Source organism: Nyctereutes procyonoides, unplaced genomic scaffold, assembly GCF_905146905.1.
Source record: "Nyctereutes procyonoides isolate TBG_1078 unplaced genomic scaffold, NYPRO_anot_genome, whole genome shotgun sequence".
In the NCBI taxonomy this organism is placed as follows: Eukaryota; Metazoa; Chordata; class Mammalia; order Carnivora; family Canidae; genus Nyctereutes; species Nyctereutes procyonoides.
In genome coordinates, this window is record NW_026575125.1 from 43134562 (window position 1) to 43384749 (window position 250188).

General features: G+C 39.9%; 1 protein-coding gene and 1 pseudogene across 1 annotated transcript; one reads left to right on the forward strand and one right to left on the reverse strand.

The window, feature by feature from the left end:
- Positions 1-2653: 2653 nt before the first annotated feature.
- On the reverse strand, positions 2654-171727 carry DGKK (diacylglycerol kinase kappa). Its single transcript, XM_055338021.1, has 30 exons — positions 171212-171727; positions 170503-170768; positions 130928-131060; positions 120476-120586; positions 111948-112028; positions 109924-110028; positions 92778-92913; positions 92156-92259; positions 91712-91837; positions 61706-61808; positions 54328-54511; positions 53514-53622; positions 52632-52771; positions 51447-51528; positions 49308-49399; positions 48386-48485; positions 39051-39270; positions 37326-37430; positions 36453-36549; positions 25955-26062; positions 13225-13321; positions 12844-12951; positions 12084-12197; positions 11608-11742; positions 10285-10445; positions 9603-9744; positions 8507-8593; positions 5352-5462; positions 3849-3972; positions 2654-2730 (listed from the first exon to the last, which is right to left on the reverse strand). Exons 1-30 carry the CDS (start codon positions 171725-171727, stop codon positions 2654-2656), a joined length of 4074 nt encoding a protein of 1357 aa, XP_055193996.1.
- Positions 58643-58811, forward strand: LOC129518986 (U2 spliceosomal RNA; annotated as a pseudogene).
- Positions 171728-250188: the final 78461 nt, after the last annotated feature.

Genomic DNA, 250188 nt, shown 5'->3' on the forward strand with positions numbered 1-250188 from the left:
CAATTTAGGAGGTAACCAAGTGGTTTGGTAAGCCACACCTGCTTCTGGGTATCATCAGCTATCAATTCTCCATGAGTTGACTTCAACCCCAAATCCAAGTGGTTTCATTCAATATCATTCTGACTCAGGGTGAGAGAACAGGATGGGTGAAAGGGAATCCAGATAGTACCACAGAGCAACAGTAGCATTACAATATACAAAGACAAATAGCAAAGTAAGCACAAGAGATGGAGCCCTATTACAGTTTACTATCATCGGTGATAAAAATAGAAGACACAGCCCTGCTTAGGCACTGCCAAGATAAAGCTACCCTCTCCCAGGACTTCCTTCTGTTCCCTAAAATTTGCTCATCTGGAAATTTTCCATTTTGAAATAGCTCTTCTGAGAAAATATGTAACTTGGTTCCCAACTCCGTTAGTCACTATGTGTGCAAGTGTTAATGCGTCAACCACAGAGGAGCCAAGTTGGGCTGCAATGGTGACCTTGCTGATTTGATCTAATACCTTCTCCTAGGAAGAAAGAGTGATGCAGAGAAAGCCAACAATACATCAACAGCACATTTCCCACTCAAATACATACAATAAGTTAACATATTCTGATGCTTAAATAAGTTTTAAATGTTTTCTCTCATCTTTTTCCATTAACTTTATTCTCTAGTTGTAGAGCTAGGACTTTTTTGTTTGGCACAGCAATCAGACATGTAGGGACTATCCCCTTGTTAGTATTTTTCTCCTCACCCCTGCAGAGGTGGAACACAGGTGGCTGGTTTAAGTGGGCAAGGCTGGTGGAGTTCCAGAGTTCAGAACCAGTGCTTGGAGTCTGGATTGTGCACCTCGATGAACCAGCCATTGGACTGAGTCAGGAATTGAGCACGCTAAGTTTGTCTGAGAAGTGGGGAGAGGCCAGTTTTCTGGCTTTCTCTTGATAAAGAGGAAGGGACACTTATGAAAGGTATGAGTTAAAGGGGGTGGAGTAGGAATACAAGGCAGACCAGAGAGAACCTCTCTGGACACTAGTATTTGATTAGATTTGCCTGGCTGTGGGTAGGCATTCAAAAAATGTGAATAGGGATTTGGGGCAATTTTGGCCTAGTTTGTTTTCATGAGAAATTTCAAAGAACCATGGGACAAGCAGAGGCTTTTAGCCTCCATTTCTCTAGGCCCATGTTCTTTCTGATCACTCTGGATGTCCCTCTGTACTCAAAGGAAAGGAGCAAGATGGGAGATTCAAAGGTCATTTGAGGACTGACCCAACAGCCTGTCCAGAAGACTCAAGCCAAGATGGAGCTTGTGGGGAAGGCCTAGGTTGTGACTTGTCAGGCAGTCCCTAGCTCAGGCATCTAAGTCACAGAGCTCAAGGCCTGGTTGCTCCATATAGTCTTTACTGGAGAAGGGGACAGCACAGTTTGTGGCAGTTGCTGATGTAGAGTCCAGGATAAATAGGGCAAAAAAGGCAGAATGCCAGCTAAGCCCCCTTCTCTAGGGCTTTGGCGTTTTTGTTCCCCCTTCCGTGGCCTGGCTCAGAATTTTACGGTGGGTGGGGGGAGAGGCGCATCAGAATCAGCTGGGCTATAGGTAGATCCCAGCCACTTCTAAGACGCTGAAAATGCACCAAAAGATTAGAAGCTCCACCAAGAACTAGGGCAGTTGGTAGAGGCATGTATGTGTGGGAGTGGGGGATGGGATCAGGGTGGGGAGGGATTCCTGGGTTAGCACAATAAATAATAGGGTCACTTAGAGGTTGAGTTGTATTTTCAGTTCTTAAAAAGAAAAAAAAATATATATATATATATATACATCTTTATGTCTCTGTACATAATCTATACTGCAGCACAGCGGCAAAACATTTAGTTAAAAAATCCAGCGAGAATACAGGCAAACACTCCGTGGCGGCATGCAGGCTAAGGTCAAGGCAGTAGCAGGGGATCCTGTATGGTTGCCATAGAGGTGAGCTCCAACCAGTGGGCCCATCCAGCCACCACAGCACCACCTGGACATGTGCAAAGACATACATGCACACATGGAAAAACACAAAGGGTTTGCAGAGAAAGCAGCCACCATGTCTCCAAGAAAAGATTTCACATGGTTATTATAATGGGCAAATGGACAAGCCCCCAGGACCTAGTTCTCATCTTAATAAAGCCAAGTAGAAGAGTCCTCCTGAAGTTACAAGTTGCAACTGGCAGGGATTGGGGTAGAAACAACCAAACCTGGCTGTCTTCACCCCTCTCCTTATCTCCCTGAGAGTAATTTCTTTCTTTCTTTCATTCCCTAACATCCAATAGTTTCTCTGCTCATCAGAGAAAAGGGTTCCCAAGTTCCCTGAAGAGGTGAACTTTCTTGAATCCTCTGTAGATCCCAGGCCATTCATAATGAGTTTATCCCAAGTAAATACTGTAGTTGCTCAAGCTGCACAGAAAAGGAGAACTGAACAAAACAACTCGGAACAAGAATCTTTGGCCAATGAGAAAATGTAAACCTCTAAGGAGACCTGATTGAGTCCAGGAAAAGCATATTAGTGTAAAGAATTGGAGGATCTTTCTTGGTGGTGTTCATGTTTGCTCTGAAATAATTTAGTCTAGCCTATAGTGAGGTTTTCAGAGTTTTGCAGTGGAATTCTAAACATTGTGAGTTCTCCTTCCAGCTTTTAAGGACTACAGTTGAAATCCCGATGATGTTGGAGGATCATCTTTTGCTTCATCTTCACGATTTCTGTAATGCCACAAACGTCCTTTAGAGAAAAAAACAAGTATGGAAATAATGTTAGCACACTGCCAGATGCCCAAATGTATGGACCCTAAAGAGAGCCAACAAAGAGCCTGTCAGGAGACAGACTAATTTGTTCCTTTTATACCAACTATCTCTGAATCATCAAGAATACCAGCTGATACCATGTGAGCCAATCACAAATGGATGAGTTCTCAGAACCTGACACTCCACAGAACTTGTGTTGACCCCTTCAGAGCCTTCAGAAAGACTTTCAAACACCATGGTCTCTGAACTGGAAGACTCTTAGGAAATCAATCCAGTTGAACCAAACTTAAGAAAACATAGCTTGATCCAAGAAATTCTCTCTTGGCATCTGTGCAAATTCTCACTTCCTCTGAAACAAATAGCCACCCTCCAGCCCTTTTCCCCCCATGTCAATTATTGGTATATCTCTCAAGCTTCCATGTTATCTAAGTCCCAAATTTAGGATAGACCACTGACATCAGAATTTGCATAACTGACTACTCTAGGAGAACTTTCTTTTGAGCCCCACTAACATCAATAATGCTTAAGTCCAACTCCAAAGAAGGGATTCAAATAATGAATTCAAATAATGAAACATAGAAAACTTACATTTCCAGGGATTTACAGATAAGGAATAAAAGTGTTCAGATAGGTCATAGAAGCTATTCTTCACCCTGTAGCTGCCCAGCACTGATATCCCAACCCATCTCAAACAATACTGTTCTCTGGAGCACAACCAAAAGTTTGTAGCTGTATTTGACTGTGCGAGTGATCTAAGTATGCCTATTTTGCCATACTTTTATCAACCAAGGACATGAATGGGTCAAGCAGAAAAGTGACTGCCTGTTTTCATTTTTCTCTTCAGCTATCCATATCACAGAGACCACACAGTGTGGTTCCTTCTCAGGTTCTTCCCACTGTCCATAGCACTTTTTTACTCACAGTTTGTATAAGAGGCTGCTTGGCATTGTCTAAGGTTGGCTCCCAAGCCATCTCCTCCTCCATCACCACAATATCTGTGAACATTTCTAATGGGAGCTCTAGGTCCCTGGGAGGTACCTGGGCTGCTGGGGGAGTCTTCATGACTCCTATTCCTGTGAGCGGGGGGCCACTTACCAATAAAACCCTGGACTCTTTGGCCTGATTTAGGCTTATCTTCCTCTTCTAGCTTCGTCTTCCCCAATTTGGGGAACTTAACTTTCAATCTGATGCTTCTACTGTCAGTGTCTGAAGATTTTTCCTGGGAAACCACAGCAAAAGGAAGGTCAAAATTAGTTGCCTAACATTCAGAAACAATTCCTAGAGGCCTGGCAAGTTGGTGAACAAGGATGGCAGCAGAAAGCAGGTATATTTGCTATCTATCCAAGTGTGGGAGATTATTCCCATGCCCTAGGAAGGTAAATGATCTTTACTAAGATCCTACTCTGTGCCACATTCCTTGCTAAATACTTTAATAAATATTTTTATATAAACCCCCAAACAACCTTGTAAGGTGGCTGTTATCACTCCTATTTTAGAAATGAGGAAGTGATGGCTTGGAGAGGTAAAGTATTTTTCCTGAGGTCATATGGCCAGGGATTGGAAGTGTAAGACTGCTAGGATTACACTGCTAACTCATATGGCACCTCTGCATGAATTAGAAAAAAAGCATCTCTTCTTTCAGACATATGGTTTGATGAGCTGCAATACACTTCCTTGGACAAATACCTTCAATATAAGGAAGAAGCTGCTCCCAAGCCACCTTCTTCCCTGTCTGGAATGCAAAGGGGGTTCTCCACACATATGAATGTGGGTTCTTTGCTGTCCAGACCATGCAGGCTCTTTAAATCCAGCTTAGTCTTCCAACCTCCCAACCCTCTTATTCCTGCTAAAGTGTGCTTATTTTACCACTGATTTTAGTAAAACATAATTCCCAGGTTAACTTTGTTGCCAAAAAGTCCTGCCAAACACATTCCAGGTAACTTTGGGATCTTAATTTCTTCAAGATATTTATACCTCCAATCCCCTCCATTAGAGAAAAAGTATAAACCTATCCTCCTCCTCTTCCTGATCTGATGCTCCAAAAATGACAGCATCCCCACAGCTATATTGTAGCCACTGCTGCCATGACTTTCTTTTAAGCCACATACCTGCTAAGGGAAGGCATTGAGCCTACTATCTTCCCAGAGTGGGAGGGACAGGAAGCAGCAGAGAGAGATGTTTTAACCACCCATATGGCCAGGCACCAACTATTTAAAACAGATGTTAGTTGCAAACAACTTGTATTGGTCATAATGATATGTGCCAGGTAAAATCCAGTTCCTAGTAGCAGATATTGGGCAGGGAGTGGGAATTGCGATCAGAGAACAGCATAGAAAAAACCAATCTTCCTTATTCTTTCCCAGTCATCTCTCGCCACAGAGTAGCTCTTCTTTTTGGTTATTTTTCCATGATCATCTAGTTTTTCAATATGCTTTCTGTCATGTCCTGTCTGCTTATGATGAGGAGAGGGCTCATTTAAGCTGAAGCTGAAAGCCACTAGTGGACACCTGCTACATCAGTCCCTATGTCCCAGCCCACACTGGAAGGAATCAAGGGAAGCCCTCTTCCTCTTTATTTCCTAATCCCCAGTTAACATACCTTGGGAACAAGGATTGAATTCATCCAGTTGATCTCGGATAGCTTTTCAAACTCCTTATTCATGGTTTCCAGGGCAGTTTGCAGTGTGGCCTCATGCTCAGGATTTCTCAGCTGGTAAAGACAGGAAAAAGAATGAGTGTCCAATGCCTAACACCCTTCATAAACCCTGGCTCCCTCCCACACTCTTAGTCCTTGCTAGTGGCCATGAGACCCCAGGGTGCCAACTTGTATTTCCTTTGGCCATGGGGTCAGTGGAAAGTGTAACTAGCTGCTTTATTTGCTCAATAGGGAGATTCAGGAAACAACCATATTGTGGTGATTTCCGTGGAGTTGGGCATGCTCACAGTTTGGCAAGCAGAGAGGCCTTTTGACCAGTATGAATTAACACTTAAGTTATGCTCCTACAGCTTAGGGTCCAGAAAAAGGGTCTTACTCTTGATCCTCAAGTCCCTGGAGACATCTAAGTGTCCCTCTAAATAACAGCTACCAATTTCTAGTCCATTCTGTATGCCAGTCATTGTGCATATGTGATATCATTCTATCTTCCCAATAACTTTATAATACTTTACAAAGTACTAGTCTCATTTTATAGGCAAGAAAAGAGACTCAAAGTAGTTTGATGCTCAGGATCACATACCTAGACAGAAACTCAGATCTGTTTAACTCTATAGCCCACCTTATATACCACATTGCCCAGAAAGGATATGTGGGGTGGCCAGATGCTGGGGGAATCTTTATTAGACAGTTACCATAATGTAAAGGCTCCTTTGTGAAGCAAGGAGAAAGCTGGAGAGAGATTGGCTCAAATTTTTCCTTTCTGTCAAAGAGGGTCTGCCTCCCCAAGGCTGTGCTTTAGCCCCTATGCTAGTCACTCTTTGTAATTAATAAATGAGATCCAGATGGCTTGTCCCACAGGTTCAAGAAACAAAGCTTAAGCATTCCCTAATAACCCCCAGAACCCACAGGATGAACTCTGTACAGTCCATGGGAGAGTTAAAATGAATTCTTCTGGGGCCATCTCTAACTCAGAAGAAACAAGTCCTAGATCAGCATCATAGCTGAGTTAGTTCATGTTCCATTTACTAGTGACCTGAAAGAACAGATAGATGTGTGTTTCTATCATCAGCCCTGACATGGTTTTCAGCCCACATATTTTGGCCTCACCTCTCCTTCCTGTCATATACTTTACTTTAAATCTGGCACTTATGTAGCTTCTAGCTGTGCATGGGCTACTTGATGCTCCAGCTATAAATGGAGCCTTGCCAACAATCACAGATGGATGGCAGGTGAATAAGTGGGGGATTTGGTTGGAGCAAGGGCTGGGATGTGAGAAACAAGTCAGTCCTGACAAATAATTTTTTGATTTGCAACCAATGATTTAGGACAGTACAGAGTAGCCCAGATGCACAGGACATGTGTGTGCACATGGCAGTAGGATGGGGGATAGCAGGTGTCAGGTAGAAATGGCTATCACTTCAAGGGAGAAAGGAGCAGGGAGTGCATTGGGGGTATACTTACCAAAAATGCTCAAAATGGATTTGGTAGTCAAATCCAAAGCCACAGAGAAGAAAAAGGGATTTGAGGCCTTGGAAAATTATTTCTAATCATGGCTTCCTAATGACTTCCTGTTTAGCATCCAGAGACAGGCTCTGAAAAATTGTAGGTGGTGTGTTTGAGTCTCATGCTCTATCCTACTCTCCTTCTGTCTCTACTGGAGCCTTTGTCCAGAAATCTCTGAGGTAAATATGTGGACTGACTCAGAGGATGTCAATCCTTATTTCTTGGTTCCTGTTCTTTTTTTTAAAAGAATGTATTAATTATTCATGAGAGGCACAGGGAGAGGCAGAGACATAGGCAGAGGGAGAAGCAGGCTCCCTATGGGGAGCCTAATATGGGACTTGATCTCAGGAGCCTGGGATCATGACCTGAGCCAGAGGCAGATGCTCAACCACTGAGCCACCCAGGTGTCCGTCTTGGTGCCTGTTCTAACATATCACTGGCCATAGCATAATTGAGGTTGACAAATAAAGAAAGTGGGAGTGGGATTTGCTTCATCATAAATCTACATCCCTCTGTCAACACTGAGCTGCTTACTGCCCTCCTTCAAGGGGAAGAATAACAACATCAAAATGAAATAAGCTTTATTTCCATGTCACTTCTGACAGCCTTTCTGGAGATACATGATTATTCTTAGTTAGCTGCTGCCTGCCCCCTAGTCTTATTTGGATGGATGTATGTGTGTGTGGGTCCTTATCAGGTCCTTACCCTATGTTAAGTGTGGTATATCCTCAGTTCAGGTTGTTGGTTGGCACAAACCAATTTTCATGCCATGAGCTTCAAGAAAGCCTGACTGGCCATGAGAGGTCAAGCTCCATGTTTCCTGCTGCTCAGACTGGCAAGGTCATTGAGCTCTGCCTATATATAGAGGATACTTCTGTTGCTGTTGTTTAAGGCTGAAAGATCGTAGCTTGGGGCTCAGATGCTGGGACAGCCTGTCATGATTGCCTTAGCCACTCTGCCACCTGTGCAGTGTGTCAATTAGATGTGCAAATGGAAAAGGGGAAGTGGATGCACTTCTTGCAATATCAACTCAGAAGCCCCTCTTCAAATAAAACTTAATTAGATGAGAGGCAAGAACAGCACCTGCCTCAGGGCTTTAGCAGCAAACCCAAAAGTGGGGTGGTCATGATCAGTTGACTCATCAGAGCATACTCATCCAGTATGACTATGGGCTTTGCATTACGAGAAACATTAAACTATTCTTGTAGTTCAAAAAACTGAGTTTCAGTTCATTTTCCCTAACACTAATAAAATCTACCATCTATCAGGCTGCTACTATGTGCCAGGCCAGGTATGCACTTAATACGATGAGAAGACCTTACTTTTGATTGGGCTGGTCTGGACCCAGGAGACATTTGCCAAAGGAGAGGGGAGAGATTTTCTTCAAGGATATCATACTCACTATGAATTAGCATAACCTGTGAATTGATACAATCAATGACAACTCTGGGTGAGGATGACACAGCAGGGACTGCCAGGTAAGCACCTGGCCAAAATGCTCCTACATGTCTTCCAACACCCTAGAACCAAGCATTGACCATGACCATCTTCAAATGGAATACTTTGCCCTCCCTCATTCAACCCCCTCCACTCACCAAGTTTTCATCCAGGAAAGCTTTAGTGTCATCGTAGAGCCCTTTAAGACTAAATGTAACATCTACTGCATCATTTCTGCTTAGAGTCTGAGAGAAGAAAGGAGAAGGAAGGAAGGGAAAGGACAAAGACAGAGGAGTTGTTTGTTAGTAAGCATCCAGCTGACTTCTCTGTAGGAAGGTAGGAGCAGGCTAGTAGGATATGGCTGTAGGTGAAAAAGTAATATTCAAAATATAGCACAAATATTACAGCAGGACATCAACCAGTCAGAACTGACAGAACCAGAGATGTCAACTACTGGTATAGTTGTATTGGTGTGTCCTGTGAAGTGGTTGGCACACCTTGGCATTTGGTACCATTGATTGACTGGTGTGGATATAGTGAAATAGGAAATATGTAAACCAGAGAGTAAATCTGAGTCTACTTGTTGCTGCTACACTAAAACCACCTTTCCCATGGTAGGTGGGGTTAGGCCCAACCATCTCTTTTTAAAACTCCAGGTTTTGAGCTTCAGGCCTCCACCAACTAAGTCTGGTTGAAAATAAATAAGCAAACTACTTTATAGGAGGCTCTGATCCTATATGTGGCCCTTTTGTATTTTGTATTGTTTACCTAGCACTACAGTTACTTTTTAAAAAGAACGACTTCAATCTTCTGGAATTGGGTAAAGTCATGGGATGGCACATCAAATATCCTCATCTGGACTTTTCCCTTAGGAGGGAAACCAAGGCAGCCTAGAGCTCAGGTTTCAATGGCAAGTGTCACATTAATAGGTTATATAGGGATCCACATGGGATGAGAATGTGCCAATGCCAAGTTTCTTTCCATCCATTGGCTATTTCTCCTGAGGCCAGTGTAGCTACCAGGAAGAGGGCTAGCTCTCACACTGATGAAATCGGCCATGGGATTTCCCCAGTAACCACTCTAAACCTGTAACAAGTCAAGGTATACCTGCTTTCCCTTCTACTTTATTGATCAGTTTCCTGTCATATCATTTGTCCAGTTTATCCACCCAGCCTCTGGCTCACTTTTCTTCACTTTCTTCCCCTTTCCTTTTTGGTTTGACTCCTTCTCTTCATTTTCCCTTTCCTTTCTTACCTCTTGGGGAATGCAGGAAGCTGCACCTGCCTCACTGCCACTGTCTTGGCTGTAAAACATATCATTCAGGATGTTAGCACTGGCATTCACAGAATCCATGAGAACAGACACATGCTGGTGGACCTTACTCAGGTCAGTAAGTCTGTAATAAAACAAGAACAGATAAATGGGTCTGGAAATTATAAATAAAACTTCTGGCCTGGGGTGCTAGTGAGAGTTGAGATGAAAGTAGAAATGAGAACCTTGGGTAGTTCTGGCCCAACTATGCCAGAAAATGTTTCTGCTTTTCTCTAGGTATTTGTCTTTACCCATCCGTATCTCTGCTGAGTTAGATACTGGGTGCTTTGGGAGAGTGGGAGGCCAGGCTAGAGAAGGGAAGCTGACTTCGAGAACTCGGAGGCCCTTTTGATATTTAAGGGCAAGAAAAAATAGTCCTATTGGGTCTGGGGCAGGAGATCAAAGTTCATCTCTGAGGCTAAAAAGGAAGAGGTTCAAACTGGCTTATTGCTGAGCACAAAGACTATTTCCTGCCTGGATTGTCAGGGTCCCTGTCAATCTTCAGAGTTCTGGGAAAGACTCCTTTCTGAGGCCACGATCTCTAGCAACCAATAGACACAAGTTAGTTCCTTCTCCCTATCTGTTCTTTGGATTTCCAGCCCTGTATCTGGGCCAGTCCACTTACCTGCTAATTAGGTTTTCTGCAAGTCGAGCTAAGTGCTTCATCTGGGCATACTCCTCATCAGAGAGGCTATCCTGAAATTCCTGGGAGTCCAGCTGGGGTTGAGAGGCAGCTTGAATTTCACTATGCTTGCACTCCCACATTTTCATTGAGTTCTCAAAGTCCTGAAAATGAAGATAGTGGCAGATCCTGATGATCACTATAGCTAAGAAGGTACGTGACAGATTTGTTTATAAGTCTGATATTTGTGGGTATAGAGGGTAAACAAGAAAGAGAATCCCATCCACTCTTCTATATACTCATCTACACACCTCCACATCTATCCTTTATTTTATTCACTATCCCTTTCCTACTAGGCACTGTTAATTGTTGTTGTTACTGTGCTGCATCTTGGGACCACATGCTTCAATCAGATAGATGTTCACCTTCCAGAAGCTCTTATATGAGGGCATAATAATCATAAGACAATGAAGTACCTTCTATACTCCTTTCTTTGTCAAATCTAGGCCAAATGTGATGGATTATAGGGCCAGATATAACTAGTTTAATTTTGAATTGTGCTTCTGTCATTTACTGGTTGTGTGATCTCTAACACACATTATTTAACCTCTCTGGTTTTCATTTCCCTCACCTGTAAATCAGGAATGAGAGTATCTATCTCATAGGATTGTTGGGAGGACCTACTTGAGAGAGTACATGTGCCCAGCACAAAATAGGCAGTTTGTAAACTAGACTTCCCATCCCCTCACTATTGCTCTTTCTGTGGACTGTTCACAGGTCAGTCTGTTTACAGGTCAGAAAAGCCTCCAGGCACTGAACATCTGATCAATAATGGCTTCTTTCTACCTTTAGATAATTTAACTGAAGTGGGTGACATTTGTAAATGCAGCATTTTAAACTTTAGAGGCACTTAAAGACCATATTCAATGAAGAATCTCTTGTTAAAGGAGATTTCTCCATAGCTACTTGAGGCCCTTAGCTCTCTGTTCAGTGGGAGGAGCAGAACAACTTTGTCTAAAATCAAAGGAGAAAGCTCCTTGTCTCACTCTATTGGACAGTGGTTTGCAGATGTTAGTATATAGCAGAATGTGTCAGAGAACGTATTTACAAATGCAATACCCAGGAACTACCCATCCCCATTCTGATTCACTGAATCTGGTGTGAGGCCCAGGAATATGCATTTCTAATAAGCATCCAAGGTGACTCTGATATAACTGGCATGCAGACCTCCCTTTGAGTAATTCTGCTTGATTGGAAGTATTCAATACTCAAATGACAGCTGTAGATGAGACAATGTAGGAGAAAGGTGAGACTTTCCTTTCTTACCCGATCTCTTGTCAACATTTGGGCAGCATTCTTATATCTAATCTTGATAAGGCCAGGCCTCTGAACCCAGGCCTCCCCATCCACCTGCACTGGAATACCTTCTTCACCATCAATGGTTATCATCACCTCACGGCACTACCAGACAAGAGGAGGGAGAGTGGGGGAGAAAAGTGAGGCAACTACTACAGATCAATCTGATAATCCCACAATAATGGCCTTAATGTGTATCTGAAGCAGGACTGGCAGAGATGTGAATCAGATTATCTCAGCAGACAACACTTGTTTCCTATAGGCTTTTTGCTCCTTTTGGTCCCCACTACCTCTGTCTTCAACCTTAGCCAGGACCTTACCACCCACCAGATAGCCTCCCTCTACCCTGGCACTCTTACATCTAGTTAATTTGTGGGACTACTCCACATTCTGGGTTGTAGCCACAAAGCCCAGCCTTTATTGGTGCCCATCTGACCCTTGCCTACCTGGGCAATACGATGATGATGCAGGTTAATGATACGGGACATTGCCATTTGTACAGAACCAAAGATAGCCACTACCTCCAGCTTCCCATCATCTATTGCAGGAGCCTCATATTCCTGAGGAGGAAAAACTGTGTCACATATCCCACCCTTGAGAAACCATTCCCTGTCTATCACAATAATTTATGCTTTGAAGGCTCCTGGTGAAAATTTTTCTAGTTCATGAAAAGTAGAAAAACTACATATTAAAAGGGAAAAGATGAAATAAGGAAGCCACTCTGGGAAAAGGGCACTGAGATCACAATTCTCAGCCCCTTTTGAGATCTCAACTGTTAGCTGGTTCCTTCCTGTCCAATCTAGTATCATAAATCCCCAAGGCCAGTCCCACTGGCCTCATGACCTTCTTGAATGAGCTCAGAGGAAAGTGGTGATGGCCAATTTCCCAGAAGGTTTTATTGACAGAGCTCCTTGGAGAAACGAAAAACCTTTTAAGGATCTTTCAGATCTGACAAGTAGAAAATTCAAAGTCCAGGCAACACCTAAGATTTGATCTGATATTAAGGCCTTTGGTTGATTCTTGTGCTCTGCAATGGCAATTTCCCTAAAAAAAAACTCGGATCACATAGCTGAGCTAATAAAGGTTCTCAGTCTTTCTCCTATTCCCCCGTTGTCTACTTCCTACACCATTCAGTCCAGCTACCCTTTCAGAGAGACCTTGAGGGGTCAAGCCTTTTTCCTTCCCTGTTCCTTGTTCCATACTCACTGTAGTTGCTGTATTGCTTCCCCAAAAGTTGACACCTCCAGCATAGCTGGTAATGTTGAGCACTACAATGCCTTGAAGGTTTGGCAAGGAGATGGCTTCTCCATCACACTGAAAGAAAAGAGTAGTTCTCATTGGTTGGCCCTTCAGATACCAATGTGAAGGGACACTTACAGAGATGGGGAAAGGACTCTGTCTTCTCTTTATGCTACCGTTTTCTTATCCATAAAATGGAAATCTATCTTTATGCCTTTCTCCCATAAGCTGTGAGGGAGAATCAGAGTTAAAGCTTGAGAAGAACCAAAGATACGCTGAAAGTTGATTCCCAAAGTAATGAGATTTTCTTTCTCCACACCCAGAAGTATTGCCCCCTTTTCCACTCACCTCCAGGTGTACTCGTTCTTCCAGTTTCCTATAAGAGCGCTGGAAAAGTTCCTTGCTTCCAAGAAGGCCATACCACATCTTGTTCTTAAGGCGGCTACTATAGGGAGATAAGAGTAGAGAAAGGTAGTCAGAGGGTGAATAATACAAAGATAAATGAATGAAGAAAAGCAAGAGGAGACACCATTTTATACCTCAAGTGCCTTCCTTTTTAAAAAAGGGTTTTTTAAAATTCTAGTATAAGAAATAGTGAAAGGGATTATAAGAGAAAGGAAGGAAAATGAGTGGGAAAAATTGGGGGGGGGTGACAAAACATGAGACTCCTAACTCTGGAAAATGAACAAAGGGTAGTGGAAGGGGAGATGGGGGATGGGGTAATTGGGTGATGGGCACTAAGGAAGGCACTTGATGGGATGAGCACTGGGTGTTATACTATATGTTAGCAAGTCGAACTTCAAAAAAAAATTCCAGTATAGTTAACATGCAGTGTTATATTAGATTCAGGTATACAATATAGAGATATAACAATTCTATACATTACTCAGTGCTCATTGTGACAGGTGTACTCTTTTTTTTCTTTTTTTTCTTTTTTTTTCAAGGGTACTCTTTAATCCCTATCACCTATTATACCCATCACTCAACCACCTCCCCTCTGGTAACCATTAATTTGTTCTCTATACTTGAGTCTGTTTTTTGGTTTGTCTATTTTTTCTCTGTTCATTTGTTTTGTTTCTTAAATTCCACATATGAGCGAAATCATATGGTATTTGCCTTTCCCCGATTGACTTATTTCACTTAGTATTATAATCTCTGGATCCAACCATGTTGTTGCAAAGGCAAGACTTCATTATCTTTCATGGCTGTGTAATATTTCATTGTATATATGGAATACCATTATCCATTCATCTATAGATGGACACTTGGTTTGCTTCCATATCTTGGCTATTATAAATAATGCTGCATTAAACATAGGGGTACACATATCTTTTCAAATTAGTGTTCTCATTTTCTTTGAGTAAATAGGCAGAATGAAATTGCTAGATTATATGGTGATTCTATTTTTAATTTTTTGAGGAAACTCCATATTGTTTTTCACAGTGGTTGCATCAATTTGCTTTCCTAACAGTAAAAGAGGGTTCCCCTTTCTTCATATCCTTGCCAACACTTGTTTCTTGGGTTTTTGATTGTAGCTATTCTCCTAAGTGTGAGGCAATAGCTCATTGACATTTTGATTTACATTTCCCTGATGATTAATGATATTGAACATCTTTTCATGTATCTGTTGGCCATCTGTATGTGTTCTTTGAATAAATGTCTCTTCACATCTTCTGACCATTTAAATTAGATTATTTATTTTTCTGGTGTTGAGCTGCATACATTATTTATATAATTTGGATAGTAACCCTTTTTTATAGACAAAAATGAATACTTTTATTAACTATTATCCTATAAGTACATCCAGGATGATCAATTCATAACACTTTTTTTAAAAAAGTGTTTATTGGAGTTCAAATTGCCAACATATTGCATAACACCCAGTGCTCATCCCACCAAATGCCCCCCTCAGGGCCCATCACCCAGTCACCCCAACCCCCTGCCCACCTCCCCTTCCACTACCCCTTGTTCACTTCCCAGAGTTAGGTGTCTCAAAAGTTTTGTCACCCTCACTGATACTTTCACACATTTTCTCTCCTTTTCCTTTATTCCCTTTCACTAATTTTTATATTCCCCAAATGAATGAGACCATAAAATGTTTGTCCTTTTTTGATTGACTTATTTCACTCAGCATAACATCCTCCAGGTCCCTCCACGTTGAAGCAAATGGTAGGTATTTGTCCTTTCTAATGGCTGAGTAATATTCCATTGTATACATAGACCACATTTTCTTTATCCATTCATCTTTCAATGGACAACGAGGCTCCTTCCACAGTTTGGCTATTGTGGACATTGCTGCTATAAACATCGGGGTGCAGGTGTCCCGGTGTTTCACTGCATCTGTATCTTTGAGGTAAATTCCCAGCAGTGCAAATGCTGGGTAGTAGGGCAGATCTATTTTTAACACTGTGAGGAATCTCCACAGTTTTCCAGAGTGGCTGCACCAGTTCACATTCCCACCAACAGTGCAAGAGGGTTCCCCTGTCTCCACATCCTCTCCAACATTTGTTGTTTCCTGACTTGTTAATGTTCACCATTCTCACTGGTGTGAAGTGGTATCTCATTGTGGTTTTTGATTTGGATTTCCCTGATGGCCAGTGATGCCGAGCATTTTCTCATCTGCTTTTTGGCCATGACTATGTCTTCCTCTGTGAAATTTCTGTTCATGTCTTTTGCCCATTTTATGATTGGATTGTTTGTTTCTTTGCTGTTGAGTTTAATAAGTTCTTTATAGATCTTGGATAGTAAGAACTAAAGTATCAGATCCTTTATCTGATAGGTCATTTGCAAATATCTTCTCCCATTCTGTAGGTTGTCTTTTAGTTTTGTTGACTGTTTCTTTGGCTGTGCAGAAGCTTCTTATCTTGATCTAGTCCCATTAATTCATTTTTGCTTTTGTTTCTCTTGCCTTTATGGATGTATCTCACAAGAAGTTGCTGTGGCCAAGTTCAAAAAGGGTGTTGCCTGTGTTCTCCTCTAGGATTCTGATGGAATCTTGTCTCACATTGATATCTTTCATCCATTTTGAGTTTATCTTTGTGTATGGTTTAAAAGAATGGTCTAGTGTCATTCTTCTGTATGTGGCTGTCCAATTTTCCCAGCAACATTTATTGAAGAGACTGCCCTTTTTCCAGTGGATAGACTTTCCTGCTTTGTCGAATATTAGTTGACCATAAAGTTGAGGGTCCATTTCTGGGTTCTCTATTCTGTTCCATTGATCTATGTGTCTGTTTTAGTGCCAGTACCACACTGTCTTGATGACCACAGCTTTGTAGTACAACCTGAAATCTGGCATTGTGATGCCCCCAGATATGGTTTTCTTTTTTAAAATTCCCCTGGCTAGGGGATCCCTGGGTGGTGCAGCAGTTTAGTGCATGCCTTTGGCCCAGGGCGTGATCCTGGAGACCTGGGATCGAGTCCCACGTGGGGCTCCCGGTGCATGGAGCCTGCATCTCCCTCTGCCTGTGTCTCTGCCTCTCTCTCTCTCTCTCTCTCTCTCTCTCTCTATCATAAATAAATAAATAAATAAATTTAAAAAATATTAAACATCCCCTGGCTATTCGGGGTCTTTTCTGATTCCACACAAATCTTAAGATGATTTGTTCCAACTCTCTGAAGAAAGTCCATGGTATTTTGATAGGGATTACATTAAACGTGTAAATTGCCCTGAGTAACACTGACATTTTCACAATATTAATTCTTCCAATCCATGAGCGTGGAATATTTTTCCATCTCTTTGTGTCTTCCTCCATTTCTTTCAGAAGCGTTCTGTAGTTTTTAGGGTATAGATCCTTTACCTCTTTGGTTAGGTTTATTCCTAGGTATCTTATGCTTTTGGGTGCAATTGTAAATGGGATTGATTCCTTAGTTTCTCTTTCTTCAGTCTCATTGTTAGTGTATAGAAATGCCACTGACTCCTGGGCATTGATTTTGTACCCTGCCACACTGCCAAATTGCTGTATGAGTTCTAGTAATCTTGGGGTGGAGTCTTTGGGTTTTCTATGTAGAGTATCATGTCATCTGCAGAGAGGGAGAGTTTGACTTCTTTGCAATTTGAATGCCTTTTATTTCTTTTTGTTGCTTGATTGCTGAGGCTAGGATTAATAGTACTATGTTGAATAGCAGTGGTGAGAGTGGACATCCCTGTCTTATTTCTGATCTTAGGGGAAGGATCTCAGTGTTTCCCCATTGAGAATATTTGCTGTGGGCTTTTCATAGATGGCTTTTAAGATGCTGAGGAATATTCCCTCTATGCCTACACTCTGAAGAGTTTTGGTCAGGAATGGATGCTGTCTTTTGTCAAATGCTTTCTCTGCATCTATTGAGAGGATCATATGGTTCTTGTTTTTTCTCTTGGTGATATGATCTCTCACATTGATTGCATTATGAGTGTTGAACCAGCCTTACATCCCGGGGATAAATCCCACTTGGTCATGGTGAATAATCTTCTTAATGTATTGTTGGATCCTATTGGCTATCTTGTTGATCCTATCTTGTTGAGAATTTTTACATCTGTGTTCATTAGGGATATTGGTCTATAATTTTCCTTTTTGGTGGGGTCTTTGTGTGGTTTTGGAATTAAGGTGATGCTGGCCTCATAGAATGAGTTTGGAATTACTCCATCTCTTTCTATCTTTCTGAACAGCTTTAGTAAAATAAGTATAGTTTTTTTCTTTAAACTTTTGATAGAATTCCCCTGGGAAGCCATCTGACCCTGGACTTTTGTGTCTTGGGAGGTTTTGATGACTGCTTCAATTTCCTTCCTGGTTAGTGGCCTGTTCAGGCTTTGTATTTCTTCCAGTTCCACTTTTGGTAGTTTGTGGTTATCCAGAAATGCGTCCATATCTTCTAGATTGCCTAATTTATTGGCGTATAGCTGCTCATAATAAGTTTAAAAAATTGTTTGTATTTCCTTGGTGTTGGTGGTGATCTGTCCTTTCTCATTCATGATTTATTAATTTGAGTCTTCTCTCTCTTCTTTTTAATAAGGCTGGCTAGTGGTATATCTATCTTATTAATTCTTTTAAAGAACCAACTCCTTGTTTTGTTAATCTGTTCCACAGTTCTTCTGGTCTCTATTTCATTGAGTTCCGCTTGAATCTTTATTAATTCTCTTCTTCTGCTGGGTGTAGGATCTATTTGCTGCTTCTTCTCCAGCTCCTTTAGGTGTAAGGTTAGCTTTTGTATTTGAGTTCTTTCCAGTTTTTCTATGGATGCTTATATTGCGATGTATTTCAACCTCAGGGCTGCTTTTGCTGTATTCCAAAGATTTCGAAGGGTTGTATCTTCATTCTCATTAGCTTCCATGGATCTTTTTAATTCTTCTCTAACTTCCTGGTTGACACGTTCATCTTCTAGCAGAATGGTCCTTAATCTCCATGTGTTTGAAATCCTTCCAAATTTCTTCTTGTGATTGAGTTCTAGTTTCAAAGCATTATGGTCTGAACATAAGCATGGGACAATCCCAATTTTTTGGTATCAGTTGAGACCTGATTTGTGACTCAATATGTAGTCTATTCTGGAGAAAGTTCCTGTGCACTTGAGAAGAATGTGTATTCAGTTGAGTTTGGATGTAAAGTTTTGTAAATATCTGTGAAATCCATCTGATCCAGTGTATAATTTAAAGCTCTTATTTCTTTGGAGATGTTGTGCTTAGAAGATCTGTCGATTATAGACAGCACTGTATTTAAGTCACCAAGTATAAGTGTATTATTATCTAAGTATGTCTTTACTTTGGTTATTAATTGATTTATATACTTGGCAGCTCCTACATTCAGGGCATAAATATTCACGATTGTTAGGTCCTCTTGTTGGATAGATCCTTTAAGTATGATATAGTGTCCTTCTTCATCTTACTACAGTCTTTGGGACAAACTTTAATTTATCCGATATAAGGGTGGCTACCCCTGCTTTCTTTTGAGGACCATTTGAATGGTAAATGGTTCTCCAACTGTTTATTTTCAGGCTGGAGGTGTCCTTATGTCTAAAATGAGTCTCTTGTAGACTGCAAATAGATGGGTCTTGCTTTTTTATCCAGTCTGAAACCCTGCGTCTTTTGATGGGATCATTAAGCCCATTCATGTTCAGAGTTACTATTGAAAGATATGAATTTAGTTTCATCATAATACCCATTCAGTCCCTGTTTTTATGGATTGTTTCCTTGGACTTCCTCCTTCTTTTACAGAGTCCCCCTTAAAATTTCTTGCAGAGCTGGTTTGGTGATCACATATTCTTCTAGTTTCTACCTATCTTGGAAGCTCTTTATCTCTCCTGCTATTCTGAATGAGAGCCTTGCTGGATAAATTATTCTTGGCTGCATGTTCTTCTCATTTAATTCCCTTGAATATATCTTGCCAGCCCTTTCCTGCCTGCCAGGTCCCTGTGGAGAGGTTTCCTCCTTATCCAATATTTCTCTTCATAGAAGTTAGGAAATTCTTGTCTCTTGCTGCTTTAAGGATCTTCTCTTTATCTTTGAAATTTGCAAGTTTCACGATTAAATGTCAAGGTGTTGAACGGTTTTTATTGATTTTAGGGAGGGATTTCTCTATCTTCTGGATCAGAATACCTGTTTCTCTCCCTAAATCATGGAAGTTCTCAGCTATGATTTGTTCAAATACACTTTCTGGACCTCTGTCCCTTTAGGTCACCTCTGGAACCCCAATTAAATGTAGATTTTTTTCCTTCTGAGGCTGTCATTTATTTCCCTTATCTTTTCCTCATGATCTTTTAATTGTTTTTCTCTTTTTTCCTCAGCTTCCTTCCTTGACATCAACTTGTCTTATGTCACTCACTCGTTCTTCTGCCTCTTAACCCTCGTCATTAGAACCTCCAGTTTGGATTGCATCTCATTTAATTGATTTTTAATTTCGGCCTGAGTAGATATAAATTATGCAGTCATGAAGTCTCTTGAGTCCTTTATGCTTTTTTCAAGAGCCACCAGTAGCTTTTAATTGTGCTTCTGAATTGGCTTTCTGACATTGAATTGTAATCCAAATTTTATAAAACTGGGAGAGAGTAGTGTTTCTGATTCTTTTATTGTGGTGAGTTTTTCCTTCTAGTCATTTTGCTCAGTGCAGAGTGGCCAAAATAAGTTGTACTGGAAAAAAGGAGAAAAAGAGAGAGAAAAAAAAGGGGGGGGGGACAAGCAGAAAACAAAAAACAAGGGGGGAGTATCCTCTGATTCAATATACTGTAAATCCCTCGACTTCCCCTGGAACTTTCCAGTGCTGCTTGGTCAATAACTTGCTTTTCCGCTGTCTTTCTAGCTGGTCTTCTGGGGGAGGGTCCTTCTGTGCTGATTGTCAGGTGTGTGCACCTGGGGTAGCTGCCCAGCCCCCTGCTAGGTGCACGGCTCAGTGTGAGCTGTTTATTCTGTGAGGCCCCTGCTCAGTCCCAGGTTCAAGGCAACACCAGGAGGAGGAACAACAGTGGCGGCGGCAAGCTCTCTAGCTCTGGAGTCAGCTCCTGCAGTAACTACTGCAGCTCCCAGTCTACAGGGGCCTGGATGCTCCGTGGGCAGGGGTCGCCAATCTGCCCAGCCTGGAGGTGCCCTGCGGCAGGAGCATCCTTGCTGTCCTGTGTTCTCCTGGTCTCTGCCTTTCCCGGGGGGTGTGCCGGATTTTGGGCTGTATCCCCCAGCGCCCATGGCTCCGGGGCATGCACTGCTGGAATCGCGCTCCCGGGGCAGCGCAGCCCCCTCCGCATGGAGCCGCCGCGTGAGCGGCCGACAGAGCTGCTAACAGGGCCCTGCCGGGCATGTGATCCAGGCCAGACACCTGGACCGAGCTCTCCCCAGGGGCGTAGTTCCTCTGTTAGTGCCCCTGGGAGCCTGAGGGGGGCATCTCTGCCCCTCCTGGGATCCTGCCCGAGCTCCCTGCGAGCGCCTTTCCCTCTGGGAAGATTGGTGAAGCTCCTACTTCTCCCGGTCGGGGCTTTCCTGTTCTGGGAGCACTCGCAGTGGTGCCTTAGCCTGGCTCCTCACGGGGGGGCGGGGGGGGCTACCCCTTGGATGCTTTTTTATTTTTTTGTTTTTTTTCCGTCTTCCCACCTTGATAGAATCACAAACTCTTCTCACTGTAGCATTCCAGCTGTTCTCTCTTTAAATCTCAGACCGAATTTGTAGGTTTTCAAGATGATTTGAAAGTTATCTAGGTAAGTTGGTGGGGACAGGTGACTTGGGGATCCTACTCCTCCACCATCTTGCCCCCTCTCTGGATACTAACCCTTTATTGGATATATCATTTACAAATATCTTCTCCCATTGAATAGGTTGTCTTTTTGTTTCACTGATTATTTCCTTTATTGAGTAAAAGCTTTTTATTTTGATGTAGTCCCAATAGTTTATTTTTGCTTTTGTTTCCCATGCCAGAGGAGACATATCTAGAAAAATGTTGCTACAGCCTATGTCAGAGAAATTATTACCTGTGCTCTCTTCTAGGATATTTATGGTTTCAGGTCTCACACTTAGGTCATTAATCTGCTTTGAGTTTATTTTTACATATGGTATAAGAAAGTGGTCCAGTTTCATACTTGTGCATATAGCTGTCCAATTTTCCCAACATCATTTGTTGGGACTTTTCCTATTGCATATTCATGCCTCCTTTGTTGAAGAGTAATAGACCATTTAATCATCGGTTTATTTCTGGGCTCTCTAGTCTGTTCCATTGATCTGTGTGTCTATTTTTGTGCCAGTACCATCTTCAATTACCTTCTTATAGAGAATAGTCATGTCACAATGGTAGCGAGACACAAGAGGGGATACCAGGATAATATAACTGGCATCCCTATGCAAACATCTGCTGAAAGGGTTCCTGGGCCCTCTGGAAGCCTCATCATCACCTCAATTGGCTGCTTTTCCTTGATGCTGATATTAACTCAGAATTAGAAGATGCAAGCTATATTCAGAAAGCAATACTCAGGGATCCCTGGGTGGCGCAGTGGTTTGGCGCCTGCCTTTGGCCCAGGGCGCGATCCTGGAGACCCGGGATCGAATCTCACATCGGGCTCTCAGTGCATGGAGCCTGCTTCTCCCTCTGCCTATGTCTCTGCCTCTCTCTCTCTCTCTCTGTGACTATCATAAAAAAATAATTAATTAATTAATTAATTAATTAATTAATTAAAAAAAAAGAAAGCAATACTCACAAAAAAGTATGAGCATAGCTGGTTTATACACACCAGCTAGTCTGGCAAGTTCCATTCCAGGAGCACAAAGTTTCATCTGCTTGGGATCAATTTCATTTGAAACATATGACTCTTCTATGGCAATACACTTGAAGTAAAACTTTTCTGGCAAAGTGGAGGAATTTTCCAAGACCTATATATCAAACCAATGCCATAGAATAGAACTAAGCCTACTAGGCAGATTGTAGAGGAGGAGCCAGTGGAGAGAATATGGGACAGGCAACGGATATCAGGAGACTTGGGAGTGGGGGAGGTGGGAAGGACAGTTTTACTCAATGTAGGATCTCTGATAAAAATAGGCAGGGGGCTTACAATCACTATAAAGGTTGGATAGAGGGCAGCCCTGGTTGCTCAGTTGTTTCACCCTGCCTTCAGCCCAGGGTGTGATCCTGGAGACCTGGGATCGAGTCCCACATCAGGCCCCCTGCATGGAGCCTGCTTCTCCCGCTGCCTGTGTCTCTGTGTCTCTCATGAATAAATAAATAAAAATTTAAAAAAAGGTTGGGTAGAGTTTACTATGAGCTTTTTAAAATTATTATTTTCATACATTTTACTGGAAAAAATCAGATGTATGTATATTTTAATAAGTATAGTACATAATCATTCTTGTGTTATTCTTGTACAGCATTTTAGACCCTGAGTTTTTACACCTGATTTTGATTTTGATGCCTAATGAAAAGTAATACAAGTGTGAGATTTTATAGTTACTATTATTCCATGTACTGTATAATGAGAAATATTCTTCCACTGCACAGCTTCCTTTTGGTAGTTAGCAAGGCCATTTAGAAGTATGACCATGGAACTCAGGTTACTTCCCAAAGTTCTTCACTCACTCACTCACTCACTCACTCACTCACTCACTTTCTTCCATTTTTTTCTTTCCTTAAATTTTTAAAATTTAAATTCAACTTCATTAACATATACTATATTTTTAGTTTCAGAGGTAGAATTCAGTGATTCATCAGTTGCATACAACACCCAATGCTCATTACATCAAGTGCCTTCCTTAATGCCCACCACCCATTTATCCCACTCCCCTATCCACCTCCCCTCCAGCAACCGTTCCCTAGAGTTAAGAGTCTGTTATGGTTTGCCTCCATCAACAGAAGAATGGATTAAAAAAATATGATACACACTCACACACACACACACACACACACGGGAATATTACTCAGCCATCAAAAAGAATGAAATCTTTCCATTTGTGTCAATGTGGATGGAACTAGAGTGTATTATGCTGAGCAAAATAAGTCAGTCAAAGAAAGACAAATACCATATGATTTCACTCATATGTGGAATTTAAGAAACAAAACAGATAACAAGGGGGAGTATCCTCTGATTCTGTAAACTGTAAGTCCTTTGACTCCAAAGATACAGATGCAATGAAACGCCAGGACACCTGCACCCCGATGTTTATAGCAGCAATGTCCACAATAGCCAAACTGTGGAAGGAGCCTCGGTGTCCATTGGTAGATGAATGGATAAAGAAGATGTGTATGTATACAATGGAATATTACTCAGCCATTAGAAATGACAAATACCCACCATTTGCTTCAACGTGGGTGGAACTGGAGGGTATTATGCTGAGTGAAATGAGTCAATCAGAGAAGGACAAACATTATATGTTCTCATTCATTTGGGGAATATAAATAATAGTGAAAGGGAATAGAAGGGAAGGGAGAAGAAATGGGTAGGAAATATCAGAAAGGGAGACAGAACATGAAGACTCCTAACTCTGGGAAATGAACTAGGGGTGGTGGAAGGGGAGGAGGGCGGGGGGGGTGGAGGTGAATGGGTGACGGGCACTGAGGGGGGCACTTGACGGGATGAGCACTGGGTGTTATTCTGTATGTTGGCAAATTGAACACCAATAAAAAATAAATTTATTATTAAGAAAAAAAACAAAACAGATGAACATAGGGGAAGGGAATGGAAAATAAAAATAAGATGAATACTATGAGCTTTTCAAGTGGAGTTACAATAAGTCACTACAAGGCATGAGTTTTGAAAGGTAAGAAGTTCTATGGAAATTCAAAATACCTAGAACAACCAAAACAATTCCGAAAAAGAATAAAGTTGCAGGACTTTCATCTTCCAATTTCAAAACTTACTACAAAGCTACAGTTATTGAGACAGTGTGAGGATAGACATATAGAATAATGGAACAGAAGTGAGTCTAGAAAAAAATCTTACATTTTTCATCAATTGATTTTTGACAAAGGTACCAACACAATTCTTTGGGAGAAAGGATAGCTTCAAAAATGGTGCTGTGCTTAGATCTTCATTTGCAAAAAATGAACTTAGACCCTTACCTCACACCATACACAAAACCTAACTCAAAGCAGATCATAGACTTAAATCCAAGAGCAAAAACAACACAAATTTTAGAAGAAAACTTAGGAGAAAAATTTTAAGACCTTAAGTTAGGCGAAACCTTTTAGATATGGCATGAAAAGCATGGTTCATAAAATAAAACACTTCATCAATTGGAACTCATCAAAATTCAAAACACTTGTATTTCAAAAGGCACTATTAAATAAAATTAAAAGAACAACAACAACAAAAAAAAAGACAAGCAACAGAATGAAATCTTGTCATTTGTAGCAGTATGGATGTACCCAGAGAGTATTATACTAAGTAAGATAAGTTTGACAGAGAAAGACAAATCCTGTATAATTTCACTTATATGTAGAATCTAAAAACAAAACAAACAAAGAAATAGAAAAATATTCATAAATACAGAGCACAAACTGGTGGTTGCCAGAGGGGATGTGGGTGGGGAGATGAGCAAAATAGATAAAGGAGATTAAGAGGTACACATTTCCAGTTATAATATAAACAAGTCACAAAGATGAAATATACAGCATAGGGAATGGAGTCAATAATATTTTAATAACATTGTATGGTGACAGATGGTAACTATACTTATCCTGGTGAGCATTGAGAAATGTATAGAATTGTTGAATCAGTATGTTTTACACCTGAACCTAATATAATATTGTATGTCAATTATACTTCAATAATTAAAAAAAGAAATATACAAAGTAGAAAGCAAACTCACCACAATTGAATCCTTATGAAATAATCACTGGTAACATTGTTTTATAATTATAAACCTTTTTCTATGTACATCTATGTATATCTATTTTAAAATGTTCACTATAAAATGAGTTGTAAAAGAGACTAGCAGCTGGAAAGTAATATTTGTAAAACACATCTCTGATAAAGACTTGTTTCTCAGCCCAGGTCTGCTCTGAGGAAGAGGTTCTGGCAGCAAGTGGCAGGAGTGGTGGTGGGGCTACTGCTTTTTTTTTTTACTTGTAGATTCAATTTACAAGAACTCAGGATGCCCTAGGTTATGTCTGTAGTACAAAAGTAATATAAGAGGGGAGAAGAAACTCCCCTCTCTACATGCAAACACACAATTACAATATACACATATATTCCTACATACCCTAACTTTCAGACAAGCAAGAAAAAGAAAGAGATTCTTTAGAAGTAAAAAACATTGGTCCCAACATTAGCTTAGTGAGATGTGTTGCTACAAATGTTGACCTGATCTGTGATGACTCTGCCCTGGCATCCTGACCTTGGAGCTGCCTACATAGTATAGACCTATGATTGCTGTGTAACACAGCTCATAGTGTTACTGTTGTTGAAAATAGATTACACTGACTTGATTGAGCAAGTTTTCTACCTTTGTTCTGTCTATGAGAGCTTGACCAAGTCCTAGTAGTGGCTTAAGTCTGCTTTTGCTTGGCAAGGCGATAAATTATCAAATATTGCCCTACTGGTTCTTGGTGTTCCTAACCTGATCCCCTGGATCCATTGATTTTACCCCATCTGATGTAAGGAACTCTCATAGACAGAATAAAGGTAGAAAGTTTCTTCTCCTTACTTGTATTGTCCTGGGTGTTCATCTCTTCTGGTGTTGAATTCCAGAGAAATTTTAGCATCCAATCCAATTCCAAAATAGTTGTTCATGACACACCTTTCTTTGAAGCATCTGAAATTAGCCAAAGGAAAGAAGACAGACATTGGTGCAGGAAAGAAGTGCCATTATCATTAGGCTGGAGACTTTATCTGCATGATTGAAAACGACTGGGGAGGACCTCCCCTACATTGGGCACAAAATTTTATGTTCTTAACAGGCACATATAGATGTCCTATTGTGTTAACAACTAGCTTGTTATCTTTGAGAGAGGGCACTCAGCCAGTTGGGAGGATATAGTGGAGTTGGAACTCCTAATAAAGAAATCATCTTTGGAAGCCCTTAGATATGTGGTCAATATTTTCTTCAAACAGAATAAAGGGAAATAGTAATTGACTTATTCCCATAAAGAACTTTTAAGTATCTCATATAAAAATGTATGATGAGGGATCCCTGGGTGGCGCAGCGGTTTGGCGCCTGCCTTTGGCCCAGGGCACGATCCTGGAGACCCGGGATCGAATCCCACGTCGGGCTCCCAGTGCATGGAGCCTGCTTCTCCCTCTGCCTATGTCTCTGCCTTGTCTCTGCCTCTCTCTCTCTCTCTGTAGGACTATCATAAATAAATAATTTAAAAAAATAATAAAAAATGTATGATGAAATTCTACACTACTGTTTCCAGAGATGTCTGAATTCCTTTGTAGTACTTTCACATCAAAGGGCAAAGTGACCACACATTTGAGGGGAAAGACTGATAAAACAAAGTAGATATATACACAACCAAAAAGCGAGGAGGTTTTTAAAAAATTCTTCTCCATCTAGGGTGTCAACATCAAAACCAATAGTGTGCTGAAGCCAGTTAGTACCAGCTCATATAAGCTGATTATGCCTATTATGTCCCAAATCTGCATTCAGTGGAATTATATCAGTAGTTTGAAACAGGTCATGGTGGGAGGGATTGTACTTGGAATAAACCAGGACATCCTCTCCCCCAGTTGTTAAATATTTGGCAGTGCACTACTGATCAAAACTCATAATTTACATCCATGAGACTTCAGACATGAGTGTAAGACAATGGTGAAGTAGAGGGGAGTGGGGTTAGAGATAAATGGGAAGCTGCAGTTAGCTCAAATAATTGCCAACTGTCCTTCTTTTGAGAAACTGAAGATGAATTTAGCTACTCAATCATAGATAATTTTTGTATTCATTACTAAACTGACCTCACATCTGTCACATGAGATTCTCCTCCCTCAACCGCAGTCTAGAGATTGGGATTTCTCTAGCTGATGTCCCAACTTATCTTCTTAATGGAACTCAAGGAGTGAATGTGATGGAATCTGGCTACCGACAATATTTTAAGGAAGCAGCGCTAATGAAAGAGATGCCTTTAGATTTTCTATCCAGCTCTAAATGCTCATTTATTTTTTAGTGCTTCCAATTATTCACTGTTAAAGGCAACGGTGGAAAAACAGATCCTTTGAAATAACAACAGCTAACATTTAACACCTACAACCTGAAAATAAAAGGTTGGAGAACCATTTACCATTCAAATGGTTCTCAAAATATACCCTAAAAACTACAGAACACTTCTGAAAGAAATGGAGGAAGACACAAAGAGATGGAAAAATATTCCATGCTCATGGATTGGCAGAATTAATATTGTGAAAATGTCAATGTTACCCAGGGCAATTGACACGTATAATGCAATCCTTATCAAAATACCATGGACTTTCTTCAGAGACTTAGAACAAATTATTTTAAGATTTGTGTGGAATCAGAAAAGACCCCAAACAGCCAGGGGAATTTTAAAAAAAGAAAACCATATCTGGGGGCATCACAATGCCAGATTTCAGGTTGTACTACAAAGCTGTGTTCATCAAGACAGTGTGGTACTGGCACAAAAACAGACATATAGATCAATGGAACAGAACAGAGAACCCAGAAGTGGACCCTGAACTTTATGCTCAACTAATATACGATAAAGGAGGAAAGACGATCCACTAGAAGAAAGACAGTCTCTTCAATAAATGGTGCTGGGAAAATTGGACATCCACATGCAGAAGAATGAAACTGGACCACTCTCTTGCACCATACACAAAGATAAATTCAAAATAGATGAAAGATCTAAATGTGAGACAAGATTCCATCAAAATCCCAGAGAAGAACTCAGGCAACACCCTTTTTGAACTTGGCCACAGTAACCGGAGAAGGACAAACAGTGTATGTTCTCATTCATTTGGGGAATATGAATAATAGCGAAAGGGAATATAAGGGAAGGGAGAAGAAATGTGTGAGAAATATCAGAAAGGGAGACAGAACATAAAGACTTCTAACTCTGGGAAATGAACTAGGGGTGGTGGAGGGGGAGGAGGGTGGGGGGTGGGGGTGAATGGGTGACGGGCACTGAGGGGTACACTTGACGGGATGAGCACTGGGTGTTATTCTGTATGTTGGTAAATTGAACACCAATAAAAATTAATTTATAAAAAAAAAGAATTTATAATAAGAATAACAATAATTACTGTTAATATATATAGCACTTAACTATGGGTGCTGAGCACTGTTTAATGCAAGTGCTATGCATATATAAACTGAATAAACGCAAGAAACGTGACTAATTCTACACTTATCTTCACCTTATAATGAGAAAACTAAGGTTCAGATTAGCTGAATTAATTTTGTAAGGACACACAACTAGTGGTAGAGTCAGGATTTGACTCTGGATATCTTTAGATTGTTCTATTTTTGGGGGGGGGGAGTTTGTATATTTTTTATTGGAGTTCGATTTGCCAACATATAGCATAACACCCAGTGGTCATCCCATCAAGTGCCCCCCTCAGTGCCTGTCACCCAGTCACCCCCAACCCCCCGCCCAACTCCCCTTCCACTACCCCTTGTTCATTTCCCAGAGTTAGGTGTCTCTCATATTCTGTCACCCTCAGTGGTATTTCTCACTCATTTTATCTCCTTTCGCTTTTATTCCCTTTCACTATTTTTTTATATTCCCCAAATGAATGAGACCATATAATGTTTGTCCTCCGATTGACTTACTTCACTCAGCATAATACCCCCCAGTTCCATCCACATCGAAGCAAATGGGGGGTGTTTGCCATTTCTAATGGCTGAGTAATATTCCATTGTATACATACACCACAGCTTCTTTATCCATTCATCTGTCGATGGACACCGAGCCTCCTTCCACAGTTTGGCTATTGTGGACATTGCTGCTATAAACATTGGGGTGCAAGTGTTCTGGCATTTCACTGCATCTGTATCTTTGGGGGTAAATCCCCAGCAGTGCAGATCTAGTTTTAACTCTTTGAGGAACCTCCATACAGTTTTCCAGAGTGGCTGTACCAGTTCACATTCCCACCAACAGTGCAACAGGATTCCCCTGTCTCCACATCCTCTCCAACATTTGTTGTTTCCTGCCTTGTTAATGTTCACCATTCTCACTGGTGTGAGGTGGTATCTCATTGTGGTTTTGATTTGGATTTCCCTGATGGCCAGTGATGCAGAGCATTTTCTCATGTGCTTGTTGGCCATTTCTATGACTTCCTCTGTGAGATTTCTGTTCATGTCTTTTCCCATTTCATGATTGGATTGTTTGTTTCTTTGATGTTGAGTTTACTAAGTTCTTTATAGATCTTGGATACTAGCCCTTTATCTGATAGGTCATTTGCAAATATCTTTCTCATTCTGTAGATTGTCATTTAGTTTTGTTGACTATATCTGTTGCTATGAAGAAACTTTTTATCTTGATTAGGTTCCAATAGTTCATTTTTGCTTTTGTTTCCCTTGCCTTCATAGATGTATCTTGTAAGAAGTTACTGTGGCCGAGTTCAAAAAGGGTGTTGCCTGTGTTCTCCTCTAGGATTTTGATGGATTCTTGTCTCTCATTTAGATCTTTCATCCATTTTGAGTTTATCTTTGTGTATGGTGTAAGAGAATGGTCTAGTTTCATTCTTCTGCATGTGGCTGTCCGATATTCCCAGTAACATTTATTGAAGAGACTGTCCTTTTTACCAGTGGATATTCTTCCCTGCTTTGTTGAATATTAGTTGACCATAGAGTTGAGGGCCCATTTCTAGATTCTCTACTTTGTTCCATTGATCTATGTGTCTGTTTCTGTGCCAGTACCACAGTCTCTTGATGATCACAGCTCTGTAGTACAACCTGAAATCGGGCATTGTGATGCCCTCGGCTCTGGTTTTCTTTCTATTTAATTTTATTTATTTATTCATGAAAGACAGAGGGGGGGCAGAGACATAGGCAGAGAGAGAAGTAGGCTTCATGAAGTGAGCCTGATGTGGGACTCGAACCTGGGACTCCAGGATCACGCCCTGGGCCGAAGGCAGGCCCACTCACTGCTGGGCCACCCAGGGGTTCCTGGTTTCTTTTCCATGATCCCCTGGCTATTTGGTTTTTTTTCTGATTCCACAGATCCTAAGATGATTTCTTCCAACTCTCTGAAGAAAGTCCATGGTATTTTGAAAGGGATTGCATTAAATGTGTAAATTGCCCTGGGCAACATTGACATTTTCACAATATTAATTCTTCCAATCCATGAGCATGGATATTTTTCCATCTTTTTCTGTCTTCCTCCATTTCTTTCAGAAGTGTTCTGTAGTTTTTAGGGTATAGATCCTTTACCTCTTTGGTTAGGTTTATTCCTAGGTATCTTATGCTTTTGGGTGCAATTGTAAATGGGATTGACTCCTTGGTTTCTCTTTCTTCAGTCTCATTGTTAGTGTATAGAAATGCCACTGACGGGGTAGCCCCGGTGGCGCAAGGGTTTAGTGCCGCCTGCAGCCCGGGGCGTGATCCTGGGGACCCTGGATTGGGTCCCACATCGGGCTCTCTGCATGGAGCCTGCTTCTCCCTCTGCCTGTGTCTCTGCCTCTCTCTCTCTCTCTGTCTCTATGAGTAAATAAATAAAATCTTAAAAAAAAAAAAAAGAAATGCCACTGACTTCTGGGCATTGATTTTGTATCCTGCCACACTGCCGAATTGATGTATGAGTTCTAGCATTCTTGGGGTGGAGTCTTTTGGGTTTTCTATGTAGAGTATCATGTCATCTGCAGAGAGGGAGAGTTTGACTTCTTTGCAATTTGAATGCCTTTTATGTCTTTTTGTTGCCTGATTGCTGAGACTAGGACTTCTAGTACTATGTTGAATAGCAGTGGTGAGAGTGGACATTCCTGTCTTGTTCCTGATCTTAGGGGAAAGGCTCCCAGTGCTTCCCCATTGAGAATGATATTTGCTGTGGGCTTTTCATAGATGGCTTTTAAGATGCTGAGGAATATTCCCTCTATCCCTACACTCTGAAGAGTTTTGGTCAGGAATGGATGCTGTCTTTTGTCAAATGCTTTCTCTGCATCTATTGAGATGATCATATGGTTCTTGTTTTTTCTATTGGTGATATGCTCTCTCACGTTAATTGCTTTGAGTGTTGAACCAGCCTTGCATCCCGGGGATAAATCCCACTTGGTCATGGTGAATAATCTTCTTAATGTATTGTTGGATCCTATTGGCTAGTATCTTGTTGAGAATTTTTGCATCTGTGTTCATCAGGGATATTGGTCTATAATTCTCCTTTATGGGGGGGGGCTTTGTGTGGTTTTGGAATTAAGGTGATGCTGGCTTCATAGAATGGGTTAGGAAGTATACCATCCCTTTCTATCTTTCAGAACAGCTTTAGTAAAATAACTATGTTTTTTTCTTTAAACTTTTGATAGAATTCCCCTGGGAAGACATCTGGCCCTGGACTTTTGTGTCTTGGGAGGTTTTGATGACTGCTTCAATTTCCTTCCTGGTTTGGCCTGTTCAGGTTTTCTATTTCTTCCTGTTGCAGTTTTGGCAGTTTGTCTTTTTCCAGAAGTGTGTCCATTATTTCTTAATTTATTGGCATATAGCTGCTCATAATAAGTTTATAAAATCGTTTGTATTTCCTTGGTATCGATTGTGGTCTCTCCGTTTTCATTCGCGATTTTATTGAGTCTTTTCTCTTTTGTCTTTAATAAGGCTGGCTAATGATTTATCTATCTTACTAATTCTTCCAAAGAACCGACTCCTTGTTTTGTTGATCTGTTCTACAATTCTTCTGGTTTCCATCTCATTGAGTTCTGCTCGAATCTTTATTATCTCTCTTCCTCTGCGTGGTGTAGGTTTTATTTGCTGTTCCTTTTCCAGTTCCTTTAGGTGCATGTTAGCTTGTGTATTTGAGTTTTTTCCAATTTTCTTTTTTTTCTTAAAGCTTTTATTTATTTTTTAATAAATTTATTTTTTATTGGTGCTCAATTTACCAACATACAGAATGACACCCAGTGCTCATCCTGTCAAGTGCCCCTTTCAGTGCCCATCACCCATTCACCCCCACCCCCCGCCCTCCTCCCCTTCCACCACCCCTAGTTCGTTTCCCAGAGTTAGGAGTCTTTATGTTCTGTGTCCCTTTGTGATATTTCCCACACATTTCTTCTCCCTTCCCTTATATTCCTTTTCACTATTATTCATATTCCCCAAATGAATGAGAACATACACTGTTTGTCTTTCTCCGATTGACTTACTTCACTCAGCATAATATCCTCCAGTTCCATCCACGTTGAAGCAAATGGTGGGTATTTGTCGTTTCTAATGGCTGAGTAATATTCCATTGTATACATAAACCACATCTTCTTTATCCATTCATCTTTCAGTGGACACCGAGGCTCCTTCCACAGTTTGGCTATTGTGGACATTGCTGCTAGAAACATCGGGGTGCAGGTGTCCTGGCGTTTCATTGCATCTGAATCTTTGGGGTAAATCCCCAACAGTGCAATTGCTGGGTTGTAGGGCAGGTCTATTTTTAACTCTTTGAGGAACCTCCACACAGTTTTCCAGAGTGGCTGCACCAGTTCACATTCCCACCAACAGTGTAAGAGGGTTCCCTTTTCTCCGCATCCTCTCCAACATTTGTGGTTTCCTGCCTTGTTAATTTTCCCCATTCTCACTGGTGTGAGGTGTTATAGATACATCCACGAAGGCGAAAGAAACAAAAGCAAAAATGAACTATTGGGACTTCATCGAGATAAGAAGCTTTTGCACAGCAAAGGATACAGTGAACAAAAGTAAAAGACAACCTACAGAATGGGAGAAGATATTTGCAAATGACGTATCAGATAAAGGGCTAGTATCCAAGATCTATAAGGAACTTATTAAACTCAACACCAATCATGTTGAATTGAAACAAACATGTTGAATTGAAACAAACAATCCAATCATGATATGGGCAAAAGACATGAAGAGAAATCTCACAGAGGAAGACATAGACATGGCCAACATGCACATGAGAAAATGCTCTGCATCACTTGCCATCAGGGAAATACAAATCAAAACCACAATGAGATACCACCTCACACCAGTGAGGATGAGGAAAATTTTTCCAATTTTCTGAGGGACGCTTGTAATGCGATGTATTTCCCTCTCAGGACTGCTTTTGCTGTATCCCAAAGATTTTGGACAGTTGTATCTTCATTCTCATTAGTTGCCAAGAATCTTTTTAATTGTTCTCTAATTTCCTGGTTGACCCTTTCATCTTTTAGCAGGATGCTCTTTAACCTCCACATGTTTGAAGTTTCTTCCAAATTTCTTCTTGTGATTGAGTTCAAGTTTCAAAGCATTATGGTCTGAAAATATCCAGGGGACAATTCCAATCTTTTGGTACCGGTTGAGACCTGATTTGTGACCCAGTATGTGGTCTATTCTGGAGAAAGTTCCATGTGCCCTTGAGAAGAATGTGTATTCAGTTGCGTTTGGAAGTAAAGATTTGTAAATATCTGTGAAATCCATCTGGCCCAGTGTATCATTTAAAGCTCTTGTTTCTTTGGAGATGTTGTGCTTAGAATATCTCTCATTTGCAGAAAGCACCATGTTGAAGCCTCCCAGTATCAGGGTATTATTATCTAAGTATGTCTTTACTTTGGTTATTAATTGATTGATATACTTGGCAGTTCCCGTATTAGGGGCATAAACATTCATGATTTTTAGGTCCTCTTGTTGGACAGATCCTTTAAGTATGTTATAATGTCCCTCTTTATCTCGAATTACAGCCTTTGGGATAAACTTTAATTTATCTGAGATGAGGATTGCTACCCCTCCTTTCTTTTGAGGGTCATTTGAATGGTAAATGGTTTTCCAACCTTTCCTTTTCAGGCTGGAGGTGTCCTTAGGTCCAAATGAGTCTCTTGTAGACAGCAAGTAGATGGGTCTTGCTTTTTATCCAGTCTGAAACCCTGCATCTTTTGATGGGATCATTAAGCCCATTCATGTTCAGAGTTACTATTGAAAGATATGAATTTAGTTTCATCATAATACCTATTCAGTCCCTGTTTTTGTGGATTATTTCTTTGGACTTTTTCTTTTACAGGTGCCCCTTAATATTTCTTGCAGAACTGGTTCGGTGGTCATATATTCTTTCAGTTTCTGCCTATCTTGGAAGCTCTTTATCTCTCCTTCTATTCTGAATGAAAGCCTTGCTGGATGTGGTATTCTTGGCTGCATGTTCTTCTCATTTAGGACCCTGAATATATCTTGTCAGCCCTTTCCAGCCTGCCAGGTCTCTGTGGAGAGGTCTGCTGTCAATGTAATATTTCTCCCCATATAAGTTAGGGATCTCTTGTCTCTTGCTGCTTTAAGGATTTTCTCTTTATCTTTTGACTTTGCAAGTTTCACGATTAAATGTCGAGGTGTTGAGAGGTTTTTATGGATTTTAAGGGGGGATCTTTCTATCTCCTGGATCTGAATGCCTGTTTCCCTCCCCAAGTTAGGGAAGTTCTCAGCTATTATTTGTTCAAATACACTTTCTGGTCCTCTGTCCCTTTAGGCACCCTCTAGAACCCCAATTAAATGTAGATTTTTCCTTCTGAGGCTGTAATTTATTTCTCTTAACGTTTCCTCTGATCTTTTGTTTTCTCTTTTTTCCTCAGCTTCCTTCCTTGACATCAACTTGTCTTATGTCACTCACTCGTTCTTCTGCCTCATTAACCCTTGTTGTTAGGATCTCCAGTTTGGATTGCATCTCATTTAATTGATTTTTAATTTCGGCCTGATTAGATCTAAATTCCGCAGTCATGAAGTCTCTTGAATCCTTTATGCCACCAGTAGCTTTATAATTGTGCTTCTGAACTGGCTTTCTGACATGGAATTTTAGTCCAATTTTTGCAACTCTGTGGCAGAGAGTACTGTTTCTGATTCTTTCTTTTGTGGTGAGTTCTTTCTAGTCATTTTGCTCAGTGCAGAGTGCCTAAAAACATGTTGTAGTGGAAAAATGTAGAAAAAAAAGAAAAAAAAAACAAGGCAGGGCATCCTCTGGTTGTATACACTGTAAATCCCTCGAGTTCCCCTGGAACTTTCCAGTGCTGCTTGGTCAAGAACTTGCTCTTTCCTTGTCTTTCCAGCTGGTCTTCTTGGGGAGGGGCCTGCTGTGCTGATTCTCAGGTGTCTGTACCTGGGGGAGCTTCCCCGCCCCCTTCCAGGTGCACAGCTCAGTGGGAGCTTTTGACTCCTGCTCCCTGACAGCCCGGCTCCATCCCAGGCACAGGGTGACACCAGGAGGAACAACAACACTGGTGTCGGCCAGCCAGCCAGCTCTGGAGTCAGCTCCCGCAGTAACTACCCTAGTCTCCCAGTCCACGCTGGCTTGGATGCTCTGGGGGCGGAGGGTGCTGACCTGCACAGCTTGGGAGCGCCAGCAGCAGGAGCGTCCTCGCTGTCCTGTGCCCTGTGCACCTCGGCCTGTCCCCAGGGGATGCAGGATCATGGGCTATCTCCCCCAGCGCCCTGGGTTCCGGGGCCTGTGCTGCTGGAATCATGCTCTCGGGGCGTGGGTATCGAAGGCAGCTCAGCACAGCCCCCTTTGCCCGGAGCTGCCACCTGAGCTTCTCCCAAGGCCCTGCCGGGTGCGTGCTCCAGCTCTTTACTGAGCTTGGCCCACAGTCTGTGGCGTGCTCTCCCCAGGTGCTCACTTCCTCTTTTAGTGACCTCAGGAGACTGGAGTCTTCATTGCCCCTCCTGCCATTCTGCCCGAGTTCCCTGCTAAGTGCCTTTCCATCCGGGAAGAAAATGGTGCAGATTTTTAAAGTTCCTTCTTCTCCAAGGCCGGGCTCTCCTGTCCTGGAGGCTTTCACTGCCTGGCCTTAGACCGGCTCCTCGCGGGGGCCCCTCCCCAACTTGATTCTTTTTTATTTTTTTTTCTGCCTTCCTACCTTGTTAGAAGTGCAAACTCTTCTCTCTGTAGCATTCCAGCTGTTCTCTCTTTAAATCTCAAGTCAAATTCGTAGGTTTTCAGGATGATTTGAAAGTTATCTAGGTAGGTTTGTGGGGACAGGTGACTTGGAGACCCTACTTCTCCGCCATCTTGCCCTGCCCCAGATTGTTCTTTTAACCAAAGAACAGAGGAAGTCATAAAATGGTTGTAGGACTAAATACTTACATAGTTTCGGGAGTAAAATGTAAATGCTCCAAGTTGAGGTTATCTAAGTCTTCACTTTTGAGAGACGATATAGAAGACAAAGTGCCAGGATGAGAACCTAGACACAAAAGACATCACCTTGATGTCAGATTCAAACAAGAAAGTCCTTCCTCTCACTTGCATTTCACCCTATTTTCTCTGTGGGACCAGGGTCAAGCTCAATGACTTTCTCTTGAGTATAATGAAAGTTCTCAATCCAAAGAGGGATCATCTTAGATGGACAGGGCCTTCCTCTGAGAGAATAGTAAGATTGGGCTGCCTGCTTGCTAGCAGTGAAAACAGCTTTAGTTTATTTTTTTTAATTTAAAAAGGGAAGTTTCCTTTTTTTTAAGGTTTATTTATTTATTTATTTATTCGTGAGAGACACAGAAAGAGAGGCAGAGACATAGGTAGATGGAGAAGCAGGCTCCCTTGTGGGGAACCTGAGGTGGGACTCAATCCCAAGATCCCAGGTTTGCCACCAGAGCCAAAGGCAGACGCTCAACCACTGAGCCATGCAGGTGCCCTTGAAAACAGCTTTTGATCTTGGGTTTCATCAGGCCAGGTTTTTCAAAGTACCTGATGAGGTCATTACTTCTGGATTTTGGCATGGGATATTATACTGTGAGCTTTTTGGGAAAGAGGGAAGGATATCTACTGCAGAACAGGATTATGACTAAAAAGGATATATGGGAACACATCCTTATTCTCTGGGAACTAGAAGACAGTGATGAAGGCTAGAAATAAGAGAAAGAAAGAAAGAAAGAGAAAGAAAGAAAGAAAGAAAAAAGAAAGAAAGAAAGAAAGAAAGAAAGAAAGAAAGAAAGAAAGAAAGAAAGAAAGATTGATTCTTACGGTGTCTTGGGCTCATCTGGCTAATATCTTCTGAGTCATCTTCCAGGAAGAAAGTTGAAGTAAAGTTCTTAACCGATATTGTCTGTCGGCTTTGCTCATCCAGAACTATAGAGAAAAAGTGGAAAGGAAAAGGAAAGAAAGAGCGAAGGAGAAAGCAAGGTAGAGAGGGAAGAAGAGAGGGAAGGAGGAAGGGAAAAATGAAGGTAGGAAGGAAGGGTGGAAGGCAGGCAGGAAGGGAGGGAGGGAGAAAGAAAGAAGGGAGAGAAGAAGGCAAGGGTGTGAGGGAGAGAGGAAAGAAGAGAGGGAGGAAGGAAGAAAGGAAGGAGTATTGTTCATATTTGTTGAGCACTTCTTAAGCATCTCTTTTGTTTAGTTAATGCCAGTCAGTGTGGGTATACAGTGGAGACCCTCAGTTGGCTACGTCCCTCCTCCACAATGTTGTTTGTAGTCTTAGCTTTGTTACAGTGTTGCCCCCATCTCTCTTCATATCCATGCCTGTTTTACTGGTTACTCTTTTTCTGTCACACAATAAATGTAGTATGAGTAGGAGCTCAGGGCCAGGGGCAGGGCAGCAAGGTGGGAAACTCTCTGTTCTGTTTTGTTATCACCTCTTTGTTAATTAATTTACTCACATGACTTTTTTTTCCCAAATTTGAGCCTCTAGGACCATGCGATTCTTTCATTCAAATGTTTCATTCATTCCAAGAATATTTGAGAAGTCTCCTTCCTTTCCCAGCCTATATATTGTATAGCTCAGATGCTCAAACTGTGCCAATGTTCATAGGTTCAATCCCTATCCTAGTAAGGGCACCTTTCTCTGTCCCATGGCCACAAGCTGGACCTACAAAGCTAACTTAGGTGTTGTGTTGATGGAGCAGGCTGAGTATCAATTGTGATAAGATTATGGCTGCATCTTCACTACTTGGAAACTAACTACAGAAATAGAGGCAAACTTGCTGTTTACTATGTTTGTAGTGCAGAATGGAGATTTCCTTTCTTTCTGGGAAACTTGACTGAGGGTGTATGTAAAGGTACCAAAGCAGGAGAAGGTACCATGGCTAAAAGTTAGAGGTCAGCCAAGGGGACTTACTTGCTGCATGGACTTCTGCTCAGTTCCAAAAGTTCAAGTAGAGCATACACTATTTTTTAAGGAAGCATTGTGGTGAAGAAGTGAGAGCCAGAATGTTAAATTAAGAAGTTGGAGTTGAAAGAGTTTTAATTCTGAGTTGGAAGTTTTTGAATGTCATGAGTTATGGGAAACGGCAGTCAATACCAGAGATCCCAAGACCATTCTCAGGGTCCTTGTGCCTGATGAATACTATGTAAGACACACAGCGATGAAAATTCTTTTTCTTTTAAAAATTGTCACAGGCTTGGTGGTTGGAAGGAAATAAGAGCAGGTAGAAAAAAATTCCATGGCTGATGGTGGAAGCCGACAGAGCTTTAAGCCAGGTCACTTAGGAGTTGTAATTGTTTAGGATGACTGTTAGTTCTAAAAATAAATGAGTAGCATGATTTGAGTGCCTAGGAGGTAGGAGCTTATTAGGACTGAGGCTTTTCAAATTAGCAGTCTGAGGACTGACTTTGAATGCTATATGAATGCAGAATCTAGTCAAGTTTTGGTAGTGGAGTCAAATAGCAGTCCCAGAGTGAGGGAGATCAGTAAACCATACACTGGAACTTTCTCTTTCTCTTACCTCAATTACCACAACTCTGGGACCTTACCTTGTTCAACTTGGAATATGATGAGCTTCAAGGATTTCTGGAGATTCTGGGCCTTTGTGGCCAGCTCCAACTTGCACTTGGCTATGTGGTCTATTTGAGGGACGAAGGGCTTTCCATCTACCTTGCCACCGTCTGCATATACTGTAGGACTTTTCTCAATTGCTGCCTCCTCAGCCAGGGTATCAATCAGGATGCTGAGTTTGTCATACATTATGTCACTCTGTGTAATGATAAAGAGGACAGGACATTGTTATGAGGAACCAGTACTAGAAAGGACAGAATGAGGAACTGGGTGGTATGGGAGAGGTAAAGAGGGGTAGTAGTTGGCCAGAAACTCTGGGCAAGGAAAGCTGTGTGTGAGGAAATAAAAGTTTGGGGAAAGAAGTACTTGGTAGATGTAATGAGATAACCAAAGGATGTTAAGTTATCAAACAGAAAACATTTGTTTCTGAGTAGCTGTAAGCATCAATGTATGTTGTCAAGTTTTTCTCATGTCAGATTGACCTGTAAAATAATATATAGTATGGCAAAATTGAGACAAGATAACATTTCTGGACTGGTGTTTTCATGGGCATGCTTCTACGGATGTGGATGTGCCTCTGCATGGGTCCCTAGTGTCTGCCTTTGTATATGTTTATGTTTGGGGAATGCACTGAGTGATTATGGCTTGATTTCCAGCTCCATCACTGAATAGTTTGTGACCAAGGCAAGTTTCTATGTGCTTTTATATTCTAGGGTGGTTGGGAAGATTAAATAAATTAATGCATTAAAAATCCTTAAACATTTCCTGGCACAGAGTAAGTGCTAAATAAGTGTTAGCTGTTGTTGTTGCTGTTGTGTTATAGAGGTTAATGTGGGTGTATTTCTAGCATGTATTTGTACATATTTTCATGCATGTTCTGGTATACAACCATACATACTTGGTGTACACTTGTGTCTAGTTGTAGGTAGATGCTTGATATATGCTTAGGTATATGGTACATTTGTTAGCATGCATAATGCCATGTTTCATTTGGTGAAAGCTGGAAATTTGTTTTTTTTTTTTTTTGAAAGCTGGAAATTTGATGAGATTGGACTTTTCCCATAAAGGAGACTTACCAGTTTCCTTTTTCTTTTACAATTCTCAGTGAAAGGCAAATGTGCTTTTATTAAAAAAGGGGCCCTGGGACTTCCAGGAAGATGACAGAGCAAGAGGATCCTAAACTTACCTCATCCCATGGATACATCTAGATAACAGCCACATTGGTGTAAATAACCCTGAAGATGACCGAAAGACTGGCAGAACAGACTATTCACAGTTAATCATAGAGAAGAGGCCACACTGACAGTGGTAGGAAGGGCAGAGACATGGTTGGGAACCAAACTGACCTGTAAGACTGTACACAGAAGGGAGGGACACAACAGGCATAGAGAAAGGAGAAGAGGAAATACCATACCAGTCACCTCCAGCATGAAAGACGCACACTGGGAAGACAAATCCCCATAACATTTGGTTTTGAAAATCAGAGAGGTTTAACTTTGCAAGTTCCTACAATCAGTGTCAACACCAGAAGCTTTAAAAGTCAGTGGGTTCAACTCTGGAAGAGCCAGAAAGGCAGTAGGAAATTGCCTTTCTGCCATTAAAGACACAACAAAACAAACAACCTCACTGAGATACAGCATTGAAGCAGCAGTTTGAAAAAACACTTGGGGCATACAAAAATATTGATTTTGTAATCTCAGAATGTGTGCTGGAAGGGCAAGGATCCTTAGGAGACTTGTCGAAGAACAAAAGAGCTGACAGGTGCCATTTCCTTCCCCTTTCCCAGCATAGATATACAGACATCTGTGGGAACCAACAGGAAAACTTTCTGACTAGCTTGCTAACAGCACACCCCACCCTCATGCACTTCTGTGGACCTGCCCCTTCAACCCATCTTTAGCAGTTCTCCAAATCAGCTACAAGTCTCCTCCCACAGAGATTAGCATATGCTTTGCTAACACCAGGCCCTCTGGCCCCTACATTTTGCTGCAAACCCACCCCATCCAACATGCCCCTGGCAGAAGTCCATCCAAAGTGGGGCCACAAGCATGGCATTGTGTAAGCAGCTGGGACAGGGGTCATCAGTACCACTCTAAAGTGACTCTTGCCCTGGATAGAGGGGAAGATAACTACATACATCAGTTCAACTGCAGCTCCAGCAGTGAGCTGGGGGCAGACATCTAGTCTGACTGCAGGCCCCACCCACCAATGAGAGCTTCTCAGGGAGCAACACAGAGAGAGCATCCTGCAGTTTGGTGCCTGCAGTTCTGATAAGTGCCTGGTCTGACCCACTTCAAGCTCAATGTGGCCCCACACTGGCCCATTAATAACACAGGGATGAAACACTGCCTGTATCAGGCAAAGATATTGTGTATGCCTGGACTGAAGGCAAATGCAACTCAGCCACAATAGCAGGGTGCAGACATATAGGAGACACCTTTGAAGTACGGGGTTTGGGGAATAGGAGACATTGCCCTACAGGGCACTATAGGACCTCTTCTTCATAAGGCCATTACTTTCAAGAGCAGGCAGCATAGCCAACTTTCCTAACACATAGAAGCAGATACAGAGAGGTAGAAAAAATGATGAGACGGGGGAATATGTTCCAAATGAAAGAACAGGACAAAATCTCACACACACACACACACACACACACACAGAGCTAAATAAAACAGAGCTAATAATAACCCCAACAGAAAATTTAAAGTAATGGTCATAAAGATAATCACTGGACTTGAGAAAAGAGTGGAGGACCTCAGTCAGACCCTCAACAAAGAGATAGAAAACATAAAAATCAAACGGAGATGAAAAACTCAATAACTGAAATTTAGAGGGAATACGTAGTAGACTAGAAGGAGCAGAATAAATCAGTAACCTGGAAGACAGTAATAGAAAGCAGTCAAACTGAACAGGGGAAAGAAAAAAGAGTAATGAAAAATGAGAATAGATTAAGGGAACTTAGTGACACCATCAAGCATAATACTGTTTGTATTATATGGATCCCAGAAGGAGAAGGGAGAGAAAATAGGGCAGAAAAGCTATTTGAAGAAATAATAGCTGAAAATACTCCCTATCTGGAGAAGGAATTCTGAATTCCTGGATTTTTGAATCCAGATCCAGGAGGCACAGACAGCCCCCAACAAAATTAACCCAAGGCGGTCCACACCAAGACATATAGTAATTAAAATGGCAAAAAGCAGTGATAAGGAGAATTTTAAAAGCAGCAAGAGAAAGGAAAACCATTACATACAAGAAAAAAAAATCCATTAGGCTATCAGTTGATTTTTCAGCAGAAACTCTGCAGACCAGAGGAGACTGGCATAATATGTTCAAAGTGGTGAAAGAAAAAAACCCTGCAGCCAAGAATACTCTACCTAGCAAGTTATTGTTCAGAATAGAAGGAAAGGTAGCTTCCCAGAAAAAGAAAAATTGAAAGAATTCATCACCACTAAACCAGCCTTACAAGAAATGTTAAAGAAGACTCTTTGCGTGGAAAGAAAAAAATCATAAGCAGGAGCAAGAAAAGTAGGAAGCACAAAAGCAGTAAAATTAAGTATATCTATAAAAATCAGTTAAAGGATTCACAAAATGAAATGATGTCAAGTATGACACCATATATCTAAAATGTGGAGTGGGAGAGAAGTAAAAATTTAGTGCTTTCAGAATGGATTCAAACTTAAATGATAATCAACTTAAAATAGACTGCTATGTGCTGAAGATGTTATATACAAACCTAATGGTAATCATAAATCAGAAACTGATAGGGTATATGCAAAAAATAAAGAACGGATCCAAGTATATCATTAAAGAAAGCCAGAAACCCATGAGAGAAAAAGCAGGAGAAGAAAGGAACAGAGAAGAATTGCAAAAAAAACATAAAATGAATAACAAAATGGTAATAAATGCATACCTTTCAATAAGTACCTTGAATATAAATGGACTGAAGGGATATAGGGCAACAGAGTGGATAAAAAAGCAAAACTCATCTATATGCTGCATACAAGAGACTCATTTCAGACCTATAGACACATGCATATTGAAAGTTAAGCGATGAAAAACCACTTATCATGCCAATAGAAGTGAAAAGAAAGTCAGGGTAGCAATTCTTATATTGGACAAAATAGACTTTAAAACAAATATTCTAACAAGAGCCAAAGAAAGACACAATATAATCATAAAGGAACAATCCAACAGAAAGAAATAACAATTGTAAATATTTATGCACCCAACATTGGGGCATCCAAATACAAAAAGCAACTATTAAAAATTAAAGGAAGTAATTGATAGTGATACAATAATAGGTATTTTAACATGTCACATCATTGGATAAATCATCCAAGAGAAGATCAACAAGGAAACTATGGCTTGAATGACATTTAGGGCCAGATGTATCTAACAGACATGTTGAGAATATTCTATCCTAGAACAGTGGAATACATATGAAATACATCTTTTCAAGTGCATATGGAATATTCTCCAGATAGATCCAGATAGATGTTAGGCCATGAAACAAGTCTCAACAAATTAAAAAGACTGAAGTCATATCATGCATCTTTTCTGACACCATGCTATGAAACTAGAAATCAACCACCAGACAAAATCAGGAAAGAAAAAAAAATACAAAGAGGTTCAATAGCATGCTACTAAACAATGAATAGGTCAGAGGAAATAAAAAAATACATGGAGACAAATGAAAATGAACACACAAAATCTCAAATCTTTGGGATGCAGCAAAAGCTGTTCTAAGAGGGAAGCTTACAGCAATACAGGCCTACCTCAAGAAGCAAGAAAAATCTCAAATCTCAAAAATCTCAAAAACCTAACCTAATATTTAAAGGAAATAGAAAAAGAAAAGAACAAACCCCCCCCAAAAAAACAGTAGAAGAATAAATGAAATAAAGACTAAAGAACCAAAAGAACAGGTCAGTGAAACCAGGAGCTGGTTCTTTGAAAAGATAAACAAAATTGAAAAACTTTTAGCCAGATTAATTTAAAAAAAGAGGGAGAGGACTCAAATAAACAAAAGGAGAAATAACAACTGATAACAAAGAAATACAAAGGATTATGAGAAATTTTATGAAAAATTCTATGCCAACAAATTGGACAACCTAGAAGAAATGGATAAATTCCTAGAAACAAATCACCTTCCTTAACTAAACTAGGAAGAAATAGAAAATTTGAACAGATTGTTTACCAGCAATGAAATCGAATCAGCAATAAAAAAATTCCCAACAAACAAAAGTCCAGGACCAGCTGGCCTCATAGGTAAATTCGACCAAACATTTATAGAAGAGTTAAAGCCCATTCTTCTCAGCTATTCAAAAAAAAAAAAATAAGAGGAAGGAAACCTCCCAAATTCATTTTATGAGGCCAGCATTAACCTGATAAGAAAACCAGATAAAACAAATACCAAAAATGAGAACTACAGGTCCATATCTCTTATTCACATAGATGCAAAAATCCTCAACAAAATATAGCAAACTGAATCTAACAATACGTTAAAAAAATCATTCACCACGATCAAGTAGGATTTATTTCTGGGATGCAAGGGTGATTCAATATTTGCAAATTAATCAACATGATATATCACATCAACAAGAGAAAGGATAAAAACCACGTGATCATTTCAACAGATGTAGAAAAATCATCAAAGTACACATCCACTTATGATAAAACCCTCAACAAAGTAGTTTTAGAAGGAATATTACTCAACATAATAAAGGCCATATATGAAAAGGCCACTGTCAACATGTAAATGGTGAAAAACAGAGCTTTTCCTCCAAGATCAGGAACAAGACAAGGATGCCCACTCTCACCAGTTCTATTTAGTATAGTACTAAAAGTCCTAGCCACAGCACTAGGACAACAAAAAGAATTAAAAAGAATCCAAATCGCTAAGGAAGAAGTAAAACTTTCACTATCTGCAGATGACATCCTACTATATATAGAAAACTCTAAAGACTCTACCAAAAAAACTACTAGGGCTGATAAATGAATTCAGTAAAGTCAGAGGATACAAAATCTATATACAGAAATCTATACACTAATAAGGAAATAGCAGAAAGAGAAATAAAGAAAATCCATTTACTATTGCACCAAAAATAATAAAAACCTAGGAATAAAGTTCACTGAGGCTTTGGGGACGCCTGGGTGGCTCAGCAGTTTAGCTCCTGCCTTTGGCCCATGGTGTGATCCTGGAGTACCAGGATTGAGTCCCACATCAGGCTCTTTGCATGGAGCCTGTTTCTGTTTCTGCCTCTCTCTCTGTGTGTCTTATATGAATATATAAATAAAATCTTAAAAAAAAACCTGAGACAGTGAAAGATCTGTACTCTGAATAGTATAAATCACTGATGAAGGAAATTAAAGATGACACAAATGGAAAGACATTCCATGTTCATGGATTGGGAAAACAAATATTGTGAAAATGTCCATACTACCCAAAGCAATATACAGATTTAATGCAATACCTATCAAATTATCAACAGTATTTTTCACAGAAGTAGAAAAAATAATCTTAAAATTTGTATGGAATGACAAAAGACCCTGAATAGCCAAAGCAATCTTGAGAAATAAGACCAAAACTGGAGGAATTACAATCTCAGATTTTAAGATGTATTACAAAACTGTAGTAATCAAAACAGTATGGAACCAGAACAAAAACTGACATGCAGAACAATAGAACAGAATAGAGAGTCCAGAAATAAACCCACAAACATACTGCAACATAGTGAAGATCATTTATCAAAAACTCACAGCTAACATCATTCTTAGGAGTTAAAACTGAGAGCTTCTCCTCTATGGTCAGGAATAAGACAAGGATATCTTATCTTACCACTTTTATTCAACATAGTACTGGAAGTCCTAGCTACAGAAATCAGACAACACAAAGAAATAAAAGGCATCCAAATGGGCAAGGAAGAAGTCAAGCATTCACTATTTGCAGTTTATATGACACTATAGATATATAGACAACCAGAAAGACTCCACCCAAAACAGCTAAAACTGGTAAACCAATCCAGTAAAGTCGCAGAATACAAAGTCAGTTTACAGAAGTCTGTTGCATTTCTTTTTAAAAATATTTTATTTATTTATTTGACAGAGAGCACAAGGAGGGGGAGTGGCAGGCAGAGGGAGAGAAGCAGGCTTCCTGCTGAGCAAGGAGCCTGACTTGGGGCTCGATCCCAGGACCCCAGGATCATGACCTGAGCTGAAAATAGACCCTTAAATGACTGAGCCACCCTGGCATTCCTCTATTACATTTCTATATACTAATAATGGAATGACAGAAAGAAAAATTAAGGAATCCATACCATTTACAATTACACCCCCAAATAATAAGATACTTAGGAATAAACCTAACCAAAAAGTAAAAGACCTCTACTGTGAAAACTGTAAAACATTGATGAAAGAAGGGATCCCTGGGTGGCGCAGTGGTTTGGCGCCTGCCTTTGGCCCAGGGCGCGATCCTGGAGACCCGGGATCGAATACCACGTCGGGCTCCCGGTGCATGGAGCCTGCTTCTCCCTCTGCCTGTGTCTCTGCCTCTCTCTCTCTCACTGTGTGCCTATCATAAATAAATAAAAATTAAAAAAATATTTAAAAAAAACATTGATGAAAGAAATTGAAGATGACACAAAAATGGAAAGACATTACATGCTCATGGATTGGAAGAAAAAATATTGTTAAAATGTCTATACTACCCAAAGTAATCTACATATTTAGTGTAGTTTCTATCAAATTACCAACAGCATTTTTCACAGAACTAGAACAAACAATCCTAAAATTTGTATGTAATCACAAAAGACCCTGAATAGCCAAAGCAATCATGAGAAAGAAAAGCAAAGCTGGAGGCACCATACCATGTTTGTAGTAGTCAAAACAGTATGATACTGGCACAAAAATAGACACATATATCAGTGGAACAGAATAGAAAACCTATAAAAAAAACCACCCCATAATTACTGTCAGTTAATCTTTGATAAAGCAGGAAAGAATATCCAATGAGAAAAAGACTATCTCTTCAACAAAGTGTGTTGGGAAAACTGGACAGTAACATGCAGAAGAAAGAAACTGGACCACTTTCTTATGCCATACACAAAAACAAATTTGAAGTGGATGAAAAACCTAAATGTGAGACATGGAACCATAAAAATCCTAGAAGAAAGCACAGGCAATAACTTCTCCGACATCAGCTGTAGCAACTATTTTTCTAGCTAAGTCCCCTTAGACAAGGGAAACAAAAGTGAAATTAAATGTTGGGACCACATCAAATAAAAAGCTCTGCAAAGTGAAGGAAATAATAAACAAAAATAAAAGGCTACCTATGGAATGGGAGAAGATATTTGCAAATGACACATCTGATAAAGGGTTAGTATCTAAAATATATAAAGAACTGACACAACTCAACACCTAAAAAACCAATAACCCAATTAAAAAATGGGCAGAAAACATGAAAGACATTTCTCCAAAGAAGACATCCAGATGGCCAACGGATACATGAAAAGATGCTCAACATCATTCATCATCAGGAAAATGCAAATCAAAACATCAATGAGATATTACCTCACACCTGTCAGAATGGCTAAAATCAACAACACAAGAAACAACAGGTGTTGGCGAGGATGTGCAGAAAGGGGAACCCTCTTACACTGTTGGTGGGAATCCAAACTGGTGCAGCCACTCTAGAAAACAGTATGGAGGTTCCTCAAAAAATTAAAAATAGAACTAGTAATTCCACTACTGGCTATTTACCCAAAGAAAATGAAAATACTATTTTGAAAAGATACATGCACCTCTATGTTTATTGTAGCATTATTTACAATAGCCAACTATCCATCCATAGATAAATGAATAAAGAAGATGTGGTATATACACACAATGGAATATTATTCAACCATAAAAAACAATGAAATCTTACCATTTACAACAACATGGATGGATCTAGAGGGTAAGATACTAAGTGAAATAAATCAGTTAGAAAAAGAAAATACCATGTGGTTTCACTCTTGTGTAGAATTTAAGAAACAAAACAAATGAACAAATAAAAAATAGACAACCCAAAAAGTATAGAGAACAAACTAGTGGTCACCAGAGGGAGATGGTTGGGGGATCGGTGAAATAGGTGAAGGAGATTAAGAGTACACTTATCATGATGAGCACTGAGTAATGAATATAATAGTTGAATCACTATATTGTATACCTGAAACTAATATGATAGTGTATATTAATTATACTGGAATTAAAATAATAAAAAATAAAAAGGGGGCCCTGGCTCCACAAAGAATGCAAGATAAAAGGAATGGAAACTTACTTTCAAAATTACAGATTCTATAGCTGTATTGTTCTGTTTTATCCGACTCCAGGCCTTTACAATATCTACCACAAAATCTTCCACTGCTGAGCAGAGGAATCTGCAAAGATAAGATATATGGCACAATATGACATGGACAATTAGATACAGAGCCCTTCTCTCTTATGAAGTCCATCTCCCACCTTCTCTTTCTCTTTTCCGGTCTATCTTCTCTCTCTCTCTTTCCTCTCCCCCTTTCTTTTCCATTTCTTCATGTACATATGATCAAATACATGAGTACTTAAACGAGTTTAACTAGAATTTCTTAGTCCTAAATTCAGAATTTCCAGAAATGAAAATTCAGTTGATACAACCTGGGTCAAGTTTTGACCCTGGGTCAAATCAGTTATGGTTCAAGAGCCCATATAATTTAGTACAAACATAATGACTTTGGGAAGACTGTCCCAGGGTGAGTGTTTATCAAAGGCAGATATGACAGACTGGTGAGGAACCATCCAAAGAGTCCCAGGAAGAATGAATGACTCACATCTTTGGAAAGGCAGAATGTGTTGTTTAGGCTATGAGAAAGTAGCTGCCATCATTTCTGTTGAGACCTTTCCTAGTGTCTGATGGAAAGCAAGGTGTCCCTAATGTAGGGAGTAATGTTATGCTCTTGAATACTGTGGAATGCTCTTTCCCTTCTGTAATCCTTCTCTCAAATCTCTGGCTTGTAATTTTGTCTTTTTGGAATAGCAGTGGCCCTCACCTCAATCTCATCTATTTTTTCTTAAACTTTCCATTTAGGAGGTTTGAGTTGGGAGAAATCTGATATTTTCCTTGGCCTCAATACCCCAAACTATAAAAATGAGCTCCTTTTTGGACTGAAGAATAGCTCACAAAGGGGAAAAAGATACCTCAATTTGAAAGCCAAAGGAATACTGACCTGGTTGCGATGATCATCTCTGTAGGGTACTTGGCCTTCAGGATTTTGTTCAGCTCAGTGGTTGCAGATTCTAGATATTGGATGGCAGCAGCCTAGGAAAAAGTGTGTTCAACTCTGGAATCTTTGCACTGGGACATAGTCTGCTGCTCATTCTTATCCCCTCATTATTTCCTACTGACTCTTTAACAACAACTCAACTGCCTCTCTGAAAATAATCATAATCAAAAATTCTTGTTGATGAGGCCCATAGATAATCTTAGATCTATGGTCATTCTGAAAATAAGAGATGTATATTATTTACTCTCATTTAAATAATTCTCAAAAACTCATGGAGGTAACTTTTTGTTCCATGTTTTAAATGAAAATATAATCTCATATTGCATAGCTAGTAAATAATAGATCTGGAATCTGAACCCACATCTTTCCAATGCCAGAGTGTTACCTCTTATTATAATAATATTAGTAATAATAATAGCATTCACTTATATAGTACTTACTATGTAAGTACTTACCAGGCTCTGTTCTAAGCTAGATATAAATATTTTCTCATGTAATCCTTATAACAACCCCATTACACAGAATAGCAAACTGAGGGACAGGAAAGAGGTAGCTAATAAATGGCAGCGCCGGGATTTGATTCTAGGTAGTCTGGTTCTTGAGTCTGTGTTCTTTTTTTTTTTTTTCTGGGCTTCTCGCCCAATGTGGGGCTTGAACTCATGATCCTGAGACTGAGAGTTGCATGCTCTACCAATGGAGCCAGTCAGGTGCTCTGACTCTGTATTCTTAATTACAGCTTCTACTCCGCCCTTTTCCATCACCTCTCTATATTCAAACATCTACCAAGTTCTGGTGATTCTATCCCTCCCATATGTCTTAAATATGTCCACTTCTTATCCCTGTTACCACTTCACCAGTCCTAATCACCATCATCTTTTGCCTAGACAATTGCAGCATCTCCTCTCTTTTCTCCTTGTCTCTAGTCTTTATTTCTACAACTGTTTTCCCATGTACTATGGAACTCTTCTGCTAAAAACCCTTCCATTAGATAGCAGAATGGATAAATGGACAAATATATAAGGCAAATATAGTGAAATGTGAATGGCAGACTCTACCATTTTATTTTATTTTTATTTTTAATTTAAATATATATGTTTGTATACTTATTGGCATTATATATCTCAAATTTTAATAGAATGCCTAATAATGTGTACTGTGATATACATATAGTAGATAGCCATTTAAATGTCATTTATATTGAAATAAGCTTTTTTATGTCTTTGAGAGTTATATCCTGCAGGCTAGAGTCCTAACTAATTCTACTATAGAGTTCAAGAAGCTAGTATGTTTGAAAATTCTCAAAATAATGTAAGAAAAAAATCCTATAATTCTCATTAGGATAAATTTATAGCTCAAATTTCCTACCATGGATTACTGGGTTCTTCCTGGCCTGGCCCCTGATTGCTTTTCCGGCCTCATCTTTAGTAATTCTCCCTGCATATCTCCTCCCTGACCCTTATGCTTTAGCCATTAATAAATGTATGTGAATATTCCATTCCATTCTGTGAATATTTTATGCTCTGTCCTGCTTTTGGAACAACACATACTATTCCATCTGTTTGGAACAGGCCTCCTCTTTCTTAGTATCCTGGTTAACTCCCTCTAGTCCTTCAACCTCTTCTGAAATGGTGCTTCCGAGAAGTTTTCCTTGATCTTCCCCAGACTTGGTTTGGTACACCTGCTGGGTGTTTCCACCCCTGTCTACTTCCTTATATACTAACACTCATACTACTTTATTAAAATTATTATTTCTATCACTAAACTATGAACTCCATGACAGTGTGAACTATGTCATTCTTTTTTACCACTAGTACATAAGAGCAGTTCCTAGAACACATAGTAGGTAATCAATAAATATTTCCATACATATTTTGAATGAATGAAGTAAATGGCTGAATGAATTATATCTCCAATGCCTAACACAGTTCTTAGTAAAAGCTGCTGATTGACAAGTCTAAAACCCACCATGATCTCATCCTCATTGAGGCCATGGGCAATATGAAAGCTTCTCTAGTTTTTACTTGTTATTTCACTATGCCATAAAGGCCACAAAGGCCTGAATTATAGCTGGGCAGTAGTTACCTCAAATCGGGGTACATCCATTTCAACCTGTCCTCTTAGCAATGGGGTTTGTCTGGGAGTCTCACGGATCATCACACTCCATCTGAAATGAAGGTCAAAGACAGATATTTAGGGCTCTGTTTCATCACAGGCTGTCATCAAAGCTTCATGTGTCAAGAAAAAAGTCAAAATGTTTATATGGTGAGGGAAGATGAGTTGTAGAGATACCCACACTCTCAGGTCACCTGATCTCAAGATGTACTATAAGTGGGAGCCTCTGCCTCATGACTTCTCAAGGTCAGTATGATGGAAAGAATTCCATCATAGGGTCAGAGGGCAGTGCTTCTAAACCAGAGAGGTAACTATATCAAGATCACCTCAGATGATTTTGTAAAATACATATACCAGGGTCCTACTCAAGACCTGAATATGAGTCTTTGTGGTGGGATCAGCTTGGTACCTTGAAAAAGCTTCCCAGAATATCCTTATGGGCAGCCATAAATCAAATACTATGACCCAGCATTGAAAGTCTTTCTTCTCAGGAGATATGATGGTAATACTCATTCTTCTCTAGAGCAGAGACAATCTATGCCAAGTGTTTTTGAACCCTATTTTTAAAAATTTCTTTGAAAAACTGATGAAGCTACAGAATAGTTTCTATACTATTCTAGAATAGAATAGAAATATAGAAACACTCCCAAGAAAAAAATACGCTTACATAGATAATTAACTGCAATTTGAAGGAGGTTCACAGAAACTTTAAAATTTACTTGTGGGGCTCCTGGTTTAGGATCTTTTTTTTAAGTTGATTTTTTTAAAAATTTATTCATGATCGTCACACACAGAGAGAGAGAGAGGCAGAGGGAGAAGCAGGCTCCATGCACCGGGAGCCCGACGTGGGATTCGATCCCGGGTCTCCAGGATCAGCCCTGAGCCAAAGGCAGGTGCCAAACTGCTGCACCACCCAGGAGTCCCTGGTTTAGGATCTTTTAAGTTTGAAGAGGGGCTTTAGTGATGTCCAAAGGATACACGGTAGACCCGGACTTCTTCATAGACAAGGCCTTCCCAAGCTGCCCTGCACTGAAGCCAGAGAGGAAATGAGGCTCTGTGCGGGAGATTAGAACATTCATGGTCGAGATTATGTAACTGAGAGTAACTGATATGGGACTAGAATAGGTACAATGACCTGATCTTTCAGCCACTCACCGGTCTAGAATCCTCACACTAGCCTGCTCCACTTTGTTGAGGATGGTCACAGGTGACTTGTTTTTGTTCCAGAATGCACCCCAGCCTAGGACGCGGGCCAGATCATTGCCGGTTCCAAGTGGGATGACTGCCAACTGACACTACAAAAACAAAACCAGGCACCTTTTTCAGAGAATCCTACCAAGATCCACCCATAAAAGAACCTTGGGAAAGATTGTCTCAAAGCAAGTGGTAATAAGAGACTTTTGATTTTAGGAAGTGTAATAGGAAGGTATCTGATGCTGAGTGAACTTTTTCTTAAGAAGTTTGACATCACTCTTGGCAATATAGAACCTACTCAGTAAAGGGGAAAGTTGGAATATGCCAATAATTTATAGCCATGCTTATGATAGAGAAGTATAGCCACAAATTTCTAACAAGGCTTGGCCAAGGAGAAAAGGTGCCTTGGGAGACAAAGCTACTAGAGTCAGAAGAGTACGGAGCTGTCTAGGGAGAGGAAAGGGAGAGGTAAGTTTTTGCTACTCTTGGGACTCAGAGAAGATATTCAATGGCCTCAGGAGGAGAAGGAAATTGGGGCTTGAATGTGGCCCGAAGCCACTTCTTTTTTGGCTGCTCTCCTCCCCTTCAAATCTTTACTCTGGGGCCTGAGGAGTAAAGCACTGCTTATCCCTTCTGCTAACTACCTCATTTCTCCTTCCCACAGAAAATGGTTTAGGTGAGAAAGCTTAGATTGAGAATCTGTTTGTCAGATTGACTATGAAACCACTAGAAAACATGTGTGATATAGATAAGGAGAATGAAGACCAGGGACTTTTGGGGATGAGCAGTTCCATACCCCCAGTCTCTCTAGCAATGGCTAAACTGAGTCAGCTAGGAACTTACCCTTTCATGTAATCCAAAAGCATCGATCAGAGATAAGACCCAGCTCACACTGCCATCTCCACCACAAACTACAATGCGAAAACGAGCAAAATTCTTGAACATGCATAGGCTGAAAGAAAGAGGGGAAAAGGAGTCATTTTGTGAACTGCTAAGTTTTACAACTCTGCTATACTGTATCAGGAGCTAAGGACTACTGCTTCTGCATCCTGCTAACAGGCTAACTGCCTTCTTTCACTTAGCTCCTGTCTCTCTGTACCCATCATCACAGGCAATCCTGGAGATGAGGCCTTGCTTCATTCCACCCTCTTGTATGCTTAACCTTGCTCTGGAAGCTACTAGTAACCTAGCTATACCCACCTGATAAGCCCCAAGAAGAATGCCTTGCACAGTGGCCAGTGGCTTCACAGAAACCCGAGCTGAACAGCCAGATGCTCCCTAAGTAAAACAGGCCTAGAGTGGAGATATGTTTATTTGGCTCCAGTAAAGAATGAGGGACAGGAAAGGTAAACAGCAACATCCATTTGCCTCTTCCTCTGAGGTCAAGAGACAAAGTTAGACTTCTTCCAACCAGGAAAGGTGGAACAAATCTGAGAGCAGGACATGGGCTTGAAGGGACTTCTGGGATAGGGCTAAAAGTCCTCCAACTAGACAACCCCAAATGCTCTAAAGTTATGTGCCCATGTCCTGACTTGAAAAAATATATCTTTCCTTCCCAGGTACTAGAATGGATTCCAGGAAACCTATCTTAGTCTAGAATGTATAGAGCGAAGAGTCTCTTCTATATACCCAACTATATCCCTTAGCCCATGCTTACCCGGCTTCAGGTCCACCCTTTGACAGGTCAAAAACTTGAGATGGGTTAAGGTATTGTTTGAATTTTCGGAGGAAGACGATCCCTTGGTGATCGCCACTTTTGGAGTTGATGAAGATGAGAAGGGGACATGAACAGGCTGATGACCAATCAAGGTTCCAGAAGTCTGAAGATACTACTAATTGGCCTGATATATGCACACAACAAAAAGGAAAGGAGAAAAAAGAAAGGGGCCGTTGAGATGGAAACAAGACATGACTTGATATCACATTTTGCAAAGACTTTTTAAAAACAGCTTTATTGAGGTATAATTGATATACAAAGAACTGCACATATTTAATGTATACAATTTAATGAGTTTAGATATATGTGATATAATCACCACAAACAAGGCAAAAGATATATCCAACAGCTCTCAGAGTTTCCTTATGCTCCAGTCTCCTGAGACTGAGAAGCAGAGGGAAATTCAGAACACAAACCAAAGGGTGCTTTCATTTAATGTCTGCCCAGCTGTTGCCAGGCAAACAACATTTGTTGAGCAATTACTACATGCCAGTCATCATGCTAGAAACTGTAGGGATATAGCTTCTGCCCTCAAGCTGGGGGAATAGACTCATATATAATAGTATGTTAGAACACAAAAATTAAGGAAATTAGTGCTACAACAAAGGATTAATAAAACACTGTGGGGAAACTGAAGAAGGAGAGGGTTGAGAGCCCAAGAGGAGGATCAGAGTACCAATTAATCCTCTCTTTGCCTGGGATAGCTCAGTTCCCATAGTGAGAAGATACCAGGTAAGGAGTTGGGGGGGGGGATGTCTTTTAGCCAGGAGCTAATGACAGAACATATCAATGTTGGAGGAAGGAGGGAGGTTTATTTTTTTTAAAAATTTATTTATTTATGATAGTCACACAGAGAGAGAGAGAGAGGCAGAGACATAGGCAGAGGGAGAAGCAGGCTCCATGCACCGGGAGCCTGACGTGGGATTCGATCCCGGGTCTCCAGGATCGCGCCCTGGGCCAAAGGCAGGCGCCAAACCGCCGCGCCACCCAGGGATCCCAAGGAGGGAGGTTTAATCACTCCTCTAAGGCTCTGGCAGAGCAATCCCAGTTATCACACCAACTTTCAGGGGAAATAATACTATAGGGAAATTGTCTGAACAAGAGAGAGGCTTTTAATAATCCCTAACTCTGAAGTTCCCTATAGGAAAGTGGAGTTATAGCAGTCTAAATTGCCAATACCTGCCAGCTTATGCTAAGTCTTAGAGCCTGTTGACAGGGAGACAGGCAGTGAGCAATGGCTCCCTATGAGATGGTAGACAAATCATGAGCCCCTAAACTCTGAGCTTGTGACTTCCAGGTATACCCCAGCAAAAATAAATGCAAAAGGCAAAAGGCATGTGGCCCACTCCTGAATGGTGGCAGGGCACAGGGAGGGAGGTGGGTTGAGATTTCCCATTTGTTGTAACATGGGTGAAAGGAAGCCTGGAGGGATACTGTTAACATGAGCAGATTTCATGGCTGTTTTGCCTGGAAAACCTAAAGCAGGCTTCCTCTATGGACCAATACCTACTCACTGGCCAGGAGAACTTTTTTTAAAAAAATATTTTATTTATTTATTCATGAGACACACACACACACACACACACACACAGAGGCAGAGACACAAGCAGAGGAAGAAGCAGGCTCCATGCAGGGAACCTGATGTGGGACTCGATCCCAGGGCTCCAGGATCACGCACTGGGCCGAAGGCAGGCGCCAAACTGCTGAGCCACCCAGGGACCCCTGGCCAGGAGAACTTGAAGGCATCCTAAGCTGGTCAGCCAGCCAGGCACCAAACTTTCAGGGCTCGCTAGGACTCACAGCTATAAGGGGAGTCTGTTATTCCCTTCAGTAGCATAGCTTGGAAATAGTTACCCTTCCTGAACACATCCAAAGGAAGTACCCTGTTATACTATATGTTGGCAAATTGAACTCCAATAAAAAATATACAAAAAAATAAAAAACAGTTGTTTTACAAAAGGTAATATGTTGATGCAATGGTAGTTAAGACATTCATTCATTCATTCATTCAACAAATATGTATTGAGGGCATTCTCTGTGCTTGTCCTTCTTATGTTCTGAGAAAACAGTGGTGGGCAAGATAGAAATAGTTTCTGCTCCTATGGAACTTATATTCTAATGGTGGGAGGCACAACATAATGAAGAAATATAGAAAATAATATGATATGAAGAAAAAGAAGTCAGGGAAATGGGATGGAGACTACAGGGGTTGTTATTTTAGACAGAGTAGTCAGGGATAGCTTCTCTGGGGAGGTGATATTTGAGACTTGAACAAAGTGAAAAAGTGAGCAATACAGATATAGGGGAAAAGAATTTTTGGGGCAGAAGAAAGAATAAGGCTAGGACCCAGAGAAGGGAGACTGAGATGTCTGAGGCCCACTGAATAGAATGGCATGACTGTTGTGGAGTGAGTGAGGGGTTAAGTAGCAGAAATGAGGTCAGAGAGATGACAGGAACCATATAAAATTACAAGATGTTAGATAAAGCAGTTAAAAAATAAGGGTGAGACTGTTTTAATATGGTACAATACATTAGGGGTCAGGTCACAAAATATTTGATGAAAATCGTCAATAAAGGTAGTATCTTTTAATGTTAATTTAATTTTTTTAGAGAGAGAGTACATGTGCACACACACAGGTGGAAGGGGTACGGCTGTGGGGGAGGGGCAAAGGGAGAGGGTGAGAATCTTAAGTAGTCTCCACACTCAGCAAGGAGCCCCATCTCATGACCCAGAGGTGATGACCTAAGCCAAAATCAAGATTCAGACACTTAGCGATTGAGCCACCTAGGCACCTCTAAAAAAATGTAGTATCTTTTTATGTGCTTGCTCCCCTACCAACCAACAATGCCAGCCCCAGCTCATGACCTGGCCTCAGGTTTACCTCCCCTTTATTTGATAACCTGATTCTGCTCAGTGCTTCTTTTCTTTATTCAGCAATCTCCTGCTTATACTCTGTAGGTGATCATGTGACTTTGGGTATGTACTCCAATGAAAAGATTTATGGAAACAGGTTCATGCTAACATCTAGTGTAAGTGTGAGCTGTGCTTAAAAGTAAGGACTCTCCTTTCAGGGGTCCTAGAATAGACCTGTTTATGCCCAATGATTTTTAACACGATGGGTTAGTCAGTCTCTAAAGGTGAGGCAACAGTGGCAATGAGACTAACTACCATGAGCTGTTTGGGCCTCCATTTCCTTATCTGCAAAGTGAGCCTTCAGAAAACTAACTTGTTTCCTAGTGTTGAGATGAAAATGGGCTATGTGTTACAATGATGAGAAAAGGAAATATAAATTTCTTCTTAAAAGTGAAAAGATGACCAAACTCACCCATAAATAAGAAAGATACTAATTAAAACTAGGCGATTGTACCATTTTTTTAATTCAGAAGATTGGCAAAAATTAAAAAAATAGATGATACACTTGATTGAGGAAGACATGGAAAATATGAACTCTCAGTCAGTGACACAAGCCCTATGGGCAGCAATTTGACAGCATCTATGAAAATTACAAATGTCTATGTATTATGACCCAGTAGTTACACCTCTGGGAATTTTTCCTATAGATGTATATGTAAAATGACCTGTATTAGATTGTTCATTGAGTGTTGTTATAACAGAAGACTGAAAACTACCAAATTATCCACCAATAAAGGACTTGTCAAATAAATTATGGTATGTATCCATATAATGGGATATCTTGTAGCTGTAAAAAGGAATGAGGAGCAACCTTTTGTTGATGCAAAAAGATCTTCAAAATATACTATGAAGGAGAAAAAAAGCAACATCCAGAGGAATGTGTATAGTATTAAAAAGGGGAGGGATAAGAATATATGTTTATATTCACTAGTATATACAGGAAGAAATACTGGAAACTATTCAATAAACTAATGGCAGTAGTCAACTTACTGTGAGTGAGGATGGGGTGGGGCTATTGGAGATTGAGAAGATTGAGAGTAAAGATAGTAAGTTTTTTAATTAAATATTATGTGCTTATATATTTCTATTTTTAAAAAAATTTGAGCTATGTGAATATATTAACTAGTCAAGAATTAAATTAAGAAATAGGAAAAATAATTATGCTATTGTTATCTATAGATTAAATAGCCATGAGGTTGTAACTGAAATCATTTGGCAGCTTGGAGTGTGGGCTGCCTTCTGCAGTATACTTCTACAACAGAATGCAGCTGTGTACCACAGCTGGTTGCCCTCCAGATTTATTCACTAACCTATAGCAGACATCTTAACCTCTCTGGGTGTATCGCTTCTCAGCCTTTTGGCTAAGATCAAGTGTAGTAACTTTTCTGGGTGTTCATTTCTCCCTATGTGCAACAGCATCATGTTGCAATGATGAATAAAATAATCCAGGATGGGGGTGGAAAACTGAGATAAAGAGAAAATGCTATAATTCACTCAAACTCAAACTTCAGTGTCAAACCTAATTTGGTCACAGATGGGAAGACAAAGGGAAGCAGTGCTGGTAGAAAGCTATTCCTAGGAGAAGACAAGAGCAGCCCTGTCTAACATTTTCCTCCACAGTTAGAGAACATCTGAATTTGAGCAAAGCCAAATTTGCCAAGAGTATCTTGTGACCAAGGTGACAAAATTGTGTGGCATCATGGGCTGGAATGTAGCAATGTTAGGCAGATTCATAACCAGGTAAGTGTGCCCACAAAGTTGCTTTTGAATAGGCTGATGTTAACTGTAAGGGAGTTCCCTGTACTACTTAGTAATTTTAATCAACAATTCAAATGAAAACATAGAAGTCTGGCTTCTCAACTTTGAAGAGCTCAAAACTGGAGGGAGAACCATTGGATGACAGAATCAAGACTGAAAAATAACCTCAAGGGTCAGATGGGTCAAAGTCAACAAGATGAAAAGGGGATAAATGTGAAGCTTGGATTTTAGGCTCAAGGACATAAATCATACCAGAATAGGACAATAGGAACTTCGTCTGGCAGCATCAAGTATGAAAAGGGCTTAGAGGATTTAGTTGACTTTAAACTTCAGATGACTCAACATCCTGAAAGAGCCTTTCAAAAAACAAAAACAAAGACAAAAAAACCCCATGCTTATGCTTCTTTGAGCTGCATTAATACAACCACAGTGCCCCAAAACAGGGAGCCTATAGTGTCTCTCAAATTTGTTCAGTTCATATCACTAAAGGGTGTTAAATTCGTGTAAGGATGGCTTACTGATCCCCTTCCTGTATTTTAAAACCATCTCTAACAAACGTCAGTTCATCTAACCTTCATAATGCACCTGAGTACAACTGTTATTGAAAGAAAGTCTCTCAAGAGTGAGATTCAATTGGATCAAGATTGCAGATGACTAGAAGGAAAGGCTCAAAACTATACATTAAATGGGACATTAAATGAGATATTATACAAAAAGAATGGCTTAACTCAGTAGCTTCTAAGCAATAACATTATGTCATTGTTGGAAAGCAAAAGAAAGTAGCAATGCCATTAGTTGATGATCTATAACAAGAATAAGAAGTGATATAGGATAAGAAAAACAAACTAAAAAGCTCAACTTCCATAAGGATAGGAAGCACAGAGCCTGTTGGGCTAATTACAAAGAAGAGGTTACAGCCCCTTAATACCCATTTGGGGTGATTGGTAGAATGCTGAGGTGGGCCTCCTTCATTCTGCTTAGACATCTTCCCTAGATCTCCCTGTTGGGGTGAGCAAAGTCAGATTCAAGACTATATTGGCTTTCATAGCAGCCTGAGTTTTCTTGGCTGACTAGCTTGCCACTCTTTCACTTCTATCAATCCCATTTTCCTGCTAGTCCCTTCCTTCTCCTAACCAATCAAGCATCTCTTATTTACCAAGCCATTTACCTCATCACCTCTCCTGCTATCTGGTAGGTGACTTTATGTGAGTAAACATTTGAGTAGATCTGAGAATAATATATGCATGCATCCTTGAGTGAAGTTAGCGTTGTGCTATGGAGGTCATTATGGGAAAATGTGAGTATGCTTGCCTGCAGAAGCCTGTGTGGATGGCTCATTCCCTGTACCAATGTCTATCTGGATGTATCTGTATTAGGGTTAGAAAATGAACTGGAAGAGACTAGAGTGGCTCTGAGTGTGTGTATATATATGTATGTGCACACATGTGCACAGGTGCTATGTCTAGTTCTAAAACTCTGTTGTAATCACTACAGAATCCTTGCCTCTTTCTGTTCTCTAAGGAAACTATATACTTTTCTTTCTTTTCTTTGCTGTCAGCTAATGCTAGTTCTTCCTTGGCAACAAAGTGGGCAGCAAGCATCAATATGGAGATAATTTTTAAGTCAATGAAATGCTGGTTCACTAATCACTTCCCGACCAGTGGACATCACACATGTCAGAAATGGCTAAATTAGCATATTAGTGAAATATGAATGAAAACATTCTGGGAAAGACTTGAACTTTCCCCTCCAGTAAGTGAAATTGACCATATATAGAGTGAAGCTAACCATACACAAACTGAAATTAATGGACAGTGTATCTCTCTGCTGGCTTAGTGAAACAGTAGTGTGTCACTTGGTAAATATATTAGATTTCTAAATACCACTTTAGTTGGTAAAATAGGTCAGCTCTTTTTAGCTGTGATATGTGATTTTGATCTTGACAGCTTCCATTATTTAATAATGAGTAATGGGAGAAGCAAATGAACAGTTCAGTGGCAAAAAGAAGAGTCTCTCAGGAGCAAAGGAAAAGTGGGGAAGTAGAGGTATGCTCAAAAAGGTATTGTTAGCAATTGCTAAAGAGTGAAATATCCCTGAAGGGGTCTATAGCTTTCATTAGGCTAGAAGACTAGTGATTTAATTTGGTTGTTCTTCGGGTCTATGTTTCTTGATATTTAGGCCCTTTACGTATTTTCCCTTATCCTCATCAGGGCAGGTTGGGGTAATAACCATGCTAGTTTCAGATTTGGAGACAACTTTGGTGTTAGTTTCTATTCTAAAAATAACATAACTTAGGCCTTTATATACTTTATCCTTGCCCACCTGTATGCAAGCAAACTTATTTTATGGATTATCTAACATCTGAAAGTCATGAAAAAGTTGGAATCAATTCTGAAAATTCAAAAACAATTGAGACAGAGCCTACAGAGAACATGCCCACATACATATATACCATGAACATCAATAGTCATTATCCCAAAGGTCTCAAAAGAAACATGAGATGTCTCTACATATATGCACATTCCTACTCCCCCAAAATGTTTGACTGGTTGAGAATAATAATTTAATTTAAAAATTTCCCCAGTCTTAGCACCTTCCCTCCCTCCCCAATGAAATATATTCTGAGGTTAAAGTTTAGGTACTCACCATCTCCTTTAGGGTCGCTAAGGGCAGTGGGAGGAATGACTGATGTTCGATGACTCCCAAACCAGCATTCCTTGGAAAACCGTCTCTGGCAATCATCATGTACCTGAAACGACAAGAGAAGAACAGAGAAAAAAAGGAAGGGGGAGATAAAAGGATACAATTGATTAGTCTTGAGTTCCAGTTCCAAGATTTGAGTCCCCAATGTTAAAATCTCCCTTGCTAAGATTTGGTGCCATACACATTCCCCTGTCTCAACTTGGGCACACTCTTTCCACCTACAGTCTGCACTATCCCTGAAGGTGGCCTCTGAACTCTGTTTCTTTCAAAGGTAGCTTTCAGACATCAGAGACATTAAGAAGACACTAGTCGTAGGGTACAATTTTAATGGCCTACAGAATAGGGAGCTTACTTGCATTTTAAGAGTGCTAATCTGAATAATATGCTATTACACTTTAACCCTTACAACTTTGTATGGTAGGGAACACATTATTAGGTTCATTTTAAAAATGAAGATACCAAAGATCAGAGAGGTGAAGAGTCTTGCTCAAGATCAAAAAATTGGGAAGTGGCACAGCTGAGATACTGTTGCCTTCCCCATAAGTGGTCATATTTCTCAAATTTCTGGTATTTTTAAGTACCACTTCCTAGACAATTACACAGTTTCTAGAGGACATGAACCTGGCTTCATTATGCAAGAGCAGTTACAAGAGAGCCAGAGGACAACCAGAGTTTTTTAAATTGATATATAATTAGTTGCAGGTGTACAACATAATGTTTGATATTTTTATATATTGCAAAATGATCACCACAATAAGTGTAGTTAATATCTGTCACCATACATAATTACATTTTTTCTTGTGATAAGAATTTTTAAGGTCTACACTCTTAGCAACTTACAAATAGGCAAAACACTATTATTAGATATAGTCACCACGCTATTCATTATATCCTGATGACTTATTTATTTTAGAATTGGAAGTTTATATCTTTTGACCTCCTTTACCTATTTTACCCATCTTCCCCTTCTCTGTATCTATGACCTCATTTTTCAAAGATTCCATATATAAATGAGATCATATAGTATTGCTCATTCTCTGTCTGACTCATTTTATGTAGCATAATGCCTTTAAGGTCCATCCATAACTGGAGGGTATTATGCTGAGTGAAATAAGTCAATCGGAGAAGGACAAACATTATATGGTCTCATTTATTTGGGGAATATAAAAAATAGTGAAAGGGAATAAAGGAGAAACGAGAAAAAAATGAGTGGGAAATATCAGAAAGGGAGACAGAACATGAGAGACTCCTAACTCTGGGAAACGAACTAGGGGTGGTGGAAGGGGAGGTGGGCGGGGGGTGGGGGTGACTGGGTGACGGGCATTGAGGTGGGCACTGACGGGATGAGCACTGGGTGTTATTCTATATGTTGGCAAATTGAACACCAATAAAAAATAAATTTACACACAAAAAAAGTCCATCCATGTTGTTGCAAATGGCAAGATTTCATTCATTTTTAGGGCAAAATAATATTCCATTGCATATACATCTAGCACGTTTTCTTTATCCATTCATCCATCAGTGCACATTTAGTTTGTTTCCATATCTTGATTATTGTAAATAATGCTGTATTGAATATGGGTGTACCTATATCTTTTTGAGTCAGTGTTCTCATTTTTTTTCACATAAATACACAGAAGTGGAATTGCTAGATCAAACAGTAGTTCTATTTGTAATTTTTAAAGGAAACTGTACTGTTTTCCATAGTGGCTGCACCAATTTACATTCCTACCAACAGTGCATAAAAGTTTCCTTTTCTTCAAATCCTCTTCAATATTTATTTCTTATCTTTTTGATAATAGCTATTTTGACAAGTTTGAGGTAATATGTCATTGTGATTTGAGTTGCATTTCCCTGATGATTAATGATATTGAATACCTTTTCATATACCTGTTGTTCATCTATATGTCTTCCTTAGAAAAATATCTATTCAGATCCTCTCCTGTTTTCTAATTGGATTGTTTGTTTGCTTTTTGCTATTGAATTGTATAATTTCTTTATTTTGGATATTTACCTCTTATCATATCTATGGTTTACAAATATTTTCTCCCATTCAGTTGGTTGCCTTTTTCTTTTGTTGATGGCTTCCTTTGCTTTGCAGAAGTTTTGTATTATTTTTCCCAAATTTCTATTTAAATTCTAGTTAGTTAAAATATAGTGTAATATTGGTTTCAGGAGTAGAATTTAGTGATTCATCAATTACATATAACTCCCAGTGCTCATCATAACAAGTGCATTCCTTAATACCCATCACCCATTTAACCCATCCCCCACCCACATCCCTCCATCAAACTTCAGTTTCTTCTCTACTATTTAGAGACTCTTATGGTTTGCTTCCCTCTCGCTTCTTTTCCCTGACCATGTGTTCATCTGCTTTGTTTCCTAAATTTCACATATTAGTGAAATCATATGGTATTTGTCTTTTTCTGACTTCTCTTAGCAGAGTATCTCTAGCTCCATCCACATCATTGCAAATGGTAAGAGTTTATTATTTTCAATGGCTGAATAGTAATCCTTTGTATATATATGACACTTCTTCTTTATCGATTCATCAGTCGATGGATACTTGAGCTCTTTCCATAATTTGGCTATTGTTGGTAATGCTGCTATAAACATCAGGGTGCAAATACCCTTAAAATATGTACTTGTATCCTTTGGGTAAATACCTAGTAGTATAATTTCTAGGTTGTAGGGTAAATCTATTTGTAACTTTTTGAGGAACCTCCATACTGTTTTCCAGAGTGGCTGCACCAGTTTGGATTCCCACCAACAGTGTAAGAGGGTTCCCCTTTCTGCACATCCTCACCAACATCTGTTGTTTCTTGCGTTATTGATTTTAGCCATTCTGACAGGTGTGAGGTGGTATCTCATCATTGTTTGGATTTGTACTTCCCTAATGATAAGTGATATTTAGCATCTCTTCATGTGTCTATTAGGCATGTGTATGTCTTTTTTGGAAACATGTCTATCCATGTTTTCTGCCCATTTCTTAACTGGATTATTTGTTTTCTGGGAGTTGAGTTTAATAAGTTTTTTATATATTTTGGATACTAACCCATTTACAGATGTGCCATTTGCAAATATCTTTTCCCATTCTGTAGGCTGCCTTTTAGTTATGGTGATTGTTTCCCTCACTGTGAAGAAGCTTTTTAACTTGACGAAGTCCCAATAGTTCATTTTTTGCTTTTGTTTCCCTTGCCTCTAAGCAATGTGTCTAGTAAGATGTTGCTCCAATCGAGGTCAAAGAGGTTATTGCCTGTATTCTCTTCTAGCATTTTGATGGTTTACTGTCTCACATTTAGGTCTTGCATCCATTTTTGGTTTATTTTTGTGTATGGTATAAGAAAGTGATCCAATTTCATTCTTCTGCATGTTGCTGTCCAGTTTTCAATAAGCGTCATTTATTTATTGAAGAGACTCTTTTTCCATTGGATATTCTTTCCTGATTTGTTGAAAATTAGTTGATCATATAATTGTGGGTCCATTTCTGGGTTCTCTGTTCTGTTCCACTGACCCATGTGTCTGTTTTTGGGCCAGTACCATACTGTCTTGATGACTATAGCTTTGTAATATAGCTTGAAGTTTGGAATCATGATGCCTTCAAATTTGCTTTTCTTTTTCAAGATTGCTTTGGCTCTTTGGGGTCTTTTGTGGTTTTGTACAAATTTTAGGATGTGTTCTAGCTCTGTGAAAAATGCTATTGGCATTTTGATAGGGGTTGCATTAAATATGTAGATTGCTTTAGGTAGTATAGACATTTTAACAATGTTCTTCTAATTGATGAGCATGGGTGTTTTTCTATTTTTCTGTGTGTTCTTCAATTGCTTTCATAAGTGTTCTATAGTTTTCAGAGTACATATCTTTTACCTCTTTTGTTAGGTTTATTTCTAGGTATCTTATTGTTTTTGGTGCAATTGTAAATTGGATCAAATCCCTGGTTTCTTTTTCTACTACTTCATTATTGTTGTATAGAAATGAAACAGATTCTATACATTGAATTCATATCCTGCAAGTTTGCTTAATTCATGTGTTAGCTCTAGTAATTTTTTTTTGGTGAAGTCTTTCAGGTTTTCTACATAGAGTATCATGTCATCAGCAAATAGTGAAAGTTTGACTTCTTCCTTGCTGATTTGGATGCCTTTTATCTCTTTTTATTAATTGATTGCTGAAGTTAAGACTTCCAGTAATATACTAAATTGTAATTGTGAGAGTGGACATCCCTGTCTTGTTCCCGACTGTAGAGGAAAAGCTTTCAGTTTTTCACCATTGAGGATGATATTGGCTGTCTTTCCTATAAGGTGCTTATGATGTTGGGATATGTTCCATCTATCCCTACTTTATTGAGGATTTTGATCAAGAATGGATGCTATATTTTGTCAAATGCTTTTTCTGGATGTATTGAGAGGATCATATGATTTTTATCCTTTCTTTTATTAATGTGGTGTATCACGTTGATTGATTTGCAGATATTGAACCACCCCTGCAGCCTAGGAATAAATCCGTCTTGATTGTGGTGAATTATTATTTTAATGTACTGTTGGGTTTGATTTGCTAGTATCTTCTTGAGAATTTTTGCATCAATGTTTATCAGGGATATTGGTCTGAAATTCTCCTTTTTAAAAGGGTTTTTGCCTGGTTTTGGGATCAAGATAATGCTGGCTTCATAGAAGGAGTTTGGAAGTTTTCCTTCCATTTCTGTTTTTTGAAGCCATTTGAGAAGGAAAGGTATTAACTCTACTTTAAATGGCTGGTAGAAGGGTGCCTGGGTGCCTGGGTGGCTCAGTTGTTTAAGTGTCCACCTTCAGCTCAGGTCATGATCTCAGGGATCTGGGATTGAGCCCATGTCATGCTCCCTGCTCAGCAGGGTAGTGTGCTTCTCCATCTGCCCACCCCGGTCATCCTTTCTCTCTCTTGCTCACTCTCTCTCAAGTAAATAAATAGATTCTTTAAAAATATTTTTAAAAAATAAATGTCTCATAGGATTCCCCTGGGAAGCCATCTGGCCTTCGATGTTTGTTTGTTGGGAGATTTTTTATTACTGTTCAATTTCTTTGCTGGTTGGGGGGGGGGTCTATTCAAATTTCCTATTTCATCCTGTTTCAGTTTTGGTAGTTTGTATGTTTGCAGGAATTTGTCCATTTCTTCCAAATTTCCCAGTTTGTTGTCATATTTTTTATAATAGTCTATTATTATTATTTGTATTTCTGTGGCATTGGTTGTGGTCTTCTCTATCCTTCATGGTTTCATTTATTTGAATCCTTTCTCTTTTCTTTGGGTTGTATCTGGCTGGGGGCTTATCACTTTTATTAATTCTTTCAAAGAACCAGTTCTTAGTTTCATTGATCTGTTCTAATTTTTGCTTGTTTCTATAATATATATTTCTGCTCTAATCTTTATTATTTCCCTTATTTTGCTGGCTTTAAGTTTTATTTGTGATTCCTTTTTTACTTCCTTTAGACGTAAGATTAGGTTGTGTATTTGAGACTTTTCTTGCTTTTTCAGGTAGGCCTGTATTGCAATATACTTCCCTCTTAGGACTGCCTTTGCTGCATCCCAAAGGTTCTGGACTGTTGTTTTCATTTTCATTTGCTTCTATGTGTTTTTTAAATTCCTTCTTTAACTTCCTGGCTAACTCATTCATACTTTGGTAGTATGTTCTTTAATCTCCATTTATTTGTGGTCTTTCCAAATTTTTTCTTGTGGTTGACTTAAAGTTTCATAGCATTGTGATCAGAAAATATACATGGTATGGTTTCAGTCTTTTTGTACTTGTTGAGGGCTGATTTGTGACTCAGTATGTGATCTACTGTGGAGAATGCTCCATGTCAACTCAAAAAGAATGTGTATTCTGATGGTTTAGGATGAAATGTTCTGGATAAAGCTGCTAAGTCCATCTGGTCCAGTGTGTCATTCAAAGCCATTGTTTCCTTATTGATTTTCTGCTTAGATGATCTATCCATTACTGTAAATGGGGTGTTAAGGTCCCCTTCCAAGTTGGGGGCATAAATATTTACAATTGTTAGATATTCTTGATGAATAGACCCCTTAATTATGATAAAATGCTCCCTTTTTCATCTCTTGTTACAGTTTGGTTTAAAGTCTCATTTGTCTGATATAAGTATGGCCACTCTGGCTTTCTTTTGATGGCCATTAGATGATAGATGATAGATGATAGATGATAGATGATAGATGATAGATGGTTCTCCATCCCCTTACTTTCAATTCTGCAGGTGTCTTTGGATCTAAAATTAATCTCTTATAGACAGTGTATAGATGAGTCTTGTTTTTTATTCATTCTGATGCCTTATGTCTTTTGATTGGAACATTTAGTCCATTTATATTCAGAGTGACTATTGATAGATATGGATTTAGTACTGTTGTGTTACCTGTAAAGTTGGTGTTTCTGGTGATGGTCTGTTCCTTTCTAATCTTTGTTGCTTTTAGTCTTTTTTTGTTTCTCTACTCAGAGTCTCCTTTAATATTTCTTGCAAGGCTTGTTTAGTGTTCACAAACTCCTTGAGTTTTTGTTTGTCTAGGTAACCCTTTATCTCTCTTTCTATTCTGAATGACAGCCTTGCTGGGTAAAGTATTCTGCCTACATATTTTTGCCATTTAGCATGTTGAATATATCCTGCCACTGTCTTCTGGCCTGCTAAGTTTCTGCGAACTGATCTGCCATGAACTAATCTATCTTCCCTTGTATGTTAAAGACTTTTTTCCCTTGCTGCTATCAGGATTCTTTATTTGTCTGTGTATTTTGTGAATCTGAATATATGTCTTGGTGATTGCTAGGTTTTGTTTTATTTAATGGGAACTCTGAGTGCTTTTTGGATTTTGATATCTGTTTCCTTTCCTAGATTAGGGAAGTTTTCAGCTATAATTTGCTCAAATTAACCTTCTGCTCCATTTCCTTTTTTTTTATTTTATAAATTAATTTTTATTGGTGTTCAATTTACCAACATACAGAATAACACCCAGTGCTCATCCCGTCAAGTGTCCCCCTCAGTGCCCGTCACCCATTCACCCCCACCCCCCGCCCTCCTCCCCCTCCACCACCCCTAGTTCATTTCCCAGAGTTAGAAGTCTTTATGTTCTGTCTCCCTTTCTGATATTTCTCACACATTTCTTCTCCCTTCCCTTATATTCCCTTTCACTATTATTCATATTCCCCAAATGAATGAGAACATACACTGTTTGTCCTTCTCCGGTTACTGTGGCCAAGTTCAAAAAGGGTGTTGCCTGAGTTCTCCTCTGGGATTTTGATGGAATCTTGTCTCACATTTAGATCTTTCATCTATTTTGAGTTTATCTTTGTGTATGGTGCAAGAGAGTGGTCCAGTTTCATTCTTCTGCATGTGGATGTCCAATTTTCCCAGCACCATTTATTGAAGAGACTGTCTTTCTTCCAGTGGATCGTCTTTCCTCCTTTATCGTATATTAGTTGACCATAAAGTTCAGGGTCCACTTCTGGGTTCTCTATTCTGTTCCATTGATCTATGTGTCTGTTTTTGTGCCAATACCACACTGTCTTGATGACCACAGCTTTGTAGTACAACCTGAAATCTGGCATTGTGATGCCCCCAGATATGGTTTTCTTTTTTAAAATTCCCCTGGCTGTTCGGGGTCTTTTCTGATTCCACACAAATCTTAAAATAATTTGTTCTAAGTCTCTGAAGAAAGTCCATGGTATTTTGATAGGGATTGCATTATACGTGTAAATTGCCCTGGGTAACATTGACATTTTCACAATATTAATTCTGCCAATCCATGAGCATGGAATATTTTTCCATCTCTTTGTGTCTTCCTCAATTTCTTTCAGAAGTGTTCTATAGTTTTTAGGGTATATATTGAGAACCATTTGAATGGTAAATGGTTCTCCAACCTTTTATTTTCAGGTTGTAGGTGTCCTTCTGTCTAAAATGAGTCTCTTGTAGACAGCAAATAGATGGGTCCTGCTTTTTTATCCAGTCTGAAACCCTGCGCCTTTTGATGGGGTCATTAAGCCCGTTCACGTTCAGAGTTACTATTGACAGATATGAGTTTAGTGTCATCATGATATCTATTTAGTCCTTGTTTTTGTGGATTGTTCCACTGAACTTCTTCTTAAAGGGGAATTTTAAGAGTCCCCCTTAAAATTTCTTGCAAAGCTGGTTTGGAGGTCACATATTCTTTCAGTTCCTGCCTGTCTTGGAAGCTCTTTATCTCTCCTTCCATTTTGAATGAGAGCCTTGCTGGATAAAGTATTCTTGGTTGCATGTTCTTCTCATTTAGGACCCTGAATATATCCTGCCAGCCCTTTCTGGCCTGCCAGGTCTCTGTGGAGAGGTCTGCTGTTACCCTAATATTCCTCCCCATGAAAGTCAGGGACTTCTTGTCTCTTGCTGCTTTAAGGATCGTCTCTTTATCTTTGGAATTTGCAAGCTTCACTATTAAATGTCGAGGTGTTGAACGGTTTTTATTGATTTTAGGAGGGGATCTCTCTATTTCCTGAATCTGAATGCCTGTTTCCCTTCCCAGATTGGGAAAGTTTTCAGCTAGGATTTGTTCAAATACATATTCTGGCCCTCTGGCCCTTTCGGCGCCCTCGGGAACCCCAATTAAACGTAGGTTTTTCTTCCTTAGGCTGTCATTTATTTCCCTTAATCTGTCTTCATGGTCCTTTAATTGTTTGTCTCTTTTTTCCTCAGTTTCCCTCTTTGCCATTAACTTGTCTTCTATGTCACTCACTCGTTCTTCCACCTCGTTAACCCTCGTCGTTAGGACTTCTAGTTTGGATTGCATCTCATTCAATTGATTTTTAATTTCTGCCTGATTGGATCTAAATTCTGCAGTCATGAAGTCTCGTGAGTCCTTAATGCTTTTTTCTAGAGCCACCAGTAGCTGTATAATACTGCTTCTGAATTGGCTTTCTGACATTGAATTGTAATCCAGATTTTGTAACTCTGTGGGAGAGAGGGCTGTTTCTGATTCCTTCTTTTGAGGTGAGGTTTTCCTTCTAGTCATTTTGCTCAGTGCAGAGTGGCCAAAAACAAGTTGTATTGGAACACGGGGGAGTATCACTGGTCCGTCTAGCTGGTCTTCTGGGGGAGGGGCCTGTTGTGCTGATTTTCAGGTGTTAGCACTTGGGGGAGCTGCTCTGTCCCTGCCTGCTGCAGGGCTCAGTGGGGGTTGTTTACCCCGTGAGGCCCCAGGAGGAACAGCCGCAGTTGCTATGGCAACTCTTGAAGCCTGGATTCAGCCTCCGCAGGAACTACGGGGCTCGGGGCTCTCGGCTCTCCGTCCGCAGGGCCTGGAGGCTCCGGGGCGGGGCCGCTGATCTGCTCAGCTCGGGGCAGGAGTGTCCTCGCTGTCCTGGGCCCTCCCGGCCTCTGTCTGTCCCGGGGGGAGGCCGGATCCTGGGCTGTGTCCCGGCACCCTGTGCTCCGGGGCCTGCGCTGTTGGATTCGCGCTCCCGCCCTGCAGCTCCCTCCCTGGAGCCGCTCCCGAGCCCCTCCGAGCTGCTCCGGTGCGCACTGCAGCCCTTAGGGAGCTCGGCGCACTCTCCCGGGGCGCAGGTGTCTGTTAGTGTCCCCGGGAGCCCGAGGGCATCCCCGCCCTCCTGGGTCCTGCTCTAACTCCCTGCGAGCCCCTTTCCGCCCGGGAAGGTTGGTGCCGCTCCTGCTTCTCCGGGACGGGGCTCTCCTGTCCTGGGGACACTCGCCCCGGCCTCAGCCCGGCTCCTCGCGGGGCCCCTCCCCCTCGGAGGCCTTTTGTTTCTTTATTTCTTTTTCCCCCGTCTTCCTACCTTGATAGAAGCGCGAACTCTTCTCACTGTAGCATTCCAGCTGGTCTCTCTTTACATCTCAGGCCGAATTCGTAGATTTTCAGGATGATTTGAAGGTTATCTAGGTAATTTGGTGGGGACAGGCGATTTGGGGACCCTACTCTTCCGCCATCTTGCCCCTCCTCTCTGCTCCATTTCCTTTCTCTTCTTCTGGGACTCCTATGATATGAACTTTATTACATTTTAAGGAGTCACTGAGTTCTCTAGGTCTACATTCATGATCTAATACCTTTCTTTCCTTCTTTTTTTTCTTTCTCTCTTTTTTCAACCTAATTATTTTCCATAATTTTATCTTCTATAACACTGATATTTTCCTCTGCTTCATCCATCCTCATTATCATTGCATCCAGTCAGTTTTGCATCTCGGTTAAATTAAATAGCATTATTTAATTTGGCCTGGCTAGTTTTTAGTTATTTTATCTCTGTAGTAAGGGATTCTATAGTTTCCTCTATACTTTTCTCAAGTCCAGCTAGTATCCTTATGGTTATTGTTTTAAGTCCTAGTTCAGACATCTTACTTGTATCTGTAATTGATTAAATCCCTGGGTGTGACTTCTTCTTATTCTTTCTTTCGGGGTGAATACCCTCATCTTGTCATTTTGTCTGGGTCACCGTTTTTTGTTAGGAAAGTCTATTATCTTCCTGCTCTTGAGAGTAATGGATATTAAGAAGAAGTCCAAGAAAAAAAAGGAAGCTAGATCCTACATGTGTTTTGGTCTGCTTGTTAAAAGAAACTAGATAAAAAAAAAAAACCACACACACACACACAAACTAGATCCTATTTCCCTTAGAGCTGAATCTGTGCAGCATTGTATGATCAGTAGACTTGGTACATGTGAATTTGTGCTGGTCTTCTGGGGGTGGGGTAGAGGGAGCTTACTGCACTGATTCTCAGGCTGACTTGCCCTAGTTAAGATACACCTGCAGAGCGCAGGGAGGCAAGGTTTGCTGTAAGTGGCTTCAGCCTCCACTGGGTGGCGCTGTGTTGCTCACTGAGGTTTTTCAGTGCTGATGGGCAGGGGGGGAAATGACCTCACCCTGCTCTTTCCTACCTGGAGTGGGGAATCCCCACCCACCACTCTTTAGGAAGCCCTCATAGAAGAGCAAACAATCATCCCTCTTGTGTCCCCCACTTCCACCAGATCCCTGCCTTCACCCTGTCTGCATCTAGGCTGTCTGCCTGCCAGGTTGCACAGTACTCTTGTGTTTTATCTCAGGCATTCTGCTGGATTTCAGATCTCCAAATTTCAGAGATCTGCGTGACACCGATCTTCGCTGATCCTCTTGGGATGGTCTTCCTGCACAGTGGCCAGTGCCGTTTTGTCCAGGAAATTGGTTGTGCAACTACACAGTGGTTGGGAGTTTATGGTACAGTGCAGCCAAAACCCAGCACCAAGGATTGCTGCCCTCAGCTGGTGTCTCTTTTCCATGCCAGTAACAATGGTGCCGACTGGATCTTTTGTCCCTGAAGAGGTCGTGCCACCACTCCCAAATGCACTCCAAGGAGGTGAACTATTTCTCACTGCGTGACCTAGGGTGTCCTCAGACCATGCTGCCCACTCTCAGATCCCTGCCCTCCTCCACTGGAGCACTGCCAAGCTTACCAGGCATGATGCTGGTGATGGTGTGGAACTACAAAGCTTCAGATTTTGTGCTCTGCCACTTAAAAAACTTGCAGTGTTCAGCCCCTCTTCTTTTCCCAGTCAATGGTTTTGGGAAAGAGTTTTTCTTGTGTAACCACCACATGCCTACACTCTTTCTCTGTCTCTCTTTCTCTCTTGCTCCTCTCTCTATTATCAGGGCTCCCTCTCCTTTGCAGCACCTTCAGTTCCTTTCTCCCGCACAATAACTCTCTGGAGCTCCTACCTTCCATGATGTGGCCATTTGCTACCTCTACTTGTGCAGTTTTGCTCTTTCAGTTCTCAGATTGATTTCTTGAGAGTTCAGAATGACTTGATATTTATCTAGCTGTGTTTGAGGTATAAAGCAAGCTTAGGATCCCCCTGCTTCTCCGTCATCTTAACTCCTCCTTTGCAGAAGCTTTTAAGTAGTCTCACTTGTTTATGTTTTTCCACTGTTGCCTTTGCTTTTGGTGTCAAATCCAAAAAAATCCATAACATGCCTGATATCAAGAAACTTACCACCTATGTTTTCTTCTAGGAGTTTTACATTTCAGGTCTTATATTCAAGTCTTGAATCCATTTGAGTTCTTTTCTGTGAGTGCTATAAAATAGTGGTCCAGTTTCATTCTTTTTGCATGTGGATATCCACTTTTCCAGCAAAATTTATTGAAGAGATTCCTTTCACCATTGTATATTCATGGCTCCTTTGCCATACATCAATTAACCAGATATTTATGGGTTTATTTCTGTGCTCTTTCTTTTGCTCCATTGATCGACTTGCCTGTCTTTATACCAATACTATACTGTTTTGATTACTATGACTTTGTAATATAGTTTTAAGTTGTGGAGTGTGATGCCTCCTGCTTTCTTCCTCTTTCTCAAGATTGTGTTGAGTATTCAGGGTCTATTGTGATTCTTTTTTTTTTTTGGAACACAATGAATCACTTTTATTTCAGATGTATCCACATCTCAGCATTTAGTGGCCCTGAACAGAAAAATGGAAAAACGCAGCAATTTGCCAGGAAGTCAAGCCCACCAATTTTGGGGATCTGCTGTGCACACTGAGTTCTTTCTCAATCCCTGCTGAGGACCACGAGATGCAGCAGCACCAAAACCAAAGAATGCACCAAATCCAAGGTTCTTTTTGTTCTGGTTGTCAGATTCCAAACTAGACCCAAATGGATTGTAAGATGACCACATAAGAACCCTGTTTAAAACTTCTTCAATTGTTAAAAGCAAAAGCAATTACAGGAAAAGAAAACAATCATTCAGAGGGATCGTGTGTGCTTACAAGTGTCTTCTGTGGCCTTTCTCCAAGTTTTACCACCAAGCACTTTGAGAGCTGGCAGGTCTGAGTACCCCGGTGACTGTTCCTTTCACTTTATCAAAACCTGAGATAAAAAACAGCATCAGCTGATGATGACAGCAGAGGGTGGCAGGGCTGAGGACCCAATATTCATTCCCAGGCTGGTGGAGAGTGAGTAAATGTGGTTCCAAACTAAATGAGGAAAGTCAGAGACTCTTTCCAACCTTACCTGATGGCTTCCGGCCAAAGCAAGGAAGTATTGGGTGGTGATGGTGCAAAAAGGGACTTGAGGAGGAAGGAAAAAGCAGTACCCCCCAATTAAGGTGGGGGAGAAGATATGGGGAAAGCCCTGAATTCCTCACCAAAGACCAATTTCAGAGGGGGGCAGAGGGGGTTACAATCCATGCTTTGCCCGAGGGTGGTCATGGGAAGTGGAGAAAGGATGATAGCTTGGAGGGGGGAGGGCACCATTTAAGACTTTAAAAAAGAAACCAGGGGTGCAGCTGGAGCACCCTTCCACATCCAGCAGTAGTCCAACAGGCTGCGACCTGAAACCTTCACATGTATTCTAGCAAGCCACCCCAAGCTGGAGGGCTGTTGCCGGGACAGAGGGGTGGGTGGAGGGAGAGAGGGAGCCAGCAAGAGGAGAAGGGGAGAAGGCAGAGAACCCAGGCCATGATATCAGCAGCAAGGTGATTGTGTGATGTGTCTTTTCACAGTTGAGTTAGATGTGCCCCACCGGTTATGATGGGAAATTGATTCCCATTTAAATTATTAAATATACTTTCTTGATCCCAAAAATTCAACTATGTGGACAGCGGTTACACTTGAAAGGATGATTTGTTATAGCACAACTTACATATTTCAAATGGACAAAACATTAGTATCGTTTACAGTATCTTAAGATAAACTGCCTTTGAATGGGAGCTTCCTTTCCAGTACTTTTTTTTTTTTGAAGTCTACAAGACGTATCTAGAAAATGTACTACTGTGGAAAATGAACAGTAATCTGTCTGTTCATATTTTCTATTTCTTTATGATTCAGTCCTTGTGGTTTTATGTTTCTAGTAATTTATCCATTTCTTCTAGGTTTCCAATTTGTTGGTGTATAATTGATCGTGGTAGTCCCTTATGATCCTTTTTATTTCTGTGATATCAGTTGTAACACCTCATTCATTTCTGATTTTATTTATTTGAGACCTTTCTTTGTTTTCAGGGTGAGTATAGCTAAAGGCTTGTCAGTTTTCTTTGCCTTTTAAAAGAATCACCCCAGCTTCAATGATCTATTGTCTTTTTATTATCAATTTCATTTATTGCTGTTCTGATCTTAGCTATTTCCTTACTTTTACTAAGCTTGGGCTTCACTTGTTCTTTACTTCTTTGAAGTGTAAAGTTAGGTTGTTCATTTGGGATTTTTCTTATTTTTTCTGGATTTTATCACTATCAGTCTCCCTCCTAGAACTGCTTTTACAGATCCCATAGGATTTTTTAAAATTAAAGCATAATTAACATACAATGTTATATTAGTTTCAGGTGTACAATATAATGATTCAACAATTTTATACATTATTCAGAGCTCACTAAGAAAAGTATACTCTTAATCCCCTTCACATATTTCACACATACCCCCACCCACCTCTGCTCTGGCAACCACTCGTTTGCTCTCTGTATTTAAGAGACTGTTTGTAATTTTATTTGTTTGTTCATTTGCTTTGTTTTAAAAATTCCACATATTGGAAATCACATGGTATTTGTCTTTCTCTGTATGACTTTTTTTTTTTAAAGTAGGCTCCACACCCAGCATGGAGCCCAATACGGGGCTTGAACTCCCAACTCTGAGATCAAAGCCTGAGCTGAAATCAAGAATTGGACACCTAACTGACTGAGCCAGTCACCCTTGACTGATCTATTTTGTTTAGTTAGCATTATTCCCTCTAGATCCATCCATGTTATTGCAAATGGCAAGATTTCTTTATTTTCTATAATATCTATCTAGCTAGCTAGCTATCTATCTATCATCTATCTATATTTGCATCCCTTGAATAAATGACACTTGATAATGGCAAATGATTTTTTTGTAGTATTCTTAGATTCAGTTTGATAATATTTTGTGGGGGATTTTTGTATCTCTGTTCATCAGGGATATTGGCCTATAATTTTTTTGTGTGTGTGTCTTTATCTAGTTTTGGTATCAGGAAAATGCTGGCATCATAGAATGAATTTGGAAGTTTTACATCCTCTTCTGCTTTTTGGAAGTTTGAGAAGAATAGGTTATAACTCTTCTGTGAATATTTGGTAGAATTCATCGGTGAAGCCAAACTTTTGTTTGTTGGGAATTTTTGATTAGTGATTCAGTTTCATTGCTAGTAATCAGTCTCTCCAAATTTTCTTTCTGATTCAGTTTTGAAAGATTATATGTTTCTAGGAATGTATCCATTTCTTCTAGGTTGTCCAATTTTTTGGCATATAATTCCTTATAATATTCTCTTATTATCCTTTGTATTTCTATGGTGTTATCTCCTCCTTCAACTCTGATTTTATTTATTTAAGTTCTCTCTTTTTCTTCATGAATATGGCTAAAGAGTTATCATTTTTCTTCTTAAAAAAAAACAGCTCCTGGTTTCATTGATGTCTTCCATTGCTTTATAGTCTCTATTTCATTCATTTCTGCTATAATCTTTATTATTTCCTTCCTTCTACTGGATCACAGATTTGGTTGTTCCTTTTCTAGATCCTTTAGATGTAAAGTTACATTGTTTATTTGAGGGTTTTTTATTTTTTAGGAAAGCCTATAATCTTCCCTCTTGGAACAGCTTTTGCTGCATCCCAAAGATTTTGGGTCATTTTGCTTTCATTTTTATTTGCCTCCATGTGTTTTGTGATTTCTTCTTTGATTCTTCATCGACCCTTCATTATTTAGTAGCAAGTTATTTAACCTCATGTATTTGTGTTCTTTTCACATTTTTCTTGTGATTAATTTCAATGCAAACTCTATCAAAACACCATGGACTTTCTTCAGAGATTTGGAACAAATAATCTTAATATTTGTGTGGAATCAGAAAAGACCCTGAATAGCCAGGGGAATATTGAAAAAGAAAACCAGAGCCAGGGGCATCACAATGCTGGATTTCAAGTCATACTACAAAGCTGTGATCATCAAGACAGTGTGGTACTGGCACAAAAACAGACACATACATCAATGAAACAGAATACAGAACCCAGAAATGGGCCCTCAACGCTATGGTCAACTAATATTTGACAAAGCAGGAAAGACTATCCACTGTAAAAAGGACAGTCTCTTCAATAAATGGTGCTGGGAAAATTGGACAGTCACATGCAGAAGAATGAAACTAGAACATTCTCTTGCACCATACACAAAGATAAACTCAAAATGGATGAAAGATCTAAATGTGAGACAAGATTCCATCAAAATCCTAGAGGAGAACACAGGCAACACCCTTTTTGAACCTGGCCATAACAACTTCTTGCAAGATACATCTATGAAGGCAAGGGAAACAAAAGCAAATATGAACTACTGTGACTTAATCAAAATTAAAAGCTTCTGCATGGCAAAAGAAACAGTCAACAAAACTAAAAGACAACCTACAGAATGGGAGAAGATATTTGCAAATGACCTATTAGATCAAGGGCTAGTATCCAAGATCTATAAAGAACTTAGTAAACTCAACAGCAAAGAAACAACAATCCAATCATGAAATGGGCAAAAGACATGAACAGAAATTTCACCAAAGAACACATACACATGGCCAAGAAGCACATGAGAAAAAATGCTCTGCATCACTTGCCATCAGAGAAATACAAATCAAAACCACAATGAGGTATCACCTCATACCAGTGAGAATGTTAACAAGACAGGAAACCACAAATGTTGGAGAGGATGTGAAGAAAGGGAAACCTCTTGCACTGTTGGTGGATACAGATGCAGTGAAATGGCAGGACACCTGCACCCCAATGTTTATAGTAGCAATGTCCACAATAGCCAAACTGTGGAAGAAGCCTCGGTATCCATCGAAAGAGGAATGGATAAAGAAGATGTGGTCTATATATACAATGGAATATTACTCAGCCGTTAGAAACAACAAATACCCATGATTTGCTTCAATGTGGATAGAACTGGAGGGTATTATGCTTAGTGAAGTAAGTCAATAGGAGAAGGACAAACATTATATGGTCTCATTCATTTGGGGAATATAAAAAATAGTGAAATGGAATAAAGGGGAAAGGAAAGAAAATGAGTGGGAAATATCAGTGATGGTGACAGAACATGAGAGACACCTAACTCTGGGAAACAAACAAGGGGTGGTGGAAGGGGAGGTGGGTGGGGGGTTGGGGTGACTGGGTGATGGGCACTGAGGGGGGCACTTGATGGGATGAGCACTAGGTGTTATACTATATGTTGACAATTCGAACTTCAATAAAAATATACAAAAAATAAAAATTAAATAAAAATTAAAATATTTATTTATTTATTTATTTAATGGTTTCACTCATACAGGGAATATAAAAAATAGTGAAAGGGATTATAGAGGAAATGAGAGAAAATGAGTGGGAAAAATCAGAGAGGATGGCAAAGCAGGAGAGACTCCTAACTGGGAAACGAACAGGGGGTAGTGGAAGGGGGATTGGGCGGGGGGATGGGGTGACTGTGTATGGGCACTGAGTGGAGCGCTTGATGGGATGAGCACTGGGTGTTATACTATATGTTGGTAAATCGAACCCCAATAAAAACACAAAAAAATAAAAATACTTAAATTAAATTAACATGTTATGTATTATTGGTTTCAGAGGTAGAGGTCAATGATTCATCAATCTTATATAATACCCTGTGCTCATTGCATCATGTGCTTTCCTTAATGTTCATCACCCAGTTACCCCATTCCCCTACTCCACCTCCATCCAGCACCCCTTAGTTTGTTTCCTATGATTAAGAGTCTCTTATGGTTTGTCTCTCTCTCTCAGATTCATTCTAATTTCATACTACCATAGTTGGAAGGCAAACATAATATGGTTTCAATCATTTTGAGTTTATTGAGACTTGTGGCCTAATGTGATCTATTCTGGAGAATGTTCCATGTGCACTTGAAAAGAATGTATGTTCTGCTGTTTTTGAATGGAATGTTCTAAATATATCTATTAGATACATCTAGTACAATGTGTCATTCAACGCCACTATTTCTTTATTTTCTGTCTGGATGATGTATCCATCGATATAAGTGGGAATGTAAAAGTCCTCTATTATTTTATTTTTATCTCTGTCAATTTCTTCCTTTATGTCTGTTAGTGGTGACACTATATATTTAGGTGTTTCCATGTTGGGTGCATAAATATTTATAATTTTTATATCCTCCTCTAGGTTTTTCCTTTCTCAGTATGTAGTGTCCTTCTTTGTCTCTTGTTACAGTCTTTGTTTTAATGTCTACTTTGTCTGCCATATGTATTGCTACCCAGCTTTCTTTTTGCTTTCATTTACATGATAAATGTTTTCCCATCTCTTCACTTTCAGTTTAAATGTGTCATTAGGTCTGAAGTGAATTTCTTGTAGGCAACATACAGATTGGTCTTGCTTTCTTTCTTTTTTTCTTTTTTTAAAAAAATTTTTTTTATTGGAGTTCGATTTGGCAACATATAGTATAACACCCAGTGCTCATCCGGTCAAGTGCCCCCTCAGTGCCCATCACCCAGTCACCCCATCACCTCACTCACCCACCTCCCCTTCCACTACCCCTTGTTCATTTCCTAGAGTTAAGAGTCTCTCATGTTTTGTTGCCCTTTCTGATTTTTCCCACTCATTTTCTCTCCTTTCCCCTATAATCCTTTTCACTAAAATGGTCCTACTTTCTTACCCATTCAGCCCCTCTATGTCTTTTAAATAAAGCATTTGGTTCATTTACATTGAAAGTAATTATTGATAGGTATGCACTTATTGCCAGTTGTCACTTATTTTATGGTGGTTTTTGTAGTTCTCTGTTCCTTTCTTTTCTTGCTCTTGTGCCTTGTGTTTTGATGGCTTTGTTTAGTGATATGCTTGGATTCCTTGTCTTTATTTCTTGTGTATCTATTATAGGTTATTGATTTGTGGCTACCATTAGGTTTGTATATAACACTTTTGCACATAGTTATCTATATTAGGTTGATGGTCACTTAAGCTTGACTTCACTATGGGGCGCCTTGGTGGCTCAGTTGGTTAAGCATCTGTTCTAGCTCAGGTCATGATCCTGGGGTCTTGGGATTGAGCTCCACGTCAGGCTCGCTGCTCCATAGGGAGTCTACTTCTCTCTCACCCACTGCCCCTTCCTCTCCTCATGCTTTCTCTCATAAATAAATAAATAAATAAATAAATAAATAAATCTATCTTTTAAAAAGTTTGAACTCATTAAAAGCACTAAGTTTTTACTCTTCACTTTACATCTTATTTTGTGAATCTTTTGACTGATTTTTATAGATATAATTGACTTTATTCCTTTTGTGCTTTTAATTTTTTTATAGTTTTTAAAAATTTTATTGATTTATTCATGAGAGACAGAGAGAGAGAGAGAGAGAGAGAGAGAGAGAGAGAGAGAGGTAGAGACGTGGGCAGAGGGAGAAGTAGGCTCCATGCAGGGAACCTGATGTGGGACTTGATCCCAGACTCCAGGATCCCGCCCTGAGCCAAAGGCAGATGCTCACCTGCTGAGCCACCCAGGCATCCCACTGTTTTTATGCTTTAACCTCCATAATGGTTCTCTACATGATTACTCTACTACTTTTATTATATGCTTGCAGTTACATGTGAAATTTTTTCTTTTCATAATTTTCTTACTCATGATTATGGAATTTGTTTAACATTTCTTGTAAGGCTAGCTAAATGGTGATGAACTCTTAGCTTTTTTTTGTCTGGGAGATTCTCTCCTTCTGTTCTGAATGACAGCCCTACTGGGTAGAATATTCTTGTTTGCAGGTTTTTCCCTTTCAGTTTGAATATATCATGCCAGTATTTTCTGGCCTGCAAAGTTTCTTCTGAAAAGTCAGCTAATAGCCTTATGGGGTTTTCCTTGTATGTAACTGTTTTCTCTTTTTCTTTTAAAATTCTTTCTTTATCACTAGTTTTTGCCATTTTAATTATTATGTGTCTCTGTGTGGACCTCCTTGGGCTGATTTTGGTGTGGGATGTTTGTGCTGCCTAGATATGGATCTTTGTTTCCTTCCCAGATTAGGGAAGTTTTCGGCTATTACTTCTTTAAATACATTTTCTTCACCCTTTCTCTCTTTTCCTTCTGGGACCCTTATAACGTGAATGTTATTAAGTTTGATGATGTCACTGAGTTCCCTTAACCCATTCTCATTTTTCACTAATTTTTGTTTTTGCTATCTTGGTTGGTTGCTTTCAATTACCCTGTTTTCCAGGTCGCTGATCTGTTCCTCTGTCTCCTCTAATCTATTACCAATTCACTCTAGTTTATTTTTAATTTCAATTATTGAGGTCTTCATCTGTGACTGGTTCTTTTTTATATTTTCTCTTTGCTGAAGATCTCATTGAGATCCTCCACTCATTTCTCAAGTCCAGTAAGTATCTTTATGACCATTACTTTGTATTTGTTATCAGATATATTGCTTATCTTTGTTTCATTTAACTCCTTTGCTGTGGTTTTTTTCTGTTCTTTTTATTTGAGACATATTCCTGTCTCCTCATTTTGTTTAACTCTTTGTTTCTGTGTATTTAAGTCAGTTACATCTCCTGATCTTAAAAAGTAATGGCCCTATGGAGAAGAGATTTTTTTTAAAGATTTTTAAAATTTATTTATTCATGAAAGACACACACACACAGAGGCAGAGACACAGGCAGAGGGAGAAGCAGGCTCCATGCTGGGAGCCTGATGTGGGACTCGATCCCAGGTCTCCAGGATCACGCCCTGGGCCAAACGCAGGAGCCAAACCACTGAGCCACCCAGGGATCCCCTGAAGAAGAGATCTTATGGTGCCCTGCAGCACAATGTCTCCTGTTCATCAGAACCAGGCACTTTGGTGGTGCCTCCTATGTGGGTTGTGTTTGCTCTTTTTTGTGGCTGAGCCCTGTCTGCCTTTAGTCCAATTGGATGGAATGGCCCACTTTGCCTGTTGTGGGCATACTAGGCAGGGTGTTGGTTAAGAAGCCAGTGTTAGCAATCAGATCAGATGCCTGCCCTCAACTCATCTACCAGAGCAGTAGTCACACTGCCCTGCAGGACACTCTCCCTGCACTGTCTCCTGAGAAGCTTTTATTGTTGGACAAGATCTGCAGTCAGGCCAGATGACTGCTCCTAGTCCATCTTCCAGGATTGCAGTTACACTTATCAACAGGATATTCTCTCTGCACTGCCAAGTATAAGGTTTGACTGCTGGGACTGTGGGTGTTCTGGTGTGTGTGGTTATCTTTTACTCTCTCCGAGGTAGGAGTCACTTTGGAGTAGTGCTTTTCCCTGCTAGAGCTGTTTGCAGGATGAGATTCAGCAGGAGCTGCTTTGTAGGAACTATTGGTGAGTTGAAAGGGGGCATATCCACAGGAGAATGGGGGTAGAGTGCACAGTGTAAGTAAGCTAGCTGAAGATTGTTCTTGCTGGTTCCTGCAAGTTTCCAACTATCTAGGCTGGGGAGGGTGGGAGAGAAGTGGCAGCTGCCGGCTCTTCTGTTGTGAGAGAAGTCTCCTATGGTATTATGCTGAGTGAAGTAAGTCAATCGGAGAAGGACAAACAGTGTATGTTCTCATTCATTTGGGGAATATGAATAATAGTGAAAGGGAATATAAGGGAAGGGAGAAGAAATGTGTGGGAAATATCAGAAAGGGAGACAGAGCATAAAGACTTCTAACTCTGGGAAATGAACTAGGGGTGGTGGAGGGGGAGGAGGGCGGGGGGTGGAGGTGAATGGGTGACGGGCACTGAGGGGGACACTTGACGGGATGAGCACTGGGTGTTATTCTGTATGTTGGTAAACTGAACACCAATAAAAATTAATTTATTAAAAAAAAAGAGAAGTCTCCTAAAGATCTTTGCCTTTCCAGCACATTTTCTGGGATTAGTAAATAAATCTTCACTTATAACCCAGGTGCTTCTCAAACTGTTGCTTCTATGCTGTATCTTGGCTGGGTTATTTGTTATGCTGTCCCTTTAACAGTAGAGACCTAGTTTCTTATCACCCTCTGATTCTCCTGGAGCTAAACCCGCTGATTTTTAAAGTACTCAGAATTAAGCCCTGTCGATTGTAAAAACCCATGAAGTTAATCCCCCCCCCCCCTGTTTTTCAAAGCTAAATGTTATGGGAACTTGTCTTTCCAGTTTCAGGTCCCCTGTGCCTGGGGTGCCTGGTGGTAGGGTCCAATCCTCTCACTTCTCTGTACTTTAGGTGTCTTTTTCATGTATGGTTAATCTCAACAAGGGTTTGGTTCCCAAGTGTCTCTGCCCCTCTTACCCTTTTCATTGTGGCCTCCTCTCTACAATTAACTGTGGAAGGTCTCTTCTGTCAGTATTTCTGTCATTTTCTAAATTAGTTGCACTGATATGGCTTTAACGTAGTGTGTCTGTGGATGAGGTGATCTCAGGATCCTCCTACAGCACCATTTTCTCAGAATTATGCTAGCTATAAGTTTTGGTACACAGTATTTCCATTTTCATGTGTCTCAAGGTATTTTTTATTTCTTTTATTTTTTTATTGGAGTTCGACTTGCCAACATATAGTATAATTCCCAGTGCTCATCCCATCAAGTACCCCCCTCAGTGCCCATCACCCAGTCACCCCAACCCCCCACCCACCGCCCTTTCCATCACCCCTTGTTCGTTTCACAGAGTTAGGTGTCTCTCATGTTCTGTCACTCTCATGATATTTCCAACTCATTTTCTCTCTTTTCCCCTTTATTCCATTTCACTATTTTTTATATTCCCCAAATGAATGAGACCATATAATGTTTGTCCTTCTCCAATTGACATACTTCACTAAGCATAATACCCTCCAGTTCTATCCACATTGAAGCAAATCATGGGTATTTGTTGTTTCTAACGGCTGAGTAATATTCCATTGTATATATAGACCACATCTTCTTTATCCATTCCTCTTTCGATGGACACCGAGGCTTCTTCCACAGTTTGGCTATTGTGGACATTGCTGCTATAAACACTGGGGTACAGGTGTCCTGCCATTTCACTGCCTCTGTATCTTTGGGGCAAATCCCCAGCAGGGCAATTGCTGGGTCGTAGGGTAGCTCTATTTTTAACCCTTTGAGGAACCTCCACACAGTTTTCCAGAGTGGCTGTACCACTTCACATTCCCATCAACAGTGCAAGAGAGTTCCCCTTTCTCCACATCCTCTCCAACATTTGTTGTTTACTGTCTTGTTAATTTCCACCATTCTCACTGGTGTGAGGTGGTATCTCATTGTGGTTTTGATTTGTATTTCCCTGATGGCAAGGGATGCAGAGCATTTCTCATGTACTTGTTGGCCATGTGTATGTGTTCTCTGGTGAAATTTCTGTTCATGTCTTTTGCCCATTTCATGATTGGATTGTTTGTTTCTTTGCTGTTGAGTTTAATAAGTTCTTTATAGATCTTGGATACTAGCCCTTTATCTGATACGTCATTTGCAAATATCTTCTCCCATTCTGTAGGTTGTCTTTTAGTTTTGTTGACTGTTTCTTTTGCTGTGCAGAAGATTTTTATCTTGATCAAGTCCCAATAATTTATTTTTTTTATTTCTTCTTTGACCAATTGGTTGTTCAGTAGTATGTTGTTTAATATCCACATATTTGGTTTTTCCAGTTTTCTCCCTGTAATTGATTACTAATTTCATACCATTGTGGTCATAAAAGATGCTTTATATGATGCCAATCTTTTAAAATTTATTAAGACTAGTTTTGTTGTCTAATATATGATCTATCCTGGAGAATGGTCTATGTATATTTGAGAATATTCTGTTGCTTTTGGATGAAATGTCCTGTATATATCTATTAAATCCATCTAGTGTAATGTGTCATTTAATGCCAATGTTTCTGTATTAGTCTTCTGTCTGGATAATCTATCTATTGATGACAGTGGAGTATTTAAATTCCCTAATATTGTGTTGCTGTGCATTTTGCCCTTAGGTATTCCCATGCTGGTGGATAAATATTTACAAATGTTATATTCTCTTGTTGGATTGTCTCCTTTATCATCACATAATGACCTTGTTGTCTCTTATTAGAGTTTTTGTTTTAAAGTCTATTTTGTCTGATATAACTACCCCTCCTTTTTTTAGTTTCAATTTGCATGGAATATCTTTTTCCATCCCTTCACTTTCAGTCTATGTGTATCATTATATCTGAAGTGAGTCTCTTATAGGTAAGATATAACTGGGTCTTTTTTTTAATATCCATCCAGTCACTCTATGTGTTTTGATTTGAGAATTTAATTCATTTATATTTAAGGTAATTATTGATAGGTATGTAATTCCTATTTTGTTCATTGTTTTTTGGCTGTTTTGTAGTTCTCCTGTTCCTTTCTTCTCTTGCTCTCTTCCTTTATGCTTTGAAGATTTTCTGTAGTGGTATACTTATATTCCTTTCTCTTTATCTTTTGTGTATTTACTAAGGTTATTGCTTTGTGGTTACCATGAGGCTTACATATAACAACTTTTGGGGATCCCTGGGTGGCGCAGCGGTTTGGCGCCTGCCTTTGGCCCAGGGCGCAATCCTGGAGACCTGGGATCGAATCCCATATCGGGCTCCCGGTGCATGGAGCCTGCTTCTCCCTCTGCCTGTGTCTCTGCCTCTCTCTCTCTCTCTCTCTCTCTCTCTCTGTGACTATCATAAATAAATAAATTAAAAAAAATAAAAAAACCCACAACTTTTGTAGCAGTCTGTTTTAAGTTGATAATAATTTAAGTTTGCATTATAAATCTCTATATTTTACTCTCCCTGTGCTTTATGTTTTTGATATCATAATTTACATATTTTTATGTCATGTATCACCTATCAAATTATAGTTATAATTGCTTTTATTTTAAAAAACTATTTTTATATGTTTAGACATTACAAAAATGTCTATTTTAAAAAATATTTTATGTATTTATTCAAAAGGTACACACACAGAGAGGCAGAGATATAGTTACAGGGAAGAGAAGCAGGATCCCTGCAGGGAGGCAAAGTGGGACTTGATTTCAGGACTCTGGGATCATGCTCTGAGCCAAAGGCAGATGCTCAAACACTGAGTTACCCAGGCATCCCTATAGTTGCTTTTAATACTTGTCTTTTAACCTTCATACTAGCTTTATAAGTAATTTACCAACTTTACAGTTAGATTATTCTGAATTTTACAATATATTTACCATTACCTGTGAGATTTATATTTTTCATATGTTTTCCTCTTACTAATTAGTGTCCTTTAATTTCAGCTTAAAGAAGTCTCTTTAGCATTGCTTTTTTTTTTAGAGGTGAGAAGGGGCAGAGGGAGAGAGAAAACCTCAAGCAAGCTCTATACCCAGCACAGAGCTGGATGTGGGGTTTAATCTCACAACCCTGAGATCATGACCTGAGCTGAAATCAACAGTTGGATGTTTCACAATAGCCAAAATATGGAAAGAGCCAAATGTCCATCAAGAGATGAATGGAAAAAAAGATAAAAGATATATACACTATGAAATATTACTCAGCTGTCAAAAAGAATGAAATCTTGCCATCTGCATGAACATGGATAGAGCTAGAGGGTATTATGCTAAGCAAAATAAGTCAGTCAGAGAAAGAAATAATACCATATCATTTCACTCATATGTGGAATTTAAGAAACAAAACAGATGGACATAAGGGAAGGGAAGGAAAAATAAAATAAGATGAAAATAGAGAGGGAGGCAAACCATAAGAGGCTCTTAAATCTAGGAAACAAACAGCATTGCTGGAGGGGAGGTGAATGGAGAGAAGAGGTAATTGGGTGATGGGAGTTAAGGAGGATACTTGATGTAATGGGCACCGGCTATTATATGCAGCTGATGAATGACTAAATTCCACCTCTGAAACTAATAATAAAAAAGGCGTTGGTCTCTTAACTACTTATGAGCCACCCAGATGTCACCCCTTTAACATTTCTTATAAGGCCAGTAGAGTGGTCATGTACTTGTTTAGCTTTTATTTGAAAAACTCTATCTCTCCTTCCATTCTGATTGACAGTGCTGTGTAGAGTATTATTTGGGAGTTTTTTAAAAAATATTTTATTTATTTATTAGAGAGAGAAAGAGAGCATGAGCAGAAGGAAGAGGCAGAGGGAGAAGCAGGTTCCCTGCTGAGCAAGGAGCCTGATGTGGGGCTTAATCCCAGGACCCCAGGACTATGATCTTAGCTGAAGGCAGACGCTTAACCGACTAAGCAACCCAGGCACCCCTGGAAGATTTTTTTCTCTCAGCATTTTGAATATATTGTTCCACTTACTTCTGGCCTGCAAATTTTGCTGAAAAAATCTGCTATAGTTTATGGGGGTTCCATTATCATGACAAGTTATTTTTCTCTTCTTGCTTTTAACATTCGTTTCTTGTCTTTAACATTTGATATTTTAATTATAATGTGTCTTTATGTGGGCCTCTTAGGTTCATTTTATGTGCAGCTCTCTGGATTTCCTGTATCTGATGTCTGTTTCCTTTCCCAGGTTAGGAAAGTTTTCAGCCATTATTTCTTCAAATAAGTTTTCTGCCTCTTCTTTATCTTCTCCTTCTATAATGAGAACCATATAATGAGAATGTTGGTTCACTTGATGTTGTCTTATAGTTTCTTTAGCTATCTTCATGTTTGTTCATTCTTTTCTTTTGCTGGTCTGAGTGAGTTACACCCTGTCTTTGAATCCACTGATCTTTTCTTCTGCTTCATCTAGTCTATGTTGAATCCCTCTAGTGTATTTTTCAGTTCAGTTATTGTATTCTTCAGTTCTGTGACTTCTATTTGCTATTTTCTTATATTTTCCTTCTTTTATTATTAGGTATAATCAACATACAACCTTATATTAGTTTCAGGTGTACAGCATAATAATTTGATATTTAAACACATGGTGATATAATCATCACAATAAGTCTAGTTAACTTCTGTCACCATACATAGTTACAGAATCTTTTTCTTGTGATGAGAACTTTTAAGATCTACTCTCTTAGCAACTTTCCAATATGTAATGTAGTATGATTAACTATAGTTATCATATTGTACATTACATCTCATAAATTATTTCAGAGCTGGAAGTTTAGTATAAACTTCCCATTACCCACTTCACACTATCCTCACGTTGGCAACTACCAATCTATTCTCTGTATCTATGAGCTTGGTTTTTTCTTTTTTTAAGATTTCACATATAAGTGAGATCATATGGCAGTTGTTTTTCTCTGACTTATATTACTTAGCAAAATGTCCTGAGGTCCATCCATGTTTTTGCAGATGGCAAGATTTTTTTATTCCATACAAATTTTGGGCCTACTTGTTCTAGTTCTGTGAAAAATGCCATTGGAATTTTGATGGAGACTGCATTAAATCTATAGATTACACTGGGTAGTATGGACACCTTAACAATATTAATTTTTCCAGTCCATTAGCACAGACTATTTTTCCATTTATTTGTTTCTTCTTCATTTTTATATGTTCTTTTTGTTGAAGTTCTCATTGTGATCATTCTCCTGAGCTTGATGAGCATCTTTATGGTCATTGTTTTGAACTCTTTTTTTCTATGGATTTTATTTCTTTATTTGAGAGAGAGTGAGAGTGTACAAGCAGGGGAGGGGCAGAGGAAGAAGCAGAGTCCTCACTGAATAGGGAGCTTGATGTGGGCCTCAATCCCAGGACCCTGAGGATCAAGACCTGAGCTGAACGCAGATGCTTAACTGATTGAACCACCCAGGTGCCCCTATTTTGAACTCTACCAGATAAGACATTTCATTAAGGGCTTTTTTCTGATGTATTATCTTGTTCTTTTATTTAGAATATATTCTTTTGTTTCTTCATTTTCCTTCACTCTCTGCATTGATTTCTATCAATTAAATAGCCACTACTCTCAGTCAAGGGTGGACCTTATTGAACCCTGCCCTAGTTTTTGGTTGTCTCTCAAATTTTTGTGATTGTCTAAATAGCCTATTTTATTTCCAGTGACTGCCAGTAATTGAGGGTGTGCCAAGACATTTCAGGGTCCCAAAGGGGAGGATTTCAATCAGCATCTAGTTCAGGTGATTAGAAGCCAGACCCTTAAACATCAGCTTTTAAAGTATGCAAATATGTAGCTCTGTGGGACTACAGGCATATGTCCCACTGGCCACCAGAGCTGGGAGACCTAGAAGTGCTCCCTGTATGGCAGTTGCAAATATTGGTGTGCTAGACAAGTGTGCAAGCTCCTTTTTGGGTGGCACTGGTAACCTAGAGCAAGTCAGAAGGAGAGTGCAAATGGCATCCACGGGCTTTCATCCTCAGAGAGCATCATAGTAGGGTCCTAGATGTATGCCAAGCCAGAAGCTTGCCCTTCAGTCTGAAACTCCAGGACAAACAAATAGGCCTCTTTTCAGTCTGCTGTCTGTGCTGTGCACTGCTTATGGTATTTGTCCAGGAACCCTCTCTCCACTTGTTACAGTCCCATAGGACCCAGGAATGCAAGCCCTCCTTGCCAGTAGATCCAGGTAATAAAGGGGCATCACCTGGGCAGCGGTTGCAAAAAACTGGCAAAGCAGATGCATATAAAAGTTCCTCTCTGGGAGATACTGGCACTCTGGAATGCTGCAGAAAGATAGCGCCAAGTTGGTGCCTATCCTCATAGGTCTCCAAAAAAAGTACTACAGTGGGCCCTTAGATATGTGTTTAATTAGAAGCCTGCCCTTAAGGCCATAATTTTGAAGACATGCTAAGAGTCCTCTTTACAGTAACACTGGATTCCTCATACTGTTGCCTCTTGCTGTATCCTCGGTGTGGTAGCTAGGTAAGAACTCTCTCTCCATTGGTTACAGTTCTTGGGACCTATACTCACTGGCCACCAGATCTGTGTGATCTAGAGATATCCCCTGGGGACAGCTGCAAAAATTGGGGTGCCTGATGAGGGTCCAAGCTCCTTTCCAGGAGAAACTGATGAGCAAAGTAGAAGGACCCAAAGTCTTCTAAAAGGAAGCTCATACTCCAGTTTCTTCTTGTCTAGAATAATCAGTTTGACAGGAGCATATAAAAGTTAAAGTCTAGGAGCACCTGAATGGTTCAGTCGGGTAAGCATCTGCCTTCAGCTCAGGTCATGATCCCAGGGTTCTGGAAGCAAGCCCCATGTCGGGGGTTCCTGCTTGGCAGGGATTCTGCTTCTCCCTCTCTTTCTGCCCCTACCTCTTACTCTCCCTCTGTCTCAAATACATGAATAAAATCTTTGAAAAAAATAAAAGTTAAGGTCTAAATCAGAGTTTCTCAACCTTGGTACTATTGATAATTTGGTCCAGATAGTTATTTGGTGCTGTCTTATGCATTATAGGAGGTTTAGCAGAATCTCAGGCCTCTACTTACTATAATCCCATAGCACACCCTCTCTCCCCAAGTTGTAACAATAAAAAATGTCTCCAGATATTGTTAAATGTTTCCTATGGGTTGGGCAAAAATCACTCCCAGTTAAGAACTATGGTTTAGAAGCATGGTAGTATTGTAGTTAAAAATACAGCTTTTGCAGAATTATGTATGAATCAAGACTCTTTCTACTTACTGGCTGCATGACCTGGAGCAAATCATCTTACTTTTTTCATCTGTAAATGGGGACAATGAGGCCTAGTTTGTTGTAAGGATTAAATGAGACCACATATACAAAACACTTTATACATTGTGGCAATAGTAATGGTGTTAATATTAACCATTATTAATTAGCAAAGATTACAAGTTCCCAGGAAATAGTGAATAAGAAAGGGAGAAGTTTTCTTAGGGTAGACTCAGAATTTAATTTTTTAATTGCCTATACTGTTATAACAGAATTCAGCTTTTCCCATTTGCTAGTAGACTTCGCCAATTAAGAACCATTAAAGATGAGAGTCAAGTCTTTTTCTCTAAGACTCCATAGCCAGATCTGGAAAGGCAAGATACTGAGCTCTATACTATGTAATCTGCATAATCTATTTTGGAGCAAGGATCTCTGAGATTTCTATTTATGTGTAGGCACATAGTTTAACTCCACCCCTTCTCTAGAAGTTAAGTTCTCTAAGTATCAAAGAGATGAGAAGAGTCTTACCGTAGAATTACACCAGAGACATCGGAAGTCTTGAAGTCTTTGGTAACTGCCACAGTTTTCATGACATACTGCACACTGAGAACTGACAGATATGTTTCCTTCTACCCATTGATGAGGCATAGTTTTCTGAAGGGTAAAAAAAAAAAGATAAGATGTAGAAGTTAAAGATATAAGGAGAGAAAGGGCCAGCTGGAGTAACTATACTACCCCATGGAGGACATTTAGGTTCTTCGTGGTCCTGCCTTCCCCACTCCAATGCTAGCAAGTGATGATAGCTGGAATTGGGGGGCTTTCATTCTTCTAGATTGGTTGGATTGTAGGCCTAGTGAGGAAGTCTACTTGGGTTGTATGGAGACAGGAAGAAGTGCTTCTTCCCCTGTGTATCCGGGCTAAAAAAGAAATTGGAAAGAGTGGCTTTAAGAGAAGATGGCTGGTACTTACTACTTCATCTGCGGGCATGAGGAGGTCATCAGTAATAGACAAAGTATTCCATTTGCAATCTTTACTTGCTCTCAAAGCACATAGTTTGTGAGATTTCACTTTGCACACTATGAAAAAAGGAAGAAAAAAGATGGATGTGAATCTGGTGACAGTGAAGATTCTAAGGCCCTTCCCTAAGCTTCTCTGAAACTTAGAATTTAGAAGCATCTAAATAGTTCTGATCCATCTCCAAAAGCCTATTTCTTATATTATCTATATATTATATATATATATATATATATATATATATATATATATATAATATTCCTTTTTATTTTTACTGGCTAAATTTTATGCTATCTGACTTGAATGGAAACTGATGGCAAAAATGAGGTGATTTCTGTTACTCCAACTCTTGTGATCATGTTGTCCAACCCTCTCAGACCCAACCCTCCATTTAAATCATGAGAATTTTCCCTCATGCCAGCTTCCTCCCATCTCTTTACTTCAGTCTGTTAAGTGTCAGAATTAACCTTACAGTAGAGTCGATGACCTAGTATGAGTCAATGACGCTAAAGCCACATGAGCTCCTTCATCCCTATCTCCATCCACTGGGATCCATTTCCTAAAGTAATCAGAAAGGTACCTTCACAGATGATGACATTTGTAGATAAGGCAGGAATGCTCTCCCGACAGACGTTGCAGTGCTGGGTCCTGGGGCTGTGACTGGAGTACCAATAGTGCATTCCAACAAGGAAAGGGTTGTTTTCTGCTGCAGGTATCTAAAATAAGTCAAAGAGAAGAGAGAATAGAGAGTTAATCACAGAGACATATTAGAATATCTGCTACTAAGTCTGAAATGGCCTGTTAGATGTCAGAGGTATGAAGAGGAAGGCTGAATATTGGAGCCAATACCTAATAAATCTCTCACCTCCAATTTTTCTCTCAGTGGTTTTGGAAAGGGAAAAAGAATAGGGATGTAGATCCTGCAATTGGAACTGGAGACAGGAGCAATGATCTCTATACTGCTTGGCCAAACCACTGTATTGGTTTAGTCTAAGCAAAATTTGTTCTGTCAGCGTTGGCTTTGGTTCTCTTTGAGTAGACAGCTAAAGGAGGTGGTTAGTTGGAAATACCATGATAAACCAAGTCATTTGGCCAGGCAAGAAAGGGAGGAGGCAGGGATCTCTGACTTTGGGCTAAGGATAGTTAAAGGAATGCTTTAACTATCTCTTGGAGATATACATTCCCCTTCCTGGCCTTACTGCTGGCAGGTAAGCAGACTAGTGCATTGCTTGGACAACTGTTTCATCTCAGGGGCTTCTTGGCCCCAGCATTTTTTCCCTGAATGCTACATTCTGATTACCTGTAGGAGTTTCCTGGCTAATCAATTCAATTCATTCAAAGTTCGTTAAAGAAATGTTTACTGAGTAACTGCTATGTGTTTAGCACCTTTTAAGGCATTGGAGCTATATGAATAAGACAAAGTCCCTGCCCTCATGGAATGATATTCTATTTGGTGTCCTATTTCATGGTATTGAATTTGACATTTATTGTTAACCTGCCTGTAAATGCTGCATTTGTTTATCACAGCCTGACTGTTCATGATTGTGGGGAAGGCAGAGGGTGTATCAGCAACTAGTTTGGGGGCTGAAAGGAAAAAGGAAAGGGTGGGCATCAAAAACTGCCAAGTTTGTTCTGGGTGTGCTTTCTGTGGGACTCTTCTACCTTTTCTCTAATTCCTATGAATGTTTGATTTTTTCCCCTCTATGCCTTCCTCTCAAGTGTAGACATAGGTGTACACATTTAGCTTTTTGTTCTTGACAATAAATAATGGGTTATATTTATAATAGGTAGGGTTTGTAAAGGCCTAACAATACTTTAAAAAGAACAATATATTCTCCCTGATGCCAGCTGACAGTGGTCCATTATATATACAGAGAGCTATTGAGGATTCTAGCATGTTAAGTATTCAGCCTTGATTAATTTAGAGGAATTAGCCATTGGAACCATAGCCTATACATGGCACTCTGATCCCTCCTTCCCCCTTCTGTCATGCTGATCATGTGCTGCTGTTGGATTGACCAGGAAGCTTCCAGAGGAAAAGCTACTTTGATGAGCTAAAAGCTCACCTGATTTGAGATCACTTTGTGACTGCAATATTTCTTGCATGCTTAGACCCTGACAAAGCAAAAAGAAAATCAGAGTAGATGGTGAAGAGTCCTGAGGAAGTGACAAACTCTTGGCTTTGGCAGTCTGAGCTCTGAACACCTTTCTACTTCTCAAGCCACTAAATTATAACACTACAAGTATGTTCCTACCTTCCTTCCAAACTCCTTTCCTCCTCCAATAGTTACTAAGACAACTTTGTGTCATCTATGATACAAGGCACTGGAGCCATACAGATAAATGACCCAAATTTCTTGCCTCCAGGGAGCTCATAGTCTAGTGGAGGAGACAACTTCCAAAACATATCATTTCATTGCAGAGTGACAAGTGAGCTCTCCTACAATGTGTAAGGTTCAGTCCATTCCAGAACTATTAGCAAAAAGTCACCAGAATTTGAAGATCTGGGAAATTATTAGTCTACATATATTGCAAAACATGAGAAAATGTGATCTGGAGAGAGCACTCAGAGTGTGGCTGGACAGAGTGTGGCACTCAGTTTGCTGGAGGGATTAGATGTGTGACACATGGATCCAATAAACATCTCAGCAGAAACATTGCTAGCTTGTACTGAAGGGTCAGACATAGAACCAAATGAAGAAAGACTCTCAGACTTTGGAGATTCTATAGGCAGAAAACAGGTTGATAGAGCTACTGGGCTGTGAACATGTGTATTCTTCAACAAAATGGAAAAATGACTCCAAGGGGGCTCAGAGGTCAGCAGAGATGCTGAGGGTGGCTCAGAGGCCAGAGGTGCTGCCCCTGCCACCACAGATACAGACAGTGCTGGTCAGGGAGCAGGGGCTCAATATCAGGACCCCAGGATCATGACCTGAGTCAAAGGCAGATGCTTAACCTACTGAGCCACCCAGGTGCCCAAAGTTTGACTATTTTAGATTTCACATATAAGTGAGATCATGCAGTATTTGCCTGTGTTTCGCTTATTTAATTTAAAATAATGTACTCCAGGTTCATCCATGTTGTTGCAACTGGCAGAATTTCCTCTCTTTATTTTTTTAAAGATTTATTTATTTTAGAGAGAAAGCGAGCAAACAAGAGGGGGAGGGGCAGAGGGAGAAGAAGAGAGAGTCTTAAGATCTCTTAAGTATTAAGATCTCACGACTCTGAGATCATAACCTGAGCTGAAACCAAGAGTCCAATGCTTAACTGACTGCACCACCACAGGTGCCCTGAATTTCCTCCTTTTTAAAAGGCTGAATAATATTCCATTGTGTGTGTGTGTGTATGTGTGTATGTGTGTGTGTGTGTATTCTTTATCCATTCATCTTTTGAGGGACATTTAGGTTGTTTCCATATTTTGGCTATTGTATATAATGCTGAAATAAATATGGGAACACTGATATCTCTTCGAGATCTCAATTTCATTTCCTTTGGCTATATATCCAGTAGTGGAAATGCTGGAACACAGGATAGTTCTATTTAACAATTTTTGAGGAATATCTATACTGTTTTCCATAGTGACTGCATCAACTTACATTCTCACTAACAGTACATAAGGGTTTCCTTTCCTCCCTAACTTCACCCACATTTGTTATCTTGTCTTTTTGATAATAGCTACTCTGAGTTGAGATGATATATTATCTGTGCTTTTCTAAAAATTCCAGTGTAGTTGATATACAGTGTTATATTAGTTTCAGGTATATAATATAGTGATTCAACAATTCTATACATCATCCAGTGCTCATCACTAGAAAAAAGTGCAATTAAAGTGCAATCTTTAATACCCATCACGGGGATGGGTAAAATAGATAAAATATCTTTGTGGTTTTGATTTGCATTAGTGATGATTAGTGATGTTGAACACCTTTTCATGTACTTGTTAACCATTTTTATGTCTTTGGAAAAATGTCTATATAGATCCCTTGCCCATTTTAAAATCATGAATTGGGCAAAGATATGAACAGAAATTTCACCAAAGAAGACATGCACATGGCTAACAAGCCCATGAGAAAATGCTCTGCATCACTTGCCATCAGGGAAATACAAATCAAATCTACTATGAGATCCCACCTCACACCAGTGAGAATGGTGAAAATTAACAAGATGGGAAACAACAAATGTTGGAGTGGATGTGGAGAAAGCAGAACCCTCTCGCACTGATGGTGGGAATGTGAAGTGGTAAGCCACTCTGGAAAACTGTGTGGAGGTTCCTCAAAGAGTTAAAAGTAGAGCTACCTTATGGCTCAGCAATTGCACTACTGGGTATTTACCCCAAAGATACAGATGTAGTGAAAAACCAAGACACCTGCACCTCAGTGTTTATAGCAGTAAAATCCACAATAGCCAAACTGTGGAAGGAGTCCCGGTGTCCATCAAAATATGAATGGATAAAGAAGCTGTGGTCTATATATACAATGGAATATTACTCAGCCTTTAGAAATGACGAATACCCAACATTTGCTTCAATGTGGATAGAACTGGAGGGTATTATGCTGAGTGAAGTAAGTCAACCAGAGAGGGATACCAGTATATGGTTACTCATATGGGGAATATAAAAAAATAGTGAAAGAGATGATAGGGAAAAAGAGAGAAAATGAGTGGGAAAAATCATGACAAAATATGAGAGACTCCTAACTCTGGGAAACAAACAAGGGGTAGTGAAAGAGGAGGTGGGTGGGGGTTGGGGTGACTGGGTGACAGGCACTGAGGGGGGCACTTGATGAGATGAGCAGTGGGTGTTATACTATATGTTGGCAAATCGAATCCCAATAAAAATATACAAAAAATTAGTTCATTGTTTATTATTATAAACCTGGTAGATTGTTGTATGTTGATTTTGCATTCTGCAACTTTACAGAATCCATTTATTAGTTCTAACAATTTTGTTGAGGCTTCAAGTGCCCATCAATAGAAGAATGGATAAGAATGAAAAATGGAATATTATTCACTCATTAAAAAATGAAATCTTGCCATCGCAACAATATGGAGGGAGCTAGAGAGTATAATGCTAAGCTAAATAATTTAGTCAGAGAAAGACAAATACCATATAATTTCATTCATATGTTGAATTTAAGAAACAAAACAAAGAAACAAAGGAAAAAAGTGAGAGAGAAATCAAGAAACAGACTCTTAACTACATAGAGAACAAATTGATAGTTACCAGAGGGGAGATGGTTGGGAAATGGGTTAAGTAGGTGAAGGGGCTTAAGGGAGGCACCTGTGATAATGAGCACTGGGTGATGTATGGAGGTGTTGAATCACTATATTGTATCAATGAAACTAATATAACACTGTATTTTAACTACATTGGAATTAAAATTAAAGCTTAAAAATTTGTTAATTCTTTCAGTTTTCCTATGTATATGATTGTGTCATCTGCAGACGACACAATTTTTGTTTTTCTCAAGATACTTTAAAATTCCCTTTGGATGTCCTCTCTCACCCAATGGTTGTTCAAAACCATACTATTTAGGGGTACCTGGCTGCCTTGGTCAAAAGAGCAGGTGACTCTTGATCTTGGGGTTGTGAGTTTGAGCCCCACGTTGGGTGTAGAAAGTACATGAATGAATAAATAAAAATATTTTTTAAAAAGATTGTGCTGCTTAGTTTCCACGTATTCATGAATTTCCCCATTTTCTTGATGTTATTTATTTCTATTTCATTCCATTATGGTCAGAAGAGATACTTACTTAGAATGATTTCTATTTTCTGAAATGTGTTAAGACTTGTTTTGTGGCATAGTATTTTATCTCTCCTGGAGGATGTTCCATGAACCCTTGGAAAAAATGTGTCTTCCGCTGCTGTTGGGTGGAAATTTCTGTATATGTTAGTTAGGCCCATTTGGCGAATAGTATTATTCAAGTCAACTATTTGTTGATTTTCTATCTGCTTGTTCTATACATTATTGTAAGTACAGTATTGTAGTTCCGTACAATTATTGTATTGATGTCAATTTCTGCTTTCAGATCTCTCATTATTTGCTTTATGTATTTAGGTACATCAATTGACTACATATATTTTTATAATTGTTATATATTCCTGTTGAATTGACCCTTTTATGATTATATAATGCCCTTCTTTGTCTCTAAAAACAGTTTTCATCTTTTTAAAAAGATTTTATTTATTTATTCATGAGAGACACACAGAGAGAGGCAGAGGCAGAGGCAGAGGCAGAGGGAGAAGCAGGATCCTCTCAGGGAGCCTGATGTGGCACTGGATCCCAGAACCTGGAATCACTGCCTGAGGCAAAGGCTCAGCCACCCAGGTGCCCCCAGTTTTAGTCTTAAAGTATATTTTGTCTGATATAAATATAGCTATTCTTGCTTTATCCTGATTACCATCTGCATAAAATATCTATTTTCAGGGGATCCCTGGGTGGCTCAGCGGTTTAGCACCTGCCTTTGGCCCAGGGCGCGATCCTGGAGTCCCGGGATCGAGTCCCGCGACGGGCTCCCGGCATGGAGACTGCTTCTCCCTCCTCTTGTGTCACTGCCTCTCTCTCTCTCTTTCTCTCTATGTCTATCATAAATAAATAAATAAAACTTTAAAAAAATCTATTTTCATTCCTTCACTTTCAGCCCATGATTTCTTTAACTCTACAGTGCGTCTCTCGTAGATAGCATATTTCTGGATCTTATTTTTTTATGCATTTAGCCAGTCCACTTCTTTTTAAAAAAGTTTTTATTTAAATTCTAGTTAGTTAACATACAGTGTAATATTTGTTTCAGGTGTACAATATAGTGATTCAACATTCCATACAAAACTCGGGGCTCAGGATGCCTAAGTGACTCAGTGGTTGAGCATCTGCCTCTGGCTCAGGGCATGATCCTGGGGTCCCGGGATTGAGTCCACATCAGGTTCCCCATAAGGAGCCTGCTTCTCCCTCTGCCTTTCTTTCTGTGTCTCTCATGAACACTCGGGGATCATCACAAGTGCACTCCTTGTGACGTGCCCACTACCTATTTAACCCATCCCCTCACCCACCTCCCCACTGATAACCATCAATTTATTCTCAATAGTTAAGAATCTGTTTCTTAGTTTGCCTCTCTCTCTCTCTCTTTTTCCCCAATGCTCATTTATTTTGTTTCTTAAATTCCACATAGAGGAGGAGGGGCAAGATGGCAGAAGGGTAGGGTACCCAAATCAGCTGTCCCCACCAAATTACCTTGATAACCTTCAAATCATCCTGCAAATCTACAAATTTGGCCTGAGATTTAAAGAGAGAACAGCTGGAATGCTGCAGTGAGAAGAGTTCGCGCTTCTATCAAGGTAGGAAGACGGGGAAAAAAGAAATAAAGAAACAAAAGGCATCCAAGGAGGAGGGGCCCCGAGAGGAGCCGGGCTAAGGCCGGGGCGGGTGACCCCAGTACAGGAGAGCCTGGTCCTGGAGAAGCAGGAGCTGCACCAATCTTCCCGGGCGGAAAGGCACTCCAGGGAGTTAGAGCAGGACCTCAGGAGGGCGGGGATGCCCTCAGGCTCCATGGGACACTAACAGACACCTGCGCCCCGGGGAGAGTGCGCTGAGCTCCCTGAAGGGCTGCAGCGCACGGCTGGACCTGGGAGCAGCTCGGAGGGGCTTGGGCGGCGGCTCCGCGGAGAGGCGGCTGCGCGGCCGGGAGCGCGAATCCAACAGCGCAGTCCCCTAACCACAGGGCGCCTGGGACACAGCCCAGGATCCGACCTCCCCCCGGGACAGGCAGAGGCCGGGAGGGCCCAGGACTGCAAGGACGCTCCTGCCCCGAGCTGAGCAGATCAGCGGCCCCGCCCCCGGAGCCTCCAGGCCCTGCAGACAGAGAGCTCCGTAGTTACTGCAGGAGCTGAATCCAGGGCTCCAGAGCTGGCCACCGCCACTGCTGATGTTCCTCCTGGGGCCTCACGGGGTAAACAACCCCCCACTGAGCCTGAACCAGGCAGGGGGCAGAGCAGCTCCCCCAAGTGCTAACACCTGAAAATCAGCACAACAGGCCCCTCCCCCAGAAGACCAGCTAGATGAAAAGTTCCAGGGGAAGCTAAGGGACTTCAAGTATACAGAATCAGAAGATACTCCCCCGTGTCTTTTGTTTGTTTGTTTGCTTTATGATTTCTGTTTGCTTCCCCAACCCTTTTTCCTTTCTTTTTCTTTCTCTTTTTCTTCTTTTTTCTTTTTTTCTTCCTTTTTTCTTTTTTCTTTATCTCGTTTCTTTCCTTCTTTCTCTCCTCTCTTTTTCTCCTTTTCCCAATACAACTTGTTTTTGGCCACTCTACACTGAGCAAAATGACTAGAAGGAAAACCTCACCTCAAAAGAAAGAATCAGAAACAGTCCTCTCTCCCACAGAGTTATGAAATCTGGATTACAATTAAATGTCAGAAAGCAAATTCAGAAGCACTATTATACACCTACTGGTGGCTCTAGAAAAAAGCATTAAGGACTCAAGAGACTTCATGACTGCAGAATTTAGATGTAATCAGGCAGAAATTAAAAATCAATTGAATGAGATGCAATCCAAACTAGAAGTCCTAACGACGAGGGTTAACGAGGTGCAAGAACAAGTGAGTGACATAGAAGACAAGTTGATGGCAAAGAGGGAAACTGTGGAAAAAAGAGACAAATAATTAAAAGACCAAGAAGACAGATTAAGGCAAATAAATGACAGTCTAAGGAAGAAAAACCTACGTTTAATTGGGGTTCCCGAGGACGCCGAAAGGGACAGAGGGCCAGAATATGTATTTGAACAAATCATAGCTGAAAACTTTCCTAATCTGGGAAGGGAAACAGGCATTCAGATCCAGGAAATAGAGAGATCCCCTCCTAAAATCAATAAAAACCGTTCAACACCTCGACATTTAATAGTGAAGCTTGCAAAGTCCAAAGACAAAGAGAAGATCCTTAAAGCAGTAAGAGACAAGAAATCTCTAACTTTTATGGAGAGAAATATTAGAATAACAGCAGACCTCTCCACAGAGACCGGGCAGGCCAGAAAAAGCTGGCAGGAGATATTCAGGGTCCTAAATGAGAAGAACATGCAACCAAGAATACTTTATCCAGCAAGGCTTTCATTCAAAATGGAAGGAGAGATAAAGAGCTTCCAAGACAGGCAGGAACTGAAAGAATATGTGACCTCCAAACCAGCTCTGCAAGAAATTTTAAGGGGGACTCTTAAAATTCCCCTTTAAGAAGAAGTTCAGTGGAACAATCCACAAAAACAAGGACTGAATAGATATCATGGTGACACTAAACTCATATCTTTCAATAGTAACTCTGAACGTGAACGGGCTTAATGACCCCATCAAAAGGCGCAGGGTTTCAGACTGGATAAAAAAGCAGGACCCATCTATTTGCTGTCTACAAGAGACTCATTTTAGACAGAAGGACACCTACAACCTGAAAATAAAAGGTTGGAGAACCATTTACCATTCAAATGGTCCTCAAAAGAAAGCAGGGGTAGCCATCCTTATATCAGATAAACTAACATTTACCCCGAAGACTGAAGTGAGTGATGAAGAGGGACACTATATCATACTTAAAGGATCTATCCAACAAGAGGACATAACAATCCTCAATATATATGTCCCGAATGTGGGAGCTGCAAAATATATAAACCAATTAATAAACAAAGTGAAGAAATACTTAGATAATAATACACTTATACTTGGTGACTTCAATCTGGCGCTTTCTATACTCGATAGGTCTTCTAAGCACAACATCTCCAAAGAAACGAGCTTTAAATGATACACTGGACCAGATGGATTTCACAGATATCCACAGAACTTTACATCCAAACTCAACTGAATACACATTCTTCTCAAGTGCACATGGAACTTTCTCCAGAATAGACCACATACTGGGTCAGAAATCGGGTCTGAACCGATACCAAAGTTTGCGATCCTGCCCTGCATATTCTCAGACTATAATGCCTTGAAATTAGAACTAAATCACAACAAGAAGTTTGGAAGGACCTCAAACACGTGGAGGTTAAGGACCATCCTGCTAAAAGATGAAAGGGTCAACCAGGAAATTAAAGAAGAAGTAAAACGATTCATAGAAACTAATGAGAATGAAGATACAACCCTTCAAAATCTTTGGGATGCAGCAAAAGCAGACCTGAGGGGGAAATACATGGCAATACAAGCATCCATTCAAAAACTGGAAAGAACTCAAATACAAAAGCCAACCTTACACCTAAAGGAGCTAGAGAAAAAACAGCAAATAGATCCTACACTCAGGAGAAGAAGAGAGTTAATAAAGATTCAAGCAGAACTCAACGAAATCGAGACCAGAAGAACTGTGGAACAGATAAAAAAAACAGGAGTTGGTTCTTTGAAAGAATTAATAGGATAGATAAACCATTAGCCAGCCTTATCAAAAAGAAGAGAGAGAAGACTCAAATTAATAAAATCATGAATGAGAAAGGAGAGATCACTACCAACACCAAGGAAATACAAACGATTTTAAAAACATATTATGAACAGCTATTCGCCAATAAATTAGGCAATCTAGAAGAAATGGATGCATTCCTGGAAAGCCACAAACTACCAAAACTGGAACAGGAAGAAATAGAAAATCTGAACAGGCCAATAACCAAGAAAGGGAGGAGATTGAAGCAGTCATCAAAAACCTCCCAAGACACAAAAGTCCAGGGCCAGATGGCTTCCCAGGGGAATTCTATCAAACGTTTAAAGAAGAAACCATACCTAGTCTACTAAAGCTGTTTGGAAAGATAGAAAGAGATGGAGTACTTCCAAATTCGTTCTATGAGGCCAGCATCACCTTAATTCCAAAACCAGACAAAGACCCCACCAAAAAGGAGAATTACAGACCAATATCCCTGATGAACATGGATGCAAAAATTCTCAACAAGATACTAGCCAATAGGATCCAACAGTACATTAAGAAAATTATTCACCATGACCAAGTAGGATTTATCCCCGGGACACAAGGCTGGTTCAACACTCGTAAAACAATCAATGTGATTCATCATATCAGCAAGAGAAAAACCAAGAACCACATGATCCTCTCATTAGATGCAGAGAAAGCATTTGACCAAGGACAGCATCCATTCCTGATCAAAACTCTTTAGAGTGTAGGGATAGAGGGAACATTCCTCAACATCTTAAAAGCCATCTATGAAAAGCCCACAGCAAATATCATTCTCAATGGGGAAGCACTGGGAGCCTTTCCCTAAGATCAGGAACAAGACAGGAATGTCCACTCTCACCACTGCTATTCAACATAGTACTGGAAGTCCTAGCCTCAGCAATCAGACAACAAAAAGACATTAAAGGCATTCAAATTGGCAAAGAAGAAGTCAAACTCTCCCTCTTCGCCGATGACATGATACTCTACATAGAAAACCCAAAAGCCTCTACCCCAAGATTGCTAGGACTCATACAGCAATTTGGTAGAGTGGCAGGATATAAAATCCATGCCCAGAAATCAATGGTATTTCTATACACTAACACTGAGACTGAAGAAAGAGAAATGAAGGAGTCAATCCCATTTACAATTGCACCAAAAAGCATAAGATACCTAGGAATAAACATAACCAAAGAGGTAAAGGATCTATACCCTAAAAACTATAGACCACTTCTGAAAGAAATTGAGGAAGACACAAAGAGATGGAAAAATATTCCATGCTCATGGATTGGCAGAATTAATATTGTGAAAATGTCAGTGTTACCCAGGGCAATTTACACGTTTAATGCAATCTCTATCAAAATACAATGGACTTTCTTCAGAGAGTTAGAACAAATTATTTTAAGATTTGTGTGGAATCAGAAAAGACCCCGAACAGCCAGGGGAACTTTAAAAAAGAAAACCATATCTAGGGGCATCACAATGCCAGATTTCAGGTTGTACTACAAAGCTGTGGTCATCAAGACAGTGTGGTATTGGCACAAAAACAGACACATAGATCAATGGAACAGAATAGAGAACCCAGAAGTGGACCCTGAACTTTATGGTCAACTAATATTTGATAAAGGAGGAAAGACTATCCATTGGAAGAAAGACAGTGTCTTCAATAAATGGTGCTGGGAAAATTGGACATCCACATGCAGGAGAATGAAACTCAACCACTCTCTTTCACCATACACAAAGATAAACTCAAAATGGATGAAAGATCTAAATGTGAGACAAGATTCCTTCAAAATCCTAGAGGAGAACACAGGCAACACCCTTTTTGAACTCAGCCATAGTAACTTCTTGCAAGGTACATCCATGAAGGCAAAAGAAACAAAAGCAAAAATGAATTATTTGGACTTCATCAAGATAAGAAGCTTTTGCACAGCAAAGGATACAGTCAACAAAACTCAAAGACAACCTACAGAATGGGAGAAGATATTTGCAAATGACCTATCAGATAAAGGGTAGTTTCCAAGATCTGTAAAGAACTTATTAACCTCAACACCAAAGAAACAAACAACCCAATCATGAAATGGGCAAAAGACATGAAGAGAAATCTCACAGAGGAAGACATAGACATGGCCAACATGCACATGAGAAAATGCTCTGCATCACTTGCCATCAGGGAATTACAAATCAAAACCACAATGAGATACCACCTCACACCAGTGAGAATGGGGAAAATTAACAAGGCAGGAAACCACAAATGTTGGAGAGGATGCGGAGAAAAGGGAACCCTCTTCACTGTTGGTGGGAATGTGAACTGGTGCAGACACTCTGGAAAACTGTGTGGAGGTTCCTCAAAGAGTTAAAAATAGTCCTGCCCTACGACCCAGCAATTGCACTGTTGGGGATTTACCCCAAAGATACAGATGCAATGAAACGCCGGGACACCTGCATCCCGATGTTTCTAGCAGCAATGTCCACAATAGCCAACTCTGGAAGGAGCCTCGGTGTCCATCAAAAGATGAATGGATAAAGAAGATGTGGTTTATGTATACAATGGAATATTACTCAGCCATTGGAAATGACAAATACCCACCATTTGCTTCAACGTGGTTGGAACTGGAGGGTATTATGCTGAGTGAAGTAAGTCAATCAGAGAAGGAGAAACATTGTATTTTCTCATTCATTTGGGAATATAAATAATAGTGAAAGGGAAGGGAGAAGAAATGTGTGGGAAATATCAGAAAGGGAGACAGAACTCCTAACTCTGGGAAACGAACTAGGGGTGGTGGAAGGGGAGGAGGGCGGGGGGTTGGGGTGAATGGGTGACGGGCACTGAGGGGAGCACTTGACGGGATGAGCACTGGGTGTTATTCTGTATGTTGGTAAATTGAACAGCAATAAAAAATAAAGTTATTATTTAAAAAATTCCACATATGAGTGAAATAATATATTTGTCTTTCTCTAACTGGCTTATGGGAAATCCTCCCACACTGTTGGTGGAAATGCAAATTTGTGCAGCCACTCTGAAAAAAAGTATGGAGGTTCCTCAAAAAGTTAAAAATAGAACTTCACTATGATTCAGCAGTTGCACTACTAGGTATTTACCCATAGAATACAAAAATACTAATTCAAAGGGGTACATGCACCCCAATGTTTATAGCAGCATTACCTACCATAGCCAAGATATGGAAACAGATCAAGTGTGTATTGACTGATGAATGGATAATGAAGAATTGTTATATATATATATATATATACACACACACACATATATAATGGGAGGTTACTCAGCAATAAAAAAGAATGAAATCTTGCCATTTGCAATGACATGGATGGAGCTATAGTATTATACTCCATGTCTTTTGATTGATGAAGCTAATCCATTTATTTTTAAAATAATTATTGGTAAGTGAAGATTCACTATTACCATTTCGATATTTGTTTTCTATGTCATTCAGTTGTTTTGACCCTGTCTTCTCTTGTTGTCTTTACTGTTAATGATTATTTTTTGTATTTATTTGGTTTAGGTTTCTTCTCTTTATCTTTTGTGTATCTATTATAGTTGTTTTGGTGGGGGTAGCTCAAGGCTTGTATAAAGTATCTTGTATTATAACCTTCTATTTTAAGTTTTAACAATTTAACTTCAATAGCATACAAAAACATTACACTGTTACTCCCCTCAACATATATACATTGTGTTCTTGTATGCAGAGTCTGCTTATTTTTATATTGTATATCCATTGACAATGTTTTACCTACTAACTTTTATTTTAGGATTATAAGTAATTTATCCACTACATAAATTAATGCATAAATAATCAATGTTATATTAATACTTATACACCTATGTATTTACATTTGCTTGTGAGATTTATGCTTTCTTATGCTTTCATATTGTTCAGTGTGTTCTTATTTCAATTTGGAGCACTCCTCTAAACATTGATTGTAAGGCAGGTCTAGTGGTGACAAATTCCCTCAGTTTTTATTTGTTTGGGTAAGACTTTATTTCTTTTTTCTTAAAGATTTATTTATTTATTTGAGAGAGAAAAAAATAGAGAGAGAGCATGGGGGAGAGTCAGAGGGAGAGAGAGACAGAATCCCAAGCAGACTCCATGCAGAGCACAGAGCCTGGCATGGGGTTCAGTCCCAGGACCCCGAGATCACAACCTGAGCTGAAACCAAGAGTTGGATGCTTAACTGACTGCACCACTCAGGCACCCCTCTCTTTCATTTTAAAGGACAATTTTGCCCCTCTCTCTCCTTGAACTCCCATAATGCATATATTTGTTTGCTTTTATCTATGCTTTTCCATTCTTTTTTCTTCTCTGATTGATTTCAAATGACCTATTTATAGATTTTTTTTTCTTCTGCTTGATCAAGTTCACTGTTAAAGCTCCCTGCTGCATTTTTCTTTTTTTTTTCTTTTTTTTTTTTTAAACACTCATTTTTTTTAAATTTTTTATTTATTTATGATAGTCACAGAGAGAGAAAGAGAGAGGCAGAGACACAGGCAGAGGGAGAAGCAGGCTCCATGCACCGGGAGCCCGATGTGGGATTTGATCCCGGGTCTCCAGGATCGCGCCCTGGGCCAAAGGCAGGCACCAAACCGCTGCGCCACCCAGGGATCCCCTCCCTGCTGCATTTTTCATTTCATTTATACTATTCTTCAGCACCAGAATTTGTTTGGCTCTTTTTTTAATGATTTCTTTTTGTTGAGCTTCTAATTTTGTTCCTGTGTTGTTTTCCTTGTTTTATTGAATGGTCCATCTATGCTCTCTTGTAGCTCACTTAACTTCTTTTAAACAATTATTTTGAATTATCTTTCAGGAAATTCATAGATATATATTTCTTTGATGCCAATTACTGGAAAACTATTGTTAATTATTTGATGGTGTTCCTTTTTTCTTGATATTTCATGTTTTTGGTACCCTTATGTTGATGTCTGCACATTTGATGGAGCAGTCACATACTCATTTTTGGGGATAAAGACGTTTACTTACAGGTGGGTCTGAGGGTGCCAATTTGTGTTGGACATGGCAGTTCTGACTCTAAGGTGTGGAGCAGTAGTTCCTGCTTCAGGGAGGGCAGAGCAGCAAAGTCTTTTGGAGCTCCATCAGCTGAGGCCAATGTTGGCAAAGACTGCAGGGGACCTCATGGGCCAAAGCTGTGGGCTTCCATACTGGTGGTAAGAACTATTGGTGGTGAGGGCTGCTTGGTCCTCCTGTTTTCCTTTTCCTCCACAAGGGAAGTCATTGCCAAGAGGATTCCTCTTATTGCTAGGTCCAGTGTGTGGGCACAAATGTGGTTGTAGTAGTACCAGGATCAGGGGCACAAACACATTCACAGTGGCAATGGTGTTGATGTCTTGGGTGTGAGCATCTGTAGAGTGGCCTTGGCACTGGGGTTAGAATTCAGTGTCATCCAGAAAAATTTTGGTATCTGGGACTGGAGCACAGGTACATTTATCACAGTGCCCTAGTGTCTGAGGCATGAGTGTGTGCTAAGGAGCCATGGAGCTGGGGTCCAGGGTGTGTACATGGTTATAGGAATGGAGGTCATGATTCTGGTTGGATTATTGGAAGCATTTAAAGCAAACTATTTAAGCAACTGCTTCTGAGAATGTTATATAGAGAATTAATTTTTCATACTAACATCAGCAAGATGATAGACTAGGAGGTCCCAATGCTCATCCCCTTTCCACAAAAACATTAAAAACAACAAATAGACAGCTACATGCCAACTAGAATAGCTATGAGAGAGCTCCAGAATATAATAAAGAAGCTGCAGAAACTCTATGAAGCACAGAAACAGAATGGCCATGTAGAAAAGCATAGTAAGCAGTTTACTTGCACTGCCCCATCCTCCAGTCTGGCAGAGCTTGGGGCCAGAAAGAATCCCCTCAGCCTGACCTCCCTCCATAAGGGAAAAGAGAAGGAAGATTCCAACAGTTCTCATCAGTTCTCTGAACACATGCGGATGCTCTACAGACTTCAATGATGCTAAATCAAATCAACCACAGCTGTCTGGAGCCCATGCTGCTGTGGACCTTACCCCCCACAAAGAGCTACTGTAGCAACCTCCCTGAAAAAGGTGCTACCACTGTGCCTCAGTGGGAAAGTGCCACTGCATGCACCCCACCAAAGCTGTCATCACTGCCTCCCACTCCCCCCAACAAGAATCATGACCTCCAGTCCTATAACCATGTATACATCCTGGCAACAAGGTGCCTCTGAATGGACTCTTTTGCAAGAAGTTTAGTTCCCCATTTTAGGAAACATTCAAATAAAGGCTACATGACTTTAAAAAGTATCCCTTTGATAAACTCTCATTCTTTTCCAATCCATCTTTATTTTTTTTAGCATTTAAAATTTTAATTATTTTGCAGATACAAGTAGCCTAATAAATTCACAAACATCAGTGAAAACATATTTTATGTGACTTTAATGTATCACATATTTAATAGCTATCATTTTAGTGGCATCTTTAAACTGAACTTTGATATGTTGTAGTTCTTCACCACTCTTTATCCTAGCATTGATAATTCTCCACAATCAGGCTCAGGCAACCTCTCCAAATACTTCTTAAACTAACTTTTCCAAACTTTTCTGGTCAAATGGAGTTTCCCTTTTACTCTATTACAAAAAGTTTCTGTTTTTCAATTACTCAGCTTTTGCTTATACCAATCCCCCTGTTTAGGACTTCCCCCTTCCCCTAATCCCTTGTTGCTAGTAAAATCCTATTCATCTTTCAAGGTAAATCTCAAATCTATCCTCTATTAACTCTTCCCAGAGAACTCCGGCCCATACTTTTCTCTCCTGAACTCTTATACCACTTTGCTGTCTGTTTCATTCATGTGGCAATCAATTATGCACTGTCTTGTAACTCTCTGAGTCCAAATCCTGCCTTTGCCACTGAGTAGTTATTTCATCTTTTGCTGTTTCTTTCTCCTTTGTGAGCCTCAGTTTCATTAGCTGTTACTATAGTCACTCAGCAAACCCAGGGCAAAACTGCTGGTTGCAGCTTTGCTAACACAAGAACATCTAAGTTAGCCAATCACATACATTTTGAGTGCCTCATCCACTGGGCATACAGTGACATCTACATATCAACTGGATGTGTACAAATGTATCTAAGCCACATACTTACCAACATCAAGTCTAAGTGAATTACCCCTATTTATAAATAGTTCTAAACAGGTTTTCTAATGATAGCCATCTATAATTCCTGACCAGATGGTCTCTAATTCCATCTTATTATTTCCTTGTTTGAAAGGTGGCTTAACTAATGCAATCAATTGTTTACTTCTAGGAGTTGTGTGAATTCTATACTATTTACCTTATGAATTTCTCCCTGTTGGACAGTCTTTATGACATTAATCCATTCTTCCATATCTTTCCGGTTGGGTGCAGCCAGGGTAACTTTTCGTTGTGGTGTGATCACCTGAACAAAAAGTCACATTATTAGCTGGTTCACATTCCACAACTTTGCCCCCAAAGAGAGCCTCTCCAAGGACTAGACAGGTCTACCAAGCCACTTCTTAAATCTAAGACAGAAATTCTCAGATACCTACCCAAAATAATAATAATGATAATAGTAATAAATAACACTTTGATGGGACTTACTATGTGCCAGGTACTACTCTATTACACTTTATGTATATTATTTATTTCAATCTTCATTACAAACCCATAAGATGGGTATTATTGTTTTTCTCATTTCACAGTCAGGAAACCCAAGGCAAAGGGGGTTTAATGACCCAGGGCCACCTAGCAGGCAGAAAGCTGGGCCAGAATTAAAATCTAGATTCTTTGGCTCCAGAATACATGTTCACAAGCACTAAGCCATGCACCATCTATCACTTTAGTGAGGTTGCCTGAAAATCCTACTCACTTACTGCTGCTTTGTCTACTTAAAAATTGTAAAAGGGTTTATGCTTCAACAGGGTCTGCCTCTTTCTGTTTGAGGGTAGAGTGAAAATAGTGAAGAATCTAAACCAGCTTCTTTCTTGCTTATGGTCAAGGACAACCTGAAGAGAATTTTACCATTGTGTCTCTTAATCCTGGTTGGTGTATGAACCCTGACAGGAATAATGAGAAAGCCATGATGAGGGTCTAGCAGAGGCAGACCATGGTCAGAACTTGGTCTTTTCCCAGAAGGCAGGAGGGACACAGATGGCTATAGCATCAGTGATTGCTTCAGTGGCCCTATTTGCCTTTACTACCAGCCCCCTAAATCTTGGGACTAGAGATCACTACACCAACAAGCAATTTCTCCATTTGCATGTAGCATAGTAGATTCTGTGATAGATGGGAATAGAATCTAGTAGGAATTATGATGAGAACCATTCCTTTGGTCCAAACCCATTCATTGTGGAGTTGTGTTTTAATTAGGCTAAGAAGCATCCTAGTATTTGAGATTTCTTTGTAGAATAAAGACAAAAAAATCAGTCTATATGCTCATCACCCAAAGGTTGAGATTTGTGGGAATGTATCAACAGAACTCTCAACTTTACCCTAGGTCAGTGTGATGTAATGAGAGAGAAATTATAGTAGGGTCTCCCTCTAATATCCTACTGATTTCCTTTCAAAAGAGAATGGAATATGGACCAGTCACAGAAGCAGGGTGTTGGGCTAGCTAGCCCTTTAGTCTGCTAGGTATTACCCTCCTGAAGAGGAACACCAGTCTCAATAACCCACCATCGAAGCTGGGAGAAGACAGTTCTAGGAGGAGGTAGGTAGGACAATTCCTGAGCCAATGGACTTGCTATTTTTTGTGAACTTTCTGGTCTGGATTCACTTGAATAAGAAAATACTTATGATATTTCAGCAATGCCAAGCCCTTGAATGCATCACTAGAAAATACTCTGCTTTCTTTGAGGTGCTTTCATCAGTAATCTCCGCATAAGGTAGCTTTCACTTTGGATATAGGCTCTTAAATACCTGCTCAAAGGAGAGAGTATCATGTAGCTTTGATTATCCTGATATGTTCTACAATATATTAGCAGACTCTTGAAAACCTTCCAATGATACTCTTCTGAATCACCTTCACCAGGAAGATTGATTTTTTGTAATGCTCACTCTCCCCGCCACCCAAAAATCACCTCAGCTTTATATCAGGGTCATAATAGAGAATAGGGAACATCACATTTTTCCCTCTATCAATGGGCTGGTGGAAAATGTTTACATGAACAATCTTCAGCACTCATTTGCAACGCTACTTTAAATGGATTTCCATACATTTTGGGATCAAAGGAGACATGGGAAACCTGACCTCCAAAGAGGCAACACATGGGTATGGCAACCCCTCTACCCAGCTAGCTCACACCCTTAACCCATTCAGTCATTTCCAATATTACTTACACAAAAACTATGGCGAAGATTTCTACAGCTGCTTTCTGCCAAGGCGACTTGAGACAGATCAATTGTTTCAAAGCGTGCAAACTGGAAAAAGATAAGACGGAGAAGGACGAGAACCATCTGATTAATAATGTCAAGAGACACTAAAAGGTTAAACACACACACACACACACAGGCATTTTTGGCAGTCATGAGCCAATCATTTGTTTGACTTGAGTGCTAGAATTTATTTAGCCTCATCATTTTTGTTCATATATTACGTGACAAACAAAAATCAAATCAAACTAAAGCAAAACACAACTCTTCTTAAAACTCTTATGTGAATTTACAGGAAGTTTTAGGTGGTTCAGAAATATTCAAACCTAAGGGTTTATCTGGAGAAGATAATGGAATATGGTCTAGCTAAGGACCTACTTGAATAGATAAGAGTTATTAGCTCCTCTTTTATCAGCTGGCAGCCTTTAACTTTGTTGCCAGTACTGTCCAGTTTGAGGCCTGTATCTCTTTATATGTTGCCTATAATAAGGAACATCCAGCCAGCAATAAGAAAAGCATTCATACAAAACACCATGTTCAGGGGAGGGGCAAGATGGCAGAAGGGTAGGGTACCCAAGTCCACTGTCCCCACCAAATTACCTAGATAACTTCCAAATCATCGTGAAAACCTATGAATTCAGCCTGAGATTTAAAGAGAGAACAGCTGGAATGCTACAGTGAGAAGAGTTCGCGCTTCTATCAAGTACAACTTGTTTTTGGCCACTCTGCACTGAGCAAAATGACTAGAAGGAAAAACTCACCTCAAAAGAAAGAATCAGAAACAGTCCTCTCTCCCACAGAGTTACAAAATTTGGATTATAATTCAATGTCAGAAAGCCAATTCAGAAGCACAATTATAAAGCTACTGGTGGCTCTAGAAAAAAGAATAAAGGACTAAAGAGACTTCATGACTACAGAAATGAGATCTAATCAGGCAGAAGCTAAAAATCAATTTATTGAGATGCAATCCAAACTAAAGGTCCTAATGACGAGGGTTAACAAAGTAGAAGAATGAGTGAGAGACATGGAAGACAAGTTGATGACAAAGAGGGAAACTGAGGAAAAAAGAGAAAAACAATTAAAAGATCATGAGGATAGGCTAAGGGAAATAAATTACAGCCTGAGGAAGAAAAATCTACGTTTAATTGGGGTTCCCAAGGGTGCCGAAAGGGACAGAGATCAGGAATATGTATTTGAAAAAATCATAGCTGAAAACTTTCCTAATCTGGGAAGGGAAACAGGCATTCAGATCCAGGAAATAGAGAGATCCCCCCCTAAAATCAATAAAAACCGTTCAACACCTCGACATTTAATAGTGAAGCTTGCAAAGTCCAAAGACAAAGAGAAGATCCTTAAAGCAGCAAGAGACAAGAAATCTCTAACGTTTATGGGGAGAAATATTAGAATAACAGCAGACCTCTCCACAGAGACCTGGCAGGCCAGAAAGGGCTGGCAGGATATATTCAGGGTACTAAATGAGAAGAACATACAGCGAAGAATACTTTATCCAGCAATGCTCTCATTAGGAATAGAAGGAGAGATAAAGAACTTCCAAGACAGGCAGGAACTGAAAGAATATGTGACCTCCAAACCAGCTCTGCAAGAAATATTAAGGGGGACTCTGTAAAAGAAAGAGGAAGTCCAAGGAAACAATCCACAAAAACAGGGACTGAATAGGTATCATGATGACACTAAATTCATATCTTTCAATAGTAACTCTGAACATGAATGGGCTTAATGACCCCACCAAAAGGCGCAAGGTTTCAGACTGGATAAAAAGCAAGACACATCTACCTGCAGTCTACAAGAGACTCATTTTAGACATAAGGACACCTACAGCCTGAAAATAAAAGGTTGGAGAACCATGTACCATTCAAATGGTCCAAAAAGAAAGCAGGGGTAGCCATCCTTATATCAGATAAATTAAAGTTTATCCCAAAGACTCTAGTAAGAGATGAAGAGGGACACTATATCATACTTAAAGTATCTATCCAACAAGAGGAACTAACAATCATGAATATTTATGCCCCGAATGTGGGAGCTGCCAAGTATATCAATCAATTAATAACCAAAATAAAAAAAATAACCAAAGTAAAGACATACTTAGATAATAATACACTCATACTTGGTGACTTGAATGTAGCACTTTCTACAATCGACAGGTTTTTAAACACAACATCTCCAAAGAAACAAGAGCTTTAAATGATACACTGGACCCGATGGATTTCACAGGTATTTACAGAACTTTACATCCAAATGCAACGGAATACACATTCTTCTCAAGTGCACATGGAACTTTCTCCAGAATAGACCACATACTGGGTCGCAAATCAGGTCTTAACCTATACCAAAAGATTAGGATCATCCCCTGCATATTTTCAGACCATAATGTTTTGAAACTAGAACTAAATCACAAGAAGACGTTTGGAAGGATTTCAAACACATGGAGGTTAAGGACCATCCTGCGAAGAGATGAAAGGGTCAACCAGAAAATTAGAGAATTAAAAAGATTCATGGAAACTAATGAGAATGATGATACAAACGTTCAAAATCTTTGAGACAGAGCAAAAGCAGTCCTGAGGGGGAAATACAAACCAAAACAAGCATCCATCCAAAAACTGGAAAGAACTCAAATACAAAAGCTAACCTTGCACCTAAAAGAGCTGTAGAAAAAACAGCAAGTAGATCCTATGCCCAGCACAAGAAGAGAGTTAATAAAGATTCGAACAGAACTCAATGAAACAGAGACCACAAGAACTGTGGAACATATCAACAAAACCAAGAGCTAGTTCTTTGAAAGAATAATAAGATAGATAAACCATTAGCCAGCCTTATAAAAAAGAAGAGAGAAAAGAATCAAATTAATAAAATCATGAATGAGAAAGGAGAGAGAACCACCAACACCAAGTAATTCAAATGATTTTAAAAACATACTATGGGCAGCTATAAGCCAAAAAATTAGGCAACCTAGAGAAATGGACGCATTTCTGTAAAACCACAAACTACCAAAACTGGAACAGGAAGAAATAGAAAACCTGAACAGGCCGATAACCAAGGAGGAATTTGAAGCAGTCATCAAAAGCCTCCCAAGACACAAAAGTCCAGGGCCAGATGGCTTCCCAGGGGAGTTCTATCAAACATTTAAAGAAGAAACCATACCTATTTTACTAAAGCTGTTTGGAAAGATAGAAAGAGATGGAATACTTCCAAACTCGTTCTATGAGGCTAGGATCACCTTAATTCCAAAACCAGACAAAGACCCCACCAAAAAAGAGAATTATAGACCAATATCCCTAATGAACGTGGATGCAAAAATTCTCAAGAAGATACTAGCCAATAGGTTCCAACAGTACATTAAGAAGATTACCACCATAACCCAGTGGGATTTTCCCCAGGATGCAAGGCTGGTTCAACACTCATAAAGCAATCAATGTGATTGATCATATCAGCAAGAGAAAAACCAAGAATCATATGATCCTCTCAATAGATAAAGAGAAAGCATTTGACCAAGGACAGCATCCATTCCTGATCAAAACTCTTCAGAGTGTAGGCATAGAGGGAACATTCCTCAGCATCCTAAAAGCCATCTACGGAAAGCTCACAGCCAATATCATTCTCAATGGGGAAAGACTGGGAGCCTTTACCCTAATATCAGGACAAGACAGGGATTTCCACTCTCACCACTGCTATTCAACATAATACTAGAAGTCCTAGCCTCAGAAATCAGGCAAAAGGGATCCCTGGGTGGCGCATTGGTTTGGCGCCTGCCTTTGGCTCAGGGCGCGATCCTGGAGGCCCGGGATCGAATCCCACGTCGGGCTCCCAGTGCATGGAGCCTGCTTCTCCCTCTGCCTGTGTCTCTGCCTCTCTCTCTCTCTGTGACTATCGTAAATAAAAAAAAAATTAGAAATCAGGCAACAAAAGGCATTCAGATTGGCAAAGAAGAAGTCAAACTCTCCCTCTCTGCAGATGACATGATACTGTACATAGAAAACCCAAAAGATTCCACCCCAAGATTGCTAGAACTCATACAGCAATTCGGCAGTGTGACAGGATACAAAATCAATGCCCAGAAGTCAGTGGCATTTCTATACACTAACAATGAGACTGAGGAAAGAAATTAAGGAGTCAATCCCATTTACAATTGCACACAAAAGCATAAGATACCTAGGAATAAACCTAACCAAAGAGGTAAAGGATGTATACCCTAAAAACTACAGAACACTTCTGAAAGAAATTGAAGAAGACACAAAGAGATGGGAAAATATTCCATGCTCATGGATTGGAAGAATTAATATTGTGATAATGTCAATGCTACCCAGGGCAATTTACCCATTTAATGCAATTCCTATCAAAATACCAAGGACTTTCTTCAGAGAGTTGGAACAAATCATCTTAAGACTTGTGTGGAATCAGAAAAGACCCCGAATAGCCAGGGGAATATTGAAACAGAAAACCATACCTGGGGGCATCACAATGCCAGATTTCAGGTTGTACTACAAAGCTGTGGTCATCAAGACAGTGTGGTACTGGCACAAAAACAGACACATAGATCAATGGAACAGAATCCAGAAGTGGACCCTCAACTTTATGGTCAACTAATATTCAACAAAGCAGGAAAGACTATCCACTGGAAAAAAAGACAGTCTCTTCAATAAATGGTGCTGGGAAAATTGGACAGCCATGTGCAGAAGAATGAAGCTAGACCACTCTCTTTCACCATACACAAAGATGAACTCAAAGTGGATGAAAGATCTAAATGTGAGACAAGATTCCATCAAAATCCTAGAAGAGAACACAGGCAACACCCTTTTTGAACTCGGCCACGGTAACTTCTTGCAAGATACATCCACGAAGGCAAAAGAAACAAAGGCAAAAATGAACTATTGGGACTTCATCAAGATAAGAAGCTTTTGCAAAGCAAAGGATACAGTCAACCAAAATAAAAGACAACCTACAGAATGGGAGAATATATTTGCAAATGACGTATCAGATAAAGGGCTAGTTTCCAAGATCTATAAAGAACTTATTAAACTCAACAGCAAAGAAACAAACAATCCAATCATGAAATGGGCAAAAGACATGAATAGAAATCTCACAGAGGAAGACATAGACATGGCCAACAAGCACATGAGAAAATGCTCCGCATCACTTGCCATCAGGGAAATACAAATCAAAACCACAATGAGATACCACCTCACACCAGTGAGAATGGGGAAAATTAACAAGGCAGGAAACCACAAATGTTGGAGAGGATGCGGAGAAAAGGGAACCCTCTTGCACTGTTGGTGGGAATGTAAAATGGTGCAGCCACTCTGGAAAACTGTGTGGAGGTTCCTCAAAGAATTAAAAATAGACCTCCCCTATGACCCAGCAATTGCACTACTGGGGATTTACCCCAAAGATACAGATGCATTGAAACGCCAGGACACCTGCACCCCAATGTTTATAGCAGCAACGTCCAGAATAGCCAAACTGTGGAAGGAGCCTCGGTGTCCATCGAAAGATGAATGGATAAAGAAGATGTGGTTTATGTATTATACAATGGAATAATACTCAGCCATTAGAAACGATAAATACCCACTATTTGCTTCGACGTGGATGGAACTGGAGGGTATTATGCTGAGTGAAATAAGTCAATCGGAGAAGGACAAACATTATATGGGCTCATTCATTTGGGGAATATAAATAATAGTGAAAAGGAATAGAGGGGAGGGAGAAGAAATGGGTAGGAAATATCAGAAAGGGAGACAGAACATGGAAGACTCCTATCTCTGGGAAACGAACTAGGGGTGGTCGTAGGGGAGGAGGGCGGGAGGTGGGGCTGACTGGGTGACGGGCACTGAGGGGGGCACTTGACGGGATGAGCACTAGGTGTTATTCTGCATGTTGGCAAATCGAACACCAATAAAAAATAAATTTATTATTTAAAAAATCCTAGAGAAGAACACGAGCAACACTCTTTTTGAACTTGGCCACAGTAACTTCTTCTAAGATACATGTATGAAGGCAAGGGAAACAAAAGCGAAAATGAACTATTGAGACTTCATCAAGATAATAAGCTTTTGCACAGCAAAAGAAACAGTCAACAAAACTAAAAGACAACCTACAGAATGGGAGAAAATATTTGCAAATAATGTATCAGATAAAGGACTAGTATCCCAGATCTATAAAGAACTTATTAAAGTCAACAGCAAAGAAACGAACAATCCAATTATGAAATGGGCAAAAGACATGAACAGAAATCTCACAGAGGAAGACATAGACATGGCCCACAAGCACATAAGAAAATGCTCCACATCCCTTGCCATCAGGGAAATACAAATCAAAACCACAATGAGATACCACCTCACACCAGTGAGAATGGGGAAAATTAACAAGGCAGGAAACAACAAATGTTAGTCGATGTGGAGAAACGGGAACCCTCTTGCACTGTTGGTGGGAATGTGAACGGGTGCAGCCACTCTGGAAAACTGTGTGGAGGTTCCTCAAAGAGTTAAAAATAGATCTGCCCTACGACCCAGCATTTGCACTGCTGGGGATTTACCCCAAAGATACAGATGCATTGAAACGCCGGGACACCTGCACCCCAATGGTTATAGCAGCCATGTCCACAATAGCCAAACTGTGGAAGGAGCCTCGGTGTTCATCGAAAGATGAATGGATAAAGAAGATGTGGTATATGTATACAATGGAATATTACTCAGCCATTAGAAACAACAAATACCCATCATTTGCTTCGACATGGATGGAACTGGAGGGTATTATGCTGAGTGAAATAAGTCAATGGGAGAAGGACAAACATTATATGGGCTCATTCATTTGCGGAATGTAAAAAATAGTGAAAGGGAATAACGGGGAAAGGAGAAAAAATGAGTTGGAAATATCAGAAATGGGACAGAACATGAGAGGTTCGAACTCTCGGAAATGAACCTTGGAGAGGTTCCGAGGCTAACTCTCGGAAATGAACAAGGGGTGGTGGAAAGGGAGGTGGGCGGGGGGTGCGGGTGACCTGGTGACAGGTACTGAGGGGGGCTCTTGATGGGATGAGTACTGGGTGTTATGCTATATGTTGGCAAATTGAACTCCAATTAAAAAAATGTGTAAGAAAATTTTTTAGAAAATTAAAAAAAAAAAACATGTTCAGAAATGCCCTGTACTTGGTTTAATGTTCTGTGGTTGCAATCTTGACATTTTAAATAATTTTATCTTTGAACATGTTTTGAGGTGGTCTAGTGGGATAATAGTTCATGAACATGAGCAGAGGTGATATGTACAAACTGCATGTCCACCTTATGTTTTGTCACTTCACTTGTATTCATGATGCCCATGAGCATAGAATTTCAGTGGACCCATGATATGTGGGGGTTTAACGAGACTCAAAGCAAGTACAAGATAAGATTGTTACACCTCTGATTGAATAAGTAAGGGAGTTGATAGCCCTGAGAGGCCACACTTTCTATAGGAACTAGAACTTGCTTCAAATATAGAAAAAGGCAATGGTGTTCTAAGAAACATGATCAACCAAGGTACCCTATTATTTTCTTTCTTACTTATGTTACTTCCCTATATTAACCAATAATTTATGGTGAAAATGATAACATTGAAGGAAAGGGTACGATAGGGCAGCCAATAGTTCCTTTTCCTTTCAGTCAGGGTGTTGATAGAATGTGTAAGTATCAAGATGTGAAATAAAAACAGTTGAGTTGGTGGTATGCTGGTGAAAACAAAATATATGCGTGTGCATGAGATACTAAATACAAATTATATAATTTGGTGGTTTTTCATGTGAGTTAAATGCTTTCATATTTGCTTTTAAAACTGGCATTGTAGGGTTCCTGGGTGACTCAGTGGTTGAGCATCTGCCTTTGGCTCAGGTAATGATCCCGGGGTTCTCGGATCAAGTCCCACATCAGGCTCCCTGCAGGGAGCCTGCTTCTCCCTCTGCCTATGTCTCTGTCTCTCTCTGTGTCTCTCATGAATAAATAAATAAAATCTTTTTAAAAACTGGCATTGTACAATATACAGAAGAATGGCAAAACTGCTAATAATTTAAAATTTTATTTTTCTTAGAATGACATTAAACAACAAATAAAAGATGCCATGACAAAATCATTGTATTATATTTTAGTATCTTTAATGACATATTTCCCTTGCTTTTAAAATAAGGGGCCCTGCATTTTCATTTTGTACTGGGCATCACAAATTGTGTAGTTGATTCTGATATAGAAGCAAATTGAGGAATCTATAAAAGAGAGGAGAAAGAAGAAGGGGAAGGAAGAGATAAATGTCCCCCATTTGGCCCAAAAGGACAAGTTTAAAGGAAAAATAGAAGATCTCTACTTCTACCTTGATGTTTTCTAACATTTCTTTACCTAATTGGCCTATTTCCTCACACAAACATTTCCTGGCATTCCCACCCACTAAACCAAATGACAAGATTATATAGATATTCTATAGAATAAATATTCCATATATTCTATATATGTTTTTACCGCAGGATGGTGTGCAAAACAGAGCCTTTGTCCTCGAACCAGAAAATACCTAAGCTTCCATCTCTTGAAGGAATTACAGTTCTTCAGTAGAGGTCCTTCCTTCAGTATTTTCTGAAAGATAGAAGCATAAGGTTGAGTAATTAGATGAATCGCCAGACCATACTACTTTTTCTCTCAGTTAAGAATATCAGATATCTGGAAGACTTCATCTCTATCATATACCTGAGAAATGGCTTGAGGGCCAGACAAAAATACAAGGAAGTTAGTTCAGTCAGAAAACAAATTGGTCACCCTTGGAAAACACATTCAAGATAATATAGGACCAAGAATCATGGAAAACACTTCTACTGCTGGTAGGGAATGGGGAGGAGGGACATGAACACAAAGATATAAGAATAACATTCCTAGAAGAGAATAATTCATAGGGGAAAAGACTATGTTAAGCAATGGCAGATTTTCGGGAAGGCTCCAGGTTGTAGCTATAGACCATTGCTATAGTTTTAGAGTGTTCCTTTTAGAATATTAAGTTGGATTACATCCCATTTCTGCTCACAAGACTCCAATAGCTTCCTAACATTTTTAGAACCAAAATCCAAAGTATTTACCATGACCCTCAAGAAATTCATGATCTGAAGAGAAAGAAAAAAAGGTACCAAAAAGGAACGACCTTCTAATTATTTTCTTTATGTATCTCATAGTCTGGTAACTGGACAAAGAGACAGACTTAGTTTAAGTCACCAAATCAGAGCTCTACCATGAATTCCATCCATGATCTAAATAAGAATTCACCCCTGAGTGGTTGTGGAAGTGTTTTCGTTTCTTCTTCTTCTTTTTTTGCTCACGTAGTGTTGTTCAGTTTTTAATTCATTGATAATATTTAACAGACAATTTCTTTTTTTTCTGGTTTTATTTTTTATTTATTTTTTATTGGAGTTCAATTTGCATTGAAATATATATTTATTTACATACATATTTACATACAGCATAACATCCAGTGCTCATCCTGCCATGTGCCCACCTCAGTGCCCATCACCCAGTCACCCCAACCTCCTGCCCACCTCACCTACCACTATCCCTAGTTCATTTCCGAGAGTTAGGTGTCTCTCATGTTTTGTCACCCTGACTGATATTTTCACTCATTTACGCTCCTTCCCTTTATTCCCTTTCACTATTATTTATATTCCCCAAATGAATGAGACCATATAATGTTTATCCTATTCTGATTGACTTATTTCACTCAGCATAATACCCTCCAGGTCCATCCACGTCGAAGCAAATGGTGGGTATTTGTTGTTTCTAATGGCTGAGTAATATTCCATTGTATACATAAACCACATCTTCTTTATCCATTCATCTACCAATGGACACCGAGGCTCCTTCCACAGTTTGGCTATTGTGGACATTGCTGCTATAAACATCGGGGTGCAGGTGTCCCGGCGTTTCACTGCATGTGTATCTTTGGGGTAAATCCCCAGCAGTGCAATTGCTAGGTCATAGGGCAGATCTATTTTTAACTCTTTGAGGAACCTCCACATAGTTTTCCAGAGTGCCTGTACCAGTTCACATTCCCACCAACAGTGCAAGAGGGTTCCCGTTTCTCCACATCGGCTAACATTTGTTGTTTCCTGTCTTGTTAATTTTCCCCATTCTCACTGGTGTGAGGTGGTATCTCATTGTGGTTTTGATTTGTAATTCCCTGATGGCAAGTGATGCGGAGCATTTTCTCATGTGCATGTTGGCCATGTCTATGTCTTCCTCTGTGAGATTTCTGTTCATGTCTTTTGCCCATTTCATGATTGGATTGTTTGTTTCTTTGCTGTTGAGTTTAATAAGTTCTTTATAGATCTTGGAAACTAGCCCTTTATCTGATAGGTCATTTGCAAATATCTTCTCCCATTCTGTAGGTTGTCTTTTAGTTTTGTTGACTGTTTCTTTTGCTGTGCAGAAGCTTCTTACCTTGATCAAGTCCCAATAATTCATTTTTGCTTTTGTTTCTTTTGCCTTCATAGATGTATCTTGCAAGAAGTTACTGTGGCTAAGTTCAAAAAGGGTGTTGCCTGTGTTCTCCTCTAGGATTTTGAAGGAATCTTGTCTCACATTTAGATCTTTCATCCATTTTGAGTTTATCTTTGTGTATGGTGTAAGACAATGGTCTAGTTTCATTCTTCTGCACATGGCTGTCTAATTTTCCCAGCACCATTTATTGAAGAGACTGTCTTTTTTCCCAGTGGATAGTCTTTCCTGCTTTGTTGAATATTAGTTGACCATAAAGTTGAGGCTCTACTTCTGGATTCTCTATTCTGTTACATTGATCTATGTGTCTGTTTTTGTGCCAGTACCACACTGTCTTGATGACCACAGCTTTGTAGTACAACCTGAAATCTGGCATTGTGATGCCCCCAGGTATGGTTTTCTGTTTCAATATTCCCCTGGCTATTCGGGGTCTTTTCTGATTCCACACAAGTCTTAAGATGATTTGTTCCAACTCTCTGAAGAAAGTCCTTGGTATTTTGATAGGAATTGCATTAAATGGGTAAATTGCCCTGGGTAGCATTGACATTTTCACAATATTAATTCTGCCAATCCATGAGCATGGAATATTTTTCCATCTCTTTGTGTCTTCTTCAATTTCTTTCAGAAGTGTCTGTAGTTTTTAGGGTATACATCCTTTACCTCTTTGGTTAGGTTTATTCCTAGGTATCTTATGCTTTTGGATGCAATTGTAAATGGGATTGACTCCTTAATTTCTTTCTTCAGTCTCATTGTTAGTGTATAGAAATGCCACTGACTTCTGGGCATTGATTTTGTATCCTGTCACACTGCCGAATTGCTGTATGAGTTCTAGCAATCTTGGGGTGGAATCTTTTGGGTTTTCTATGTACAGTATCATGTCATCTGCAGAGAGGGAGAGTTTGACTTCTTCTTTGCCAATCTGAATGCCTTTTGTTTCTTTTTGTTGCCTGATTTCTGAGGCTAGGACTTCTAGTACTATTTTGAATAGCAGTGGTGAGAGTGGACATCCCTGTCTTGTCCTGATATTAGGGTAAAGGCTCCCAGTGTTTCCCCATTGAGAATGATATTGGCTGTGAGCTTTTCGTAGATGGCTTTTAGGATGCTGAGGAATGTTCCCTCTATGCCTACACTCTGAAGAGTTTTGATCAGGAATGGATGCTGTACTTGGTCAAATGCTTTCTCTTTATCTATTGAGAGGATCATATGATTCTTGGTTTTTCTCTTGCTGACATGATCAATCACACTGATTGCTTTACGAGTATTGAACCAGCCTTGCATCCTGGGGAAAATCCCACTTGGTCATGGTGGATAATCTTCTTAATGTATTGTTGGATCCTATTGGCTAGTATCTTCTTGAGAATTTTTGCATCCATGTTCATCAGAGATATTGGTCTATAATTCTCTTTTTTGGTGGGGTTTTTGTCTGGTTTTGGAATTAAGGTGATGCTGGCCTCAGAACGACTTTGGAAGTACTCCATCTTTTTCTATCTTTCTGAACAGCTTTAGGAATAGGTATGGTTTCTTCTTTAAACATTTGATAGAATTCCCCTGGGACACCATCTGGCCCTGGACTTTTGTGTCTTGGGAGGTTTTTGATGACTGCTTCAATTTCCTTCCTGTTATCGGCCTGTTCTCAGCTATGTTTTGTTCAAATACACTTTCTGGTCCTCTGTCCCTTTCAGTGCCCCCAGGACCCCCAATTAAACGTAGATTTTTCCTTCTGAGGCTGTCATTTATTTCCCTTAACCTATCCTCATGATCTTTTATTTGTTTGTCTCTTTTTTCCTCAGCTTCCTTCCTTGCCATCAACTTGTCTTCTGTCACTCACTCGATCTTCTACCTCATTAACCCTTGTCATTAGGACCTCCAGTTTGGATTGCATCTCATTTAATTGATTTTTAATTCCGGCCTGATTATATCTAATTCTGCAGTCAGTAAGTCTCTTGAATCCTTTATGCTTTTTTCTAGAGCCACCAGTAGCTTTATAATTGTGCTTCTGAATTGGCTTTCTGACATTGAATTGTTTTCCAAATTTTGTAACTCTGTGGGAGACAGGACTGTTTCTGATTCTTTCTTTTGTGGTGAGTTTTTCCTTCTAGTCATTTTGCTCAGCTCAGAGTGGCTGAAAACAAGTTGTACTGGAAAAAGGAGAAAAAGCGAATAAAAAGGAAAAAAAGGTGGGGAACAAACAGAAAACAAAAAACAAGGGGGTATCCTCTGATTCTATATACTGTAAATCCCTCGACTTCCCCTGGAACTTTCCAGCGCTGCTTGGTCAAGAACTTGCTCTTTTCCTGTCCTTCCAGCTGGTCTTCTGGGGAGGAGCCTGCTGTGCGGATTCTCCGGTATGTGCACCTGAGAGAGCTGCCCAGCCCCCTGCCAGGTGCACGGCTCAGTGGGAGCTGTGTATCCTGTGAGGCCCCTCCTCAGTCCGAGGCACAAGGTGACACCAGGAGGAACAAAAACAGTGGCCGCGGCCAGCTCTCCAGCCCTGGAGTCAGCTCCCACAGTAACTACCACAGCTCCCAGTCCTCAGGGGCCTAGATGCTCCGGGGGTGGAGTGCGCCTATCTGTATAGCTCAGGGCCGCCTGGTGGCAGGAGCATCCTCGCTGACCTGTGTCCTCCCGGCGTCCGTCTGTCCCGGGGGGAGCGCCAGATCCTGGGCTGTGCTTGTGCCACTGGAATCGGCCACCCCCCTCCGCCCGGAGCTGCTGCCTGAGTCGACGCCTGAGACAACGCCTGAGCTGCTCCCAGATCGCACAGGCCCCTCCGCCCAGAGCCGTGAGCTGCTCCCTGGCCGCTCAGCCCCCTCCGTGCAGAGCTGCTGCCCCAGCAGACTCTTGGGCTCCTCCGGGGGCCCTGCTAGGTGCGGGCTCCAGCCTTTTCCAGTGCCCACAGTGTGGCGCGCTGTGCCCCGGGGTGCAGGTCCTCTTGTTAGTGCCTCTGGGAGCCTGAGGGCATCCCTGCCCCTCCTGGGGTCCTGCCCGAGCTCCCTGTGGTTGCCTTACCGTCCTGGAAGGTTGGTAAAGCTCCTGCTTCTCTGGGCCTGGGCTCTCCTGTCCTGGGGACACTCGCCGCATGGCCTTAGCCTGGCTCCTCACGGGGGCCCCTCCCCCTTGGATGCTTTTTTATTTCTTTATCTTTTTTCCATCTTCCTACCTTGATAGAAGTGAGAACTCTTCCCACTATAGCATTCCAGCTGTTCTCTCTTGAAATCTCAGGCCGAATTCGTAGGTTTTCAGGATGATTTGAAAGTTATCTAGGTAAGTTGGTGGGGACGGGTGACTTGGGGAATCCTACTCTTCCACCATCTTGCCCCGCCTTTAACAGACAATTTCATAGAAAAATTCAAGTTTCCTGTTTCTTACAAAAACAAACAAACAGAAAATATGGTAACAGTGTGGACCTATATTCTCACATGGCAACAATCTGCTGGAACAGAGCAGCAGCCACTCCCTTCAGATTGGGTGTCTAACTCCAGAAGGCATTTGAGTTTGAGACCATGATCTAAGCAATCCTTTGCTACTTCCATTCTCTTCTTCCAAATACACGCACATGTATTACACTCTCTGTTCAATTCTCTAAACAATAAGATAGTATTAATAGAGCCTCTGTGTGTCAATTGTAAAGTCAGTTCATGAGCAAAGTTTATCTGAGTCCTCTTGATAACTTACAGGAGTTTCAAGGTTATTGTAATACCCTTGAGATGCTTACAAAAGAGTGGTACAGAAGAGTCAAGGCAAAGTGAGCAATAAGATCTTGTGGGAAGGGGAAGGCTGGCAGGGAGAATAAGAAATTATATTTAAATTATTGAAACTGAGTCACTGATGAGAAAATAACTCTTCTAAACATTGCAATTATGTCATTCTTTCCTTTCTCTGGTCTGGTGGCCTATGGTATACACTCTCAATGGTGGCATTTATTTTCTCTATCCTAACCTTCTCACCTCTATGCCATATATTCTTTCATACTAAGTCTTCATGATACCTAAGCAGTCATATTATCCATTTCTGCTAAAGGCTTAAGTTCAAAATTTTAACTGCTCCAACTACTGAAGCCACAGGGATTGTTTCTGTCCTTTTCCCAAGTTATTCTACTCTGTCTATTATTAAATGCTTCTCATACTATTCTTATTTTGTCATATACAGTGTCCCCTGTAATAGCTCATTGTACAGTTTTTGGGTAGATATTTTCCCCTTCCCTCTATTTTCAGTTTGAAGCTTCCCTTCACTTCTTTAAAACCTCCCTTAACTTCGGGAGTCAGAACATGAGAGACTCCTAACTCTGGGAAACGAACAAGGGGTGGTAGAAAGGGAGGTGGGCGGGGGGTGGGGGTGACTGGGTGACGGGCACTGAGGGGGGCACTTGATGGGATGAGCACTGGGTGTTATTCTATATGTTGGCAAATTCAACACCAATAAAAAATAAATAAAAATTAAAAAAAAACCTCCCTTAACTTCAACATGCCTCTTACTGCTGCTGGCACACCTAGCTCTCTTCTCTTTCTGTTCCCTTCAAGGCGGCATGATGGTATAAGGTAATAATGAGAAATAAGGAGGGGGATTTGTTCCTCCAGAAGATTCCCAGAACTCTGGGCTTTCTGGTTTTTGAAAAATTCTCAGACCTTGGTGATTTGAAATATTGAAAAAAGTAGAATTCAGCCTCTTTTCCAGCTGCATCCTTCCATCAACCCTTAGTAATAATCACTTTTTAATTCTCCTTCCTGTTACTAAAGAAATGTTCTGTTTTCTTCTCTTACTTGTGCCTTGCTAATTAATGACATCCTGTTATCCATCCAAGGACACAGTGAACCATTAATTAATTGATTAATTAATTAACCTTTTAATCTGAGGACACAAGTCATCAAAACCTTCATTTCTCATTTCATGAACCTAGCATTTGTCATGGTCAAGAAAAAGGGAAAAAAGACTTTGTGGTGCATGTATCATTGGATAGAGTGCTTCATTCATGTTTTCTGAGCTTCTAATATGGACTCCACCTTTGAGTAGGTCCTATGAGGTAGCTGAAGTTGAAGGCACATTCCCTATCTCAAGATGAGGATAGTGGGAGTGGAGGAGGAGGAGACACTGATGATTCACATAGAGAAACACAAAGTTATGTGAGCTCAGAGAATTATTTGAAAGAGCTTTGAAGGGTTCATGCTTATTGCTCTAAATGTTTACTGTCTGGTTCAAATGAGGAGTTCCACCAAGACAGTAGCTACCTAGTCATATATCCTGTCATTGGGTACACCAGCCAAATCACAATTTGTTCCTCTATGTTACATAATATTAAACTGGTCACTGTGAATGCACAGCTTTAAGTACAGGGCTATCTAGTCAGTGTCCAAAAAAGGCTGGTTGGTAACAAAAGGTTTTCAAAACCTATTAGGGGAGCTAGAGAAACCAAGATAAGTTCTTACTAAGTTATAGGTGTTTGTTATGATTGAATGCTGACCAGTGTTAGCAGCTCATTCTATTTTTCAAGACAAGCTGGCAATCCAGGCTAAAATTTGTGCAAAGTTTTGTAATATTGAAATGCTAGTAACTAACTAAATTTCTTTAAATTGTGAGTGCCAAACAAAACACGTATGCAGGCCAAAGTCCACCCAAAGGCAACCAGTCTGCAATTTCTGAACTATAACTATTGTTACTTTCTCTAGAAGACAAAGTGAATTTAGTGTTGGGTATTTCTAGTCTCAGAGGAGATTGCATTGTATGAATTCAGAATTCATGTATTAGGATCCCATCCATATGAGATATACATTACCAAGTTGGGAGTAGATAAATGTTGACGTGATTTATGTACAGTAGGTAGGAAGGTTAGAAGGCCATATCAGAGATTCTTAAGTTCTAAACACAGATTCTATATAATCAACTCTGAACTTCTACAAATACCCAAATCTAGATTGGAAGAAGGTAAAGTTCCTATTGTTCTTTTCCTTTTCAACTCTGTCCACATTTGAGAGAAGCGTACCTAAGAAACCAATCCTTCTGTTTTTAAACAAACCACTTTTTATTTAAAACTCAGTAAGTATCCCTAGTTTGAACAAGCAGAAGCTAAAAATCAATCAATGGGTTTCCTCAAGTCAATAAAACAAGTGCATGCAAACAAACCTTTACCTACTCAAGGCCACTAAATCTAACAAGGATGTAAGACAAAAATTGGAAGAAAGGCATACACACATATCCTGCAAACAGAGGCTTTGGGAAAAGAGCACTTGTATTCCATGACAGGATTTGCAGTGTTTCCCAGTTCCTGGCTGCTTGCAGATAACATCATCTCATTACCGTCCACAATCATGCAGTGTTACCTCCAATTTCCAGAACGTAAATCTGAGGCTTGGGTGTTTTCTGTTGCCTTACTTGAGGAACCACAACTACAAAAATGCTGGTGGGCTCTATTCTCTTTCCACCACTCTGCCCATGACAAGAAAACTGGGAGTGACTAAGTAGTATGCGCACCAGAGTGAACACACTTATCTACAAGCTTTGTCCTGAAAGACTAGACCATAAATATCTAAGAATTAAAAAATGTTCTGTGAACATCTCTGAATACTCAGTACTGAAACTGTTAATAAGTTTCCCTCTAAGAGGCAAATGGTAATCCATTATGGGGAAGAAGGGAGTTCTGTTTTGTTTTTTTTTAAGTGACTGTCTAGATTGACTAGAAGAGTAATGAAAATTCACATGTATACAGCACTTTTGATCGATAAAGTACTTTTACTTTTGCTATTGAATCCTCTAAGCAGCTCTTTGAAGTAGGTAGGAAGGCATCTAACTCAATTCTGCTGTACAAAAGATAACCTGAACTTTAGTTTACGTGTCTTGTCCATATATTTTTATTTCTAAGACATTATCAAGGCATTTGAAATTTTTCCTCTCAAATAAGACTGTCAATATTTCTTTTGCATTTCTGAGATTTTGCAGCATCTTGGGGTGAAAATATTTGTCCAAAGAATGCATCTCTAATGTTATGAAAGACAATGAGGAACAGGATTCCATATGTGAAGTTTTTCTTGGTAGCCACCTGTACAGGCACACAACTATTTCATAAAATGGAGCACACCTCCATTTTATGGTCCAAGCTGCCACATTTCTGTGGTAATCTTTTGATGCCACATATAGGAAGAAGTTAGGAAGAATCATAGGATCCTTGTACATACTGAAATGTCATGTGACCCCCCTGATGCTTCTTAAACCAGAACATACTGCAGGCGAGCCTCCTACTCCTTCCTGACAGTTTTATCTGACATTGAAACCCAAACACTGCAGTCTACTCTCAAGGTTGGCTGTTTTGTAGTGGGGGTGAGTGTGGTGTTGAGTTCAGTTACCACAGAGATGTATTGGCTTCATTCAAATCCAAGAATATAGGATTTGCCAAAGCATAGGTAATTCAGGTTCACACAAAATATCTTTGCCTAAATTGTAGCAGCACTTGCAGATAAATCTAGAGCTTGGAAAGCTCTGCTTCAGTTTCCTTTTGGGTCCTGTTTGATAAGCCAGTCTCCATTATTCTCTTGCATCTTGGCACAGATGATCTCTCTCCCCGATGCTCTACAACTCAGCATGTACAAATTAATTGCCAGCAGTGAAGGTAAGCATTTCCCCTGCCCCATATTTATTAAATTTATTAAATATATTCTATAAAATATCTCAACAGGGTCTATAAAGCAGCCCAATTTCCTATATATAATTATCACCTGCCTGCTGTTTAATTGGGAAAGGGCAAGTACAGCTGCTGCTGTGACCTTTTCCTATGCTCCTCTGAAATCCCCAAAGCTTCTGCTATCTGCTACGTCTGTTTTTCTGTGGCTCAGTGGGTTTTTGATGGATGAGGCTCTGGGTTTTTTTTTTTTCATTCTTTTCTAGCAAAAGGAGCTTTTATTACATAGCCAAATTAAATTCCAACCCCAGCCAATCAAAGAGTAGGCAAGCATCATGACATGTACCACCACCTGTTATTAGCTGGCTGCTCTTCTGTTTTACTTTCTCATGATGATCTTGGGAGGGAGGTGGATCAAGTTGGGGGATAAGTAGGTTATCACTCTTCAAGTGAGAACTGGACTCCTACTATGAGCACAGCTGGGGAAGCAAGTTTTCTGCCTCTGGCTCCTTCAGTCTAAAAACCTGGAACATCTCTTCTCTTTGCTTTGGGGGCAGGGGTGATGGGAAGAAAGCCATTTCCCAAAATGGCCTGCCAAAGTTGATTCAGAGCAACAATGTTTTATTTGGTTAAAATGCAACTCTGGGTGCTTTAGGCTTTAAACAAAGCCAGGCCTGCTGTTTCACTGAAAGCTTTACATTCCCAAGGGTCCTTTTGACATGGCAGGAGTCAGACAGACTGGCTCCAGGACTTACTAGCTGTGTGACCTTGGGCAAATCACTTAACCTCTCTAAGCCTCAATTTCCTTGTCTTGTTAGATGAGGATATCTCACAGGACATGTGCCTGCCACTCTATAAGTGTGAGTTCCTTCTGGATTGTAGAGGCAGGGGCTTGTGCCACAGTTTTTTTTCACCCCACTACTGGGAGCTTCCTCCTTGGCACTAGCAACCCTGGCTGGATAAAGGCTGCAGCAGAAGAATGTGAAGGTGATCAATTGTCCCAGTTTTCCCAGGACTGTCAGTGCTAAAACCAGGAGAATCATGGGAAGACCAAGATCTGTTAGTCACCCTAACAAGTCACCCTAACACTGAGGAATCAGATCTTTCTACTGCTTAGGACTATAGTTGCAAATACCTCCCACTACTTCCTGTGCTAAAGAAGAACTATAAATGATTATCCATGTACCTGTTCTGTATTAGTGAAATAAAGTTGAGAATGATGATACATTTTTTTCTGAATAGGGCAAAAACTTTAACCAGTTCCTCACATATCATTCAAAAGATATTTTCTACACATGCCAAACATATACACATATTATTTTGCCTTCAAGTAAATCATAGCATTCTATGCACTGTGCTTTGTTTCTTGCTCTCTGTGCTTCATTTATCATGGAGTCCTTTCAATATTGAGCTGCCTCATTTCTTTTTACAACTGCATAGCATTCTGCTATATGGATATAGTATGATTTACTTAAACAGGCTCCTATTAGTTGACAGTGGTTTAAAATCTTATTCTATTATAAATAATACTGCAGTGACTTTCTGTATATACGTGTCGTTTTGCACCAGTGTGAGTACATTGATAAGATAAATATCAAGGGTTGGTAACTTTAAAACTAGTCTACTAGGACCATAAAGCCTAAACAACGTATGTGCTCTCAAATCTCTCTGCCCTCTCTCCCTTTCCTTTTTCTATTATTGGAGTTTCCTAGGAAGGGTAAGGACCACTAACTGCTTGGGTGTTGGGGAGGAGGTGAGTAATTTGGACCCAGGCTGACAAAGTACAAAAAACAGTAACCCGGCTCTTGATAATTGCCCTGGGACCAGCAGCAGCCAGGAAGGGGGAAGAGCTCAGCTGAGTCCTTCCAGACCTACACAGATTCAAATGCTCGTTTTGCTGCATTGAACTGTGCAGACTTGAACATGCTATTTCACTGCTATAAGAGACCAGTAACTTAGCTGAGGAAGGGGATATGAAGATGGGGTCTATGTAGCTCAAAGTCAGTGCTTTTTCTACAAAACTGCCTTTTAATTTTCAGAGCTAACCTTGACTTAGCTCTGAATGACTCTGAATGACTAACCTTCTCCCTCCTCACCCCCTTAGAGATGATGAAAATAAGGCCCTAAGAGGGACTGTACTTACCTAAATTAGATAGCAAATTAGTGGCAGGACGAGGATTGGGGCTTTAGGTCACTCTATTTTAGTGATGTGGGGAATCTTCATTGATTCTTCAGTGGGAGTGAAGGCTATAACCACAGCCATTGAATTTGCTCTGTATTGGGAGTGCCTCCTGGAACATATGCATAGTTTTGGGGGCTCTAGCAGGATAGCATGGAAAGAGATGCAAGGAGACCAGCAGGAAGATAGCTTGATTCCAAGAGTTGGATCAAGAGGAAGGGTTGGGTCAGAGCTTTGGAAGTTTGAGGAGAAAAGTGGTTTATGATAAGGCAAAAGGTTGGCCTTCCTCTACAAATGCAGGGAAGACAAAAGGTTTAGGCTAGGGGAAGGAGGATTTTTTTTTTCTTTGAGCCCTGGTAGAACCAAAAGCTTAGAAGCTGGAAATGCAGTGAAAGGAATGATGTAAGTGGGAGCTTAGTGGAAGACTTATTGCTACAGCACAGTTGCTAATGGTTAGAAAAGGAAGTTAAGTGGTCACTCCAGGTGCCTAAAAGAGAGGTATCAGGGAATTTTGGACACCGGTCTTCAAGTTAACCAAGATCACAGAGACCAGGGCACCAATTATCTATTGCCACCAACTTATAAAGAATAACAAAGGATGCCTGCTTCCAACTTCCTTATTCCCCACCCTTTCACTTGACCATCAGCTTCCAAAGATGGATAGGTTCTCTGTCGGTATTTCTTCTTAGGGGCACCCCCTACTGCTTCCATCTCTGGGATCCCACCACCAAGCCACACGATATCCTAACACCTCCCGTGAGACCAGTGGTCCCTGTTCTGACTCTGCTGATGCCCTCATTGAAGCAGCCAGAGCAGTAGTTTCTTCTCTAAGTTTCTCTTCAACCATCCCCCTCCAAAGGAAGAGAGTTATTTTTGACTGACAAATGCCTGTTATTAGACCTTGGTTTACATGCATTATCTCATTTAATGACCACAGTAACAGTCCTGTAAGGGAGGAGGAAAAATTGAGGCTTAGAGAGGTTAAGTGACTAGTTCAAGTCATTGTAGCAGGGCTGGGGTTGAAACCCAGGTCTATTTGACTCTACTGCCTGTGCCCTCCAAATACCAAGAACCTATAAGATGGCCACCATATTCTGGCTTGGGTGTCAGGTCTAACATGGGGATCACTTCAGGCCACTTCTTCACCCAATAAGGGCCACTATTTCACCCAATAGGAAAAGCCATGGGCTGGTAATGTCTGCAGATTTCCACTAGTTTAGCTGGAGTAGACCATGTACTGCAAATGATTCACAAATGAGAAAAAAAAATCACAGTCCTTTGGTGGGGTGCCAGAAATGTCATAATCCCAAATTTTCTGTATTTTTATGTTTTGCAACAACATGATATATGATGACTAGAAGCTCTTAAAGCTGGGGACTTCGGCCTTTTGAGGTATTTTAAAATGCTTGCAACTTAGTGCCAAAGGAATCTTGCAACTATACAACTATGTAGCTAATTTGGCTACAACTCACTCAAAGAACAAAGCAATGAAGACTCAATTGATGCTTTCTGTGCTTTGGTCTTTATTAAAAAATACCTGTCTATTTCTAATAATGGCTATAAATGTCTCTCATAATGTAGGTTTGACAAGCGTGTATCACCTAACCCATGTACTTGGGGAGTTGGGGAGATTATCTTATTGCCAAACTGGCCCCATGCAGACAGCTATCTGAAGGCATGCATAGGACCTAAGAATACTTTTACTAACAGGTCCTCTTGGGATGAAGTGGTTAGATAATAAAGAGGGGATGTGTGTGTTTTCATCTTTTAATTACTTCTCAGCTTTATAAAGTAGTGTTGAAAAGAATCATAAGGTTGGTAGACAGAAATGGATACTAGAACCAGTTGGTTCTACTTGCTTCTTGAAGCAGTAGTGGTCTAGAGATGAAATTCATCAATTCATTAGTGCTTCTGTTGGGGGGAATGGGAGGCATGTGTGTATGTTGTGTGTGTGTGTGTGTGTCTTGTCTGCTTTGCCCCACCAGTGATAGGTGAGAGCAGGAGCAAGGTCTCAGGTAAAGGGATTTTGGGGTGGGATTGACTTGAGGGAGGGTAAAAGATCCATGGGAGACTTCACTTATCCCTTAAACCTGTGGATACCTTAGCTGCCTCTGAGCAGAAGGCTCTCTGGCTGAGCAAAGTTGCCTCCTCTGGAGGCAATGGTAATTTGACAGCCACTAAACATGGAGGGAGAAGGGAGGGGAGGGCTGTGATTGCAGGAGACACTAATTTTTCAAGTAAGAGATTATGTTGTGGGGTTTGGTTCCAGAGGAATTACTGGCCATGTAACAAAGCTGAGAAGCTATGCCAAAGAAGGCCACCAAGGACAAGATTCCTTAGCAGTGGCAGTAGTAGTAGTAGTAGTAGTAGTAGTAGTAGTAGTAACAGTAATGATGTGAATTACTAACAGTTGGTGAGTCTTTACTATGTGGGAAGCAATGTGTAAAATCATATTACATGGGTTATCTCATTTGATCCCAGCAACAACCCTAAAAAAGTAGGTGCTGTAATAATCCTTACGTTATAGATGGAGAGACTGAGGCTTGGACAAATTTAGTACCATTCCTAGTAGTCTAATAAATGGCAGGGATAAAACTTCTCTTGGAGTTTTACAGGACATGGAAAACCAGTTATTCCCTCAGTGAAAGAAAAAAAGGGTTTAAATCACAGGTCTTTTTGCAAGTTATACCCTATTCTGTTATTTGGCAAAAGAAGGCAGGATATGAGGAGAGATTGGTGGGGTGAATCACAGCTATTTGGTTCAGTTTTGGCTTTGTTTTTAATATAAAATATTAAGTAATTAAGATAATAATAGTTTACACAGCACCTTATCAGCTATAAAGATCTTGAGGATTTTTACTTGGCTTTAAAAAAATTTATTTATTTATTTGAGAGAGAGAGAGAGTGCACACACAAGTAGGCAGACGGGCAGGCAGAGGCTGAGGGAGAAGACTTCCCACTGAGCCAGAAGCCCGATGTCAGGCTCAATCCCAGGACCCTGGGATCAGGACCTAAGCCAAGGGCAGACAGATGCTTAACTGACTGAGCCACCCAGGTGCCCCCTTACTTGGGTTTGAAGACAACCCTGATGAGTAGGAAAGGTAGGTAGACAATACTACTGGCTTTTTTTCCAGAGAAGAACACTGTGACCCAAGGAAGTGAAATAAGTAACTTGCCCAAGGTCACTACGTGGTAAACTAGTCCTGGCCTCCTGACTTCCAGGACAAGGCTCTTTTCACTGTATATACTTTTTATGTTTTTGGTGTTGATATCATTTTAATTAGTAGTCTGTTATTTATATTCCCCCAAATGAATGAGAACATATAATGTTTGTCCTTCTCCGATTGACTTATTTCACTCAGCATAATACCCTCCAGTTCCATCCACATTGAAGCAAATGGTGGGTATTTGTCGTTTCCAATGGCTGAGTAATATTCCATTGTATACATAAACCACATCTTCTTTATCTATTCATCTTTCGATGGACACCGAGGCTCCTTCCACAGTTTGGCTATTGTGGACATTGCTGCTAGAAACATCGGGGTGCAGGTGTCCCGGCGTTTCATTGCATCTGTATCTTTGGGGTAAATCCCCAACAGTGCAATTGCTGGGTCGTAGGGCAGATCTATTTTTATGTACACAATGGAATATTATTCAGCCATTAGAAACGACAAATACCCACCATTTGCTTCGACGTGGATGGAACTGGAGGGTATTATGCTAGTGAAATAAGTCAATCGGAGAAGGACAAACATTATATGCTCTCATTCATTTGGGGAATATGAATAATAGTGAAAGGGAATAGAGGGGAGGGAGAAGAAATGGGTAGGAAATATCAGAAAGGGAGACAGAACATGGAAGACTCCTAACTCTGGGAAACGAACTAGGGGTGGTGGAAGGGGAGGAGGGTGGGGGGTGGGGGTGAATAGGTGACGGGCACTGAGGGGGGCACTTGACGGGATGAGCATTGGGTGTTATTCTGTATGTTGGTAAATTGAACACCAATAAAAAATAAATTTATTATTAAAAAAATTAGTAGTCTGTATTTTCAAAGTCTAATTTCCCCTTCTCAACCCTTTTGTCCTATCCAGCAGTATAACTCTCTGCCATCACCTCTGGTAAAGAAGTATGATATCATCAAGTGTGCCATTAGGAGACATCTTCATGGTTAATGAGGGTAATACCATGCTGGACCCAAAAGGAAATTCTTCTCTGACCTGAACATCTCCTAGTAGCAATAATTTAAAAATTAACTTGGCCATACAACCACTGCACAAAAGCATTCTACAAGGATCTTACTTTTCTGAGAGTACTGCTGTTACTGCTGCCTCCTCTTCCCAGAAGCCCACTTGCCACAGCCCTAAAGTTCAGATGCATTATCCTATTACCCTTTCACAGTTTTGGAACTTTATTTATTTCCCTGTTGAAACACCATCCAGATCTGCATCCCTTTCCAACTTCTCCCTGCAGGCAAATATTTGGTAAACCCCTTCTCTAGCCAGACTATATTTAAGGGATTAAAACTGCTGAATTTCCAAATGGCTACTAACTATTAGTTATCAAATTCTAACACCCACTGGCTTAGAGTAAGGCTGACTGTTACCATCTGGATTTTGTGCTGCTCAACTATTGATAGCCTATCCAGAAAAGTACAAATGCACTAAAGGAGGGGGAAAGAGAGAAAGGGAGAGATCAGTGGTATTATAACTCAAGCTGGCAGGCCTGGAAAGAGGGAGGAAGAGAGGAATAGAAAAGAAATAAGAATAAGATGAGCGTGTTACACTGGAGGAGCACCTGGAGATGGCAGCGATCATTCAGAGACTTGTAGATGACAAAAGATGCCTATTTCCCCACCAATGATGCATAGGATTCCCACTGGTCTTGGAACCATCTCTCAGCCATCATTTCATTAGCTCTGAGATTGTGCCCTAATCAATGTGTGAAGCTCTCTGCTCAGAGTTGCTGGGGAGGATGCAGCATTGACTAAAATGGGAAGAGAAGGGTTGTTAGCTAAGATCTGGAGGACAGCTAGACCTGAATCACACAAAAAATAAATAGTAGTTGAGCATAAAGTTCAGGGTCCACTTCTGGGTTCTCTGTTCTGTTCCATTGATCTATATGTCTGTTTTTGTGCCAGTACCACACTGTCTTGATGAACACAGCTTTGTAGTACAACCTGAAATCTGGCATTGTGATGCCCCCAGATATGGTTTTCTTTTTTTAAAATTCCCCTGGCTGTTTGGGGTCTTTTCTGATTCCACACAAATCTTAAAATAATTTGTTCTAAGTCTCTGAAGAAAGTCCATGGTATTTTGATAGGGATTGCATTATACGTGTAAATTGCCCTGGGTAACATTGACATTTTCACAATATTAATTCTGCCAATCCATGAGCATGGAATATTTTTCCAACTCTTTGTGTCTTCCTCAATTTCTTTCAGAAGTGTTCTGTAGTTTTTAGGGTATATTTTGAGAACCATTTGAATGGTAAATGGTTCTCCAACCTTTTATTTTCAGGTTGTAGGTGTCCTTCTGTCTAAAATGAGTCTCTTGTAGACAGCAAATAGATGGGTCCTGTTTTTTTATCCAGTCTGAAACTCTGCGCCTTTTGATGGGGTCATTAAGCCCATTCATGTTCAGAGTTACTTGAACTTCTTCTTAAAGGGGAGTTTTAAGAGTCCCCCTTAAAATTTCTTGCAGAGCTGGTACGATAAAGGAGGAAAGACGATCCACTAGAAGAAAGACAGTCTCTTCAATAAATGGTGCTGGGAAAATTGGACATCCACATGCAGAAGAATGAAACTGGACCACTCTCTTGCACCATACACAAAGATAAACTCAAAATAGATGAAAGATCTAAATGTGAGACAAGATTCCATCAAAATCCCAGAGAAGAACTCAGGCAACACCCTTTTTTAACTTGGCCACAGTAACCGGAGAAGGACAAACAGTGTATGTTCTCATTCATTTGGGGAATATGAATAATAGCGAAAGGGAATATAAGGGAAGGGAGAAGAAATGTGTGAGAAATATCAGAAAGGGAGACAGAACATAGAGACTCCTAACTCTGGGAAATGAACTGGGGGTGGTGGAGGGGGAGGAGGGTGGGGGGTGGGGGTGAATGGGTGACGGGCACTGAGGGGTACACTTGACGGGATGAGCACTGGGTGTTATTCTGTATGTTGGTAAATTGAACACCAATAAAAATTAATTTATAAAAAAAAATAAAAAAAAAATAGTAGGAAAAATTGTCCTCTGGGAGGCTGAAGGGACTGACCTTTAATTGGAAACAGGGTTTAGGGATACCCGGGTGGCTCAGTGGTTTAGCGTCTGCCTTCAGCCCAGGGCCTGATCCTGGAGACCCAGGATCGAGTCCCACGTCGGGCTCCCTGCATAGAGTCTGCTTCTCCCTCTGCCTGTGTCTCTGTTTCTCTGTCTCTCATGAATAAATAAATAAAATATTTAAAAAAGGAAAGGAAATAGGATCTAATAAATCAGGCTTGCTGAAGAAAGGGGAGGAGCAGAGTAAGTAATGGTGGTGGGGTGAGTTCAATGTGAGACAGACTAATAGCAATAATATACGAACACCAAAATTGATACATAGAGAAATATGGAGATACAACTAATCCCTCTTGCTCCTTTCATCTCTTCATATATATCATAAAACGTAATGTACTCATTAAATATGTAGATGCATTAGGTGGTATGGACATTTTAACAATATTTTGTTTCCCAACCCATGAGCATGGAATATATTTCCATTTGGCTATGTTGTCTTCATTTACATTCATCAGTGTTTTATAATTTCAGTGTACAGGTCCTTTACCTCCTTGGTTAAGTTTATTCCTAATATCTTATTACAGACACAATTCTGATACCCACACCTTTTCTGAAGTATCCATTATGGCTTAGCATCCTGTTGGTCACATTGTATACAGTAGTACTAATACAACAATATTTTCAGGTAAGTATTACTGGCTTCATATTACAGATAAGGCACTGAAACTCAGAATGGTCAACCAACTTCTCCAAGGTCATACGTAGTTATAAAAGGGGATGACTGTTAACCCACATCTGTCTGATTCCAAAGCCTAAACATATTTCTACTCATTATACTGTACACATTGCCTCTCTTTCCTGGAAATTAAGGGTTGATTTGAGGTGAGAGAGAGGATAGTTTCCAAAACCACAAGAGATATAAATGATCCAGTTTGAGAGCTTCACAGAAACATTTGTACATGGGAGTGATATGGGCAGCAATATGGCACCTGGGAGAGACAGTGGGCATGATGGACTCTGAATTCCATGGAGTTTGGACTCCAGCAGTAATCTGCTATGTGAGCAAGTCATGTCACTTCCCCCAGCTGCCATCTCTTTGCTGGGAACTGCAGATAATGATGCTAACATTTGGCATTGTTTCGTCAAGGGAAAACCAAGACATAAGAGACAAAACTATCAATATTGCTCAGGCCTGTTGCCATAAAATAGCCTCCTACCAAATTAAAAATTGTAGGGATAGGTCCTGGACTCAGAAATAGACATTATTTCAAAGCTGAGCATGTCAAAAAGACAAACCTCAGCATAAAACTCTCTTGGAAAAAAATTTTAAAAATTAAAAAATAAAATAAATAAAAATAAAACTCTCTTGGTAAATCACAAATATATGTCATAGCTGAGTTATGTCTGACCATCACAGTGCCCAGAATGCCACAACTTACCCATAGTAGGTACTTGATGAATGTATATAAAGTGAAATTGAGTGCAGGAAAAACACACCTGGGGAAAACAATGAGAAAGGATATTCTTGAATATTCCTATTAATTGACTCCTAAAGGCCAAACTTGCTACTGTAGGAAACACATGAAGATTCTTATATTTTCAAGCACATATATTTAGACAAAAGCCAATTAAGTATAGTAAAAAGGAGTGTAGATTTTGGAGTTAGATAAACTTGGATTTGAAACTCAGCTCCATCGCTTATCAGGTGTATGTCCTTGGGTAAGTAATTTAACTTATAAACCTCAGTATTTTCATCTGCAAAAACACATACAATGACATTCAACTCCTTTTTTAAAAAAAGATTTTATTTACTTATTCATGAGACACACACACACACACACACACACACACACACACACAGGCAGAGGGAGAAGCACGCTCCATGCAGGGAGCCCGACAAGGGACTCAATCCCGGGACTCTAGGATCATGCCCTGGGCTGGGTGGCGCTAAACTGCTGAGCCACACGGGCTGCCCACGTTCAACTCTTAATAAAGACAAGAGAATATATGAAAGTGCTTAGTGCTAAGCATAAATTCAATACTTATTTCTTCTTTCCTTCTATGGATGTGGTGGTAATATTTTTGACCCGTAAATTGGAACACAAGCTTTGTTATATGTGAGTATATATGTGGCTGCAACAGGATACTGAGGGGGGGTTCAACTGGAAATCAGTGTTTTGCCCAAATTTAACATTATCATTTACATACTAATAGACCAAACCCAGTGGGTTTTACTACCAGAGATCAGGGTGCTTTTGATTTTTAAGGATCAATCCATGTAAGCACAGACTCTCTCCCTCTCATGGGTAACAGAGCAGGAATCACTGGGAAAGGAAACAAAGTCTATAAATAGAAAATCAAATTTAAATCTGTAGAGGAATCTGTGCCTACTGTCCCCATAAAGATACTCATAGTGCTGGAACTTTTGAACTTTTCCCCTTAAAACAGAACCCAGAGCATCAGAAGAGTTTCTGATTATAGGTATGAAGATTTAAGGTAAGTTAAGAGAACTGTTCTACTCAAGTCTGGAAGAGAAACTAGTGTTGAAACAACTAATGATTAGAACAGCTAGGATTAGTGAACCCAAGTGTTTATATCTCTTTAAATTTAGCATGTAGACGTTTCAAATCTAATCCTCTCTAATGTTTATATTAAAACAGCAAGGCAATTTCTGAAGGACCAAAAGGATGACTGAATTGAAAACATCTTCTCCTGTTGTATTTTATTAATTACAACTATAGGAACTACAATTTCAAGGGCTGCTATAGGCACCACCATTTACCTGGTGGTAATCTAATCTGATAGCATAGTCTAATTCCAGGCCAATTATGTAGGAAGAAATGACCAACTTTTAGAGGTCTGATCTTGCAAATGCAAAACTAGTCATCTTAAATAAAGGTTAAGTATCACAAGACTATCTCCCACAGGACAAACAACTAAGAGCAGAGTGCCATCATGCCAACTAGCATGACCTATGGCTTTACTGGACAGAACCCAGAAGTCTACAGCTATCTACCTAACAACCTCTGCCAGCCAAAAGCAAAGAATCCTAACCCCTTCTTATTCTATTTGTCATTTATGTGCCTTGGGCTTTCAAGGGAAGTCTAAATGTACAGCTATACAATGAAAAACTGGCAAATGCATCTTCTCATTTTATCTATGTACTTTTCAAAAGCTTAAGATGATTAGAGTGGACATTATAGTCAACAAACCCATCTCCTTGTTCATGCCTACATGCTTGTAACTATATATTTAAGTTATTCCCCCCCTCCAAATGGCTGTTCTTACTTTTAGCCTTGATGCAGAGAAAGGAAATGCTTGTTCTACTTAGCTCTCAATTCTACAGGAGCAACTAAAGATTTGCTCTACCAACACAAGACCAGCGGAAAACCAAGAGGACTTTTAACACAGAGAAGCGAGCATAGAGTAAGCAGAGATTGCCTATGTGCCCATGCCAATGCACCCTCTCTGGTTATTGCAGAAAAATGATCTATAAGAAGACACTCTGTCTACCTATAATTATGCTTTTCCTTATGGGCAGAACTTCCACTGTGATATTCCCAACTTTTTAATTTCTCCAGGTCTTTCTCACCAGGAGGCATGGTAAGACTTTTCCAGGCTCAGTATTCACTGATTTTTAAAAATCACATGGTTTTTTAGCAAGGAGTAGCACCTCACATGATGAAAAATAACAAGGGAAATGTAACTTGAAAACCTCATAAACCTTGAGTAAGTATGAAAGAGGACAATCTTACTGACCCCCAAATATGTAAAGTATATGCACATAACCATCTTCTCATTCAAGGACTCAGAGGTGGATTGGGATGCCCTTTGGTCTATCTCAATTCCTTAATTGAATCTCACACATACAAATCCTTCAAAATGCATGTTCAGAGGTAAGAGGACATGTCGATTGACAGCTTGCAGCCAGTATGGGTATATGGATATTTGGATAAAAGAAGGTGGTTCTGAAGTGAGTGGATAGGAGAATCAAAGAGAAAAATGGTAGAGGAAAAGATGTCAGTGAAGGCAGGAAGGCAGAATTCAGTGTGTAAAACCTTTTACTGTATGAGGAAAAAACCATCAAGCATATATTTTCCATGAAGTTTACAATATTTTCTACACTCTGCCTGATTTATCCTTTCAGCACCCTACAAAGGCAATGAGGATGTAGGGTATCATCTTCATAACTCATTGCTTCAAATGGTACATGTAGAGTGCTTTTTCTTCTCCAAGTTTATGGTGAGGCAAAATGTCATATTTTCTCAATAGCATTTAAGATATCAAGGTGTGTTACACATTCTGTTCAGTTTATATTATTGCCACTTACATGTTTTTTTTCCAGAATATGTGTATAGGTATATATTAGCTTAGGTATAAGCCTTTTAGTAAGTTGATAAAAATAAATAAAACTTATACCATTTTCCTAGGCTAAAATATTCTCAGGGTCTCACTAAGACAATTAAACAAAGGATCTTGATAAAGTCCATTGATAACATTCTTTATTCTCTTATTGAGTTCTAAATTCTATTTATTTATATATGTATTTATTTATTTATTTATTTTTAATTTATTTATTCATGAGAGACACACACAGAGAGAGAGAGAGAGAGAGAGAGAGAGAGAGAGAGAGAGGCAGAGACACAGGCAGAGGGAGAAGCAGGCTCCATGCAGGGAGCCGACGTGGGACTCGATCCCGGATCTCCAGGATTACATCCCCGGCCGAAGATGGAGCTAAACTGCTGGGCCACTGGGGCTGCTAGAGTTCTAAATTCTAATGCACACCAACAGCCTTTAAAAGGGCTTCTTGGGATCCCTGGGTGGCGCAGCGGTTTAGCGCCTGCCTTTGGCCCAGGGCGCGATCCTGGAGACCCGGGATCGAATCCCACGTCGGGCTCCCGGTGCATGGAGCCTGCTTCTCCCTCTGCCTGTGTCTCTGCCTCTCTCTCTCTCTCTCTCTCTCTCTCTCTCTGTGACTATCATAAATAAATAAAAATTAAAAAATAATAATAAAAAGGCTTCTTGAATCAAAATGCTTAATTAACTTCCTCATAGTAAATATCACAGGTCATCTTCCACATAATAAGCAACCTAAAGCAATCAAGAGCTAATAAACATGTGAAATACATATTTTTCAAGTCTCAAGAGTCATTCTGCCTTAGTTGGGTACTTTGCTTGAGTCTAAAATGTAATGCCATCTATTTTCTAATTAGAATACGGAGTCACTGGGCTCATATAACCACATTTAAGTGAAAGTATGAAACATACTCTAAAAGCTAAATATGATTAGTCATGCCACAACTGAGGACCGATTGTGACAAAAATCCTAAACAAACAACCCTATGAAATTTGTCAATTATAGTTTAGCAGTGGGCTCCAAAACTCTGGTTTTAGCTGTGCTCAGGTACCTCCCATTTTCACCATCACATACCTACACCAGAGAATGAATATCTTTTTACATTATAGGCTGCACCTTCTAAAATACATTGTGAAATGTTTAGGCACAAGAAGAAAATTATTTTTTAATACACAGGAATTACTTTTAATACACAAAATAAATTAATTATGCCCTACATAGAAAACAAAATATACAGAAAAAAATGTTACGCTTGAAAAGCTTTTTGAAATAATTATAAATTCATAAGAAAATTCAAAGAAATGTACAAGGAGGTCCTGTGTACCCTTCACCCACCCTCCCCCATGTTACCAGCTTATCTAACTATAGTACAATATCAAAAGCAGGAGACTGACATTGGTGCCATCCATAGAGTTTATTCAGATTTCACCAGTTATTCATAAACTCAACCACTGGCATCCACAAATAATCTGTTCTGTTTCTATAATCTGTTATTTCACAATTGTTATATAAATGGAATCATTCAGAATGTTTCCTTTTGAGATTAACTTTTTACCCTCTGAATAATTTCCTTGAGGTTCATCAAAATTATTTTGCTGAGTAGTATTCCATGGCATGCATGTACCATGATTTGTTTAACTATTCATCCATTGAAGGACATCTGGGTAGTTTATAGTGTCTGGATATTATGAATAAAACTTCTATGAACATATGTGTACACATTTCTACCTGAAAATATATTCTCACTTCTCTGTAATCTCTAATCAAGAGTGTAATTGCCAGGCTGTATGGTAAATCTATTTTTAGTTTGAAAGGAAACTTCCAAACTATTTTGCAGAGTGCCTATACCATTTTACATTCCCATAGATAATATATGAGTGATCTAGTTTCTTTATATCCTCTCTAGTATTTGATGGTGTCACTACTTTTTTATTTTAGCCATTCTAATAGGCAAGCAGTAACATCTTATTGTGGTCTTAATTTGCATTTCCCTAATGGCTAATGATATTGAACATTTTTTCATGTGCTTATTTGGCACCTGTATATTCTCTTGGATGAAATCCCTGTGTCTTCTGCCCATTTTCTAATCAGATTTTTTCATTTTTAAATACTTAGATTTTAGAGTTCTTTATATATTCTAGAAACAAGTACTTTGTTGGAAATGTGATTTGAAAATATTTTCTCCCTGTCCATAATTTCTCTTTTTATCCTCTTAATAAAGTCACAAAGCATTTTAATGAGGTCCAGTTTATCAATTTTTACTTTTATAAATCATGCTTTTGGTATCATATTGTTATATGCCTATTATATAACACCTTTGGATAAACATTCCCCATGAAGTTCTTTCTGCTATCTTTCATGCCTTTGGAGGCTTTTATGTGTATGTGCATGCACAGGCACTGACTGGCCTAACTGTAAAAATTTGAAGTGATATAGTTACTAATGTATATATACTACTATGGAATCTACAGAAATATAGCTCCTAGTGCTAAGTAAAATGCCACAAAATATGTTATCTAGAGGAGTTTATTTATTATCTCTGATGTGAACAGGGGGAAAATAGCCCATAAAGTTACAATTCCTCTCCAAATTATACTGTCCTATATTTAGAAAAAATAGAGAAGCATAGTATTACATACAATGTTATATAAATCTGAAATTTATACCTTGAAAATTATGTGGTCACACACAGGCAAAAAATCTAAAATTCCTTAGCTTCTAGAAGAAACAGTATATAGTTACAGAAATTGAGATTTGAGGCCACTATACAACAAATGCTTGACATACCTATTTTAGTAAGATAACATGAATGAAATTCAGTAAAATGGAACTCACAGCAGGACACTGGTTTTAGGTGTTCCAAATGAGGACAATCAGAATCCATGAGTTTATATTGCCAACCACTGTCTTGTCATCTGCCCTTACAACTTAACTTGGCTTGAGGTAGGGCTAGAATTCTGATACCTTGCTTTGGTTTGTACCCTTATTTGATCAATTCCAGTTATTTGCACAATAACCCCTTGAGATCAGAAAAAACAGAGTCCAAGTGACTTGCCTGAATTCCCAATGGTAAATTCTCTGAGAGTCAGGAATGAGGGGGCAGTACCCAGCTTTTCTGTATTCCTTTTGGAAATCCGTCAGGGCATAAATGCTGCTTTCTTCCAAAAGAGTGACTTAAAGATGATCTAAAAGTAACTTAAGTATTGAACAAACCACATCTACCCTAGTCTACCTCTAGATAAACATGGTAGAAAGTTTATTTGGAACCCTTAAGCAAAAACATCAGCAAAGATCCTTTTACGCTTGCTTAAATGCAAAATAAATAGATCTCCAGCCACCTGGACAACTCAGATGCAAGAGCTATTTGTGTGGCAGTTGCAAACATTGAAAGAGAAATTAGGCATCTGGCAGGAGCTATGTCCTTACTTGTTGTTCTTTTCAAACTTTTACCAAACCTCTTTTCTCTTCTTTTTTTACCATCCTATCCCCAGTACCTCCATCTTGCAGGCTCTAGCCCAAATACCTTACCCCAGATCCCAAATGTCTAATCTGAAATTGGGCTATTTGATCTTCTGAGAACTTCCCAAAGAGTTCTGATTTGAACTAGTCTATTTATAATCAGCCTGGTCTGCTTAGGGACATCTGGGGATGGGAAGTGTTTTCTAAACAAGTTGTTCTATTAATTCTCTTGAGAATGCCCCTCATAGGACTTGACTAAAAAGTATAATGCCAGACTCCTACACAGAAACACTAACTCCCACTGGTAGGAAGAGAAACATACATCAGCAGGGGCAAATCTATATGAATGTACATAAGCATACAGTGAGCCACAAATGGACACAATACACAGAGGGGATAAAGTAGGAGATGGTGAGCTTCCAAATAAATTCTCCTGTTCTTCTTAGAGTCTATAAAATCTACATAATTATCAGGGGCTCATAATTAACACTGGATGACCAGCATCCCTTAATAGTGGTGACTCAAAATATCAGGCGCCCTACTATGAGTCACTGTGAAAGGTGCCCCAACAGTGAACCAAACTATATTCCCACTAAAGCTAAGAGCTCTGTCCTGATCCAAGACCTGGAAACCCCCTTGTAGGATTCCCTAGGAATAATGGTCTTCACTGTCCCAGAGGTACTGCAGGGACCTGTGAAGCTGAGAGGAATGAGGAGGTGTCTCTGTATTCACACCCTGGCAAAATAATTGTCAGGGTGTTAGAATTAACTAATATCTTTATCAATACTGAATTTTTGGTCATTTTCTTCTAGAGCAGGGGCAGGGTAAGGTGAAGGTCATTGTTGTCAGTCTACAGCCTCAACAATCTGCCAACAGTAGCTTGGTTTTTCTCATTAGGAATTTCAACTTCCTTTTTGAAGTCACTACTACACTGCTGTTGCTGGGCAGGAAGTCTAAGCTCTGGAGTGTGATTAGCATGCTAAAATACATGATGACACCCAAACCCAAGAACCATGTACACCTCAGGATGGCAGCCCAGGTAGTCATCAGAAGAGATATAGAGGAAGTAACACCATCGGAGTTTTCCCTCTTAGAACTTCTTCTCCTCTCACCTTCTCCCTCCTCAAGCAGAAGCAGGGAAAGGCATGCCCAAAAGTGATGAAATCCCCAAATGCTCCACCAATAGTCATCCCACAAAGGAAGTGTCTGCTATCGTGGAAGCTTCAATTAAAACAGTTAAGGCAGAGCTCAATAGCAATAGGACTAGAAGACACTGAGGAGAGAAAAGACTCACTACTACTTTGCTTTTCCTCCCTCCACCCCAGAGTGAAAAAGAAGCCACATGCAGAGAACAGATACTCTTTGCTTGTGAGAAAAGAATGCAGTGGTCATGCACATATCCTGGTTACCAGGTTTTCTATAAAGAAAAGCCAATAATAAAGTACTCTGGCCTTAAGATCTGACTGGCTCACAACCACTCCAGTGCTACCATTTATGCTATTGGTATGACGCCTGACCTTGCTCAGACACATGTAGAGTGTAGAATGATTCAGCATCTCCTACAGTGAGTTAAAGCTTTCATGCCTTACTTCTCCAGCTACACTACACTTTTCCCATAAAACTCCGTCTGGCAACCAAAAGTCAGTTCCCAGGACTTACTTTAGCCTAGAAAGAATGACGAGGTTTGTATGGTGTTTTTCTCTTTTCTCTTTCTTCCTTCACTCCCTGAATCATAAAAAATGAGTATATGGACTTCTGAGTTTTGGACTCTAAAATCACAGAACATATTGTCCTTCATGCTGGAATGTGGTACAGGTGCGAGTGATGACGAGTCATGTATACACATGGCTGTCAATATTTAGTGTGGGAAAACTCTCTAAACACAAACCCTATGCTAGAGGCCAGCTTTATCTACTGAGTATCCACCTCATGCCAGGTGTTTTGCATACATTTGCAACTAAGATTAGATTTGGCTCCATATGTAAAAAGATATTCTGCTTGAGAGTTCCTGACTAGGAACATACACTCTCATGTTCTAGAAGTCCAAGGCCAAGTCATGCTATGTTTCAGTGTGTCTTGGAAGCTTCTCTTTATCCTCTAGGCTTCTGATGACCTCACCTCGTTATATACTGGTGGTTGAGTTTCCAGCTTTCATTTATAATCCACACAGTGCCAAGGCAGATAAGTGGAGGTATGTTGGAAACTCAGATGTTGCTGCCTTGACTTTTTGATGCTGCCCACCTTGTTCCACTGATGGGCTTTAAGAGGCAGATTTCCACTTACTGTCATCTATGCATAGAACTTGATCCTGTTGCAGGATGACACATAAACTGGATTAGCTTTATGCTTCCCAGAAGTGCAGTGCTGCCTCTGTACTGCCATTTATAATCATTTGCCTGTCTTCTGAGGTGTGTGCTTAGCAAACACAACGATTTAAACCATAGCAGTATCTAAATGACTTACCCCGAAATTCAAAGGTTATTTTTAAACTACTGAGTTTAAGAATTTCCCAGAGGACAAGAGACATGCTCCACCATGAACCTCCTCCATGAAATCTCAAGTCTACTTGACAAACTATAAATTAAAGACCCAATCTGTCTTCATTTCACCTAATGATAGAGAGTTGGTTAGGCATAATATCATCTATTATGAAGACCCTTAGGATCTTGGAGACCTTGTCAAAGCAGCCAAACTTGATGTCAAAGCTCAAGTCTCTTTTTTTTTCAAGTCTCTTAATAGTAACAAATGTTGTTGTAATATCAGTGCATAAACGGAATAGCCTTGTTCCCTCCACATATTCTCACGGATAGAAATCCATGCATCAAACATGTGCCTGAGGCAGGGATGTGTCTGTCATGTTTGCTATGCTATGACATCAAATTACAAGGCAATACAAGGAAAATACAGTTGTCAGTATTCTTTGGTAGAAGCTTCAGAACAATTCTTATCAAAAGGGGTGAGGGAAAGGCCACAACAAATCATTTTCTTCTCTTTCTTTTTTAAAATTTTCTTCTCTTTCTAGGTGAAAAAAAAATGATAAAGGGAGTTTTGAGATCTAATGGCATTTATCTAGTCCTCCATCTAAAGGGAAAAATCTTATGTAGAGATTGAATTAGTACCTCTACTATCTGCTTAAAAAAATCTCCACAAGAGAGCCTCCAAGTGAAAAGAGCCTCTTTCAGGGCTTAAGTTTCTGCAACAATTTCTTCAAAGTTGGGATAAAGTTAACACTAGCCCTTGCAAGATCATGGAAGTTCATCATCATTCTTGATGACTGAAGGAAGATCACTCAAGTGTTATTGACATTCTTGCTAAAGGCCAGCATAAATTAAATCAGTGCCAATTATATGTCCCATAGATATAGATAGATATAGATATAGATATCATATAGATATATATAATTTTTACATCATTTTTGCCCTGCAGCTTTTTGGGGATTCTTTTTTCCTCCTTCACTCACACATAAAACTGCCTTCAAATTAAAATTTCTGATTCTCTGGGGAAAAAAAAATCCTAAGAGATATTGGTAGTCAGGTGTCAGGAGGGATGGAAATAATTATGAACTAAAACTTAAGAAATTCTATAATTAATTAATATTAATAAAATATCTGCTTGCCCCAATAAATTATGGCAAGAGGAGAGAACTTAAGTCAGAGAGGCACATACAACATGCTCATAAATACTTGTTGACTGGAGGAAAAAAATGTTATAACATTATGGTGACAGATGTTAACTAGACTTATTGTGGTGATCATTTTGCAATATACACAAATATGGAATCATTATGTTGTACACGTGAAACTAGTATAGTGTTATACATCGATTGTACCTCAATAAAAAATTTTTAAAGCAAAAAAAATACTTGTTGACTTGAATTCCAAGTCTCTATTTTGACATACCCCTCTAACCAGAAGACAGCAGTAAGTAAAGGGGGTACATGACTCTGATGTTAAAATACATTATTAAGCAATGACACCCTTATTCTTCTAAGTTTTCCTTGCTTTGCATGGAGTACCCACCCTTTTTAAAATTTTTTCAAAGATTTTATGTATTTGAGAGAGAGAGAGAGAATGGGTTGGAGGAGGAGCAGAGGGAGAAGCAGACACCCCACTGAGTGGGGAGCCCAATATGGGGCTAGGTTCCCAGGACTCTGAGATCATGACCTGAGCCGAAGGCAGACACTTAACCAACTGAGCCACCCAGGCAACCCACACTCATCACTCTTAAAAGAGAAAGGGAGCAGAGGCAGTGAGCAAATATATACATTACACACACAACACAGCATTTGCTTGAAACAAAATCAGTGTCTTTCATGTGGTAGCAGCTACCTTTTAAAAAATAGTTTTCTGGTTTTATTAATACAAATACAATGTGTACGTGAGCTATTCATTTTTTTCACTACACAGCCTGGCATTGGGATTGGTGAAACTGATGGCCATCTGGGCCGCTCTTTCCACCATGGATTTGTGGTTCTTGGAGGAGACACTGTGAGCAATCTCTGCACAGTAAGATTTGTTGCACATCAGCAGCACTTCAAGCTCCTAGACATTGTGGACCAGGAACCTCTGGAAGCTACTGGGCAGCATGTGCTCTGTTTTCTTATTCCTTTCATAACCGATGTTGGGCATCAAGATCTGGCCCTTGAATCTTCCGTGCACCCTATTGTCAATGCCTCTGGGTTCCTGCAGTTACACTTAATTTTAACATATTGGTCTGACTGGCGCTGGATGAACTTCTTGGTCCTCTTTTTAACAATCTTGGGCTTCACAAGGGTTCTGAGGGTGGCTTTGATACCGAATAGGAGATGACTGCCACCTCCGCAGGCAGTGGCAAGGAGAAGCACAGTTGCCATTTTTTAAAGAACCAACTAGGTGCCAGGTGCTGAACTAAACACTCGAAATGCCGTTGATCCTTAGAACAGCCCTACAAGGTGGGAATAATTAGTCTCATGTGTAAAATGAGAAAAATGAGACTCCTAGAGGTGACTGAAGGTCTTTGCCCAAAGGTCACAGAGCTAAGAAATGACAGAGCTGGGCTTTCAACCCAATGTATCTGACTTTGAAGCTCACTCTATTATATTGCAATTCCCACCATTAGTCTCACACTGTCCCCTCTGCAGGCAGAAGCAAATCTTACTAGCTCCATTTTATACACAGGGACATTAAGGGGCAGGGTAGAGGACTATTATTCTAGAATCTAAAATATTTTCCCTTCCACATAATCCAGTCTTCAAAAGGAGGAAATGAAATTAGAGAATTACCTTTCTTCACTAGTCTTCTACCATAGAAAAATCTCCAACCAGAGATATCAGTCTTAGTGACATATGACCCTCTAGGAGATGGGATGCAAGATGATCCAGCTAGTAGTGGTAACATCATTGTGATGGAGGTGAAAGTGGAACACAGACCTGACTGGCGCCTATTAAAAACAGTAGGCAGGCAGAAATCTGTGCTTTAGAACCCTGTCATCATATACTTTACTTGTGTTTAATAAACTAATTCCATCTTGTGTCGATGTCACAGTCATTTTGAAGCTGTATAAAGTGCTTTACAGAACTTATAAGGCTTTGATATACTTTCGAGCCTAGAATTTTAAAGTGCTTCCTAGATATTCTATGATGGGAAATATACTTATTTATAAATGGATAAATAAAAAGTGATAGTTTAAAGGATTTACCTCAAATCACAAAGGCACACCTAGGAATAGAATCCGCCTCTTAAATCTCAATTCTTGGGCCAAATGATGAGACTGGTGCATTTTTAATCTCTTAAGAATTGCAGAGCCTTTTGAGAATTCTGATCTCAGGAAGTCCCCAATTATTAACATAATGAATCATCATTATAAGCATCTAAAGCATTTTTCAGCATTAAAAAAAACAACCATTAAGACTACCTTAAAACCTTGTCTCATCTTAAGCCTGTGCATTTGGTTGGCTTTAACGAAGGTAATTAATTAGTCCTGAAATGAAGGCAGGTGGCTCCCATTATCCTACTGTGTTTAGAGGAATCTAGATAATTTCTAGGCTCAATGGGGCTGCTTTGAAAACCTTGTACTAACTAGCCCGCATGAATTAGGGCCTAATTTTGGAGTCAGGAGACTTGATCTTGAACCCTGACTCCAATCCTTAGTAGTCAAGTGTACTTTAGCCTAAGTTTTCTCATTTGCACAATGGGGATAAAAACCAGTATCACACACATAGTTGGACTGAGAATCCAAGGACATAGGACATGGGAATTATAGAGTATAATACAAAAATCAAATAGTAGTCTAAAAAGACTACTTTTTGTGGCATAACGTGAATGATTGGGAAGGGTCTCTGAAAGCTCATTTTGAAAATTTAATATAATAAGCATACAGAGAAAGTTGATTAGGAATAGTGTTTCTTACATGTACTACAAGGCCTTCCATGCCAGACATACATATACAGTAGCAAAACAGACTGGAAGATGCTCTTAAATACAAAAGATTGAATATAGATGCTGCTTTCTATAGAAACAGACCATGTATGAAATTCATGGGGGAATCATTTCCCTTCTCAGATCGGGGTATCTTTGGACATCAGACAGGAGCCTATACTCCCATGTTAGAGAAAGATGGTACGTAGAAGTGGGTAGTCCAGAAATGAAACAAAAGCATCCTGGACCCTCGGGTGGCACAAAGAAAGAATCCAGACAGAGTTTGAGAAAAGAATGAGTTGCAAAGTAGAAAGAAAATTAGAAGTTGTTCATCTCCTATGCTTCTCTCTTAATGATTTTCCTTCCTCCTTACCCACGACTCCCCAAATCAGTTGTTCTACTCCCATTTTCTCCCAGTTCTGCATTTCTGTCTGTATCCTTGAAGCTTCACATCCTCTGGCCTCCAAAAAATCCAGTGTTTTCTCACCTCAGTTCCTTTGCTCACACTGTTTTGCTTGTCCAGAATTACCTTCTTATCACTCCTCCTGGTACTTCTACCCAAATAAGAAAAATTCCAAAATATACTTTAACTCATCTCTTAACCTAAGTCCCTCCCCATTCTGCTAGGCTCCAATCAATTCTTATCTCCTTTGAACTCAGAAGTTCTCTTGTATTAAAATGAGTATCATTTTCTCCTTAGGATTGCAGTTATTTGTATACTTGGTCTTATTTCCTTTGCTTGGCTATAATTTCTTTCAGGTAAATTACAGTTATTAGCACAGTGCCTGACACAGAATAGGTATCCAATAAATGATTTTAGATGAATGAATAATCATCATCACTTGCAATATTCAAGCCACAATCATCTTTTACCTGGATTTTTGCAACAGTCTAATCTCCTTACCGCCTATCTTGTTCTCCTCCAATTTATCCTTCTTACTGTCCTGCTGTACAGAATAAAGTCCAAATCCCTCTGTCTTTCTCTAAAAGCTCTTTGATATCAGTTGAATGGAGCCCCCTACTGCTTCCAAGTCTGTGTATGCTGCTCCCAGATCTAAATTCAATTGATCTCACTTCCATCAGGAAGGCTTCCCAAACTAATCCATCCTTTATTGTTCCTCTTTTATAATTCTATAACATTATTCTCTGTGCTACACATGCTGTAATATAATCATATATTTCCTTGTATTGTTATATACCTGTCTCCAGTGTATCTGCTTTGTTTTCCAAATAAGATTGCAGACTTTACACCTACCTTTGTTCTTTCCACACCAACCAGCAAAGAGCTGAGGACCTACTAGGATTTTTCAAACATTTATCAATTTCTTCTCAGATTATTCTGTCTGGCCTTTCCTGTGTTTTCTCCACTGTCTGGAGCCATTTAAAGTGGCTTATTAGGGATCCCTGGGTGGCGCAGCGGTTTAGCGCCTGCCTTTGGCCCAGGGCGTGATCCTGGAGACCCGGGATCAAATCCCACGTCGGGCTCCCGGTGCATAGGGCCTGCTTCTCCCTCTGCCTATGTCTCTGTCTCTGCCTCTCTCTCTGTGTGACTATCATAAATAAATAAATAAAAATTAAAAAAATAAAGTGGCTTATTATACACCTCATTCTCAAAAGATAAAGTTTACCTGGTAAGAATAGTTTTCTTTAAGAAAGTCCCCATCCCCCTTCAACATATTTGGAGCAAATTTTATAATACCTTAAAATGTCTTAGTTTACTGTCTTTGGAGATCTTTAATATCATTTTACATATAAGACAGCTTTGTGGTTTTGTTATTCTGAGTTATTAAGTGCTTACTATGTGCAAAGAGCTTTAAAATAGAATCTTTGATGTAGAGGACAAGATATTTTCTTATTATATTAACATAAGAGAAATGTTCTCATGTTCTCATCCCTTAATAACTAGGTAATTGTTAACCTTTCTTAATGGTTTCCCCAAACACAGTATATTCTGAGGCTTACAAATAAAGACTTGGGTAATGAGAGAAGACCTCCTTGCATTGACTCTGAGGACAAGACGTTAACAATATTCCCTCTCCTTTCCAGACCATTCAGAAGGGTTTTTTTAAAAAAAAATATTTTATTTATTTATTCATAGACAGAGAGAGAGAGAGAGAGAGAGGCAGGCAAAGACACAGGCAGAGGGACAAGCAGGCTCCATGCAGGGAGCCCAATGTGGGACTCGATCCCCGGTCTCCAGGATCACACCCCAGGCTGCAGGTGGCGTCAAACCGCTGCGCCACCGGGGCTGCCCCAGAAGGTTTTCATCAACAAAAAGAAAATAGCCAAAGGAGAGGATAGAGAAATCATAGAAAAAAATTATTCAGGATCAACACCTTAAAAGAAAATGTTCCTTTAAAAAGTACATATTCTCTTCTTTCTCCCTTCTCTTCCAATACTTCAGTTTCTAAATTAGTATTTTTTTCTCTATTTTCCCAAACAGAATTTTTCCATATTTGTCTCTCTTCCATGATCTGATTCCATGAATTTCATTTCATTGTTTTCAATCCATGGGCAGGGGAACAGGTCCCTAACCCTTAAGTTTTTGCCTTTCTATAATTGTTGTCTTGAGCACAGTCCTCACCAACACCTCAAACTCAAATTCTCCAAAACTGAACTCATAATCTTCCTCTAGCTACTAATTAAGCCTGCTCTTGTCCCTGTCTTCTCTGTAATTTTAACAACTCCAGACTTAAAAGTTTAGAGTTGTCTTCTACTCATGTTTCCCCCATCATCCACACCCAATCAGTTATAAACCAAATCCTGTTAGCATCTCTTCTATTTATTCCCATACTGATTGCCTTAGGTCCTCAACATCTCCTGCCTAGACTGATGTCCCATCCTCTAGAGTATTCCTACCTAACCCATCCTATATATTGAGAGAGTTTTCTTAAATCTAAACCTAGTCATAGTAGTCTCAATCAAAAACCTTCCACGATTCTCTACTCTTTATGGAATAGAACACATATTCCTTTACCTGGCATTCAAGGTCCTCTGCATTTTAGCTCCCATCTACCTTCTCCAGTCTTTCCTCCTGATGCACTAAAAGTTCTTGCCGTATCTAGTCTTTGTGGGATTCTCAGAGCATTGCCCTTTCCATTTCTTCCATGCCTATGCTTAGGATATTCCTTCTGCCTTTTATCTCTTTTTCCATATTGGCCTACTTAATCTTCAGACACAGTTCAGATCTCACCTCCTTCAAACAACCTTCCAAGATGGAGTGGCTTCCTTTATCTACTTAGCACAGTTCTTTGTCACTAGTAAGCCCTTAGAAAGGTTTGTTGAATAGAACTCACATAAGAGCATGTAAACTTTGGGAAACTCATGGCCTGTAGGAGTGAGACAAGCTGAAAATAGGTTAAATAGGAAAACTGGGAAAGAGGTTGACACCAAAGCAAGAGGCCAGAGCCTCCTCCTTTATATGCCTTAATGTCCAGCTGCGTGTGTGTGTGTGTGTGTGTGTGTACTTATCTATTCAGCTCTTGTAGTATATATACTTGGGTATGTTCCTAAGAGTAAATGTACCAGTGTGTATCTGTGGATGTATTCTTGGCTATGCCTATGTCCCGTAAATTATTTTTCTTTTTCTTTTTTTTTTTTTGTAAATTCTTTTTCAAACCCTTGTTACAGGTTTCTGTTTTAAAACGATGCTCAGGTTAATTGTAATATGAAATAAAATAGGTACTTTTGGAGATCAGTTCTGAGCATATGGTTTATAGGCTTCTAGGGAGCTGTTAAGGGGGATATCGTATTTATTTATTTATTTAAAAGATTTTATTTATTTATTTGACAAACAGATAGAGAGAGAGGCAGAGACACAGGCAGAGAGAGAAGCAGGCAGAGGGAGAAGCAGGCTCCATGCAGGAAAGACTTGATCCCGGGTCTCCAGGATCACACCCTGGGCTGAAGGCAGCACTAAACTGCTGAGCCACCTGGGCTGCCTGGGATATTGTATTTAAATGCAAGAAATTAGTAGCAGGATCAGCCCACAACATACCATTGGCACATCAGAAAAAGGCATCATTTACTAAAGGTATTTTACTTCCATTTGTCATAATATACCAATTTTGTTAGCGCAAGGCACTTGACTGCCATCTGCAGGAAAATTGTTAGAATATATATATATATATATATATATATATATATATATATATATAATTGTATATATATAAGCCTATATATAGGCTTACTTTGTGAAAGGTATCCCCTTAAACAGGCCAGCCTTGTATAATGTACAAACTGTACAACTTTCTGTTGTGATCTTTCCTGGTTGCTATTTTAGAAAAGATAGAATTGTCTATCTTATTTAAGGAAAAAGTTGTTCCTTCTGATTGGAAACAAGATGGCTGTTAAGAGACTCCATATTCTCTTTCCTGATCAAACCATTTTCAAGATGAGTGTGCTGATCTGATCAGAGGCATTGGTAAGACAAGTTAAAGCTTTTCTCATAATTAGTAGAAAGCTATTTTGGATAATATTTGGACTGCCAAGGAGACATCAAAACTTAGTTGTTGATTCTTAATCCTCACAAGAAAGGGAGAGCCTTGGAATGGTCACACTGACGCCTAGTTCCTTTTTTAAAGATTTTATTTATTTGAGAGAGAGAGTACATAAGAGACAGATTGCAAGCAGCAGGGAAGGATAGGGGGAGAAGCAGACTCCCTGCTGAGCAGGGAGCCCTATGCGGGGCTTGATCCCAGGACCCTGGGCAGATGATTGACTGATTGAGACACCCAGGTGCCCCGACACCTAGTTCCAAATTCAAGTGCTAGCTATAGGAGAAATTTGACATCAAGTTAACGAATCAGGAGCTTTTCAATTAATGTGAAATGAATACCATAGATTAAATTCTGATTAATAGTTAAGATAGTGAAAAGGGTACCAGATGGTACCTAGTTATTTGTTTAACCTTGTTCTCTATATACTACACTGAAGTATAATATTCTTTAGTGTTGTTCTACTTGAGTGTTTGAATGAATTTGCATGTTTTGAATAACTGGCTAAATAACTCATTGTTCTCATTTTCATCAAAATTAACTATATTTATGGCCAAAGATTAACTATATTATGGCCAAAGACCACATGATCAGTACAGAGCTGCTCCTAATGGGTAGGAGCATGAGTTGCTCTCTGTATGAGTTAGAAACACTACAACCCTCTGGGAGGATATGAGGCAGCCCTGCCTACCATCACCTACAGGTAATGCACTTGAATAGCTAAGTTCATTTTTGGCAAGGTGAATATATCAAAACTTATCTGCATACCTAAAGACAGAAAGTGATGACAGCAAATATCATGGCACATTTACAAATGATCCTGAAATAAGCTAGCATTTGCAGGTTTCTTATTTTAAAAATCTATGTTTTAGACCTAATTTCTCCATAAGCTTGTAAGATATTTTTATAAAGTAGTTCAGCCACAATTTATTGAGTGGCAGGCAGTATGTTAGGCCCTAAGAGCCTTATCCTTATAGTCCTAATGGGATACACAAGCTGATAATCTTGGTATATATGGCAATTGAGAAGTTTGTATAGGGTGCTATGGGAGCCCAGAAGAAGAGCACCTAGCCCAGATGGGATACCAGTGAAGACTTGCTGGAGGAGACTGCTGAACTGAGCTGAGTCAGCAGCACATTATTGGCTTCATTTAAGAGACACAAAAGCTAAGCCATGGAAAGATTAAGCAATTTACCCCATATTGCACAGCTATGTAAAGTGGAATTATGACTAGAACCAATGTGAAGTAACTCTCAATCTAAGAAAGAGTCTAAACAATTGAACCTGGTTAAATAGTACTATTTGGATTTATTTGAGAAATTTTATTTGAAATACTATTTTATTTGAGAAGGTTCCATACTTACATGTTTCACAGACACATGCATTATGATATTAGAGAAATAACCCAAGCCTTGGCCTTCTAGGACAGTTAATTAACACCTATGCCACAATCCTGGCAACCTTTAGCTCCTCATTTTGTGGTTGCTGCAGCTTGTGACAGGAAGATGTATCACATAAAAATGAAGCATCAGCTCAACTTCCTTGGATACCAACTTTAAGAGGCCTGAGTCATTCAAATCATTCCCCAAAGTCCTTCAAGCACCAAAGGCAGCAAACAAAATTCCTGCTAATTAAATGTGTAATTGGGGTTTATTATAACTAGCATATATTAGTTTAAAGTCTCATTCACCACTGCATTGAATTGGTTTTGTCCTGTTTTTAGTTGTGCTTAATCGTCCTGTTTTATATGTGTTTAATTTTGTAGAATACTTCATATTCTTTCTGGATGCAGGCAGAGTGCAAATTTTAAATAAATAATAACAATAGATTAAATTTATGTAGAATTGACTCTTTTATGTGCTGCATGTACACTTTATAGTACACTAGGGCCCCTTACAAAATCAATGTATATGGTACATTTATGCCCATTTTATAGGACTTGGAACAATTTTGCTATTTTAAATTATTACAGAAGCTGATTTTATTATACATATTATTATAAAAATATGTAGCTCTTACTACATATTTTTAGTTATGCCTACAATTTACTTGGTATAGTATCCTTGGTCAAGAATACAATCTCCCATAATAAAAACGTTCCTATAAGCAAAGACAGTGCACATTATGACAATCCACTTTATGAGGCCTATTGTAACACATTCTTGGGGTGTGGGATAGGGAGGAACTCTCCAGAATGGCTATGTTTCCAGGAGAGTATTATTAATTTATGGAATGTTTTAGGCCAAATTTTAAACTCTGACTTGCTTCTTTTTCCTATTCAATGTCTTCCTACATCACCAGCACCTTTGCTAAGAAACCAGGAATAAACAGGGAGTGCAAACTTATTTTCCCCTTAGCTTAAAATAAACAATTAGAAATGTACATCAACAATTAGAGATGTACAACAATTACAAACCCATAGGATAGAAAAGGACTAATGAAACACTTCTTGTATTTACATCAAATATTAGACTTTCATTTAAGATTTCATCAATAAAATATTAAAAAGATTCTACTGCTAAGAAGGTTTTAAACATATTAGGTCAGCTGATCCCCAAAAGTCCATTTCAGGACACTTCATGGATTCCCATCAAGGCTTCTTACTTTTGCTATAGAAAACTCTGTGATATGAAATAGAAAAAATATCGTAGAGAAAGCAGACCAGCCACTTACAAAAGTGCAAAGGAGGCCCAAAATGATAGAAAAAAGATACTAGATAATATGATTCTTTTCTTCCACTTTTAACTTTAGTAGTTTAATTTGGAATTTGGCATACAAAGACATTGAAAGTTAGTTTTTTAATTATATGCTCCATCAACCAATCCTTGGCTTCAGCCATGCTATTTTACTAACCAACAGCCCTCTAATGGCTGTATGTCATCAGTTGGATGAAACACACAATCTTGTCAGTTGACTTCAAAGTTTCAATAGGACTTTGTCCACTTGATTTTCCACATTATTTCAATGTGTACTCTATGATTCTATTCGAGTGGCCATTTTTTTTCTTGTTCCATTTACTATACCAAAGGCCTTGCTCTTCTGTCTGTTGGCCTTAGCCACACCTGCCCAATTCAGGGATAACCTCACTTCTACTGTATAGCGTCACTGCTTAATTTAATTCTTGTCTTCTCTGGGTTTGAGGAGGATATATTGGGAACAATATACCTCACTTACCTCAAACAACTTTATATTTTTCCCTTACATTTCTTTTTTAAGTAAAGATTTTATTTATTTATTCTTGAAAGACACACAGAGAGGCAGAGACATAGGCAGAGGGAGAACCAGGAACCAGGAGAACCCCTGCAGTGAGCCTGATGTGAGACTCTATCCCAGCATCCCCGCATCATGACCTGAGCCTGAGCCGAACACAGATGCTCAACCACAGAGCCATCCAGGCACCCCTCCCCTAAATTTCTTATACCAAAGTGAATTTGCTATCAGTCATTCCCTCACATATGAATCTAATCCACCTCTGAAAACTTGTTGATAGTGACTTTTGGATAGTGGGAAAATTTATTCCATTATTCTATGTTGGAAAAGTAATAATGCATTCCCATTTCATCTTAAAAACTCCAACCAATTTCTCCCAAATATCAGTAAAATACTCTAAAATACCCATGTAACAATCCTCCAAATATGTATCCTATTGTAAAGCATCTTATATACCAATTACATAACTATAAAACATTTAATGAGCTAATTAACAAATATTTTTATGTGTAGTTCACAGTGATGCTTTGCTATACTGGATACAAAACAAACAAACAAAGAAAACCCCAACAAACAAACAAACTACCTAACAAAGCAAGCAAGCTTTCAAACTGCTTGGGAATATCTATGTTTGTTTTTCCATCATTAGAAGATGAGATGGACAAACTCTTAAAAACTTTAGTGCCCATGAGGGATGATGGAAAGGCAAAGTAAGGCTTTTCCAGGCATTTCTAGAAAGACTATTCACTAGTGAAAAGCAGTATACTAAGAAAACCACAAAGCAGCCACCAAATGGATGCTTTGATTCCACGTGTAACAAAGAAATGCCCTGGAGATCTAGTCACCAATTTGAGAACATTAAAGCAAAAGAGACCAGGACAATGCCAAAATTATTGTTTTAATTAGTCTTAATGGTCAAGCAGAGTAAGATGAGGGCATGAGAAAGGGACAGTAATATACAAATTCTGAGTAAGAGAAAAGTTATGGTCTATTCAAGCCTGGCAGGAGGGAAACTGTCACTGAAAGCATTAATTGAAGTTACTGAGAAGGGCACAAACTTGTTAATTTTCTGAAATCAATAGTCTCATTCTGTAGCCTCATTTACTCTTTACTTTCCTCTTTGCTGTTCATGCTTAGTTGTTTTAATAAAGCTACATCACATTGTTTCTTTTATATGGCAAAGGACTTGTGCAGTGATGTAAATAAACCAAGAAATAGTATGTTCAAGGTACATAATAAACGCAAATGACACCGGCTGAGGGAAACTTACTAATCAAGGTAAAGCAGGGACTACTGTTAGACGTGGTGTTCAGAGGATCCTGCTTAATGCTGGAGCCAGCTTCATAGAGTGAAGAGTCAAGTGAGAGTGGGGGGACTCACTTGACAGAGCCCAAGTTAAATAGAAAAGAAACTTTCCTGGTTTCAAGGGTCTCTCCTCAGAGCCAAGGAGATTAACAATTTTGTTTTTACTCAGGAGGTACCTTTCATTTCTTGCCTCAGAAGGCAAAATCCCAGAAGAGAATAGGTAGAGACCTTAGCGGCAGGTGAAGGCAAATGAATGAATATCCAGGATTCTGGAAGTACTTAGTTGAGCCCTGCAAGCAGTGCTTACCCCGCCTCCTACTCCTGGAGGCAGAGGTAGGCTCATTCCTCAGGTCTACCGCCTTTTGTTTTGGAAGAATTCTGCAAAGCTCTGGGTTGTAGCATCACGCTAATCTCTCAGAATCCCCCAGTATCATGTGCCTTGCCCTGTGCTAGGAGGAAACCAAGGAGGTAGGTGGGAATCCCTGTGCTCAGGGTCTGAAATCTCTTTTACAATCACTTTAAAGAAAAAAAAAAGACTTAAACAGAAAATGCCTGCAATGCTTTGGAAGATGAAAATCTCCAAGTGCTACACTACAGACTTTGATGTTACTCAATACCACATTACACTCGCCTTTTACATTTTCAACCTCGATTGGATTGTATACAGTTTATTAACTCTCTCAAATTTTTACCACATTTGGTTAATGAAAGTCGAATGAATATTCTATCTCCTTATAATTGTTGATAATGTCTTCAAACAAAAGTATTTCCCTTCTGGGTAGGAGGAACCCAAATGAGCAAGGTTTGTAACTGTGTGTTAAAGAGACAAAACCATTAGTGCATTTTTGCATATGGTTAAAAGTGGCCCAACAGAGTCTTAGAAATTTAAATTTAGATATTCCTGTTGGGAATTTAACAGTGAGAAAGGTGTGGGTTTTGCCCTGGGTCTCCCGCTTCAAGTCAAAATCATGAAAGCTAGTTGGATAAATGAAATCTGAATGTCTTTTCTGGATGTCTAAAAAAAGTGCACTTAGTAAATGTGAGTTCAAACTGCCAATTGTATATGCGACAATGTATACCCTCATTGCTTTACACTGCAAGAATATCTCTGAACATTTCTGTTTCCGGCATATGTTTATCAATCAGATCATACAGGCAGGCATTTGACTGGATAAACTTTAGGCTAAAATTAACAGTTGTTTCCTAAATACGGTGTAGAACAATGCCTATGATCTAATAATTAAGTGGGGGAGGTAATGAGTAGGGGAGAGCCTGAGACACAATTGTACATTCCTTTAAAGTCTTAACTACTCTAGATTACAAGCACATATAAGCATATTTTCAGGGAAAATAAATAGAAAAAATATCAACAAAATAGCAATTATCTCTTGATACTTAATCTTGAGTAGGTGGGGTGCTACATTATTTTTTATTTATTTTTGGAAGCATTTTTGATTTCCCAATTTCTCTGAAATTAAGATACATCTCCTTTCTTTGATTACACAAAATTTTTATTTAAGAAGAGGTATGCTGAGGAAACTGACTATTTAAATGAATGCGTCAGCAAAACTTCTAGTAAAACAAATAATCGCTCCCCCCCATATCTGTTTTGGTAAGTGGCATCTCCTTTATGAGTGTGGTTTAAAGGAGCCTTATCTCTATGACTCTCCCCCCATGAAATCCTCAGTGCTGAGCATAGAGGATATAAAACAGGTACTCAATTTAATTTTTAAAAAAGTAAATGAATTAAAAACTTTAGAAAACATTGAGTCTTAGTTTCTGCTTATAAATCTAACTTACAAACTTTATGTATTTGTGAAAATCAAACCCTTTGTAACTCTAGAGAACAAACATTTAAGTGAGCACATGATCAGACAACCACCTTGAGAAACCTATTATTGAGCTGGCTAAGGGTCCTTCTCTGCTAGGTAAGTGTGGGTCTAATTTGGAAGTTAATAGAGCGTCATTGCTTGAATTTCTATAGCGTTAGAGGGGGAACAATGACACAGCTAATCCCCCAAATCATTTCTGTTTGGTTGGGAAAGGTGGTATATGATTTTTTCCCCTGGAAGGTTTGCTTTCCTATAATTTTGTTTTCCCTGGGCATGGTTTGCCTTTCCGGAGTGCACAGCCTGAGTGACGGATGGGGAAGGTAACCAGAAATGCGTTGCACTTGGGACAGAGGGAAACCAGCCTGGGATTAAACATTTACTACCCTTCAGCCTCAGGTTCTGAATTTAAGGTTCATTGGCACGGTTCTAGAATGATATTACCTTTTCTTTGTATAATATTTCCTAGTAAGTCTTTAGAGTGGGGTAGGTGTAGAGAGCACTTTTTCTTAAAAGACAAGCTCTTCTCTCTCCCTTCCTCTTTTTTTTTTAATTGCTCTAGGGGAATTAAGTTTAATGACGTTGGTGAGATTGTGTCCAGCATGCTTTAGGTTAGGAGAATTTCTTTTTCTCTTATCATTCTTTTCTGACTTAGTTTTCCTTGTGGATGTGGAAAGGAATAAACTCAATTGATTTTAGTAAAATTGAAGGCATCTCTTATGATGATGGAAGGATTTTTCTTTTGAAAAATGTCTGGGGGCAAAAGATCCTTTGCTTTCAGTGGGGTTGTGTGAGCACATCTTAGGTTTGGAGGATTTCCATTTTTTAAAAAAAAAATAGGTTTTGTGAGTGCAAAACTATAAGGGCCACTGGTTTTAGTGAGATTGGGAACCCTCCTGGTGGGGTGGGGGAATTTTCTTTCATTTCCTTTCAAATAAAGAGTTAATTTGGAAGAAATAAGATTGAGCACACCGTTCTGTAAAAAGAATTTTATTTTATTTCATTAAAAAATACTTGAAGGCTGGGAGATAAGTAAGGGTTTGGGTGAGATTGGGTGTATCTCCCCTTGAAGAAGCTTTAGAAAGAGATTTTGTGGGGGATTTTTTTTTCTCTTTTTGGTTGAGGTAGAGTGGGTTGATCATCAGGAATAATATGCATTATTGTCAATAAAGGATTGGTGTACCTTCCCTGAGAAGAATTTTTTCTTTTAAAAATTGTCCCTTAATTTTATTTTCATCTACCTTTCATTCCTTTCCATCCTCTCTCTCTACTCCCTTCCTTTACCACACTTTCCCTCCCCTTCCACCTCTCTTTCCCTCACCCCTTGGCTCTCTTCCTTCCTTCCTTTTTTTTTTTTTTTGTTTGTTTGTTTGGAGAAAAATGTTCAGGGACTTTGGTGAGTTTGGGGCATTTTCATTTGCTAAAAAGGTTTCTCTGAAAATATCCTATTCATTTTTCCCCTTCTTTCTCCCTAATCCTAAATGTATTTTCTTGTTTTGAGAAAAAAAGGGGTTCTGTTGAGGCTAGGGACAACTTGGTTTTGTTTCTGTTTCTCTCTCTATTAATTCCTCCAATTTTTAAATTTCCTATATTAAGAATTAAGCTTTGGGGTTTGAATAAATTCAGATCATCTCCCACTAGAAGGATTTCCTTTTATTTTTTTCTTCTTTAAAGAATTGACATTTGTTTTTGCTGTATCTTGACAAAAAAAGTTCATGTGCCTTTACAAGGCTGGAGCATTTCTCTTTTAAGAGGATTTATTTTTTATTTATTTAATTTTAAATTTTTATTTTGTTTTGATTTCATTGATGTATCCCCTCCACCAACACACGTCTTTCCATTATTGATTTTTCTTTTAAATCTTAAAAAATTGTATTTTGAGAATAAAGTTCATGTGCTTTGGTGAGGATGGGGCATCTCCCCTTGGCAGGGGAATGATTGATCTCTTTTGTTTCTTTTTTCTCCATTTCTGGGAATTAAAAATTTACCATGTTTGGTAAGATCAGGGGCCCAGTCCTTAAATATTTCTTTCTTTTTCACTCAGCATTTTGTTAAAACATTTGTGTGTTTCTGGGATGGAAGGATTGATAAGTTTCATGGACTTTGATGATTTTGAACATATCTGCCATTAAAAAGACTTCCTTTTTGTTTGTATTTCCCAAAGAGAAAAAATCAGGTGGTGAATAAAAGTTATTTTCCTTGGTGAAGTTGGAGGCCCTGCCCTTAAGAGGATCCCCCTGTCTTTTGGTTCCTTTTTAAAATTTTCTTTTTTCCTTATGTATTCATTTGTTCCTTTGTTTATTTGTGGGAAGACAGTAGGTTCATTATTTTGCAGTTGGAGGAGTGTGATCTCTTTTACACATATTTTTAAGAATTCAGATTTAACATACTACAAAATTCACCAGGAAAAGTATACGAAGTCAGTGTTTTTTAGCATATTCACAGGGTTGTGTAGCCATCACCACTATCTAATTTCAGAACATTTTTATCATCTTCCAAAGAAACTGTATCCTTTCACCATCACCCACACTTCCCCCTCCTTCTCTCAAGCCCTAGGCTATGACTTATCTACTTTTCAGTCTCTAAGGCTTTGCCTATTCTGGACATTTCTCCCCAAACAACTTTAGGGAGATTTGGTGAGACTCCCCTTTGGGAGATTTATATTTGCCCCATAATTTTTGCAAGGGATTGGGCATGAGTGGTGGGGTGAAAATCAAGTTCATAAATTTCATGGATTTTTAAAGGCTAGAAATATTGTTGACCTTGAGGTGGTTTCTCTCTTTTCCTCATTAATTTTTCTCTTGGGGACATAAGTTTCATGGCTTTTGATGAAGGTGAGGAACACCTACCTTTAGAATTTCTTTCTTTTTTCTTAAAATAATTTTTAGGGGAGGGATAAGTTTCATTATCTGGGGTCACTGTTCCTTTCTTTTTTAATTTGTAAATTTGTTTTTCTATTTTAAGAATAAGGTTTACTTGCTTTGGTGATGGTAGGGCATCTCCCTTTAGGAATGGATGCTTTCTTTTTTTAATCCTTAAAATTAATTTTTTTCCACTGAGGGAATTATGGTCAGCAGTCTTTAGAAAGGTTGGGCATCCTATCCCTAGCAGAATTTCTATTTATTTTCTTTCCAAAAAAAAAAAAAAAGGGTCTTTGGGAGTAATAGGTTCAGGGACAAGAGGTTCAGGGTCTTGTGTCTCTGCCTCTTATCCTTCCTTCTCAGACTCCTGTTCTAGGATGGCCCCCCGCTGGGAGCATCAGACTGGGAACAACAATTGCTGCTTTGAAAAAAATCCAGGCTGAGGGAGTGTCAGCTTACAAATTGTTCTTAGGCAAATGAGGATCCAATGTGTCACAGAAAGCCCTATGTTGGATTTTTTTTTTCAAAAAACCACGTTAGATAAATTAATAGTTATATCCTATTAGGCGGCAAGTTTTATTTTTGCCTTCTCCCACCCTGCTGCCTTCTTCAAGGGAAATAGAGTTAATAATGTAGAGCAAAGCATTCTACAAACTATAAAGTACCATACCAGCAGAAGGGATTAAATAATCCTTATTATAATATCCCTGAATGGTTTCCTGGCCTCTATGGATTTCCCCCTTTTCCTTGGGAGCACATTGGGCAATAGATCAGCCTTTCATTTTGGGCTGTAGATGTGCAGATGCCCCTGTCAGAGATTTTAATAAACACATAAGAATCATATTCTCAGAAAAGAAAGATGACTGACCATATATCTCATTATCTTTTCTAGAATATACTGCAGCAAAAGCTCAGGATCTCTCAGAATATACCAAATAAATCAGATGGTTTCATCAAAACCTGGCAAGGAGCGGGGGAACGAACCTAAGAGGAAAGAAAGTAATTTCATCCTGACCTTCAACAGGTTAAACATTCGATTTTACAATCCCAAAGCTGTTTCTAGTCACTGCAGATATTCTGTTCACTTAGGAAAAAAATTTATTACCCCTGAAACCAACAACATCATCACTAGTCTGCTGCTGTTGGGACTGCAGAGGATAAGGACACTTTCCAAACCATTTTTTTAATTGTTGGTAATTTGCTTTTTAATTATGGTTCTAACATCCATTCTGAAAAGGAAAAGATTGACTGCATTTCCTCAAAGGCTATGTATTCCAGGCTATTTAAATAAGCATTTACTTCTCACTCAGAAATCAATGAGAATACATTTTTATTCATTCACAGCAGCAGTCTCTATGTTGTTATTGGAAATGGAATTGATAGGCTTCAAGCTTCAGTGAGTGTTTACTGAGCAAAAATAGGGATGGCTGAATTGTACTAGGTATTGAGGGGGAGAGACAGCACCTACCTTTGAGAAGCTCAGAAATAAGTAAAATGATAAAGTATTCAGGCAAGAATGACCAGATATTATATAAACAAATGCTTGCTACTTTGCAAGAAAGTGTGCGCAAAAAATACCAGAAAACTGCTCTGGTATGGTGTGGGGTGTAATGGTAAATGGCAAGTGATCTCTATCATATACCCCTCCCCATCCCAGAAATAAAAGCCACAAAAGTGTATTTCTTTTCAGATTTTCTACAGTCACCTGTATGGTGTGATTATAATTTCATAGCTAGTCAAACCCAACCAATAAAAACATAAATTACCTTTCTTCAACCATAGGTGAGGGCAGGGAAACAAATATAGGACACTTCATATAAGCCCCACTCCCCCCAAGCAAGTCATAGCATTGTTAAAGAATCAATTCACACATCCTTACTTACACTTGCTGCCACCAGGTGGGAGACCATGGCTCATTTCCTGGAAATCAAAACATTTTAGAAAGGAAGGAAATAGACAGGTTTGCTTCACAAGACTGTGTTATCCTGGTATCTATTTGGAAAGATGACATGAGCCCCCTTTCCTTAATCTCTACCCTCATGACTGGCATTGATTTTCAACCAACAGGTTCTGAAACCTGAAAAGAGAGCAGCCTATACACTGGAAGATGTTGGGTTATTTTCTCGTTTTTTTTTTTTTTTTTTTTTTTTTTTTTTTTTTTGCCTGCAATACCAGTCAACAAAAATTATCTAGGAGAAACCTGCAGTCACATCCAAACATGTCTTTCACTCATTTCATCCTTTGACCTCTCAGACTAGTTTCATGCTACTGGTACTGACTGTGCCTTGCCATGCAGGATTTCACTGTATTATTACAGCTGAATTTTGTTATGATCTCTGAGCCTGTGTGTGTTTCCCCAAGCCTGCCTCAAGGAGGCAGTGTCTGAGAACATCACCTCCTCAGCTAAGATGGCAACCTGTTTGCCTTGAACATGAAGATGCAAATCGGCTGGCTCTGGGCACTGTTTGCCTGAGGAGGATGCAGCAGAGAACAGTCATATCACTGAAAATCAGATGTTCTTATCGGCACCAGAGAGCAATTATATAGCAGCACCTTGGGTGTTGAAGAGGGGTTTGGTTCCCAGTAATCTGAGCATTTATCCAGATCCTTTGCATCCTTCAAAATCATCTAGAGCCACTGATGGGTTCATCTGCATGACCCTCTTAGCGAATGGTCAGGGTTCTTCACCCCATTCTAAAAGATAAATGACTAACTCTACCAAGGGCAAAGCCAAACCTTGGGCGGGGGTCCGAGTTCCCTGTCAGGGCTGCCAAATGCCTCTGGGTCAGTCCACCAGCACTCTGAGAGGGCACTATGTAGAGGAAGTTAACCTGATTCCTCTTACCTGGATCCTCCTTATCTGTCTGGCAACAGATATTTTCATGTCAAGCTCGTGGGATATGCTCCCCCACTGTCACAGGGCTCATCCAAGCAGCTTCTGGCCTCCAGTCAGTCTTTCAGGGGCGGAAGAGGCCATATATTTGCTGGACATCCTGGAAATTAAGTCCCCAGGTGTCAGTTTCTGAACCATGTTTCCAAAATCTCACTTAAGAAGGCCATAGCTCAGGTGGTCCCTGCTGGTCTCCCTCCCACCAGCCTCAAGGCAAACTCTTCCAAAAAGACCAGAGCACATATCAGGTTAGGGTGATCTCTGATCTGCACGCCCTTTCCTTTCCTGAGATCACTGAAGGAAAGGACTGCAGCAGGGCGGGGCGGGGGGGATCCACACCCTGATGAGAGCCGGTTTGTTGGATTAAAAAACAACTTGTTTTAGTCTCCTACAGTCCTATTTTATTTATTTTTAAACCTCTGCACTTTTTTCCCCTGTGAAACTTTTCACTTTAGTCTTCCTCTTATTCAGTCATTTATCATTGCAGTTATTTTGCAAACTCAAGCCTCCCTACTCATAACTCAGGAAGCAACCAGCGCTTCCATTTCCATTTCGCGTTGCCAAGTTCTGCCCCCTTCCCCTACATTCTACAAGTGTGCGTCCGAAGCAGAAGGATTCCAGAGCCCCGTCCCTACGCCCTGCCAGGCAGCAGGACGGACGGGTACTGTTGGTGTGGTGTGTTGTTTCTGTGTTTTGTTTCGTAATTTTTTTCCTCTTGCAGGGGAAGCTAAATCAAGGTGTATCTATGCATTATCATTGTATTCACAGTCCCGTGGAACGAAGTTTAGGGGAAAGAGTAGGGGGAGTACAGAGAAAGCAAGAAAGACAAACAGACTCCAGCTGAAGAGCCAATGGGGTTTCAGGGGGTCCAAGGCAAACAGAGAAAACCTTCTTCCTTCCTCCTCCCCCCACCCCCGCGGGTGCGCGAGGATCCTCCACTCGTCTTCTCCAGGCAAAGCGCAATGTTTAGGAAGGCATCTCTGAAAACTGGAAGAGATGAGGACTTCCATTCACACGCTCTCAAATACCAACTCCTATTTTGGTGTATCTAAACCGGGACTCCGGTACCATTCCAACTGGCCCCTGTGCGGGATGCCAGTCACCCGTTTGTGACGCGGACCATCACCATATCACAGTGTTTGCACCTACCTGCCGGGAAATCCTGCAGACAGATGGAATGGTGGCTTCGACACAATCATCCTCTCCCCCTCCTCCCCAGCGAACCCTGCCCTTCCCCTGCAGTGCGCGTGGGCGCCGCCCATCCCCTCATCCCCACCCTGAATACCAGCTCCCAAGCAGCCGGCGGAGGCGCGGGCATCTCCTTGGAGAGCCGCCAGATGCGTCCCTGCTGATAACCCCCCTCCAGTGTCAGGGAGGGGGCTAAGCTGACGGCTGCGGTTCCGCATCTTGGGCCTCTGCGGCAGTGACCGCGGCTAAGAGGTGTGTCCCCCCCCATCATCCCCACTCAGTCCCATCTCTGTACCCAGGGCCGGCCCCAAATACTTCTCTAGGTCTCTTGCGCTCCCTGAGGACGTCTTCCACCTCTTTTTCAAGATATAGGCGCTCACTGCACTGCCACTTCTTCCCATGCGGAAAACTGCTCCGACTCCCAACCCGTGCAGTCACCCTGTTTCTAGCCCCAACAGCCCACTCTCGCTTCCACATGTTGCTTCCCGCCTCCCAACCATTTCCCACTCCCCCGGGCTCCTCCATCCCCGCATCTCTCCGCGCATCTTTGCCAGTCGGTGGCAGCCAAATGGGATGCTTAGGGTACCCAGAGTCCCACGAGCTTGATAGCCATCGGCCTCGTTTTCCTTCTCCCTCCACCCTACCCGCCCCAAGGGGGTCGTTTTCTTACCTTTATACTGGAGAACAGCACTGGTGTTCGGGGTGATGATGAGGTCTTTAGACCCGTCTCTGGAGCGACCACCGGACACGGCAATAGACGTGCTGCTGGGCTCGGCTCCCTACGGGACTCGGGAGCCAACTCAGGGCAGGACTCTCTGGCTGGTTCTGGGGCTGGTTCTGGCGCCGGCTTGGGGGCCGGTTCTGTGCCTGGTACTGGAGTTGGCTCAGAGGCCGGTTCTGTGGCTGGTTCTGAGGCTGGTTCCGGAGACAGCTCGGGGGCGGGTTCCGTGGCTGGTTCTGAGATCCGTTCTTTGTCGAGTTCTGTGGCTGGTTCTGGGGTCGCCTCCGGACAGGGTTCTGGAGCAGGCTCTGGACAGAACTGTGGTGCCGGTTCTGGCGAAGGCGCGTGGAGCAGTGGAGGAGCCCGCGGCGGCGGCCACGGCGGCGGCGGCTCTGGAGACTCCGCGGGCTGCTCTCCATCCTGAGGCGGGGCAGTGCCCTGGGCCGCGGCAGCTCCACGGTCCATGGCCGCACACCGCCTCAGGTCCGGGCAGCTTGTGCCCCTGAGCTCGGAGGGCTAAAGTACCCTCGGGCACCCCGCCCACTCCTGTTCGACGACCCCTTGCAGGGTGCCAAACTTTCCCCCGCCCCGCTCCATGGCTGGCTCCTCTCTGAGGTCTAACCCAGGGGCGCTCCGCGTCTCCCAGTGCTGGAACACGCCCCTCGGTGAGCGCACACCTCTTCGTAAGCAGCCACGGGCCAGATGGGCGGGAAGCAGAGGGGCTTGCGAACGCGGACTGGACAGAGTGCTTGATGACCTCCTAGCGACGTGCGGGAGGGGAGGGGGGGAGACAAAACAGGGGAAGGGGGAGTGAAACGGCGGGGGGGGGTGCTGTTGGAGCCCAGCCGTTTAACCCTTTGGTGACGTGAATGCAAATAAATAAATAAATAAATAAATAAAATAAATAAAAAGCCAAAGGCGAACTTGAGGGTCTTTGCAATACCTCAACCATTCAGCTGTGAGCTGCGGCTCATTAACAGCTTGCATCTTGTATCTGCTCTCTCACCTCTGCAGCAGGTGAGCCTAGCCTCGGACCAACCTCCTGCCCCCCATCTCCAAACCTCTGTGGGCAAGTAATCCTCTTTTCTACCCCGGGAAAAGAAATTAAGCGGCGCGGGGTTGGGGTTTGTGTGTGTGTGTGTGTGTGTGTGTGTGTGTGCGCGCGCGCGCGTTCAGTCCTTTGGATTGAAGTACAATTTGCCGCCTCCCCCCACCCCCGCCTCAGTTTTTGCAGTTTTGAGCTTCGCCAGATCTGAGGGGTTTGCCGTTGGGTACAGGGCTTGAGGTGCTTCGGGAAAGGTGTGTGATGAGAAAGAGCTGGAGCCCTGGCTTCCCACAGCCTGCAGATGTAGCTAGCCCCTAGAGCGAGGCAAGAGTTCCCTGGGAAGCAGCGGCGAGGCTGCGCGCTCCTGAGCGAAGGCTTCCCTCGCTTCTCGGCGGCGATTCGGGAGTCAGCCTGGCTCGCCCAGGCCATGGGAGACTGCCTTTTGCTTGTAGCCGGACTTTCCAGGCATCAGCAGGACTTTTTCCTGAACTTAGTGTGTATGTGTGTGTCTTGGGCTGGGGGAAATTCACTGCGCCACCCACACCTTCTTCACCTCCTGATACCTCAATAGCACTCTGACATTAGGTATGGAAGATTCTCTTGAGAAGAGTCCAGCTGGTCCCTGCCGCAGCACCCTTTCCACCTCCTCGACAGACTTTAGAAGATCTCACGACTTTCAGTCACGTACACACACATACACACCATCGTCTCAGACAGACGTAGACTTCAGACGCCAATATATTGCAAAATTGCAATTAAGAATTGAGAAGGCCACCCGTTAAGCCACTGCTGTGTGGGGGCTGGGAGAAGTACCTATAAACCTAATTTGAAATATGACAAGTGAATTTATCTCTGACACACAGTATTGCATTTGTGGATGGCAGCCCTCCTTCTGCAGCCCCTCCTCTCGCCCTCTACTCCCACACCATATCCTTCACTAATCCCTCTTCTTTTGCCAAATGACACTGACCCACCCAGAATTTTCTAGAACCTGCCGCATTTTTCTGTTCCCTACACCACCTCCCAGCAGTAAATAATAGAGCAGAAGACAGCCTCACCTAGCCACCCCCCACCACCTCCAAAGACCGGAATCCCCGAAGTGATCTGCATTTCCCAGATCCTCACTGTAGCATTGAAGCCCAAGCCCACCCTTCCGGAGAAGGGTTACACTCCTAGGCAGTTACTAAACTAGTATCAGGACCATCCCTAATCTCTGGGGCTGGGGAAACCCAGTAGAGGTGAGTTCTCTCAAGCCTCTTGCTGCTGACAGACCTCCTTCCAGTAAATCCACACAAAGAGTTCATCTTCTTCACCCTCCTTGGGCTTTTTCTCCTCTCTTCCATCCCACATGTAAGCAGCCAAGCTGCTTTTAACCTGGAGTTCAGTTCCGAAACATGCAGATGTCAGATCTGACCAGCCAGTATGCCTGTGCTTGGAGCTCACTTCTCAGGCTTTCAGACTTTGGTCCTTAGAAGGGGTCAATATCTCACATTTAAATCTTATTTTCAAAAAAAAAATAAATAAATCTTATTTTCACCAAACCCTGGCACATAATTAAAAAGACTGCAGGTGAAGGAGTCACTGATCAGGATGGCCTCCTGGGTTAGAGAATAGCAGGGTGGGGTTTGGCATAGACCCCGTGTCATCAAGCAGGACACCACCAGGGGATAAGTTGGAGCTATTGCTTTATGTATGTTCGTTGATACTCTTGTCTATAATTCTATACTTAATCACAAGGAGTCCAAAATTTATGATGTAAACACTTGCTGCAAGGTCACTTTGAGAGTCAATGCTAAAATAGTTGTTGGAGCATGTTTTTTTTGCTACACTAGGGTGAGTTATATACTGTCTGGGTTTAATTATGATTAATTTAATTTTTAAGACGTTTCTCAATACATCACAAGCTGCCTTATTGCTTTGTGTTATAAGGTTGTGTTTTGCTTTTTAGTCTCCCTCCGGCCAACATTGAATACCATGCTTTACATGGGACCACTGTGGGGTGTGGGGTGGGGAGTTAGAGTTCACTGGTGCCTGACTTAGGGAGACACTGTTGCTGCATCTTATCTCTACTTTCCTCTCCCCCATAGTTTGCTAGTCTCTTAACTGAGAAAGCTTTACTGAGATGCTTGTGCAGATGCTTGTGTAGATGCCCACCTAACCTGGGGCTGAGTTTATAGTAAGGATTCAGGAGATGTCTGGTAAGTGGATGATTCATTGCAAGGTTATCAGTTAGAATGTCTTTTTTTCCCTGCATTGCTTTTTAGCAGGATTTGATATTTCAAATGATTGATGATCTCTTAAAAGGCTCTTTTCTAATTGAACAATACTTGTGTAAAGGCCAAGAGCTGCATAAGAATAAGAACGATGTCCATTTTCAGACAAGTTTTGAGTGGATGTCCCAGGGCAGATATGGTCCTTAATGTAGGGCTATAGGGCATATTATATGTTACCCGATTGGGCTAAATGAAGGATAGATCAGTAGAGTGGGCTCAAGTTTTGTAATGCATAATGTGCTACCTCATCCCCATGCCCCACATTTATCCTTATTCCACCCAAAATAATGCTCATCCAAGCCAGCACAGATATCTTTTAATTTCAGGCATACTGGGAATTCTGGAAAGCTAAAGGAGAGAAAACTTGAAAAATGTGGCAAAATTAAAGCTTTTGTTTCTTCTTTTTCTTCCATCTTCTTTTAATTATTGAACGAAACAGTGACATTGTAGAGCTAGAGTGGAAGCCCTTCCCCCTCCCTTGACCAACAGTTTCAATTTCCCTACCACTCCCCCTTTCGAGCAATTTAGAAAAGAAATAGGTGCCTCTCCTGAGTCTTAGCAGCTGCCAACCTCCCCCATTCCTGCCACCTCAGCAATGTGCAAAGACAAAATAGCAACCTTTATAATATTCTACCAAATAAAATAGAGACGGGATGAAGAACAGCATTTACAGAGAAGGTAGAGAATTCTGACAATTAATTTAGATGGGATTAACATGCAAACTTGTTATCCTTCCCTTGCTCTAGTCTCCTAGGATTTAATTGATACAGGACTGGGAGTTAAAAAGTTAATACTTTGCATTCATAGAATGCCTTTGATTTTTAAAGCACTTTCATATATATTATCTCACTTAAGCCTCACAACAAATGTGTGAGGCAAAGCAAGTCTGGACTTCTATCCCACACTCCCACCCCCTAAACTTTTATAGACGAGAAAACATAAGTCCAGTGAGATTAAGTGATATGTCTTAGGTCACAGAGAAAATTAATGGTGGAACAGACATTTAAAACTTGTGTCATTCAACTCCCAGTCCAAGGAGACCAGAGCTAGTGCTGAGTTGGGGGTTGCAAGACAGGGGCTGTGTAAATCCTCTGTATTATGAAGTGGGACGTCTGCCTTAACACCCTTCTATTTCTCAAGCCTGTAAGAGGAGGAGTGATTCTTACATATTTACCTCGAGGTTTCTCAGCTCTCATTCTCTCTCTTTCTGGATGGTAGTTAATGATCTGTAACCAAGCTCACTATAGGAGGTCCCTGTTTAAAGGAACCTTTTTGAATATATATGTGATATAATAATCCACTCCGAGTATACTCATTTTATTGGTTCTGTTTTTATATTTCCTTGAAGTTAAGGACTCCACAGTTAAGATACATTTACTGCCTGTCTGAAATATATACAGCCCTTTTAGGTGCCATGGGGAAGAAGAGGGGGCAGAAATATTACACACAATCCCTTCCCTCAAGAATTATTAGAATTTGGTGGTTGAGATGAACCAGATACAGGTGAAAAACAATCCAAACACAGATGTTAGTTTATGATCGTGACACCACGCTTTGTACTTTTGTGTGTGGGTGGGATGGTGGGGACAAAGTGTGATGGTGTGGAAAGGAAATTGCAAAGGGAGTCAGGAAATCTGGCTTCAGGTTATGCTGCTACCACTAAAGTCACAAACCTTACACAAGTCACTTAATATCTTTGGGCCTTAAGTTTTCTCACCTGAAAAATGGAGGGGTGGTGGTGGTGATAAAGTTGAACTTGATCAGCGAGCTTTGAAGTCTGTTTTAGCACAAAGTATCTGTGACACTGTGAGTGATTCAGCAAAAGCTTTGTAGAAGGGGGGTATATCTTGAAGAGGGTCTTAAATGGTGCAGTTAATGTGGATCTACAAAGAGGAAGTGAAAAGACATTATAGGCAAGGAGAGGAACAAGAATTGAAACCTGGTAGTGAGAACATGCCAGGCTGATAGAGGTAGACAGATCATACCAAGGATTGATGAGAAATAAGGTAAGAGCAGAGTAAGTGGTAAGAAGTGGAGATGTAAAGGCTTTAAATGCCAGACTGAAAGGTTTGAGGATTTGATTTTAAATGTTATCAGGAGCCAGTGAAGATTGTTTGAGTATGGGGGTGATAGGGTAGAACTAACCGGTGAGAAAAATTATCCTTGATGTTATACTCAGTTCTAGAATCATCTACAAATCTACATTACCCCCCTTGAGCAGGTATCCAGTTAATTCAGGGTCATTTGTGAAATCATGATTCTTTCTTGATTTTTGCTGCAACCTCTAGTTTTGGGTCTGCATTGCCAAGGCTGCAGGCTGGACCTGCTTAACCACCTGCCTATACATTTGGATTCAGTCCATAATGGGTCATTTGGCTTCTGTGGGCTCAACATGCTAATGGAATTCCTAATTTGAAATTCTAACTGATGATGAATGAACAGTGGAAAGGAGGAGATGAGAGAAAGTTCTTACGTGGGGAGGAGTGGGACGGTTGTAGACCTGAAAGCAGATTAAGAAGTCGAAGACAATTTGAGAGAGGATAAGAAAATGGATCTTTGCAAAATCTTTGACTTACTATGGCTTAGATATGGGGTAAAGTTGATAAGAAATAGCCATCCAGTTCTCAACTGCCAAGGATATATACTGAACTCAGATTAATAAGAGAAAACAAAGTGCTTTAAGGCCACAAAGAAAGAAGTGATAGAATGTGGTGTGACAAGTCACAGGTGTGTGGGAGGGGGTAGGGCAGGGGTGGAAGAGAGTGTAGAGTGATAGGATTCCTGAAGTGATGGTGTTTAGAGACTGAAAAAATTCTGTCTTAGCACCCTCATGGAGTGATGTCAATAATGGAAACAGGCAGACAACTGCAATATTCATTCTCAATATTTGAATGTGTGTGTGTCATTCAGAAGCACAAAAGGATGATTTTCATAAGAATTGTCCCTGCACAAAATTACTTTACTACTTCATCAGTCTCCACAAACCCTTCTTTCTGGCACTAACCCCAGGTGGGTTAGGGAGCAGAGGAATGATGGATGAGGGGGAAACAGGTAGGGGAAGAAAATGTTTAAGGATTTTAAAAATTTATTCATGAGAAACAGAAGAAGGCAGAGACAGAGAAGCAAGCTCTCTCACAGAGAGAGGCAGAGACATAGGCAGAGGGAGAAGCAAGCTCCCTGTGGAGAGCCCACCGGGGGACTGATTCCAGGATTCTGAGATCACACCCTGAGCCTAAGGCAGAGACTCAACCACTGAGCCACCCTGGGGTCCTGGGAAAGGAAATCTTTTAAAAAGGGGTTGACAGGCAGAACTGCTGTGATGAAAAGAGGGAGGAAGGTAGCTTTCCTTTCCCCCAAAGAATCACCTGCTGTATTCTCAGGTACCCCTTTTGCTCTTCCCCTGTTTCTCATCCCTTACAGAGAGTTAGCTCTAAACATACAAATTCATTGGCCCTGAGATAAAGGATGAGAGACTCCTAACTCTGGGAAACAAAGGATTGCAGAAGGAGAGATGGGTGGGGGGATGGGGTAACTGGGTGATAGGCACTAAGGAGGGCACTTGATGGGATGAGCACTGGGTGTTATACTATATGTTGGCAAATTGAATTTAAATTTAAAAAATCCCCCCGCACCCCCAGAAGAGGGAATTACAAGGAAGAGTCTTGACACAATTGAAGTGACTTGCAAGGACAGGTGTCATATAACTCACTTGTCTTGAATGGAGATTAAAACACTAAACAGTCCTTTCCAGGACCTTCCTGTCATTCACCTTTTAGCTTTAAGTCTCTATCCTCTAGTTGCAACCTTTGGGGTCACTGCCATTTCTGATAGGTCTTACTCCCTTTAACCACACTCCATATGCCAGAATGAGGCTAACTTCCCTCTCCTTTTTCTCTCTCAGCCTCACAGGTCTTTGCAATAACAAGACCCTTTCCCAGCTGGGCTTCAGAGCCTTAACTTGACTCTAGGGGCAAAATTGCAGCTGCCTGACTAATATTTCTACCCAAGGTTTCCTGGGATTGCTTCATTCGCTCATTCCACAAGTAATTATGGAAAATCTACTATGTGGTAAGCCCTCGTTTGAATGCTGGAAATTCACCAGTAAATACGACAGACACCGTCTCTACTCAAATAGCATTTATGGGATAGGAGCTGGGAGAAATGAATACATAAACAAAATAATGTTTAAGGCAATGATAAATGTGATGAAGAAACAAAACAAGATGATGTGATAGAAACTTCCGAGAGGACTATTTTGGTCAATATATTTACTCATCTGTTTAATCCTATAACATATTCAAAATAGATTGCAATTACTTCATCAACACTACTATTGACAAACCTACTGAAGTTCAATATTTTTTCCCCACCAACTTTTTATTTGGAAAGTTTTCAATCCTACAGAAAAGTTGCAAGAATAATACAGTGAACACATATATTCTTCATTAATATTAATCTATTTTTAACATTTTGCCACATTTGCTTGTTATCTATAACTCTTTTCTCTCTCTCTGGTTGAACCTTTTGAAAGTTAGTTGCAGACATCATGACACCACCCAGAAGCACTTTAGCATCTATCTTATAAGAACAAAAACATCCTTGTATATACACAATATAATTATCATACTTAGGAGGTTTAACAATGACACGTTAATATTATCTAATATATAACACATATTAAAATTTCTCCACTTGTCCTTATAATGCTCTGTATAACTTCTTTAAAATATAGAAGGTTAAATTATAGATTGCATTTAGTTGTCCTTGTCTCTTTAGTCTTCTTTAATCTAGAATAGTCCCCAGCTTTTATTTGTTTTTCTTGACATTGACATTTTTAAAATGTATGGGGAGGTTACTTTCAGAAGTGTCCCCCAATTTGGGTGTGTCTGACTGTGGAAGACATCTCCAAAGAGGCAACTTCCAGCTGAGTCCTGATGGAAAAAGAAGGATTCAACCATGTGAAGATCAGGGGAGAGTGATTCCAGGCAGAGAGAACAGCAAGCACAGAGGCTGTGAGATGGGGAAAAGCTTGTTATGTTTGAGGAAGAGAAAGTAGACAAGAGAGGCTGGAGCCTAGAGACATGGGGGGCAGGGGTGGAGGAGCAGTATGAGATGAAGTATAAATAGGCAGGATTCAGATCATGATGAGCCATATAAGTCATGGGAGAGTCAGGATTTGATTCTAATTGCAGTGGTAAACCACTCAGAGTTTTGGGCAATTACGTTTTGGGCAATTTCGTGACATGATCTGATTTAAATTTTCTTTTAAATGCAGTTTTTATTTTCTGAATTTTTATTTTTACTTTCTATGCAGTTTAAAGAAAAAAATAGTTACTTGTAACAGCTGTCACCCCCCCCCCATTATCAGTTCACCAGAGGCAACTACTTCGAATTCCTTTAGCTAAATAGCAGGCTTGTAAATCTAATTTATAATTTTCAGATTAAGTATTCTATGAATGAGAAGAGTTTAGCTCATTATCACCATTATCCCCCATATGCACACAAACACAAACTTCCCATTCCACCACTCTGCCAGTACAGTTATGTTGTAATTTTGATCACATCAATATTCAGTGTTTATATTATTATTTTATATGAAATCCTATTCACAGTTTAGTTATACTCTGATTACTTTTCCTTTCTTATACATCTATGTTTTTAATGAGCTGAAAATTGTCATTTGTTCAATTTCTTATTTTTCTATATACTTAGAATTACTTCATCTGTAACCTGTTCCCCAACTGACTAACTCTTCTCCCAGTGTGTGAAGATTAATAGTATTGAAAGCATTGGCTCTTTTATCAATTTAATCTTCTGGGAGATATCCTTTTGAATTGCTTCAGCATGGTCTAATTGTTCTTTAGATCTGTGGCACTGCTCTCATCCTGCCATTTTGAAGACATTATTTCATTATCTTTTGGCTCCTAATTTTTGGGAAGACTGAAACTATTTTGATTCCTAATCTCTTGTAAGTTATCTTTTTAGGTTTTCTTCTTTAGAAGTTGTTAGGTTCTTTGTTTTGCCTATATGTGTGCATTGTCACATTGATGTACCCTGGTATATATCACATATACCGTTGTCACATATACCCTGGTATGTGTCTGTTTTCTTCCATTGTACTGGGCATTCTGTGAGCTCCTTAAGTCTTAAAACTATCTTTTAATTCTGGGAAGTTTTCTTGAATTATTTGTTTCATGTTATTCGCTCCGGTTTTTTTTTTAACCTTTTTTTCCCCTCTGGAACTCATATTATTCTTATGTTGGACTTCCTGGACTAATCCTATAATTTACTTTATATATATATATATATATATATATATATATATATATATATATATATCTGTTTATTCATGAGAGACACGGAGACATAGGCAGAGGGAGCCTGTTGTGGGACTCGATCTCAGGACCCCAGGATCACAACCTGAGCCAAAGGCAGACGCTCAACCACTGAGCCATCCGGGTGCCCCAATTTACTTATATGTTATCTTCTATTTCCCCTCTCTTTGTATGCTCTCTTTCTTCAGTTTTATCTTCCAACCATTTTGCACTACTGTAATCAATTCTGACACTAACTGCCTGGAGTTAGCATAAACTTCACTGGTTCAGTGCATAGGTTAAGTGCAAAAAGATTACCATCATTTCAGATGCCAGCCACAAACTCAGGGGTCTCCAAGACACTCACATTTCTTCCCTACTGGCTATAAATTCAGAGGTTCCCATGACTCCCTCAGGTTTGATTGTTATCTAAGACAACTGATAGAACTCAGGAAAATGTTATGCTTGCCTATTACAAAGGATGCAAATCAAGACTAACCTAGCCAAATGAGGAGGCCTGTAGAGTGTTTTGGAAGCTTATCAAACATGAGCTTCCATGTCCTACCTACTTACTTCTCAGTGGAGTCAGGATACAGTTTCTTGGCACATTAATTTACTCACCAACCAGAAAGCTCACCTGAGCCTTGGTGTCCAGAGATTTCTTTTTGTATGTGTGTGGCTTTATTATTAGACATGATTGACCATGTGATTAAACTCAATCTCCAACTGCTTTCTCTTAGAGATCAAGTCTAGCTGATACCATTTGGCTCAAAGCTCTAACACTCATGGTTAGTCTTTCTTCTCTTTCCAGCATGGCTAGCCCCCATCTTGAACCTACCTAAGAGCCCACCATGAATCACTTCATTAGCATAATTTCATCATCGTAATACCTATTCAGTCCCTGTTTTTGTGGATTATTTCTTTGGGCTTCCTTTTTCTTTTACAGGGTCCCCCTTAATATTTCTTGCAGAGCTGGTTTGGTGGTCACATATTCTTTCAGTTTCTGCCTCTCTTGGAAGCTCATTATCTCTCCATCTATTCTGAATGACAGCCTTGCTGGATAAACTGTTCTTGGCTGCATGTACCTTGAATATATCCTGCCAGCCCTTTCTGGCCTGCCAGGTCTCTGTGGAGAGGTCTTTTGTTAATCTAATATTTCTCCCCATATAAGTTAAGAATCTCTTGTCTCTTGCTGCTTTAAGGATTTTCTCTTTATCTTTGGAATTTGCAAGTTTCACTATTAAATGTCGAGGTGTTGAATGGTTTTTATTGATTTTGGGGGGAACCTCTCTGTCTCCTGGATCTGAATGCCTGTTTCTCTCCCCAAATCATGGAAGTTCTCAGCTATGATTTGTTCAAATATGCTTTCTGGCCCTCTGGCCCTCTCAGCGTTTTCTGGAACCCCAATTATACATAGATTCTTCCTTCTGAGGCTATCATTTATTTCCCTTAACCTTTCCTCATATTCTTTTAATTGTTTTTCTCTTTTTTCCTCAGCTTCCTTCCTTGCCATCAACTTGTCTTCTATGTCACTCACTCTTTCTTCCACCTCATTAACCCTTGTTGTTAGGACCTCCAGTTTGGATTGCATCTCATTTAATTTATTTTTAATTTTGGCCTGATTAGATCTAAATTCTGCAGTCATAAGGTCTCTTGAATACTTTATGCTTTTTTCCAGAGCCACCAGTAGCTTTATAATCGTGCTTCTGAATTGGCTTTCTGACATCGAATTGTAATCCATATTCTGTAACTCTGTGGCAGAGAGTACTATTTCTGCTTCTTTCTTTTGTGGTGAGTTCTCCTTCTAGTCATTTTGCTCAGTGCAGAGTGGCTATATGAACGGGCTGAGTCAAGAATATCAACCACGACCTAAGCAAATTTCACCCTAGATGATTCTTACTAGAAGCAAAAACCCTTCTCTCTGCAGCATTCCGGCTGTTCTTTCTTTAAATCTCAGATTGAATTTGTAGGTGTTCAGGATGATTTGAAAGTTGTCTATGTAAGTTGTTGGGACCAGGTGAGTTGAGGACCCTTACTCTTCCACCATCTTGCCCCACCCTTCCATTAGCATAAATTGGAACAAGGTCCCAGAGGCCTACCATAAATAACAAAGACACTCCTATCACTCAATAAATTCCAGGGGTGTAGAAGCTCCATCCCAAAACCTGGGATGAAGACCAGACAAATTACTTATTATGCAACTCTTTCTAATAAGCGTTTCAAGGAATTTTTAAGAGTAATTTTGTTTCCTCTCAGTATCCCTTTTAAAAAAAATATCATCTTACTCTTGTTTAGTGGATGCAATATATTTTCTTTGATATTATGATTATTTTTCATCTATCTGTTTCTTTTAAGTTTTTTGTTTAGGTCTCTGTCTTTGATATCAGAGGCTTTCCTCAGATACCTCATCATCCTTGGCTATCTGCTCATTTTTTTAAAAATTTTTTTTTATTTATTTACGATAGTCATACAGAGAGAGAGAGAGGCAGAGACACAGGCAGAGGGAGAAGCAGGCTCCATGCACCGGGAGCCTGACGTGGGATTCGATTCCGGGTCTCCAGGATCGCGCCCTGGGCCAAAGGCAGGCGCCAAACCGCTGCGCCACCCAGGGATCCCTATCTGCTCATTTTTATAAATAGGTTCCTAAAAAGTGGATTAGAAAATCAGAGTGCTTAGTGAGACTTGTGGAGTGCACTAGATTGCACTAATTTTCTACTGCTGTTTAACAAATTACCACAAAGTTTGTGACTTAAAACAATACACATTGATTATCTCATTGTTTCTGTGCATTACGAGTTCAAGTTTGGCATAGCTGAGCCTTCTGCATAGGATGAATCAAGGTTGTTTAGGATGCATTCTTATTTGGAGATTTGACTGGGGAATAATTTGCTTCCAAGTACATTCAGGTTTTTGACAGAATTTATTTTTGGGCGGCTATGTGACTGAGGGCTGTGTCTTTTTGCTAGCTGTTGGCTAGAGCCACCCACTGTTCCTTAAAGGTACTGGTAGTTCCTTGCCATGTGGGATTCTTCAGCATTGCTTCTTATTTCATGAAGCCCACAAGAAGAGACCCTGGCTCCACTCTGCTAGGGCAGAACCTTACATAATATAACTTAATCATGGGAGTAAATTCCATTACCTTTGCCATATTCTGTTGGTAAGAAGCAAGTCACAGGTCTCAACAACATTCCAGTGGACAGATTAACAAAAAGGCATGAAAACTAGGAGGTGAGACTTGTTGAGGATCACCTTAGAATTTGAATACTATAACAGGCTTTACTACAAGATGATCTGGTTGGTTTTTTTCATTGGACAGCCCTTTATGCAAATATCTTTAAGTCTTTTTATTATTATTATTATTACCAAAGTAGAATATTCCAATACCCTGCCTGGTGGCTATAAGTCTGACTGCCAGAATTCTGAGAACCAAGTGGGTAAGGGCCTAGAAGTCTTAACAATCAATATATAAACTTCTTAATTCTTCTGTTTTTCATATAATACCTCTGTCTTAACTGTGCTCAAAGTTTCCCCAATCCAGAGACCTTTTTTTTTACTCTCTCCAGAGAATAAACCTCACATATTCTGGTGGGGAGAAGGGCAGAGACAATCACCTAATGTGTGAAGTTGTAGATGGGAACTTGGGATCTAACTGCTTAATACATTTTAAGCAATATTCTCCTTTTCAGCTTCAATTTCACCCCCACTTCCAGAAGTACATGTACCACCAATTGCTGAAACTTTGGAAGTTCTTTGTTGTGAATTGTTTGGCTTATCAACTTTTCCCACTGCTAGTTTTGGATTCAATTTCCTCAGGTCAGCTAAGTCAGTTACCCTTGTGTTTCTATTTTCTAGCTTCAAAAATTGTATTGCTATCATCATCTCTCCTGAAATTACCATCATTTTAGCGAGATTTACCAAAAGAGTGGAGGTAAATGCATTTGTTCAAATTGTCATGGTCAATGGGATGTCATAATTTACATGTTAAGAAGACCTTTTTGTGAAGAAGAGACCATCAGGGAGGAATAAGAGAAGTTGGGAGATCAGTTAGGTAGCCAGTCAATAGATATTTAAGAGAAGATATAAATAGAGCTTGGTGATAGATTGAGAGTGAGAAGCAGAAACAGAGAGGGAGATGTCACTAATGACTCCTAAGTTCATGTGATGGGACGGATGGTGCATTTCATCCATCTCTTGATTCACTATTTCTCAGGTTATTGTCCTGGACTGCTATCAACTCGTCTCCCCTCACTACAATTGCTATTGTGACAAAACCAATTCAGGGAAAACCTAACACTGACAGGAATACCGTTACCATGATAAGGAAACCATAATTTAACCACTACCAACAGCAACAATAGTAACTACAACAAACAGCTTCCATTTATGGATTGATTACTATAAGCCAGAGTCCATGCTAAACACTTTCCATATATTATTTTATTTAATTTCCCCCAACAGCCTTGTGAGATAGATACTCATCTGTAGTTCATTACCATTGAATCCTCCAAGTGAATACTTTCCAAATCAATCAAATTCTGGGGAGGATAGTTTTTTCCAAATCAATCAAATTCTGGGGAGGATAGTTTCACTACAGATTGTGTCAGGGTCTCTAGAAATGATAGAAGGACACATTACATCAGCCATTGCCATTCCTATTCATTTGCTGTCCACTCCAAAACTGTGGTAGGAGGCATCTGCTTTTTATCGATACAACCCCCCCCCTCCATTAACGACCGATTCCCATCCTTGCCTGAGAATATTGTTTCCTTTCAAAATCCTCCCTTGTGCTTGCATTCTTTTTTTTAAATTTTTATTTATTTATGATAGTCACAGAGAGAGAGAGGCAGAGACACAGGCAGAGGGAGAAGCAGGCTCCATGCACCGGGAGCCCGATGTGGGATTCGATCCCGGGTCTCCAGGATCGCGCCCTGGGCCAAAGGCAGGCGCCAAACCGCTGCGCCACCCAGGGATCCCTGTGCTTGCATTCTTTCCCAAGAATACCAACTTTTCTTCCAACTGCAGCACAGAACTGCAGCCTTATTCTGCTCCACAACTTCTTCTTCATAGGAGAAATGAAAATTTGGAGCGGAGATGAGGGGAACTTTGCCCAATCTTCAAGCATATTGAAATGTCAGTAATAAAAGGCATAAAGATGGAAATGTCTTGAATTGTTCACATGAACATAGCCTCGAGGAGAACAAACAAGAGGAGCAGGAAGAAGTGATTTTAATGTAATCTGAAACTTTTCTTAAGCTTCTTGAAGAATGAAAGTGTTGGAGGAACTGGGAGCAGATACAGATAGTGTACACTAAATTAACTCACCACTAATAACTTGGGGTTGCTACCTTTAAGAAGATTCTAGGAGGATATCTTTGTCAGCTTGGGCTGCCATAACAAAGTGCCATAGACTCGGTGGCTTAAACAATATAAATTTATTTCTCATGATTCTGGAGGCTGAAAATCTGAGATCAGGATGGTTGGGTTCTGGTAAGGGTGTTCTTTTTTTTTTTATAAATTAATTTTTATTGGTGTTCAATTTACCAACATACAGAATAACACCCAGTGCTCATCCTGTCAAGTGTCCCCCTCCGTGCCCGTCACCCATTCACCCCCACCCCCCGCCCTCCTCCCCTTCCACCACCCCTAGTTCATTTCCCAGAGTTAGAAGTCTTTATGTTCTGTGTCCCTTTCTGATATCTCCCACACATTTCTTCTCCCTTCCCTTATATTCCCCTTCACTATTATTCATATTCCCCAAATGAGTGAGAACATACACTGTTTGTCCTTCTCCGATTGACTTACTTCACTCAGCATAATACCCTCCAGTTCCATCCACGTTGAAGCAAATGGTGGGTATTTGTTGTTTCTAATGGCTGAGTAATATTCCATTGTATACATAAACCACATCTCTAAGGGTGTTCTTCCTGACTTACAGACGGCTGCCTTTCTACTGTGTCCTCATATGATGAAGAGAGTGAAAGAGAAAACTTTCTGGTGTCTCTTCTCTTATGGCCATTAATCCCATCATGAGGGCCCCACCCTCATGACTTCATCTAAACCTAATGATCTCCCTGAGGCTTACTTCTAAATACCATTATATTGGGGGTTAGGGCTTCAACATATGAATTTTGGTGACACATAATTCAGTCCACAACAGAGAATCAAACTGCACTGCCAGGTCTTCATTGAACCTTCTCTTTAGTATTAATACAGTGAGAACACACACAATGCTACACAATGTAGCATTGACAACAAAGTCAGTCAGCAAACCTCAGTTAAGTTTGCATGAACATCCATGTTTTCCTTGTTACCATCAGCTATGGCAGTGCCTGTAAAGCTGACTCACCTTTTGCCTTTAACCACTTTCTTTCTGCTGAGTTCGGGTTGGATTTTCACTCTTGCTCTATAAATTTCTTTCTTCTGTGCTATGTTAAGCTTCATCAAGACACACTCTGGTATGATGATAAAAGAGGTGACTAGATTGACTACATACTGAAATATCATAGACTTTCCTCCCTTGATAAGGGTTCTCTTTTGTGGACAAGTGAAGGTGGGTGAGTATAAGTCAGAGGATAGAGTTCTTAAAAGAGGTTTGACTCCTTTGGAGACAATGACGAGGGAAGATTTTGTAGTCTTGACGACATCACATGTGTGCTCTCTCTCTTCCATGGAAACCAAAACGTGTGAATGAGACTGAAGAAGTCAGCTAATCCTGACTGCCCCCCCCTCCACTCTCACCTCCACCACTAGCCTAAGGGTTAGTGCTTTTCTTCATCAGTGCCAAGAAGGAATGTACTAAAGAATAGAAAGGATATCACAGTGCCATAAGTAACTAAGTAACTTAGTTTCTTGGTTATTGTAGTTCTGGTTGCTGCTATAGCATCTTTCCTTATCACCGTAGGCATCTTTAGGAAAGAATTCATCTAATCATTGACTGTGAACCCAGATGCTTAGGATCCAAGTAATCCATGGGTCTCAATGCATGCATGTAACTCTGTGGAGATTTTTTTTTGTTTTATTATTATTTTATTGGTTTAGTGCCTTTCTAGGGAGCCAACCACATTTATCCTTTCACCAGACTACTATTGACTATCTACTATGTGCCAGGCACTGTAGTAGGTATGGAAGGTATAAAGACACATAAGATGCTATTTCTTGCCTTTTTTCATTTATAGCTCTATATACAGATCTCTCTTTAAGACAAAGGTACACACAAATCATTGAAATACAGAATAATAAACGTGATAATTAGATGCCTGGACAAAATGCTAACTCAGAAAAGGAAGAGTCTCTCCTGGCTCTAGGGGAACCAAGGTAGTGTTCATAAAGAAGGTGACATTTGAACTATGTTTCAAAGATGGAGAAGAAGAGATGAGTCATTTCAGGCACTAGGAACAGCATTTGCAAAGACACAGAAATATAAAGGCACATAGAGTGTTCAGGGAGCTGCAAGAAGTTCAGTTTGAAGCAATGTCAGATGATCTTGCTAGAAAAGGAAATTAGAGTGACTGTGAAGGACCTCCCTATGCCATACTAAAGCATTTGGATTTAGCATTGAATATTTTGGGGGCAGAAGCATGATATATTACTGACAATTTACAAAGTTCACTCCAACAGCTACATGGAGGGCAGTTTGGAAGGAGGCAAGAATAGATGCTGGGAGACCAATTAGAAAGACTATTGCAAAAATCCAAGTGAGAGGTGATAAGGGTCAGAACAAAGTCAGTGACAGTGGAAATAATGAGGAGGGGACAAGATTAAGAGGCAATTCCAAAGAATGTTATAATAGTATTTTGTGGACAATTGAATGTGGGTACTAGGGAGAAGGAAAACTTTTCTGTGACTCCCAGATTTCTAGCTTAGATTACTTTATAGATGACAGTGCCGTTAGTGGAAATTAGTTGAAAAGGTTCAGTAGATAGTTGAATATATGGGTCTAGAGTGGAAGAGAAATGTGTAGGTTGGAGACAAAAGTGTGTCATCAATGAGGTAGTTGAAGCCAAGAGAATGGAGATTTCCCTGGAAGAGTTTGCAAAATATGAAAAGGGCATTATGAATGGGACCCCTAGAAACAGCAACCTTTAAGGGATAGGCACAGGATGTTGAAAGAAGAGAATGAATAATCAGAGAGATAGGAGTAAAACGTGTAGAGATGGAATGTCTGGTCCACAGTGTCAAATACTTCACAGAGGTCAAGAAAGATGATGATAGGAGCAGGGCTCACTTGATTCCATACTTTGAATATTGGTGACCTTAGAGAGGGCATATTCAGTAGAACGGTGCCAGAAGAAACCCAGGCCAAGTGGGCTGAAACACAAATAGCAGGGAAGGAAGTGGAGACTAAAAGTGCAGATTGCTCCCCTTTTTTACTTTAAAATACAAATTCATAAACATTCCAATAACAATGAACCTTGCCTTGAGAGTCCGTCGTACACAGAGGTACATAGCCAGAATGGTTAGGAACAGATGCTTTTATATCTGTATCTAATATTTAGTATTTATTTTTTCATATTTACTGTTATAGATATAATATGTATATTATGTATATATATTGTTTCTGATAGGTTGAGTAACCAATTATAGTTTTGGAGATCCCTTCTGGAGAGTAAGAGCCACAGACTTACTGATGCTTTTGATCCTGGAAAAGTTCCTATCTGCTTCAAAGCAGCCCCATCCTCAGCCCAAATGGAATGTTATTGTGTAGTGCATAAAGCCCTCCTGGAAACATCTGAATTTACATATGCTGGAAACACTCTTTTTTTCTGTGTACCTTTAATTAGCATAAAGACATCCCTGCAAATCAAGCCTGGGGAGCACTCCTGAGTCTATCAGAGATCCTCAAGGCAGTTATGAAGACTAAATTCTGAAATCCATGGAGTCACCACCTCAGAGAGTGGTAATCAATCCTTTTTTCACTCTAGCACACCAGGGAGGGGGTGGGTTCTGACTTTCACCATTAATAGCAGTAATTCATTGATAGTGAGCCAAGAAGTCAGATAATAACAATGGATCACTTTTATTAGATAGCCACTGTCCTCAACATTTTATATCAGTTAAGTAAATTATTATATACCCAAGATACAGGTGTAGAAACTATGTCAGAGCAGTTGAGTGACTTCCCTGACAGATTATAGTCTTAAGAAATGTAGTAGTGAAGAAAGACAGAAAGTGAAAGGAACAGGTATGGAGAAAGCAGTTTTATTTATTTATTTACTTTTTAATAAATTTATTTTTTATTCGTGTTCAATTTACCAACATACAGAATAACACCCAGTGCTCATCCCGCCAAGTGTCCCCCTCAGGGCCCGTCACCCATTCACCCCCACCCCCCGCCCTCCTCCCCTTCCACCACCCCTAGTTCATTTCCCAGAGTTAGGAGTCTTTATGTTCTGTCTCCCTTTCTGGTATTTCCCACACATTTCTTCTCCCTTCCCTTATATTCCCTTTCACTATTATTCATATTCCCCAAATGAATGAGAACATACACTGTTTGTCCTTCTCCGATTGACTTACATCACTCAGCAGAATACCCTCCAGTTCCATCCACGTTGAAGCAAATGGTGGGTATTTGTCGTTTCTAATGGCTGACTAATATTCCATTGCATACATAAACCACATCTTCTTTTTCCATTCATCTTTCGATGGACACCGAGGCTCCTTCCACAGTTTGGCTACTGTGGACATTGCTGCTAGAAACATCGGGGTGCAGGTGTCCCGGCGTTTCATTGCATCTGAATCTTTGGGGTAAATCCCTAACAGTGCAATTGCTGGGTCGTAGGGCAGGTCTATTTTTAACTCTTTGAAGAACCTCCACACAGTTTTCCAGAGTGGCTGCACCAGTTCACATTCCCACCAACAGTGTAAGAGGGTTCCCTTTTCTCCGCATCCTCTCCAACATTTGTGGTTTCCTGCCTTGTTAATTTTTCCCATTCTCAATGGAGGTGGTATCTCATTGTGGTTTTGATTTGTATTTCCCTGATGGCAAGTGATGCAGAGCATTTTCTCATGTGCATGTTGGCCATGTCTATGTCTTCCTCTGTGAGATTTCTCATGGATTGGATTGTTTGTTTCTTTGGTGTTGAGTTTAATAAGTTCTTTATAGATCTTGGAAACTAGCCCTTTATCTGATATGTTATTTGCAAATATCTTCTCCCATTCTGTAGGTTGTCTTTGAGTTTTGTTGACTGTATCCTTTGCTGTGCAAAAGCTTCTTATCTTGATGAAGTCCCAATAGTTCATTTTTGCTTTGGTTTCTTTTGCTTTCATGGATGCATCTTGCAAGAAGTTACTGTGGCCAAGTTCAAAAGGGTGTTGCCTGTGTTCTCCTCTAGGATTTTGATGGAATCTTGTCTCACATTTAGATCTTACATGCATTTTGAGTTTAATCTTTGTGTATGGTGCAAGAGAGTGGTCTAGTTTCATTCTTCTGCATGTGGATGTCCAATTTTCCCAGCACCATTTATTGAAGAGACTGTCTTTCTTCCAGTGAATCGTCTTTCCTCCTTTACCGAATATTAGTTGACCATAAAGTTCAGGGTCCACTTCTGGGTTCTCTATTCTGTTCCATTGATCTATGTGTCTGTTTTTGTGCCAGTACCACACTGTCTTGATAACCACAGCTCTGTAGTACAACCTGAAATCTGGCATTGTGATGCCCCCAGATACGGTTTTCTTTTTTAATATTCCCCTGGCTATTCGGGGTCTTTTCTGATTCCACACAAATCTTAAAATAATTTGTTCTAACTCTCTGAAGAAAGTCCATGGTATTTTGATAGGGATTGCATTAAACGTGTAAATTGCCCTGGGTAACACTGACATTTTCACAATATTAATTCTGCCAATCCATGAGAATGGAATATTTTTCCATCTCTTTGTGTCTTCCTCAATTTCTTTCAGAAGTGGTCTATAGTTTTTAGGGTATAGATCCTTTACCTATTTGGTTAGGTTTATTCCTAGGTATCTTATGCTTTTGGGTGCAATTGTAAATGGGATTGACTCCTTAATTTCTCTTTCTTCAGTCTCATTGTTAGTGTATAGAAATGCCATTGATTTCTGGGCATTGATTTTGTATCCTGCCACGCTACCAAATTGCTGTATGAGTTCTAGCAATCTTGGGGTGGAGGCTTTTGGGTTTTCTATGTAGAGTATCATGTCATCGGCGAAGAGGGAGAGTTTGACTTCTTCTTTGCCAATTTGAATGCCTTTAATGTCTTTTTGTTGTCTGATTGCTGAGGCTAGGACTTCCAGTACTATGTTGAATAGCAGTGGTGAGAGTGGACATCCCTGTCTTGTTCCTGATTTTAGGGGAAAGGCTCCCAGTGCTTCCCCATTGAGAATGATATTTGCTGTGGGCTTTTCGTAGATGGCTTTTAAGATGTCGAGGAAAGTTCCCTCTATCCCTACACTCTGAAGAGTTTTGATCAGGAATGGATGCTGTATTTTGTCAAATGCTTTCTCTGTATCTAATGAGAGGATCATGTGGTTCCTGGTTTTTCTCTTGCTGTTATGATGAATCACATTGATTGTTTTACGAGTGTTGAACCAGCCTTGTGTCCGGGGATAAATCCTACTTGGTCATGGTGAATAATTTTCTTAATGTGTTGTTGGGTCCTATTGGCTAGTATCTTGTTGAGAATTTTTGCATCCATGTTCATCAGGGATATTGGTCTGTAATTCTCCTTTTTGGTGGGGTCTTTGTCTGGTTTTGGAATTAAGGTGATGCTGGCCTCATAGAACGAATTTGGAAGTACTCCATCTCTTTCTATCTTTCCAAACAGCTTTAGTAGAATGGGTATGATTTCTTCTTTAGACGTTTGATAGAATTCCCCTGGGAAGCCATCTGGCCCTGGACTCTTGTGTCTTGGGAGGTTTTTGATGACTGCTTCAATTTCCTCCCTGGTTATTGGCCTGTTCAGGCTTTCTATTTCTTCCTGTTCCAGTTTTGGTAGTTTGTGGCTTTCCAGGAATGCGTCCATTTCTTCTAGATTACCTAATTTATTGGCGAATAGCTGTTCATAATATGTTTTTAAAGTCGTTTGTATTTCCTTGGTGTTGGTAGTGATCTCTCCTTTCTCATTCATGATTTTATTAATTTGAGTCTTCTATCTCTTTTTTTAAATAAGGTTGGCTAATGGTTTATCTATCTTATTAATTTTTTCAAAGAACCAACTCCTGGTTCTATTGATCTATTGAACCACAGTTCTTCTGGTCTCAATTTCGTTGAGTTCTGCTCGAATTTTAATTAACTCTCTTCTTCTGCTGGGTGTCGGGTCTATTTGCTGTTTTTTCTCTAGCTCCTTTATGTGTAAGGTTAGCTTTTATATTTGAGTTCTTTCCAGTTTTTGAAAGCATGCTTGTATTGTGATGTATTTCCCCCTCAGGACTGCTTTTGCTGCATCCCAAAGATTTTGAACAGTTGTTTCTTCATTCTCATTAGTTTCCATGAATCTTTTTAATTCTTCCTTAATTTCCTGGTTGACCCTTTCATCTTTTAGCAGGATGGTCCTTAACCTCCATGTGTTTGATGTCCTTCCAAACTTCTTGTTGTGATTTAGTTCTAATTTCAAGGCGTTATGGTCTGAGAATATGCAGGGGATGATCCCAATCTTTTGGTATTGGTTCAGACCCGATTTGTGACCCAGTATGTGGTCTATTCTGGAGAAAGTTCCATGTGCACTTGAGAAGAATGTGTATTCAGTTGAGTTTGGATGTAAAGTTCTGTAGATATCTGTGAAATCCATCTGGTCCAGTGTATCATTTAAAGCTCTCGTTTCTTTGGAGATGTTGTGCTTAGAAGACCTATCGAGGGTAGAAAGAGCTAGATTGAAGTCACCAAGTATAATTGTATTATTATGTAAGTATTTCTTCACTTTGTTTATTAATTGGTTGATATATTTGGCAGCTCCCACATTCGGGGCATATGTATTGAGGATTGTTAAGTCTTCTTGTTGGATAGATCCTTTATGTATGATATAGTGTCCCTCTTCATCTCTCACTACAGTCTTTGAGGTAAATTTTAGTTTATCTGATATAAGGATGGCTACCCCTGCTTTCTTTTGAGGACCATTTGAATGGTAAATGGTTCTCCAACCTTTTATTTTCAGGTTGTAGGTGTCCTTCTGTCTAAAATGAGTCTCTTGTAGACAGCAAATAGATGGGTCCTGCTTTTTTAATCCAGTCTGAAACCCTGCGCCTTTTGATGGGGTCATTGAACCCATTCAGGTTCAGAGTTACTATTGAGAGGTATTAGTTTAGTGTCATCATGATATCTATTTAGTCCTTGTTTTTGTGGATTGTTCCACTGAACTTCTTCTTAAAGGGGAATTTTAAGAGTCCCCCTTAAAATTTCTTGCAGAGCTGGTTTGGAGGTCACATATTCTTTCAGTTCCTGCCTGTCTTGGAAGCTCTTTATCTCTCCTTCCATTTTGAATGAGAGCCTTGCTGGATAAAGTATTCTTGGTTGCATGTTCTTCTCATTTAGGACCCTGAATATATCCTGCCAGCCCTTTCTGGCCTGCCAGGTCTCTGTGGAGAGGTCTGCTGTTACCCTCATACTCCTCCCCATAAAAGTCAGGGATTTCTTGTCTCTTGCTGCTTTAAGGATCTTCTCTTTATCTTTGGAATTTGCAAGCTTCACTATTAAATGTTGAGGTGTTGAACGGTTTTTATTGATTTAAGGGGGGGGATCTCTCTATTTCCTGGATCTGAATGCCTGTTTCCCTTCCCAGATTGGGAAAGTTTTCAGCTAGGATTTGTTCAAATACATATTCTGGCCCTCTGGCCCTTTCGGCTCCCTCAGGAACCCCAATTAATCATAGGTTTTTCTTCCTTAGGCTGTCATTTATTTCCCTTAATCTGTCTTCATGGTCTTTTAATTGTCTGTCTCTTTTTTCCTCAGTTTCCCTCTTTGCCATTAACTTGTCTTCTAGGTCACTCACTTGTTCTTCCACCTCGTTAACCCTGGTCGTTAGGATTTGGATTGCATCTCATTCAATTGATTTTTAATTTCTGCCTGATTGGATCTAAATTCTGCAGTCATGAAGTCTGTTGAGTCCTTTATGCTTTTTTCTAGAGCCACCAGTAGCTGTATAATAGTGCTTCTGAATTGGCTTTCTGACATTGAATTGTAATCCAGATTTTGTAACTCTGTGGGAGAGAGGGCTGTTTCTGATTCTTTCTTTTGAGGTGAGGTTTTCCTTCTAGTCATTTTGCTCAGTGCAGAGTGGCAAAAACAAGTTGTATTGGGAAAAGGAGAAAAAGAGAGGAGAGAAAGAAGGAAAGAAAAGAGAAAAACAAAAAAGGAAGAAAATAACAAAAAAAGAGGAAGAAAAAGAAAGGGAAAAAAGGGTGGGGGAAGGAAACAAATCAAAAAGCAAAAAAAAAAAAAAACCAACAACACAACAACAACAACAACAACAACAAAACACACGGGGGAGTATCTTCTGATTCTGTGTACTTTAAATCCCTTGACTTCCCCTGGAACTTGTCCATCTAGCTGGTCTTCTGGGGGATGGGCCTGTTGTGCTGATTTTCACTTGGGGGAGCTGCTCTGCCCCCTGCCTGGTGCAGGACTCAGTGGGGGTTGTTTACCCCGCGAGGCCCCAGGAGGAACTACCGCAGTGGCGGGGCCACCTCTGGAGCTCTGGATTCAGCTCCTGCAGTAACTACAGAGCTTTCCGTCTGCAGGGCCTGGAGGATCCCGGGCGGGGCCGCTGATCTGCTCAGATTGGGGCAGGAGTGTCCTTGCGGTCCTGGGCCCTCCCGGCCTCTGCCTGTCCCCGGGGGAGGCCGGATCCTGGGCTGTGTCGCCGGCACCCTGTGCTCCCGGGCCTGCGCTGTTGGATTCGCGCTCCCGGCCCCGCAGCCCCCTCTCCTCGGAGCCACCGCCCGAGCCCCTCCGAGCTGCTCCCGGAGCCTCTTCCTCTGCCTGAATCCCTCCGAGCTGCTCACGGGACACACAGCCCCCTCCACGGAGCCGCCGCCTGAGCCCCTCTGAGCTGCTCTTGGGTCCAGCCGTGCACGCGCTGCAGCCCTTCAGGGAGCTCCGCGCACTCTCCCCGGGGCGCAGTTCCTCTGTTACTGTCCCAGGGAGCCTGAGGGCATCTCCGCCCTCCTGGGGTCCTGCTCCAATTCCCTGCGAGGCCTTTCCGCCCGGGAAGATTAGTGAAGCTCCTGCTTCTCTGGGACGGAGCTCTCCTGTCCTGGAGGCACTCACCCCGGCCTTAGCCCGGCTCCTTGCGGGGCCCCTCCTCCTTGGATGCCTTTTGTTTCTGTATTTCTTTTTTCCCCGTCTTCCTACCTTGATAGAAGCGCAAACTCTTCTCACTGTAGCATTCCAGCTGTTCTCTCTTTAAATCTCAGGCCGAATTTGTAGATTTTCAGGATGATTTGAAGGTCATCTAGGTAATTTGGTGGGGACAGGTGATTTGGGGACCCTACTCTTCAGCCATCTTGCCCCTCCTCCCCTGATGAGTCATTTTTTATTGAAAACTGGGCACTTAGGGTACTTTGTTATGAGACTGGATCTTATTTAAATATTTTATTTTACAGGTCTCCTCTGATACCACTCTGCTATGGAAGAGTGGGTACTACCTCATTACTGCAATGCTGGAATTGAAGTCTAGGTTCTCCATAGACCTCTAGTGATATTCAGAGAGAGCATTGTTGAAAGTCTCACCTCTCCACAAGGCTTACCCTGACATCACTCCAGCAAGTAGAGGGTGGGATTCCTCACTGCCACCAGATAGAAATGAAAATTCAAGCTCTTCATGTGATTTTCACTGATCCCATGAAAGAGAGGTCTTTTTATTTCTTGGTGAGGATAAAAATCCCAGCTTCCCACTCAGCATTCTCTGACACCTCCTTGGAAGGGGATGTTGAAGTGTTCAGTGTCTTGTTATGGGGTACAAGTCTAGCTTCTCTGTTGGTCTTTGATGAGAGTGATGGGGTAGGGCCACAGATTTTTCTGTGCTGTTTAATTGGAGTTTTCTGCCTTGATACTTTTCCTTTTGCCTAGTCCTTCATCTAGAGACAGTGGACTTTACTAGGGTTTTTTTTTTTTTTTTTGTTCTTTTGTTCAGGAGGGCTCTGTGCCCATTGTTGCTGGATTATCCAACATCCAATCTGAGATATATGAGGCACAGAGTAACCCCAGAGGCTTCACCTCTGTGTCATTTATTGGGATCCAAGGTCTCTAATGGTATGCCTTCTTCTCTCTACCTTGTAGAGTCTTGTTTTTGTTCTATAGATGATTACCAGGGAATTTTGCTATATTTAGTTGGGCAATAAGGAAAAATATGCCTACCCCATCTTCCTGGAAGCAGAAGTCCCATAATCCCAAATAATCATCTTATATCTTTAATTTATTTGACCTTATTGCAACATTTGACTATTGACTACACCTTTCCTCTTGAAATTCTCTTTATTTTTATTGTTATCCCACTCTCTGCGTTTCTTCCTAATTGTCTTCCTGTTCATTTTTAGCCAACAATGTGAGTTCCTTTTCCCCTGCCTACCTGATAGATTTTGGAGTTTCCCAGGTTTCATTATCATATTTCTAATTTTTCACTCTATATCCTATCATTATTGACTTTTAGATCTAAATATCAAGTTCAGTTCTTTTGTTCACATTCCCCATCCATATATCCAGTTACCTACAGGACACGAACATTGAATGCCTCACAAATATCACAAACTGAACAGGTTAAAAATTAAGCTCATCATTTTCACCTGAAACCTAACTTTTGCCTGCATTCTCATGGAGGTGGCATGATAAAGTGGTTAAACATGCACACTCTGGAGCCTAGATTCAAATTAAAGAACAGTTTATTACTAGCTACATAGCTATGGGCAAGTTATTTAATTTTTCATTGCACTAGCTTCAATCATCTGTAAAGTGGGATTCAACTACCTCATAGGTTGAAGGGTAGATTATTATGACTTAAAATTCCTCAAAGGCTTTCCCTCTCTTTCAGGATCCAATCCAAACCCATTACCATGGCAAACAAGGCTTAGTTCCATGTTTTGACACCCTCCCTGTCACTTCTTTCCCTATCATTGCTGATACACACTCTATATTCTCCTTAAGAAGGTTGTAGTCTTCAAAATGTACCATGTTATTCCTATTCCTACTGCCTGGAAGAGTTTTGTCCTGCCCTTTTAAAAAAAACTTCTCATCTTTTAAGAAGCTGCTCAAATGTCCAAGCTTAAGTTGCTGAAGACCTTTCCTTGATTTATTTAACACTAACATAACCCTTATCATACTCAAGAAAGTATTCTAAAAGTTCCATATGCATTTACTCATTTTTCACCTACAATTATATTGGTAGATGATACTATTATTTCCATTTTATTGATAAGGAGAATGAGGCATAGAACAACTAATAAAAGATTAAGTAAATCTATCACTCTAGGATCATCCCTCCCAAACCCAATCTTAGACTAGGTACCCTTTTTATGTGTTTCTACATAACTATAAACACACTTCTAACTTAATATTTATCTATCAGTCTTTTTAGTCTCTATTCCTTTAATAATATATGGAAATCAGGCACTGTCTGTGTCACAGCATCCAGCACAAGACCTGTACCACTAAATGTTTTCTGAGTCAATGAACAGAATGATGAGTTGAATGAAACAAAATGAAATGTACCAAGAATGAATGTAAGGGACTGCCTTTGAGTTCCAAGAACCAGCTGTATATACAATGTAGTATGGACATCTCTGTCTTCACACCAGTCTGTGTAAGAACCATATAGATGAGTAGTTTGACAAGAAACCAACAGTGGAATGTGGCTGTCAAAAATGTAAAGGGATAGCAATCCTCGTTAGTTCAACCATTCACAGCTAGAGTCACTGCAGCTCAGCCCTGTCCACATCATGAGCCATCCTGACTTAGGTAAGACATGTAGTGCATTATAAGTCTAAAATGGCATCAAATGGAAGTAACATCTAAATTTCAAAAACATCAAAATGAAAAATGGCTGAAAGCCATTGTAAGATGCCATTGATTGTAAGATCCATTCTGTGTTCAAAGTAAAGAATAGTGTGCATCTTAAAGTTGATTAAACATGAGTATCTGCAGCTTTAGTCCACCACATAGTGGGACCTAAATTAGCCTCACAAGCAACCCACTGGTAATGCTAGGGCTAATCAGAAAGCTTGTGTATAACCTCTGAGTTATAGCACTTTCTTAAAATGTATTCCCCTTTCTCTATTTCCTCCTATTTCTCTGTGTTAGTCCAGGCAGTATAACAGGGTATCTGTCTGTCTGCCTGCCTCTATTTCCCTCTTAAATTCTATTCTACAGCTTGGTCCTAAGGCCCTACTCCAAATCTTAGTCCATGTGGATAAGGCTGAACCAAGATCTCTGAATCTTCTAGTCTCCAAATTGAATCTATGGTTAATAAGCTAATTGTCCAGAAGCCCTGGCTTTGAAGACCCTTTACCCTTTTGGCTTCTGACTCTCAATCTACTTTTTCTGATGGCCCGAGGCTTGCCCCATCCTTTAAACACCATGCATTAGACCCACTGGGGGCCTCTCAAAGTCTGGCCTCTGCAGCCCAGTTAGTGTCCGCAGTACTGCTCTGCTCTGTTATGAAAAGCAGCCTCACAGCTGCGACAAGAGCAGCTCCAAAAAACACTTCATCATGGCATGAAGCCTGCTGCAGTGTTTAAAGCACATTCGCCGCTTTATTATCAGCCTGTGGATCATTTATTTTGTGAATTATCTGTGGTCATTTAGAGTCCTAGTTTGCCCCTCCTCCCAATTGCGGAGGCTGAATCCAGGCACCTCCACTCCCAACCACCAGGCTTCCCCCTCCCTTTGCCAACAATTCATGTGCTCAGGAAATGCAAAGTCATTCCAACATCAGCCCAAGAAAAAACAGAATTAGGAACAGAGGTAATTATAAAACAAATTCTTAAATACATCTCTAAGCCAAAAGGAGAGAATTCAGAGCTTATCAGTACCAATGATAACCTCAAGTAGTGCATATAATTAAGAGTAGGCTTGATTCTCTGAAGGCATTCTGAGGTACATGCAAACATGTAATCTGATGAAATCCATGCAGTGAAAATAGACACATATATTTTTCAGCTGTCCAGTAGATTGGGTTTGATATCTGGCTGAGAATAGACTAGAAATCAAATAACTAGACAAAACCCCAGAGAAAAAGAATAGAATGGCCTGGAAGCTCATTGGCACTGAAAAATAAAAGATTTATAGATGCTAAAGAGATGGGGAGTGGGAGTGGGGAGATGGAGGACTAACAGGGTAGAGGGGAGGAGGGAAAGAAGAAAAAAGAATGGGAGAGGGATTTGTAGACACCCTGGGGATGTTTGATGGTAACAATGATGAAATGGAGAAGGAAATCAGCAGTGCTGACTTTCTGCCTGTTGCAGGACTAGAGCCATGAAGGAAACTCCAGGGTAGAACAGTCTGGGGCAACTGTAGCAGGCAAGGGACAGCTCAGGGATGAGCTGTAGATACTAGCATTCATTTTTCAACAGACTCAAAGTAAAAAGCACAACCAGGAGGTGGGGGAAAATGGCAAAAAGAAGTGTTGAAGCAAAAGAAAAGCCAGGAAAAGGAGCCCTAAAGCGGCTAGGACCAAGAAAAAGAGAAGCATACGGTGAAGATTCAAGCTAAAATGTACTTGAGGTCCAGCTATTTTAAGAGGTGCCTGATGTGAACCAAATGAGACACAGCCTTAGTCATCTTGTGCCCTCAATGCTTAGTGTCTGGCACACTGTGAGTGTTCACAAGTGTTTTGTATGATTCAAGATATGTATGTGTGTACATGTGCACTTGCATACACATGAATACTCCTATAAAAAGTCCAGGGTGAGCTAAAACATAAAATTCTCTTCTGAGATATGATAAAACTAGCAGAATTTATTTTTACCTCTATCTCCACTAATGATTGGTCCTCCAGATCACAATAAGTCCGAATAATGCTCTGCTTCTCAGGACTCCAAATGCCCTATTTATGACATCTACCTTGCTCTGGGAGTCTGTTTATATAGACTGTTGCCTTTTCTGTGCACTCATTGAGGGTAGAGAGCAGTCATCCACAGCATTGACTGGAACAGGGCTAGAACCATAGTAGGTACTCAAAAAAAAAAAAAACCAAAATGAATTAAATAAATGGAAAATTCCAGTGTTCTTCAGATAAATAGCAAATTCATCTTATTCTCTAAGGAACTGCCTTAATGTAGAGATGGGGAATGGCAACTTCCCAGAACGAGTGGCTAAACATTGCTTATATGCTGAGAGAACATGACAGATTGGGATGCTTGCTTACTCTCTCCACCTTTTCTTTCCAGAGAGCATCTTAACCCCAAAGGTAATACTGGGGAGCAGAATACTCTGTATTCTGCAAGCAATCTACCTTGCTGGAAAAACCCCTTGATACACTCATATCCTCCTACTGCATGGAGACAGTTCTGCTGCATGCAAAGTGTGACCTCACATTTTTGGACAAGGCCAATTTTAAAGTATTCTTAATTATTTTTCAAAAAAATTATAAATAAATAAATAAATATCTGCATATTATGTTAAAGAGTTTATATGCATTTCAGAGGGCTCAATCTCATCTTGCACATAACAAAAAGGGTCATTCCAAATCCATATTTCCAATGACTTACAGAATGGGGGTTAGCCAGGTGTTTTTTTTTTAAGATTTTTACTTACTTATTCATGAGAGACACAGAGAGAGAGGCAGAGACATAGGCAGAGAGTAAAGCAGGCTCCCCGCAGGGAACCCAATTCAGGACTCAATCCCAGAACCCCGAGATCACACCCTGAGCCCAAAGCAGATGCTCAACCACTGAGCCACCCAGGTGTCCCAGGTTGTTTTTTTTTTTTAAGATTTATTTATTTACTTGAGAGAGAGAGAGAGAGCACAAGGGGGAGAGGCAGAGGGAGACTGAGAGAGAATCTCAAGCAGACTCCCCTCTGAGCACAGAGCTCCATCTTACAACCCTGAGATCATGACCTGAACTGAAATCAAGAGTCAGATGCTTAACTGACTGAGCCAGGTGCTCTGCCAGTTGTTTACTTTAAAATAATTTGTTAAGCTGCACATTTATGTTTCATGCATTTTTCTGTATGTGTGTAACATTTCACAAAAAAAGCTCTTAAAAAGTTCTGTTGTTTTCAATTGACAAAGTGAAATATGTACTTGTGGAGATTGTTGGAAGCATTAAAATGTAATAAATGATTATAAGACGGTGGTTTTGAAATATGCAAAAATGGTTGTCTTTGTTATCTCTGGAACAACATGTCATAAGTGATAAGACCGCCATTAACTCTGGAAGCCCCATTAAAGGGCTTACTTTGCCCCTACCAAATGAAAACAATCACCTCTAGCAGATCCACAAGGATGAGTTTGGAATACAAATCTCTGCAAAAAATATGTGTGTTGTTGTCCTTTAGCATCCTGTTGACATTATCTGAAGCTAAATGACTAGATACAATGCTGCTGTGGGAAAAATAAGCACCCAGGAATGGTCATCTTACCCTTTTTTCCCAGCCTATCTAGGACTAGTCAGAAATACAAAAATGGTGATAGAGTCGCTGCATCATTTGTTATTGGATATTTCTTTGTCTTAACCAAAGATGATTCACTAAGAGTGACTAAAGTGGAAAAAACCCGATTGCTAAGGAGCAGCTATACAAAATCTCCTGGTACAGATTCAAATGATGGTTTACCCCATAAAATATCAGGAAACTATTATTTTCATTCAGCCTATTTTCTCTGTCTCACTCTTTCCCTCCTTGTGCATACTTCCAAGCCTTACCATAACGTTGCTTCCTCTGCCTAGAACATGTCGCCCATTCCCACCCCAGCTCTTGACTCAGCTAACCTGCACTCTTCTCTCTCACCTCACATGATACCTCCAAGATGCCCATCCAAAACTACCCAAAGCTAGACTCCATGCAATTCCTCTGTACTCCTCCTCTCATAGCTCTGGTCACACTTAATCCTAATGGCTTGTTAATGGTCCTGTTCATCATGGTGGTCCCAAGCATCTATCACAGTTTCTGGCACATAGTGGATGCTTGATGAAGGTTGTTGAATGAATAATTGAAAGAAAATTCATTTCTATGAAGACTTTCTCACCCCTCCCAGTCAGAACAAATTGCTCTTTCCATGTTTCATAGCACTTTTTACAGACCTCTATTCTAGGCTGTTTCATGTTATAACTAGCTATGTACTGGATGTCTTCCTTCACAATGTTTCATGCTTCCTGGAGGCAAGGAATTAACCTTATTTATCTTTGTATTTTCCCTGGGACCTACCTACTTCCTTATTTGTACAAAGTAGACTTCAATAAATGTTTGTTGAATTGAATTTCTCTGCCCTCTAGCCCCACTGTCACACAATTAATGATTAGTAAGGATTGGTTCATGATCTATAAACAAAAACTCAACTGCACCAGAGAAATTGCTATTTAAAAGAACAGGTTAGTGAATGTTTGGGGAAAGAAAAAAAAAAGAACGTGTAATGTGAATAATTATCTCCTAATTATCTGGTTAGTAAATCCAGGATTTTATAAACAGGGTTTTGAGGTTTTTTTCCTATAAACATACTCCTGTGGTTACTTTAAATTTTGCAATTTTACTGTTTTTCCTCCTTGGAATATATATTTATAAATTAGGTAGGACCAGAATTTTTTTTAAGATTTATTTATTTATTCTTGACACGCATAAAGAGGGGGGGGGAGAGAGAGAGAGAGAGGCAGAGACACAGGCAGAGGGAGAAGCAGGCTCCATGCCGGGAGCCCGATGTGGTACTCAATCCCGGAACTCCAGGATCACGCCCTGGGCCAAAGGCAGGCGCCAAACCGCTGAGCCACCCAGGGATCCCAGGACCACAATTAAGTTTAGGAAACTAGATAAGAAGACACTGAGATGTCTTTCCCTCTCTGTCCTCTCTCTTTTACGCACACATGCACACACACACACACACACACACACATACACACATTCACACAAGGAAAAAGAGTTGCAAATTTGAGAGATCTTTTTGGTCTCTGCTCTAACCTGAGAGGGTCTCAGGTAACTGAGATAAGATACAGCATAATGAACATAGCCTGACACTTTTGTAAGGCACTAATTTAACCTCAAGGCATGCATATTGAGTCTTTTTAATTTGTTGCTTATACCACACACTTGCCTGGTCACAACTTAAAAAAATTAAGTGGTCTCCCGGATTCTACTCTTTCCCTTGCACGGTCCATTTTGCACACAGCTTTCCAGAGTGCTCCCATGAAAACATAAATTATATCATGTATGTACACTACTTACAACTCTCCACACCACATGAGAACAAAAATTCACAATTCCTACCTAGCAGGCCCTAAATGACTCAATCCCTACCTACCTTTCTTACCTAATTCTCTACCTTGTTTCAATTTTCTTTCAGTTTCTTGAACAAGCCAAACTATTCCCAGCTTAGAGACTGCAAATACTGTTCCCCTTGCCTGGAATGTTCTTCCCATAAATCTTTTCAGGACTGATGCCTTCTCATCTTTCTGGTTTCAAGTCAAATATCATTCCCTGATCACTCTATTTAAAGTAATCCTCCATCCCACCATTGGTCACTTCCTAAATCATTACCTTCATAGCATTTATCACCATCTAATATCATTATCTTGTTTATATATTTGCTTATTGTGTGTCTTCCTCTTTAAGAAAGTAAGTTCTATTAAAGCAAAGGCCTTATATGCTGCTGTGTCCTCAGCAGCTAGAATAATGCCTCATACAGAGGAAGTGCTTAATAAATATTCATAAAATAAATTATTGTGAAAATCAGTTGGGATCCTTTTCAGTACTTAGTTCTGCGTCTTGCCCAGGGCTGAGCAATTCAATCTGATTCGATTTAATTTAGTTCAACCAGCATTTATTTGTTTTATTCACTTCAAATTCTCCAGAACCTAGGAAGCGCTTGGCACACTGTATATGCTCAACTAACAATTGTTAAATGAAGGAATGGGTTGTGTACCTACTGTGTGCAACATTGAGATTGGAAGAGCCACTGGGAAAGGCCACAATAATAAGGAAAGCAGCCCAGAAGCCATTTGTTGACTGCCAACAGGCCAAAGGCAGAGGCTGGGCCTGGTCTCCATGGCAACCTTTCAATAGACAGCATAGGAAGGAATCTATCTTATACCTTTCCACCAGACCAAATAGAAGCTAGAAGAAAGATGAAAAATAAAAAGGGAGAGGCATTTGTTTAATAAAGGCCCACATCACCTCTCTTTTATACTAACAGGGTGTGGATCTCCAAACTCCTTTCAGGGTAGGTTTGGGGGAGAGGCTTCTTCATCAATCTTGTTCCCACCGGAGTTCACTGATGAGAGGAGTGCAGCACAGTGCCAGTTTCCCAGTAAGGTGATCCCTTGGGGCCTACCTGAATCACTGCGGGGGGGGGGTTCCTTGGAGAGGGCAGCTTCCTTTAGCTCCATTAAGCCTAGGTGAAAGGTGGGCATGACAAGGGGGAAGGGGCCTAGCCTGGATTAAAGCTGCAATTTGTGAAGTGAGAGATAGGCTCTGTGCCACCTCTGAGGCTCTTCCTACAGTTGCAGCTCTCTCTTGCTGCCCTAGTTACACTATCAGTGACATCTTTATGGAAAAGCACCATCTATACTGTAGATTCTACAGAAAGTTCTTTCTAAAAGCATCAGTTCAGCAGTGCTGAGCTGGACTTATTAAGAATTGGTCCAAGATATATGACCTCTATTTCTCCAAACTCTACAAAGTAAGATAGATAATACTAGCCCCATTTTTCAAATGAGAAAACTGAGACTCAAATTAAGTAGGAGTTTAAAAGCTCAGACTCTGGAGCCAGACTACTTGAGCTGAGTTCCATCACTATGAGATCTCAGACAACTCACTTAACCTTTCAGAACCTCAGCTTCCTTGTCTCTGAAGTGAGGGTAAAGGTAATATATAACTCCATAGGGATTATACACACACACACACACACACACACACACACACATCTCTTGAAAGTGCTTAGTAGGTTATCTGGTAAATAGCACATCATTGTTCAATTTAAATATTAGCTGTTGTCATTATCCAAAGTTACCTAAGTAGTATAGAGATCAGATTCGAACCCAAGTCTCTCAGGCCCCAAAGCCCAAATTCCCTCCAGGAGTTCCCGCAGGAGTTCTCAGACCATTGTATGCATCAGAATGACCTGGAGCACTTGCTAAAACAGATTACTAGGTTTCACCCCAAGAGTTTTAGGTCTGGGTGGAGCCTGAGAATTTATGTTTCTAACAAGTTTCCAGGCAATGCTGATGCTGCTGGTCTAGGGACTATACTAAGGGTCACTGCACAGAAGCCCTAAAGTAGAAGCTTCACTTTCAAAGAACATCTAAAAGCAGCTCAAGAGATTTTAAATGATAATAAGGTATGAATGATTCCAGAGCAATTGCATTTTAAAGAGAGGGTTATGGAAGCTGAGAGACTGCAGCTCTGCCTATAGAGAAACACAAAGTAGGGTTGTTTTTTTAGAGCAAGGAACTTGCCCCACCAATCACAAAAAGCTGTAAGCCAATTCTTCATTCAGAGACTATGCAGCTACTATGTGCAACATGAGAAGGCCTGAGGGGAGAATCTCCTCTTCACTGCTCACCAAAGCCAAAATGGCAAACAGCCAACCCTGGGGAGTGTTTGGGGTTTTTTTATTAACCATGTCCAAACCACACTGTTGGCACTAGTTCAGGCCCAAGCTTACACGTTGGGTATTTGGGAGCTAATGGGAGACACAGAACCTATAGATCTGTTTTAATAGTAAGTCCACTTGGCTGGGATGGACTTTTCCTTTCAGTGGAATGACTACAAAATATTTCCTCACCAACAATTCATTCCAAAAGAGGATGGAACTTGGGTATATGGGCCTTCTCAGTTCTCCCACTAACTATAAGTCCATGCTCAGAATTCTGCACCCTGGAATATCCATATTGACATTCCTAAACTCCTATCTCTAGGAGCTACCATCAGAGGTAACAATGCACCACGCAGGGCTTATGCAAAACCCCTCTCCCCACTGCTTCTTAAGGCCCTCTGCTCTATGTTTAATGCCCATAGCATATCCAACCTGGATATTCCATTAGCTCTTTAAACTCAACAAGTTAAAAACTAAACTCACACCTGAAATCCTTTTTGGAGACAAACAAACCTACACATCTTCAAATATGTCTTTTATGTATATATTTTCATCATATACATAGTACATGAATTCATTTTCCTTGTAAAAATTTTTTTAATATTTTATTTATTTATTCATGAGAGAGAGAGAGAGAGAGAGAGAGGCAGAGACACAGGCAGAGGGAGAAGCAGGCTCCATGCAGGGAGCCCGACGAGAGACTCCATCCCGGGTCTCCAGGATCACACCCCGGGCTGAAGGTGGTGCTAAAGCGGTGAGCCACGGGGGCAGCCCAAAAATTTTTTAAGTTACAAAGTCCATTTTGTATACCATCAACAATCAAGGTACACTCCTCCTCAGAAATAACTGTTGCTGATAATTTGGGCTTGGGTATCATTCTAGATCTTTTTCTACACATTTGCATACATACACAGAATATGTCACTATAGAAAACTTAGAACATTGTTTTGTTCTCTTTTTAAACCTCAGTGTTATATTGTAATGTATCACTATCAAATCGTTCTTTTCAATCAACAAAATATTTGGTAGATCTTTCCATGTTGATCCACATAGATAAATCTCATTCTTTTTTTTAAGTACTGTATAGTATTCCATAGAAAAGACCTCCATGGTTTATATAGCCATTTCCTATTCATAATAAATCTTGTTTCAGAGGCACTACTGTTTAGCAAACCACTCCTCCTGGGCACACAAAAAGTCACAGGTGGGCAACATTACTAGACCTGGCTAATGGAATTTGGATGGAAATAACACATTCTATTTTTAGGCCTGGCCTAAAATCTACAACAAGCTCCTCTGCTCTCTCTTCCTTCTATTGTGACCATGGGGGCCATATGTGGAAGGTGGATATTACAAGATGGAAGAAACTGGATCTCTGAATGACTGAGAGGATGGTCCCTATCCTCACTGATCACATTGGAATGCCATGTGAGCAAGCAATATATCTTTATGGTGTTAAGTCACTAAAACTTTAGGATTGTTTATTACAACATCTATCATTGCTTAGCCTGACTAATACAGATCTTTAGGTTGTTTCCAAATTTTTGCTATTTAAAAAAATGCTATAGTGAATGACTTTTGTATGTGTAGAGTTGTTTTCCTATTATAAATTCCTTCCTTACAACTTATCATTTGCTCTGACTCAAACCTCATGGTCATTGTTCACTACTCCCATCCTTTGCTCTCCTTCTCATCCAATTAATTACAACGTTGTTAGTTTTTACTTGGTAATGTCTCTTGCATTTCTCCGTTTCCCACCCTTTGTAATTTCAACTCAGGCCAGGGCCTCAACCTCCTATCTGGCCTCACTGCATCAATCCTCTACCCACTCTAATCTATTCTTAAAACCACTGCTGATTTAAGTTTCATAACCCTCCATCTTGATCATGTCACTATTCTTGTTCAAAAAATCATCACTAGCTCCTCACTCCATATCAGATAAAATGTAAACTCCTTGACTTGACAAAGTCACAATTGAGCCCCATTCTACCTTTCTAACTTTATCAACAGTTACTTCCCCAAAGAAACTGCATTTCAGTTGGAAATACCTTCCCTTAAAGCTGAATTTGCTGCCTATATTCACAATGCTGCTTTTGCTTAGCCCCTTTCTCTACTGACTTGAGCCCTACTCATCCTTTAAATCAAGATTATACCCTCTCTCTTCTGTGAAACTACCTGTGATCACTTGACCTCACAAGAATCCTCAAGCCCACAAATTCCTTCAGCACTTTTAGTTCCTCATTTGGTTCATGAATACTCTCTCTTTAACCTTTAGAATAGTTTCACCTACCACTTGAAGACCTCTCTGTAGAATAATACAGCTTCCCTGTTTCAGGACATTGTCTTCTCCGATATTTATCATACACCTTTTTCTTTTCTACTTAGGAGTACTGTGCTCTGTCCTTTTTGTCCTTCTTTTACCACTTGTATTTCTTCTCCTGGTATTTTTAAAATAAATATTCTCATAACCTCAAGGTCAATTGCTCTTTCTCTTCTGGCTCTCTTCCACTGACTCAGAAAGACTCTCTCACTTCTCTTGCTTAAATTAGGGTCAAAATGGGTACAGGTGGGAAGTTACAAATGTTGCTACTTCAAGAAAAGTGGGAAGGGGGGATGCTCAGTTGGTTAGGCATCTGGGTCTTGATCTCAGGGTCATGAGTTCAAGCCCTGCATTGGGCTCTAAGCTGGGCTTGGTGCCTACTTTTTTTAAAAGAAGAAAGAAAAGTGGGAGCAGCAAATATCTGGTGGTCATGTTGGGGAGCTCTTGGGAATTTCACAAAAGATATCAGAGGCTAAGTATCAAAATAAGTAGAAGCACCCCAGAAGTGATGAAAGGAGATGAATGGAGAAATGAAAGGAGAGAATGAGGTAGTCTGGGGGAGAGGGAAAAATGAAGGCAGAAATTGGAGCAGATATGCAACTAGATCATTAGATTGAGAGAATAGGCTGCATGGAAACTAAGGGCCAAATGTTTAAAAGCTTAAAAGATTACTATTCCTAAGTAGCCAAGAATCTATGGTGGCCTGACTATTTCCTTCATTGTTCCATTTGTGTTTCAACCAAAAGCTCTAATTATGGTTGATGTTAAGAGCAGTGCTGATGCAACCAAATTAAAGAATGAAGACCCATATGCTTTAAAGTGAAATTAGGCATTATAAAAAAAACACTGTGCAGCATCCTCTAAAGTCCTTGAAAGTACCAAAAGTCCTATTCAGAATCTTTACAAAAGTGTTCATCTTAATTTATCCTACTTCTAATTAAACCAGCTTTTCTCAAAGTACCAGCACTAAAACTCATTCAACTTCATAGTTTATGTTTTAAAGATTTTTATTTATCTATTCATGAGAGACATAGAAAGAGGCAGAGACATAGGAAGAGGGAGAAGCAGGCTCTCTGCTGCAAGGCTGATGCAGGACTCGATCCCAGGACCCTGGGATCACGACCTGAGCCAAAGGTAGATGTTTATGAGCCACACAGGTGCCCCTACAGTTTATTTTATTTAATTATTAGTTCAACAACATTGTTTTTCATGTGAATTTTTATAGCAACTACACAGTTTCAGCTATGGCATGGAACAAATTGGATTAATGGATGCACCTGTAAAATTATCCATCTTTAGCAAGTTCCTGATATAACATGCACTCTAAGGCCCAAACAACTGCCTTACAACCCAACTTTAAAACATCACCTATTATTTAATTTTCTATGTTTGCTTCTTGCCTCATCAAACAGCCCATAAACAACTCAGAGTTAAGAAACCTACAATTTTCATCTCTTACCCAGTGTTTCCCCAACACTAGGCCAGGCACAAGGCCTATATCTTCTCCAGGACTAGTTTCAGATAAGAATTCAGTTGAATGGCAAATTAAACGTGCTTTCTCGGAGGTGGGGCAAGATGGCGGAAGAGTAGGGTCCCCAAATCACCTGTCCCCACCAAATTACCTAGATAACCTTCAAATTATCCTGAAAATCTATGAATTCGGCCTGAGATTTAAAGAGAGACCAGCTGGAATGCTACAGTGAGAAGAGTTCGCGCTTCTATCAAGGTAGGAAGATGGGGAAAAAGAAATAAAGGAACAAAAGGCATCCAAGGGGGAGGGGCCCCGCAAGCAGCCGGGCTGAGGCCGGGGCGAGTGCCCCCAGGACAGGAAAGCTCCGTCCCAAAGAAGCAGGAGCTTCACCGATTTTCCCAGGCCGAAAGGCCTCGCAGGGATTTGGAGCAGGACCCCAGGAGGGCGGGGATGCCTTCAGGCTCCCTGGGACAGTAACAGAGGAACTGCGCCCCGGGGAGAGTGCGCGGAGCTCCCTAAAGGGCTGCAGCGCGCACGGCGGGACCCGGGAGCAGCCCAGAAGGGCTCGGGCGGCGGCTCCGCGCCGAGGGGGCTGCGCGGCTCCAGGAGCAGCTTGGAGGGCTCGGGCAGAGGAAGAGGCTCCGTGCGGAAGGGCTGCGTGGTCGGGAGCGCGAATCCAACAGCGCAGGCCCAGGAGCACTGGGCGACGGGACACAGCCCAGGATCCGGCCTCCCCCGGGACAGGCAGAGGCTGGGAGGGTCCAGGACCGCAAGGACACTCCTGCCCCGAGCTGAGCAGATCAGCGGTCCCGCACCGGAGCCTCCAGGCCCTGCAGATGGAGAGCCCCGTAGTTACTGCGGGAGCTGAATCCAGGGCTCCAGAGCTGGCCCTGCCACTGGGGTTGTTCCTCCTGGGGCCTCAAGGGGTAAACAACCCCAACTGAGCCCTGCACCAGGCAGGGGGCAGAGCAGCTCCCCCAAGTGCTAACACCTGAAAATCAGCACAACAGGCCCCTCCCCCAGAAGACCAGCTAGACGGAACAGTTCCAGGGGAAGTCAAGGAGCTTAAAGTATACAGAATCAGAAGATACTCCCCCGTGGTTTTTTGTTTGTTTGTTTGTTTTTGCTTCTTTGCTTTTTGATTTCTGTTTGCTTCCCCCACCCTTTTTTTCCTTTCTTTCTTTTTTTATTTTTCTTCTCTCTTTTTTCTTTTTTTCTTCCCTTTTTCTTTTTTCTTTTTCTCTTTTCGTTCCTTCTTTCTCTCCTCTCTTTTTCTCCTTTTCCCAATACAACTTGTTTTTGGCCAGTCTGCACTGAGCAAAATGACTAGAAGGAAAACCTCACCTCAAAAGAAAGAATCAGAAACAGTCCTCTCTCCCACAGAGTTACAAAATCTGGATTACAATTCAATGTCAAAAAGCCAATTCAGAAGCACTATTATACAGCTACTGGTGGCTCTAGAAAAAAGCATAAAGGACTCAACAGACTTCATGACTGTAGAATTTAGAGCCAATCAGGCAGAAATTAAAAATCAATTGAATGAGATGCAATCCAAACTTGAAGTCCTAACGATGAGGGTTAACGAGGTGCAAGAACTAGTGAGTGACATAGAAGACAAGTTGACGGCAAAGAAGGAAACTGAGGAAAAAAGGGACAATTAAAAGACCATGAGGATAGATTAAGGGAAATAAACGACAGCCTGAGGAAGAAAAACCTACCTTTAATTGGGGTTCCCAAGGGCGACGAAAGGGACAGAGGGCCAGAATATGTATTTGAACAAATCATAGCTGAAAACTTTCCTAATCTGGGAAGGGAAAGAGGCATTCAGATCCAGGAAATAGAGAGATTCCCCCCCTAAAATCAATAAAAACCTTTCAACGCCTCGACATTTAATAATTAAGCTTGCAAATTCCAAAGATAAAGAGAAGATCCTTAAAGCAGCAAGAGACAAGAAATCCCTGACTTTTATGGGGAGGAGTATTAGGGTAACAGCAGACCTCTCCACAGAGACCTGGCAGGCCAGAAAGGGCTGGCAGGACATATTCAGGGTCCTAAATGAGAAGAACATGCAACCAAGAATACTTTATCCAGCAAGGCTCTCATTCAAAATGGAAGGAGAGATAAAGAGCTTCCAAGACAGGCAGGAACTGAAAGAATATGTGACCTCCAAACCAGCTCTGCAAGAAATTTTAAGGGGGACTCTTAAAATTCCCCTTTAAGAAGAAGTTCAGTGGAACAATCCACAAAAACAAGGACTGAATAGATATCATGGTGACACTAAACTCATATCTCTCAATAGTAACTCTGAATGTGAACGGGCTTAATGACCCCATCAAAAGGCACAGGGTGTCAGACTGGATGGCAGGGGTAGCCATCCTTATATCAGATAAACTAAAATTTACCGCGAAGACTGTAGTGAGAGATGAAGAGGGACACTATATCATACATAAAGGATCTATCCAACAAGAGGACTTAACAATCCTAAATATATATGCCCTGAATGTTGGAGCTGCCAAATATTTAAATCAATTAATAACCAAAGTGAAGAAATACTTAGATAATAATACACTTATACTTGGTGAATTCAATCTAGCTCTTTTTATACTTGATAGGTCTTCTAAGCACAACATCTCCAAAGAAACGAGAGCTTTAAATGATACACTGGACCAGGTGGATTTCACAGATATCTACAGAACTTTACATCCAAACTCAACTGAATACACATTCTTCTCAAGTACACATGGAACTTTCTCCAGAATAGACCACATACTGGGTCACAAATTGGGTCTGAACCGATACCAAAAGATTGGGATTGTCCCCTGCATGTTCTCAGACCATAATGCCTTGAAACTAGAACTAAATCACGAGAAAAAGTTTGGAAGGACATCAAACACATGGAGGTTAAGGACCATCCTGCTAAAAGATGAAAGGGTCAACCAGGAAATTGAGGAAGAATTAAAAAAAATCATGGAAACTAATGAGAATGAAGATACAACCGTTAAAAATCTTTGGGATGCAGCAAAAGCAGTCCTAAGGGGGAAATACATCACAATACAAGCATCCATTCAAAAACTGGAAAGAACTCAAATATAAAAGCTAACCTTACACATAAAGGAGCTAGAGAAAAAACAGCAAATAGATCCCAGACCCAGCAGAAGAAGAGAGTTAATAAAGATTCAAGCAGAACTCAACGAAATCAAGACCAGAAGAACTATGGAACAGATCAATAGAACCAGGAGTTGGTTCTTTGAAAGAATTAATAAGATAGATAAACCATTAGCCAACCTTATTAAAAAGAAGAGAGATAAGACTCAAATTAATAAAATCATGAATGAGAAAGGAGAGATCACTACCAACACCAAGGAAATACAAAGGATTTTAAAAACATATTATGAACAGCTCTACGCCAATAAATTAGGCAATCTAGAAGAAATGGATGCATTCCTGGAAAGCCACAAACTACCAAAACTGGAACAGGAAGAAATAGAAAACCTGAACAGGTCAATAACCAGGAAAGGAGGAAATTGAAGCAGTCATCAAAAACCTCCCAAGACACAAACGTCCAGGGCCAGATGGCTTCCCAGGGGAATTCTATCAAACGTCTAAAGAAGAAATCATACCTATTCTACTAAAGCTGTTTGGAAAGATAGAAAGAGATGGAGTACTTCCAAATTCGTTCTATGAGGCCAGCATCACCTTAATTCCAAAACCAGACAAAGACCCCACCAAAAAGGAGAATTACAGACGAATATCCCTGATGAACACGGATGCAAAAATTCTCAACAAGATACTAGCCAATAGGATCCAACAACACATTAAGAAAATTATTCACCATGACCAAGTAGGATTTATCCCCGGGACACAAGGCTGGTTCAACACTCATAAAACAATCAATGTGATTCATCATATCAGCAAGAGAAAAACCAAGAGCCATATGATCCTCTCATTAGATGCAGAGAAAGCATTTGACAAAATACAGCATCTATTCTTGATCAAAATTCTTCAGAGTGTAGGGATAGAGGGAACTTTCCTCGACATCTTAAAAGTCATCTACAAAAAGCCCACAGCAAATATCATTCTCAATGGGGAAGCACTGGGAGCCTTTCCCCTAAGATCAGGAACAAGACAGGGATGTCCACTGTCACCACTGCTATTCAACATAGTATTGGAAGTCCTAGCCCCAGCAATCAGACAACAAAAAGATATTAAAGTCATTCAAATTGGCAAAGAAGAAGTCAAACTCTCCCTCTTCGCCGATGACATGATACTCTACATAGAAAACCCAAAAGCCTCCACCCCAAGATTGCTAGAACTCATACAGCAATTTGGTAGCGTGGCAGGATACAAAATCAATGCCCAGAAATCAATGGCATTTCTATACACTAACAAGGAGACTGAAGAAAGAGAAATTAAGGAGTCAATCCCGTTTACAATTGCACCCAAAAGCATAAGATACCTAGGAATAAACCTAACCAAAGAGGTAAAGGATCTATACCCTAAAATCTATAGACCACTTCTGAAAGAAATTGAGGAAGACACAAAGAGATGGAAAAATATTCCATTCTCATGGATTGGCAGAATTAATATTGTGAAAATGTCAGTGTTACCCAGGGCAATTTACACGTTTAATGCAATCCCTATCAAAATACCATGGACTTTCTTCAGAGAGTTAGAACAAATTATTTTAAGATTTGTGTGGAATCAATCTTTAAAGCAGTCATAGAAAGATGATGCATTTCCTAAAGGGGAAAAAATAATTAGAATGACAATAAATTTCTCAACAACAATAATCAACACCTATGGAGACTAGAAGAAAATGGCACAAGATTTTTTAAGAGCTGAAAGAAAATAACTGCTGTATCAGAATTCTATTGCTAGTGAAAATATCCTTTAGACATGATAGAGAAATCAAGACATTCTCAGAGGAATGAAACTAAGAGAATTTGTGGCTAGCAGACCTATTTACTTTAAAAGGATGGCAAAAGAATTTCTCAAAACAGAAAGGAAATTATAAAATAAGGGATCTTGGAGCATCAGGAAGAAAGAAAAGCAGAAAGAGCAAAAATACAAGTAAATACAATATACTTTCTGGGATCCCTGGGTGGCGCAGCGGTTTGGCGCCTGCCTTTGGCCCAGGGCGCAATCCTGGAGACCCGGGATCCAATCCCACATCGGGCTCCCGGTGCATGGAGCCTGCTTCTCCCTCTGCCTATGTCTCTGCCTCTCTCTCTCTCTCTGTGACTATCATAAATAAATAAAATTTTAAAAAAATGCAGTATACTTTCTGTTACGGACTGAATTATGTCCCCCCCAAAACTCATATGTTGAAGTCTTTTTAAAAAAAATTTTTTTATTTATTCATGAGAGACACAGAGAGAGGCAGAGACACAGGCAGAGGGAGAAGCAGGCTCCCAGGAGGGAGCCCGATGCGCGACTCAATTCCAGGACCCCAGGATTCTGCCCTGAGCTGAAAGCAGATGCTCAACCATTGAGCCACCCAGGTGTCCCTAAAGAGGTAATTAAGGTAAAATGAGTTCTTATGGGTGCACACTGATCCAATATGACTAGTGTCCTTACAAGCAGAGGATTAAGACACAGATATGCAAGCACACAAAGGAATACCATATGAAGATATAGCAAGAAGATGGTAATCTGTAAGCTAAGCAGAGAAGTCTCAGAAGAATTCAAACATGAAAATGTGATTTTAGACTTTTAGCCTCCAGAACTGTGAGAGTATAAATTTCTGTTTAAACCACTCAGTCTGTGGTGTTTTGTTGTTGTAGCCCTAGTAACATGCTTTCCTTCTCATGAATTTATAAATTACGCTGGTGGCTAAAGAAAAATTATAACACTGATGTTCTCAATGTATATATAGAAAATATTTCAGACAGTATAATTGTAAATTATATAAATTTACAGTAAACAATAACAGTGAATTATACTGTAAATAAGGGGGAACAAAAGAACATAAGGGGAAGTAAAGTTTCTACACTTTAACTGGAAAAATGTTGACACCAGTAAAATGTGGTAAGTTATGCATGTATAGTGGAGTACTAAGATCAATCACCAAAATGCTATACAAAAAGACCAATTGAAACATAAACCAATTAAAAACTTGGGGTGGAAGAAAAAAATAAAAGATAAACTAAAAATGTTCAAGTAACCTACAGGGAGGCTAGCGGAAAAATAGAAAACCAAAACAAAACAAAACAAAAAGGAACAAAAAACCAGATTTGCTAAAAATAAAATCATAGACTTAAATCCTAACATGTCAAGAATTACATTAACTGCAAAATGTCTAAAGACATCAATTCAAAGACATATTATTAAATTTTTTAAAAAAATGACCAAACTTAGTGCTGTATATAAGAAACTTATTTAAAATATAATGATATACATAAGATGAAAGTAAAAGTATAGAAAAAGATATACCAAACAAACATTAATAAAAATAAAGCAGGAGTGGCTAAATTAATTTTAGATAAAGTAAATTTCGGAGCAAAGAAAATCACTAGAGACAAAGGAATATTACATAATGATAAAAAAAGTCAGTCTACCAAGAAGACATAAGAATCCTTAATGTGTATTAACAAACCAACAGAGGTAAAATATATAAAACAAAGATTGATAGAACTGAAAGGAGAATGTGAAGCAAGAATTGATAAAACTGAAAGGAGAAATAGACAAATCCAGAACTAAACTTGAAGACTTCAACACTCCCATCTTTGCAATCAAAAGAACAACTTGTCAGAAAATCATCAGCCAGGATATAGAAGAATTGAACAACACCATCAACCAACAGGATCTAATTGATGTTTAGAGAGCACTTCACCCCAAAACATCAGCATACACATTCTTTTCAAGTGCTCAAAGAGCATATACCAAAAGAACACATAGCCTGGGCTATACAGCAAACCTCAACAAATTTAAAAGAAGTGAAATTGTACAAAATGTGTTTTATGATTGAAGTAGAATCAAACTAGAAATCAATAACGATAAGACAAATGGAGTTTATTTCAGGGATGCAAGTTTGCTTTAATATTCCAAAATCAATCAATGTCATCTGCCACATTAAGCAGCTTACAGGACAAAAATCACATGATTGTATCAATTGATGCTGAAATGCATTTGACAAAATGCAACATTCATTAGTGATAACAACTCTCAGCAAACTAAGAAGAGGAGACATTCTCAAGTTGATAAAGAACATATACAGAAAACCTACAGCTAACATCATACTTAACAGATAAAGACTGAATGTTCTCCTAAGATCTAAAACAAGGCAAAGATATCCATTTCACCATGACTATTCAACATAGTACTGGAAGTTCTAGCCAGTTCACTAAGGAAATAAAAGGCACACAGATAGGTAAGAAGAAATAAAACTATTTCTATTTTCAGAGGACATGACTGTCTATATATAAAATCCCAAGAAAGTGGAAAAAGCTCATGGAACTAATGAGTGAGTTCAGCAGTCACAAAATATGATATTAAATAAAAAAATCAATTGTATTTCTATGTACTAGCAAGGAGCATGTAGATAACAAAACTTAAAATACAATACAACTTGTAAAATCACTCAAAAAATAGAAAATGAACACTTAGGTGTATATCCAAAGTAACATGTATGAAATTTGTATATTGAAATTACAGAATGCTAATGAAAGAATTTTAAAAAGGTTTAAATGAATGCAAATACATATGGTGTCCATGGTTTGGAAGATTCAACATGGTAAAGATGACAATTATCCCCAAAGGGTTATATAGGTTTATTTATTTATTTATTTATTTTGGTTATATAGGTTTAATGCAGTCCCTATCAAAATCCCAGTAAGATTGTTTATAGATATTAGACATATTTCCATAACATGTATATAGAAATACACAGGCTCTAGGATAGTTTTTAAAAATTTTTGTTTTTAATAACCCCAAACTGGAAACAACCAAAATGTCCTACAAAGGTGAATGGATAAACTGTGGTATATTCATATGATGAAATACAACTCAGCAATAAAAATGAATGAACTATTTATACATGGAGTAATTTGAATGATTATGTTGAGTGAAAAAAAACTCAATCTCAAAAGGTCACTGTATGATTTCATTTATATAATGTTCTCAAAATCACAAAATTACAGAGATGGAAAACAGTTCAGTGGTTACCAGGAGTTAAGGATAATGGGGGGGGGGCGGCAATTGGACTATAAAGGGGTAGTATGAGGAAGATTCTTATGGTGATGGTATAGTTCAATATCTTGATTCTAATGGTTGTTACAGGAATCCACACGTATGATAACCAATGTCAATTTTCTGATTTAATATTAAGTAAAGTATAATCATTGGGGGAAACTGGGTGAAAGATATATGGAGCCACTCCTGAACTAGCTTTGCCATTTCCTGTGAATTAAATTATTTCAAAATAAGTTAAAGAGCTTCTGACAAAAAAAAATGTTTCCAAGTAACTATTGGAAACCTACAAAAGGAGTGAAATAAGTCAATCAGAGAAGGACAAACATTATATGGTCTCATTAATTTGGGGAATATAAAAAGTAGTGAAAGGGAATAAAGGGGAAAGGAGAAAAAATGAGTGGGAAATATCAGAAAGGGAGACAGAACATGAGAGACTTGTAACTCTGGGAAACGAACTAGGGGTGGTGGAAAGGGAGGTGGGCGCGGGGTGGGGGTGACTGGGTGACGGGCACTGAGGGGGACACTTGATGGGATGAGCACTGGGTGTTATTCTATATGTTGGCAAATTGAACACCAATAAACATAAATTTATTTTAAAAAAGGACCATTTTAGTAGAGAGGGAGACATGAAAGTTAATGGAGAGAAAATAATGGAGCAAGTTCTTGAGGAAGAAGAGATTAAGAGCACAAATGGAGGGACTCCTGGGTGGCTCAGCAGTTGAGCGTCTGCCTTTGACTTAGGGCGTGATCTCAGAGTCCCTGGATGGAGTCCCACATTGGGCTTCCTCCATGGAGGCTGCTTCTCCCTCTGCCTCTGCCTCTCTCTCTCTCTCTGCCTCTCACGAATAAATAAATAAATAAATATATATATATATATATTTTTTAAAGCACAGATGGAGAGGTGCCTGAGTGGCTCAGTTGACTAAACATTTGACTTCAGCTCATGTCATGATCTCAGGCTCTCGGGGTTTGAGCTCCACATTGGGATCCCCATTCAGCGAGGAGTCTGCTTCTCCCTCTTCCTCTGCCCCTCCCCCTGCTTGTTCTTTTCCTCTCTCAAATAAATAAATAAAATCTTTAAAAAGAGAGCACAGGTGGATGAATAAGCCTTAAATAGAAGGAGACACCTCTTCCTCTGATGCATGAAGGATCAGGTTAGGGTAGTTGCCAGTGCAGATAAGTTTCTAGGTAGATAAGTTTCTAGGTATAGGAATAAAGTTGGGAGAATTCCTGTCCTGATGACCTCTGATTTCTTAGTGAAATAGGAAGCAAGCTTATCTACTGTATGTGTTGGGAGATATGGTGGAGATAATTAGAGAGATACTTGATACTGTTGCCTGATTATGGCACACTAGAGGACTTGAGGGGCTTGGTGAAAGTTTCAAATAGCCACAGAGTATTGGGAAAGGAACTTGGTTAGAGTCACACAGTAGAATTATCTGACTGCTTGAAGATCAGGCGGAGGTTGGATATCAAGATTTTATACTGGTAGTTATCCACAGGGTTGTGTGACTTTTCTCTAGCCATACTTAGCCTAAAATAGGTGAAGAAAGAGCAGGTTACCCACAGAAGATTTTGGTATTAGAGTGCAGTGGAGGGACAAGATGAAAAGGGAGTAGCAGAGAGAGGATAGTGAAGAAGTGAAGTTATTTCTTGAGGGGGATGGTCTATGCTGGTTAAAGACAGTAACTTAAAGTCACAATGAAATTAAAAATTTGATGTCCTAGGAGTAAGGGAGTAAGAGACTTAGAAAGATAGGTGTAGTCAGTAGGATATTTGAGTTAAAAATTTCACAAATGGAGCAGTTCCAAATGCCAAGAAAAGGTCCAAGGTGTGATTAAAATTGAAGCAGAAATAAAAAGTTCACCAGAAAGAAACTGTGCAAGCATGGGGCTGAATGGGTTGGTGACCACTCAAGTCCCCAAAGGATGACAGCGAAGCTTATGTGAGAAGAGAGGTTAGGGGTCAGTTGCAAAGTCTTCAACGAATGTGGAAGAATGACCAAGAGGTTTTTACATGGTATTGACCACCTGCTGAAGATATGGACCTCAGAAGGGGAGGATTTTTACATGAGGAGTAATCCTTTGGAAGAAACAGTGAAGAATTAGAGAGATACTTGATACTGTTGCCTGATTATGGCACACTTCAAAAAGGACTTACAGGGAAGTGGTGTTCTTATATGAAATTCATTTGTGTGCTTGTTAATTTATTCGCTCAATAAATATAGATCAAGGACCATATACCCTAGTCTGCCTGGGGACAGTCCTGGTTTATACAGATTTTGCTGACATAATTGTTAAAAATGACCCCTGTCTCTTTCAAAATGTTCCAATTTGGATGATAAATTATATGGTCATTCTAGTTAGCATTTATGACCTGGTTGAGAAGAAAGATTTTCATAGCTCCTTATTCTCTTTTCCATCATATTTGATATCTTGTCATTTGCATACTTAAGGATGGTCATTCACCCTGTTGGGAATCCATCAAATTCTACTATCATCCGGTTTCATTTCTTCAATCATAGAAAAAAAATATCAGGAGAGACTGCCTGGCATCCAGACATGCCCTGATTATAGTCTTTCCCTGATTGAGTAATCCCATAAATAGGGAAAATAAAGTTAGCCTGCCACGGCTAACACTTGGTGAGTTCTGCAATGTTTTTTCTTTTTAAAAATGATGTCTTTTTAAACCAGTCCCTTAACGATACATTTAAGAATATGGATCTGGGTTAACATCAAAACCACTGGCTAATAGTTTTGCAGAATCCTTCTTTCTCCATTGTTTTTTTCCGATTTATTTATTTATTCATGATAGACAGAGAGAGAGAGAGAGAGAGAGAGAGAGAGAGGCAGAGGGAGAAGCAGGCTCCATGCTGGGAGCCCAACGCGGGACTCGATCCCAGAACTCCAGGATCGCCAAAGGCAGGCGCTAAACCGCTGAGCCACCCAGAGATCCCCCTTTCTCAATTGTTTTAAAAGTCAAAAATATATTTGCCAACTTTCAGTATTTGGAATTTCTTCCAGGCTCTGTTCTCTCTTACCATCCCCTACAAAAAACTTTTAGTTTCCTCCATTTCTTACATCATGATATACTTAATGTTTGCAACCCACAATTTAATAATTGGTTGATATTAAATAACTTCCATATTTTGTTGTCTTTCCTTGGGGACTCGGCAATGCTATATCCTTTGACACGGATATCTTTCTGTCCCCTTCCTTACTCTTTTTGCCTTGTTAATTCCTACTTGCCCTTCAGTCCTTACCCTAGCCATCACCTCCTCTCAGAAGTCTTTTCAGCCTCCAGGAGGTATAATTTGTCCCCTCCTCTGTGTTTGTATAGTACTGTATGTTTCACTCCATAATAACCCTATTCCTGACTGTAATTGTGTTTATTTGTCTGTGTCTCTCAAAGGTCTGAGCTACATGAAGCCAGGGACTGTGTTTTGTTCATAAGTGGATCTCTAGCAGCTTGTACAGTGTTTGCCACATTGTAGACACATGATAAATATATGTTAAATGAATGAGTGACCAAAATTTCTAAACCAAGTGGTTTAAGATGTTGATTTGCAACTATAAATATACAAAGGGGATCATGGAGCTGAATATTTTAAATGAGAACTGACCCGGAAAACCCAGGGCTTTTGGTAGCCAAATTCATTTGCTAGATCTGTTTTCCCTACCCATATGGAATTCTCTTTGAGAAATCAAATTAAGAATCATTCCTCACTTATTTCTTACAGCCTCACATAGTATGGAATACATAGAAGCATCTCAAAATGTACTTTTCAATTTATAGATGATGCTATAGCATCATTTTAGCTGCATGTTATTTGATGCTGTATCCATTTAATTAATTTGGATAATAAGATGAAGAGCCTCTTTCTTTCTTGCTGTGATGGTCCAGCCTTTCCTACCGGCATTTTTCTCTTTTACTACCCATTTTAGGATCTATTTATTTCTGAATCCTGGGGATGGGAGTGGGGTGAAAAATTGCAATTGGTTCCAGTGTCTCTTTGTCCCAATTCTCCTCAGTTCTGGACCCACACAGATGGCACCAATGACCAATTGTATGGAGATGAGCACAGATTCCTGGTCTAAAAGCCCAGATCCCACAGTAATTCACCAGGAAAATGCCTCTGCTTTCTGAGCCACAGTGTCTTTATCTGTCAAGGGGGAGGATTCAATTAGCTGATTCCTTAGTTCTAAAATTTATCTGATTCTCTCCTTTGTAAGCTTTATTTCTAGCCCCACAATATGCATCTGTCCCCGGGGCCTCCAACTTACATCAAATTCTGTCACGCCTCAGATTTGAATCGTAGCAAATAGATCCCCAGGAAGCATCCCAATGTATGAATTATTAATGTTCCCACCACACGGTCTCTGTGTGAATATTTACTTATATCACTGGATATCTAATCCTGACAACAAATCATCATCTGAATGGTTTACTGATGTTTTCTCTTCCCTTCAATGATTCTGCAAGTGTCTTCCTTTCACCTTGAGGATTGTGCAGTTCTTTCTTCTCCCATGAGGCTCTGACACCAAACAGCACAAAGAATGTCAACATCTGAGTTCCACTTTTAATGCGTTTTTCTTATTCCCTTACAGATTGGTGCATTTTTTCTTTCATTCCCTATCCTCCTCTACTGCCAACCCCTTCAAGTCATTGCCACATTCAGGAACTTGTCTTTTGCCTTCCCCACTCCATAGTTCCAGCAGCTGTAACCACAGTTCTGCTCAATGAGATTATTTTTTAAAAAAGGATTTTATTTATTTATTTGAGAGAGAAGGAGCTGGAGGAGGAGCAGAGGGAGAGGAACAAGCAGACTCTGCTGAGTGTGGAGTCCGATGTGAGGCTCGATCCCAGGACCCTGAGATCATGACCAAAATCAAGAGTCAGATGCTTAACTGACTGAGCTACCCAGGTACCTCTCAATGAGATTCTTTTTTTTTTTTTATTTTTTATTTTATAAATTAATTTTTATTGGTGTTCAATTTACCAACATACAGAATAACACCCAGTGCTCATCCCGTCAAGTGTCCCCCTCCGTGCCCGTCACCCATTCACCCCCACCCCCCGCCCTCCTCCCCTTCCACCACCCCTAGTTCGTTTCCCAGAGTTAGGAGTCTTTATGTTCTGTGTCCCTTTCTGATATCTCCCACACATTTCTTCTCCCTTCCCTTATATTCCCCTTCACTATTATTCATATTCCCCAAATGAGTGAGAACATACACTGTTTGTCCTTCTCCGATTGACTTACTTCACTCAGCATAATACCCTCCAGTTCCATCCACGTTGAAGCAAATGGTGGGTATTTGTTGTTTCTAATGGCTGAGTAATATTCCATTGTATACATAAACCACATCTTCTTTATCCATTCATCTTTCGATGGACACCGAGGCTCCTTCCACAGTTTGGCTATTGTGGACATGGCTGCTAGAAACATCGGGGTGCAGGTGCCCCGGCGTTTCATTGCATCTGAATCTTCGGGGTAAATCCCTAACAGTGCAATTGCTGGGTCGTAGGGCAGGTCTATTTTTAATTCTTTGAGGAACCTCCACACAGTTTTCCAGAGTGGCTGCACCAGTTCACATTCCCACCAACAGTGTAAGAGGGTTCCCTTTTCTCCACATCCTCTCCAACATTTGTTGTTTCCTGCCTTATTAATTTTCCCCATTCTCACTGGTGTGAGGTGGTATCTCATTGTGGTTTTGATTTGTATTTCCCTGATGGCAAGTGATGCAGAGCATTTTCTCATGTGCATGTTGGCCATGTCTATGTCTTCCTCTGTGAGATTTCTCTTCATGTCTTTTGCCCATTTCATGATTGGATTGTTTGTTTCTTTGGTGTTGAGTTTAATAAGTTCTTTATAGATTTTGGAAACTAGCCCTTTATCTGATATGTTATTTGCAAATATCTTCTCCCATTCTGTAGGTTGTCTTTGAGTTTTGTTGACTGTATCCTTTGCTGTGCAAAAGCTTCTTATCTTGATGAAGTCCCAATAGTTCATTTTTGCTTTTGTTTCTTTTGTTTTCGTGGATGTATCTTGCAAGAAGTTACTGTGGCCAAGTTCAAAAAGGGTGTTGCCTGTGTTCTCCTCTAGGATTTTGATGGAGTCTTGTCTCACATTTAAATCTTTCATCCATTTTGAGTTTATCTTTGTGTATGGTGCAAGAGAGTGGTCTAGTTTCATTCTTCTGCATGTGGATGTCCAGTTTTCCCAGCACCATTTATTGAAGAGACTGTCTTTCTTCCAGTGGATCGTCTTTCCTCCTTTGTCGAATATTAGTTGACCATAAAGTTCAGGGTCCATTTCTGGATTCTCTATTCTGTTCCATTGGTCTATGTGTCTGTTTTTGTGCCAGTACCACACTGTCTTGATGACCACAGCTTTGTAGTACAACCTGAAATCTGGCATTGTGATGCCCCCAGCTATGGTTTTCTTTTTTAAAATTCCCCTGGCTATTCGGGGTCTTTTCTGATTCCACACAAATCTTACAATAATTTGTTCTAAGTCTCTGAAAAAAGTCCATGGTATTTTGATAGGGATTGCATTGAACGTGTAAATTGCCCTGGGTAGCATTGACATTTTCACAATATTAATTCTGCCAATCCATGAGCATGGAATATTTTTCCATCTTTTTGTGTCTTCCTCAATTTCTTTCAGAAGTGTTCTATAGTTTTTAGGGTATAGATCCTTTACCTCTTTGGTTAGGTTTATTCCTAGGTATCTTATGCTTTTGGGTGCAATTGTAAATGGGATTGACTCCTTAATTTCTCTTTCTTCAGTCTCATTGTTAGTGTATAGGAATGCCATTGATTTCTGGGCATTGATTTTGTATCCTGCCACGCTACCAAATTGCTGTATGAGTTCTAGCAATCTTGGGGTGGAGGCTTTTGGGTTTTCTATGTAGAGTATCATGTCATCGGCGAAGAGGGAGAGTTTGACTTCTTCTTTGCCAATTTGAATGCCTTTAATGTCTTTTTGTTGTCTGATTGCTGAGGCTAGGACTTCCAATACTATGTTGAATAGCAGTGGTGAGAGTGGACATCCCTGTCTGGTTCCTGATCTTAGGGGGAAGGCTCCCAGTGCTTCCCCATTGAGAATGATATTTGCTGTGGGCTTTTCGTAGATGGCTTTTAAGATAGAAAGAGATGGAGTACTTCCAAATTCATTCTATGAGGCCAGCATCACCTTAATTCCAAAACCAGACAAAGACCCCACCAAAAAGGAGAATTACAGACCAATATCCCTGATGAACATGGATGCAAAAATTCTCAACAAGATACTAGCCAATAGGATCCAACAACACATTAAGAAAATTATTCACCATGACCAAGTAGGATTTATCCCCGGGATGCAAGGCTGGTTCAACACTCGTAAAACAATCAATGTGATTCATCATATCAGCAAGAGAAAAACCAAGAACCATATGATCCTCTCATTAGATGCAGAGAAAGCATTTGACAAAATACAGCATCCATTCCTGATCAAAACTCTTCAGAGTGTAGGGATAGAGGGAACTTTCCTCGATATCTCAATGAGATTCTTAATGTGCCAACTGATCTGGTTATTTCCCAGCCTGGTTATTTCGAGATATTTCGGCTCTGCTATGGGGCTTGATAAGCAGCTACTGCATCCTTCCTTCTCCCTGGTTTTGCCTATCCAGTATTCCACTCACTCTCACCCTTCCATACATGCCTCTTCTCTCCCTTCCTCTATTTCTTCTTCTTCCTTCTTTTCTTTTCCACAACAGTTGCTACAGGCTTGGTTTCCACCAATACTTTTCTCTGTCTATAAGTTGGAGAAGCTCTTTATTCCCTCAGAAATCCTCTGAGCTAACTATCTTTTATCTTACTGGGGTTGGTGCCAAAACATTGAGACCCCAAATAGCCAGGGGAATATTGAAAAAGAAAACCAGAGCTGGGAGCATCACAATGCCGAATTTCAAGTTGTACTACAAAGCTGTGATCATCAAGACAGTGTGGTACTCGCACAAAAAACAGACTCATAGATCAATGGAACAGAATAAAGAAACCAGAAATGGGCTCTCAACTCTATGGTCAGCTAATATTCGAAAAAGCAGGAAAGACTATCCACTGGAAAAAGGACAGTCTCTTCAATAAATGGTGCTGGGAAAATGGGACAGCACGTGCAGAAGAATGAAACTAGACCATTCTCTTACACCATACACAAAGATAAACTCAAAATGGATGAAAGATCTAAATGTGAGACAAGAATACATCAAAATCATAGAGAACACAGGCAACACCCTTTTTGAACTCAGCCACAGTAACTTCTTGCAAGATACATCCATGAAGGCAAAAGAAACAAAAGCAAAAATGAACTATTGGGACTTTATCAAGATAAAAAGCTTCTGCACGGCAAAAGAAACAGTCAACAAAACTAAAAGCCTACAAAATGGGAGGATATTTGCAAATGACATATCAGATAAAGGGCTAGTATTGAAGATCTATAAAGAACTTATTAAACTCAACAGCAAAGAAACAAACAATCTAATCATAAAATGGGCAAAAGACATGAACAGAAATTTCACCAAAGAAGACATACACTTGGCCAACAAGCACATGAGAAAATGCTCTGCATCACTTGCCATCAATCAAAACCACAATGAGATTCCACCTCACACCAGTGAGAATGGTGAAAATTAACAAGACAGGAAAAAACAAATTTTGGAGAGGATGTGTAGAAAGGGGAACTCTCTTGCACTGTTGGTGGGAATGTGAACTGGTACAGCCACTCTGGGAAACAGTGTGGGGGTTCCTCAAAGAGTTAAAAATAGAGCTACCCTACAACCCAGGAATTGCCCTGCTGGGGATTTACCCCAAAGATACAGATGCAGTGAAATACTGGAACACCTGCACCCCAATGTTCCTAGCAGCAATGTTCACAATAACCAAACTGTGGAAGGAGCCTCAGTGTCCATTGAATGATGAATGGATAAAGAAGATGTGGTCTATGCAGAAGAATGAAACTAGACCACTCTCTTGCACCATACACAAAGATAAACTCAAAATGGATGAAAGATCTAAATGTGAGACAAGATTCCATCAAAATCCTAGAGGAGAACACAGGCAACACCCTTTTTGAACTTGGCCACAGTAACTTCTTGCAAGATACATCCACGAAAGCAAAAGAAACAAAAGCAAAAATGAACTATTGGGTCTTCATCAAGATAAGAAGCTTTTGCACAGCAAAGGATACAGTCAACAAAACTCAAAGACAACCTACAGAATGGGAGAAGATATTTGCAAATAACATATCAGATAAAGGGCTAGTTTCCAAAATCCATAAAGAACTTATTAAACTCAACAGCAAAGAAACAAACAATCCAATCATGAAATGGGCAAAACACATGAAGAGAAATCTCACAGAGGAAGACACAGACATGGCCAACATGCACATGAGAAAATGCTCTGCATCACTTGCCATCAGGGAAATATAAATCAAAACCACAATGAGATACCACCTCACACCAGTGAGAATGGGGAAATTTAACAAGGCAGGAAACAACAAATGTTGGAGAAGATGTGGAGAAAAGGGAACCTTCTTACACTGTTGGTGGGAATGTGAACTGGTGCAGCCACTCTGGAAAACTGTGTGGAGGTTCCTCAAAGAATTAAAAATAGACCTGCCCTACGACCCAGCAATTGCACTGTTAGGGATTTACCCCAAATGTATACAATGGAATATTACTCAGCCATTAGAAACGACAAATACCCACCATTTGCTTCAACGTGGATGGAACTGGAGGGTATTATGCTGAGTGAAGTAAGTCAATCGGAGAAGGACAAACATTGTATGGTTTCATTCATACAGAGAATATAAGAAATAGTGAAAAGGGTTATAGGGGGAAGGAGGGAAAATGAGTGGGAAAAATTAGAGAGGGTCACAAAGCAGAAGAGACTTCTAACTCTGGGAAACAAACAACGGGTAGTGGAAGGGAGGTGGGCGGGGGAATGGGGTGACTGGGTGACAGGCACTGAGGGGGGCACTTGACAGGATGAGCACTGGGTGTTATATGATATGTTGGCAAATTGAACTCCAATAAAAATATACATATTAAAAAAACAAAAAATAATTAAAGTACAATAAAAAGCAAGCTGCACAAAAACACAGAATGGTAATTCTCTGGCTTATTACAAATCACTCTCTCTACTGCCTTGTGGGTTGGAAACTTAGGGATGGCAGACCGAGTATATGCCTCATTCTTTATTCATGATAGGGCTGGGGGGGTGGCCACTTCAAATAGTGTATACCTTTCTATAAGCAGAGGTATCCCAGCCAGCTTAGCGGGGGCTCTGGCATGATAAACTTGATTCTGAATATGAGGGGGAACCTGAGTTGAATGTCTTTGAGTGGAATGCAGCGAGGTATTGGCATGTCAGATAGAAGTGCCTGTAGGAGATAGAGTCTGGATCAGGTTCTTGTCTGCTCTATTTGGCCATCACCCATTAATACCAACTAACAAAACATTACTAAAACTCAAGTCACCAAACTGACATGACAAATGTATGTCAAAAATCAAGGCAACAAAAGGTAAGTGAAATGAAAGGCAAGTTGGATAGTAAGAAATAAGGGGAGAGATTTATTTTGATAGCCTCTATCAGGACAAATCAACAAGTTTGTTGCTGAGAGGACAGCAAGTTCTGAAATTTCTCATAGGGCTTGGTTAAGTCTAGTATACTTATACTCCTTACCATGGGTCCCTGCAGTTCAAAATTAGAAAATGTCATGCATACCCTCCCCTGGACCCCCTAACAAAGAGGAAATAGGAATCTAAATAAGTTCAAACTTCCTTAAAGGAATACCCCCATCATGAGTTAACTCTGGCATTTCTCTTTGGCATGGTACTCATCTTGGGTGGTACATAGGACAAACTGAGGAGAAATGTAATGCTCTAACACTGTAAGACAAAGTTGAAGGGGTTTAGTCTTGGGAAATCTCTGAAAAGATTGACTCTACCCTTGTTAGATTCAGGGACAGGTGTGAGTAAGACTTGTGACCTCTATGCTGCTAGGCTGCCACATAGCCACCTCTCTGACTTTGGGGTAAAGCAGGGGAAGAAAAGAGATAGTAAGAAATGCTGATTTTCTCTGCTGACACCAAATCTCTCTTCTTACTTTCTATCACACCTCCCCCCAATCAGTCACCTTCAGATGAAGAATTTGGTTGAATTGGGAAGGCAAATGCCTCCTTCTAGCTAACTAGGTCTAACATAATTCAACCAACCTAATGTACTTAGGTTAAGAGACAGATGACTTGTGTTTGAATTCTGGCTCCAGGGGATCCCTGGGTGGCGCAGTGGTTTAGCGCCTGCCTTTGGCCCAGGGTGCCATCTTGGAGACCCTGGATCGAAACCCACGTCGGGCTCCTGGTGCATGGAGCCTGCTTCTCCCTCTGCCTAGGTCTCTGCCTCTCTCTCTCTGTGTGACTATCATAAATAAATAAAAATTAAAAAAAGAAATTCTCTTGAATTCTAGCTCCATCATTTTATTTGTTATATAATCTAGAGAAAATTGCTTAATTTCCTTGTGTCTCATTGTCATTATTTGTAAAATAATATGGTAAGGCTAATGCCTACCTCATTCAGGGTATTGAAAAAATAAAATAAATAAGTAAATAAGTAAATAAATAAATACAACACCCTAAGAAGCATGCTTTGTAATTAGTAAGTTCTATATGAGAGTTTGTTACCAGTATTTATGGAAAGAGCACTAAAACAAGTCCAACTTATCCTTACCATTTATGTCACATCATCTTCCTGTCCTCAGCATTATTGCCATAGAATGGGAGGAAAGCCTCATTTCACATTATTACTTTGGGGACTAAATTAAATAATATACATCAACCATCTAGTATTTAAGAGGCATTCAATCCCTGGGGATTTTTTTTTATTTCCCCATCTTTTACTTTCAAAGAACCTCTGCTTTAAGCCCTGGCATATCCCATGCCCTTAAGTCTCAAGATTCTTTCCCTAACTTGCTTTCACTAAGAATTCTAAAATCAAGTGATCTCTGCCAACTCTATTCCATTTCCATTATTTATTTAGGTAATGATATTATTACTGCCATTTATTATGCATCACTTATTGAAATGGTACTGTAGTGGTTGCTGAGTGGGGCTATGCCACCTTCTCTGAGGGACCTTCCCTAACACCCTCCCCCTGCCCATCTCACCCACCCAGTTAGTTCTTTTCTCTGTGCTCTCTCAGAGCCCTATGCATGCCTTTACCTCTATTATAGTTTGTTGAATGAGTGAGTGATGAAAGAAAGAAAGACAAAAAGAAGCTTATCTCAGGCAGAATATGCAGACATCACTCTGCCACTAATGATTAATGGAATTGATGATCAAGCCACACTGCCTTACCTAATTTCATCCATAAACATGATTCATGTCTGTTTCTGTTTGATTTTACAGGTGAAATTGTGGATTAAGTTGGAAGCCGATTCTTATTAAATATATATTTATGATACCCATCCCTTTCCAAGCACTATGCTACTAGGCACACTGGAACTATAAAGATAAATAAGACACGGTTGTTCCCCTCAATTAGCTCAGAATCAAGCTGGGGGAGCTGAGAGAAACATGTGAAGAGAAGCCTAAGGACACCAGTCAGTGGAATGTTGTGGGTAAGAGTATGGTCTTGAGGATTACATGACTTGGATTGGAACCCTGTATCTTTCACTTACTACCCATGAACAAATTACTTAGCCTTGCTGAGCCTCAATTTTCTTACCTGTACAATGAGGCTGTTAATGAAAGTACTTAACTCTGGGCTTCCTGGGAAGACTAAATGAAATCATGCATTAGCTGATACCCAGGTACACACTTGGCACTCAGTGTTAGTGGTGATGTCAAGGGTTTGATGTAGACACTGAGAATTCTAGAGGTGAGAGGCAAAGAGATCAGTGTGAACTGGAGATCAAGTCAGTGGGGCTCCATTACTTGAAACAGATTTTCACTTAGGCCTTAATTAAGAGATGGAGTAAAGAAATTGGAAAAGAGAGGCACCTGGATGGCTCAGGTGGCTAAGTGTCTGCCTTTGGCTTAAGTCATGATCTTGGGGTCCTGGAATCGAGCCCCATGTTGGGCTTCCTGCTTAGTGGGAAGTCTGTTTCTCCCTCTGTCTCTGCCCCTGCTCATGCTCTGTCCCTCACTCACTGTCTCTCAAATAATTAAATAAAAGATCTTTAAAAAATAAAGAAATAATAAAGAAATGGAAAAAGACATTCCAAGCAAGAAATATAGTGTGTGCAAAAGTGAGCAAGGTACATTTGAGGACCAGTGAATATACTAGTATGAAGGAGGCAGTTTATGTAAGGGAGAATTGAACAATAAAGGAAGGGGAAGAAAACTCTAGGCAAAAAAAGGACATTCAGACCAATCTCAAATTCTGGATCCACTATTCTGACAGTAAGATTTTAGACAAGTTACTCTTTGTATTCCAGTTTCTTCATCTTTAAAATTAACTTTTCCCAGCTTTTTCCAGTCTTGCTCCAGTCCCAATTCAGTCTTTCTAGAAGGCTTTGTTTGAAGGATTTTATGTGAAATAACCCATCTAATACTCACAATGACCTTATCATGCTATTATTATTATTCTCTTTTTGTAAGTGAAGAAACTGAAACAGAGAGATTGTGTAATAATGAATGTCACACAGTAAGTGGTAGAGACATAACTTGAACACAAGCAGTTGTTTTGTTTTTAATTTGGAAGCCAAGGGAAGGAAAGCAAGTTGTTAGTGTATTATAAGAAAGAAGTTTACAAATCATGGCTGTCTGACCTTAAGTTTAGGCCTAGTTTGTCTTGGCTGATCCAACTGACCCCTTAGCTAAATGAATAACGATAATAGTTCACTGTATTTAACATCAAAGTCCTATGAGCTAGGTGCTGCATTTAGTCCTCTATAAACACATTTTCTTGTCACAGAAACTCTATGAGGTAGGTACTGCTATTCTTCCCCTTTTATAGAGGAGGAAACGGAGACACAGAGTTAATTCATTTGTGAGAGGCTAAGATGCAAGGACTGAGATTTGAGTTGAAGCAGCTTGGTTCCAGATAGTTAATAACAGAGGGGTTGGACTGTAGGAGTACTTTTGAAAAAAAAAAACAGATATATGAAAGATGACAAAGCTGGTTTCTTGTTCAGTGTGATTATTCTGGTTTCATAGTTAATTTTACTTCCCAGATTACATGTATGACATTCCCATGCCCATATGCCTGGAGGCATTTTGATATGTGTCTCCCTTGTCAAAATAGGCTTGTAGGAGACTAGCATGTAGGAGGGTTCATCTCTACATGAGATTGGAAGCTACAAAGAATCAATTCATAGTTTCAGTCCAGACCCCTGTCTGGCACCTCTTTTATACCCATACATTAGGGCCATTGTAAATTGGAGTGGTAGGTTGAAGGCTTTGAAAGATGTATATTGTGGTGTTTGGTTCTTTCTCTAGTTTAACTGCCTGTCATGTAAGCTCTATAAAGACAGCCTAACGATGCTCAGTTGATGTCTTATCTTTATGAGAGTAAAGACAAAGATATCCACTGCATTTCCTCTTATTGTTGAAATAATTATGAAAAATGGTTTGGGGTGGCTTGAGGTTCATATTCATCCAAGAACCTCAAAGTCTGGCTATTTGCATCCCATAGTTATTATTCTGTTATATTCTCTTTAGGAAGCTTGAAAGGACATAGAATCCATGGGAGAGCAAATAAATAAAATCTGATGTTGGTTAACTGATAACCTCAGGAAAGCTGATAAATGTATTTACTTATTTATTTATTTGATAAATTTATTTTGGTACACTTTGTATCTGGCCTCTGATGTTTGAACCATACTCAGGGCCCTTTGACACTGACTAGATGAATCATACAGGCTCCTTTATCAGTGATATGAGTTATGAAACTTGCTATAAAGTTGTGAATTGGTTACATCATTTGTTTCCAGCAAATGGTTTTAGTGATAAAGTCTATTATCAATTGTATCCCTTGAGTAGAAACTATAGTTCTTTTAACTATATTAAGAAATACATTTCTGTTCTGTTTCACTAATACACTAATTTGCCCATATGTGAAAAAAAACCCAGTATTCTTATTTATCTGAGAACACTGAGAGATTATATATGTAGCAATCATTATGGCTTCATTCCTCTCTTTCCATGACTTTCAGTATTTCTGAGAAGAGGGGAGAAAAAGGATGGGGGAGCATTTGTCACAGAATCAAAGGGAATCTTTAGAAGTATTTGCTTAAATGGGGCCTACTCCATGCATTTTGGCAACCACTGAGTCTCTCCTGGAGACAAGAGGAAACAGTCCCTTGCCTCAGGGAGTTTACAATCTATAGTCGTTGGAAAGAATAGAGTAATCCATCTGAGAACAACTTTCGAGTTAATGTTAGATAATTCTGGGAGGAAGAGAATATAAACTGAGAATATGTTCATATCCAAAGTTGAGAGACTCTCTGAGAGACCTCAATATGCACTTCCCTTTAATAGACTCTAAGTTCAAGAAAATTTTCCCAAACTGGGAAATCTGCCAACAAATTCTCACACAAGTTGTTTCAGAAGATAGCTTCCCACTAATGCTCCAGTGATCTTCATTTTTCAACGGTCTTTCAAATTTTCTTATTACGTGATATAGACAGCTTTGGTTAGGTGCCTGGAATAGTCTATTTTTCAACAAATATTTGCTGAGTACCAAATACAGGTGCTGCTCTAGGCATTGGGGATATAGCAGTGAAAAAAAAAACAGATCAAAATCTCTGCTTTTGTAAGGCTTACATTCCACTGGGGCTGTATTAATAATCCTCACCATCACTGTATAGCAGCATTTTGTGCAAGACTGCACAACACAGATATTTGCTCAAAGAGGAGATATTTGAGCAGAGACCTGAATGATATAAGTTGGGGGAAGAAAAAAAAAGTTGGGGGAAGAGTTTTCCAGGCAGGATCACAACAAGTACCAAAGCTCCAGCACAAGAGTATTCAAAGAGCAGTTTATTGGAATAGTAAGGAGGCTAGTATGGCTGGAGTGCAAGCGAACAAGGAGATTGGATTCAAATTTCTTTTGAGCACCCACTGTATGTCTTTCACTCTGCTAAGCATCAGGGATACAATGGAAAGCAAAACAAATAGAGTTCCTGCCCCTTGGAGCTTATAGTCTAATGAAGGAAATAGACATTAATGAAATAACCACACAGGCAAATCTAAAGGTCCAACTTTGAAAAGTTCTTGGAAGGAAAACTTCCACATGCTGAGAGAGAATAATATGAAGGTCTAATTTAGACCGGCAGATCCAGTAAAACTTCGCAAGGGAATTGCTATGTAGTAGAGATCTGAATGAATAGGAGTTAAGTAGGTGAAGAGTGAAGAAAAGGAAAAACACTTCAGACTGAGGGAACAGTGTGTTCAAAATCCCCATAGCAGTAGAGACATGGGAAGGAAAAAAGGTTGAAAGAAGGCTAGGTTGGCTGAGTATAGAAAGTAGGGGGTGCATGCTTTGGGGTGTGATTCAGATATAGCAGTGAATAAACTGTAAGAGGCCATGTTAAGAGGTTCTGGTTTCTAAAAGCAATGAGAAACCACTGAAGAGTTTTAAATGTGTGTAACACAAAATCAGATTGGTTTTCTATAAAGGTCACTGACTACAGTCTGGAGTAGATTGATTGAGGGATAGCAAATATGGACACAGGAGAATACTGAGGTAATCCAGGTGAGAGATGTTGTTGGCTTGGACTTTGGAGGTGGCAGGGGAAGCTAGTAGGGCAGGAAAGAAATGGGTGAATTCTGGATATGTTCATGGGGCAGAGCTTACAGGATTTGCTGATGACTTATATGAAGAGGTAGGATGTGTCAAGGAAAATTTCCCAGGGTTTTACCTGGCACAGATGGGTGTATGTGGTGTCATTCAAGGAAATTAAGAGTCTAGTACAAGGATAGACCATAATTTGGAGGGGATGGTAATGATTTCCATATACACATATGTAGAGTTGTGTAGTGTTCTGTGTTCAAGTTGGTTAACAGTACTAACATAGGAGTTCATATGAATTCTGTATACTTCTATTACTTGCTGAAATAGACTCTGACACATCCCTATAGTCTGGTTCAATTCAACATTTTCCATCCCAGCTATTCACTCCAGCAATAATCCTTAAAAATATCCTGGAAAATTCTTCTTTAATGCCCCAGATCCTACTGTTTCACCTGCTTAGGATGCTTTCTTGACTCATTGGTAAAACCATTCCCAGAATCTTTAATACAGAAGGCTCTTTCCATCTGAATTCTAATAACATTTATTGTATACAACACTTAACTGACATTTATCAATCACAAACAGACCATTGCAAAGTTTATTTGTACATCAGTTGTCTGGAGTACAGAGTTTATTTTCATATAGAAAATCTTTTATAAACCAAATCAGTATCTTGAAGAGATTATTTGTACTCCCATATTCATAGCAGCATTATTCACAATAGCCAATGTATGAAAACAAACTAAATGTCAGTCAAAGGATGAATGGATGAATAAAATGTGATATATATATACATACACACACACACACACACACATATATGCATTATTCAGCCATGACAAAGAAGAAAATCCTGCCATTTGTTACAATACGGATGGACCTTGGGATATTATGCTAACTGAAATAAGTCAGACAGAGAAAGACAGATGATGTACAGTATTGCCTATATGTGGAATCTAAAAAACTGATTGGACTCATAAAGACAGAGTAGAATGGTGGTTTCCAGGGACAAGGGGTGGGGAGGTTGTGGGAAATAGGTAGAGGTTGATAAAAGGGTACAAACTTCAGTTATAAGATGAATAAGGTCTAATGTACAACATGGTGACTATAGTTGATAACACTATATTCCCTAACTGAAATTCACTGAGAGTAAAACTTAAATGTTCTCATTAAAAATAGGTAAATATGTGGTGATAGATATGCTAATTAACTAGATGGGGGACTCCTTTTACAATGTAAATATATGTGAAATCATCATGCTGTATACTTTAAATATCTTACAGTTTTGTCAATTATACTTCAATAAAGCTGAGTGCAAAAGACTAAAAGTACTGAAATTCAAAACCCATAATGAGAAAAAATAGTCTAAAATATTTCATGAATTACACAGTAATAAATATATCTGTGTGAAAAGAAAGGAAATCTTTAATAAATGGTTGTTAGGGTCCAAGGCTAGTCCATCAAACCAATTTAGTTTACAATGTAGCTGAAGTTGGAGAAATTTCTGATACAAAAAAAGGAAAATGATATTCTTGAATGAGTAAAGGAAAAACAATAAAATTGAATAAGAAATTGTTTTATGTATTTGAAATGCTAGTACTTGAGGGAAATCAGGTTTAATTAGAGGAGGATGAAGAGGTAGATTGAGAGTTTTGTGGAAATTTTAAAGAAGGCTTCTGAAAAGTTTCAAGGGCATTAGAGCCTGATGATGCTAGTTCTTTATTATGTTTAATTTCACTTCAAAACTTATTTAAAAGTTATCTTGGTGCAGGTGTGTTTTAACATTACACTTCTGTGTGTCAGCTATGATTAGTGTTGCTTTATCTTTCAGTGTGAGTTTTTTCTTGGCTCACAAGGTAGCAAGTGCATGCAATTTTTTTAAGTTCAGAAGGTTATAAAATTTATTTTTAGAATTTTATTGATTTATTTACTTACTTATTTAGATTTTATTTATTTATTGATGAGAGACACAGAGAGAGGCAGAGACATAAGCAAAGGAAGAAGCAGGCTCCCCATGAGGAGCCCAACATGGGACTCGATCGTGGAAACCTGGCATCGCACCCTGAGCCAAAGGCAGGCACTCGACCACTGAGACACCCAGGTGTCCCAGAAGGTTATAAAATTTCTTTAACCTAGAAAGTATAATTATCTACATTCTAACTCAGATTCATTCTATCTGTCCATGGTCCTTCTCTATATTTATCTCATTCTGACTACTGTTGCACAGTATAATGTACTTTTGGTTTTACAGTCCTATAGCAAAATGCCTCTTAGGAGTAAGTAACCAACCAGAGTCAGAATTCAAGTCCCCACGTTCTGGCCTGCCTTTACACTCACTGGTTTCTCTTATGTGGTATGACCTTCAGCTAACAGATTGGGACATTTAAGACCATTCCTCTGAGGCTAGAACAAGCTGAGAGACCTATTCTATAAGGTGGAGTCAGCATTCCTTTCTTAATGCATACTGATCCCCAAAAGTTAGCATTGGAAAGATGAAGGATGTGAAATTAGGAGCTAAAGCAAGAAAGGGAGGAATATTGAGAGTGGTTCCTGATGTTGATATAGATTCCCATAGGGAAAATAAGTCAGCTGTTCAAGAGTCAGATACAACTTGTACAAGTGAAATTACAGGCACCACTTACATATGGATCCTGCTTTTACTATCATTTAAAATTTTTGTTCACTGTCATTTTCAATTAAGCTAATAAAATGTAGATTTTGTGAGACCAGAGACTTTGTTTTGTTCTCTGCTATATCCTCAGAACCTATAACAGGATATGGCATGGAAACCCAATAAATGTGTTTGGAATAAATCAATGAATGAATACTACTTTTCATTTAAAAGTAGAGCTTTTTCTTAGAGCTCTTCTGGTAACTCAATAAATCAATAAATAAGGGTCTTTCTGCACAATTCTAAATATTGTAAGTTCCTCACATGCTGTCTAGAGAGTCACCTAGTCACCAAAGACCCATCCTATGTACCCAACCCCTGAAGTAACTATACCTGAGCTGATCATATTTTAAAGCTTTCCTCATTAATTTCAGAACCCACATTTTCTCCAGCAGTCAGCATCTTTCTAGGTGTCACTGAGACAAGATTCCTTTCTTCCACAGACCTGAGTCTTCACACTCAGATATTTGCCTGAACCAGAACTCATTTCCACTTTAATTTAATTTTTAAAATATTTTATTTATTTATTTATTCATGAGAGACACACAGAAAGAGGCAGAGACACTGGCAGAGGGAAAAGCAGGCTCCCCATGGGGGAGCCAGATGCAGCACTTGATCCCAGGACCCCGGGATCATGCCCTGATCCAAAGGCAGACGCTCAACCACTGAGCCACCCAGGTGTCCCTAATTTCATTTTTTTGTAATTCTAGTACAATGTAAAAGGAAGACTATTTTCAAACCACAGTTGACTGGATAGGAAGTACAGCAATTTGGGCAGCCCTGGTGGCGCAGCGGTGTAGCGCCGCCTGCAGCCTGGGGTGTGATCCTGGAGACCCAGCATCGAGTCCCACATCGGGCTTCCTGCATGGAGCCTGCTTCTCCCTCTGCCTGTGTCTCTGCCTCTCTCTTCGCTCTCTCTGAATGAATAAATAAATAAATCTTTTAAAAAAAGAAGTACAGCAATTTTTGCTGTCAAGAGTCCATTTTCTTGGACCATCAATTTATAGAGTCCAATACCCACACAATCAAGTTATGGCATGGGAACTTATAAATCATATCCCTTTGTACATTTCTTTGGCTGTTTCTCTTAACAAGAAGGATTTAGCAAAGCTATTCACAAAGCCACAAATTTTGGATGCTTGTCTTGAAACTGTTAAAGCATTTTTTCTTTTCTGCTATTTCATAATAACCTCGGTCTTACTTTGAAAGTTGAACTTGGTTTAGTTTGATTCTAATTTGGAAGTGAGCAATAAATAGCATTTGCATGTTTAATAACAGAATAATAAGCAGAATATTTATAATCAAGTTGTGAATATCTGTTTATGTTATATTTCTATACACTGAAGGTAAGTCTGTCACCAAAGTTGCTGGTTGACTGAATCTGAATAAGTTGATGCACATTTAATCAGCAGATTGGATGGAAAAGTATTGTCACTTGCTAATTGAATGGAATAGCAAGGGAGGAAAAATTTTAAATTCACCTCTTTTGGCAAAGGGGTAAATCTAAAGAAAGCTTTTTTATTTCTTTTTTTATAAGGCTGAAATAGCAATTTCCAACTCTTACTGCTTCTGTGGCAAGTGACATGAAAATGCAGTTTTGTGTCCAATTACTCTTCATCATTTTGCTGCCATAAAGCATCTGCATGCCAATCAGAATGTCTTCTTACCAGGAGAAGAAAGGGTTCTTGTCTGATAGAGAATATTATTTGGGCAGCTATCATTTTGACCTGCTTATTTGGGAAGTTGAAAATTACCTGCATTACCTGCATACCTCTTGCCAAACAAAGAAATTCAGTAAAAAGAAGGCAAGTATTGAGAAGGACAAAAGTCCTGTAAAGGTACTTAAAGGTCTGTACCAGATTTTTCTCCTTATTAGGAGAAATGACATGGGAACTTAACTGCGTTTTAAGTTAAAACAGGGTTTTAACTGTGGTTAGAAATGTCCAGCTCTCTGCTCAAGACCCCAAACCTTCTGGCCTCTCTTAGCTACATGATGTGTTTTTTTCTATATTAATTATTGAATTTATATTACTTCTTTATTCCATTATATTCCAAATCTCCAAATATTAGGGGTGACTTTAATTCAACTCCGAACAATTGCCTGGACTTACATGAGTTAGGAAGACACTTTACCAATATGGCATTGATTAAGTAAAAAAACATGCAGTCCTCATTGGTGCAGACTACAGTCAGGAAGGAGATTGGGGGAGCAGTCATCTAGCAAACTGACCACTCAAGCCTTTGGCCAACAGTATACCCAGATCCCTCAGGAATGATCCTACTTTAAAATTCTTTAAATGTTTATTTTTTCTCATTATAAAGGCAATTACTGATCACTGTGAAAGAAAAAAGGTTGGTAAACACAAGATAAACAAAACTCAAAAAGCACAAAGGAGATTTTATGAAGTTTTAGCCTAACATATTTTCCTACTTTTGGTCTTTCATGGGTGTAAGGACTTATATCAGTTACTGCTGCAAAACTTAGTTGCTTAAAACAATGTTTTATTATTCTTCATGATTCTGTGTGTTGGTTTGGCAGTTCTGCTTCATGTACTATCAGATAAGGTGCTGGGATGGCTGGAAGGTCCAAAATAGTCTCATTCACATGGTGGTTGATTACTACTAGCTGCTGGCTAGTAGTAATTTGGACTTTTGGCTGAAGGCTTGGTATTCCTTCATGCAGGCCTCTTCACCTGGCTACTTGGCTTCCTCACAGCAAGACAGGTAGGTTCACCAAGGAGTGTACTAGTGGTAAAAACAGAAATTTTAGATCGCTAAGACTCAAAGTTACAAAGCACCATTTCTGCCACATGCTATTGGTGAAAATGAGTCACAGGGCTAGCCTAGAGTCAATGTGGGAGAAGACCATACAATGGTGTGAACACTGGGAAGTATATTTCATTTTGAGATTAACTGATACAGTGCCCTTTCTATCCCCCAGATTCCAGCTATCTTTGACCCTTTTCAGCCATAACTGGGCAAATTTGGGGAAATGGGGATGGTGGTGATGGTGGTAGTGGTGTGTGTGTGTGTGTGTGTGTGTGTGTATGGGAGAGTTAGGTTAAGAGGATTGATTGGATACGCGGCTGAGCTCCCCAACATTGAATGACTCCTAATTTATGTCTTTGGCCCTACTTATAAGTAACTGACCATTGAGAAGATGATGAAAATCATGGTTTCAGCTTAAATATCATTTCCTTAAAGAATTCTTGAGGTATTTCCCCAATTATTCTTTTATGTCATCATGGTTTTAATAATTTCCAATTTATATTTCTTTTGTATACATACATGTGGTTATTTGTTTTATGTTTTTTGTTAACAATCTCATGTATCACATAAAGGTAGAGACTTAATCTGTCTTGTTTGTTTATATATTTATTTTTAAAGATTCTATTTATTCATGAGAGACACATAGAGAAGCAGAGACACAGGCAGAGGGAGAAGCAGGATCTATGCAGGGAGCCCAATGTGGGACTCAATCCTGGGACCCTGGGATCATGCCCTTAACTGAAGGCAGATGCTCAGCCTCTGAGCCACCTAGGTGCCCCATCTGTCTTGTCTAGACCAGCACCTAGCATAGAGTCTGACAGAGAGTAGATGATTGCTGAATTTTTGTTGAATGAATGGGTGACTGAAAGGGAACCTGGATGTCTATCCTCATCACTCATTCACTCACACATATGCAATCACAGTAATTGAGTCCTCACTTATAAATAGGAAGTTCTTAATAAATATCATTCCCAAAACTGTGAGAGATGAGAAAGTGATGTAGATAAATTTCAACCAAACTAAGTCCTGTTGTGACATTTGTTTTCTATAAGAAAAGGTCATTTCCCAGTTCTATCTTGGAAATTTCAGCTTTATACCCAAACTTTGTACCTCTATTTCCAATGGTTGTAAATCACTATCTGGATGTCTCATGTTTACATTAAATATAACCAGTCTTATTTCAGCATTTTTGCTTCAATTCCATTAACTTTCCATTCTCTGCTGTTGATATCCCCAATTATCTTTTCTGCTTTATTTATTTTACCCAGCCAAGGCCTATTGTCTTTTCTATTTTATACTCTTATAGTTGCCACTATAGGTTGGATCTCTTGTTTTACATAAGGACAAGGTTCATCCTTTAAATTCAACAAACAGGGACACCTGGCTAAGCGTCTGCCTTCAGCTCAGGGCATGATCCTAGAGGCCCAGTATTGAGTCCCGCATTGGGCTCCCTGCATGGAGCCTGCTTCTCCCTCTGCCTATATCTCTGCTTCTCTCTCTCTCTCTCTCTCTGTCTGTCTGTCTGTCTCTCATGAATAAATTAATAAAATCTAAAAAAATAAGTAAATTCAACAAACATTCATTGAACATCACACTATGCGTCAGGCACTGAAGATACAAAAATATTTATGACCTAGTTTTTGTCTTTGAGGAATTCACAATCTCATTGGAGCATATAATGATTGCTATTGGAATCTATTAGTGCTAATAGAGGTACTGTGTTGAAATGGAGGGTAGAGCAACACACTTTCTGGGAGATTGGGAAATGTAGAAGAGGCAAGAGTGGAGAGGTTGCAGGGCAGTGAGTCAAGAATGGTAGAACAAAGGAAATTACATTTTAACTGAGTCTTGAAGGAAGAGAAATTCAACCAGTGACCAAGGAGAAAAAATATATGAAAAATTGGGAAAACACATATAAAAGCAAGAAGATACGAGAAAACAAGGCATTTAATATGGCTGGAATGCAAAGTAGGAAGGAGCAAGGGAAGATGAGTCTGGAAGTCTAAATAAGGGCCATGATTCTAAAGAGCTATGTACAACATACTATGTAGTACTTTATTTGAATTAAAGGATTTTAAACAGAGCAATAACATGGTTGGATTTACATTTTAGGAAATTCATTCTTATAGCCAGTGTAGGGAATAGATTTAAGATGGTAAGAGTGGAGAAAAGAGATTAATCCAGACAAGCAATGATGGGGATCTGAAGTAAAGTGGTGATATGGAAGATGAGAATAAGAAAATATAGTGGAAGATGGACAAGGAGAAGACCAGAAACAGAGAGACTAGGAAATATAAGGTTTGAAATAGGATTTGTCAATTTGGTGGCTTTAGCAAAAGGAATATCATGTAATGATAGAGACAAAAACCAGATAAACCAGGTTTCAGTGTGGGAGCTGAGAAAGAAGAAACAAGATAGAAAAATATTTATGGACATCAAATAAAGGGTATGAAGTAGGATGATGTTTATAGGGAAAAAACTTGGGTGAAATTGACCTTCTTGTTGGCTTGATATTTTTTAGTAGATAAGGATTTAGAATGTATATTCACTGAGAAGAAAAAGTCCATGGAAGTAGAGAGGTTGACTTTGTAAAATAAAGATGAGGGATAGTTGCTAGAGAAGGACCCCACGGAGATGGGAGGAGATAGTTGAAATGGAGCCATCTGTGGGTAGTGGTGAACATACTACTCACTCTCAGACTATAGTAGTTATAAGATGATATTGGAATCAAATAACCCCAGGTTCAAATCTCAAATCTACCACTTGCTATCTGGGTGAACTTGATAAACACTTAACCACACCAAGCCTCAATTTTCTGTTACAAATTGAGAATAACTAAACCTTTCTCACAGTGTAGTTGTAAGTATTACATGAGACAGTAGGTGCTCAATTGTTAGCTATTATTACTAGGGAGGATAGGATGGGGGCAATCTAGATATAAATTTGGCAGTAGAGAGAAAGAATGGAAGGCATTCCTACATTAAGTCCTTTACCATTCTTCCAATAAAGGCCAGTTGTTGAAAGTAAGCACTGGGGGGTTGGTAAAGGGCTGAAGAAAATTGTTAAAAAGCTTGGAAGGAGAGAGAGAAGTGCTGAAGAACAAGATTGCTGAGCAGTGTCAAGGGCTCTGACTTGTCTCCTGTCCTTCACTCTCTTGCCCTCAAATCCATTTGCACAATGGCACCTGATTAATATTCGCAAAAGGTTGCATTCATCATATCATTCCTCTACATGTCTGCTGAATAAAGTCCATGCTTCTCTGTGGCATTTCAGGCCATCTGCATTCAGATGTCTTCCTTCTACACCAGCTTCTGCAAACCTATAAACCAGCTGAACTCCTTACTGTTTCCTATATATGTATTGTCTTCTAAGTTCTGCACTTTTGTTTATGCTGCTCACTATACTCCCAACCTGAGGTTCATTCCAGAAGTTTATAAAGTCTAGGCTTCAGAGTCCTGAATAACTGAATTTCAATTCAGATTCTACTACTGACCAACCATATGTCCTTGGGGAAGGGGTGTTGCTATTCTGTGGCTCAGTTTCCTTGTATATAATAGGGATAATAATAGCACAAATTGTGTAAGATTATGGACAGGGTTGCACTAACAGATGTAAAAAAAAGGCAATAGTAAGACACCCTGCACATAATAGAAACTCAGAAAATGGTAGCTAACATTCATGTACAGAACATTTACAAAACTGTTATATACTAGGTCCTGTGCTAAGCTTTATGGTTACAGATATGAAAAACACACTTGGAAACCCACAGGTCTAGTGAGAGAGCAAATACCTAACTTAGTATAGAGATACAAAGGATGGCCTCAGAGAGGAGCTGGTATTGAAAATGAATCTTGAAGAATTTGTAGATATTATCATGTAATCAAGATACGTAAGTGGGATACTCTAACTTCTTGAAGAGCTTCTGAAAAGATGAAGTAATCAAAAGCTGGCTCAATTGCTGAGTAACACAAACAGCTCATGAATTAGTTGGAACTGCTATTGTTAGCAAAAGAAGCCTAATCTAAAACAAAATACGTTTATTAAGAGTCCTAGGTAGCTTTGAGTACATGAGGGAAGGGATAGAGGAGGGCAGATATTGGTAAGATGCTACCAGAAAAGTGGTCAGGGACCAGGTCATGAAGGGCTTTATAGGACACAAGAAATTTGAAGAATATTCTGTTCATGATGAGGAACTGTCATAAGGTTTTCACAGAGGTAATGATAACATCATTTCTGTGTTATAAATACATTATTCTCGCAGCTATATAAGGGATGTGGAGGTGATAGGCCTAGACTAGAACATGGAGACCATTGGGTCAAGGCCAGGCTTGGTGGTTGCTATATTAATGCAGGGACAGTAAGACTAGATACAAAATGATGGATTTGAGAGATATTTGGGAGATAAAATCAATAGGACATGGTGACCTGATAGAATTGGGAAGGGAATAAGGGAGAGCAGTTAAGGATGATTTACAGGTTTCTCTTTTGGGGGCTAGGTGGAAATTGTCAGAATCCATTGGAAATGAGAATACAGAAGAAGGAACAGGTTTGAGGGGAGGTAGATGATAAGGCCTGATTTGTAGATGTTGAATTTAAAAATGCAAGAAATAGCTATGTGAAGATTTTCAGCAGGCTTTTAGATACACAAGTATCAAGTTCCAGGCAAGGTTACATGGATGTAAGTTTGGGAGACACTTTAATATTGGTATGGTACAACTTAAACGAAGAGGGTGAGTTTGATCACCTAGGGAGAGTTCATAGAGGAAGAAGCATCAAGGAGGGAAGTCTGGGAAAACCCTAAATTTAAGAGGCAGGTGGATAAAAAAGAGTCTAAAAGACAGAATATCAAAGCATAGTTTGAGAAGTAGGAGGACACTCAGGAGAGAATAGCATCACAAAAAAAAAAAACAAAAAAAAAAACAAGAAGAATGAGAGTTTGAAAGGGGGATTAGTCCACAATGTCAAATTCTGTGAATAGTTTCTGGCAAAATTAAAACTGAAAAGTGTCTATTGATGTGATAGGTAAGAGGTCATTAGGAGCTTTACCACATGGCAATAGTGGGGACAGGAGTCAAACTTCAATAGGCTGAGAAAGGAATAAAAGCAGGAAGTAGAGAGACTAATTGTAAACAACTCATTCTACAAAAATGGCTATAAAAAGAAAAAAGAAGATGTTCCAACTCCCAGAATGGCAAGTAAGGAGCTCAAGGAAACCTCTGTTCTGGAAAAACATCTAGTAATCTGATTAAAATTAGCAAAATCTCTGGAGCTTGATTAACAGGCTTACAAAAAGTTGAGATACATTTATTTTAAAAATGTATAGAAACTCAATAAAAACAGTAGGAGGTCATGGCATTTGAGCTAGAGACTGCATCCATCCCTGATAGCACAGCCATGCAGAAGAACTATTTCATCAGTCTCAGCTGCCAAGTGGCAAATCTCATTTCCCCAGGCCCCTGGGATGGAAAAGCTATTTTGTGTGCTTTTGGTAATTGGTAAACATCATCAGGTCCCATTTTCCACAGCTCTGTTACATAGATAGAGTGGACAGCAATAGCTAAGAGGTGCCTATTCCCCACCCCCTCTCCCACTACTTAAGGAGGATCCAGGCAGGGCAGGTGGTGAAGAAAACAGTCCCCTGATAGTGTCCAGTTCTGTGCTATGAGAGACATGCTCCAAAGCGCTTGGCAGTCTAGTGGTAGCTCTCATATTGCCAAAATTTCTGGGGTATAAGACTTACTCTAGGTAGAACCAGGACCCAGTAAACATTGTAGATTCCATACTTCCCACTTCTGAGATGCAGAATACCCATACTAATTAGTGTCAGCAGCTGGGATTGGCACCAGCACCTCCTGTACATGCACATGTGTACACACACACACACACACACACACACACACACATCACCTGCTCCAAAGAAAGGATCTAGATGGGACATCTAGTGAATAGTAGGTTTTCCATCCCCCATTCCCACCATAACATATAGCCCCTTATTTATAATTCAGAGGTTCTTCTCAAGGATAGATCTGAGTAAGCATAAAAGACTGGTAATACTGTGTGCCTGTTAAAGAAGCCAACTACAATTGGATCATATTGTGAAGCAATTTATGCTACAGAGCATTGTTAAAAAACAGTAGAGCAAACAGCGAGCAATTAATTGAGACTCACAGCTAGGTATAATACTAATAGAAGCATACCAGCCAGAAGTTTAATAAGTACATCAGGAAGGAGAGAGAGAGAGAGGAGAGAGAGAGAGAGAGAGAGAGAGAGAGAGAGAGAGAGAGAGAGAGAGAAGCTAAAACCACAGTCATTCATGGTGGTCAGGAAAATTGTGTGCATGCCTAAGGTTGTGTCCTCTGGGGAGAAATGGAAGCTCTACGTCAATGGGGAAATAGACTTCACTTAAATAGTCCAGCCAAGTCACAAAATAAGCAAGAAAGAAACCAACAAAATCTTAGAAGGAGAGAGAGAATCTGTATCCAGAGTTGTTTCTATATATTATCTAAAAATGTCCATTTCAACAAAAAGATTGAGACATTCTAAAAGAAGCAAGAAAGTATGACCCATATAGACAAAAAAAAAGAAAAAAAAGAAAACTGCCTTTAAGCAGACCTAGATAATAACTTAGTAGGCAAATACTTCAAAGCAACTATAATAAACATGTTGAAATATGTAATGGAAACCTTGCTTAAAGAAAATAAGATATGATAACACTATCATTAAATAATCCATAAGATGAAAGAAGTTATTTAAAAAAAAGAACCAAATAGATTTTTTGGAATTGAAAACTACAATAAACAAAATGAAAAAAAGGGCTCAAAAATAAATTTGACATGGCAAAAAAATAGTGAACTTGAAGATAAATAAAGATTAGGCAATCTGAACAGAAAGGAAGAAGAATGAAAAATAGGAAAAGAAATTCAGATAAATATGGGACATCATTAAGTACGATGTAGGAATATAGGAATGCCTGGGTGGCTCAGTGGTTGAGTGTCTGCCTTAGGCTCAGGGTGTGATCCCAGGGTTCCAGGATGGAGTTCCACATCAGGTTCCCTGGGGGAGTCTGCTTCTCCCTCTGCCTATGTCTCTGCCTCTCTCTGTGTCTCTCATGAATAAAGAAAATTTAAAAATCTTTTGAAAAAGTATAACAAAGAATAACAAAAAGAGAAGAGGGAGAGAAATAAGCAGAAAATTACTGAAAGAAATACGGGCTGAAAATTTCCCAAATTGATGAAAACTATTAATCTACACATGAAAGATGGTAATTGAAATCCAAGAATAAATTCAAGGAGAGCAACACACAGACATATCATAGTCAAAATGTTAAAAGACTAAGACAAAATGAAAATATTGAAGTTAGCATGAAAAAAATGAAGTTATATACACGGGAGAGACAATAAGATCAATAGATGGCTTCTTATCAGACACAATGAAAGGTAGGGAGCAGTGGTATGACATCCTCAAGGTGGAGAAAAAAATCCTGTCAGGGAAGAATATTATACTCAGTAAAACTATCTTCTAAAAATTAAAAGGAGTGGAGGATCCCTGGGTGGCTCAGTGGTTGAGCGCCTGCCTTCAGCCCAGGGCATGATCCTGGAGACCCAGGATCGAGTCCCACATCGGGTTCCCTGCATGGAGCCTGCTTCTCCTTCTGCCTGTGTCTCTGCCTCTCTCTCTCTCTCTCTCTCATGAATAAATAAATAAAATCTTTAAAAAAATAAAAAAATAAAAATGAAGAGGAGTGATGCCTGAGTGGCTCAGTGTTTGAGTATCTGCATTCAGTTCAGGTTGTGATCCTGAGGTCCTGGCATCAAGTCCTGCATCAGACTCTCTGCGGGGAGCCTGCTTCTTTGGCCTGTGTTTCTGCCTCTTTCTCTGTGTCTTTCATAAATAAATAAAATCTAAAAAAAAATAAAAATGAAGGGGAAATAAAGACATACTCAGATTAAAAAAAACTGAGACAATTTGATATTAGCAGTCATTATTTGCAAGAAATATGAAAGAAATTTCTCAGACTGAAAGCAAGTTACACCAGATAGCAATTAAAATGAACACATATGCACAAAAAATCCAGTGAACACTGATAAAAGTAATTATGCAAGAAATTATAAATATCAACATAGCTGATTTAAAAAGGAATCACATAAGGATATATATATAGGCAAAAAATATATAAATATAAATAAATATATATATTCATATTTTGGGCCTATGACATACAGAAATTGATCTGTTTGATAATAAAAGGACAAAGGATGCAGGTAGAAATAAAGCTGATTTGGAGTAAGAAAATGACACCAGATAATAACTTGAATACACAAAAAGAAACAAAAATAACCAAAATTGGTTAATTAGGAAGGCTACTATAATGAACTATATAAAGTATACTTGCTGTTCTATCTTCTCCCAGCTTCTTTCAAATATATAATTTTATATAATGAAATAATTAATAAAATGCATTATTTTTGTGTTATTGATTATTTTCAAGAGGGAAGGGTGGAGGAGCAGAGGGAGAGAGAGAGAATCTTAAGCAGGCTCCATGCCCAGCATATGCCCAATACTGGGCTTGATCTCACAATCTTGAGATCATGACCCAAGCTGAAATCAAGAGTTGAACATTGAACTAAACTAGCCTTCCAGGCACCGGTGTGTTACTGTATTTTAAACAGAACATAAAGACTCCTAACTCTGGGAAACGAACTAGGGGTGGTGGAAGGGGAGGAGGGCGGGGGGTGGGGTGAATGGCTGATGGGCACTGATGGGGGCACTTGATGGGATGAGCACTGGGTGTTTTTCTGTATGTTGGCAAATTGAACACCAATAAAAAATAAATTTATTATTAAAAAAACAGCTAAATAAATAAATAAATAAAATCTTAAAAAATAATATATAGATATAATATGTTTGACAATTGTAGCACAAAATAGGGGAAGGTAGAACTCTATAGAAATAAAGTTTCCACATCGTACTGAATTAAATTAGTATACATTTGAAGTAGATTCTGGTAAGTTGTGTTTGGTACTACCTAGAGAAACTAGTGAGAATATAACTAAATATATAGTGAAAAAAATCATTAATGGGAGTAAAATGTTACATTACAAATATTCACTTAATATGAAATAAATTATAAAGGAGGAACAGAAAAGACATAAGACAAAAAGCAAAATGATACACAGACACAAATCCAATCTGTCAATATTAATCTTCAATATTAACAAATTTAAAAATTCAATTAGAAATAGATTATCAAATTAGGTAAAAGTATAGGCTCATTAAAAGACTGACATCTGATCATGAGATTATAGAATGTTTCCCTTCCCCTCACATCTAACTAAAACATCAACAGGATCCCTTGATGATAACAGTGGATTACAGCTGAGAGAAGAGGGCTTTATTTGAGAAAGAGTTTCTAGGCAAACTCA

Excerpts from the sequence above, each read along its gene's own strand:
- DGKK (XM_055338021.1), bottom strand. The coding sequence starts at position 171,727 with ATGGACCGTGGAGCTGCCGCGGCCCAGGGCACTGCCCCGCCTCAGGAT. Across the intron at positions 61,809-91,711 it reads GTCTCTGGTGTAATTCTACG|GTACATGATGATTGCCAGAG; the intron begins GTAAGACTCTTC and ends TTGTCGTTTCAG. Across the intron at positions 49,400-51,446 it reads TGGATGTACCCCGATTTGAG|GCTGCTGCCATCCAATATCT; the intron begins GTAACTACTGCC and ends ACTTTTTCCTAG.